Source organism: Sinohyriopsis cumingii, unplaced genomic scaffold (assembly GCF_028554795.1).
Source record: "Sinohyriopsis cumingii isolate HCF-2022 unplaced genomic scaffold, ASM2855479v2 utg000349l, whole genome shotgun sequence".
Taxonomy (NCBI): domain Eukaryota; kingdom Metazoa; phylum Mollusca; class Bivalvia; order Unionida; family Unionidae; genus Sinohyriopsis; species Sinohyriopsis cumingii.
The window spans coordinates 367687-638025 of record NW_028315889.1 but is presented as its reverse complement, the minus strand read 5'-3'; the positions used below and the strand labels follow the sequence as shown (position 1 = coordinate 638025).

At 36.2% G+C, this 270339-nt stretch overlaps 4 protein-coding genes and 1 pseudogene across 21 annotated transcripts; 2 read left to right on the top strand and 3 right to left on the bottom strand.

Moving 5' to 3' along the window:
• Positions 1-4688: 4688 nt before the first annotated feature.
• On the top strand, positions 4689-14435 carry LOC149774302 (uncharacterized). The gene is made up of 4 exons (XM_089945425.1): positions 4689-4833; positions 8233-8368; positions 9443-9609; positions 11670-14435. The coding sequence occupies exons 1-4, from the start codon at positions 4788-4790 to the stop codon at positions 11837-11839; spliced, it is 519 nt and encodes a 172-aa protein (XP_089801551.1). The 5' UTR covers positions 4689-4787; the 3' UTR covers positions 11840-14435.
• A 37367-nt stretch (positions 14436-51802) lies between these two features.
• Positions 51803-75202, bottom strand: LOC149774301 (E-selectin-like). 4 transcript variants are annotated; one of them, XM_089945430.1, is made up of 6 exons: positions 75079-75202; positions 65646-65819; positions 63362-63535; positions 62284-62457; positions 60847-60970; positions 51803-55284 (listed from the first exon to the last, which is right to left on the bottom strand). In XM_089945430.1, exons 1-6 carry the CDS (start codon positions 75161-75163, stop codon positions 55221-55223), a joined length of 795 nt encoding a protein of 264 aa, XP_089801556.1. In that variant the 5' UTR covers positions 75164-75202; the 3' UTR covers positions 51803-55220. The 4 variants fall into 4 exon arrangements, with proteins under 4 accessions (XP_089801556.1, XP_089801554.1, XP_089801555.1 ...); XM_089945428.1 differs by lacking the exon at positions 51803-55284 and adding an exon at positions 59710-60494; XM_089945429.1 differs by lacking the exons at positions 51803-55284; positions 75079-75202 and adding exons at positions 59710-60494; positions 71928-72122.
• Positions 75203-84826: 9624 nt separating this feature from the next.
• On the top strand, positions 84827-87234 carry LOC149774300 (uncharacterized; annotated as a pseudogene).
• A 7201-nt stretch (positions 87235-94435) lies between these two features.
• On the bottom strand, positions 94436-158366 carry LOC149774299 (P-selectin-like). 2 transcript variants are annotated; one of them, XM_089945446.1, is made up of 9 exons: positions 158061-158361; positions 147880-148077; positions 136929-137108; positions 107608-107781; positions 103093-103266; positions 102247-102420; positions 101391-101564; positions 95570-95702; positions 94436-95277 (listed from the first exon to the last, which is right to left on the bottom strand). In XM_089945446.1, the coding sequence occupies exons 1-9, from the start codon at positions 158140-158142 to the stop codon at positions 94950-94952; spliced, it is 1617 nt and encodes a 538-aa protein (XP_089801572.1). In that variant the 5' UTR covers positions 158143-158361; the 3' UTR covers positions 94436-94949. The 2 variants fall into 2 exon arrangements, with proteins under 2 accessions (XP_089801572.1, XP_089801573.1); XM_089945447.1 differs by lacking the exon at positions 103093-103266 and having other exon boundaries at positions 158061-158366.
• Positions 158367-212426: 54060 nt separating this feature from the next.
• Positions 212427-269901, bottom strand: LOC149774298 (E-selectin-like). Of its 14 annotated transcripts, none has more exons than XM_089945388.1 (10): positions 269824-269893; positions 268708-268781; positions 266092-266232; positions 261435-261620; positions 260875-261058; positions 258549-258651; positions 253754-253840; positions 251833-252033; positions 250242-250386; positions 249001-249855 (listed from the first exon to the last, which is right to left on the bottom strand). In XM_089945388.1, exons 5-10 carry the CDS (start codon positions 260935-260937, stop codon positions 249531-249533), a joined length of 924 nt encoding a protein of 307 aa, XP_089801514.1. In that variant the 5' UTR covers positions 260938-261058; positions 261435-261620; positions 266092-266232; positions 268708-268781; positions 269824-269893; the 3' UTR covers positions 249001-249530. The 14 variants fall into 14 exon arrangements, with proteins under 14 accessions (XP_089801518.1, XP_089801521.1, XP_089801524.1 ...); XM_089945387.1 differs by having other exon boundaries at positions 260875-261034; positions 269824-269892; XM_089945392.1 differs by lacking the exons at positions 249001-249855; positions 250242-250386; positions 251833-252033; positions 258549-258651 and adding exons at positions 212427-217162; positions 239387-239549; positions 240150-240294 and having other exon boundaries at positions 260875-261060; positions 266150-266232; positions 269824-269901.
• Between the last annotated feature and the right edge of the window lie 438 nt (positions 269902-270339).

Below are 270339 nucleotides of genomic sequence, written 5' to 3'. Positions count from 1 at the left end.
ATTCACTTGATTAAAAGTTTTTTTCTTCTTCTAACAAAAATAGAAATATATGTTATACAATGTATATGAACTTCGATTTTGTAGCCAGGAATACCTCAGTTTTGACCACAAAATAGTGAAATATCGTGCTTGTTTACTTTATGATCTTTGACCCTAGTGACCTTGAGATTAATTCATAATGGTAACCCCGTAATATGAATTTAAGACATCTGAGGCTTAAGTGGTGAAGGTTGAAAATTCCTATATGTTCTCATTACTCACGTTGTTAGGGTGATGCAAAGTTTAGATACTGAAAATCACATTTTCTATAGATCCAGAAATCGAAAACGGCGGTAGATTGGTGTCATGATTCATGAGATTTGGGTTTTTATTCATGCTTTACCCCTAGGTAAGTTTTTGCTGAGGTATAAGAGTACTATAAATCAATTTCAGGTACGAAAATTAAACTCAAAAGAAGCAAGAGTAAATGGTAGGTATGTATTCATTAAGGTAGCACTTAATAGTGTTTTGCTCCTGCTGTGGCCAACGTTGTACTATCTCAAATTTTTAAAGTCACCTGCTATCAAAATAATGCTCATCAGCGATTAACTTGAATACATTATCAAACCCGTCACAAAACAGAGAAACAGAATCAACAATGAGTTGGCACGACAAAAGAGTATCCTTCTATGAGCACCCATTTTACACTCACACCAAACTCCCTGCCCGCTACGCGTCGATATCATTAAAATATGCAAACTTTAACCCCAAAGTTGATCTGGAACCCTGTTAGCAAAGACGTGTTTTTGAACTAGTAGGCCTTCCGTTCAGTTGTGCATACAACATGAACTTTTCCATTACTGACATGACTGTAAATATTCAGGTGAAAAGATGAGATTCAAATACGAATTTGTCTTCGATAAAAAGAAATCATACGAAATTAGAGCAGCCCTGTATGTCCCAAAAGTCATAATAAACAAGAGCTAATTGCATGTCCAAAGAATATCATACAAAACCAGTGCTATCTTGTATGTCAAAAATCATACGAAACTAGAGCTATTTTATTTGTCAAAAAATATCATACGAAACTAGAGTTACCTTGCATGTACAAAAAAATCATACGAAATTAAAGCTACCTTGCATGTAAAAAAATAAATCACGCGAAACTGTTTAGAGCTACATTTTCAGTATTTACCAATGACAAATTATCAGTTTCCACGGTTTTTATTATGAAATACAATTAGTATTATTTAGGTCATAATGCTAAAAGTTAAATAATGTACAAGCCCTCTTTGATTTTTATGTGTGTTTTTTCTTCTATTTCTGTTTGATTTTTAATTTGAGATTTCTGTGTTTTTCTTATTACCGTCCAGTCTTGAGAGTTGCGTGTGTACGTGCTTGATTGTTTGCGCGTATTTGCTGTGTTGTGATGTTTGTGAGTTCAATTATATATTTTATAAATAGCATCACATATTAGTAATAACTATCGTAAATTCTTTCTCAAATGTACATTAAAATAGGTTTGTGACAATCTCATCTATTAACAGGTCGACTAAAGCTTGTTTGTTTGTTTGGTTTTGATTTCGTCTTTTTATTTGAGAGAGAGAGAGAGAGAGAGAGAGAGAGAGAGTACATACCAAAAAAAAAATATCATGCCGAAAAGTTCCTATGACAAAAATCAAACCTATAAGCCAGACAATTTATTTTAATAAATGACTACAATGTACATATTTTCCTCATATTATGGCAGAATTCAGTTTGTAGAACATGTTTTGTTGAATGTGTTGATAACCGAGGTTAAACATACTTAGAAACATTGTGATTATATTTCTTACTGCTACATACATGTACTTGATGAACCAACCGGTCTTGTGATTGTACGTCTTTAGAAACTTGAGTCATACCTTAAAATCAACATGCTATTCGTCAAAGGTTCTGTTAACGTACATGGTTCAGTAACAAACAATGTTGTTGTATTTTTAGCATTATCAGCAAATCAATAAACCAGTCTAGTGAGTAATGTACGGTACAGCCAATTATCGTCAACTTAACGCTTATTCCTAGCGATGACAGTATGATGTGAAAATCATTCATGCTTCAAAAACGAAGAATAATTAGAAAAATTATACTTAACAGTTTTTTTTTTTTAAAAAAAAAGCAGAGATGTGGAAATATATGAATTAATTTGAGCTGGAGCTTTCTGCGTTATTGAGATCTACGTGGATATTCGTTGACACGACTAACGATTTTTAACGTTTACAAAAAACAAATTAAACTAACCGTTTACATGTGCAAACGTTGCAGCCTTGTCCTAATCTAAGCTGTTGAAAACGTTTCTAGTACATGTATTCATCTCTCTCTCTATTTATATATTACTTGTTAATATCATCGTGTTTAGAAATATTTAGCAAAACAATAGCTTTTTCTTTACAAGTTTAAAAACCCTCCTTTAAAGTACCCTGGGTGGGGAAAGTTAGTTTGTTTTAGTTTCAATATTTAACGGTACATTAACACCTGAAAGGTTATGTCGTTCCGAAGCAATGGGAGTAAAATACCTTGCCCAGCAGCCGAGTCTGACTGGTCTCGGTGTGATTCGAACTTGCGACCGTTGTGGTGCGAATCCATCACATTAACAAGTTAGCCAGCGCGCGTTGAGTGGGAAGAGGTGGAGATATCTCAAATTCGATTTGGTCAATAGCTGTGTATCTTTGGTGCATCAGTGGTAAGGGCTGATATCAGCTGATGAATGATTATTACAGAAATGATAGTCATTTTACAATATATCATTACCGAACATTACAATCTCACCTCACTACGCGTGGGTTCGAGTCTCGGGCTCGGCCAATGTGGGTATGTGAGAAAGCTTGCCAGTATCTTCCCGTGAGTTAGGTGGTTCTTACTGAGGTTTTGCCGGGTTCTTCCACTAACGTTGTCAAAAAATGTTGTCGAAACCAATGAATGAACAATTTAATTCTCCCACCACCTTCATCGGATTGGATAATAATAATGGAATTTTTCGCTACTTATATATTGATCCGACTTCAAACACACTGAAATGAGGAACTAAGGTGATTGTAATGAGACTAACATTATCGGTGGTGGGGTGGGGTGGATATAGACTAGTGAGAGAAATACAATAGCTTCATACTATATAGACGAGAGACATGTACTCAAAATAAGGAATATAATAAGTTATTGACTGATCATAAAACATTCAGTTGGTTTATAATTCCGTTTAACATGACCTCTGGACTGTTACCAAATTGTTCTTGTTTGACTGATTGATGTTTCACTGCACATCGATACAAACAAGAGTGTTTCCTGGCACAGGAATGGGAATGAAGTGCCTTGCCACTTAAACTCCACAACAGCCGACCCGGTTGATTTAAGTGACCTACTGATAGAAAATCCGTAACGCTAGCCATTTAGTTAAGTTGTTTCAATATAATATAATATAATATAATATAATATAATATAATATAATATAATATAATATAATATAATATAATATTACATTTTAGTATAGCATAGCATAGCAAGGCATATCATATCATAGTATAGTATAGTATAGTATAGTATAGTATAGTATAGTATAGTATAGAATATTGTAGTGTAGTGTAGTGTAGTGTAGTGTAGTGTTGTGTAACGTAGCGTAGAGTAGCGTAGTGTAGTTTAGTGTAGTGTCCTAACCTAAATTAATTTCCATGTTTTCTCATGAGTGAATGATTATAATCAGGATAGGCACGTGGCCACTCGCTAATCTCATTTGGATGAAAAATATTGATTTCGGTTTATTTATAAAATAATTCCGCCATTAAACATTCCGGACATACAACGTTAATTTACTATAAAAAAAAGGGTTGTCACAGATGTGTATTTGTAAAGGTAAATCAAGTATAAAATACTGGCCACAAAGGACACCTGATTTATTATACGTGGGAATAGACTGATGCACGAGTGTCATTGAGATATGCATACTTTGTTAAAACATGCATAATTTGTCAAAAATAATTCACGAGTTTAAACCTGAACTTGATTTTATTGTATACACAGTGAACTGTGTCGGAATAATACATTTCTTTTTCATGATTGGCAATCTGCCTGTAAAAGAATATAACCTACACTTATCTAGTAGGTAAATTCGATAAGTATGAATAAGCGTGAGACCGAAGACTGACACATATTTCAGATTATTGTGGGGTGGCTTGATAAATCATGTATGTCTTTAAAACAAGATTGAACGGATACAAACTGCTTAGATATGCGACTTTCCAGAAAACTTCTTTTTTCTTGGAATTTATTACCACTGTTGGTATCAATAGATATCCATCCATTCATGCAGGCCCGCACGCACGCACATCCATCCATCCATCCATCCATACATACATACAATACAGGCAGACAGGCATGCGTGCGTGCGTGCGTACGTACGTACGTCCATACATACATACATACATTACAGACAGTAGATGTTTATAATAATCTCATTCATCAGGTTACCGAGAAGCATTGTATTGCCTCTTTAAAATATACACTTATAGCTGAAATGTCTTGTCCAACAAAGGATTATTTTACAGTTTTCAATGACTGATCTCGTGTCATATCGTTTTAAAGGCTAACTGAATAACAATACCTATTCAAATGAACAATGGAATACAGTAACTGTAATATAGGCTAGAGATCCCAGGCTAAATATATGTAAAACTACGTTGCAATATATTCCTTCCTGGTCAATTTCCACGAAAAACGAAACCTATACAATTTATTAGTCTCTCTCTCTCTTGGAGTAAATTTTAACCAACAACAAGATGGATATACTTTACCATATCCTTGGTTTGATATTTCTTTTCAAAGGTAGGTTTTAGTACCCAAACATCTATTCTTATGATAGAAGCATTTTAAATTTTCGTGTCATCTCAGTTGAGTTCAAGTTACAGAAAAGTGGCAATGCGTATCTGCTCAGTATAGATAAGATCTGTTTAATTACATTGAAGTTGTTATTTCCTTGTCTAAAACTTTCCTTTAGTATAACTGTATCTACCTATTTCTTAACGAGCTTTCGTTCTCGATGGCATATACTCAAGCATGCTAAATTTTGCACCTGTCTCATTTTCCAACGGATAACTCTGAATGTACAATACAACGTTTTTATTTTGTTTTTGTTTATTTATCCTTAATCCTTCTGTCCATTAAAGATATAAAAGAACCAGGATATATGAGTTAATTAAAACCACGTTCACGATATAGCATTATTTTCAAGCTGTATATATATATTGATCCATCTTCATTCTCTAGCCCTATCTCCTATAAGTCTATCCTACAACTCTCTCTCTCTCTCTCTCTGCGGTTGTATCGAAGCAATTCAGCCAACAATATTTGCCTGTTTTTTCTTCAGAATCAACGAAAAGCTTTAAAAAGGAATTGTCAGTTTCTTTCATTTTTCCTGTCCATGAAGATTTTGTCAGAAACGACACTTCTAGATCTCAATGTCTTTATTTGTATGGAAATCAATATATAAATCAATATGTATAAGTTGTTATATGTGTAGTGCTTCATATCACGATGATTAGTCAACACACTTGCGTGTCATCAGACTGCGTTTAGTAACATCTTGTTATATACAAGCAAAGGATACAAAGCATGTTTACTCATCTCTAAATCTGATTATATACACAAAGTATAATTATAAACATAATGCCAAATTAACATGTAACGCTTGAATCATGATCCAAAAAATGTGAACACAAGTTATATAATTGAGTCTCGTTTGCTGAACCCTCGAAAATTGACTTTTAACCGAACAGTAATTTTAAACTCAATATATTATTTTGAAATTCTTGGAGACAAAGTTTCAATTGACTCAATTTAGTTTTACATCTTTTAGATGAACGAAATGAAACTTTCAACACCCGCATATCATTCCAATATACCTGACAATCACAATTAAACTTTCAGCCACCTTTCTGTAATTCAACAGATAGAGTCTGAAAAGCAACATGTGAAACTGGAATTCTCCCACGTACAACATCGAAATTTCAACTGCAACGTCCATTGTAGACCTACCTTTTTATATCGCTACTGCGCTATGAGGAGCCGTAGCGGACAAAAGCTGGTCCAATCAGAACTTTACCGTCGAAATTGTAATGTCATATGTCCAGAATTCCAATTTCACGTGTTGTATCAAAAATGCTTGTCCTTAAAATTCCATTTTCTAGGTCGAGATTTTAGGTTATATCTGTTGAATTAAACAGTAGTGGCTGAAAATTACGTTTTCTGTGTCGAAGTTTTAGATTGTTTCGTTTGAATTACACGGCGGTGGTTGAAATTTCAATGTCATACGTTGACAATTCCCAATTTACGTATTGGTTCAAAGAGTTTATGTTGAAAGTTCCATTTCATATGCTGAGTTACACAGCGCTGGTTGAAAATTTTATGTCCAATGTCGAGGTTTTAGATTGCGTTGCGTTTTCTGAATTACACGGCGGTTATTGAAATTTTAATAAAATATGTCTAGAGTTTCAGTTTAATATGTTGAGTCACATTGACTGTGCTGAAAGCTCCATTTCGTATGTTGAGTTTTCAGATTGAATCTGTTGAATTACAAGGCGGTGATTGGAGATTTTATTGTGCTTGTCAGAATTGTTATTTTTACATGGTGAAATGATGTGTTGGTGTTAAAATTAACATTACACAATGTCCACTTAACAGCTCAAAATAATATCGAGTATTAAGATACGTCATTCGTGTATTCAATTATGAGGCGCCATTACATTTCATGCATTTACAGTTTGAAAGTTTCCATTCACTAGTCGAGAATTAATATAAATTTCTTCTCTAGAGGTCGCTCTCGCGAACGGACCGCGTTATTTTTAAACAAGGATGCTGCTTCTCGTTGCTGTGAAATTCAACAGATGAAATCTAAATACTCGCCATATGAAATGGAACTGTCGTCACAAACAGTTGCATACAACGTGTGAATAAAAAATTATCAACATATGCTATTGAAATTTCAACCATCGCTGTGTAATTTAAAATATACAATGTAAAACGTCGACACGGGAAATAGAACTTTAAACCGCCACTATATAATTTAGCATATCAAAGCTAAAATCTAGATCTAAAAAATGGAACTTTAAGGACATGCAATTTGATCCAACACGTGATATTGGATTTCTCGACATACGACATCTAAATTTCAACTACAACTTTCTCATTGGACCAGCTTTTGTCTGCTACGGCGCCTCATAGCGCCTCATAAGAAATACAATCCATGGTCGTACCATTCTAAACTTCCTCAGTCTTTTCATCGCATGCAAACAAAATAATCATTTCGGAAGTAAATGGTTGTATATTTGTACTCATCATCATCATCATCATCTTTATTTCCTTCCATGGAAGATTACATGATATAAGAATAAATCATCTGAATACAATCAATAAATATTTAAAAAAAAAAAATAAAAATAAAAATGTTCTATATTGGAATACAAATTCTTACGCAATATCAATCAACAAAGTGTTCGTCAACTCATAAGTTGCAAGTTTCAGTACCTTATTTACAGAAGATAGCTGCATACTGCATGACAAAGTATGCTGCATACAGGACGAATAGCTTGGAGTTTTCTTTGTCGATTACTCCTGATGGTAACCTTTTACCTAAAAGATATTGTAGTTGCAGCTCATCTTCTGCATTAAATAACGTAATGTGCAGGCTCAGGGGAAATTTATCAGTAAGGAAATCCCAGAAAGAATTTCGAAATGTATTTTGCAGGAGACAAATTCCGACTTATGAATTCAGCATTAGTTCAAAACATTACGCTTCATTTTCTCTCGAAAGTGACGATAAAAAGTGCATTAAAAAGAAATGGATTCGATTGTGCCATTTTGTAGCGACTACAGACTAAAGATGCCGGTTCGATCATACATTCAACCAGATATGTGATAATAACTTCCGGGTCTAAACGATGGTCGATCATTGAACTACCAATAAGGCATATTTATAGACTGCTTTTCTGCCGCGAATAGTTTTTACTCATGAGCGAAACTTATGAAATAGAGAATTGGTAAATCCTCACAACACAACACACACACACACACACACACACACACACACACACACACGTGCGCACTGTAAGAATATAACATTAATATTCGAGTCAGAGCTATATTAAGCGTCCGCGGGAAAATTAGTCTACACAAGAAATATTTTGAAACTTCGGGTATGATGAGTTATCTGTTATCTTTCTCATAAAGCGTTTCCAGTGGAAGCTGGGGATATTTGCAGTTATCGATACACATGTGGATTGGGTTACTACTGTACTAGATACACATATTGTGACTACGGCTGTTGTGGTACCTCGGACAGTTCTTATGATGGAGTTTGTTGTACGTAAGTAAACCATTTCTGCTATGCATTATTAAGTCTTCACTGTATTATATATAATATTTTTTCTGGCCTAGTTGCGTAGGAAGAAATTTTGACACGCCCCGATTTAATTCATCATAATAACAAAGTGTTGCTTGATGCAAATTTTGGGCCCCAAGTGAGCATCCCCCCAAAAGCACACACACACACACACAGTTGCCACGCCTGCTCTGGCCCAAAGCAAGGCGTCTTTGGATGAAATTACTCAGCAGTATGACTAGTACGAGAATCCATACTATTTCAATCATGAAGATAAAGTATTTTGATGGGAATCGCCGATGATGTATTATATTTCACTTTGATTGTTTCAACATCATCGATATTTGGTAAAATAACTTCCGTACTTTATTGCGTCCAATGATGAGACTGACTCTCTCTCTCTCTCTCTCTCGTTTTATTTTGAGCAATTTGTTCTTTTGAAAGGCTTTAAATATGCTTTATGCACCTTTGTTAGTACACTTTAACCTTTTCGGACTATTGACTGGCATACTATGTTCTCTCTCTCTCTCTCTCTCTCTCTCTCTCTCTCTCTCTCAGAAAGAGATGGTATCTGTAGTGTTTGAAGCCGTTTGTTCTCTTGACATGATTTAAATTTACATCTGCTATTTTGCCCGTACGAATTAGCTTGGTCAAGGAAACTTCCATTCTTGATAAAATGCAAAAAGTAATGCAATAAAATAACAATATTTGTCTTCATCGGAGTTCATACTTCAACATAAAGGCTGTAGGATAGTTAAAGGCGACAGTTTTCAAGTTAAAAGCCCTTTCCTGCATTGTATGTGATATATTAACTCAGTTGAAAAAATAAAATCGGATATAACGATTTGATTATAGTCGATTGGGCTTCGTAATGTCCGGAAATCACTGTATTCCTGATTATTGTGTTTGAGATATGTTCGGACCATAGAGTTAATTTATTTCACGACCTCTATATAATAAAAATATCAATACAGATGTGCAATTTAAACGGGGGTAATTAAGTATTGAATTATATTTGAGACATTATAACGTTTCCTATCATTACTTCCTACATTTAAGTTACAACCTTGCTGGTATCATATCTGGCGCTGTGATCGGTGGTCTAATAGTGCTTGGACTCGTGATTGCTCTCATCGTTTACTGCTGTGTAGCTGCAAACAGTTCCGGAAGACACAGAGGAGCTGTCATTCGGCCAATGAATACTGCACAGGTTCATGCTGTTGCTGGTAAGTTGTAACTCACAAAAGCACGGAATCGTTGTAAAGCAAAGATAACTCAATCGCTTTGAACCTCTACTGTCCCGGATATGAACCTCAGTTCCGATACAATAAAACATATGGGTTCGTACTTTTGAGTACGGTGGAGTGCTCTGATTTCTTCCAACTTGTCCTTGGAAGAAAATTCCAACTCCAGCTTCCAACAATACAACATTGAGCTAAATATTTAAATAAACATGTAGCTTGTTCGAACTTGTTAATTGACGCATCATAGATAATCTTTAACCTTTTTCATTTGAAACGAACATGGAATTCATTTAATTATCTGACCAAATGAGTCTGATCCAAACAAAATATACTGACTAAAAATCATGGTGGTGTTTAGGATCGAAACAAGTTTAAGTCTTCCTAATATCTAGTGAAATAATTATTGCATCCATCATGTGAAATATTTATTGTATCATCATGGTGAATATTTATTGTATCCATCATGGTAAACTATTTGTTGTATCTTTCATGGTAAAATATTTATTGTATCCATCATGGTGAAATATTCATTGTCTGTATCATGGTGAAATATTTATTGTATCCGTCATGAACAAAGCGTTGATATTTTGGATACGTTTATTTTTCCAAAAATCATATTAATGTTTATGACAGGAAGCAAATTTAAATCATCCTATTTCTAATATCTAATGAAATTTATTAGTATTTCAAATATATGATAAAATAACATCTGTGTTCTTTTGGACGTCGTCAAAACCACGTTGTGTTAAGCATGACTTCTTCATTCATGAAAATATTGTCTCCACGCCATTGATTTTGTGTATACCATGAACAAAGAATTGATATTCTACATTGTTATTATCACAAGAAGGATAATAGGAGAATAATCTTTATAACTTAAATATTAACCTATACGTTCCAAAGTGAGACAGGCAGTCTTTTTTTTAAATTATCGGTTCTTGTACATTTGTTTTAAATTGGGAGATATTTGTGTACATCATTAGAAAAATAGGTACGACTAACAAGTTCTGATATATGCAAATATTACTAAAGATAACTTTAAATAGTATCTTGAACACTGTTATATCACTTGGATATTGAATATAATTCGAAAAGCGTGATGACAATAAAAACAGTGACCTGAAAATGGTGTACAAGCGAGTGGTTGTCTTGATTCGATCTAACATGAAACTTAGTTTAGAATGTCTTAATTTGTGTTGAAATTATTCAAGGTGACTTTGCACATCATTTGGTCATTTATTCGCACACATCATTAGCGGAAACTTTGGCATACTTCATTCACATTATAAGATAAATAAATTTCCAGATGTGTTGACCCCCTTTCTATAAACGTGTAAACCTTTTTTTCCACTTCAAAATACCTAATGGCGGTGGCAATGTTGGCGATAAACTTTTCTTCTTCTTAAAAAAACCTCTCTGTGTTTTTATCGTCTCTTTTGGCTTGTCGTTTAACAATTACATTAAGAAGCTTCTGCTGTACACACCCTTACACCCCCTCCCCGAGACAGTGACCAGGATGTCAGAATGCAAAATCCGTCATTTATATGATGCGTTTGCCTTGTCTAATTAGATAAATGAAGCTAGGTCAGAAAAAATATTTGATTATTTCAAAATATTTACAGTCTTTTACATGTGACCTTTGACCTCTTCCCAGTCACAGCATTGTCGGGAAGCAAAGATGTCACCTATCTAGCAAAAACTTACCACAGGGGCAAAACAATTTTAAAGTTTCGCAATTCCACTTAGTATTTAAGGAGACTGATGGCTGGTTGGTTCTTTTGTAGGTTTTTAACGTCACTTTCAACACTTTATTGGCTACATCGTGCAACGGAATTGGGAGCCAAGAACCTTTCTCAAGAAAACACCCAGGCACCTGACTTTTTCAGTCCTGGGCGGTTATTGAACACGTGACTTTTGGAGTCCCACAGTCTATCGACTGGGCTAATGTGGCTTCCAAAGATGGACATACATACAGACCGACGCTTATGTTTTATTATTATTATTATTATTATTATTATTATTATTATTATTATTATTTTCAGCTACTAATGCGACTGTCGTTAATGGACCATCATTTTATCCTGGACAATATGGACCTGTCATATATAGTCATCCGGCGGGTCAACAAGCCCCTCCACCCTATACCCCGTTTAATACCGGAGCCTCAGGAGTCACCGACTCAGCATATCCACCACCACCACCTAAATATTAATAATCGATGCAACATATCAACATTGGGATTGTTGTACAAGGTTATTTTTGCTACAGAGGAAATGTAATATTATGCATACATTTTTTTACCATATAGCAAATTGTTTTTAATACAGATGAAATCAAGATTCTTTGTTACAAAATGCGTTGATCAAATCCCAAGTGCACCAGACTCAGTTTTAGGACAGGTCGAAATTACTCAGGTTGCATTAGACATTTTCATGTTCCGCTGCGGTTTAGGTTGTACATTTTCATCTTTGAACCTTTTTCCTATCAAAATGAAGCTCCAAACCATTAACAAGTATACATATTAAAATTCGTCAAGGAATTGAGAAATCGAGTCAGTAAAATGGTTAGAACGATAAAGCAAATACTTCTCTGATTACCCTGTTATAGTCACATCATTCCCTCCCTGCAATGCATGACTCTTCCTAAAACTCGCGATTTTAACTCATTAATGAACATGTGCTATACAAAATCACAAATATGTTATATATATATAGGCAGTGACAACTGTGTCCCAAAATATTACTTTAATAATGAGGGATAAAGCGGAACAAATTTCATACAAATATCACTCACTATAAAGATTATGGTAAACAAATAAGAACCGAGCATAGGGAAAATGCACAGTCACTCATAACATTGGAAAATAAAACTAAATCTCTAACCAAGCTTGCAAAAGTGTGCTTCTGTACCATGAACTGGTTGCGTAATACAACGCAATACGTGAACTCATGCATTATTGACACCACTGTAAATAGTGAGGGAGAAACTTTTAGTTAAAGTGTGAATGTCTTTTCAATAAAAAAATCTACTGCAGTAATAAAAACATGTGAAACGGTGTAGTCTTACCTTAAGGACGATTTGAACGTTTGTCAGATCCACTATCTGCCTACAAAGTGATAATAAGCTTGATTATAAATAATATAGTAACACTGTTCCTTGTTGTGCGGGAAAATACGACCTCTCTAAAGTATCATTTAGGATTTTACTTTGTTGCACTTGTCATACCAATGTATGAAAAATCTCAGCTGAAATTTGCCACAGGAATATTTGATAAAGATGTGGCACGCGACAAAAAGAACAACCAATGTTAATTCACTTAAGACAAAGCTTTTTCTTTCAATAAATGTTTACAGGAATTTTTATTTTTTAACGTGGTATACCGCTCTTTATTTTAGCCATATTAGTGAAATATCATGCTTTTGTACTTCTTTAGCGTTGGCCCTGGTGACCGTAAGATTAGTTTCCAATGGTAACCCTGTAATATGAATTTTAGACATCTGAGAGTGGCGACGGTAAACAAATTCCTATCTATTCTAATTACTCACGCTGTGTGGGTGGGAAAGTGTAATGCGCACACAGAAAATTGCATTTTGCTATAGATCCATAAACTGGAAAATGGTCGTGGGTGTGTACCTTGTTTGATGAGTTTAACTCTTGGAACATACCTTATATATAGAAAAGTTTTAATTTAGGTATAAGATCAACGTGAATCAATATTAAGTATGAACATTAAATCCAACGATGTCAAGTCTGAATACCACGTAAATACAAATTAAGGCATCAGAACATACTGTTCTGCTCCCGCCGCAGTCAAATATGTGCTTTTTTACTTTTAACGCCATCCGCTATCACAATAATGATCCACAACCATTGTCCTGAATACAGTCTTAAACTTGCCAGAGAATGGAAAAACCATATTTATGAAAGGTTAGCGCGACAAGCATTATTATATATTATACACCAGTCCTTAATAACATTAAAACTCACGAATTTCAAACCCCATAAAGACATGCATTTATCTAGATCGGAATCATTTCTTGTTTAAGGCGGTGACAATTGCGTCCAAGATACTACAATGAGGAAAAAGTGGATCATGAACGGATATATTTCCCACAAATCACTCACAACAAACATTATGATAAACACAGAAGCAAAACTTGGAGAAAATGAGTAGCCGCCGTTGCACATTTTAGTCCAAAATTATTTTTACACCCGGCTAACACAAATTTGTTTCTGCATTATGATCGTTCCTCTGTAAATACAACAGAAAATTATTGATAGAATTGTAAATAACCAGGGACAAACAATGGGTTAAAGTACGGACCTATCTTAAAAAAAAAAGAATAATAAATAAGACTCTGCTTAGTGATATTTTGTATGTATTTACCAGTTAAAAAGGACCAGATTATACGGCATTTATTCTGATACAGAATTAGTATAAATTTATGTTTTTGTCATGATACTAAAATATTTGATAATGTACAAGCCGTCCTTAATATTCTGTGTATGTCTTTTTGTTCAAAGTTTATTTTAAAAGTTATATGTTCTTGTTATTCCTGTCGAATCCTTAAGTAATGTTGATGTTTGATGTGTGTGTGTGTGTGTGTGTGTGTGTGATATTACTTATCAGTTTCAAGAATAATATTTATGTACTGTCATATGTATTGTTTGAAAATTTCAATCATTGACAAAGACAACCACTGAAACGAATACTTAAAACAATAATGATACACATATAAGAATGTTAAGGAAAGCAATTTTACATATTTTTTGTCTCATATGCCACTTTGTAAAGATTATCAAGTAGAGAGACGTGCTTTCGTTGTGAGTATTATATATCTTTCACACACACACACACACACACATATATATATGCAGTTGATGTTCTTTCCACATACGTACACATATTCTACAATTACTACATGACGTTTACTGTAGCAGATGTTCTTTCCACAGACATACACATATTATTTTATAGATTAAGTTGGTAAACAATTGACAGTTGTTTCAAAACGTGTTTCTTTCTGGGTGAATTTTAGCATGCCATCTTTGTTTTTAGAATACGTTTTCAGATATTAACTTGTTGAGATTGAAAATGAAATTGGATAGACAATTTGGTTTCCATTTTTCCCTTGCTTTTATAAGCTTTATAATACGGATTTACCTAAGCGTAAAACCTTCAAAATTCTCCCAGTAATTGTTATTGGGATGTTTAAATAGCACCCCTCCCTCAACAAAAGAATTATAATTAATAAATATTGTTAACATTTATTTTCAGAAATTAAGCATTAGTTGTGCGTGTTTTGCATAGCAATATATGTATACTCTCTGTGTGAAAATTTCCTAAAGTTACGTTAAAAAAAGCCAAACCAAATCGATGTAGGCTATGTCCATTTCTTTCCAGCAGGCTATTCTGACCTCATGTTAGCAGACCTATGACTTTGTACCATTGTCAGGAGTGTATGTGAGCGCATGTTACACGTGCTTCCCTGTACTTGCCGGTGGGGTCAGAATAAAAAAAAAAGATTTAATTTAAAGATAGGATAACAACATGTTCAGTAATAATGTGAAAATTGTGATTTCAAACGTGCTGTAACTAAATTAATCTTTCTGAAATTCTAAGTTATGGTAATAATTTAATAGCTATCGCTGACCACATAATCAAATTATATGCCAAATTTGTGAAAGTTTTTTTTTTGACTAGTTCAGCATTTATATATATATATATATATATATATATATATATATATATATATATATATATATATATATATATATATATATATATATATATATATATATATATATATATATATATATATATATATATATATATATATATATATATATATATATATATATATATATATATATATCCAGAAAACTACATTATGTCACTTTAAGATGAAAGGAAAGAAATTTAAAAAATAGAAAGAGAGAAAAATGACTAATAATAATAAAAATATTGATTATATACATATTTTTAAAGAAATCATATCATTATATCTGGACAATATTATAATTTCTACAAAGCAAATATGCGAGTGTGCATAAAAAAGCATTCTTAAACACAGAAAATATACACATACATACTTATATGCACATCCACAATATACACATCCACATATACACATCATCACCCAAATATATATATGTGTGTGTGTGTGTGTGTGTGTGTGTGTGTGTACCCTACATACATGTTGTCAATAATATAGTTTCTGACTACTGTTTGAACAAGAATCCTCTATTGCAAAACTGTTCCTATTTACAGTTTGTATAAACGCTATATTTTTCTACATTAAAACTTCAAGCATCAATCATTTTGAACAGGCAAACTTGGCCTGTCTCTGTTAAATATACAATCATAAATATATTGTTTTTTTTAAATCAAATTTAATTACATCATCAGCCTGAGTTTTGTCTTTCTTACAAAGGTGATATTGATGTCTGTGAATTCTATATTATTTGATGACTAAATTTACTTTATCCACTGAAACCTGTCAGTTATAATAACTCTTTGTGATATGACAAAAGATAAGTATTAATCTGCCGTAGAATATATCTTCGGGTATTATCAGTCCTTCGCCCAATACTACTCGTCTAAAGCAAATGCAAAGCATTTGTCATTAGCTAATTATCCTTAATAAATCTTATATGTATGCATAAAGATGATATATACTAAATTTACTATTTGTAAGTGTAGTGTGAATTTCAGCTAGTGTGTGAAAAGGCACATCCCACAACAAGACGAGCTTGGATCAAATTAAGCAAAACACAAATTTTAACAAAATCACAAACTGATCAGGTAAGATATATGCCTGTGAGTAGCTGCATACTTTTAAAGGTACATCGTTCAGTTGTGTTGGATGTTACGATTATCTCTAATCGTGAATGTTAAACTTTAAATTAAGCATAGCGTAGCAAGCAGCGAGATGTTGATTATGACACGTATGCAGTGCCGGTTTAACCCATTATGCGAACTAGGCAGTCGCCTACGGTGCCAAGATTTGAGGTGCGCCAAAAACGAAATACTGTCAGGTTATTCATTTATTATCATTAGATATGTAGACTAAATAATGAATGGGAAAAAAGTATCGAGCTGAATATGTAATAATACTAATGAACAGTTTATAATAAGCGACACCCCGGGGAGTGGGGGTGGTGGCGAAAGGTGGAAGTTTCGCCTAATGCGCAAAATACCCTTGCACCGAGTCGGCATTTCTACACACACACACACACACACACACACACACACACACACACATACACGTGTGTGTGTGTGTGTGCATAGTGGATTACAAAGATTGTTGAATAAGCCACATGTAGGAAAAGGGTTGACCTTGATTTGCTTAATTAGCTATATGCATATTAGTGGTGATTTAGTGACATATTTAGGTATTTGTGATTGATAGTTACTGTGTGTGGCATTTGAACAACTGATATATTAGGTTTTATCGTTGTATAGCGTAGTCATTTGCAAAGATATGTGGTGCTTTAGAAAGTGGGATACAAGAAGTTGGCTTAATGTGGCTGGTGGTCTACATATAGGGAAACTATTTGACCAAAGACTTACATTTTATACATTTTATCATGAATCCATTAAAAGGATACAAAGAAAAGGGTTAGAGATTTGAACTAGACTCATTAATTAATAAGGTATATAAAACTAGATTACCAGTTGTGATAAAATACATCAATATAATTACAGTACGTACGTAAATACATCGAAGCAAAGAATATGAAAACTATTCCAGTAGCAGGGAGGGCGAATCCTACAACTTTTATAGGGTTCCAAATGCCGAAATAAGCCCTTTATGGAGGGCGAATCCTACAGGTTCCAAATGCCGAAATGACGCTTCGTTGTAAACGTAATTGTTGCCGTTGTTGCTGCGTTTTGTTGTCGTCGCCCTCCCTGCTGCTTACGTGAAAACCCAACACAAGGAAATAAATTAAAAATTACTTATACCAAATAATGGTACACTCAGAATCTTACACAGCTAGGCTGGCTAGGGAGCGAGAAGAGGCGCTTAAAAAATATATCCCTGTGAAGGAAAAGTTTAAAAAAGATGTTGAATTACAACAACAAGCACAAGTTGAGTATGCAACTGAAGCAAAAGAGTTATTTAAACCTGTCACGGCAATCACTGAGAAAGTTTTAACTGCCATTAAGGGACCAGAAAAAGGAAAAAGTCTTATTCAAGTATTAAGAGAAGAATCCGCTATGAAATTTGATAAAAAAAATGATTGATCTCAGATCAAGATTTACTGAAGAAGGTATAAGAAAAATTGAGGAAATTAAATTGACAGATGCCCACAGTAGGTATGATTTTGGTAAGTTTGCTGCCGAAAGTCATCAGTTCAGAGATCAATTTTTAAAACCCGAGTATGTTAAAGGCGTAAAGAAAGATACTTGGGGTGATTGGTTGTATAAAATAAACACAAATGATTATACTGTAGACAAAACAGATGTTGGTTATCCATTTTTTACTAATGGAATAAAAGAATATACTAAAAAAAAACAGCTAGAACAGCAAAAAGAAAAACAAGAAGAAAAACAAAAACAAAAGGAAGAAAAACGAGAACAGCAAAAATTAACACAAGAACAGCGACAACAGCAACTGGCGGAAAAACGAGAACAGCGACAACAAGAGAAGGAAGAAAAAAAAAAGAAAAAAGTCCCTGCGACAGCGAAGGAGGACCATTCACTTCCCACGCCGTTGCAACCGACAGAGAAAAAACGACGAGGAAAGCCCCCAAAATCACCAGAAAAACAGTAACAGTACCGCACGTAGACATATATGATCCATCACTTCTGTCAACGACTTTACCTTTGGGTTTCTCTACGGGTCCACAACTACTGCCTCCTTCGGCCTCACCCCCACTGGTTCCTCCTCGGACTCCGCCACAGTCTCGGATTCGAATACAGGGTAAAAAGACTCCGCCCTCATCAAGTGATTGTGCGACAACTTCCGGTCGTGAGGGGACTAGTAGCCCATTGGACGATAATGAGGAATTTGAGTGATACCTAGAGGAGTACACCGCCAAGTCGCAGCCTACTGGCAGCGGTTTTGGAATTCCTTGCCCTGATAATATTTTCAATGATGTGTCGCGGTTAGAAGTTCTCATAAGAGGAAGACGTGCTGAAAACAACTCGCCGGAAATAATTAATGAAGCCGCTGATATTTGTCGGCGATTATTTCAAGGCAGTGTTATGAATGCTCACATATATCAAGAATTCGTCGATGAAATCATTGATAGTGACTAAAATTACAACGATTAGATACATGACAACAAATAACATAATATGGTTATGTACAACAGTCACTACGCACCCGTGCAGGTCAGAGCAGTAAACTCACGATTACCAATTTATAACGCAACTTACGGAGATGGACTTGGTGATGTAACTCAAAAATTATTTGCGGGGTTAGCACCAAAATTGGGCCCTCTTGCAAAACAATTATCAATGAAGGCCATTAATGTTGTTGGTGAAAAGGCTCCTGGTGCAATTGTTGGCGCTGCTGGCAAAGCACTCTCAGCAATCAATGAAACGCAAACCTGTGAAATTGCCAAGTACCGAAACCATGCCTGCGGAAGTTAGTAAAATAATAAATCAGGCCGCAAATCAAAAACTAGCGGCGCTTGAATCTGACGCGCAAAGAAATATCATAGCAAATTTAATAGCAGGAAGTGGGCTGTCATCCATTTGAAATCACACTCAGTAGTATAAAATGTTCAAACCGATATCCGATATAGCATTTGATATAGATCCTAGAGATAAATCGGTGTGTGATTATCAATTTTATTCCTATGATGCACGAGAGCCAAATCAGCGAGGGCGTATTGAACTTCAAGTTCACGATACAAGTAGATATTTCTTGCCATCTGAGGCGTTCACTGAAGTAGAAGGCGATCTTATAAAGGCAGATGGTACTAACTACGGCGCCAATGACCGAGTTGGTTTTGTCAACAACGGAATCATGGCATTGTTTAGCAGCGCCACATACATGATTGATGGAAAAAATATCGAATCGATTCAAAATGATGTCGATGTTGCCACAGCAATGGTTGGTCTAGCGAGATATTCTGACGACTTTACAAGATCATCTGGTCCATCAATGATGTTTGCCAAGGATATTACCGACAACGCCGATCATATTCAATATATTAAATTGCGAACACCACGAGATACTGCATCTAATCCACAGCCAGTTGCTGATGGTCCTGAATACGAAGCTAGACCAGCTGATGTATTTGACGTTATAAAAAGTGTTAGCGCGACTTACAACTTGGGATTTGCAACACGCCGAGCAACGCTGTCAGGACCTACCAGACATTTTTCATGCGCGATCCCACTCTCTCACATCTTCGGATTTTGCAGAGATGTTAGAAAGGTTATATTTAGAGCTAAACACACAGTTGTGCTTCATAGAAAAGCCGACGACAATGATGCGATCTAGCGAGGAGCTGGTGTTGTTGGTGCTGATCCTGCTGCTGATGCTGCTTTTGCTGGTATGGTAAGAATGACGAAACTTTCATTGTGGATGCCGGTATTAACTCCATCAGTCACAGAAGAACCGCGACTGCTCTCTTTTATTAATCAAGGCTGTAAATCATTGCTATCGTGGCTTACAGTAACCACAGACGCCATCCAAAGTCAAGTCAGGGATGTGTTTACTTGGCATATAGCATCATAACAAGGAGTTTCTGCGCCGCGACATATTTTTATTGCGCTGCAGGATGTTAGTCAGACGGGTAATCAGCGACGGTCTCATATGATATTTGACAAACTTGACGTTACTGAGGTTTCGTTGAGAATAAACGGCCAACAAGAACCATCCGAAGATATATCATTAAGTTTTGCAAATAATCATATGGCGCGCACATATCATCGCTGGCTGACATTCTTGTCACGTAACACAGATATAGACACTGGAACGCAAATATCACAGTTTGATTTCACAAATTTGTACCCGATTTTTATTACTTTTCGCTGGAGCATCTTCATTTATCCAAGCAGTCTGTTGTTGATATTCACTTCCAAGCTCGTGTCGGCGTCCTACCAGTTCCCGATCCTGTTGCTCATGCAGGTGTTCACGGTCCTACAGAGCAATCGCGGTCATCCTCAGCGATAAAGCAATGTTGCTTGAAGGCATTAGTGGTCGAATGAGAATCGTTGATGCACCAGTGGAAAACATGTAGGACAATTAGATCAATCACGTTAATTATCAAAATGTCATACAGTCACGTTAATGTCACTCTGACTTCTGGTCAGCCTAAGAAATTACAATCAAAGCAGGCAAGCACATGCGGGACAAAAATGACTTTAAAACATGATTAAATTACTGGAGGTCTAAACAAGTTATCGTTGACTAAAACACAACTTAACCATTTTAATAAAGCAAAGCAAGTGAAGACTGGAACTCAGCTTGATTTTTCTCCAGCCGCGGTCAAGAACATGGTGAAAACCGGTGGTATATTTCCTCTTCTCGCCGCAATACCAGCACTGATTTCCGCTGCTGCCCCAGCTGTCGCTAATGCCGCCGCGTTAGGAGCTGTTGGAACCGCTGCTGGAATGGCATTAAAAAAGGCGACTGGAAAAGGATACAAAAAAAGGACAGGGGTTAAGGCTTCCAGGAACTCCGCCCTCATGGTACCCAAAACGGTTTTAGACGTCACTCCGATGTCCAATTTTGATTTACTCGGTGCTGTTAAACAATTAAATATAAAAAAATTCAGAGGCCTTTTTATGCGAGATCAGTTACCACAACAACCGAATAATCCAGAAACAGGAATTATCAATCTTGATAACAGGGGTGGTCCAGGAACTCACTGGGTTGCTTACGCGATCGATCCACGTGGAATTATCTATTTTGATTCGTATGGGTTAACACCGCCAGTTGAATTCCTCAAATATACAAAAGACGTCCCCGCGTCAAAAGTTTTGTACTCAACGCTGCCAACACAAACACCGACCGATCCTCCGATATGTGGTCGTGAAGTGTTAAATGTTCTTGATGCGATATCAGCGTCAACCAAACCACCTCACAAAGTCGTGCACGAGTATACCAGGGGTCGATTTAAACAATTTCCTATCAAATAATGGTTGATATTTACGGAAGATCTCTTCTCAACAGAAAAGTGAAGCGCGCCGACGTGGATTTATCAAAATATGCGACCAAAGATGAAATCGATAATCTTTTAAGTCTGACCGGAATAAATCCAGATGAGGTTGTTATTTTTCAGGACCGACACAGAAAATTAAAAACCAGCTATATCAAATGACATGAAATAATTCGTAGGGTTATTGGAGCTACTTCGGGTAACATCCCTGTGTTCACCGATAGTGGAAAAATCAGAGATTCGCTGATATCAATTGCGGGGCTTCGAGATGATACGCAAAAAGCTGCAGGGGAACGTGTAAAAAAGACCGGCGACACAATGACGGGTGAACTCAATCTCAAGGACAACAAAATAACCGTGTTTAGAGATCCAACATCCCCGGAAGATGCCGCAAACAAACAATATGTCGACGCCATTGACGGTAAACTAACCACGTTGCGGGCCGAGTATGATGTTCATGTAAACGCGTTCACAAGACTTCGAAGAAACTTTCAAAAAACCGATGATGCCACGGATAAGTTGTTTGGAACTCCTCCCGTCATCGACATGAAACTTTCTGATATCAAGACCAACATTGACACGATCAAACAAACACAGCAGGATATCGTAGCGGGGATTCCTGAGATCGTTAACAAAACCGGTTTGATTAAAGTCCCCACTGGAGTTACTCCCGGGCATATTGCCAACATAGTATATGCAGTATCATCTGGATTTGCAACATGGTCTAAACAAAACAACACCATCAAATGTACAGCAACAGTCACTGGAGTGTACAGGCTTTCTGTGTTCAGTGCCGCTAAATTTGAAATTTTTACAACATATCCCTGGAGACATTCCACCGACAAGTTTTCTGGGATTATGACTATCATATTAAATAGCGGAACCGAAGAAACATTTATGCTGGAAGCAGCCGACAAGAAATTAACCGCAACATCTTTCTGGTGGTGTTTGAAATTTATCGCTGAGACACCTCAATTGTTTACTGCGTAAAATAATAAAAAGGCGTTAAAAAATAAGTCAGCATCAACGACAACACTGGATGCTCAGCAATATAGATATGATCAAGTACGCGAATGGCAGTTAAAAAATGCCATCAACGAATGTACAATAAAAGTAAAAAATACAAGCGGCGTGTAATCATCCTAGACACAATAGTGTATTCAGTGTCCGCGTTAGTTGCATCCACAGGAGTATTATTATCAACGCTAACACCAGTGACCACTGCAATCGCGGTCACAATTACAGTTTCAACATCAACGACAATTGCAGGAGTTGCTAATATTATCGAGAAAAAAATATCCTCATGCGCGCTAACAAAATTGCACGAATATGAAAAGTTAAACAATGCGACCACGAGCACCTACTCGAAATTGTCGTCGCTGATATCATCAAGTCTCGACGATACAAGAATATCAGATTCCGAATTCGCGCAAATGGCAAAGATGTATGAAGACTACACCAGTCATTTGAAGCGACAAAAGATAAATAACAACAATGACGGAATTACTTCATCACGCTCTGCTTGATATAGTCGCAAATACAAGCCTGAAACGAACTTCTTTAATAACAGTAACCTCAACTAAACCAGAATTCAGTATTAATTTTCCAACTGCGATTCCAGTAAACGAGATCGCGTTAGCACAATTACGAGTATATCACAGTTGGCCCAATATCAGATCAAAGTCGCTTGGTGGATTGCCAGCAAATAATTCACTGGTATTTGCATATAAAAATAAACCCGATGGCACACCAGACTGGAACGTCATTGGGATACCAACCGGGTCTTATCAAATCGAAGAAATCAATGAAAAATTACAACATCGAATAAAAAATATCACAACAAAGGAATCTAAGATAACAATAACTGTCCATGAGCCAACGCTGTCTTCTGCCATCGAAATAAGCACCCCAGACTACGCCGTGGATATATATAATAGTTCGATCAGAACAGTGTTAGGATGGCCTGTAACTCCGCCACCGACGCCGCCAATACCACCAGAACCTAAAAAGTTTGACTATGTCACTGATAATAAGTCATACCACGAAATTTTCCCGTCGTATAAACAGCGTCTACACGATATAAAAAATGCAACGTTGGGTAGTGAGTTTAGCTTCTACAGCAAGGACTATATTCGGTGTTTTTTTATTTATGAACGAAATCCTACTAAATCTATTATTTTTGACTTAAAAGATATTATTGAATATTTTAAAATCATTAATCAAGAACATAAAACACAACTAAAGCGATTAAATCAGCTTGTGTCCGACATGGAATATATTAACCAGCGAGTAATCCAGGCAACAATTGATTAAACTGATCACATAACAAATCCCTATAAACAAAAATTTCTAACTGCATACTCGCTGACGGAAGCCACGCTGCCGAATTTTAAATTTCCCGGGTATAATGCAACCGAGTTAAGAAAATCAGTCAACGATCTAATCAATGAGTTCTTTGATGACATACTTGCACGGTACAGAAAAACACTACCGGAGTCAACTATCCTCAGACACAACAATAACTCACAAGGAGAAGTCGGCATGTATCTCCGGGCATCGTAAATATAACTGAAGTGGTCGCAGTCAGTCTTGTGTGTGATGTCATTGATGGCAGTTACAGCACGGACACGACAGTATCAAATCAAGCCCAGCAAGGATTTGTTCTTTATTCATTTACTCCGAAAGATGTACCACCTGGATTTCTGATTGTGCAAGAGCCGATCGTAGAGTCTATCTACGATGTCATAATCCGTGGCTGACCAGAATAAATTTCGAGCTGACAGACCAGAGTGGTCACCTTCTTGATTTTTGAGGTGAATCACTACATATTAATTTACTTGTGAAATCGTAGAAGTCGAAGACTTCCACGATTTTCGGTCTTACAGTAAAATTATTTTATTTTATACATATTTTGTACACACCGACCAATTTGCTAATTTGGAAAGGTAATTTACTAGTAAAAATCACAGAAATCGACCAATTTCTCAATTTTGATAGGGTAATTATTAGTAAAAATCATGCGAATTTAGTAAAAAGCAATAAAATATATTTACTTTTTTACTGAAAAATCGTGGAAGTCTTCGACTTCTACGATTTCACAATTAATCAAGCGAGTATTATATAATGTACCACCGCGTGAAATGTTTCATACATAACAAAGAACTTCTTGATGAAGCTGTCAGTACCTGAAAAGTTACCCGGAAAAAATTATTGTTGATGAACACGGCATTGACGATTTTATACTGACTGATACGCAACTACAGCAACTAAAAAAAGATCATATTGTGATCGCTCATTGCAGTATGCATCAAATTTTAGAGTATATACGCGTATTTAGATCTTAGATTCATAATTCTATATGTACCACCACATAAATGTTTTCGTGTATGACAAACAAGCGCTCGAGCAAGCAGTTAGGGCTGCTTTGCACAAGAAAAAATTAATGTTAAATTCATTATTGACGAATACGGAGACGAAGATTTCTTACTAACACAGCAACAGTTAGATAGTCTCAGACGCGAGCATATTATTTCAGTTGTATGCGACCGGGATCAAATTCTCAATTATGCTCACTCTTGCATTAAATCCAGCCGACTAGGGGAAATATTATCTAACTCGGACTGATGCAAGTATCAAGGAAGTAAAAAAAAAATAGATCGTTTTTTTTTTTACTTTCAATTTCATTTCCAAGTACTTGACTTCATTTCTAGGTATCCTTGATGATCAAATCAAGGTGAGGTATTTACTTCCTCGACTTCGTCATCCTTGATTTCATCAAGGGACATACAATTTTTTAGCTTTCTTGCACGAGTATTTATTATCTTCCTTGTTTCATATTCTTGAGCTAATTCCAACCTAATCTTTTCAATTGCACGAGACAATGAAACAAATTCATTTATTTGTGCTTCTTCTACTGTAGCCAGCGATTTATATAAATTGGTCTGAATCCTCTTTATAAATCGGTACTGAACAGGCAAAATATAACGCCGTTCGCATTTAGCTTCATGTAGTGATTCAAAATCAGACATGATTGTTTCAGGATTTAGTTTATATTATTATATTAAATCCGCGCTCTTCTAATTTTTTAATAGCAACAACCACATCATTGATATTTTCGTAATTGATATATATATATATATATATATATATATATATATATATATATATATATATATATATATATATATATATATATATATATATATATATATATATATATATATTTAAAAGAAAAATAATAAACAGTAGCCTGATTTTGTCAAGGTGATTTTTTATCTTTCCGATTATATTTTTTATTTCTGTCTTACAGAGCTTTTCTGATAACTTCTCGGCATCCTCGTGATCGGTTCTTTTAGCCACATTCTTTTTGACCCATGTGATGTAAAGGTTTATACATCCAAGGCTACTGTTTAGTTTTGGGAGCTCCATGTACATACCCCCCCAGATCGAATTCCCAGGGGTGAAAAACACACCCCCACGATTAGACGTGGAGGAGATATGTACACAAGGCCCCTGCTAGAGCCCCCATTTTATTATAAAACCCTATAAATTGGGACCGTCGACGATATGTCCGTGACGAGATTCGAACATGGCATTTGATAAAGTCGGGACGAGAGTCAAACGCTTTACCACTGTACCACTGTCTAATCTGATAATACAGGATTTAAAAATTATCATATAGGTAACTACTGACAGACAGTTAACAAGTTCTAAAACATTACTGCTGAATTTCAGAACTAAATTTAAATTCTGAACTGGATTTTAAATTTAAGTTGGATCTAAACACAGAATTCATATTACTTATGAAAAATACATGTACTCACAAACACGGAAGTGTTATAGACTGTGACGCAATTGTCAAAAAAATAATTGTATACCGCTCTGGATAAATTTACCTGTATTGCACAATCTCAAGGAGTGTTGCGCAATCACCTTGACAAAGGGAGGGAACTAATGGCATGAGATATGCTTAACGGAGTTATCTCCCATTTACATTAAAAATCTTCAGGATTTTAGTGAAGTAAATAATGAAAAACAATCCTTTGTTTATTATATTTTTTGAGATGCCGATTTATATATATTTTCTGCGACTTTTCGTATTGAGGATACACAGATATCAAGATGCTTGCCAGCTGAGTTCATCGATTGAAATATTATTTTTTCATTCGTATCTAAGTTTATGGATACAACTGTCTTGGTTACCAGCCAGTATTACCAGATTTACAATTTTGGCTTTGTGTAACAACCCTCAGATTGGATAAAGAATTATCGGTTTTAATATTGTTGATGTGATCGATCACAAGATCGTCTTGGATCACTCCGTTAAATACCTCGAACACGAAACGATGACAGTAATAGTATATTTTCTTCCCAGCAGTAAATCTAAGATAACCAGCATTATTAACAGCACCAACTGGTTTTCTCAGCCTACACTACCTAACTATTCCCTCACGATTCGCTTCGTAGTTATTGATGATAGGATGTGGGACAAATTCTTGGCTCATTTATATAATAATGTATTTGTCTAATTTATAATTTGTTTGAAAACTTAGTTAAATAATCGCGCTTACATTTTAGCGCAACATCGTTATTTTTTTGTTATAATATCTTTTAAGTTCACGGTATCTTTTTCCCCCGCACTTGCACATAACTGTGTCTTACCCCTGACCCCAACACCACATCGCAGACACGGTATTGGTCCTAAACTTCCCCTTCGGACGCTTTGGGAATGTTTCTCGCAGAATTCTTTTCTGCAGGATTTATTACAAACAGTTACAGATCTAACTTGAAGCCACTTGCATTGATTCATTATATATATAATATTTCTTATTTAAATGTTTGTCTTAAATATAATATGGAGGAGTTTGAAAGATTTTCTGCAATCAAGCCCTGGAAAGCTTCTAGAGACGAGCCCTGACTGATCTGTTTGATATTATCAGAAATGCCAAAAAAGAATTTCGTAACGACGGTGCATCTCACGTATGGTCTACATTTAAAATTATACGCGACACCGAAGGTGTCGTTGACGAAGACAGTGTCGCTGACGAAGTCAAGGACGCTACAGTGAATGATGCACGAGCGAAAACAATTATCGATTATCTCTTTGATAGTCAGAAATATTTTCTTTTTCAGAATAAAATTTATTATGCAAGCAGATTCCGATATGTGGATTATCCGTGATAAAAATGACCCTGTCCTTGCTAATGGAAAAACCGCTCTTTTAAGTAAAGATTCCAAACCAGGAATGTTGACTGGGATTGATAAACCATATTACACATTACACTCGAGCGTATCCTGTGACGGCGGTCATTTATGGAATCTATCCGATAAAAACACCAAAAATCAATAAACTTACCCCAATGAGATTCTCATCCTTGACAAAGTCAAGGCTGAATTGTGTAGCCGAGCGAGTAATGGAACATTTTAAAAATGCGATGCGCGGAAACGGTCTAACTGATTTAAGACGTTCCAAGATAGCAGCGTGGGCTGAAAAAGTCAAGGACACAGGAGCGTCAATAAACGATGTCGCCGAGCTAAAAAAAAGCACTTAGATTCCCCATAACCGTAACAGCGATAACAGAAGTATTATACAAATCGAAATATAATCGGAACGGAGCTCCAATAAATATCATTGATCATAACGCTCACGCTTGGCCTAACGCAGTTACGATATTTCCGCGGGATCGTGTTGTGAAATATTATTCGGGAAATATGTTTGATTTTATTAAACAGATAAGCAAAAACGACCCCGTGTCGGTGTGGCTGTTTAAAAGTTCCGAAGATGACGAGTATGATCAATTTGTAAGATCTAACGGTGAATTATACCGGACGGTATCTCTGCAATAAGAAATGAAAAACCTCGCACAGAAATATTCAGAAAACACTGAACAGTTATTAACTAATTGTTTTACAGTTCCATCAGTTACTACCCATACTGCCAGAGAGGGAAATTCGTGGAGACCAACCCGAAGTGAGTTTCTCGAGGATATACAATTGAGTTGTATCGAGTATGGACACGGCGGTTTGTGGAATACCAAGTATGACCACAGCGAGATGATATCAGTTGATATGGTTGCGTGTTATCCGGGAAGCTTTCTTGGGATGGGCGAGTGTAGTGGATATTTTAAAAGATTTGGACATTTCACGAACTCGATGACGCGAGTTGCTATAAACGGTCCTTTACCCGATTTTTCCCTGACAGGATTTGCTCGTGTGACGTCGTTTGCGCTAGCTGAAAAACTTCATCCTTGCTGTTATGTTTGGTTTGGCAGACACTTCTCAGAGAAACGCTGGGCACCAGTAGTGTTATTGCGATATATGCTTGACAGCTGAATACTGGTATCGTTGTCTGTCAGTGAAGCAATCATATCATATCGACCGCAGACTTTGGCTTGGTTACCAACACCGGAGCGTATCAGTCTCGATGAAGTCATTGAAGAATATGCACGAGAGTGTCCCCATCAGACCATGGATGTCATTAACAATAACGCTCCTAATATTCTTAAGATTAAACTCAGCAATAGTGAAAAAACAGCAAAGGATCTCGGGAGAAGAATAATCGGTAAATTTACTCAAGGTGACGCGTATGATCATAAACGACATCACTCACTATTGATTATGGATGATGCTGAATTAAATTTTATAATTGCTGATGCCGCTGAGAGAAATATATTTTGTAATCGGGAGTACGCTTTCTTGTCCGACTGAGCACGGTTGGGCACAGTTGTAAGTTATATTAATGGAGAATCGCCTCAATACACACATTTAAGATCTTCGATGCTGGCTTATGTTACTATAAATTTGCTATCAGTGATAAATCGATTACCCGACACTGCAGTTAGAGTTGCAACGGATTCATTTTACTTGAATAAAAGATATTCAGAATCACTGGCTCGTTTTACAAGCAACGATGAATCATGGAGTTCGTGGAGAATAAAAAAGGAAATGTTGCATGGATATTGTGAATCCGCTGATGTTGAAATTAAGGATAATTATCGCAAATCAGAATTATCAGAAATGTCGAATGCACCGTCTGTAAATGATCCAATCACCAGACACAAAACCGTTTATTTGAAGGGACCGGGTGGTTCTGATAAGACAACTCGAACGATTGAATTATTTCGAAATTCAGATATGATTGTGCTAACACCTACACACAGACTTGCCAGGGAGATGAAACAACGAGGAGTTAATTCTTGTACTTATCACAATTTTTTCAAATATAGCGGCGGTGTATGGACTCCAGATCGAATGGGAACTAAATACATTCCGCGGATTATTATTTGGGATGAAATAGGCACAGTGTCGTTAGATATATTAAAATTATTCCTGGATTGGCTATTAACAAAAAATACTGCAGTCGTTATGTGCGGCGATCACGGTCAGCAACCTCCGTTTGTTGGTCCATCTCCGCATTTGTGGTTAAAATATTTTGTAGATTATTATGAAGAAGTGTCTGATGATTATAAATCTCTTGATGGAACGTTGAAGGAATTTAAAACATTAATCAGATTACAACCGAATAAAATTCAATGTGAAATTATGCGCGGGGTGATTTCAGAGACTTCAATGAGAGACTTTTGGAAAACGTGGAGACCAAACGATTTGATAGCGGCAAGTAGAAAGATAGTCAGAGACACACTTCAGATGAAATTGTTTTCACTGCAACGAGAAAAGTTTCCAATGTTGCCAGTGCCGTTGTGTTATAGACCAGTTGATACGCGGTTACAGAATATCGACGTTGATATTCCTGGGAAAACAGAGAAACGGAATTTAGTATTAAATGATGTTGTCACAGTTGATGTCAATGTTGTTGAAGATGCACTAAGCATGAATAAATCCCCGTGGACGCTATGATACGCAATGACGATACATTCATCTCAAGGACTAACTATTTCTGATACAGTTGTTTGGATTGTTGATGATCGAATCGAGTGGTCAAACTTAGTTTACTTGTCAGTGTCTCGAGTCAGAAGAATACCTCAATTGCGAAGAATTGTCTTGGAAGAGTCAATGGCTGATGAAATTAATAATGAAAACAACAGTGATATAATAAGAAAAAAATTAGCCGGTTACAAACAGAGTGACAAAAAAAAATAATCGCGATTTCGACCTCGATGTTGAATTTATCATGACACTGAAACAACAGCAGAATAATCACTATGCGAGCTGTAATTGTATAATGTTGTGGTGTAATAAAAATCCAAGACAATTCACCGTAGACAGAAAAGATAACAGTCGCGGTCATACACGACAAAATGTGATGCTGACCTGTCTTGAGTGTAATCGACGTCGGGGTGCTAGTTAAGTGATTTGGGCGGTAATTGTGTGTCCTCTCGGGTATTACTTGTAATTGTTCACTTGTGAATCCACGTTGAGAAGCAGTTGAATCCAGCCTGTAGATTACTGGCCTACCAGTAGATCTAGTTATGTTAGATATCTTGTGTGTGGTGATGCTCCAGATAGGATCAGTCGCTCTTTTGTACCGCCTTCAAGTTCACCTGGTTCATATAAATATCTCACAGTGACATTACCCAGTATTGGTTGCGCTGGAAAATCACGTCGTACGGGTATATGTTTTTGGTGACTGCGCAAATAGGTTTCATGGTGGTTGTTCGAGTTATTTCATTATTTAATGCAGATATCACGCTTGGTAATCTTGCAACCCATTCGCGCGATCTTTTATCTTGAATGAATTCCTTCGCGTACTGATATCCAAATAACCGCTCAGCAAGTGTTCGATTAAATCGCTCAACAATTGACTGATCACGATGAATTGCAGTATGCCCTCGTCTGATGGTGACATTATGTTGCTTCATCAGCGATGATACTGCACCCTGAAATTCTTTGCCAGGATCAGCTTGTAAGAGATTTGACCATCGTAAACCACCTCGTTGATAAATTCGTTCAAACGCAGAAGCAACCTAGGATACTGTTTTAGTCGTTAACGGTTCCGCATCTTTGTATCTACTTGCAACATCAACTACAGTTAGCGCGTATTTATATGTTCGAGGGCCAACGGTATCATGTGGTAGAAATAACATATCAGCCTGATGAACTTCATTTGGCACACTAACAATAAAATGTGCAAAATTATTTTTTCTAGAACGCGGTAGATAAATTTGCCATATTGCTTGTTTGGATAACCAATCTGCTGCAGTATCACGTGTGACTTTTGCTGCACTGGCAAGTTTACTAATTGCTGCACTACCTCTCCAGTATCCTCTTGGGGAATAATAAATCGACTCCATTATAATTAATTACCAGCGCCTAATACAAGCTTAGATTTCATTGCGGACTTTATTAACCAACTAGCTAACTTTTCTTTGAAAGATTTATAAGTGATGAAATTTAACGCGTGAATTAATTTCACATCCGCGAGATGCCTATCTTGTAGATTTTTACTTTTATAAGCTACATCATGGACATGACATGTTTTATCGAAAGCATTTATAGGATACTCACCTGGATTGGGCTGATCTAAGGCATCAAGTCTGATATCAAATCGGGTTCCAGGACCACATCAATTATATCCTGGGAGATGTTTTTCTCCTGGGTATTTAGCCCATGGAGCCCCTGGTAATTTTCCTAACTTGGCGGCAATATCAACTCCATTTTTTTTTTTTTTAGCTGACTTTGGTTTTGACCTTGGTTTTGGCGCCGACTTGCCACCTGACAGAGCCAGGGGAATAAATTTAAACATTTTTGTACCACATCGCTCACACTTACCCGAAACCGCAGATCTGTTATTTTTTGTTGTAATAGTTGTCAAATCACTTGTTGGGGTACGTGCTGTACATTTCACACAATATAAATCCATATTAATTTTATATTATTCTAATGGAGATCACTGACTTTTCTGCTACAAGGAAACGAGAACCAGTTAAGCATCACGCAGCACTACCAAACTCTGTTCGTATGATTATAATTGGACCATCTGGGAGTGGTAAGACGCAGTTGTTGTTAAATTTAATAATGAAATGGATGAAGTGGGATAAGTTGTATTTGGAAGCTCCATCTGTGGACGATCAACGATGCTACGAAGTGTTAAAAGATCTTAATGAAAGTGAAAAATCGTTAAATGAAAACGGTGATGATGTTGTTGAATTTATAACTGACATTAATGAAGCACCATCTGTAGAAGATATTGATGGATTTATTAATAATTTAGTCATGTATGATGATGTGATGTTGGATAAACAATCAAATCCTGCCAGGATATTTTCCAGAGGCAGGCACAGAAACACAGATGTGATTTATGAAACCCAGCGATACACCCAAATACCGAAAGTGATCAGGGATAACTGTAATATTCTTGCAGTGATTAACGGAGTTGATACACACACGTTACGAAATATACATCAGACTTGGTGCAACGGCGACATGGACATAAATAAGTTTAAAAATGTATTTAGTCATGCCCAATCAACCCCGCACGGATTTATAACAATAAATTTACATGATCATCGAACACGGTATCGAGTCGGGTTAGATACGATTTTTGGATAAATTGGTTTTCAAAAAAGGACACACGCAAGCAATAGGGAGGGCGACGACAACAAAATGCAGCAACAACGGCGACAATTGCGTTTACAACGAAGCGTCATTTCAGCATTTGGAACCTGTAGGATTCGCCCTCCATAAAGGGCTTATTTCGGCATTTGGAACCCTATAAAAGTTGTAGGATTCGCCCTCCCTGCTGCTATTCCAATACCGCTCCAGTGGCCTAAGTGTTTAGAGCGTCCACCTCGGATGCGGGAGGTAGAGCTTTCGAACACCAGCCGAGTCATACCAAAGACTTACAATACTGGTACTGACAGCTGCCTCGCTTAGAGCTCTGCATTAAGAGGTTATTGTTAGGACTGGTCGGCCTGGTGTCAGGATAATATGACTAGGTGGGACATTATGCTACATGTCTGCGGCAGGATGCCCCCATGCTAGACATCACTATAAACTGCCACACTGCAGACATCGTTGCGATATGACTGAAAAATTGTTAAAGCTACGTTAAAAATCCAGATCACACACACACACACACACACAGACACACACACACAGATGGTCTCTCTCTTTCTCTCTCTCTCTCTCTCTGCTCCGAGGACTAAGTGGTTAGAGCGTCCGTCTCAGATACAGGAGGTCGCGGGTTCGAACCCAGGCCAAGGCATACCAAAGACTAACAAAAATGTAACTAGCAGCTGCCTCGCTCTGCGCTCAGCATAAAGAGGTTAGTGTTAGGAATGGTCATACTTTAACCCCTTTTTCCCCTTTAAAGGCTCATTTTGTAAAATGCACATTTTATGACTTACATGTATTCATGTATGCATGAAAATAGAATAAAAATATTGATAATGAAATAGAAACGGAGATTTGACTAGTTAAGGATATATATATATATATATATATATATATATATATATATATATATATATATATATATATATATATATATATATATATATAGAGAGAGAGAGAGAGAGAGAGAGACTTTAATGCTTTAACGCAATCCATCCAATAGATGATTTGGCTGCCAATGTGGGTATGTGAGAAAGGTTGCCGGTGGCTTCCCGTTGGTTGGTGGTTCTTACCGGGTTTTTGTTTCCGGGTTTATATTCCACCAGTTAAACTGGCGTTCACATGTAGCCTATCCTGCCCTGAGAAATGACGTTAAACTCAAAACAAACAAATCAAGAACATGATTTGTTTGGCTGGTTCTCAATGCAAGTCACTTCCAGGTAAAGGTAAGCATTGGCTTTTTGATGCATATTATTGGGTCTCGTTTGGCTTTTGATCAATAACACTCACCCTACTTTTATAATAGCTCTTTTTACCAATTTAGATATGGAATATAATGAATAAAACAAAATGCTTAATGCATGAAAAAAACTCTTGCTTTGTTTAAGGTGAAGGATTTTGTTTAAAAATGTGAAGAAAAGAAATCAGCGTGGTTATGATAGCAATCATGCTTAAGATATGGTATACCTAATATCCTAATATATACACATATGTTTTTTATTTTTCTTGTCTTTTCTTCTGAATACAAACAAACCCATAATCTCACTCAACATGTGCAATTTTCATGGCGGTAGTTAGCAACATTCAGCACGTTGAATTCCCACGTTTGAGTACTGCTGAATGCAAATACTGCATGTGTCAAGCCAGGTAAATTCACACGATCATGTAAGAACGATAAATAAAGAAAGTGATGTAGGTAACAAGTTTTAACTGATAACCGTTAAGTTAATTTGGGTTTGACAGTTCCTGGCGGCCCTTAACATAAAGTGTGTATGCTAGGTCAAGTCGGTCCATTTAGGTTCTTTTAAGTACTACAGCGATCATTGTCAGAATAATAATAATAATAATAATAATAGAAATCAAAGGTCTTCAATGGCGAGTGAATAGCAGTGGTGAAATCATATTTGGTTTCTAAAGATCGATTTGGATAATGTTGATGAGTGATGCTATATTTTGAGTGACTCGTGAGCAAGGCGTTTGTGTCTCTTGAAATTTTAAACAAGCTGACGCTGTCATTGTAAACCTTGTTTTCACAATGCAGGAATAAGTGAACAGTCGAAATGACAGGTGCATGGTGAGTTACATGTTGCCGTTCGTGCAGTCAGTTGCCCGTATAATTTACCTCGAGTACTTAGATATACTTCATATTTTGTTTGTGCAAGAACTCACTAACATTGCTTGGGCGGATGTGCTCAAATGGCCTCTCAGCGGTGGGGGGGGGGGGGGGGGTCGGAAAGAAAATGAGCAACAATGTGGCTAGAAGTGATGCTAGTTTACGTACATTGGAGGTGGTAGGGGTGTCCCGCAACTGAACTTTCACTCAACTGTTTGTCAGACAGTTTTTCTCGGGATGCTGTTGTCATAGCGGCAGGTTTAACGGAAATTCATGAGAAAAAGCTGAGTGATTTAGCCGAATGTATTTAAAGAAGCTACCCACACCCCTCATCACCGAGACAACACTCGAGTCCACTATTTGATTGACCACTTACGATATCTTTAAAGAGGAAGGCCGCTACAGGAAATTAATGAAGATGTTGAGCGAGAGAAAGAATGCTTCTGTAATGGCGATAATAACTTGAGCACTGCTGACTTACTCACTACTGAGGGTATGCCGACTCAGAACGTGCTTCTGGGTAAGAAAAATAAAACATCCATGCCATTGATCAACACAGTGAAGATCTCGTACTAACATGTAGTTGATATGAGAGACAGACAAATACATACTTGTGTAAAGAGGTCTGTTAGCCCAATTGCAGATCAAAGCAAAGATGCCGGTAACAAAAGCAAATTTTACCATCACACATAGCATTTTATGCTTTGCAGAAGAAACCAAGAGATCCGCCCATTTGTCAGTTTATATGAAGGAAGAAACAAATTGAAGTAATTTTCAAAAGCACATATTTAATGGGATATGGGTTATTAATAGAACAAAATACGACAACATAAACATCTGAATACCTGGAGAAAGTTAAGGCTACAGAAGTGGTGTAATCCGGAATCTTTGATGGTAGAATGCTTGAGAAACTGAATAACAATACAATACCATTGGCAAAGATGAAACGTGACCTTTCGAAGTGTGTTTATTGTTTAAACAAGGATTTATTTATAATTAACATTGACAATCCTTCTCAGAATTCTTGTCCTTATAGCTCATGTCGTGTAAGATGTCATTGAAAATATATGAAATAGATCCGATCAATGAAAAAAAAATAAAGTAGCATTAAGTACCAGATGTTAGCACGAAGTCCAAGTATATTCAAATGTACTGATTTATCCTTTTTCGTTTGCTCTCTCTCTCTCTCTAAAATAGAAAGGGATGGGAAGGTGAATAATTCCAGATTAAACACTCCTTGGAGTTTCAAGGCTTGACAGGCTATTCCAAGAATACTTTACGTCTAAAAACTTCCTTAGTCGATAGATATTTAACGCCCCATTGGACACTAGCATATGAAAAGGCGGCGCATTTGACCATAACAAAGAGACAGGCATACCAGACAACGCGTCCTTCAAAGTGTATATCTTATAGGTAGGTATAAAGACTGCTCTTCTCATATTTTAAGTGTATAAATTGTACTGCCAAAAATGTAACTGATAATTAACGAGGCTAAGTAATTAGGTAATTAAGTATGTATTTTATTATTTTGATACATATACACAGTTGAACATATAAGCTAACAAAATTATAAAAAATGTAACATCAGTCACATTGCTTAATGTACAGCTGTATGGAAGGGTTTATTATTCAGGATACGTGTCTGAACCAATTAGAAAAAGCATGATATAAAAGCGAAATTTATTACAAACCATTAAAACAAGCACACTTTCTATAAAATAAAACGGATAACAAAAACAAAAAACAATCATGTAAAAAAAAATCCAAAAAGATCTCTGTTTTCTGTTATACCGTCAAACATAATATATAAAGCATATCCAGGATAATGTTGGAAACGGTTTTCATCTTGAATTAATGCATATAAAATATTTGATTTACGTCATATCTGATGTGTATTTCAAAACAGTGAGAACAGATTGATATTGCTTAATGATGTGTATTTCAAAACAGTGAGTACAGATGGATGTTGCGTAATGATGAGTATTTAAAAACTGTGAGAACAGATGGATGTTGCGTAATGATGAGTATTTAAAAACTGTGAGTACAGATGGATGTTGCGTAATGATGAGTATTTCAAAACAGTGAGTACAGATGGATGTTGCGTAATGATGAGTATTTCAAAACAGTGAGTACAGATGGATGTTGCGTAATGATGAGTATTTCAAAACAGTGAGTACAGATGGATGTTGCGTAATGATGAATATTTCAAAACAGTGAGTACAGATGGATGTTGCGTAATGATGAGTATTTCAAAACAGTGAGTACAGATGGATGTTGCGTAATGAGTACAACACAGAACGAAGTAAATGTTCAGTATATCAGTCTACTCACTGTTCGAGGGTGTAACGTTTTAAATTAAACACTACCTGGAATTTCAAGGCTCGACAAACTATTCCAAGAATACTTTCAATCTAAGTACTTCCTAATCAATCGATTTTATACTCCCGTTTGGTCTCTTTCATAATAATATCAGCGATTAGAGAGAACTGTAGGTTTAAAATAACCTAGTATGTTGCGATAAATTAGATATCTGACATTTTAGAAACTCTTTTACTCTATCTGACCAATTGAACGATGTAGCAGACATGATATTTTATGTTGTTGTCAATCCTGTGAAAGGGACGTAGCGTTACAAGGAAGCAAACAGTGGGGAGTTTAATATCTGATGCAAAACAACACACATCACGCCTTGAAGGAAATACAGTTTCCTTCATTGCTCAAGCTGTTTATTTTGTGAAACAAAATAGTACGAAGAAGATATGTTATCCTTTGTCTTCTTTGACTGTTTCAAGATGTTTCTGAAGCTTTGTGGGCTACATGCGTGGTGTGTATAAATATGCAATAAAGTCTAGGGGATAGAAAAGTAGTAGATATACATTTGTCAACACTCTTATCGAACGTTTCCTGGAAGTATTATAATTTTCCCAGGCTCAACTTGGCTCGGGTTTGGAGTAAGTGCTTTGATTCATCCTTTAGTAAATTTCTGAAACAATATGTTGAAAAGTGAGCATTTTGAAAAGTCAAAATTTGTCCTCACATCTTAAATGTACAGAAGGATCGTGCTGAACTTCTTTTGTCGAGGTCAGTGCTTAAAATGCGTGCAATATGGACATTGCTTTCATTTCTTGTGTGTTTATATTAATAATACATTTTATAGAATTTGCAACAAGAGCATCGTAAACAGCCAATTGTATGCGTCAGCCCATGTGTTTAATAGTTCTATATGCAGCATTTAAAATGCTAAACTTAATATATAGAAAACATTTTCTTATTAGCTTTAACATGACCATGACCTGTGACATTTGACCCCATAATTATAGATTTATTTATTACTCTAAGTGTTAGCCGTCAACAAAGTTTGTTCAGGGCTCTTGTCTAGAACAAATGTTATACATTAACTTTGATGCACAATCACATGACCGTTAACTTTGTAGCCGTCAAATTAACATGATTTTTTCCTGCCTTTAGTGCAAGCCATCCACAAACTTTGTTTGAATTAAAACGTCTAATATTCTTTAATGCATTTCTAAAGAAGGAATAATTACCCTATAATCTGAATGTTTTGACCTCAAGGTTTACAGGCGGTTTTCCTTACCAGAAACGCAAGTCATTTATTAAGTTTGGTCTAGGGGATGCAGAACTAACGTTGCGAAAAAAATATTTTTTCTTTCAGTCCCATTGCCTTTGACGTTTTGATTCCACAAAAGTCGATGGACTTTCATTTGCCCCATGCTGAATCTATCCGCAATGTATGCTTGAGGCATGTGATGTGAAACTAATGTTATTGTGCCTCAACTTTTTTCTTTGTTCGGTTACAGCGACCTTGACATTTCACATTTTGAACCCGAAAGACTGCTGTTTTGCACCAAGTCCAAACTACCCACAATGTTTGGTAAATATATATGACTGACAACTTGAAGTGAACGAAACTCATAACGGATAGACGGATGGACACCATTATAACCATATGCTTTAGCGGATTACAGGAACAGTGGTTACAATATAAGTGCTGGACCACACGGACACTTCTACTGTAACGTTGCTAGCTAGATAGGTCGTTTCGTATAGATAAACAATATTGGACAATACACATATCTAAAGTTTATTTATTGTTGACGCTTCAGATCTGAAGCAAAATGATGGTGTTATAGATACGTTGCTTACAAATTTAGTATAAAAACATAATGTAACAAAAATTACTGTATTGCAAAACTGGAAAGAAAACCTAGATTCAAACGTGAAGTCAACATCTAAAATGTAGACTTTAGCACTGTCACAACACCACATCTGTCAAACATTATGCTTACAATACGTTGAATCACTATTTATTATGGGCACTTTCAATTTAAAGTTGAATAAGGTTGTAAAGTGTCGAATTTTGAATTGTATTGAACTTTAAAGTTGAATGCATTGATCATTAAAATTTTATCACATTTAAGCCAGAAAAGTCTTTGTGAAGGGACACGTCGACCTTTCTACTCACCCCCCCCCCCGTGTCAGTGTTAAAACTTGAAAGGCTAGCATTTATGACTCACTGAGATTTGACAGGGCATTGCAAGGTGGTGGTGGCGTAAGGTGGAAGTTTCGCGTAATACGCAAAATACCCTTGCACCGAGCCGGCATTTCTACACACACACACACACACACACACGTGTGTGTGTGTGTGTGTGTGTGTGCACGGTGGATTATACAGATTGTTGAATAGGCCACGTGTAGGAAACGGGTTGACCTTGATTTGCTTAATTAGCTATATACATATTAGTGGTAATTTAGTGACATATTTAGGTATTTGTGATTGATAGTTATTGATATTGATTTGTGTGTGGCATTTGAACAAGTGATATATTAGGTTTTATCGTTATATAGCGTAGTCATTTGCAAAGATATGGGGTACTTTAGAAAGTGGGATACAAGAAGTTGGAATACTGTGGCTGTTGGTCTACATAAAGGGAAATTATTAGACCAAAGACTTACATTTTATACATTTTGTCATGAATCCATTACAAGAATACAAATAAAAGGGTTAGAGATTTAAACTCGACTCATTAATTAATAAGGTATATAAAACTAGATTACCAGTTGTGATAGAATACATTAATATAAGTACAGTACGTACGTAAATACATCGAAGCAAAGAATATGAAAACTATTCCAATACCGCTCCAGTGGCCAAAGTGTTTAGAGCGTCCACCCCGGATACGGGAGGTCGCGCTTTCCAACCCAAACCGAGTCATACCAAAGACTTACAATAATGGTACTGACAGCTGCCTCGCTTAGAGCTCTGCATTAAGAGTTTATTTTTAGGACTGGTCGGCCTGGTGTCAGGATAATGTTACTAGGTGGGACATTATGCTACATGTCTGCGGCAGGATGCCCCCATGCTAGACATCACTATAAACTGCCACACTGCAGACATCGTTGCGATATGACTGAAAAATTGTTAAAGCTACGTTAAAAATCCAAATCACACACACACACACACGCACACAGACACACACACATTCTCTCTCTCACCGCTCCGGTGACCTAACTGGTTAGAGCGTCCGTCTCGGATACAGGAGGTCGCGGGTTCGAACCCAGGCCAAGTCATACCAAAGACTAACAAAAATGGTACTAGCAGCTGCTTCGCTTGGCGCTCAGCATAAAGAGGTTAGTGTTAAGACTGGTCATACTTTAACTCGTTTTTTCCCTTTAAAGGCTCATATTGTAAAATGCACATTTTATGACTTACATGTATACATATATGTATTAAAACAGAATAAAAATATTGATAATGAAATATATATATATATATATATATATATATATATATATATATATATATATATATATATATATATATATATATAGAGAGAGAGAGAGAGAGAGAGAGAGAGAGAGAGACTTACTTTAATGCTTTAACGCAATGCATCCGATAGATGATTTGGCTGCCAATGTGGGTATGTGAGAAAGCTTGCCGGTAGCTTCCCGTTGGTTGGTGGTTCTTACCCGGTTTTTTCCCCCGGGTTTTTACTCCACCAGTTAAACTGGCATTCACGTATAGCCTATTCTGCCCTGAGAAATGACGTTAAACTCAAAACAAACAAATCAAGAACATGGTTTGGTTGGCTTGTCCTCAATGCAAGTCATTTCCAGGTAAAGGTAAGTTGTTGTTGTTGTAGGGTTTAACGCCATTTTTCAGCACAAGATATTGACCTCTCCCGGTGGCCTATTGGTTAGGGCGTCCGCCTCGGATGCGGGACGTCGTGGGTTCGATCCCTGGCCGAGACATACCAAACACTTACAAAAATGGTACTAACAGCTGCCTCGCTTGGCGCTCAGCATCAAGAGGTTAGTTTTAGGACTGGTCGGCCTGGTGTCAGGATAATGTGACTGGGTGGGACATCACGCTACATGTCTGCGGCATGATGCCCCAGTGCTAGACATCACAATAAACTGTCACACTGCAGACATCGTAACGATATGACTGAACAATTGTTAAAGCTACGTTAAAAATCCAAATCACACACGCTCAGCACAAAATAGGCTATACATGGCGGCCAGTATAACTGGTGGAGGAAGAACCCTAGAAAACCCCGGGAAGAACCACCAACCCTGGAGAAGCTACTGGCAAGCTTTCTCACGTACCAACGTTAGCCGAGCCTGAGACTCGAACCCACGCAGACAACGGTGCATATTATGGGATATTGTTCGGCTTTTGATCAATAACACTCACCCTACTTTTATAATAGCCCTTTTTCCAATTTAGATATAGATGATAATGAATGAAAAAAATGCTTAATGCATGAAAAAATTTCTTGCTTTGTTTAAGGTGATGGATTTTGTTTAAAAATGAGAAGAAAAGAAACCAACTGGGTTATGATAGCAATCACGCTTAAAATATTGTTTACCTAATATCCTAAAATCTACACATGTTTTTTTCTTCTTGTCTTTTCTTCTGAATACAAAAAACTAATCTCACTCAACATGTGCAATTTTCATGGCGTTAGTTAGCAACATTCAGCACGTTGAATTCCTACGTTTGAGTACTGCTGAATGCAAATACTGCATGTGTCAAGCCAGGTAAATTTACACGATCATGTAAGAACAATAAATAAAGAAAGTGATGTAGGTAACAAGTTTTAACTGATAACCGTTAAGTTAATTTGGGTTTGACAGTTCCTGGCGGCCCTTAACATAAAGTGTGTATGCTAGGTCAAGTCGGTCCATTTGGGTTCTTTTAAGTACTACAGCGATCATTGTCAGAATAATAATAATAATAATAATAGAAATCAAAGGTCTTCAATGGCGAGTGAATAGCAGTGGTGAAATCACATTTGGTTTCTAAAGATCGATTTAGATAATGTTGATGAGTGATGCTATATTTTGAGTGATTCGTGAGCAAGGCGTTCGTGTCTCTTGAAATTTTAAACAAGATGACACTGTCACTTTAAACCTTGTTTTCACAATGCAGGAATAAGTGTATAGTCGAAATGACAGGTGCATGGCGAGTTACATGTTGCCGTTCGTGCAGTCAGTTGCCCGTATAATTTACCTCGAGTACTTAGATATACTTCACCATATTTTGTTTGTGCAAGAACTCACTAAAATTGCTGGGGCTGATAGGATAAAATGGGCTCTCCGTCAGGGGGGTTCAAAAAGAAAATGAGCAACAATGTGGATAGAAGTGATGCTAGTTTACGTACATTGGAGGTGGTAGGGGTGTCCCGCAACTAAAATTTCACTCAACTGTTTGTCAGACAGTTTTTCTCGGGATGCTGTTGTCATAGAGGCAGGTTTAACGGAGTGATTTCGCCGAATGTATTTAAAGAAGCTTCGCACACCCATCATCACCGAGACAACACTCGAGTCCACTCTTTGATTGACCACTTACGATATCTTTAAAGAGGAAGGCCGCTACAGGAAATTGATGAAGATTTTGAGTCAGAGAAAGAAAGAAAACCCCTGTAATGGCGATAACAACTTGAGCACTGCTGACTTAACGCACTACTGAGGGTATGCCGGCTCAGAACGTGTTTCTAGGTAAGACAAAAAAAAAACAAAACAAAACAAACTCGATGTCATAGCTCAACACAAGGAAGACCTCGTACTAACATGTAGCTGATACGAGAGAGACAGACAAATAGATACTTGTGTAATGAGGTCTGTCAGCCCAATTGCAGATAAAAGCAAAGATGCCGGTAACAGAAGCAAATTGTACCATCGCATTTTACGCTTTGCAGAAGAAGCCAAGAGATCCGCCCATGTATCAGTTAATATGAAGGAGAGAACAAATTGAAGTAATTTTGAAAAGCACATATTTAATGGGATATGGGTTATTAATACAACAAAATATGACAACATAAACCTCTGTATACCTGGAGAAAGTTAAGGCTACAGAAGTGGTGTAATCCGGAATCTTTGATGGTAGAATGCTTGAGAAACTGAATAACAATACAATACTATTGGCAAAGATGAAACGTGACCTTTCGAAGTGTGTTTATTGTTTAAACAAGGATTTATTTATAATTAACATTGACAATCCTTCTCAGAATTCTTGTCTTTATAGCTCATGTCGTGTAAGACGTCAATGAAAATATATGAAATAGATCCGATCAATGTAAAAAGAAAAAGTAGCATTAAGTACCAGATGTTAGCACGAAGTTCAAGTAGATTCAAATTTACTTAATTATCCTTTTTCGTTTGCTCTCTCTCTCTAAAATAGAAAGGGGTGGGAGGGTGGATAATTCCAGATTAAACACTCCTTGGAGTTTCAAGGCTTGACAGGCTATTCCATGAATACTTTAGGTCTAAAAACTTCCTATGTCAATAGGCCTTTAACGCCTCATTGGACACTATCACATGAAAAGGTGGTGCATTTGACTATAACAAAGAGACAGGCATACCAGACAACGCGTCTTTCAAAGGGTATAACTTATAAGTAGGTATAAAGACTACTCTTCTCACATTTTATGTATAATTTTACTGCCACAAATTTAACTTATAATTAACGAGGCTACGTAATTAGGTAATAAAATATGTCGTTTAGCATTTTGATACATATACACAGTTGAACATACAAGCTAACAAGATTTAAAAAAATGTAACATCAGTCATATTGCTTTATTTACAGCTATATGAAATCTTTTTATTATTCACGATATGTGTATGAACCAATTAAAAAAAAGCATATCGCCTCCTTTCAGTCCATGATATATAGGCAAAATTTATTACAAACCATTAAAACAAGTACACTTTCTTAGAAACGGATAACAAAGATAAACAAAAACAATAAACAAAAAACAAAACAAGACAAAAAATCTGTTTTCTGTTATACTGTCAGAGATAACATATAAAGCATATCCAGGATAATGTTGGAAACGGTTTTCATCTTGAATTAATGCACAGAAAATATTTAAGTTATATCTGATGTGTATTTCAAAACAGTGGGAACAGATGGATGTTGCGTAATGATGAGTATTTCAAAACAGTGAGAACAGATGGATGTTGCGTAATGATGAGTATTTCAAAACAGTGAGTACAGATGGATGTTGTCTAATGATGAGTATTTCAAAACAGTGAGTACAGATGGATGTTGCGTAATGATGAGTATTTCAAAACAGTGAGTACAGATGGATATTGTCTAATGATGAGTATTTCAAAACAGTGAGTACAGATGGATATTGTCTAATGATGAGTATTTCAAAACAGTGAGTACAGATGGATATTGTCTAATGATGAGTATTTCAAAACAGTGAGTACAGATGGATGTTGTCTAATGATGAGTATTTCAAAACAGTGAGTACAGATGGATGTTGCGTAATGATGAGTATTTCAAAACAGTGAGTACAGATGGATGTTGCGTAATGATGAGTATTTCAAAACAGTGAGTACAGATGGATATTGTCTAATGATGAGTATTTCAAAACAGTGAGTACAGATGGATGTTGTCTAATGATGAGTATTTCAAAACTGAGAACAGATGGATGTTGCGTAATGAGTACAACACAGAACGAAGTAAAATATCACTGTTCGAGGGTGTAACGTTTTAAATTAAACACTGCCTGGAATTTCAAGGCTGGACAAACTATTCCGAGAATACTTTCAATCTAAGTACTTCCTAATCAATCGATCTTTACTCCCGTTTAGTCTCTTTCATAACGAAAAGCGATTTACTTTATGATAACAAACAAAACGATATAACAGACAACACGTTCCGCAAATATATAAACTCGAGGTGTAAGAATAAACTTACAGGAGCATAAGTAAGTAAATAAGCCAGTAAGTAAACGTATCGTATATTTCATTGATAGGTATGCACAGATGATTATATCAGATAACAAAATTAAGAAAGAATTCTATCTTTAGGCAGGTTGTATACAACACAAATGTAAGTTCTTGTGGGATAGTTTACTTTTCACGATATGTCCAAACCATTTAAGAAAGCATACCATATAGTTTCAAGCCTTGATAGAAAATCGATATTTATTTGAACAAGTTTTTATTAGTGAAAAATGACAAAACCTCCAGCTCTGCTTTCTTCTATCAAGTCAGACATAATATATAACGCATATCCAGGGAATAATTGAACGTCGTATTAGTCTTAAATCAATGCAAAGGAAACGTCTTCTTAAAATCATAGTTGACGAGTAAAGCAGTGAGTACAGATTGACGTTGCGTAATGAGCACGATCTTGCAGTCGAAAAATGGTCAGTAGCTTAGAATACTCACTTGTGTAGAATTCGGGGGCTTTAAATTTCTTTCGCTGGGCGGAATAGAAATTGTCCAAAATCACCTACACTTTTTGTAGATTATATAGATGTCAGATGTGTAATGTAGGTTTAAAAATGTTGCCCCCAAGGTTGGCATACAGTGTACTGTATTTTTTTACTCTCCAAACCAGAAAAGTTTTTTTTTGCAGTTATTCCAAACACATTCTATCCTTATTGATGTCACCACACCAAAAGTTGAAACATATGCAGAACACATATAGCTCCTACCGCCTTGCATTGAAAGAGCACCAAGTATTGGACAAGGTCCTTGTAACTGCGTTGCATCAAGTAGATATAAAACATCCACTAGTACATGACAACTCATCTGAAAGATTTCAAATTACGAGTGCATATGTAGAGAACATCTTCAGGTTCTTGGAGACATCTGATTATATCTGGACTATAATCACAAATGTTGAATCACAGTTACCTCATTACAGTATATCTTATGCATATGTGGTTCAGCTGACATTCGACAACTCCACTATTTTGTTTTGTGACCACATTGTCAGTCATTCACGGCTTAGGCGACGAAACGTTGGCTTTTGTTCTCTTCTTCACCATCCCACTGAATACGCTTTGCGTCTCGAGTATATTTATTAGTAAAATTAAAATTTCCCTCCCCTAAGATATGTTTAGGTGGTTATGATAGAAATTTGGTTAATAAAAATAGAAAAGAACAACAACAAACAAACAAACTAAATAAACAAAGAAGAAAAGAAACAACAGCCGCAACAAGAACAAATCAACAACAACAACAATAACAAAAAAAAAAAAACCCATAACAACAACAACACTTTAGATGTTTTGGTGATACAGATTAGATTCAATAGGAATGCAAACAATGATGCATTTTGTTTTTCATTAAAAGCCAGTGTCACCTATAGAAACAGTGACACTTTATGGGTGAACTATTAATTTGGATTTATTACCAAGACACGCCATAGACACCCTTCTAACACCCCAGCGTTTCCTGCAATATTCCATTGTTATGAAAATTAGCTATATGCGTGAAAAGTGCGAAGGAGGGAATCTTATTACCCTTATACTCCTCCTTGTCTGTTGTTTTATCGTCTGAAAATGGCAAGGACAAAGCAAATGGATTGTGAGAAATAGAGACAAGTATAGGGTTTGATGTACTAATACCTTTATAAGTTTGTATTTCATTATAGATCAATTTGTGTAATACCTTCACTTATTCAGCTCTGCTGCATAAAGATAATCCCGGCTAGGATTAAGGTGCAGCACAGCAGAGTGAGCTATGCTAAGCAGATATAAACATCTGCAAATATTTTTTGCATGTTTATACCCTAAATTGTAATTTATACATTTTGAACCTAGAGAATTTAGAAACATTTAGAGGGTATTGTCCAGCTTGATAGTCTTTAAAATAGCCAGAAAGATAAGTACCATATAAGCAGTAGAGTGAGACCCACTTTCGGCTGATAACACGCAAAAAGACGCAAAATGGATTACGAAGATAGAAACACCGCACCAATTAGGTCCAAGATAAAACAATACTATCATACAGTCATGGAGGAAAACAGATTAATAGTCAACCACCAGGCTGGGTGCCAGACAATTGATTTCGAGGGGGCGACGAACACACCCAGACAGAACGAAGTGCTAATGGCACTCCATACCATAGGCCTAGACATAGGAAAAGTGGAAGCTCTGCAAAACGGAGGACCCAACAAATATGTCCTATACCCCAAAGGAGGAGAGGCATTAATAGAGGAGGAAGAAATAGAAGTGAAAGGACTAGTAGCCAAGATATACAAGACTATGCCATTCATCAGAACAATGGAGCCTAGACTAACGGAGATAAACGTAATGGGCCTGCCATTAGAAATCAGCACCGAAAAGCTAAAAGATAAACTGAAGAAAAAAATGGGTGTGAGCGTAGTTACACATAAGATGGCCACCGTATGGGGGTTTGCGCCAATCAAATCAGGGAACAGGCTAATATATGTGAGTATAGATGACGCGAAGAAGGTGCCCATCTTTTTCTATGTCCTGGGATTCAGGCTAAAAACCTGGTACAGGGGATGTGAGCATGACAGACTCTGCCCCATGTGCCACCAGACAGGCCACAGACCCAGAGACTGTAAAGGAGGGAATGACCTGCAAAGACAACAAGGGCCGACATATGCTTGCAAGACAGCGGGCCAAGGACCAACACAACAACAACAACAACAAGAAGTTCAACAAACAGAAGAAATTCTGAAACTAATAAAGAATGTCAGGGAGGCAAGAGAAGAACAAATAAGAGAACTCCCAGAGTTAGATTTGACAAAAATAGAGGGACACAGGACTCTAGATTGGGAGGGGTATTTAAGCCCCAACAAAACGTCAAGAGCAGAAGGGGAGAGAGTTGATGCAATACATACGCGAAACAGATATGAGGGCCTGGAGATAGAAGAAACGCAGCAGGATGAAAATCTGCAATCTGCAACGCCCTTAACATCAACTCCAATGCCTAGGAGGAGGAGGAGGTCAAAGAGAAAGACGGATGTCATATCGCCAGAAGAAAGATCGATAACCAGAATGAAACTAAACGAACAAGAAAAGAGAGAAAAAGAAGGAGGGGACAGAGAGGACAGAGAGGGAGAAAAGGACAGTGAAAGTCATGAAAACGAAATGTCGGAACCGGAAACAGACACGGAGTATGAGACAGAAAGGGAGGATACAGGGACCAAAGGGACAATTGAATCAACACAAACAAGCAACATGGAAACAGAAAGTACAATAAAACACACAATCACCAGTGCAGCCGAAAGTGAAAGCACTATAGACTCAACACAGGGGGGTGGGAAAACCAGTGCCCCCCCCCCCGACCGAAAATTCACGACTAAATTCACAACTAAGTATATAAAATAAAGTTCTTTAACAAATTGTTAATAAAATCAAAAAGCAACACCCTGGTAAGAGACAGGAATGGAGGGAAAAAACTTACAGCTCCTGTCTATTAATGTAAATGGTATAAATAAAGAAAAAGTGTTTAAATTTCAAAAAGACTTAAATTATGATGTACTATGTATACAAGAAACACACAATGGATTTAAAGACAACATTAAATTAGCATTTGAAAGTCACCTGGACGGAATCTTATTAACTAGTGATTATGAAAGTACAGACATTAAAGGGGGTGGTGGTGGCAATTTTAATTAAAAATAAAAAGGGATTATCATGGGATAGAGTAGAAGTAGAAAGGTATTTTAAAGGTAGAATGATGCATGTAATAATTGAAGAAATAAACATAATTAATATATATATGCCAGCCAACAGGGAACATAGGAAAGAATTTTTAGAACATTTAAATAAATATATAGAAAAATATGCGACAGGGAACCTTATCATAGGGGGTGATTTTAATTGGGTGGGAGATAATATAGACAGGGAGGGAAATCTGGCACCAAATGATATTAGGATCAAACCAGAAATGGAATATTTTATTAAAAAGTACAAACTAATAGATGTATATAGAGTACAAAATTTATTAAGAAAACAGTTCACTTACGAATATAAAACTAATAAAGGAAGTCGCTTAGATAAATTTTACTGCAATAATTATGACAAATATATACACAAAGAAACTAATATTACTGATATTAAAATATCTGATCACAAACTCATAAATATGACTGTAACAATTAAAATTAGAATGAAATGGGGGAAAGGAAGATGGATGCTAAATAACTCAATTCTAAAAGACACAGATTTTATACCAAATACCAAAAAAGAGATAGATAAACTTAAAAGTAGGGAAAATATAGATATAATATTAGAATGGGAAAAATTAAAAGTCAAATTTAAAAAATTAGCGATAGAACACTGTAACTTAAAAAGTAAGAAACTAAAAATGGAAAGAGAACCGATTAGATACCAACTGCAAAAATTAAACACTAATGATAGAGAGACCAATTTAAAAAACAGATTGGAAGAAATAAATAAAATAGAAAGCAGGGGTAGAGAAATCAGGGCAGGGAAATATACGGGGATATATAAAAAAGCAGAGGGGTTGTATAAAAGGGAGGAGAAAAGATTGGGGGGAGCTAAAACTATGGATAAAATTAAAATCAACACAACAACAACAACAATAACAGAAAAAGAGGGAATTATGAAATATATTAAAAACTTTTATGCCACACTGTATGAATCGCAAAATATAGCAGGGAATGAAATTGATAACTATTTAGAAAAAATACCTTGTAAAAAAATTAATCATGATTTTAAACAACTCTGTGATAATTTTATCACACAAGAGGAAATTTTAGAAAGCATAAATTTAATGAATAAGGGAAAATCGCCAGGAGGAGATGGACTCTCTGCAGAATTCTATATGACATTCTGCGGAGAATTGTTGCCCATTCTCGAATGGTTATATAATAATATATTTTTAAAAATATGGAAATGGCAGGGACGATGAAGGAGGGGATAATCATTTTAATATATAAAGGGAAAGGGGACAGGGAAGACTTGAAAAACTGGAGACCCATCTCCGTCCTTAACACAGACTACAAGATTTTGAGTAGGATCCTAAGTAATAGACTCAAAAAGGGGATAGGGGATATAATAAATGTAAATCAAACTTGTGGGCGAAAAAATAGGGATATCCAAAGTAATATTTTAAACATAACTGCAATAATTGATTATTTACAAATTAAGGGACAAAAGGCTGCTATGGTACTTTTTGATCAGGAAAAAGTCTTTGATAGAATTGACCACAATTATATACAAAAAGTCTTGGAAAAATTTGGATTCGTAGATCCTTTCCGAAAATGGATTAAAATACTATATAATAATATAACATCCAGAGTACAAAATAATGGAGCCATGACAGAACAATTTGACATAAAAAGATCAGTGCGGCAAGGGTGCCCACTATCAATGCTATTATACGTAATAGCCATCGAAATGCTGAGCATTAGCATAAAACTAAACAAAGAAATTAAAGGTATAAAAGTTCCAAATATTACAGATGAAGTGAAAATGCTACAACATGCAGACGATTGCACTAACTTTTTAGAGGATCAGAAATCCTTTGAGAACCTTATAAAGGAATATGAAAAATTCGGAAGAGCATCGGGGTCCAAAATAAATCATGATAAAACGGAAATATTAGAGATAGGTAACTGGCGTGGTAGGCATTCAAGCATACCAGCCCATGTATTCAAGGATACTGTTAAAGCACTCGGGGTGTGCATTGGCAGAAACGAAGAGAAGGATAACTGTAAAAAAATGGAAAATGAGATAAAACGGAATGTCGATATCTGGGCACTTACGCCGTTATGCTTAATGGAACGGGCCCAAGTGGCCAAAACATATATCTATGTAAATCTTAATTATATTATGAAGTCGACCAACATAAGTAACATAATATTGAATAACATAGATAAAATTATAATTAAATATATATGGGATTTTAAACTACATTATATAATAAAAGAAACTTTGTACAAAGCAAAAGAATTGGGGGAATAGGGATACCAAGTCCCATAATTTTAAAAATTACCAATATTTTAAATAGATTTAAACGACTGAGTGACGAACCTAAATTACCATGGGAGGGAATATATATATATATATATATATATATATATATATATATATATATATATATATATATATATATATATATATATATATATATATATATATATATATATTTGTTTGGTTTCGTTTTGCGGAACAGGGAGGGGATATACAAAAATAATAAATTAATGAAACTATTAGAAACACCTAGGAAGTATAAAAGTATAAAAGAATTATTAATGAAATATAGGGATAAAAAAGAATTTTGGGACCAAGACGAAAAACTCTCATATAAATGGATTCGGAATGACATAACCAAAAATATACAATGTAAAATCGAACGTGAAAATTTATACGTTAACTGGAAAAAGGCATGGGGGCACTGGTCACAATTAGGATCTTTAAAAATACAAAGCCTCGCCTTCAAATACATGCATGATGCGTGGTTGACAGGAGAGGTTGCAGCGAGACGGCAGATGGTCAGAGCACCGCCAAAATGTCCGCTGTGTAAAATAGGCATTTTTAATAAAAAAAACACGTAATGTTAAATTGTAGGGAAACACAGAACGATAGAAAAATTATAATTGATGAAAGTAACATAAACAGTAATTTTAAACCACAATGTCTACTATATCTTGATGGTGATTTTAGCAAAGCAACTTTATATAAAATTTCAAGTTTCATTGTTAATAATATTAAAAAGTGTGGCCCAATTAAATTTTAACTTAGGGAATACCTCAAGAGGGAAAGTACAGATAATGATGCCATGGGGCTATGTCACATGGCGCTACGCGAAGTGAACAGGCCCAGGGCAGAATCTGGAAAGGAACCCCTCTTGAAAATAATTTTAAACTGAATATCTATCCTTTCTATCACTAACTTCAACAAATATTCTTGTGAATTGAAATTGTTTAAATTTAAATTTATCTTAAACTTTAAAAAAAATATATGCAATTAGAATTTCGGATTGCAACTCAAAACAAATTAAATTTTTTTTTCTTTTTTTTTTCTTTTCTCACTATTGAACCAATTTAGAAATATTTATAATTAAAAGATAAACCAGCTCCATTGGGGAGAAGCATAATAATTAAGAAAAAATGTGAACCCTTCCTGGAGCTCAGTCTAATCTTATTAAGAAAGGTGATTTAACACATTCATAAGAATCAATAAGATTAAAAAATTAAGGGGACATCACCGTTCTTCTAAATTCATAAAAGTATAAAAAAGAACTTCCGTTGTAAATGAACACGGAATATAATAGGAAAACTTATACACTACAAGAATTTGATCCAACAAGCTATCCCAACAAAAACACAATATAGCATACATAACCCATAACACAAACATATAACAAACATGGGATGTAGGAGACCCTAGCAAGGTCACAGGAAAAACAAACTAGGGGAAGTTAAACCGAGAGGATAAGTGAGATCACTCTCGGAGACACTCCCCTATAGATACACTAGGGATTGGACAAATACCCGAACTCCTAATTCACGTTATAACAACGATGAAATAATACATTACAACAAATCTGGGGGAACACAACAACACATAAATAATTAACATAATTAGGATGGGCGGGGGGCATCTGTCTGGTGCCCCCCCCCCCAAAAAAAAGAAGGAGAGAATCTTATTACCCTTTATGATCGTGGCAGGTAACCCATGAAGTAAAAAGGAAGTCAGACCTTCAGACTCATATAATGATATGTTCTTATAGATCGGAAGATATATAACTTTATTATATTATCAATACAGTCTTTAAGGAGTCATTACATGTAGTATATAATTCAGGTATATGTGTTTTAACTGATATACTTGATATACGAAACTCCTGCAATAAGTTTGTATAATCCGTATATATATATATATATATATATATATATATATATATATATACACACACACACACACACAATAATGCCTGATATTTCTTTCTTCAAATCTGGATTTCTTTCATAATAAATGCATATTTGATATTAGAACCAGAAAGGTTGTGCTGAAAAATGGCGTTTAGCCCAATAACAACAACAAGAATCTAAAAGGGGTTTACCCTAGTTTTTACATATGGATATGGTGCCAAGAGTCCAAGAATAACCCCAATAATAGAGGACGGTACATTCATAAACCTATTGATGCACTAGTATTTCAGGCTACCTATATATAACAGTGCTTGTGAATGCAAGTATTCTTGTGCATACAAATTAATCGATCTCGGATGTACCACCTATTGCCAATCATGTCCCTTTTGATTGAATTATGCCCTAAATCAGAGCTGATAAATTCAGGAATATTAACTGCAAACTCAATAATCCAAAATAAGGACTAATTATGTATTAGATTTTTTTTAAAGTCACATTTAGATGTACAGAAGACCTAGAAATAATAACCAAAAGCGTGCGGCAAACCTCCAATATCCGGTCGTATCCACAGTAATTGAACTAAATTTCAATCAGCACTTCCGTATGTCTGGAAATTCTGGAAAGACTGCTTAAAATTGATTGACAATGCTTTATTCGGTAAACAGAAGGGAAACTGCAGGAAGAAAACGACAGTTTAATATGAAAGGATGAAAATAAATTCTTCAAGTTCCAGAAATATCTTGCATTTGCTTGGATACCATTACTGACGACGACTGGGTTCTAGTTGTTAAAATCATAAAGAAAATCGAATTAGCAACACATCTTTACGACTGATTTATAACTACATGGTTAACGTATGAAACTACAAGTTGAAAAACAAGCTGACGTGTGCAATGTGACTACTCAAGACTGATACTGATTCAATGTGATAAAATGAGTCTACTCAGGACGGGCAATGATTCATTGTGACAGAATGAGACTACTTAATCTAATACTGATTCACTGTGATTGAACGAGGTTATCAAAAACTGATACTGATTCACTGCGATAGAACGAGGCTATTAAAACTGGTACAGATTCACTGCGATAGAACGTGATCATTGAAGGCTGATACTGATTCATTGTGATAGAAGGAGACTATTCAAGAGTGTTAGTGATTCACTGCGTTTTTATGTTGAGACAGTACAATTTTGCAGTGACGTGAAGGATAGCCTAAAGGTTTATAACAATAGTCATATTCCGAAGGATAACAAAATTGGTTTATCAGGATACATAACCCCAAACAATGATAACAACATCCCCCCACCCCCAAAGAAAACAAACAAAACTCCAAATAAACAAATTAAAAAAACAAACAAAACAAAAACAAAAAATAAACAAACAAACAAAACAAAAAGTTGGAAAGGAGGTAGAAAGAAATTCATCCTTATTTTGTCTTACAAAATAGGTCATTAGCACAGTCAGTTTGCATGTACTTGGTTCATAAAAGAGAGTAATGAAATAACAGCCTTCCCCCGAAACAACAATTCAAATCTCACCCTACCCACCCCAACCCAAATATGGCAAATAAGATAAAAAGTAATCTAACATACAACTGACAAGATATTGCACAAATTCATTCTGTTCCGAGAGACAGTGGTCTTCACACAGTTCCTTTTAGTAATGTAAAACTTGCAAACATCTGTACGGTTTAAAGTTTTAAAGTTGACTGATTGTCATGGGGAGAAGGCGATCCAGTCCAACGAATACCTTGTCACAGAATCTGTAAATTAAATTAGAAACAAAGCCATTTAGAAAGCACCGTGCAAAATAACATATGATAAATGCTAGATTATATGTCACAAAAAATTTCATGTCAGGTCCAGTGATAGGAGCACATAGAGGAAACGTATTGCAAAGATCTGAGAGGAAATAAGAAAGGGAAATTTGTTACATAAGCTGTAAAGTACGACTGAGCATTCGGGCCAAGTGGATTGATTTATGCTGTAGAAAGTAACTCGAAATTTCGATTTATTGTCTCGATATTTCAATGCAATAACCCGAAATCTCTAAATAATAGCTTGAAATTTTGAGTTATTATTTCATAATTTCATAATGTGGCGTATGTAAATTGGATGTTGAGCAAGAAGGCCATGGTGGAAGAAGCCATTTGTTGAGACAACAATGAAAGCTTTTCTTTCTTGTTTAAAAACTTTGTTATTCCGTCCCAAACAAAGTTGCGAGAAGATATGGCATTTCCTCTTTTTGTTTCTACATTCATTTCTATAGGTTTGCTCATACACTCCTTTGTCATACGCTTGTTATAAGCTCAGTGTTTTGGACTCTGGTTTGCATCTCAAAGTCATTAATACAGCATACAAGAAGTAGGTTACAATAACCTGATTTTCATGGTTGATTAATTTTTTTTATTTGCCGTTATTTGTTTGCTGCCCTCTATATTATCTTCGACCCTATTATATTTAGACGAAGCAAAATATATATGATTGAATCAGTAGGTTCCTCTGACTTAATTTTTGTTTTACTTTTTTGTCCATGCCTCTTTTTGCATACATTCCATGAAATAATGTCAAATAAATAGAGAATATGTTCTTATCCAACGTTAATACCGGGTATACTTCATCGTGTATCACAAAAAATTTGATATTTTAACGAGTGGGGAAGTCGCAAGTTAAAATGTCATATCTTGGTTATACACCATGATATATATCGGGTAATAACGTAGGAAAACTATTTAACTAGATACCAAATTTGCATTTGATCGTTGCTTTGAAGGTTATGTTCATTATTCAGCACCAAACTCTTTTCGTACCTTTTCGCTGATAATATCAGAGATTAGAGAGCCCTGTGGGTTTAAAATAACCTAGTATGTTGCGATAAATTAAATATTCGATATTTTGGAAACTCTTTTACTCTCTCTGACCAATTGAACGATGTAGCAGACATGATATTTTATGTTGTTGTCAAGGTTGTTACAAAGAAGTAAACAGCGGGGAGTCTAATATATGATGCAAAACAACACACATCACGTCTTGAAGGAAATACAGTTTCCATTTATTGGTCAAGCTCACAAAATGCTCCCAACTATAACTTGTATTGGCACACAAAATGAAGATTCGCATGGCATGATGGGAAATCTTGTATGTTTGACATGTGAAAATGTAAGAATTTTTTTCACACATGAAAATATAGGAATTATGGCAAATATTTCACAAATAATTTCCATAGGTTGATAATAATTGTCGATATTTTAAGAAGTAAGCCGTATCTGCCTGGAGGTTTTCACTGTAACTATGTAGGCAAAGTAAATGAATCGTGTAGATGCAAAAAGAAAGATTTCATTTTTTCTCTGCTTTATCGTTAGTTTTGCTTTTAAATAATAAAAATCGGGTAGTTTAAGAAGTAAAGTAGCATGAAAACTCTGATCATTACATCTCCTCTTGAGCGACTTGAATTAGATAACTGAAACTTTTTACTGAATGAGTTTTCGGTGTAAATGCACAGTAAGGTTTGAGCGTTTTCTATGCAACAATTTGGGAATCAACTGGTATAAAAAATTTTAAGTGGTTTATTTTGTGAAACAAAATAGTACGAAGAAGATATGTTATCGTTTGTCTTCTTTGACTGTTTCAAGATTTTTCTGAAACTTTATGGGCTACATGCGTGGTGTGTATAAATGCGCAATAAAGTCACGGGGATAGAAAAGTGGTAGATGTACATTTGTCAACACTCTTATCGAACGTTTCCTGTAAGCATTATACTTTTCCCAGGCTCAGCTTGGTTCGGGTTTTGGGGATTTGGCTTTGATTCATCTTTTAGTAAATTTCTGAAACAATATGATGAAAAGGGAGTATTGTGAAAAGTTTAAATTTGTCCTCACATCTTAAATGTGCAGAAGGATCGTGATGAACTTTTGCTGTCGAGGTCAGTGCTTAAAATATGTGCAATATGTACATTGTTTTCATTTCTTGTGTGTTTGTATTAATAATACATTTTATAGGATTTGCAACAAGAGTATCGTAAACAGCCAACTGTATGCGTCAGCCCATGTGTTTAATAGTTCTATAAGCAGGTACTTCAATTGCTAAACTTAATATGAAGAAACCATTTTTTTATTAGCTTTAACATGACCATGGCCTGTGACATTTGACCCCATATTTATAGATTTATTTATTACTCTAAGTGTAAGCCGTCAACAAAGTTTGTTCAGGGCTCTTGTCTAGAACAAACGTTATGCCTTAACTTTGATGCACAATCACTTGACGGTGAACTTTGAGGCCATGAAATTAACTTGATTTTTTTCATGCCTTTATTGACAACCATCCACAAACTTTAAGTTAAAACGTCTAATATTCTTTAATGTATTTCTAAAGAAGGAATAATTATCTTATAATATGAACGTTTTGACCTCAAGGTTTACAGGCGGTTTTCCTTACCGTAAAGGCAAGTGATTTATTAAGTTTGGTCTAGGGGATGCAGAACTAACTTTGCGAAAAATATTTTTTCTTTCAGTCACAATGCCTTTGACGTTTTGATTCCCCAAAAGTCGACGGACTTTTATTTGCCCCATGCTGAATGCATCCGCAATGTATGCTTGCGGTATGTGATGTGAAACTAATGTCATTGTGCCTCAACTTTTTTCTTTGTTCGGTTACAGCGACCTTGACATTTCAGATTTTGAACCCGAAAGACTGCTGTTTTGCACCAAGTCCAAACTACCCACAATGTTTGGTAAATATATATGACTGACAACTTGAAGTGAACGAAACTCATAACGGATAGACGGATGGACACCATTATAACCATATGCTTTAGCGGATTACAGGAACAGTGGTTACAATATAAGTGCTGGACCACACGGACACTTCTACTGTAACGTTGCTAGCTAGATAGGTCGTTTCGTATAGATAAACAATATTGGACAGTAAACATATCTAATGCTTATTTATTGTTTATGCTTCAGATCTGAAGCAAAATGATGGTGTTATAGATACGCTGCTTACAAATTTAGTATAAAAACATAATGTAACAAAAATTACTGTATTGCAAAACTGGAATGAAAACCCAGATTTAAACGTGAAGTTAACATCTAAAATGTAGACTTTAGCACTGTCACAACACAACATCTGTCAAACATTATGCTTACAATACGTTGAATTACTATTTATTATGGGCACTTTCAATTTAAAGTTGAATAAGGTTGTATAGTGTCGAATTTTGATTTGTATTGAACATTAAAGTTGAATGCGTTGAGCATTAAAATTTTATCACATTTAAGCCAGAAAAGTCTTTGTGAAGGGACACTTCGACCTTTCTACTCCCCCCCACGTGTCACTGTTAAAACTTGAAAGGCTAGCATTTATGACTCAGTGAGATTTGACAGGGCATTGCAAGGCTGTCATGAGAAAGCAAACATTTGAGCTACCAACCATAACCGCTTGATAAAAACTCGTGTCAAATTAGGGTTTTCAAAGGGAAATTGATATGCACCGTAGTTTAGAGACTCTAGGTTATCTAAAAATCTGACAAAAGAAATGATTATCTTGGGATAATTTAGGAACCAGTGCTTACGATTGGGCAGATTAGATTCAGGCGTACGCTTTGAAAGTAATGTGAATTTAAAGTGACGACTTTAGTCCAAAATCCTGAGAGAGGAGAAGCTTGGCACCGAGGAAGCCTAAAAAGAATAGTGCTTTCCTCGTTAAACAAGAAAAAGGGGACCAGATGGCTGTCTTTTAAGAAAAGACTGGGTTTAGTGCTAGGATGCACAATTTCTGAAAGAGAATAGCATTAAGGAAACAGCTTTCTGGAGAGAGACGGGACAGTCCGAAGACGGAAGTCTGAAAAAAGAAGTGACGAGTTCAGGATAAAAGATTAGGAAGTCCAGAAAGGGATGAAGTATTCGGAATTGGAAGACTCGAGGAAATAGGAATTCGTTGATAGTCAGTCATGAGAGGGAGGAAACCGCTTCTGGAGAGAGACGGGACAATTCGAAGAAGGAAGTCCGAAAAAGGAAGTGACGAGTTCAGAATAAAGGACTAGGAAGTCCAGAAAGGGATGAAGCGTTCGGAATAGGAAGGCTCGAGGAAATAGGAAGACACTGATATACGGTCAAGGGAGGAAGGTAATGCAGTCAATCTGGACAATGCGCTCTTTTCACCACTCGTTATTATGATGAAATAAATCCAAATTAGACACTGCTATTTAATTCTGTTGACATAACTTATGTTGAATTGCAATTGCTGCCATTAATTGTTTTTGATTAAATTTGTTTATTTTTCTTGTCTAAGGTGACAAGTATTGCATTATTTCTTCCCAATAGTCTTGCTCAGTTGTCTGTTGAAATTCTGTCTTTCTACATCCACCGGGCTATTAAATCATTCCTTCGATAACGCCAGCCAAATCCCATTAACCACCCCTCTTACTAAGAGGGCGACGTTACAAAGGTCAAAATGTTTCTGTTTATTTTATTTAATAATGTCTAGAGGAAACGACGCCCAAGGATTTGTCGGTATATTGAGCGTACATGAGATCTGCCAGCAATATTTACAATTTTGCTGTGTTTGGATATGATTTAGCAAAGATACGTTGATGCAAAAATAAAATATATTTGATTTTTACTGTCGTTGTCCATATAACAAAGCGATTTAAATACATAGATCGAATCTTCTTGGGTCCGTAACAACCTCCTTGTAGGTGGGCGGGGATTCGTTAGTTGCAATTTGGGTTTCGCTGTACGACGGGGGAGGTTCATGATACGTGCAATTGCTGACGATTGTGGGGATCCGTTGTACAAATGAATTGACGTAAAGGCCATTATATGAAGGAGATTCAAAGGATGATACACTGCCAATGCCATCTGCATTAGGCTGTTGTCGGAGGGTTGTATCGTTCTGGTCACGATTCTCTCTTGGTATCAAACAAGTACCACCCGCATGACCTGACACTCTTCTTTGTGATTTTCGTACACTGGACCTTTAAATAACAAAAATAAGACTCTAAACGATCAGAATAATAATTCCTTTCATTATGTGTCTACTTATCTTAGTATTTATCTCTGTCTCTCTCTCTCTTGTGTGCTGAAACTATTTTCCGTAGTAATAATGATAAGAATAAAGTAATAATAATAATAATAATAATAATAATAATAATGATAAGAAGAAGAAGAAGAAGAAGAAAAACGATAAGACGAAAATGTTGACGATGATGTGGTAATGATGATGGTATTTTTTATTATCTTCATGATGATGACAATAAAGTCTAAAATGATAATAATATAAATAAGGATTATGGTGATGGCGGCAGATTTTCAAGGATGACATCATACCGCTTTGATATCCATACCACGATGGCGACTATAATCATCATCACAATCAGAGCTGTAGTAGTGATTCCGGCAATAACTCCTCCAACAGTACGTCTTGATTCACTGTATGAAGAAGATTGATCGACTGGAAAGGATATGGTTCAGTAAATATATTTTTTGGCTTTATATCTTTATTCAATGCTATATGTTTAAATTGTTTTCTCACTATATTTCCATCATTTTTATTACCTTTATGGGCATTATTTAAATTTATGTCTCGTGTATTAATTTATGTAAATTTACGAAACTGTCGATGCTCTATTTATAGATTTTACACAGCTTGTGCTTATTGAATTTATATCTTGACTTTTCTTTCCGTCTTCCTTGCAAATCAGCCAACCGCCCTTCTCAACAAATCTTGGGTTGCAATCGCTTGAAAAAGACAGAGCCTTGGGAATTTCATTGGCTTGGTTTGAAATTAGCTTGATCTGTTATATTAAAAGGATTTGAGCTCATTAAAAGTTATCATCTTTATACAAATTCTATGCCTGAAAACCGACCCATGTAATCGGAAAATAAAATTGTTTTCAGCTGAAAGGCCTCTGTATTTAATTACAGATTTCATAAGTACTTTCTCCATCGCTAAAGTTACATCTTTTTTGATTTAATAAAGTGAACGTGATCCATGATTGAAAATATTCATGCCAAATTACTGGGTAGTAATATGCTTCTTAAGAAGCCAAACCAGTACGAACATTATTTTATTAAAATGGTAGAAAATATAGGGTATTCTTTTACTTTGGCATGATATGAACTGAGCTCAGTTCATATCCATACCAAAATAAAAGAAAACCGTCCTTGTCTACAATTTTGAGAAAATAATTGCCCCTTATCCACTGGTAAACCATAGTTCAACTTATCTGCCTATTTGCCCTATTACCGGATGAAAAAATGTCTATTCTTTGTAAGTATAAAAGGATTTACATTTGAACTGGAGAAGGAAATTCCTGCTTACCCGCTTTAATTAAGTAAGTAGTGCCTTAGAGTTTCCAAAAATTAAATCGGGGAAATGTTTGAAACCATAATCTTGCTGCGTTTGCTCTTTAGAAATAAAAGAAACCATTTCGAAATATCATATTAATGAGCTTATCGATTTGAGTTATCGATTTGACTGATCACTCATGAAATGTTTGTATCCCTCTTTAAGGTCTTAGACCATCATATATAACCCAATATTCCGAGATCGGGTCTTAAAATTACTATTTTGCTTTCAAATATTAAAGGTATTTACATTTTACATATTCAATGTTGAGCAATCTAGCAACCATAGCAGAATGAGATAAATCACTGGTTTCTCGTTATATTTCCCTAAATTCCATTGCGTAATATTTTAATTTATTTCTTGTATATGGATGTCTATAAAGTTGCAATCTGTTGCGGTCAGTTTATATATAATACCAGATTTTATGCAAATTGTATTTGGATCTTGAATCCACTTTTCATCTTCTCCGCAAGTCAGCCGATTGCCTTTCTTAACAAACTCTGGGTTGCAATAGAAGGTACAGGAATCTCCAGGTCGTCTGCTACAGGATGGTTCCATGTAGCCGCCATTAAATTCCGGTGGACAGAGATCTATAACATAAAAGCATATTGGTGTGTTGCAAACTTCAAACTCAAAACACATGCTATCTGTACATATTTGATCACGTCTTTTGTTTGCGCGAAAGTAATATTTTATTACTTTCGCGCAAACAAAATCGCAAATAAGTTATGAGTTTTTGGAATGCTAAAGTGGTCATAATGTACGAATATTGCATTTGTTGTTTCCCTTAACATGATCGATTATCGGTACAGGCGCATGCGAATCTGAAAGAAAGGCGCTTTTTCAATATATATATATATATATATATATATATATATATATATATATATATATATATATATATATATATATATATATATGTTTCTACGATTGGTTGATATATGCGAATAGCAATTTGCAGGGACATTAAACGAAATAAATGTGTAAAGCTGGTCTTCTGTCATTAATCACATTAAATTTCAGAGATAATTCGCTTTACATAGCAATAATATTGTAACATATCTCACATTGTAGCTGCATTACAATAAACACGAACTTAGTTATTTCCTTCTGATTAGGAACACATTGCTACAAAACAGTTAAAAATAGAAACTTTACTCAGCAATAATATTTTCCCGCGTTTTTATGCTACCAAATATCACAATACTCTAAAGCTAGACATGTTGCAATGATGAAGAGTAATACATTAGTCAACAATATTAACAGAATATGACATACGAATATAAGTATAATAAAGATATTCCCAACTTGTAAAGGTGCAGTAAATACATTTTCTGTCTTTATCTCAATAAACAATCACAAAACTATGAATTGTTTTATCAATAATATACATCAAATCCATTACCTTCCTGCGCAATACGTAAATGTATTTCTTATGTATCAATCAGTGTCTATACATTTGCTAATCTGTTGCTATCTGTTTATTCATTATACCTGGTTTTGTGCAAATTGAATTGGTATCTGGAATCCAGTTTCTTTCATTCCCACAAGTCAGCCAACTGCCGGTCCTATCAAATCCTGGGTTGCAGTAGTATTTGCACCAAACTCCTGGTCGTCTGCTACATGATGATTCGATGTAACCGCCATTAAATTCCGATGGGCAGAGATCTATAAGATTAAAGCATATTGGAGTATTGCAAACTACAAGCGGAGGAACAGGAGATCACTGAACGACGAGTAAAGCTGTTAATACATAGTGACTCCTTGAATGTTATTTTAATGAGAAAATATTGGAGATAAAGTAACAGCAACCTGGGTTAGTTCCATCGGAATGTTTAAGTTCATTAAGTACTTTAATGTTGTAATTCTAGAATCTATATTGAATGGAAAACAAGTGTAACCAATTGACCTTATAATTTGAAAGAAGATGTATTAATTATCTCAGTAACATTCCAGGAAAATCTTCTATTCACGTAGTAACTGTTCATTATTATTTTCTCAATTTATTTGCACAAATTCATGTGCTTGTCATCGCAATATTAAATGTATTACTTGCGTGTTGATGTCTATAAGTTAACAAATCTGCTGTTATATGTTTATTATACCTGACTTTATGCAAATTGAATTTGTATCTGGAACCCAGTTTCCACCTTCCCCGCAAACCAGCCAATCGCGGGTTTCAAAAATCCTTAGTTGCAGTAGTAGTTACACAAAACTCCACTGAGTCTGCTACAGGATGGTTCGATGTAACCGCCATTAAATTCCGCTGGACAGAAAACTGTAACATTCAAGCATATTGTTGTGTTGCAAATTTTACAATCTTCATTGAACATACCAAGTGTACATACTTCACGTCTTTTGTTTGCTTGAATGTAATAAAAATGAACTACATTTAAGCTGCAATTACGTTATGAGCATATGGCATGATAAATTGATCATAATGCACAAACATTGAATATGTTTGTGTCCCTTTCTAGCATATAAATGATCGATTACCGGACATGCTCATGCGAATCTGAAATATTACGCGCACTCTTCACACACACACACACACACACACACACACACACACACACACACACACATATATATATATATGTCTCCTTTGACGCAATAAAGTATGTTGAATGTATAATTGACCATATTTGCCTATATCGTGTATGTAAATTTGAACTGAGTCATTTTTTGCATAGAAATGTATTTTTTGTTTAAAAATTAATATAGTCATGTTTCTATTTTAGTATAAATAAAAGTGGGGATTAATTTCAAAATATACAAGCTCGCTTTTATATCAAGATCATTCGAAAATAGGTTTCTGAAACATATATTCTGTGATTTCTGACTCCCGAAAAATACGGGAATCAAACATCTTGTCGTATATTGTCAGCGCAGATATACATATATGCTGATAACCAACAATGCAAAATTATTATATCTCAGATAATTATATGTTTCTGTAATAACAGCAATGACCAGAATGCTAATAACAGCTAGATATTCATCGAACGGTAGGAATCTGCGTATTTGCTTTATCATTGGATCAGAAAATGTTAATCCTTGACACGTACAGAATAATCAGCGTTGTAACTCGAGAAGGAAATCGATGTCAACAATCTTTAAATAAATAGGAAGCACCTCGGAGGATCAAGAAATTAAGTCGGTCAAATGTTTGTAGAAGTGATTCTCTTGTTTTTCATTTTCACAAGCAAGAGAGACAACTCCGTAATATCAGATAGAAATGAGGTAGTCAATTACGGTTGATGGGTTGCTTTACGCATATATTTGTTTTAGTTAAAAGATCAGAACACAGAGTAAACATTCGTCAATAAATCGTACAGACTATGGCAAGAAGATCAGAACCGTCTATTACAAACTGCTCGATTTAACTAACTACTCAAAGAAGACTTTTTTCCTCTGTAAATGTTTGTATCAACACATCTAAGGCCAAGATCTCGAGATCAGGACTTAAAATACCGAGCTTGCTTTGAAATTTTTAAAGATACTCGCTTTTTTATGTTCAAATATGGGCAATCTCAGCAATTATAGCATAATAAGATAAATGACTATATAACATAGAAAGATACTTACCACCATGTCTATGTGCAGTAACTATATTACATTTTATTGCTTTAATTCTAGATACAATACTATATCTTCAGATTTGGTTTCTCATTATATTTCCCTAAATTATATTCCATGGCGCAGTATTTAAATTTATTTCTTGCGTGTTGATGTCCACAAATTTGCGAATCTGTTCCTATCAGTTTATATATTATACCAGATTTTATGCAAATTGTATTTGGATTTTGAATCCACTTTCCATCTTCCCCGCAAGTCAGCCGATTGCCTTTCTTAACAAACTCTGGGTTGCAGTAGAAGGTACAGGAATCTCCAGGTCGTCTGCTACAGGATGGTTCGAGGTAACCGCCATTAAATACCGCAGGACAAAGATCTATAAGATTAAAACATATTGGTGTGTTGCAAACTTCAAAATCTGCTTTGCACATACTAACTGTACATACGTTCTATAAAGTTTTATTTTTAGCACTCATATAGTTTCAGTCCATTGGATAGAAAATATGACTTTTTGACTTTGCTATAGATATACTTACCCATACAGTACCATACGTGCTCGCCATGTTTGCAATTTTTTCATTCTTCCTACAGAACAAGATCGCATGCTAGCATTTCTCCATGTCATCTCAGTGTGATGATAAGTTTAGAATAGCAGCATGAAATGCACACACAATCAGGAGATTTAAATGAAAAACGTATAAGTAAATTTGTTTCTAAGATTGGTTGATATATGCGAAAAGAAATTTGCAGGAACATCAAACGAAATAAATGTGTGAAGCTGGTCTTCTGTCATTAATCCCATTAACTCTCAGAGACAAATCGTTTTACATAGCAATAATATTACTGGTATATCTCTTATTATAGTTGCATACAATAAAAACCAAACTACTACTTTCTTCGATTAGGAAAACATTTATTGCTACAAGTCACAATTTGTTAAAGATAGAAACTTTACTCAGCAGGAATATTTTTGCTCCCTTTTACGTTACCAAATAACATTACAATATTTTAATGTATTTCTTGCATGTCAGTTAGTGTCTATAAATCTACAAATCTGTTGCTATCTGTTCATTCATTATACCTGATTTTATGCAAACTGAATTTGTGTTTGGAATCCAGTTTCCGCCTTTCACGCATTTCAGAAAACCTCCGTTTGTCTGTAATTGGATAGTTGTGCGGGTGACTTTTCAGGCTGGGGTGTAATTAATAATTGTCAGTTAGTGTTCCTAAGGTTTCCTGGCATCATAGGTTAGTACTGATATTTTAGTGGAATAGTTTGTATATAGGTGCGTCATGTAATTTAGGGGTTATTGATATTTGGTTGTAATTTCTCTCTCTCTCTCTCTCTCTCTCTCTCTCTCTCTCTCTCTCTCTCTGTGTAGGTTAGGTTATTGTCTTGTTGTTGTTTTCGGTAGGCTTTATGTACAGCCAGGACCTGCATGAACTCTATTAAGACAGTCCCTGCCCTCGACTTTATCCAGCAGGCCATATCTGTTCAGCTGGCTGGCATATTTCGGTGGGTTGTTGTTTATTTTGTGTTCTGTTTGGTGGGAGGTATCAGTTACAGAAGTGTTGACTGAGATTTCCTTGGGACAAACTCCTTAAGAGTTAATTCTCTAGCCCGCACATCTGTTTCTGTTTTGTTCCTATAGCTGTGTTCGCTAGTCGGAATGAAATAGTTGTGTTTTTGTAGTATGGTCAGGTTTTACGTAAATGTATAGGTGGAGTTATTTGATTTGCTCAAATTAGTACATTCACAGACCGGGGGGTGGCTTCCATTGGGATAAACTCCTTGATAGGGTTTTTGCCCACCGCCTCGTCTGTTTACTGTTTCTGTGTTACTTAAGTTCGTAGTTGGTTGATAATTAATTGTAGTGGTGATATTTCTATATAATGTAGGACAGTCCTGCTTTAGATGGGTTGTAGTCACAGGCTGGGGTGGGGGTTCCGTGTGGGATGAACTATGTATCATTTGTTTGGTTTGTATAAAGGTTATGCAAGTATCCGTAAGTTTTTGCTTCATGTAAGTTCCATATTCCTTTGTTATTTCTGTATTCTATGATTGTGTTTTTTTAAACTTTGTATGCGATGTTTGTGGGTTTAGTTTCTTTGTTAGTTTGTTATTTTTATATATTTCTGGGAAATTATTTAAGTTAATTCCAAAGAAAGAAACATGTGTTTTTCCATGGTTTTCCGTCAAAGTTTTGTAAACTTTTAATTCTGTTAATGATGTTTGCTGTTTGTTTGATTGCAAGAAAAGGGATGTTTAGCCCTCCTTTTTTGTTTTTCCTTTGTAATGTGTGTTTGCTTAGTTTGTATATTTTCTTATTCCATATGAATTTGTATGTTATCTTCTCGAATTTCCTAATGTACTGAATTTCAAAGTCTATAACACTAAACCCATACGATATGTTACTAAAAAGGTATGTTTTAGCTATGTGAGCTCTGTCGATAAGGTTAAAATATATCGAGCTCCACAACTGTAGTTTTTTATAGTTTGTTTAGTACATTTAAGTAATTGAAGTGCTTCGTGTTTTACCCCCCCCCCAAAAAAAAGCCAGGTGTTTTAACATGTTTCTTTCTATTTTTAGGTGCGAAGCCTGGATGGTTTCCACGCCAGTTGCCGATTAGCAAGATTTCGGTTTTCCCATTGTTTATCTGGGATCCGGATGCTTTTCCATACTTATAGTATTCTTGCATCAGGTGTTCATACGAAGTTGTGTCCTTTATAAAATTGGTATAGTCATCTGCGTTCTGTAGCATCTTTATTTCCTCTTTAAGGTTAGATTATGGATCCCTCTGATGTTTTTATTGCACTGTATTTTGATTCTTAGGCTTCGATGCCCATTACATAGAGTAACATGGATAAAGAGCATCCCTGTCTCACCGATCTCCAGTATTTTACTTAGTACTTCATAATATGTGTTCAGTAGGGTGATTGGTCGCCAAATTGTTAATTCACTTGCATTCCCTTTGTTTTTGTAAATTAGCGTAATTAGTCACTTTTTCATGCTTGGGGACATATGTTTTTGTTTGAAGATTTCCTTGAGGATCTTGCATAATAGTGGTGCTAGTAGTTTTTGGAAAGTCTTATATAATTCAGCGGTTAGGCCGTCTAGTCCTGGGGATTTATCCTTATTTAGTTGATTACTTGCATTTATTATTTCTTGTTCTGTGATGGGTTCTTTGCAGAGGTCAGTATTCTCCTGGCTGAGTTTCATAAAGTTTACATTTTCCATGTTATGTGTTATATTTCTTGTTGGTATTTTTTGTGATTGGTATATATTTGCATATAATTTATGTATATAGTCTAGTATTTCTGTTTTATATTTTATGATTTTTTCTCCTTCTTTTATTTCTGTGATTCTTCGTTCTAATCCTTTTCTAATCTCCTCTTTTCTATATAGGTGCCTCCCTTCTTTGTAAATGTATTGAAATGTACCCGCTCTGAGCCTGTTTCCTATCTCTTCTTTTTCTTTTAGTGATTGTAGGACGCTTTGTGCCGTTTGTATAGCTTCGTTTACTGATTCAGGGTAGTGGATAATGTAATGATATTCACTCTCGATGTACATTTAGTTTTCTTGCTATGGAGAGTGCATATGATTGGGGGATTTTTTTAAATGGGTTTCTTTTGTGTTCCCATTCCACTATTATATCATTGTAGTATGTATCATGGTTGGTCAAAATATGACCAATTTCCTGCTGACATATTTCCATCTGTAGTAATTCATTGTTTAATTTCCATTGTCCCCTTCCCCACTTGTGTGGGTTTCGGGGTTTTATTACCACTGCAATAGCATTATGGACCGCTAGTTTAAAAGGTAGGATTTCAGAGTCTATGATATTTTCCTGGTTTTTGTCATTTGCATACATTCTGTCTAGTATCGATGCTCCACCGTTGTGTAGTGATATGTAAATTGATTCCCTTTTGGATTTTTGAATCTGTATGTATCCGTTAGTGAGCGTTCTTTTATCAGGTTGGATACGGTGGGGGCAAGTTCCTTATCAAATTCAGACATTCCTCCCTTCCGGTCTAAGTCTGATATAGTGCAATTAAAGTCTCCAGCTATCAACATGTGTTCGAGGCTGAATTCTCTTAGGTATTCTTGTAAGGTTTTGTAGTAGTGTCTCCTATGTCATTTATTTCCTGGTGCATATATGCTAATTATGTGTATGCTGTTAAGAAAAATGCGTAATACCCTACCTTTTAGTGTATCGATTATGTTGTAGTTTTTCCATTTTGTTTGGTTCTTATTTAATATAAAAGCTACCCCTGATCTTGGGTTAGTTAGATCTTTTTGTACTATGAGTGAGGCATCCAATTTGTTTTCCAGGTATTGTATTACCTGAATGTTTATGTCGTGTATTTCCCGTAATAGGATAATGTGATAATTCCTTGCAAATTGCACGAGTTGTTTTGCTTTATCATGGTTTAGTCCGTTACAATTTAGAGATAGAATGCGTAGTGCTTGCTCCATTTCCATAGAAAAGGTATATACGGAATAATGAGTGTTTATTCTGCATTATGAGTTGTGGTATTGGTTGTGTGTGATTGTTTTTGTTAGCAGTTATGTTTTATGGTTGGTGTTTTAGCTATTGCTTTGGATTTTGTAGGTGTAGTGTTTTTGAGCTCCATGTTTGAATGATTGTTATCTTTATGTGCTTGGTGGATAGTGCTGCTTCTTGTTGCTGGTGCTGCTTCTTGCTCTTGGGCGGGCATGAGTTTTGCTGGTTGTTGTACGTTGATTTTGTATGAAGGTTGCTTTTGGCCTTTTTGGTGGGGTCTGATATTGGCCGTTTTTCTCTTTGTTGCTTCCTGTTGTTGTTTTTATTTTTACATCTTGGTTTCATCAATTTCTGATTGCTTGTTTTTCCTGTTCTTTCTTTTGTTTCGTAGTTATACAGTTTGGTAATCTGTTTCCGTCACACTGTCCTTGTCTGTTTCGGTTTGCGGAGTATCATGTTTATCTTCTAGAGCTCATTCGGTTTCATTTTGTATGGTTTCTTCTTTTGTTGTTGGAGTTGCTGGGGGCTGGGGATGGATTGCGTTGACAGTTTCCTGTTCCGGTTCGTGGTCTGAGTCATCATCATCGTCGGAGATTTGTCCAATGATGTCATCAGTGGTCGCATCGCCGCCGTATATGTAATTGTCTATTTGTTTCTCGACATTCTCCTCAGACGTGGCCCTTTTTCCACAACCGAGACAGGGGCGTGTAACGTTGCACCCTGGGGACTACGAGTGTACCACGAACCCATGCGTTTTAAAAAATTCAGGTACTTTGTCCAACTCTGCAGCGTCAGTCTGCACAATTCGTTTTCCGATCTTCACTATCGGTAAACCCCGCAATGTCTCCCAACTGATTTAGAATGTCTTGAGTACCAGTCTAGTTTCTATGCCTCTTTGAATAGGTCCATCGGAAAGTATATCTTGAGTCCCAGTCTAGTTTCTATGCCCTCTTTGAATAGGTCCATCAGAAAGTATGTCTTGAGCCCCAGTCTAGTTTCTATGCCCTCTTTGAATAGGTCCATCGGAAACTCATTGGGGTATCTGGTAGTGTGTATGTCAATGTGTTTCCGTTTTGTGAGCCTAGTTATGGGTGGTGGTGTTGTAATCAGGACTGTCATTTCTTTTATAGTAAAACTCTCAAAAATTAATTAGCTTTTTTTGTTTTTAGGATATATCAGTATAATCCCTCTTCCTATATTTGTTATGAAATCGATATCTTCAAGGGTTACTCCCTTGGCGGCTAGTGCCCTGCGAATTTCGGGGGTTACCGGTCTTTCCGTCGCATGGACCTGGGACAGATCTATCACTTGGACATAATCCCATCTTTCTGCCGTGAAAGTCGGCCTTCTTCCGTTTCGGTGAAGGCGTGCTTGGGTAAAAATTGCTTGCATGCCTCTTCGTTGTTCGTCTGGCATGAATGAACACATGCTTAGCTGCAATTTGATGTGTAGTGGTGGTGTGTGTGTTGCGATAAGATCTGAAGCACTGTTTTTCGGTTCTAAAAGGGGTTGTGCTATTATAGTGGCAATGTTGTGACAGGTAGTTAGATTGGATTAAGTTCACGAACTTTAATTTTAGATAGTATTTCTTGAATCAACATTGAATGGAAAATAAGAGTAACCAAATTACCTTACAGTTCGAATTTAGATTTGTTAATTATCTCAGTAACATTCCAGGAAAATCGCATATTCACATAGTAACTGCACATAGTCAAGTCTTTTATTTGCGTGAAATGAATAAACATTTATGAAATTTAAATTGCCAATAATAAATGATCACTCTACGTCTTTTCTCGTTTTGTTCATGTGTAATGATCGAGATATTTTAAATCTAATATTCTGACCATCATGTCGAGATGACGTAGCTATATCACATTTTCTGGCTTTATATATTTTTACAATCATACATCTTGAAATTAGTTTCTCAAGTTATTTCCATAAATTCATGCACCTTAGGGCGCAAAATTAAATGTATTACTTGTGTATGGATGCCTATAAATGTACAAATCTGTTGATATCTGTTTATTCATTATTCCTGATTTTATGCAACCTGAACATGGATCTTGAATCCAATTCCCGTCTTTCCCACAAGTCAGCCAACTACCTGTCCTATTAAATCCTGGGTTGCAATAGAAGGTACACGAATATCCACCGAGTCTGTTACAGGACGGTACGACGTTCCAAAATGAAGCAGAAGAACTGGCGAACATAAATTGACGAGCAAAACTGTTAATTCATAGTGCATTTAATAGGAATAGATGGGGGGGGGGGAGGGCACACATCATTCTATGGTAGTTAGATCTGAAAGGGCTTTTTAAGTTCATGTACTTTTATGATGTAATTCTATAATATACATTGATTAAAAACAAAACTAATTAAATGACCATTTTGTTGTAGTCTGACAGGATATTAGCTGATTGTCTCTGTAATATTCCAGGAAAATATTATTTGCACATGGAAATTGCACATAATGTGTCATGACCTTTAGATGCACGAAAGTAATAAACGTGAAGACATTTATACTGCAAATGCTTGGCTGCAATTTTGATAAGATTGCATTGGGAAGGTTAGACCTTTTCATTTAGGCATAACTCTCCAGCGGTTTTCAATTGTAGTATCTAAAAACGTTCTTTACGTGTGAATTCTGTATCAGTTCATTCCAGGCTGGATTCAGTCGTTAGCATCTCTAGGGACTTGACTGTAGCGGTTGGCTGGCTTCGCGTTTATTTTGTTTCGAATGCGGCTCGAGGTTATATTTGCAAATTAGGCAACGCTCGTTCTTGTAGCAATATGTGCCTAAATCTCTTGTATTCGTTGAAGTTACCTTGACACTTGCCAGGTGGTCCTTTAGTATTTAGGTCTATGGTACGCAGCCATGAGACTGACTGACATATGATCTTCAGACATTTGGAGGATTCATCCTAGTACCAGCGCTTCCAAATGATCTGGAGTAAGTGTAGTGCATCCTGGTGGTGAGTAACCACAAAGTGGAACCGTACTAAGTTTCACATTTCGTCCTAAAGTATGAAGAGCACAACCATGCCTAGATTAACTATGTGTGTATATATATATATATATATATATATATATATATATATATATATATATATATATATATATATATATAACTTGTTCAGCAAAGAATCTAATAGTTGTTACAAGCATAAGAAACTCCGATTTCGAGGTTGTTAATTTCCTGCTCACCCATTTTTCAGTTTGCATAGATACGTTTCCGTATTGTACAAGGTACACTTGCGCCCCCGTTTCTGGTAACTACTTTCGTCCCCTTAGTACATACTTTACGGATCGATGTGAATATATCATGATCAATACAACTCCCCAAAGAACTATAACAAGCCATTTGGATACCAAAAATCATCTGTATTTACCACTCACACTACAGCACAATAGTATGATGGGTATAAGATATTGCTAAGAACCCACAACCTACTACAGAAAAGCAGGCTTCGTACGGGATCTTATACAAGGACACCATGACTTATGTAATACATTGAGAACAACGATATTCAACCAAGGCTTATAAACTTTTAATCAGACCTTCCACAGGAAAGTTTGTCTTGTACTCAGCTTGCATAGTTCCATGTACTATTTATAGCGAAAACATTCATCTCCTCGTTTCGTAAATAAATTTATTGCTCAACTTATCTGAGTATTTGCCGAAAAAATAAAATAAAAACTATTCACACTTAAGCTGAGAAAAAGATATTGATTTGGAAGGAATACTCAAAAGATTCCATCCTCTATCCAGAACTTAATAGCTGGCGGCTCAGAGTTTCTAGAAATTAAAGCAAATAAATACATTCCTTTGAAAAGTACACAAAATTTTTAAAAAACAATAAGGCATATATTATAACCTTAAATATTTTTTAAATAGGTAAATAAAGTAATGCAGTACAAACACACACACACACACGCACACACACACACACACAGACATCCCATCTGCTTGTTCCATTTTCACATTCCGTATTAAGTTACAAAGATACGATATAACGTAAACAAATCTGAAAAAACTAATGGTTGCAATTTAGAAATGTACAGTTTCGAAATGATGACGGTAGTTTTAAATAATAAAGCTCAGCTGTTAAGCTGCCACGCTTGCAAGACAACTAAATGGATAAAGTTCAAAGGTCATCTTCAAATACTCCTTGAAGTACATTAAAATAGCATTTATACAAATGTTATATAGAAAGTTGATATTAAAAGAAATAAAATACACTGTTGTATTAAAGATATATTAAAGTTCTCGCTTTATTAATATGACTATTAGGGTTATGACCATTGACACAGAACATTATTTGTTAAAGCGCCTCGATTAAAAAGGGACTTTTTTAAAATAACAATCTATGTTATAGCTTCAGCATACCATAAAATGAAGTGATTCTGAGGTGGGCCATATTTGGTCTTATATATAGTACGTCCCCCTTTGAACTAACAAGCATAAAACATGAATTCAAAATGTTGTTGTTGTTGTTATGGGGTTTGACGCCATTTTTCAGCACACGATAGGCTATGCATGGCGGCTAGTATTAATGTTGGAGGAAGAACCCGGGAAAACCCCTGGAAGTACCACCGACCCACGAGAAGCTACTGGCAAGCTTTCTCACATACCCACGTTAGCAAAGCCTGAGACTCGAACCCACGCAGACAGAGGTGAGATGGCAGTGATCCGGAACGGAGAGCGCTTTAGACCACTCGGCCACTCGGGGCCCCCAATTCAAATGTAGATTCGATGATAATACTGTATCGATGTCTCCAGTAAGAGTTGTCTCCCGCAGGGAGCTTACTGAAAACAAGGTTCATGATGTAAATTAGTCGGCTGATACCAGTGCGACGCGCGAATCAAACAACACGTCAATATATTACAGTTTGCTCTAATATATTTGAATGTACTAAAGCTGAACTGATTACCTGGTGTCCCTGGACAAGTCAGTTTACTTCAATTGCCTTGTCACTTGATAACCTTTATGATTAGCTGTGATGCAAGGCCACAAGCCAACATTATAATAAATAAAAAAATAAACTGTATCATTTTTCAGCCTTCTGCATAGGTCTATATTCAAACTAAGTCTTTGTTTCCAGTGGCTAAATAAATTATAAATACTTACGACAGGTAACGTTACAGATGGACATAATCCAAATGAAAAGAAAATACATCAAACCGTTCTTTGAAAATATGAACTTCTCATACATGGTTATAGACAAGGCTCAACACTTTTGGTTTCACTGATTAATGAAGTAAGGTCTGTCGTATTCATCAGTATTCACCAACCGGTCTAATGCGGTAGTCTAACAATGAGCAAACTAGGAAGTGGAAAGTAAGTACAAGCTAAAATTTCGTGCATATATTATTCCGTATTGTATATTGTTGTTGTTGTAGGGTTTAACGCCATCTTTCAGCACACGATAGGCTATACATGGCGGCCAGTATTAATGGTGGAGGAAGAACCCGGGAAAACCTGGAAAGAACCACCGACCCACGAGAAGCTACTGGCAAGCTTTCTCACATACCCACATTGGCTGAATCCGAGACTCGAACCCACGCAGACAGAGGTGAGATGGCAATGATCCGTAACGGAGAGCGCGTTAGACCACTCGGCCACTCGGGGCCCCCGTATTGTATATACTGTCCGCGATCAGTAACTTAAGAGGTAAGATTTTTAAGATGTAGAAATATTTTGAACACACACACACACACACACACACACACACACTGTTACGTGTTTAGGTTCGAATAAACAGTAACACAGAAAGGGTGAAAACAACAAGCTTTATAAAATTTAACAAATAATTTATTTCCCTGGAAAATTCTGTAAAAATGAAGAAATAAGAATTTACGGTTTCAAGAATCAAATCCAAAAATAATCCAAGAATAATCCACGAATTAAATTGCTAAAGTCCTAATAATAAAATGTTCTACCGAATTAAAGTTCGAGTCCTGCCGAAGAATCAAAGATGGAGGGCGATGACGTAAGCCGTATACTATACAATGTTGTCGTTTACAGTTCCTTGTAAAAAAGACTCCTGTGTTGGAAATCAGAATAAAATTTGTAACCAATGTCTTTCCAAAAATTCTATATGAGCACTCTTCAAATATTTCCAGAGAATAAAGAATTGATCCTTTTGAAATCCAAATGATCTGAAGATAATTAACTTAAAAATCTGGCTACAACAAAGAAAACAACTTGATACCATGTGTAAAAGGCCAAAAACTGAGAAATCTCTCTCTACACATCTCTATTAAAACTAACAAAAGCGTAGTTACGGAAAAACCAGAATTGCGAAATCAAGGGGGATGGGGGTGGATCGTGTTTATGTCACGTACACCAAAAATGACCCTGACGAAAACCAATCCTTTCCTCTGAGAAATAAAAAATAAAAAAACATTGTTTACATCTTAAACGCATGGCCCCATCATGACCTTGACAACAACCAATCATTTTAAAATAAAAATAGAACTTTGTTTACTAATTTTGAATCAAGGTCAGCATCCCCGCCAACACCTGGTGTTTATGAAAGAATGATTAAGGTCAGCCGATTTTCTTGAAAAATATCATCTCCAGTGAATACATTTACATTATAATAGTTTATAATAGAATACAAATGTAAAACTGACAAACAATTAAATTAGAATAAATATGTATTAAATCAGATATACGTACCACCTTCCTCCAGAAAAATGAAAGATTTATAAGATAAAGCTTTTTTTTTACCACAGGCTAATTATACACGAGTTTTAAGGAAAACATAACGAGTACTCTTATGAATTATAAACAGTGTACATGAAATAATACATTTCTATACACGGGAAATTCAGAGATAGCCTCGACCTTAGCATCTATAGGTTTAACTTGTCCATGTCCCACAATTTGTCCTAGGAAAGTTACACTAGCACAACAGAACTCACTTTTAGATAAATTAAATGTCAAACATGCATCTGTGAGTCTGTCAAAGAATTTCCGAATTGTTGCTAAATTTTCTTTCCAGGTGTCATTGTAGATGATGACATCATCGATGTAAGCAACACAAGTGTCTAGACCAGAGGTAATAATATTCATGAGGCGTTGAAATGTACTCGGCAACCCTTTCATCCCAAAAGGCATTACTTTATATTGGTAAAGTCCATCTGGAGTCACGAATGCCGAAATTTCCTTTGCTCTTTCCGTTAGTTGAATCTGCCAAAATCCTTTCAGAAGGTCAAATTTGGTGACATACTTGGCATTCCCGATCTTATCAATACACTCATCGATTCTTGGTAATGGGAATGAATCTGTTTTTGTCACACCATTCACCTTCCTGTACTAAGTACACATGCGGAAAGTTTTTTCTGGTTTTGGAACAAGTATGCGTGGTGAACTACAGTCACTTTTATTGGGCTCTATAAAATCATTCTCTAGCAAATACTGAATTTCTTTTTTCAAGTATTCCTGTTTGAGTGGGTTCATCCTGTACGGGTGTTGTTTGACGGGTTTGGAATTTACAATTTCAACGTCATAGAAAATTGTGTTTTTCCTTGTAGGAACATCTGGAAATAAGTGCTCATATTCAAATAATAACTGCTTAAGTTCATTGCTTTCTTGCTCTTGCAAATGTGAAATTTTCTGGTCCAGATCTTTCATACCTTCTGAATTCCGAAGATTTGTCACTCCAATATCAGTAGAATCGGATGATATTCATTCACTTATATATTCACTGAGTGGGACAGGTACAACTAAATTGCACGTTTAACCTGGCTATCTCTTTCAATATACTGGTACTCCTATAATTTATTTAGATCTTAGGAGCAGTAATATTATAATTAAACTCATTCATTTTCTTCGTAACTTTGTAAGGGCCGTAATATCTAAATTGAAGAGATATTTGAAGAATGAGCAAGAGAGACAGAACTCCATTAATACAAAACTCAAAAATTCTCTCCACTATAGTTCTGTCAAACCATAACGTCACTTCTGACTTGAATTACTGAATGCCAAGTTCAAGCAATATAGGCTGGAAAGTTCCAGACCTAAATTTTGACCCTTGACCTGATTCGATAGAGTTAGAAAGGCCAAAGTGAGTAAAAGACTTTATCTTAGATTTTATATTCCTCAAGGGAATTGTCTCTGGAAACCTTGTTGACGCACACATAATGGTCAACAGGGATTGGTTACCTGACTTGGTCTTAGGTAAGTGACCAACATAATCTTCCATAATTCTGCTGAATGGTTCGTCAAAGGCAGGAAGAGATTGTAAATGAGCCTTGTGAATTTTCTGATTTGGTTTTCCTACCTTTTGACAGGTATGAAAAGATCGACAGTATTTACTAACATCACTTTTGATTTTTGGCAAATAGAAGTGAGTTAAGATCTTGTGATAATTTTTATTGCTCCCTAAATGACCAGCCAATGGAGTTTCAAGGGCCAGACTAAGTATTTCCTGTCTGTAAGGTTTCGGAACTACATTTTGATAGTTCACTGACCACGCGTCATCAGCAGATACCCCGGGAGGTCTCCATGTTCGCATAAGAATTCCATTATTAATGAAATAACATACAGAACTTCAGCAGCTTCGGTTTCACTAATGGCCTTCTGAAACAAACAGGAAATCTCAGGATCTTATTCCTGTTCAACGACAAGTAATTGTCGTTTATCACCCTGATTAGAAAAAAGAGAATGAGTCGTTAAAAGAAGATCACTGTGATCAATACCTTCTGATTGATCCAAACAAGGAGTGAAAGTGACCTCATCAAAATCATGACCAATACATGTGTCAGTTAAAGGAATACTGATCTTATCAACATGATTCTCAAGAGCTTTCTTTGCCATAGCTCTGGTAACTGCACAAGCAGGAAAAACATCAGTGAATTCATTTTCAATTGGATCGACTTTCTGATCCAAGCAAGGCTTGTCAGTTACAAGTTAACCACATCATTGTCTCCAGCTAGATCGTTGCCTATTAATAAATGAATGCCCTCAACGAGTAAAACAGAGACCGTTCCGACTGTCATGCGTTCTGAAACTAAGTCTGATGACAAATTTACACAGTGGAGATGAACATTAACAAAGCCGCACTCTACCCCCTGAATAAGAACACTATCATTAGAGGAAGACTCCTCAGATAGAGGCAAAGTACCTGACAATAAAAGACTGTGAGAAGCTCATGTGTCCCTTAAAATATTAATAGGGGTGGGTTTGGCCAAATCACCCAAGAGTGATATAGAATCCTTCGATATGAATGGCTCATAATTCTCCATAATAAAATCAGACTGGGGTTTATTAGACCCAACAAATGTATTGCTTTCAATACGTGACCGTTACCTTGACCTCTTAGAAATAAGAGCATTTGGAATAGGTCTTTCTTGATTCTGATGCCTATTTGGCAATTTGTAGCAATCAGAAATAATGTGTCCTTTCTTCTTGCAATAGGTACACGTTGGAAGATACAAGAATCTAGAATCAAGTTTCTCCGAAGTTTGATTTTTAGAAGTTGTGCCAGTTTGAGTTTTAGAAGGGTTTGTATTAGCCTGAAATACATTTCTGCTAGAAGACTGTTGAATAGAATTCTTATTTACAAAAGGAACTTTATGAGTTAAAGCATACTCATTATCAGCACGAGCAGCATTTTCCAAAGTTTCAATCTTGTGCTCGTCAAGATGAGTCTTAATGTTACTATGGACACAGTTTTTGAACTCTTCATGTAATACAAGTTGTTTGAGACTTTTAGAATCGTTTTCAACTTTATTGGCTCAGCACCATCTATCAAATAACTGCTCTTTTTCCCTAGCAAATTCAACATGAGTTTGTCCAGCTTCTTTTCTATAGTTCCTGAATTTTCGCCTATATGGTTTAGGGACTAACTCATAACCCCTTAAGATGCATTCCCTTTACCGTATCATAGCCACCACTTTGGTGAACTGACAGTGAACGGTAAAGATCACTAGCTTTACCAACAAGTACACATTGTAATAATTGAGTCCAATGCTCCCTTGGCCATTTCAAATTTTCAGCAACCTTTTCAAAATAAATAAAATATTTATATACATCTCTTTCTCTAAAAGGAGGCACTAATCTAATATTCTTTGCAACATCGAAACTTAAATTTGCATTTTAAGTATGAATGTCCTTTTCACTTGCCAGTTCCATTTATTTCATTTTACATTGATATTCCCTTTCTTCCTTCTCTCTCTCCTTATCTATTTGTTTTTCTTGTAACTGAATTTGCATCTGTTCTTTTTGCAATTCCATTTGTCTTTCTTTCTCTCTTTCTTGTCTCTCTCTCCTCTTTCTCATGTTGTAACTGCATTTATTTTTCGTGTAATTGCTTTTGTTCTTTCTCTTTCTCCAATTTCATTTGTTCTTTTTTTTACCAGTTGCAACTGCAATTGCATTTGTTTTTCTTCTTTATCTTTCTGAAGCTCCAGCTTCCTCAACTCCAATTATTTCATTTTTGTGGCAGAGTAGGATACAGACTTACTGAAAGACTGACTGAAACCAAAACACTTTTATCCAAAACAATCTTTTCTGCCAAATACTAGACCAAAATCTATTTTATGTCTTGTTTCGTTAAGGAAGCTTTTACCTCAGATATACGTAACACACACACATCTCTTTCGTATTGAGGGGCACCAAGTGGCCGAGTGGTCTAAAGCTCTCACCGTTCCGGATCACTGCGATCTCACCTCTCTCTGCATGAGTTCGAGTTTGATGCTCGGCTAACGTTGGTCGGTGGTTCTTCACGGGGTTTTCCAGGCTGCTTCCTCCACCAGTTATATTGGCCGCCATGTATAGCCTATATTGTGCTGAAAAATGGTATTAAACTCTACAACTTTCGAATTGACCGACTATAGCGCTTATAAAGTTATTTCAGGGAAGTGCTATAAACAGCAACTCAGGCATGCCTAGACGATTGTAAGATGTAGGACTTTGCATTAGTGTGGTTGCTTCCCCTTTTCCAGTCATCAAGTGTGTGTAATTTAGAATTTAGATATGATGCCTGCAGTGTGGTAGTCTATAGTGATGTCTAGCACTGGGACATCATGTCCCACCAAGTCTCATAATTCTGACACCAGGCCGACTAATCCTAGCACTAACCTGTTAATGTTGATCGCCAAGCGAGGCAGCTGTTAGTAACATTATAATACATCTTTTGGTATGACTTGGCTGGGATTCGAAGCTGCAACCTACCGTATCCGAGGCGGACGCTCTAACAACTTAGGCCAGTGAACAAGAGCGATACTACTACTACTACGACTAAAATCGTTATCCTGTGATTGTTAGACATGTCGAATATATTGAAATATTTAGTAGAAAAACGGTTTTTCTATATCAAATAAAAGCTATATGAACTTCTTTGTTTAAAGATTTTGTCGTGCTAGTGAAAAATATCAATAATTGTGGAAACTTGCGCTGACAATTAATGCAGACACATACATTTTATGATGCTGAAGAGTGAAAACGTTACAGTATAGCTTTGGTCGTATTATACACATGGGGAAATTCCCCTTGCCCCATACGAATAGTCTTTGGTGTTAACGACAAGGTCATCTGGCGTGCGTGGATCGTCAATAGTTTCTTTAAGTCCACAAAAAATCACTGAAGAATGACATTTGGATGAAATATTATTTTTTTGGCGAGATTTGTTTTAATGGAACAAGTTCATTATCTTTACTTTTCGTAACTCAAACCGACACTGTCACATGACCCAAGCAAAGTTTTATTCATAACATAAATTCATGAGCTTACAAGGTATACACGGATGATTAGATTGTGCGGTGTTTGCATACCAGCATTCAGTATCACATTATTTCCACCGTATAACCTGTCATCCGCGATTTTATTCTGTCAAGAAATGCCTATACGACCGCTAGCTGAACCACGTAGGTTCGTTGTTATCACTTCGATTTTATTATATGTGTCAATCATTAGCTGACAATTTTGTTTCAGTAGCGACATGAGATGATAGGATGATGAAAATTTGACAAAACCCTTTGTCATGCGCCCCTACGGTATTATTTCTAAGGCCGGTGGAAATATGGATAGCTCCAAGCCCCCAGACAGCAATGCCTACGGTATAGGTGTATAAAAGACTCAATGTGAAAGGTATAATAATTTAATAAATATCAATGTATTCAACTATTTCATCTACAGTTCCTCAAATAATGTTTTCGAGAACAAACAGTGACCGATTCCGTTGCCAATTACTATCCTCATATGAAATTACAGTCTTAAGAGAGTGTGCTTCCTTTCGGTGTTGATTCTGTTATTCATCTGTCCTCTGGTATTTCCGGTACCCTGGACTCCGTGCTCTCCTTGCACTTCCGGAACTCTCTTACACGCTTCCTTCCGGTACTACGCCGTCACCCAACTGCTTACGTCACGAGAGACCTCCCACGTGGTCTGAACATGTCTTACTTCTTTCCGATTCTCGGGTGTTGCCTCTCGCACCCACCCGGAAAGCTTCTTGTGAAATTAAAAGAGACGTATAATCTGGGCTTCTTGCTATAATCCGAGGAAAATTAACCACACTCTCACAGACTTTTCATCAAAATAATGGCAAATACATTATCAGGTCAATTCACACACAAATCTAAATATTCCATACACGCTTGGTTCTCCAATAATGGTAGTATAACAATAACAATATTATCAACGATTTCTGGTACGTGCATACACATCCCTAGTTGTTAACTTCTCGATATAGTAAACTCTCATCAACATCAACAATCATACGCATTTCCTACCCTACGAATTATAAACGACACATAAAATATACAAATACCTACTTATGTGTGTACAAGTCCAACAATGACTAACGTTGCATAATTCATAATCTCTCTCTCTCTCTCTCTCTCTCTCTCTCTCTCTCTCTATATATATATATATATATATATATACACACACACATACACTAACAAAGCAGTACAAGTTCTAACTCAATTCACTAGTAAATTCTGTCATACATTACTATGCAACATAGCAAATTACACAATCCAACAATCTACGTATGTTAATCTTCCATTTTTATAATTCGCTAAACATTGAAGAGTCCATTTGTAATAAATAATAAAGCACACAATAATGCAATCCTACAACAGCTAGTTATAAAAGCGAGACGAATTCGGGTGAAGATAAGTTACCTCAAGAAGCCTTCGTTCACAATCCAACTTAGAATTTCCCTGAAATTCCTTTCCCGTTTTTTTAACGAGCGCAAAACTTCTGAACTCGAAGAACAGTGTAGTGTTTCCCAACTTCCCTATGATCAGCTCTCGCTCCCAAACATGCACTAATGGAAAAATGGAGTTAGTCAAAACAAATTGCTTATTGAGAGTCCGCCCAAGATTTGAAGCTCTCGGTCCCAATTGGCTACGGCCTGGACTCTTTGAAAGCTGTTCTTGAGTAATTGACCTATCGCCATTTGTCAACCATTCTGCTCGATTAAACAATCAGTGTGTTCTATTAGACACACATCCAGGCACTGTTTACGTCCGCCATTTTCCTCCGACAAGCAGCTTTTGGCGATATCGATCCGGCTATTTTATATATTTACAAATTTAGCAACGGTTTGGCAATTTCTTGATTCATAATGGTGAAGAAGTGTCGGAGGGGGTGGGGGTGGGGTGGGGAATGGCAATTCTGATAGTCGTTACCCAGATCGTCAAAATGGAGGAGTTCAGTTATTCTATTCCCGAAACCAAGACGCATCTTGGAGAAGTGCAAGCAATTTGATATAGGCGTGTGGTTGGCCGCACGATCAGCTGAACATGGACACAGCTGATGGCAGTTAACGCATGTTTGTTTGTGCATATGTATGTAAAAAGCCTGTCGTTTGTTAATTTAATATAATTTAATATAAAGAAAATAGAACCTTAAAAAACCCAGAAAATCGATTGTGTGTGGAGCAAGCACTGGCCCTAAAATAGTCAGAAAATCGATTGAGTGTGGAATATAACAAGTACTATAAAGTGTATCATTTTAAAGTTTGAACAATAACATTTTATTGTTGGTTTGACTCATAAATAATGTATCATTCTCTCTATCTGTCAGATACTTCAGCAACTCTGTATTTTTAGTCATCTAACTATAGGTATGGAGTATACTAGATACTCTTGAAGTAAATTTCTTTCAAGAAGAATATGTTTACTGATTTACTCAAATAAAGCACATCATACATATTTTCAGCACTTCCTGATGGAGTGTCCATATATATATATATATATATATATATATATATATATATATATATATATATATACTCACACGATAATACCTGCGAGATTTCATCCATAGAAGAGACCCCCGTCTGAGCCACCGAGAAAAAGGTGGAAAATTCTATCTAATGTTGCAAACGCGTAAGTTGGAAATTATTATGGAAAAATATGCTTAGTATATCAAAGAGAAACTAGTACAATGAGAGAGAGAGAGAGAGAGAGACAGAGAGAGAGAGAGAGAGAGTTCATGAAGCATGTGCATTTCAGTGAGGATGAAATATTTTTAACTGTATTCACTATTGCATACTATATACGTTCACTATGTGGCTTTATATGTTTGGAGGAGTGTCAGTGGACCGAGAGAGGAAGGAAATAAAGTCAATAGATCAATATGCGTTCTGCTGTGTGTATACAGGTATGTCTATATGCATTCTACTGTGTGTATACAGGTATGTATATATGCATTCTTCTGTGTGCATACATGTATGTCTATATGCATTCTGCTGAGTGTATACATGTATGTCTATATGCATACTGCTGTGTGTATACATGTATGTCTATATGCATTCTGCTGTGTATACAGGTATGTCTATATGTATACTATTATAACTATTCGTTTTTTAAGAGGCCTGCAAGGCAAATTTGCACCAGTGACTAAACACTGGCCTTGCACTTGAACTCAGTAGTTATGATTCCTTTTGATTACAATTTCTCTTCCAGTCTTCTCAAGAAATAGTGTGTCCTTCTTCTCATATGACTTTTAGGCATCATCAATAGTCCAGTCACGTGTAGAAAATGGACATTTCACTTCGAGAACTACAGACTGCCCACCTTCAAATATTTCTCCATCTGGTGATGCACCCAAGAATGGAAATAATGGATACACATTGAACCAACAGTCATGTACAAGATTATTTGTCTTCTTCATGTACATAGTTTTTGCCACATTTTCACTGCTAATACCATAACTTGTGGAAGCTGATTTAAATACTTTGGCTCAAAAATACTATTCAAGAATGTATCTGTCATACATGCGTTTCTTAGCATAAATCTTTCAAGGTTGGATGCAATTATTCTATTTTCTCTCTCCTTGTACCACTGGTCACAAACATTCTGGTTCCTTTTGTTCCTCTATATCGATATGGCTTTTTCCTCCGATAAGGCTAGACTGGACCACTTGATAATGTTTTCAAACACAAAAGAAGGTATCTTAATATCTGCTTTTGTTTGGAAAGTCAAGATCTCAGCAGTCTGTAAGTTTCTGTCCTGGAACTTCTACAGATTGTATTAATATGAACTGAAAGTGGGCAGTTGAATAACTGGCATAAATGACTAAGCAAACTGAAAATTTAGGTTGTACAAATTTTGTATACATTGAAGAATAGCTGAAGAGGCATGCTTTCTACTTTCAGGCGTATCAACATTTGATCTCCTTGCTTTGGTTGCAGAGAACAGAGCATTGACAGAGAAACGTGCGCAGCAAGTACTTGTTAATGAAGAACTGATACGTGAAAGTACAAGAGTGGAGGAAATAGGAGATAAAACATGTCTAATGGAGCAAAAATTGAATAAATGTACAGTAGTAGCAACAGTGAGGGATAGCCATGTGAAAGATAACATACAATAATATACCTGATTTATTTATGAGCAAATTATGAACATTTTCAAATTCCTTGTGCCAGATGAATTTGAAACACTCTTAGCTTCCCAAGGACTATAATCAGCATTCAGATCATGCCTTAGGAGGATCAAATGTTGCTGACACTAATTAAGTTAAGCTTGAATTTTGACTTCAAACACTTAGCCAATTTGTTCCATGTATCACAACAGGATTCCCAGAATGGATCAACTACATGTTTTACAGGTTTGGTTCAGTTCCCATATGGCCTGACAGAGAAGTGTTGTTGCAACAAATGGCAGTAAAATTCAAGGAGGACTTTTCAACAACCTTTGTATTTTGGATGGTATAGAACGCAAAGTGGAAAGGCATAGTGCCCTGAGAAGTCAGAGTCAGTGCTATTCTGACTACAAGTCAGCAACAACTCTTAAAGGCCTTGCTGGAATTGATCCAAGAGGATCTTTCGTTTATATATATATATATATATATATATATATATATATATATATATATATATATATATATATATATATATATATATATATATGTTGTTTTCCGGATCAGTTTCAGACAAAGAAATTACTACACAGTGTGTTTTGCAACCATTATTGCAACCGTTGATGGATTGTGGAAAACTGCAAAGAGGTGATGGGGTGATGGTAGATAAAGTTATTTTTTAAAATTCAAGATGAAATTGAAAAACGTGGGCTAAAACTCATAATACCCTCATTTGCACCAGGTGGAGGTCAGATGTCAGCAACAGACGCAAATTGACCAGGAAAATTGCCACACACCGTGTCCATGTGGAACGAGCAATCTCTAGGGCAAAAACGTTTAAAATTATCGATATTGACTGGACTTGTATTTATTTGCATGTGTGAATCAGATTTGGTTTTGTTGCTGTTTCTTGGCTGGCTTTATGCAATTACTTATTCAAGACTGACACATGGATATAAAGCGTGTGTGTGTGTGTGTGTTTTCTTATTTACTTTCTCTGTAGATTATATTTATTATCCCTAGATTATCTGATAAGCAGAAATGTTTGATTGTAAGGTGACCCTGGGATGGTTCCCCTACCCATTGGTCAACCTATTACGGGGTTAATTAAAAAAAAAAAAATGGTTCGTAGGCTACGAATCGACAAAATAAAAAATAAAATAAAAAAAAATAAAATAAAAAAAATAAAAAAAAAAAATAATTACCTAGACGACTGATCTTAATCTGTGGGCCCTGTTCTGTCTGTATCGTATAATAAGGAGAAGTCACAATTTATGATAATGGACAACTGTTTAGACCTTGTAGAAATGATACGTCAATTTCCCGCAGTTGTATCTTCTGTAATTAAACCTAGAAAAATGCATATTTAAGCATCGTAAATAATTGCTTAAATGCACTGATACAAACATGTTTTTGACAGAAGAAAAGATTACTCTTTGTATAACTATTAAGAAATAAATATAAAAAAAATCGATAAGCTTTTTTCATTTCTATTGTTTATATGAGTTTATATGCACCAACAAACAACAAATGTAAAAATGTTTTATAACCTATGTTCTTAGATCAATGCAGCAAATGTCTTCCGCTTACTGTTTATCTTTCCTGGTTTTGCGATGACCATAGTCGAGACTGGCTTGGCTTATATCTTTGCACCTCTCGGTTTGTCCCATTGCTGAGGCAAACTTGTGCATGATGATTGTGCAGGTATGTCTTTAAATAGTTCCAAAATCCAGTCTTTGAGGATCATTAAAAATGCGAGAACATGGGCACACTGACCAGAAACTCTGAAAACGTCACAATAAGAAAAAATGAATCTGCTAGTCTGACAAAATGTGATCGAAGGTACCCAGATCAAAAAAGAGCACATGAAAGTCAAACTGTATAAACATTGTCTATTGCAGTCTAATTCATGCTCCTTTTGTAATTTTAAAACTTCAACAACAGTAAGAATAAATTTTAATATATGTATCAGTGAAATTGAAACATAAATATGCCAAATAATAACAAGGTTTCCAAGTCCACATACTACACAGGTCTGTACAGACTGTATTGTACATGTACAAAACATACATGCATATAACATTGAATCAGCTGATCGACAACACAGACACATTATTATCAAAACCAGAATACACAAGATACTCCTGTCTAAAAGGTAGCCAATATATAAAAATAGATAATCGAAAGGGTTCTGATACTTACCCCTATTAACAGTCACTCGTTTCTTTGAAGTATCGTTTGCTATGATCGTTTTATGCGATTATTCGCTCATGCGCTAACTCCGAAATATCCTGCATTTTACTAGAATTTCTTCATTCCGATACTAAAAAACTTCACATCATCAACGTAGGAGCCTTTACTAAATGCTCTCGCTTTTTATCTTTGTCTCAGTGTTGTTTGATATGGCAAATATTGCTCACCAATATCGTCTGGTATATCTCTTTGCGTTATCACGCCTGCCATTTTCACAGAATGTTTGTCAGAGGTTAAGAGATTGTTAAATCACGTGTTCGGTAGGCGGAGCGATCTACCTTCTCGCGTAAGGTCAATTTCTCACTTACATGTCGCACTGAAGTCCCGGTCGAGACATCGCTGACTCAAAGCAAAAAAAGTGTCCCAACATAGAATTCCTTTTGAAGTAAGCCGCGACCAGGCCCTTGCGTGACGGTTACACAACCGACAGGCAGTTTCTCTGTTCAGCATCGGGTGCTGTCACTACGAAGGAACTATAACAAAACATGTGTATACATGAACCTGAACATCAGCAAATTTTCTCACAACGTGACGACCCTACAAAAGTAGTCGGAACCATGTGCAAACATTCATTTATCGTCAAAGTTTACATACTGAACTGGAACTGAAAAAATGCATGGTAAAAAAGAAAATCCAGGATACGCCTTCGTTAATATGTCACTTTGAATCATCAACACGGCTTTCACGTGATGCTGAGAAAGATCCAAATTGTCACCATATCGGGTTATTAAAAAGTAGAAGGATATATTATCCATGATTAATTTTTTGATTGCCAATTTGAGCCAGAACTGTTTATTGATGCCATATTGGAAATAAAGAGTGTTTAATTTACTTGTTTTACAATGGAGATGTTGATGATAGAAGTAAAAATACAAACAACAAAAGACCTGCCCCTCCACAAGAAAACAAACACAAAACCCATAAAGAGATACTGATTACTTCGTACTACTCTGATTGAAGTACTATTGCTTTTATTGTAAAGGTCGGCTTAGAGCCTAATGAATGGATGAAAATACACTTTGGTGCCCGTTTGAAGTATCTTACCTTTAGGCACATAGGAAAAGTGTATGAACACGCAGATGACAAAGTTGTCTGCTTCGCTTTCTATCTGTCTCTTTCTCTTGTTACGACTTTATGGTATTAAACCAAGTAACAGAAAATGGTGAAAACCAACAAGTTTTATAAAATTCAAGATATAATTAATTTTCCTAAAATACACGGTGAAAAATTAAAAATACCATAGAGTACGGTGAATGAAATCCTAAATAGTCCTAATATTTCTTTCACAAGTCCAAAAATATCGAGTATTCCAAATGACTTTTATAATAATCCAAATGGAGTTCATGCTGAATTTCTAGTTGCCAACCGGTCAGGAATTAGGTCATCCTGGTTATCAAGAACTCATGCCCTGATGTAAAAATCACATGATATTCACTTGGATCAAAAGTAAAGCTCACTGCCTTTGAAATGTACCGGATGTAAGAATGACGTAATCTTAAGGAACACTCATAACCATAAAAATATTGATATTTAATATGGTAATTTGGTAAATGACCACGACAATTCATAATCATGAATGGTCCGTGAACAACTCGATAGTAGGCTATTCAGTTCTTGTTATGATAGCGAATGAAATTATATTTTTCTTCAGGTGAGAATTACAGAAATTCTTTTAAAGAAGCAAAAGCGCTATCATTGATTTCTGCGATATATTGTCATGTATTTTTCTTAATGTCAGGGGTTTCATGATGCGTTTCTAAATATATATTGTAACTTATCTTTCCGCATGAGAACATTTGTGTACCAATCTGTGCATCAATTTACCTGATCAGATTGACCAGATGATGATATCAATACCCAAAGGTCCATGTAATAGCCCGTACAGTGCCACCAGAACACATGTCGCTATGCAACATGGATGTAATCTGTCAGAATTGTTTTCCCCATACACAGTGTTGCACCTTCAATTCCTTTGGCAAGTGAGACTTTATTCCTCTTATCCAAAAAGGCAAAGAAGATAATTGTAAGATATCATAAGTGTTAAACTGTTTTCTTTAATTGGACTGAGAATGCTCAGAAAGTATATGTCTGATGCAGATATTTAGAATGTTCAGTGTTCATGAAGGTTCAGTTTCATAACTTACATTTCAATTATTTGGAATGGAATAAGGTAAACCTTGAATGTTCTAACAAAAAATGTGACAGTGTAATATATTTCAAAAGCTTTATTATACTATAACCTATTTAGTCATCAGTAATTTTCATTTTCATATGTAAAGTTATTAATTTCAACAATTAAATGCAGATACAGATTTGCCATTAAAATAATTATTATTGCATGATCATCAGCAATATGTTCTGCTCATGTTTCGTTCAGCGCTTCATATCTATTTTATTAAAAGAAAGATATGCTTTTGAAAAATATATATTCCTGACACTGGTGAAAAATAATAACGCTCAAAACAACACCAATATGTCTAAAAAAAGCAACATATTCACAAAACCTTTGCAAAGATTCTTACGTGTATATTTTCAAACTCTTAACTCTATTGATTCTAAAAAAGAAATTGAGTTGCCCTGTTTGGAATACCTACATAGAAACTGGCCGACATCTTGCTATCTATCCCGTTGTCATTTCAACACCTTTTTGTTTGGAACAAAACAGCTAATATTAGTAGTAACCTGTTCAGATTATTCCTGTTTCATCATGTCAACTTGACTGATAAAATAAATAATCTACCATGTAATCGGCTAATGTAGTAATTGTATACATAGCTTTAAAGTTGACCCGATTGAGATGACCGATACGAGTCTGCATGTGTGCATCATGAGTTCCAGCTGTGAGTATGAATGTTCTACATACTAGGACCCTTGGATATCTCCATTCGCACATTGAAACTTAGATATGGTCTTTCAGGAAACCAGTTTATCACAGAGTTGGTACACTTTACAAATAGTATGTGCAGTTTCATATTTTGTTTCTGACAACATGTTAAATATCAATTCATGGGATTATGATTCGTCCAAATAAACTGATGAAATTCTTGCGAATTATTATCTTTACTGATTGGTTGCGACCGTGGGAAAATGTAATTATCCGCCTTCAGGAACGTTTTGATTTTGCTATTTGTATTAGCTTTTGGCAGCCATTTTTTCGAATCCACCACCCAAAGGAATTATGGGAAAAAAGACACGACTGTCTGAATATGACCTATTTACCCTCACATGGGTACGTTATGTCATGCGTAGAAAATCATGAGCTGACAAATGGCGTTAAAATCCCAAACAGTAACAACAACAACAACAACAACAACAACAACAATTGAAACGAATGAACTTGGTCAAATGATAGCGTTCGTGTATAAAGTGGTTAGATATACCTGTAACATGGAATCCATCCTATATACATGAGTGGTTTAAATTTTATCTTAGATGAGTAAATAAACTCACCTGTTCACCTGTTTATTTTTTATTGCTATTAAGCGGCTAGTGTCTTCCTTTTCAATATTATGTCTCCTGGAGAAACACAAAATTTTGAATAGAAACATCTATTGTTCTCTTTTACAATGTTTCATGGCAGTAAATTTTGTTTTTTTTTATTCAAGTGTCTTGCATCATACTTTCAAGCTGTTTCGTCCAATTTTCTATAATTTTTTTGTCGTGTGATAAATGTGATAGATTCTAACATTGCTGGCAAGAGGCAGAAATTATGTGATGTGTTAAGTATATTTGATTTAATTATATCTGATTTAATATATATTTATTTCAATTTAATTTTTTGTCAGTTTTAAATGGTTTGATTTTTCGTTACATGATATTTATTCACTAGAGATGAAACATTTTCAGAAAATAGTTTGACCTTGACTGTTAGTTTATAAGCACCTGGTATTGATCTAAATCCTGGCCTTATTTCAAAATTCGTAGCATCCACGTAAACAAGTTCTACTTTATTTTTAAAATGATTGGTTGTTGTCGAGGTCATGATGCGACTTCGTCTTTATGATGTAAAAAGTTTGTTATTTTTTATTTCTCAGAATAAAATGATTGGGTTTCGTCAGGGTCACACTGGGTAGACGCGATCTTTATCAAGTACGTAGGTTCTATACCCTTCTAGAAGATGATCACGTGACCCATTGTTTACGTTTTAGAAGACCATATAACCTCTGTATGAAATATATATGGTATTCACGTAGGAAAATACCTTTTTGTTTCATTAGACATCAAACTTGCTTCTGGTTGATGCTTTGAAAATTGAATTCATTCTTCAGCACCAACCTCTTTTCGTACTATGTCGCTGATAATATCAACGATTAGAGAGCCCTGTGGGTTTAAGATAACCTGGTATGTTGCGATAAATTAAACATTTGACATTTTAGAAACTCTTTTACTCTCTCTGACCAATTGAACGATGTAGCAGACATGATATTTTATGTTGTTGTCAATCCTGTGAAAGGGACGTTACGTTACAAAGAAGCAAACAGTGGGGAGTCTAATATCTGATGCAAAACAACACACATCACCCCTTGAAGGAAATACAGTTTCCCTTCATTGGTCAAGCTCACAAAATGCTCGCTTTTCTTGGTGCAAATGTAACTTGTATAGGCATATACAATGAAGAGTCGCATGGCATGATGGGAAATCTGGTATGTTTAGCATGTGAACATATAATAATTTATTTCACACATGATTATTTAGGAATCATGGCAACTATTTCACTAATAATTTTCATAGGTTGATAATAATTGTCAATATTTTAATAAGAAAAGCAGTGTCTGCCTGGAGGCTTCCACTGTAACTATGTAAGCAAAATGAATGGTCCATATAGATGCAAAAAAATTCCTTTTTTTGTGCTTCATTGTTTGATTTTTTTTAAATATAAAAAATCGGGTACTTTGAGCAGTAAAATAGCATAAAATCTCTTGTCATCACATCTCCTCTTTAGCGACTTGAATTAGAAAGCTGAAACTTTTGACTAAATGAGTTTTCGGTGTAAATGCACAGTAAGGTTTGAGGTTTCCTATGCAACAATTTGGGGATCAACTGGTATAAAAATAAATTTGTAAGTGGTTTATTTTGTGAAACAAAATAGTATGAAGAAGCATATCATTGTTTCTCTTCTTTGGCTGTTTCAAGATGTTTCTGAAACTTTGTGGGCTACATGCGTGGTGTGTATAAATACGCAATAAAGTATACGGGATAGAAAAGTGTTAGATATACAGTTGTTAAAGCTCTTATCGAAAGTTTCCTGGAAGCGTTATACTTTTCCCAAGCTTAACTTGGTTCGGGTTTAGGGATTTGGCTTTGATTCATCTTTTAGAAAATTTCTATAATAATATGATGAAAAGTGAGTATTGTGAAAAGTCAAAATTTGTTTTTACATCTTAAATGTAAAGAAGAATCGTGATGAACGTTTGCTGTCAAAGTCAGTGCTTAAAATATGTGCAATATGGACATTGTTTTCAGTTCTTGTGTGTTTGTATTAATAACACATTCTAAAGAATTGGTAACAAGAGTACCGTAACAGCCAATTGTATGCGACAGTTCGTGTTTAATAGTTTTTAAAGCAGGCATTTAAAATGGTAAACTTAATATGTAGAATCCACAATTTTCTTATTAGATTTAACATGACCGTGACCTGTGATATTTGACCTTATAATAATAGATTTCTTTATTTGTGTAAGTGTAAGCCGTCAACAGAGTTTACTCAAGACTTTGGTCTAGAAGAAACGTTATTCATTAACTTTGTTGCACAATCACTTGACGGTTAACATTGTAGCCGTCAAATCAACTTAATTATTTCCTGCCTTTAGTGCCAACCATCCATAAACTTTGTTTAAGGTAAAACTTCTGGTATGCTTTAAGCATTTCTAAAGAAAGAATAGCTATCTTATAATTTGAACGCTTGACCTCAAGGTTAACAGGCGGTTTTCCTTACCGTAAGCGCAAGTGATTTATTAAGTTAGGTCCAGGTAATGCTGAACTAACGTTTTTTTGTGCGAAAAATATTTGTCTTTCAGTCACAATACCCATGACGTTTTGATTCCCCACAAGTCGATGGACTTTTATTTGCCCCATGATGAATCCATCCGCAATGTTTCCTTGAGGTATGTGATGTGAAAGGAGTGTTATTGTGCCGAAACATTTTTCGTTTTTAGTTACAGCGACCTTAACCTTTGACCTTTTGAACCCGAAATACTTTTTATTTGCTAACCATCCACAACGTTTGGTAACTATATATGATATACAACTGGAACTGAACGAATCTGATTGCGGACAGACTAATGGACACCATTTTAACGGAGGTACAAAAAGAGCGGTTACAATATAACTGCTATACCACACAGACTTCCACTGAAACTTCGATTGTTAGATAAGTCTTTTCGCATAGATAATCAATATATGACAATAAACATAGCCAAAGTTTATTTATTGTAGACGCTTCACGTCTGGGTCAAAATTATGGATTTATGGATATCTTGCTTACAAATTTAGGATAAACACATAATGCAAGAAAAATTGTTATTTTGGAAAACTGCAATGAAAAGAGATAGAAGTGAATTTGACATTTAAATGTAGACTGTATCCCTGTCACAACACCACATATGTAAAAAATATTATGCTTACAATAAGCTGAATTACTATTTAATATTATGCTTACAGTAAGTTGAATTACTATTTAATATGGGCGCTTTCAATTTAAAGTTGAATAAGGTCTAAACGTTTCTGTTGTTTTTTTTAAATTAATTTTATGATGCAAAGAGTAAACGACACTCAAAAGTATGGTGGTAAATTGAGATGTGCCAAATGCGATCTGCCAACAAATTTGACATTTTTTGCTGTGTATGCATAACCTTAAGCAAAGATACATTGATACAAAAATAAAATAAATTTGAATTTCAATGTTGTTGTCCATATAACACAGCGATTCAGATATGTAAATTAAATCTTGTAGGGTCCGTAACAACCTCCTTGTAGGTGGGAGGGGATTCGTTAGTTGCACTTTGAGTTTCACTGTACGACGGGGGAGGTTCAGGATACTTGCAACTGCTGGAGATTGTAGGGATCCGTTGTACAAATGAATGGACGTAAAGGTCATTATATAAAGGAGATTCAAAGGATGATACACTGCCAATATAATCTGCATTAGGCTGTTGTCGGAGGGTTGTATCGTTCTGGTCACGATTCTCTCTTGGTCTCAAACATGTACCACCCGCATGACCTGGCACTCTTCTTTGTGATTTTCGTACACTGGACCTTTAAATAACAAAAATAAGACTCTAAACTATCATTACAAATTCCTTTAATTATGTGTCTCTTTATCTTCATCAATATATCTCTCTCTCTGTTTTGTGTAGTGAAACTAAAATCTGTAATAATAATAATAATAAGAAGAAGAATAACGATAAGTTAAAACAATGTTGAGGATAATTTGATAAAGATGATGGTACTTTTTATCTTCATGACGATGACAATAAAGCATAACATGATAATAATATAAGTGAGGATTATGATGATGGCGGCATATTTTCAAGGATGTTTGTCTTACCGCTTTGATATCCATACCCCGATGACAAATATAATCACCATCACCATTAGAGCAGCTGTAGTGATTCCCACAATAGTTCCTACATTTCCTTTACTAGTACGTCTTGATTCGCTGTATGAAGACGTCTGCTCGTCTGAAAAGGATGTATTTATATGTATAGGTTCAGTAAATAAAATTTCTGAAATCTAAACATAAGCATTTTACAGCTGAAAGGCCTCTATATATAATTACAGATTTCGCATGTACTTTTTCCATCGCTAAATTCATATCCTATGTGACTCAATAAAGTGAACTTGATCCATGATTGAAAATATTCATGCCTAATTTTGTTCTTGTAATTTCCAATTACTGAGATTCGACAGAAAAATAGGTTTTGAGTACTATAGTCGTGTTACTGTTTTAATATACGTTTAAGTCAAGGTGTCACAAGATATCCACACTTTAACTTTTAAACAATGATTCTTCAGACATAGCTTTTTGATAGGCCTGTAATTTATCACAAACAACAGCTGCCCATAGGAGCATATTTAATTTCCCGGGATAAAAAAATACTGTTCGGTGTTTCACGACTTCCGAGAAAGTAATGGTCTGCAACACTTAAAATATATCTATATGACGAGCTTTTGGTTGTCATGATGTTCTATGTAAGCAGGGCCGGCCTTAGTCCGCTTGGACTGACTAGGCCAAATCGGTCCCTCCGCTCACAGGGGCACCGCGCGTTAGTAATTTAAAAAAAATACATCTATAAAGAGAAAGTAATTTTAAAGAGATGAAAGGAAATGTTAAATTCAATATTATATAATATTTGTTTAAGAGGGTTTGTCCTAATGCAGTGCTCACAGGGGATCCCGCGCGTAAATCCAGGAGGCCCCGTCAAAATGATCCAAATCGGGTCCCGCGTTTGCTGATACCGTTACTGCATGTACGATCTATAAACTTGTTTCAATTAAATCTAATGCTTGCTGCATCCATAACAAACTCAGTTTGTGCAGTACATAGTTTTTAGATTTAGGTGCTTATTGAATCAAAAAGCGCCCCTGTTAATACTAAGAATCACCTCTTTCAGACAATGGATTGCCTCCTATATAACTGTACGTACTCTAAGGCAGATCATGTCTACATGGTTTATTCTACTGATTACCTCTTACAAATTATATTGGCCCAGATCTGCCGCTCGCTTTGCAACGACAGATCTGGGTCTGAGCAGTTTTCAGCTAGATTTGACTTATAAGTGAGTACACACGGTAAATGCTTGTGCTTCACGATATTTAGCTGAAAGAATTCCATTTCAAGGTTGAAAATCAGATTAAAGAAATAGTTTTCAATCAACTGAGATAAAATTGCGTACTTAATTAAAGAAAATCGTACTGTTTTATATTCTAAATTTATCAGCTAAACAAGGATAACGATTTTATTTGCACTCAGTATGCATTGCTTAACAAAACAACTACAACGGGAAAGTAATTACTTTATATCTACTATGGGAAGGTAATTACTTTCGAAAAACGGAAAAATCTGCATGGCACTAAAAGGGTCAATATTAGGTAGTCTATATAGACTGATTAATGGACCGATTGATCGATTGATTGGTTGATTCATTAATTATATATTTTTTATGATTTTCCAGTGATTTTATATCGCTCCCACTAAGGATGCTAAGTGAATAGCTGGTAGTTGGAACAATAATTATAATACATACATACATACATACATACATACATACATACATACATACAGTGGAAATATCATAACGGTCATTTGCTTCCCCATTAGTCAATTTTTTAACCTGCGTACAAAATCATTTTCATATCAATTTGCACTGGAACGTTGGAAGTTAATCCGGAATTAGTCCGAGTTTCCTCTGACCCTTGTCACCCCATTTTTGATATTTGGACATTTATGTTCGGGTGTAGGGTCAGAATCCATTCCCTATCGATAGCCGCTTACAGGCCGGCCCAGCAAACTTGAACGACTTTTCATCGAGATATACCTGCATGAAATTGATAGGAATATGACTTATTTTCTCAAAAATCGCGAGCATAGCATTCGTAATGTTCTTAGTCCGCTGACAGACGAGACGAAAGTAAGTCGTTGCTGAAATTTGACCTGGATCTGGCCATTTGGATTCCGAGGCACACGACTTTACAAATCTCGCAACCTATATGTCAGTGATATCAGAGGTCATATAGTCACGTGATATAGACAAACAAACAAATTTCCAAAGATGTTGTATATAGAATCTGGACATATTGTATAGAAGTCACTTAACGTTTGTAAATAAATATAATGAACACTTAATTCACAATATATTTATTCAGAGAACAACGACCAGAAACCTGACGATATCGCAGCAGAGTGGAGAAAACCATTTTCAAGAAGTACCGAGCACGTGTCAGGGATGATATTTTTGCTGGTATCACGTGACTACCACATTGACATGTGACCTCTGCTTAGTGAATCTGGTTTTCTTCAAATTGCTGCAACATTTACAGATTTTTGGTAGTTGTTTTCACAATAAAGATTTTGAGAAGTTTATGTGTTTTTTTCTTCATTTTGCTATAAAACCTACGTGACTTTCATTCATATGTTCGATTTGTTTTCCTACAGCAACAGTATAAATAGTGTATTATTGACTAGGAATGCAAATGGCCAGATCCAGGTCAAATTTCAGCAACGAGTACTTTCGTCTCGTCTGTCAGCGGATTAAAGACATAACGAATGCTATGATCACAATGTCTGAGGAAAACAATATCATATTACTATCGATTTCATGCAGGTATATTTTGATGAAAGGTCTTTCAAGTTTGCTGGGCGGGCTAGTAAGCTGCTACCACAGGCGAATTCCAACTTTTCGATAGGGAATAGACTCTTACCCTACACTTCAACAAAAATGTCCAAATATCAAAAATGGGGTGGCAAGGGTCAAAGGAAACTTGGACTAATCAGGAATATATTTTGTGGAATGTCCAAGCAATGGAAATGTGTAAGCGTCATTTCGATACACTATACTGTACTTTTATTGATCCAAACATTTGGTTTAATTGTGCAGCAAATAAACTAGAATTCTTGCAATGGTGAGCATATTGGAATACTTGCGATGGTGAGATAATTGTATTAATTGCGATGATGAATAAATTGGAATACTTGCGATCATTTAAAGTTACATTTTTATTCTCGGTTTATAGTTTCAACCTTTCTCTTACCACAATAAACAGAAGTCTAAATAACTTAAGACTTTTAATAAATTTCGTTTGAAATGAACAACCATATAATATCGTAGGTACTTTCAAGACTATATTTATATTGTAAATTTAATTACTTTCCACAGAGCCCCGAGTGGCCGAGTGGTCTAAAGCACTCAACATTTTGGAGCACTGACATCTCACCTTTGCCTGCTTGGGTTCGATTCTCAGGTTCGGCTAACGTGGGTATGTGAGAAAGCCTGCCAGTAGCTTCTCGTGGGTCGGTGGTTCTTCCCGGGGTTTCCCAGGGTTCTTCCTCCACCATTTATGCTGGCCGCCATGTATAGCCTTTCTTGTTCTGAAAAATGGCGTTAAACCCTACAACAACAACAACAACAATAATTACTTTCCAGAAATTAAACTGTGTTTGCTCGTTTAGAAATAAAAGAAACCACTTCGAAATATAATATTGAAATGAACTTATCGATTTGCAATCGCTGTATAATGAGACAAATAAGTATATATGAAGATACTTACCCCAGTAAGTATTAAATTTACAATATACAAATGTATGTTTTCTATCAACTTTAAATATAATGTTAGTTCCATGGTTCTTAATAATTATGCCGTCTGCTGCGATTGTATTTTCCCGCGACAAGAGATACGCTTGAAGAGCAATGCGGAACGCTAAGGATAAATGTCCATTTTACTACTCAAATCTGATGTTTTGCTGCAAGCAGCAATTTTTAATATATCTACTGAATTTAAACATGTTATCACTGGTGGTAATCTTGAGCTCAGTTCATACCATACCAAAGTAAAAAAAACTCCATTTTCTACCATTTTAAGAAAATAATTGCCCCTTATCCACTGGTCAACCATAGTTCAGCTTATTTACTTATTTGCCCTATTACCGGATGAAAAAATGTATATTCTTTGTAAGTAAAAAAGGCTCGACATTTGAACTGGAAAAGGAAATTCCTGCCTTCCCGCTTTAATTAAGTAATTAGTGCCTTAAAGTTTCCAGAAATGAAATTGGTGAAATATTTGTAAAAATGATCTTGCTGTGTTTGCACGTTTAGAAATAAAAGAAACCACTCCGAAATAGCATATTGAATTGAACTTATCGATTTGCAATCGCAGCATAATGAGACAAATAAGTATATAATATCTGAAGATACTTACCCCCATGTCTAGGTAAAGTAACTATATTACATTTTTTTTCTTTATATCGGCATGATTACATTGACAGAATGAAACAATTATATTCTGTGTTTTCTGACTCACAAAAAATACGGGAATCAAACCTTTTTGTCATACATTGTCAGCACAGATATATACCGATAACCAACAGTGCAAAGCTAGAGATTTAACTAGCCGATACGCTGTCTCTCACTGAATCTTTGTCAAAGGCAAACATTAGACAGAAACTAGACAAGAACGCAAAAAAAAGAGCATTGAAATTATACACTTTTCTGTTGCTATTTATAATAAAATTTTTTAAAAAGTACCACATCACGCCTAATTGGTTTAGACATAGATGATTAAAAAAAGACAACCTAGTTGGTAATGACCTACAAAACTAGGAACACTACTGTACAGTAGCATGACCGTAGATATCCCAGATGCTCATAGAACGGTATGAATCTGCGTATTTGATTTATTTTTAGATCAGAAAATATTTATCTTAGACACGTACAAAATAATCAGTGTTGTAACTCGAGAAGGATTTCCATGCCAACTTTCTTTAAATAAATAGTAAGCACCTACGTGGATAAAGAAATTAAGTCGGTCAAATGTTTGCAGAAAGGATCTTGTTGTTTTCCATTTTTCACAAACAAGAGAGACCATTCCGTAATATCATAAACAAATGAAGTAGTCAATTACGGTTGATGGGTAACTTTACGCATATATATTTGTTTTATTTTAAAAGATCCGAACGAAGACAATGGAAAGTAAAACTCAATAAGTTGTAGACAATGTCGCAGGAAGATCAGAACCGTCCATTATAAACTTCTCAATTTGATTAACTAATCAAATAAAACTCTGAGGATCAAGAAATTAAGTCGGTCAAATGTTTGTAGAAATGATCTTAATGTTTTCCATTTTTCACAAACAAGAGAGATAACTCCGTAATGTCATATAGAAATGAAGTAATCAATTACGGTTGATGGGTAACTTTACGCATATATTTGTTTTAGTTAAAAGATCAGAACACAGAGTAAACATTCGTCAATAAATCGTAGAGACTGTGGCAAGAAGACCAGAACCGTCTATTATAAACTGCTCGATTTAACTAACTACTCAAAGAAGACTTTCTTCCTCTGTAAATGGTTGTATCATCACATCTAAGGCCAAGATCTCGAGATCAGGACTTAAAATACCGAGCTTGCTTTGAAATATTAAAGATATTTATATTTTGTATGTTCAAATATGGTCAATCTCAGCAATTGTAGCATAATGAGATAAATGGATATATAACATATAAAGATACTTACCATCATGTCTAGGTGAAATAACTTCAGATTTGGTTTCTCATTATATTTCCCTAAATTCCATTGTGCAATATTTAAATTTATTTTTTGTGTGTTGATGTACATACATTTGCGAATCTGTTCCTATCAGTTTATATATTATACCAGATTGTATGCAAATTGTATTTGGATCTTGAATCCACTTTCCATCTTCCCCGCAAGTCAGCTGACTTCCGTTCTTAACAAACTCTGGGTTGCAGTAGAAGGTACAGGAATCTCCAGGTCGTCTGCTACAGGATGGTTCGAGGTAACCGCCATTAAATACCGCAGGACAAAGATCTATAAGATTAAAACATATTGGTGTGTTGCAAACTTCAAAATCTGCTTTGTACATTCTAACTGTACATAAGTTCTGTAAAGTTTAAGTTTTAGGGCTCGTTCAGTTTCAGTCCATTGGATAGAAAATAGTACTTTCTAACCTTGCTATAGATATACTTACCAATACAGTACCATACGTGTTCGCCATGCTTGCAGTTTTTCACACTTCCAATAGAACAACATTGCATGCTTGCATTTCTCCATGTCATCTCATTGTGATAAATTTAGCATAGCAACATGAAATGCATACAAAATCAGGAGATTTAAATGATGAACGTATGAGCAAATTTATAGTTGATACATGCAAAAAGAAATTTGCAGGAACATCAAACGAAATGAATGTGTAAAGTTGGTCTTCTGTTATTAATCCCATTAACTCTCAGAGACAAATCGTTTCACATAGCAATAATATTACTGACATATCTGATATTACAGTTGCATACAATAAACACCAAACTACTACTTTCTAAAATTAGGAAACATGTATTACTACAAGAATAAAAATAGAAAATTTATTCAACAATAATATTTTCCCGCGTTTTTACGCTACCAAAAGAACATTACAATATTTTAATGTATTATTTGTGTATCAATTATTGCCTATAAATCTGAAATTCTGATGTTATCTCTTCATTCATTATACCTGATTTTATGCAAACTGAATTTGTGTTTGGAATCCAGTTTCCGCCTTTCACACATGTCAGCAAACCTCCGTTCCCAAAAAATCCAGGGTTGCAGTAGTAGGTACACCAAACTCCAGGTCGTCTGCTACAGGATGATTCGATGTAACCACCATTAAATTCCGGAGGACAGAGATCTATGAGATTAAAGCTTATTGGAGTGTTGCAAACTAAAAGCGTAGGAACAGGAGATCAATGAACGATGAGTAAAACTGTTAATATATATCGACTCTTGAAAGTCCAATTTAAAAAAAAAATATATTGGGGGTAAAGTAACAGCAACCTGGATTAGTTAGATAGGATTAAGTTCACGAAGTTTTATATTGTATTTCTAGGATCAACATTGAATGGAAAATAAGAGCAACCAGTTGACCTTCATGGTTTGAAAGAAGATTTGTTAATGATCTCAGTAACATTCCAGGAAAATTTTCTGTTAACATAGTAACTGCACATAGTCACGTCTTTTATTTGCTCGAAATGAATACACAGTTTGAAATTTAAATTGCAAAACAATTGTTGCATATGACAACATATACTGATCATACTAAATTAACATTGTAATTCTTTATCTCCCATCTTTGTTCTTTTGGATGATCAATATCTTAAATTAATATACTGCCCACCATATTTATTTGAAGTAGCTGTATTACAAATTTCTGGCATTATATCTTTATTTCAATCATGTATATTGAAATTAGTTTCTCAATGTATTTTCATAAAGTCATGTGCCTGTCATCGCAATATTAATTATATTACTTGTGTGGTGATGTGTCTAAATTTACAAATCCGTTGTTATTTGTTTATTATACCTGACTTTACGCAAACTGAAGTTGTATCAGGAAACCAGTTTCCGTCTATCCCGCAAAACAGCCGATATCGGGTTTTATCAAATCCACGGTTGCAGTAGTAGGTGCAAAAAACTCCACTGAGTCTGCTGCAGGATGATTCGATGTAACCGCCATTAAATTGTGGTGGGCAGCGACCTATACGATTAAAGCAGAGATCTATACGATTGTAACAGCCATTAAATTCAGATGGGAGAGATCTATACGATTAAAGCATATTTGTGTGCCATAACATGAAGATGAGGAACTGAGTATCATTAATTCAAAATGTGTTACTACTTAGTGACTCTGTGAATGTAATTTAATGAGAACAGATTGGATGGTGGGGGTGGGGTGGAAACACACATCAATCTAGAGTAGTTAGATCACAAATTATATGGTGTTATTCTGTAATCTACATTGATTGAAAACAAAACTAATTAAATGACCATTTTCTTACAGTTTGAAATAATGTGTGTTAATTGTCTCAGTTACATTCCAGGAAAATATTCTTTGCACATGGACACTGCAGATAATTTGTCACGTCTTTCATTTGCTCGAAATAATCTGAATTTGTATGATGACAATGTCACAATATTACTGAATAGCATTATGTGTATAATATATTGAAAACAACCCATACCATACTACAGAAAAGCAGGCGTCATACGGGATCTTATGACTTATGTAATGGATTGAAAACAACCCACATCCAACCAAAGCAAATCAGGCTTTAATCAGACTTATACCGGATAGTTTGCATTGTATTCAGCCTACATAGTTCTATGTACTTCACTTTAATGGAAACGCATTCTTCTCCTCCTTTCCAACAAAAATATATTGCTCAACATATCTGAGTATTTGCTCTATTATAAAATGAAAACTATTCAGCGGCAAGTCGAGAAAATAATATAGTGTTCTAAGCAAATCTATAAAATTCCATTCTCTATCCCTAACTAAATAGCTGGCACTTCAGATTTTTTTAGAAAATAAATCAATGACACGCATTCCTTTGAAAAGTACACCAAATTTTGATAAAAAAATAAGGCATTTATTATAATCTTGAAGCTTTTATCACGTAGATAATTAAAGTAATGAGTGAAAATTAGTTGCATATAAGTATGTATCACACACACACACACACACACACACACACACTGATCCTACCCGCTTGTTCCATTTTCAAATTATGTAATAAGTTACACCGATGCGATATAACGAAAATAATTCTGAAGAAATTAATGAATTGAATTTAGAAATGTACAGTTTTTAACAGATGTTTGTAGTCATAAATAATAAAGCTCAACTCTTAAGTTGCCACGATTGCAAGACAGTTAATTGGAAAAAGGTCCAAAGTCATCTTTAAATGCTCGCTGAGGTACATTTAAAATATTTTGATACAAATGTTATACATAAAGTTCATATTAAAGAAATAAAATACACAGTTGTTTTTGAGACATATTAAAGTTCTTGCCAAATTAAATGTTAGGGAAATGGCCATTGTCACGGCACATTTCTTACTAAAGCGGCTTGATCAAAAGGGAACTTTTATCTTTTAAAAAAAACAAACAATCTACGTTATAGTTTCAGCATGCCATAAAATGAATATATATGGGGTGGGTCATATTTGGTCTTATAGTACTTCCTCCTCTTTACTAACAGGTATATCTTTAAGTTTTAATACAACAATTAAAAATTAGATTCAGTGATAATACACTGCATCTACAATCATCAGTAAGAGTTGTCTCCCGCTGAGGGCTTACTGAAAACAAGGTTCATGATGCAAATCATTTAGCTGATATCACTGTGACGGGCAACGTATAAACACGGCGATACAGTATAGTTTGCTCTAATATTTTCGAAAGCACTAAACCTGAATTGAGTACATGTTTAGTCGCTTGAGTCAGTCTTTTAAAATCATTTTTCGGTTATGTTACAAATGTGTTTGTCGACATAATCGTTGTATCTAACGCCGGAAAGTGATGTATATTTAAGGTGCTGTTAGATATTTCATTGCTCTATTGACTACTTTCAAGTGACTGAGTGGATATCCTAATGTGAAACAAAGAAGATAAAGCGTACGATTTTCATCATCGGTGATAAAAATTAATTAAGTCGTGCTGTCGCATTATCACCGTAAGTTATTCGTCATTGTTATTTGTATTAGGCGTCTGAGTGTGGACAAAGGAATGCGGCTAAGAACAAATCGATGTTTCTTGCTGCAGAAAATGAGATTTATTACCATATCATAAAGGAAGATTGCATCAGCTAGCGTGTAATAGAGAAGGGGCAGGGAAACAAAATTGTTTTGAAAATAAACGCGATTGCCAAAGAAATCATAAGGTATACAGAACAATCATCCCGGATGTGGAAGCACCCTCCATCTTGATTGAAAGAATGTTATGTATATTAATCCACCAAGCAAATTAAACGGTGCGTATATCAACTTCACGTCCTTAATGTCAATAAATTTCGCTCGAATGGAATGAATGAGTAAATAAATGAATACATATATAGGTGATACAATGGCTTAATGCAGACTGTATCTTAGTGCCTACGACTTCAGCTTCGAATTAGAGCAACATTGGTCACAGTTGGATTCGGAGACGACACTGATCAATATATTGTATATACCTTTATTTGCACATATCAAATTTGTGAGCCGCGATGGGTTAGTGGTTAGAGTTCCGAATTCACGACCGCACGGGCGACGATTCGGATAATACGAAGAGTCAGCTGGGGCAGGATACCGTTGTGTTCCTGGGCAAATTAATTTACTTCAATTGCCTTGTCACTAAATAATCTTCATGATATGCTGTGATTTATAATAATAATAATGAATCATTTTGCCGCCTTCCATTCGGATGTCAATAAAACTATATCAATGTTTCCAGTGGCTAAATATATTGTAAATACTTACGACAGGTAACGTTACAGATGGACATAATCCACATAAAAAGAAAATACATCAAACCATTCTTTGAAAATATGAACTTCTCATACATGATTATGGACAATCATGAAGACTTGTGATACCACAGATTAATGAATGAAGGTTTGTCGTATTCGTAGGTATTCCTCAACTGGTCTAATGCGGTAGACAAACAATGACGAAACTAGGAAGTGTAAAATCAAGTACAAGCTCAAATTTCAGTCATAAATTATTCTACACTGTACATACAGTTCTCGGTCAATAACTGAACAAGAAAAACTTGTGGTAAACATTTTGAACATAATGATCTATATATAGCCGGTCTCTTTCGTGTTTCACCTTTCCAGTAATCACGTCAAATGATGAACATTGATGAATGACGTAATGCAAAGAGTCCGCATGGGCACTGCGTATATTATCAATAATTTGTGAAATTTAAAATTGTGCACGTATTATATCAACCTTAAGAACAAATTTTAACATAGAACAACACGAACAGCAGTTCTAATAACAACAAAAGCGATAATAATAATAATAATAATAATAATAATAATAATAATAATGTGTGAGTGTGTGATTTGGATTTTTAACGATGCTTTAACAATTTTTCATTCATATCACTACGATGTCTGCAGTGTGGCAGTTTATAGTGATGTCTAGCACTGGGGCATCATGCCGCAGACATGTAGCATGATGTCCCACCCAGTCACATTATCCTGGCACCAGGCCGACCAGTCTTAACACTAACCTCTTAATGCTGAGCACATAGTGAGGCAGCTGTTAGTACCATTTTTGTAAGTCTTTGGTATGACTCTGCCGGGGATCGAACCCACGACCTCCCGCATCCGAGGTGGACGCTCTAACCACTAGGCCACCGGAGCGGTCGAACCGCCGTTACATTCCGGTTGACAGAGATGCATAAGATTGAAGCATATTGGAATATTGCAAACTACCAGCGGAGGAACAGGAGATCAATGAACGATGAGTAAAACTGTTAATACATGGCGACTCCTTGAAAGTCCATTCAATAAGAATATATTGGGTATAACGTAAGAGCAACCTGGGTTAGTTAGATCGGATTGTTTAAATTCACGAACTTTTATATTTATTTCTAGAATCTTCGTTTAATGAAAACAAATTACGTTATAGTTTGTAAGAAGATCTGTTAATTATTTCAGTAACACTCCAAGAAAATCTTCTATTCACATAGCTACTGCACATAGTCACGTCTTTTATGAATACACATTATGAAATTTAAATTGCCCAAACTTTTTTTTACATATGACATGATTTATTCTTCATAATAAATGATCATTCTACCTCTTTTCTCTTTTTGCTCTTGTTAGATGATCGATATTTTCTATCTAATATACTGACCACCATGTCGAGATGAATTAACTATATCACATTTTCTGGCTTTATATATTTTTGCAATCATACATCTTGAAATTATTTTCTCAAGTTATTTCCATAAATTGATGCACCTTTAGGCGCAAAATTAAATGTATTACCCGTGTATTGATGTTTATAAATGTACAAATCTTTTGCTATATGTTTATTCATTATACCTGATTTTATGCAAACTGAACTTGTATCTTGAATCCAATTTCCGTCTTTCCCACAAGTCAGCCAACTGCCGGTCCTATTAAATCCTGTGTTACAATAGAATTTACACGAATCTCCAATGAGTCTGCTACAGGATGGTTCGATGTAACCGCCATTAAATACTGCTGGACAGAGACCTACAACATGAAAGCATGTTAGTGTGCTCCAAAATGAAGCCAAAGAAGTGGCGAACATTAATTGACGAATAAAACTGTAATACATAGTGCATTTAATGAGAATAGTTTGGGGGGGGGGGGGGGGGCGGCGGGGGGTACACATCAATCTATGGTAGTTAGATCGGAAAAGGCTTTCTTAAGTTCGTGCACTTTAATGGTGTTATTCTATAATATACATTAATTAAAAACAAAACTAATTAAATGACATTTTGTTATAGCTTGACAGGATATTTGTTACATATGACAAGATATACTTAGTATTAATCATAATAAATTGACATTGTACTTCTTTATCTCCCATCTTTGTTCTTTGGATGATATATATCTTAAATAAAGATACTGACCGCCATGTTTACTTGAAGTAACTATATTACACATTTCTGGCATTATATCGTTTTTTCAATCATACATCTTGAAATTAGTTTCTCAATTTATTTTCATAAATTCATGTGCCTGTCATCGCAATATTAGTGATATTACCTGTGTGTTGATGTCTATAAATTTACAGATCTGTTGTTATCTGTTTATTATACCTGACTTTATACCTGACTTTATGCAAACTGAATTTGTATCATGAAAACAGTTTCTGCCTTTAACGCAAGTCAGCCAACCTCCGTTCCCAACAAATCCAAGTTTGCAGTAGTAGTTGCACCAAACTTCAGATCGTCTGCTACAGGATATTTCGATGTAACCACCATTAAATTCCGGTGGGCAGAGATCTATAAGGTGGCAGGGTACAATTTCATAAATTGGCCCCTGTCAAATTTCTTAACTTAAGGTTATGGTGTGACTTTTCAGCTTTCATTGTTTACTATTTAAAGATATGGATATATTTATGAACTATGTGTTTCGGGCTTGTGTTGTTCTTGAAATTGATGTCAGGCACGTACACCTTCCATAGTTACTCTGCAGTATGTTGATAGTGAAATGCTCATTGTCGGCATGGAAGAAGAGCTAGCCTCCCATAGCAATAAACACATGGGTTTGGGGCAAGTATAATATCTCAAAAACGGCTTGGATGACAACTATTTTCAATCACCTCAGCCTGTTTAGTACACAGTGTCTTGCAGAATTGTCATCTAGTAATATGGGCTTGTGTTTGCACTGTGAAGCATCACTTGGTGTCAAAAATGACATTCGGACATGAAAATTGCAGGTAGAAATTTGGGATTGGGGTGCATAAACTTCTTCTGCTATGAACTGCCATTGACTTCTTTGGTCAAGTGGATAATATTTTTATGCTTTGTTTTAATATAGGTATCCAAAAGGACCTCTTGGACCGCATTGTGTATTCGATTCTTTTTATGATTTTTGTATACTAGATCGCTGATTACGGCACTACATTGGTACATAAAAACATATTGGTGTGCTATACAATGAAGGGGAAGAACTGGCGATCATTAATTCAAAACGTGTTACTACTTAGTAACTCCCTGAATGTACATTTAAAGAGAATTGATTGGGGTGGGGTGGGTAGGGGAAACAAACATAAATCTATAGTAGTTAGATCTCAAATTGCTTCTATGGTGTAATTCTATAATCTACATTGATTGGAAACAAAACTAATTAAATGACCATTTTCTTAGCTTGAGAGGATGTTTGTTTATCGTCTCAGTTACATTCCAGGAAAAGATTCTTTGCTCGAAATACATCTGAATTTGTACGATGACAATGTTCACAATATTACTGAATAGTATTATGTGTATAAGATATTGAAAACAACCAATACCCTACTACAGAAAAGCAGGCTTCATACGAGATCTTATGCACGGAAGGCATGACTTATGTAATACATTGAGAACAACCATATTCAACCAAGGCAAATAAACTTTTTATCAGACCATCCACAGGAAAGTTTGCCTTGTACTCAGCTTGCATAGTTCCATGTACTTCACTTTAAAGGAAACACATTTCTCTCCTCCTCTCCAGCAAAAATATATTGCTCAACTTATCTGAGTATTTGCCCTATTATAAGATGAAAACTATTCACAGGTAAGTCGAGAAAATAATAAAGTGTTCTAAGGAATCCTCAAAGGAAAAGTACACACAGTTTTGATAAGAAAAAAGCACTTATTTTAACCTTGAATTAAATGTAATGCGCAAAGAGTAGCTATATGTATGTATGTATGTATGTATGTATGTATGTGTGCATGTATGTATGACTGACTGACTGACTGATTTTATTTCCTCTTAAAAAGAGATTACATCAGATTAAACAAATTCAAGATAATACAAGATCATAAAATAGAACAGAGAATTGACAAAAATACAATAGTAATACTGTGTCAGCTACCGTATTGACAAAACGAAATATCTCAATACCTGCAGTTATGCAAATCTGCAATCATTTGGCGGAGCAAGGCACTAATCTTTTAACAGTTGCATGATGATGATAATATGTATGTATGTATGTATGTATGTATGTATGTATGCATGCATGCATGCATGCATGGATGTGTGTGTGTGTGTATGTATGTATGTCTGTGTGTATGTATGTATGTATGTATGTATGTATGTATGTAGGTTCATGATGCAAATCATTTAGCTGATATCACTGTGACGGGCGACGCGAAAAACACAGCGATACATTATAGTTTGCTCTAATATATTCGAAAGCACTAAACCTGAATTGAGTACCTGTTTAGTCGCTTGAGTCAGTCTTTTAAAATCATTTTTCGGTTATGTTACAAATGTGTTTGTCGACATAATCGTTGTATCTAACGCCGGAAAGTGATTTATATTTAAGGTGCTGTTAGATATTTCATTGCTCTATTGACTACTTTCAAGTGACTGTGTGGATATCCTAATGTGAAACAAAGAAGATAAAGCATACGAGTTCATCATCGGTGATAAAAATTAATTAAGTCGTGCTGTCGCATTATCACCGTTAAGTTATTCGTCATTGTTATTTGCATTAGCCGTCTGACTTATTAAAAAGTGGGGACAAGGGAATGCGGCTAAGAACAAATCGATGTTTCTTGCTGCAGAAAATGAGATTTATTACCATATCATAAAGGAAGAATGCATCAGCTAGTGTGTGATAGAGAAGGGACAGGGATATAAAATTGTTTTGAAAATAAACGCGATTGCCAAAGAAATCATAAGGTATACAGAGCGATCATCCCGGATGTGGAAGCACCCTCCATCTTGATTGAAAGAATGTTATGTATATTAATCCACCAAGCAAATTAAACGGTGCGTATATCAACTTCATGTCCTTAATGTCAATAAATTTTGCTCGAAAGGAATGAATGAATAAATAAATGAATAAATATATAGGTGATATAATGGCTTAATGTAGACTGTATCTTAGTGTCTACGACTTTAGCTTGGAATTAGAGCAACATTGGTCACAGTTGGATTCGGAGACGACACTGATCAATATATTGTATATACCTTTATTTGCACATATCAAATTTGTGAGCCGCGATGGGTTAGTGGTTAGAGTTCCGAATTACCGACCGCATGTGCGACGATTCGGATAATACGAAGAGTCAGCTGGGGCAGGCTACCGTTGTGTTCCTGGGCAAATTAATTTACTTCAATTGCCTTGTCACTAAATAACCTTCATGATATACTGTGATTTATAATAATAAAAATAAATCATTTTGCCGCCTTCCATTCGGGTCCCAATAAAACTAAGTCAGTGTTTCCAGTGGCTAAATATATTGTAAATACTTACGGCAGGTAACGTTACAGATGGACATAATCCACATAAAAAGAAAATACATCAAACCATTCTTTGAAAATATGAACTTCTCATTCATGATTATGGACAATCATGAAGACTTGTGATACCACAGATTAATGAATGAAGGTTTGTCGTATTCGTAGGTATTCCTCAACTGGTCTAATGCGGTAGACAAACAATGACCAAAATACCAAGTGTAAAATCAAGTACAAGCTCAAATTTCAATCATACATTATTCTACACAGTATATACAGTTCTCGGTCGATAACTTAACAGGAAAACAGGAAAAACTAGTGGCAAACATTTTGAACATAATGATCTATATATAGCCAGGTCTCTTTCGTGTTTCACCTTTCCAGTAATCACGTCAAGCGATGAACATAGATGAATGACGTAACGTAAAAAGTACGCATGGGCATTGCGTAATTTATGAATGATTTGCAAAATTTAAAACTCTGTTAGTTCGACATGTCGAAATGAGTAAAGTATTTAATTTCAAACGTTTTCTCGATATAAAATGAAACCTGTATGAATCTCTTTGTCAAAAGATTTGTAGGCTTTCTGTCTAGTGATAAACATCAACTATTGGGGAAAATTGCACTGACAATAGAAGTAGACACGAACATTTTACGAAACTGAAGAGTTAAAACGTTGCAGTATAGTTACGGCGATATTGTGAAATTCACATTGCCCCGTATGAGGTATAACGGTACCAATTGCGCAAGTCCAGGTAAGCGGATCTTAAGGTGTATGGAACATTGTATTCAGAATTAAAGAACAACACTAGCTGTGGTTGGTGCATTATGTAAGAGTTGTACTTTCTGTTTGGCTTAAAAAAATGTTGAACCTCTTGGCAACATGTGAGTTTGTGTTAATTTCTATCTAGATCATATTTTATATTTTTTATGATTTTTTTAAAATATGGTACACATGGCTGAAAATGTGCTTGTTGTGACTAGATAACTCTTACCCCTGTCTAGTTCCAGTAGAGTTATCTCTCTTAAATGCAATGGAGTACCTGGTTATGTCATTGTCAAATCGACAATCTAGCATTGTTCTATATGACAGTGTGTGACATGCATGCCCAAGTAGGACAGAAAGTATATTTATTTCACAAAACATTAGCATTGAGGTATATGGAAAAACAATTGGTACCGTGATACCTAAAGGAAAGAATAGCCTCACAGTGTATCCATAGAAACGCATACATGTGGGCGGCATTTATGAACTATACTAGTTTGATGTAGGAAAACAAATGTGTGCTGACCAGTTTTGGTCAAATATTGAAAGTTCTTTAAGAATAAAATGTATGAAATCTTCAGAAAATAGCACAAGTTGGCTTTGGATGGGGACTTTTGATAACTATAGCTATGATAGATATAGACTTGTGTTACCTGATGCCTTTATGTATGTGCTGTTACCTCCTAGATTGGAATGCATGCAACAAAATAAGTTATGTAAACATAATATAGTTGATTTTGGCCAAATATTGGCTATTTTACCTGCAAAAGATGAAAAATCATGTGTTCAAAAACAGCTATCTTGTTCTTGTAAGGCATGCCATAAACCAGGATAGAGAACACTTTAAGTACACTTGTAGATAGATCACTTGTACCATGTGGGATGTTCTGGTATGAGTAATTTTTAGATAATTTATTAAAGATATGGTATTCCTACCCACTTTGATTTGAATTGTCCTGCTCTAATTGTCCTTTTTTTTTACACTTTCCTGCTTTGAACTTGTTCATGTAGTTAGTTGAGTTCTGAGTTCTCTTGCATTCCCTTTTGTTGAAGTAGCAGTGAATACCAACAAACAAGAACAGTTTCCTTAAGTCAGCATTTCCCATTGGCACTTGTATAAGCCCAATTATAATCTACTATTGACTTTCAATCAATCCTATTTCTTTCTGTCAAGCTGCTCTTGTGGAATTTCCATGTTTGGTCCAACATTACAGAATGATAACCAATTTAGTCACACAGTGCGTATTCATTCCATTCAAATCCACACTGTTCTTGAAACTTTGCATCCCATCGCAAGAATCCATATTGGCATGAGATGATATCTGCATGGTTATGGAAGGCTGCATTCTACATGCCGGCATTGTAGAAAATATGAACTATGTGATATGAAAGAGCTGCGTCGTCTTAGAAATTAAAATTACATGACTCTTGAGGTCTCCACTAAATATAGGAGTCTAAATGTTATGTTCTCACTTTATCAGTAATATATTCTGAGATAATTTAATTGCAATGAAGTTGATACAGGTTGTTGATGAACTCATCTATATGACATGGATACTGTATTGAGGTTACCACACCTTATGTATATCATTCAGTTATCTCCCTTACACCAGTCATAACATTTGAAGGAAATAAAATCTCACATTTTCAGTGACTGGTTATGAAAATAAAGAGAAGATTTGTGAAGTATTATATTAGCCCTCAATCTTGATGCAAATGTAAGTAGAAGCAATTTAATAATTTCTCACAGTAAAGTTTACAAGTTTAAAAACCGATAAGGTATGTTCTGTTTGGATCTGAGATAAGTTTCTCTCTATCTTATGCCAATTATTATTAAATTCTTATGTAGAAGAAATATACTTTATATGTATCAATGCTATCTAAATTATTCACCCTTTTGAACACAACTTCACTTGAAATTTGGGTACCTGTAAGGGATGTTATAGCACAGTTGCCTTTGGGCTGTCCTTGGACCTGTTTTGCCCTTCCCCAATATATTTGTCCAAGGTAAGGTCATCAAACTTTCACTTCTCATTTTTCGCATTGCTGATTTTGCCTCCTTTAATTCCTTTATCATAAGCTACCTCTCCCTTTTAGATAAACACTTTCCTCCTGTTTTTAACTCCATTTGATGTGCTATACTTAGTGTTTATATTTGGCATTTTTCTGTATTTTATTCCCCTAAGTTCACCCCCCAATCCAACATAACCACTTAGAAGCTGTGATTTACTATATTTGGTGACTGATTGGCTTATTGAAACAATTTTATTCACATTACAAAGGAGGAAAGCTTACTATTTGTGTTACAAAGAGGATGGGTAGGTGGACCTTTGTGTGAGGACTGGTGGTTAGTGACCTCTTGTATCTGCAGATAGTGTAAAGTGGTCAAAGCTTATACTTTATAATAAGATTGGGCCATGTTCACCTGTCTCTGATGTTAAGTTCTGCACCTACCAAACAAATATAAATTCCTTTCTTTTAGGTGAATTGTACATTTTGAAGTAGGACAGGTTCATACTATTTGGTACATTGACCTTTGACCTAGTTATTACATAATATGACATAATGTGATTTATCCCATATCACCTATGTGAAGTTCAATAAGTGCTGATATGAATAAGATACAACTCATAGTTGAAAGAATTCAGTTTATTTCAAAAGATGATTTTGATGGTGAAGCAAAAGTATGAAAACAAGTGTTCAAACAGCTCAATGACATTTCTATACACATTCATATAAGACAAAGGTTAGTACCTCATCAAATTGTTTTTTACAAGTGAGACTAAGTATATTTGTTACTTATACAGTCCCAAACTATTTCACAGATTATTGGAAAAATTAAGGTTTGCTATAGGTATAACGGTACCAATTGCGCAAGTCCAGGTGGGCGGAGCTTAAGGTGTATGGAACATTGTATTCAGAATTAAAGAACAACACTAGCTGTGATTGGTGCATTACGTAAGAGTTGTACTTTCTGTTTGGCTTAAAAAAATGTTGAGCCTCTTGGCAACATGTGAGTTTGTGTTAATTTCTATCTAGATCATATTTTATATTTTTTATGATTTTTTTTAAAAATATGGTACACATTGCTGAAAATGTGCTTATTGTGACTAGATAACTCTTACCCCTGTCTAGTTCCAGTAGAGTTATTTCTCTTAAATGCAATGGCGTACCTGGTTATGTCATTGTCAAATTGACAATCTAGCATTGTTCCATATGACAGTGTGTGACATGCATGCCCAAGTAGGACAGAAAGTATATTTATTTCACAAAACATTAGCATTGAGGTATATGGAAAAACACTTGGTACCGTGATACCATGAATAGTCTTGCGAGATGTGTGATTTCGTGTTATCGAACTGGTGCGCATGGATCTTTATTACTAGTTTCTCTAAGTCAACAAAGATCACAGAAGAATGACATTTATATGAAATATGATTCTGTGTCGAGATTTGAGTCTTACTTGAACATTTCACTATTTTTACTTTTTCTAATTGAACCCGACATTGGCACATGATCAAAACGCAGTTCTATTAATAATATAAATTAATGCACTTTAAAGGTATATACGGACGATTTAGATGTTGCAGTGTAGTATTACCGGGAAAAGCAGATTGGGTGTGGGGCCCCGAGTGGCCGAGTGGTCTAAAGCGCTCTTCGTTACCGATCACTGCCATCTTACCTCTGTCTGCGGCGGTTCGAGTCTAAGATTCAGCCAATGTGGGCATGTGAGAAAGCTTGCCAGTAGCTTCTCGTGGGTCGGTGGTTCTTTCCGGGGTTTTCCGGGTTCTTCCTCCACCATTAATACTGGCCGCCATGTATAGCCTATCGTGCTGCAAAATGGCGTTAAACCCCACAACAACAACAACAACAGATTGGGTGTGTGTGTGTGCTTGATTGGTGATTCGGTATTGTATCATTTCCACCTCATAACCTGTCCTTCACCAATTTATTTGGTAAAAACAATCGCCCGAACAACCGTGAGTTGAACCACGTAGAGTCGCTGTTATCACTTTCTTTTTATTACCTATAGTGATCATAACTTGACACATTAGTTTCAGTATCGATCTGAGCTGATTTAAACAGCGGAGGCGATAGGCTAAGATAATAGTGAGAATAAAACATTATAAGAACATTTTGTATATCAATCTGTGCATAAATTCACTATACAGGTTTCTTAAGAAGATTTTACCAATAGCCAAAACTCCTCAGATCTTTTGTATTATGTCCTTATAGCTGTTGGACTGGTGTACGAGGGTTGATGCAAATACTTAAATTTTTAAGGTGCATCAAGTATCATGTTGTTGTACTTGAGCATGTCATTTGAGTCGTTATTTTTTCTTTTATGCATTCTTTTACCGGTAAATATGGCAACTTGCGACATTTATTTAGTTTTACGTGGCCTGTTACAGTCTACAGCTTATCAGACTAATAGATAATAACTTTGATCTTGTACTCAAGTTTCTATCTTACGTCTGTAGAGTTCGGATATGGATATAGCATTTAAAGAATTATTTACTATCATTTTACGTATGTTTTGTAGAGATACAAGCCCATATGTCTTGAAAATCACACATTAAGTCTGAAGGTGAATAGAGATTAAAATCTCTCTCTCTCTCTCTCGCGTATATTTTGTAAAGATACTATTTACTAGGCTATGATGAAAGAACTCCAAATTCTACGCAAAGAGGTTAACAACTTGTCTAATAAATTGGCCCTCCTCCATATTGTTTAAATCGAAAACAGAACGTTTTATAAATGCTGAACAGTTGAATTATGCAACCGTGCATATTTTTGGAGAAGAGATAAACTTAGTTTAACTTGATATGCCAGCATCATAAGATACACGAATCTCAGTTTGTATTGTGCAGACCAGTTTTGGCCATTACTATAACGTTTGGGCCTTCAATGCGCGAACAGTTTTAGATTTTATTGAATCACAGAGATACGTTGCATTGTTTTCTTTCAATATTTTACAGCAAATAATGTTATGAATAAACTTATACACAGGGAATTAAAATATATTAGCACTCATTAGGTATTACCTGTATTCCTGACCAGATTTGTATAAGGAAAACTTTAAGCATCAAGCTATCAAGCACATTCCAGTAAAAAAATATAACAAATTGATGTCAATTCTATTTTGATGACGGAGTATATTGAGGAAGTGACTTGCATATTTTTTGCCATTACAAAATATGATAACCCTTTTTAGATAGACATATAGCTGGCTGGCTGGACAGTATCTTGGTGCAAGTGAAATAACTCATACCCTTCTAGTACGTTTGTGTGATTCTCATTCAAACGGATTATTAGATTGTATTACTGGGTGCTGGTTATTTAGTAGGCGTGTTGGTTAGGAAGGCATGTCCGTAACATTCCTACCCTTTTTAAGGTCAAATAATGTTTTTGAATGTGTAGGTGTTGGTGAATTAAAACGGCGTGTTGGTTAGTAGGTGTAGTTTTAACATTACATTTTCTTTGACCCCAGATAATTCCATCATATTATTTCTATGAACGGTTTGTGACATTATCATTTTATTTGTACCCAGAGTGTCATTTTTGAAACCATTCTTATGACCATTGTTTACACAATGACTAACTGTAATTGTATCCTGAGCCCCATATTAATCTTAAACCATGGGAACGCTGTTTATGACTCAATTTCATCTTGTACTTAGACCCAATTTTTATATATAGGGTAGCCCACCATACTACATTTCAGGCTTCGTTTGAACTTCGATCTACAATGCACAATAAAATATAAGAGCGTTTGTAATAACTAACTTAATTCACTCTACAATTCTGCATTTTATCCCATTCACACCAGTTCGGCGAATACATGTGTATTTTAGGAGTCCAGAAGCATAGTTCCGCACATTTGATCCCTTAACGTTTTTGTGATGAATCATTAAAGTCAATCCAGTATATTAATTGCCTTGTTATTATTTGAACTAAATTAAACTTTTCATAAATGGGTTATCATGTTGTTTTTGTAAAAGGTAAAATGTTCCATGCTCATTGAAACACTTTCGTAGTCAAGCTCTTCAGGTTCGGGGATGAGCAGTTTCTGCACATTGTTAAGCTCTTCAGGTTTTGGAGGTAAGGCGTTATTGCAAGTTGTCTAGAAATCCATGCTACCAAATGGAAGTGAAAATTGGGATTGTCTCAGCCAGTAGGCGCTGTTACCAGGATCATATAATAATACATGCAGTGCCACCATAACACCTGTTGCAGTGCAACATGGATATAATTTGTTAGCATTGTTTTGCTCATACACAACGTTGCACCTTCAATTCCTTAGCAATAGAGACTTTATCCCTGATCCCAAATCTGAAAAACACACCATTGCAAAGAGGTAAAGAAAATAACTAAAATATTATAAATGTTAAATTGTTTTCTTTAATTGGAATGCAAATGTTCAGAAAGTTTATTTACCTTTTGTCATTTTCATTTTCAAATGTATATTAATTACTTTAAATTTTTTAAATATAGTTATAAATTTCCATCAAAAGAAATATTATTGCATGATCTACAGCAAAATGTTCTGCTCATGTTTCGTTCAGTTCTTCACAATTATTGTATAAGGTTTCTTAAATGAAATATAGTCTTTTGAATAATATATTTTATTGATACCGGTGAAAAAACTATTGTGATCACAATATCACCTACGTGTCTATAATGAGCATATTCACCAAACCTTTGCAAAATATTGAAAATGTATTATTTCGTTTCCAAAATGTAACCTCTTGCTCAGTAGTTCCTTAAGTGCATATTTCCAAACTCTAAACGCTACTGATTTCAAAAGAAAATAAAGTTGTCCTCTTTGGAATACCCTGAATTTTCCCCTACAGAGAATTTGGCAGACATCTTTGCTATCTATCCCGTGGGCATGTCACCACCTTGCTGTTTGGAACAAAACAGTTAATATTCAAAATAATCCTGATTCGTCATGTCAGCTTGACTGATAAAATGACTAAATCCACCATGTAATCTACAAATACAGTCATTATTTACATCAACACAGATTTACATTCGACCAGAGTTAGATGGCTGGGGTCCATCTGTGAGTATGAACGTGCTACATACTAGGACCCTTGGGAATGTTCATTCTTGCATTGAAACTTAGATATGGTCTTTCAGGAATACAGTATCTCTGATTAAGGATGCAATATTTACACATGTTAACAGCTTGGTCTAATTTACCGCTTGTAAAACTTTCAAATTTTGTTAACCATGTGTGTGTTTGTGTGTGTGATTTGGATTTTTAACGTAGCTTTAACAATTTTTCAGTCATATCGATACGATGTCTGCAGTGTGACAGTTAATAGTGATGTCTAGCACTGGGGCATCATGCCACAGACATGTGGTATGATGTCCCACCCAGTCACATTTATACGGACACCAGGCCAACCAGTACAAACACTAACCTCTTAATGCTGAGCGCCAAGCGAGGCAGCTGTTAGTACCAATTTTGTAAGTCTTTGGTATGACGCGGCCGGGAATCTAACCCACGACCTACCGCATCCTAGGCGGACACTCTAACCAGTAGGCCACTGGAGCGGTATGTTAACCATGTAAATGGACAAATACATGTCTGTCATTGACATAGGTACTTAACATTGAATCCAATATATATAAAATGTAGCACACTTAATATTATTTGATAAATAATGAGTACACAGAGATTTTAAATATTAGAACGCATGGGCAACTATACGAATGATATAAACCGTAGACCTATATGTTTCCTTTTTTCTTTCCGCATATAACAGAACAAATAAGATGTATCCAATATTCGACTTATCTGTCTGAATTATATCTCTCAAAACACACTTGTTTAATGGTTCATATCCATTATTCGACTTATCTGTCTGAGCTATATCGCGCCAAACACAGTTTTTTAATGGTGCATATGTTTTGTTGTTTGGAAATTACTGTAACCAAAACTTCCGAAATGAATAGCAAACATCATGTTAGCAGTACACATATTTATACATACGACATATAGTTTAGTTTAGTAATTGTGCCGATAAGGATTTTATTATAAAGAGGTGTTGTATTCTTCTCAGAATGGAAAAAGCAGCAGCAGGAAATTTATTAAATCAAGTCGAAATTTAACGAGCTTTGCCTGTAAGTGGGTAAAAAGAGGCAAAACAACAGATTTTGGACTACCTAACAAACGGACGAAAAGAAACAAAATCCTTCCTCAGATATGTGAGATTATTAAACGAGCTATAGAGTAATAGAATATATTTAGAGGAATTATAATATTATATATTATAGAAAGCCTGATATTGTGTCTACTCTAATGCTTTGAGGAAAATATATGAACTAACATGCTTATTAATTACTTTTTATAACGATTCACATAGGGAGATGACTTTTTATAACGTTATATAACGGTTATATACAAATTCATCGTTAGTTTTTCAAAATGTTTATGTCAATGTGCATTTCGAATACAATGGACATAGTAGGAGTGGTCATTATATTATCAATATATTTCGTTCCCTTTTTCTCGAAATCGGCTCGCCGAGTTTTCATTGAACGTTTCATATTGTTGGAACAAGTCGCATACTAGAGACTCTGAAGATTCAGTAAAATCAAAGTCATGTGAGAAGGGGTTCTTTGAGTACGATTTGCTGTTAGAGTAAAGCTGAATAATTGTAATGTTTATGCATTTGCAAAGTTTTCGATTCACGAACTATTCCTATGCAAGCAAACTATAATTCTAGGGCAGTTAAACACAGAAAACACTTTGCAAAGTTGAAAATCTTGGTTCTCATAATCGATTGGTTGTCTCATTTGTTAATAAACAGGTTAACACATAAAGATGTTTGTTGTCAACCTTGTAGAGCACCATCTTTGAACTTTTTTCATCATGGTTTTGCACATAGCATGATCAAAAATAAATGTCTGAGAGAGCGCGAGATTTGGAAATGGATATCGCATACTGTATCTATATTTAGCTACATATTTAGCATCTGAACTGTCTGCGGCACAATACCTCAGTGATAGACAATACTATAACTGCCTCGCTGCAGACGTCGTAGTGGTATGACTAAAATTGTCATAGCTACGTTAAAAATCTAAAACTCTCTCTCTCTCTCTCTCTCTCTTATGTATCTACGAGACCATATTAGTTTATACTGATGACCACTCATGAATAAACCATGTTTAGTGTGTTCTATGTATTCATCAATAGTACATCTTGCTACATGAAATGTACTTCTAAAGGCTTCTGTTTTAAGATCAGAAGGATCCAAGTATGGTGTGAAATGTATAAATCATTTATCGTTTTCTTAGTCATTTCTTTGTAATAATCACTGAAACAAATAATTAAAGTTTTCATTTTCTTTCATAACATATTTTTTTAATTAAATGCTGTTTAAATGTATAATCAATAATTTGAAAGAAAAGAATTTGGTTGAAAATTTAAAGCAACAGCCACAGCAACAAAGTAAAGCAACGATATGAAGGAGAAACAGAACACGAACAGGAATTGAATAGGAAAAGCAAATGGAACATAGAACGTGATAAGTGGAAAAAAATAATCTGCAAGGATTTGGAAAATATGGAAAAAACACCACCACACTTTTGCAAATGCAACTTCAGCTAAAATATTACAATTTGTGTCACGAGTATATTAATATTATCAGCAACATCTATAAGGTGTAGAGGTCTTCGAGTTAAGCATTGGGACATAAAACTACATAAAATTCTTGCAAAGGTTTACGTCAAGAGAGTGCCAGAAACTACATCAATAAATACGTGAAGCACTATATATTACATAGTACTAAACGAATACTTGATATTGGATGCTATATGGAAAAGATGCGTTTTTTTTCTTCATTGCCGCAGTAAATATCGTGACAGTTTATCACCAAGATCAATATCTTATAAAGGAGATAAACCTATTATCTAATGGGAGATAAAAGAAAGACTATAAAAGTGGACATAAAATATACTAATTACGTCACTAGACGTAAATTCAAGTCAGTTATAAAGTTACCAGTTTTATAGACTTTCTGTTAATGTTTTGAATTTCTGTGTGTTTGTTATAAAATTGAGACATGTTTTACCTAGCTTTCATATATCTATGTTTTACCAGTGGATACTCAGGATGACTTAGGAAGACTGTGAAATCTCCTGTGGCCTAAATGGTTAGAGCTCCCGTCTAGAACGTGGGAGGTTGCGGGTTCGATCCCCGGCCGAGTCATACCAAAGACTTATAAAACGGTACTAGCAGCTCCCTCGTCACAGCATTAAGAGGCAACTGCCTCGCCTCATCATGAAGATATTAGTGCTGGGACAGGTCGGCCTTTGTCAGAATAATTTGGCTGGGTAGGATGATGCCCCAATGCTAGACATCACTATAAATTGCCACAGTAATGATAATAGCGTTATGACTAAAAAATTGCTAAAACTACTTAACAAATCCAAAATCACACAAATCACAGACACCAGTGGACATATTTATACCGTTGTTCGGGGTCAGATAAAAAACAAACGAGGTACAGACAATAATATAACTTATATATAGATTTTTATGAACACATTCTGACGTCTCAGTATTTAGCAAATTGTACTTCACATGTACGCTAAGCGAACAGTGCCCCAAAAGAACCAACATAGTCTGATAATCTGATACAACTTTTAAGTTTAAGCTATCTTTTTCTTAGATCAAAATGAAAGAGAAAAATAGTATTGCACGGACATTGGATCCAAATATTTCCTACACCTTCTGTTGATAACGGTATTAATTTTAGGCTGACTTAAATACATGACAGTTTGAAGGATTTTTTATATATAAAAGAGACCAAAACAAAAACAATTAAAACTTTATATAGATTAGGATGGCGACATTATCAGGGGAAATAATTGGATTATCTGATAGTTTAGGATTGACCTAAATATCTGTATGATTTATTATCATCCTTTATGTTAGTGGATTTGGTGGAGCGCTACTTGGGATTGTTGCGAAAACGTTAGTATAAAAGCTTGTGCACCATAATATTTAAACCAGGATGAGAGTGTAGCCTCTGCTATCAGTTCTTATGTATATTTAGTTTGCATTGGCTTTTTAAAAACATTTTTATATATTATGTACTATGGATACTTGTATTTTAAACTAGACCTTGTCCAAAATCAAGTTCATTTTCTACCTGACCTGAATCATGTGTATCTCAATCTGATTATATATATATATATATATATATATATATATATATATATATATATATATATATATATATATATACTTCCATCCTCCTCCTCTGAACAACACCTCAGAAGTCAAGGTGAACTGAATGACATTGTCAAGGGTTAAGGCCACGGACAATACACAAGCAACTTTCAAGTAAATACGTGCAAAATTTCCAAGGTTAAGTGAAGCTAAGATTGTTGGTCCTCAGATTAGTGAACTTCTTTGAGATGATGCATTTGACGGTGCACTGCATGGCCTTCCAGTTAGTGGCAACAAGTTTTCTTGGAAACAACAGGGCAGACAACTACAGGGAGTTGGTGGAAAATCTCCTTACGGCATACAAAAGCTTTGATTGCAACATGTCAATTAAGATATACTTTTTTCACTCTCGTCTAGATATTTTTCCACCGAGCTGTGGAGAAGTGAGCGATGAGCACGGTGAGCATTGCAACAATGGGGAAACTCTATCAGGGCAAATGGAGCCCATCAATGCTTGCAGACTATTGCTGGACAGTGACAAGAGATGCTCCATTAAATGAATACAAGCGACAAGCCAAGAAGCGCGGAGTTGACATTTAATTAGGATTACACTATGTACTTATTTATACATAATAGTTTTATTTGCTTTTGATTCATAATATATTTTATATACACCTTTTGCTGCTTTTTTAAGTGTTACATAGACAGTACATATAAAGCAACCATAAACACATGAAAAGACCTAGGTTTACAATTTATGATTAAAACTCTATTCTCTACACAATATACATAGACATGAAATCTAAAATTTAAATATCTTGGAAACAGTTGTTTTGTTGTCATATTTCAATTCAGCACATCAAAATCCATAATAAATAGCACATTTTATCTCTAAAGCAGGTGACTTTCACAAAATTGTAGACCAGAGTTAGTTGCGTGGAGACGACATATTTTCAAGAAAGTCAAAACCATGATTACAACATATGTTTTTAATTTCACGAGTGACATAATTTCTTATATACACAACAATCTCCAGATGCTTTTTTAAAATTTTATCCTATATTTGAAATACTAATAAATTGTATTAGGTAGCTGAAACAGGAAGGCCATTATGTTATCTTTCATGATTCTTTGATATTTTTAAAGCTTGAAAGTGTTTGGTGGTCGTTAAAGTCACCAGGTAGTATAACATATGCTGGAAACTACACAATATATTGATCTAGATTAGATTGATTAATTGTAGTGCTTGGTCTGAGATCCATGAAACAAAATGTTCACTCTTTGTCGGCATCTCTTAAAACGTTGGTATCAGTTAGGAAATATTTTAGATTTATTCTCACGGCTTCTAAGATAGTATCATTCAGTGGGAGACTAATTTCATCTGGGACCTCTCCGGTTTCCACATTTTTTCAACGTCCAAACTTATTGAAGAGGCTGATAGGCTCTCTAGAGGTGTTACTATATTACTTACGTTCTTTGTATATTTTCTACAAGTTGTATATATCTCATAAATTCAAGCGCATTAGTTACAATTTTAGTTGCACCAATACAGTGTTACATATGCAGAGAACTCACTTTATCTTTTTCATTTTCTGAATATCTTTGCATCTGAATAAAATGACCATAATTTTTAGTGCAAATGACCTTTCCTCAATCTCCCAAATTACGTTTCCTTTTTCACCTTGCACAAAAGCCAACATTCTGGGCTAAATAAACATTTTATTTTCTGTTTAGGCTTTAATTTTGGCTTCTGTTGAATGCAAGTAACATTATTCACTAGTTAGCAAATCTCCTCAAAATATCAGAGACAAGCTGCAGACTATTCAATTAGCGGTTAATTAGGTTTCTTATCATTATAAACGGGGCGAGTGGTTTGTTGCGCTGGGATCAGCATTTCGTTGCTCTTGTTATGAGCTGGGTCTAATAAATTCTGAGATCCATATGCAGGGTTTTTTATTTTGGCAATGCTTATCTACGATATCTACATGCCTGTATGTATGTCTGCATTCACTTTGTCTTATGGTCACAATGGTTTCTTGTTGGCCTTAGCCGCATTTGAAGGTAGTGTTAAACGGAGTTGTTACCAGAATGTGTATGGCATCAGGGATGCTCAGGCCTATTTAAACGTTTCATATTTTTCATTTCCTTCTTTTGTTTTCAATTAGGATTGTTTCTAGAGCCAGATAAGAGTTCTCACATGAAATTCTCATATAAGGTTTCTTCTTTCATGACGATCCAAGATGGCACCTCCTATCCGCATCTGTTGCAGGTTTGTTTTACTAGTTGTGGTAACCATATTTCTGGCACTTAAAGTATAAAACGTGTCTAGAAATGAAATGGTCTACTAGGAAGTACAAGAAGTACAAGAACATGGCTTTGACTGACGCATCCAAAGTGACGCAAATGAACGTCAATATGTAAGATATGCTAGACACCACCGTGCCGTTGAGGCAAATGTTGATTCGTTTCACTTGAGAAACTTTCTGTTATCTGAGACCTTCATGCATTTAGTTTGTCTTGTTATGTATATTTAATCTATATTGTGTGCTTGATTTCTGTTTAGTATTGAAGGAAGAGGTTTGACCTACCTGAATATTAGTGTGTTTTTGTCATGTTTGTAAGTTCTAAATATTTTGTTTACTAATATTTGACTTTAAGGTCAAGACAACTTTTTTTGTCTTAGGTTTTTATACAAAGTGGTAAACAAAATTATTCATTCATGTTTGGAGTAGAATCATTTAATCAAAATTAGTCATTTGAATTACACTATTTTGGGAATATTGCGAATTCATTCAAAGATATTCTGGATTATATCATTGTGATAGATTAAGACTATTGGTATATCGACACATTCAAGATTATTGGAATTCATTTGAAACACTATACTTTTGGATTTGTGATAGAACCGTTACGATTATTTGAGATTTAACTTGTAATATTGTTAGTTCGTCTTGAAGTTTCACTTTGTAAATTAGAGAAATATATTTGTTGGTTGATTTTAATAATCTTGTTGGATTGGCTTTGTTCTATTACTTAGTTTAAGACCATAGGAAGGAATCTATGGCCAAATAGTTGCTGAGAGGAGTTAATTCTCACGATAGTTATTAGGAAGTATTCTGCATCTCAAAGGTTTAATGGACGTATGTATTAAGTATGTACCAGATATAACATCACACCATATGTCCGGCTTTGTAATGCAGAGTAAAAATGTTTTGGTGGAAATGTAGAAATAAAACTTTTGAATTTTGTTTTAGCAAGATATACGTAAATAAAAATAAAGATACAATTACATAATATAAAAGGTAAAGATATACAAAAACGGCACATGGAAATACAAAAAGGAGAGTTTTGAATGTTACGATATGAACCGCATTATTTTGGTAATTCTATTTTTTTTCTCGTGACGGATAAACAAATTGATAAGATATATTTCCTGAGATCAGAAGTCCACAGCCACCAATCTGTTGAGAATACAACTTTTCGTTACGTGGAATAATTAATCATTTTAACAGATGTCCTTATTTATTCTATTTGCGTTTTGCATAAAAGGATCCTCAGACCTGTTACACCGTCGTTCCATTATCATTGTAATAAAGAAACATTTTGTTTTAAGAGTATCCAAATGTCGTTAATCGAATGTTGTATATGCCGAACCTCTTTTTATAGACAGAAAGAAACAAGATTTAAATTGTATGATTCTAATGTTTTATACTAAAAGTTAATAGGTATATGATTCCATTGAAGTATGATCATAAAATTGTATCTAACTACCAAGTAAAGAATGTATCTTCTACTAAGTGACCAACTGAACAAAGAAAAACACTAGATGATCTAAGCTTTTATCTAGGTTTTTAAAGGGACATAACTTCCGTAAAGAAGAAAATGGAAGAAAGAGAGTCTATTGTCTTCGACAAAACATTTCATGCCTTCAAGGAAATGTAGTTTTCATATATTGATGAAGCTTCCCTAATGGTCTTTTCTTGTCACACATTTATTGGCACACAAAATCAAGCGTTGCATAGCATGATGGGAAATCTTTTACCTTTCAAATATGAAAATAAAAAAAATATTGTTTTCACAAAGGAAAAAAAAGAATTATGAAAAATATTTGTCTATATTTAAACTTCTGTTTATAATATTGTTGAAATTTTACTGGAATTGGCAAGACAAATATCTATTTCATGTACAATGGAGTTTTTCTTTTTGGCGGTCAATTCGATAATTATATGGAAATCGGGTATTTTTTTAATTATCAGCTATCTGCGATCGTGGCTTGAATTAGCTTCTGAAATTTTTGCCTAAATGAGTCTTTGGGGTAGATGACTAATAAGGTTTGAACTTTTCCTCTGCCTCAGTTTTAGGGATTAACTGCTATAAACTAGAATTCTTCAGGTATTTTGAAACGTAAGATACTATAGCTGCTTCAACAGATTTATAGAACTTAGTGGGCTACATGCGTTGTTCATATAAATGTACATAAAAGTTTGACATTTTTTGGTCATAAAAAATAGAAAACAAGGGCACGGTAACGATGGGAAGAAAACTTTTCATCTGTCTCCTTTATGGCAATTTTCTTGTAATATTGTCTAAGAGAATTCATTATGGTGAAGGATAAGCAATATAAAAATTTTGTTATCTCTCTTATCTAAAGTTACTTGAAGTATTTTACTAGCCTTTAAAGTGGTTCCGGCTGAAGAACATTCTGAATGGACCATGTGCTCATAACAGTTTGTTGGTAAATTAGGAGAACAAATATTTGAAAAATGAAGATTTTGAGAAGTGATATTTTGTCAACACTCCTTTAATGTGGCTAAGGTTTCGCTTCAAAACCAGTGCGTAAAATATGTACAATATATACTATTTCTGTCTTCGTATTAATAAGAGCATTAATTATTTTTCTTACAAGAGTAACGTAAACAGCCAATTTTATATGCCCACCATTGTGTGTTTCACGGTGCTCTGAGCAGATACTAAGCAAATTACACTTATATGCAAAAACCTTATATTTGTCTAAGATTAAACACAGCCGGCAACTCTAACATTTGGACCCATCATGTATAGGTTTCTTTATTACCCTAAGTACAGACATCAACATAATTTGTTCAAGGAACATGCTCTGAAACAAAGATTATATTTAAAGTTTAAGGCATAATCACCTTGATCTTCAACAATTTAACCACAAAATTGATAGTGTTTTTTCTTTTGCCCCAATCGGAAGCCATCCACAATGTTCACTTAACGGATGATATATATATAACTAATGCTATTGTGCAGAAACAATTTCTCTTCTAACAGGGACACTGACTTTTGACCTTTTGACCCGAAAGGTCGTGTTCTGGCTCCAAGTTCTAACCATTCACAATATTTGGTTTCTAGAAACGGTCGACAAGGTGAGCAATCGCGCTGAAGCGGAACTGATAATGGACGGACATACCATATTATAAGATTTATAGGTTACTAAAATTGTATGGGAAAATATGAACAATTTTTTTTTTTGATGAATGCACCCAACATAACGAGTTCATATTTTCCCGTACAAATGCAGTAACCTATTAATGATATGCTAATTTTCTTGATCTACCTAAGGCTTAATTATATAAGGAATACACTACAAAGAACAAAGTAATTTAATTTATGCTGTATTCCAAAATAAATACACAAGCGCAGAATCATCAATACATAACAACAAAATTAATGCGCACATAACTCCGCCTAGCGAAATTTGAACTTAGTCGAGCGCTCGACATCACTTTCAAAAGTAATCGTCGCTTTAGCCTACTTAATATTGAAATTTAGACCCATATTGTGAATGAAGGCGCATTGCAGCATCCTTTTAAAGTCGGTCTGGAAAGAATGGACTCAGTTTTGCTGATTATGGACCTGGATTTGTCAGCTGTGTGCTTGATTTCTGTAAATTCCTCTAAAAGTACACGTGTCTGTGATTTGAGCACAGAGGGACGTGTCTTGACTCGGCTGCAAGTGTTGCTGTTCTGTTATTGAATGTTTGGAATCATAATGTGAGCAAAATATGAACTCTTTAAATTGTAATTATCAAAAAGACGCTATGGAATAGCAGGTTTATTTTATTTTGAATGCGGTAAGGAGAATGTTATTGCACTCAGAACGTAGTGGAAATTACAATACAATTTCGAAATGTGTAATCAAGCTTTAGAACCATGACATAGCTGGTGTCGTTCGAACCATGACATAGCTCATGTAGTTCGGATTTGCGGAATTAAGAACATACATTTTGAGGAAATTCAAGATGCAAAAATATATTTATATGTTTAGCCATTCTAATTACCAGCTAATGAAGACATGTTTATGTCTGGTCACTTGCATGCTCCCCTAGACACATTATGACCTGTACGGCGTCTATCGCTAGCCTAAATCCGAAACATTGTATAAAAAAAGTTAACGAGGGAAATTGCAAAGCCACTGGTGTGTCACAATTCCTTTAGCCATCTGAGATAAGAATTCTTCGTCTTCTTGGCTTATTGGCGCTGAGGCCCTTATTTTTCTTCCAAAATCTTTTGTTGCATTTTTCCTCACAAATTTAGTATATTGACTTATAAAATGGTACGTATCTATTACATATGAGATAGTCCTTGCCCTCAGTAATGCTTTTATGTACTATTTTTGATCCCCAGATAGTAATGGTTTGAACCATTCCATTAACGAAAAGTTACGAAAATTGATCCTAAATATTGCTTAAATAATTAAAATGGTATTTTCAGTACTACGTCTCTCATATTTGTTGTGCATATTGCGAATATCACGTTCATTCATTTGCTTGTTTGAAAGTTTCATTTGGGACTCAGTGAATTAGTCCACATTGTTAATTTTATCATCTCTGATTTCAAATAGACGAAACAGTTGCTTTAGTCCATCCACAATCAAATCTAATAAACTAAAAGCTAAGTTGTCTAATACATAAGTGTACATGGTTTGTTTACAAAGTAGTTCCTAACACACTGTACTATTGTTAGGCACACGTGTCGTGCGCGTGCATGCAATATGAAAGTGTTCAGTATCACATAATACTGCACAATTGAAAAATGTAAAGTTAACAGAGGAAAAAGATAGCATATAATAAAATTTGTTATGGAGGAGTATAAAATAATGAGTAAAAATATAACTATCTGCAAGCGTGTCTTCATTTCTACTCACACATAGACTTATACAGAACCTTTGCGAGCTATTTAAGTAATATTTTATTAGATAAACAATATAGGACAATATAGGACAATTGACACACTTAAAGTGTGGGTATGCGTATGCATGTAATTGGATTTACATGTCATTGATGACGTTAAGAAGAAAGGACCGTTTCATGTACGTGATTATGAGAAGAAAATATTTTCTGCTAATATAAATTGAATGAGATTAAAAAACCAGCTAAAAACATTAAAAAAATTGATTATTTATTGTTGACACTTCACTCATAAATCAAAATGACGAATTCATGCATATGTTGATTACAGATTTCGGGTAAGGACGTCAAGCACATAAAATTAATTATTTTCAGAAGTGAACTTAAACTTTAAAATTGAAACTTGAATTTACAATTACAACATGAATTTTAATCCATTATCACATTTACCACGCAACTATTACACGTATTATGTTTACAACATATGGAAATATTATCTAATATAGGTGCTATCATTTTGTTTTTTTAAAATCTGGATCGAACAACACTCATGGGTATGGAGATAAATCGAAGGCAAGAGAGATCGATTACTGCCAGCAGTATTTACAGTCTGTCTGTCTGTCTGTCTGTTTGTCTCTCTCTCTCTCTCTATATATATATGCTTAAGTTAGAACTTAATTCTATTTTAGATTGTTGCATTACACATAATTGTCACCGTATATATAGGGAAGAGATTCAAAGATAGATTTATAAAAATAAAATATATTGAATGCTTTTTTCTTTTCTTGTCCATCAGTCTAAATATTTAAATTGAATCTTGATGGGTCCGTAACTACTTCTTCATAGGTTGGAGGCGATTCATAAGGTGCGATTGGAGTCTCGCTGTATGATGGGGGAGGTTCAGGATACTTGCAGCTGCTGGAGATTGTGGGGATCCGTTGTACAAATGAATGGACGTAAAGACCATTATATGAAGGAAATTCAAAGGATGATACACTGCCAATACCATTTTCATTACTCTGTTGTCGAATGGTTGCAACGTCATGTAACTGATATTCTCTTGGTCTCAAACAACTATTGCCTACTTGACCAGGCACTCTTCGTTGTGATTTTCGTCCACTGGACCTATGAATAATAAGTACATTAATCTAAATGACCAGAGCAAATTCCTATCGTAATTCGTTTCTTTGTCTTTGCAACTATCTCCTACTTTAGTGCCACTCTCTTATCCAGTTATTCCTTAATTCCTTATTTGGTTATCTCTTTGTTAAGGTGAAGTTAGAAGATGTATGTATGTATGTATGTATGTATGTATGTATGTATATATATATATATATATATATATATATATATATATATATATATATATATATATATATATATATATATATATATATATATAAGAATGCTGAAACTATAGTTTGTGATACTGCTACTACTACTGCTGAAAGTAATAACACTACTGCTACTATTATCATAACAGCAACTATAAGAAGAACTATGTTGAGGATAATGTGATAATGATGATAGTAATTTTTACTGTTATCGTCGTGATGATGATGATGGTAGAGAGGAATAATAATATAAATGAGAGTTATGATGATGGCGATATTATTTCAACGATGTAAACTCACCGCCTTGCAATCCATACTACGAAGACAACAATGATTATCATCCCAATTAGACTTCCTGCGGTGATCCCCATAATAGTTATTACGTTTCCTTCATCCGTGCTTCTTATTACTGTCAAAGCAGACGTAGGTTCGACTGGAAACGTAGCATACATATTAGTCGAGGTGAAATAATTATATCACACGTTCTGGTTTTATATATATACCTCTTTGGGTAATATATAAATTTATTTCTTGTGTATTGATATCTATAGAATTTTTAATATGTTGGTAAGTTGTTTTTTCATTTTACCTGACTTTATGAAAAATGAATTTGTATCGTGACTCCTCTTATTTTTTCCATGCAAATCAGCCAATCGAAAGTCGTAACAAATTCATGGGTTACTACTGGCTTAAACAGAGAGTGGACTTATGCTATGAGATTAGCCCAGCCTGATATGGAATTCATGTATTTTAAGAATTTGAACTTATACAAAGCCATCATCTTAATAGAGGATATTGTCTGTAACGTGACTCGGAGTCGAAATATAGACATTTTTCAGCCTAAAAGGATCTATGTGTAATTACAGTTTTCGCATGTACTTTTTTCATTGCTATATTCATATCTTATATGATTAAGTAAAATAAACTGGATCAATAAATATGTGCGCTTATTTTATTCGTGTTGTTTTCAACTCACTGAAATTTTGCATAAAATTAGTTTTTGTTTACCATAGTAGTATTAATATTATAACATACATTGGAGTCGGATATATCTTACAATATTTATTCCTTCACTTATATTATTAGCTTGGTTTTTCAAGAGAAGCTTTCTAATAAGGGTGTGGGTTTATCAGAGGTCAGCTGCGTATCGGAGCATAATTAAATTCCTGGGATAATAGCGCTTTTCTGTTTTCTGACACCAGAGAATGTATCTGTAACGTCTTATCATAAATCTACCGTAATATGACGTTATTTTTATATTCATGTAACGTCTTATCATAAATCTACCGTAATATGACGTTCTTTTGATGAGTATCTGTAGCGTCTTATCATAAATCTACCGAATATGAAACTTTTGATCTACCGGTATATGACGTTCTTTTGGTCTACCGTAATATGACGTTCTTTTGATCTACCGTAATATGACGTTCTTTTGATCTACCGTAATATGACGTTCTTTTGATCTACCGTAATATGACGTTCTTTTGATCTACCGTAATATGACGTTATTTTGATCTGCCGTAATATGATGTTCTCTTGATACTCATGATGCTCCATCAAACTTTGATGTCTGCCACAAGCATAACAAACTCAGGATATTTAGTACCTGGCTTCCTACACACCCAAGTTTTACGTCTTTAATGAATCTAAAAATCACTATTAGTAATGAATAATTTACCTATCTTTCATCAGACAAGGGATTGGCACCACATTGTACAGTAAATACTCACCGGCAGATCAGGGTATACGTTGTCTGTTCTACTGATTACTGTTAACAAACAGCGCAGACATTGATCTGCCGATCAATATGCTAGATTCGACTTATAATCGAGTACATACGGTATGCATCATGCTTTGTTGGAACGAGTTGAGAGAAGCTTTAGTCAAGCTTGAAAATAAGTTTAAAGAAATAGTTGTCAATCAACGAAGGTAAAGTTTTGCATTTAATAAAAGTAATTCGTACTATTTTATACCTACCTACCTACATGCATACATACATACGTACATAAACGTAGCCTTCAAGGTATTTCCTGGATAAAAAGCCTATTTTAAAGAAATTTTAAACATTTGGAGCTTTCGTTAATACTCGCTGCAATTGAGAACGAAAGACATTTTCTGACACGATGTGTATATTATCCGTACCTTCAACACATTAAAAAAAATCTCCTTGCTTTTCATCTAAAGTGGTGAAAGAACCTTTTGTTCTTCCCAAAAATGAATAAATTTGAGTTATTGAATGCAATGGTTCATTAAGTAGTTTAATCACATGAACACTATTCTATTTTCATTTAAAAGGCAATATAATATTTGTTCGATATTAAATCATGTAATAACACTACATTAAATCCTTGAGGATGGCAAGAAGTGATGCAAACAGAACACATAAAGTCCCAGGAATCAAATTGTGTCCTTGTCAGTTCGTTTGGATAAGCTGCAGTTATATTGAAACAAATCATTAGATTTCATCATTTGATAAACAAATTTGACTGTTTGCGGTCATTTCAAGTTACATTTGTAAATTTCCGTTTATGATTTCAGATTTTCTTACGAAGATAGGCAGGAGTTACAAATGATAAATCTCGTTTAACGCATTTCTTTTGAAACGAGTACTCAAATACAATTCCATATGAGTATTTTAATCTAATGGGTATGTTCGCATAAGCTCTAAGTATTATGCTAGTTTCAAGGTCCTTCATAGTTCTACCACATGGCTTGGTTCTATTCCCCCCAGATAAGTCATATGCCACAGGAGCAATGCGGAAGTATCTCAGCAAATAACTGTTTCGTACTGAAATATGACATTTCAATACAAAGAACACTATATAAATATTGAATGGAAACATATTATTATTGGTGTAATATATTGAGCACAACCCATACTATATCAAAGCAAAGAACTCCATGTTCTTTAAAAAATAATTGGCCTTTATCTCCTGAAAAAAATAGTTCAACTTATTATTTGCGTATTTACCTAATTAATATGACTAGAAAATATGTATCCTTGATTGAGTACAAAACAATCAATATTTTAATTCGAGAAGAAAATTCCTGGCACCCTATTTAATTACATAGTCAGCCCCCGAGTTTCAAGAATTTAGGTCGTCAAAAACTTGCATAAACTAGTTACAGGTTTACAAGTTATTTGTTAACAAAGAAAAGACTACTCAGTAATATAACATATAAGTGAAGGTTCACGGGTTATTTTGCATCTAAGTTAGTTTCATTGACAAGTTTCGTAAACGTTGATAAGTTCAGTCAATAAATTGTATGAACAAGTAAATTAAGCGGGCTATTATGTACTTTTTCAATTTGCCTGACCATTCAAATACAAGTTTTGTTTCTTTATAAATTTTTACATCATTAAATTTAAGGCCAAGTTCTTGATGTCGCGACTTAAGATAACTAGTTTGCTTTGAAATTTTAAAATTATTCACATTTTGTATTTCCAGTTTTGGGAAATTCCGATTCCATAATATTTCAGTTCTATGGCTTGATCAATTTAAGTCATTTGGTTCAAAAACAGTTTAAACTTTCTATTTTTGCGGAACACATAAATACCCACATTGTATAATTGTATAGTGCTTCCCAGCTTTCAATTTTTGACCCGTTGCATATTTCCAGCTCTCAGTGAAATCTAAAGTTGATGGTAAAACTAGCACGCCAATCAAGTTCAAATGACAATCTTAAAATTGGACTGAAAAACCTTTGAACAGATTTGCAGTCAAATAGAAGAAATATTGTCTCTAAACTTGATTAAAATATACGAAACACATTTTGCAGAAACTTCAAATGTAGGAAACGTGTGAACCTTTTCTTCTGCCGTTAATTCCAGTTATTATCAGAGTTTGACCTAGCAACATTATTTGCCAGGCGTAACGCAGGTCTGATAGTGGCAATGGACTAAATATTAATAACAATTACAATCATGACACAGAAGCCCCGCAACGAACAATTACTATTACTATTACTGTTATATCTCACATTGTAGCTACATTATGATAGACATGATGCTATTACAATGGACAGCACACTTACTGTTATATGTCCTATTATAGTTGTATTATTATCGACAGGATATCATTACAACGACAGCACGATTACTGTTGTATCTCATATTATAGTTGCAGTATGATAGACATGATGCCATTATAATGGACAGTACGAGTACTGTTTTTTCTCATATTATAATTGTATTATGATTGACAAGATGCCATTACAATGGACAGTACGATTATTGTTGTATCTCATATTATAGTTGTATCATGACTGACAAGATGCTATTACAATGACAGCACGATTAATGTAGTATCTGATATGGTAATTGTATTATGATGGACAAGATGTCATTACAATGGACAGCACGAGTACTGTCGTATCTCATAGTTGTATTATGATTGACAAGATGTCATTACAATGGACAGCACGGGTACTGGTGTATCTCATAGTTGTATTATGATTGACAAGATGTCATTACAATGGACAGCACGAGTACTGCTGTATCATAAAGTTGTATTATGATTGACAAGATGCCATTACATAGGACAGCACGATTACTGTTTCTAAGTTAATTGCCTGTCCAAGATCGGAATAAAAGTGTGACCCCCCACAACAAAAAAATATAGCACGCAGGACACAATATGATTAGAATATGAAATATTCCTCACAAATAATATTTTCCGCTCTTATATTCTGTTAAAATCATTAGAATATACTATAGGTGGTCAGCTTGCAATGATTTACAGGAGTACAGGTATAAAAATGTTGGCAGAATGAGAAATATACATTAAAATACATACAGATACTTACAACCGTGCATAGACTAAGTAATTATATTTTGTTTTATGGCTTTTATATCCAGTGACATGCTTTTAAGCCATTTTCTCATACTATTTTTACAAGCTGATTATTTCTTTTCAGTAATGTTTAAGGGTATTTCTTGTACAATAATATCTATACATTTACGAATCTGTTGATTATCTGTTTACTCATTTTACATTTTACCTGACTTGACGCAACTTGTATTGGTATCTGGACTCCATTCTCCGTTTTCTCCGCATGTCAGCCAGCTTGAATAACGATTATTATCAAATCCTGTTTTGCATAAGAAGGTACACATACTTCCACGGTCAGTGCTACACAACAAGTCTATGTAACCGCCATAAAATTCCGATGGACAGCGTTCTGTAAGATTAAAGCATATTGGTGTTTCGCAAACTCAAAGCGAGGAACATGCTATCACTGAACAACGAAGAAATCGTCAATACGAAGTGGCTAATTGAATGTACGTGTAATGAAAATACACTGCAAGATAAACAACATTAATCTGGGATAGTTAGATAGAAATAATCTTGCTTACAATTCATGCATTTTAATGCCGTAGTTCTAAAATATAAATCAAATGAAAAGGAAGAATAATTAAATCACGATTTTCTCACGGTTGAAGAGGAATTTTCTCAACTATTTCAGTAACGTTATCAGAAATAATTCTTGGCACATCGCAACTGCATATAATTGGTCTCATCGTTTATTTTGTTGGTCCTTATTGAACTCGAGGGAATTTAAATTGCAAAATAAACTTCACTGTGTATGATAAGATAAATGGATCATAATGCATGAGTATTGTTCCTGTTTATTTGCCCTTTATTTTCTTTAGATGGGTGATATATATATATATATATATATATATATATATATATATATATATATATATATATATATATATATATATATAATTTCTCATTTGTGTCAATAAACTGGATTCATAACTATTGAACCTCGTTTGCCCATTTTATTGATCATTTGCAATTTTCCGATATTCTGAATACACGTTTTTGACTACTTTAGTCATACAACTATTTGAAAACAAAGAAACGTTGGGTTTATGTTAAGATATACTCAGACACTTTCAACTGAAGATTTTTCATATATAGGCAAGATGAAGCCAAGTAACGTTTCTGAGCATACGGATATTATACAAGTAGACAATTATAGTGAGAGAGTGAGAGTCAAACATGCTTATATATGTACAGGTAGCTGTCAGAGAAGATCGCAATGCTAGTTTTTATCTAGTCTAACCGTGTCCAACTCTCACTGATTCTTTTTGAAAGCCAAACATAAAACAGTTGACATACCAGCCAATAAATAACAGAGCCATCCGTTTGATTAAGATTCGATTATATAATGGATAATTGATTTACGGCTGTAAACAGATGAGATGATGATTTTAAGCTTGTGCCGTTTGGAACCTTCGTGGTTTGAGCCATTTGGTTTCAATGTGGTGTATCCAGTAATATTCTGTATCTTTCCAGTTCAGACAACCATTCAGAACATTTTTGAAATGTTTTATCATCGGAAAAAATAAGATATCTCCTCAATGTCATGCCGTACGGAATATTCTGAACGGAATGGTTTGAATGATATCTGGATAGGTGAATATACTAGTGCTTATTAGTTAATTTTGAGCAGAGGTCAGTGTGGTGTTTGTTTCCTACCAGTCTGGTTGTTGTGTGTAGAAAGACGTGGTTTGAGTTGGAGACATCTGCCGTGAGTTTGATTTCATCTTACGTTTCTTTTCCATGTTGCAGCGTCATTTCTATACCATCACTGCAGAATACCCAGGGGAATATGTGAGTAGAAGAGAAGACAATCTTTGTATCAATGCGATTTGAATGATTTGAAGATAATTTCTTCAATGATTACAAAGTCATTACCATATCACCGTTTTCCCGAGGCATAACAACCAGGCTGGCAGAAAAAACACCACAACGACATCTACTCAAAATTAAATGACAAACAACAGTATGCCATCCAAAGTATTTCATTCGGAACGTTTCGTATTGACAGACACCAAGTTTACTCTGAATTTACTCCGACGATACAATATTCCCAAAATAGTTAGAATAGTTGTCTGAAAACTGGATAAACCGAGGCTACAACGAAGGTCTGAAGACGTGTCTGAACATATGATAATGGATCGGATGACAAAGACCTAATAGTAGGGGCAAAACAAAGGGCTATAACGAAAATATTGCCATGACATATCACTATATAAAGAAAAGAAAAAGGTTAATCAGATACCATTTATTCTGACCTAACATCCGGACAAACTAAGAGCTAATTTTATCCAGAAAAAAACGCTGGCCTATCATGAAATCTTATGACAAAAGTTAATCCTCCTCAACAATTTACCGGTAGAATAATGCAGACCGAAAACTTGCCGAGACATCCTAGTCAGAACAATTTTTTATTCGGACTATTCTGTACTTTTGGACTTACAATGTGGCATTTGGGATTATATTGGGATTTAATTCACTCAAGTATAACTGCTTGCTTAATTTTCACTTTGTAAGTTTCAATAATTTTTTTCCTCCTAAACGTTTTTTTTTGCTTCTTTCTGTTACATAGATTAAAACCACAGAGTCCTAACTTAAGTTGGTCCTCATCCAATTTGAATGTGCTTGAAAAAATTAAGAAATATTAAATTTGTCTTTAAAAATTAAATTGACTTTGTTGGGGAATTTTCATTGTCCCTGGTAAAGACTTTAATTTCACACATTTGAGCTATCATTAGTGAAACCAGAAAGCATTTATAATGGCATCTAGTGTCGAGAAAAACGTTTCAAATCCTACCCAGGAAGGATCGGAGCCTATAAAAATGGACAAGCTGAGCTTGTCAGAAATTATGAGCTTTCTGAAGCAAAAGCATCTTTATCAAAGTAAAACATAAGGACTATTTTGATTCAGTATTTTTGTGAGAAAGGAAGTTGGGAAGACAGAACTTTGGGTTTGATTAGTAGGCTTGTTTCTAGTCATTATATGAAGGACAACAAAATTTAACACCAAATAATAATAATAATAATAATAATAATAACAAAAATAATAATGATAATAATGAGAACTTTGTATAGCGCCTAATCTTTAGAAGCTCTAAGCGCTTTACAGCATTAGACAACACCTACAAGATAAAAAAAAACATATAATGGTATGATTACAAACACAAACACCATGAAATTAGAAAACATAGAAAAAAAAACATGTTGAGAATATTGAAGGTAGGAAACATTATTAGGTCTTTAAGTTTGTTCTTGCAGTCCAAAAAGTGAGTTTTAAGAGCATTCTTGAATGGAATCACTGTGTCTTTCTGTCTAAGTTCAGTGGGTAATTGATTCCACGTTGCTGGGCCCTGGTATGCAAAAGAACGCTGTCCATATGACTTTGTTTTCATAGATTCTGATAATGAGTATACGATTGTCAGAAGAAGAGCGTAAGTATCATGCTGGTGTGCACACATGGGTGAGGTCTGAAAAGTAGCACAGAAAACAAATTTTGTGTTTGATTCTGGATCGAATGGATATCCAGTATAGGGTACAGAGCAGCGGGGAGGTGTGCTCTGATCGTAGTACTCTAAGTATGATCCGAGCAGCTGTGTTTTGAACGTTTTGAAGTTTTTGGAGTAGATATTGATATGAACCAGACATAATTCAGTTACAATAGTCCAGTCTTGAAAGTACTAATGAACACATAAGTGTTTTAGTGGCATCAGCTGAAAGATATTTGCAATGGAGCTGATGCGTGTCTGCTCAAGATAGGCAGCCTTGCATATGTTCATGACATGTTGGTGCAATGTGAGAGTACTGTCCAGGGTAACACCTATGTTTCGTACTGATTGTGTGAATTTAATGTTGGTGTTGCTGATATTTATTGTTTGAGGTAAAGGATGTGAATGAGAAAGTCTTTGTGTTGTGATCAGAATGGCTTCAGTTTTATCATCATTCATCTGCAGCTTGTTACATGTCATCCATGAGTTCACATGAGAAATGCACCTCTCTACACCTTGGATGGTAGCATCAACTTCAGTTGGGTGGCTAGATTTGTATATTTGGTTGTCATCAGCGTACAACTGGTGAGACACTGGATGATCATCTATGACATTTGAGAGCGGCTGAGTGTATAGAATCAAGAGAACAGGTTCAACAATAGACCCCTGTGGAACACCACAACATATATCAACTGGGCTGGAGTGTATTCCATTTGCAGACACAATTTGTGTCCTGTTGACCAAGTAGAACTTGAACCACAGTAAGGCTGTATCATGAATGCCAAATACATGCTGGAGACGGTGAAGTAATATATTATGGTATATTGTGTCAAATTCTGTAGACAAATCAAGGAGGGTGAGGACTGTAATCTTTCCGCTATCAAAAGCAGAGAGAATGTCATTAACTACTTTCGAAGAGTAGTTTCAGTACTGTGGCAAGGGCGATATGCAGATTGTTCATTGTTAAAGAGACTATTTGAATTCAGATGAGATACAAGCTGGTATGGAACAACCTTTTCTGAGATTTGTGATATGAATAGGAGATTATAAACTTGGTGGTGGTTTTTTTAAATCGTTGTTTTCTAGTGTTGGTTTCTTCAGCAGAGGCTTTACAATGGCAGTTTTGAAAAATGATGGGAATTCCTCGGATAAGAGAGAGGTATTAATAACATCAGTTAGTGAAGGCAATGCTGGATCTAAGCACTCAGGCAGCAGTGAAGATGGAATTGGATCATGTTCACATGACTTTGGTGCACTCTTCATTAGGATTGTACGTACGAAATCCATAAAGACAGGTTTAAATGCTGCTAATGGTTGCTGCTCAAATTATGTATCCCAACTGTATGGTGACTACGAAAAAATTGAAATTGTGGTGTCAAGCTATCTCTAATGGTTTGTCCTTTGCCACGGAAGAAATATGCAAACATGTCCGGAAGGTGGACTGGAGAGAAGGTAGTTGGAAGTGGTGAAGATTTGTTCCTTGACATTAGCTTGTTAGTAATCTCGAAGAGCTCTTTGCAGCTGCAACTTTCCATGATCTTAGTAGTGTAGTGGGCTGATTTCGCTGCATGGACTATATTTGTGACATTCTTCTTAGCGGCTTCATAGATTTGTTTATGAATAGTGAGTCTGGTGGAAAGCCAAAGCCTTTCAGCTTTACGGCGGTCTCTTTTAGCAGTGCGAAGCTGGTCCCTAACACAGCTATTCCATGGAGAACACTTTTGAATTGATACTCTGCACTTGGTAGCTGGGGCATGTTTGTTTAGCAATGAACGCAGGTAGTTATCGAGTTATTCTGCTGAAGGAGGTAAGCAAGTTGTTAGGTTTTCTTGGATGTCATGCATTAGTTTGGTTCTATTTATCATAGAGAGGTTTCTCTTAGTAGCAGATAAAGGTGGATGGTTAGGGACTGATACGTGAAGATGGCATATAATGCAGAGGTGATCTGGTGCAAGTTCATGGGATACCAGGGAGGACCATATAATGTTATCATCAGGCCTAAGAAGAATCCAGTCTAAAATGTGACCATGTTTATGGGTGGGTTGGTTAACTGGCTGTTTGAGGTTGAAAACAATAATGGAATCCATGAGTTTTGATGTGTTTGGGTTTCCGGGACAGTCAAAGTGAAAGTTGAAATCTCCAAGAATAATCAGAGGAAACTGAGGTATGGGCAAGACAGCCAGAACACCTTTCCTCCATATTTCTGTCTTGTCATAATTTCATTATTGACTGAATATAATGAAGAATTGTTATTGCTATTTTACAGGACTATGGCAATTTATAATTTAAAATCAGAGACTTAGTGAAGAAGATTAATTTTTGAATATTCGGTTGAAAAGTGTTTTTCTTTTACGGGCAGTATGTCCGAAAACTAGTTCAAAAAGGACCAAAACCTGAAAAATCTTGAAGTGATTTCTTAAAAGTAAACAGCTATAAATTAATATATTAGTCACAATTTTTTCCTTATCAAAGTAATTTAATCTAATAATCTTCTTCAAAGTTTGTTGAAATATTTCCAACGCCCCTTGATTTTCAGGCTGATGAGCAGAACATTTAAAGTGGATGCCTAACTCATGCAGAACGAGCTGGAAATTCGCAGTCATAAAATTTGACCCTTGACATACGAGATAGATATGGGATGGTCAAAAATTTTAAATACAATTTATCGAAGCTTTTACTATCGTTTTAGTTTTAATATTTCTCAGAGGAATAGCCTCTTGAAATCTTTTAGATGCACGTATTATGGTCAACAAGTGTTGGTTGTCTGACTATGTCTTTGGTGCGTGACTGATACAGTACGCCATTATTCTGCTAAAGGGTTAGTCAAATGCAGTAATATGTTGCAGACGGGTCTTAGTTATCTTCTGATTTCCTCCCATTTGACAAGTGTGACAAGATCTACAGTATTTACAAACATTACTTTTGATTTTTGGCCAAAAACATTACTCAAGACCTTGTGATAAGTTTTAATGACTCCCAAATGACCAGCAGCGAGTCCCATGGTTAGACTAAGAAACAAATTTGATAGCTCACTGATCACTTATCATCAACGGGTACATATCGTGGTCTCCATTTTCTCATAAAGATACCATTGTTCACAAAACAACTCTTACTTGTGAGTCTTCAGTTTTACTAACATCCCTCTGTAACAAATAGGCGATCTCATGTTCTTGTTCTTGTTCGATAACTAGTGCTTGTCTTTTGTCACCTGGATACTAATAGAGAGGAGTATTAAAAGATGATAACTGTGATCAATACCTCTTTATTTACCAATACCGGTAGTACAAGTGGCCTCATTAAAAGACTGATCAATATATCTGTCAGCTAAGGGTATTATTTACTGATCAACATCATCTTCAAGAACTCTCTTTGCCATAGTTCATGTAACAGGATATAAATCAAATATATCAATTTCAAAAGGATCAACTTTTTGATCCAATTAAGGCTTGTCAGTTATAAGTGCATTAACCAGAGCCTTGTTTCCAGTTAGGTCATTGCCTAGGAATGAATTAATATCCTGAATTGATAAATAAGAACACATCTCCAACAGTCACGGGTCCTGAGACTAAACCTGATGCAACTTAACACAATGAAGAGGAACATTAACAAAGCCGCACTCTACTTCCTGAATAAGAACACTTTCACTTGAGAAAGACTTATCAGACAAAGACAAATTACTTGACAATGAAAGGCTGCGAAACTCATGTGCTCCTTAAACTTTTAATAGGGTATGGCTTGGAAAAATCACCAACACGTGAAACACGCAATACAGAACCTTTCGACATCATTTCCTAATTCTCCAAATAAGACACGGGTTTGTTTAGTCCAACAAATATATTGCTTTTAATACATAACCATTACATTGTCCTCTAAAACTGATCATTTGGATCAACTCTGTCTTTATTCTGTTGCTTATTTGTCAACCAGTAACAATCAATAATAACATGTCATTTCTTCTTAAAATAGATACACGTAGGAAGAAAAAAGGATTTCTCATCGGTTTTATCGGAAGTTTGATTCATTAAAGCTGTGCTATATTGTAATTTGAAAGTAGTCGTATGCGGCTCAGATGATTATTTTTTCAACCAAAAATTTGCTGAGAGGAAGACATTTTGACAAATGAAACCTTGTGAGTCAAGAAATAGTCATCCGATGTACTAGCATCATTTTCCAAAATTTCGACCTTTTTCTGATCACGTACTATGAACGAAATTCATGAAATCTTTATTTAATATGAGTTGTCGAAGGTTATATATTTATCAACCTTGCAGGTTGAGCACCATCTATCAAATTGTCGTGCTTTTCAAATGCAAATTCGATATAGGTCTAATCCGACGCTTTTCTACAAATCCTAAATCTTTGTCGATATGTCTCAGGCACCACCTCATAACCTTCAAGACATATTCCTCAACCACACCATAATCAGCAGTGAGACGTAAATATCTCAGTCAATAGGTACACTTTGAAATAACATCCAGTGCACTCTTTCCCATTTCAAATTTTATGCAATTTTCTCAAAATGAAGAAATTATTCATCAATTTATTTCCTGAATAGGGGCTACTAACGTGATATATCTAATAACATCAAAACCTGAACTTGTGTGTAAAGTGTGTGCGCGTTTGTGTACTTTTCGCTTCTCATGCAATTTTTAAAATCTTAACCGCCCTTCTCTTTCTTCATTTTGCATTTACATTCGATTGTCATTCCTCTCTCTCTAACTCTCTCTCTCCTCCTTCTGCAATTGCATTCGCATTTGTATCTCTTTTCTATTTTTGAATGTGCATACCTTCCTTCTCAAGATGAAACTTTCTTAACTCTAATAACATCAGGGTCTTTTAACTGCAAATGTTTACTTATGCCTTCCGTACCTGTAAAGATTTCACAATCAAACTCAAAACACGTTTATCAAGGAAACTTTTTTCCACCCAATAATGAACCAGCATATTCGTTATGTATTGTTTCGTGGAAGAATCATTCGCTTCAGAAAGATCATATTATTTGACAAACTGAATCAACTCGTGTTTTTCAACTCTAATCCTTCCTGGGTAGGACTTAACAAAGTTCTCCATTGTACATAACAGTGTGAAAGCTTCACTAAAGATTTTTCAAATATGAGAAATCAAAATACCAGGGACTAAAATAATTCCGGAACAAAGTGAATTTCAATTTAGAAAGCAGTTGTAATTTCTATGAAATATTTAAAGAAATTCGTATCCGTTAGAGCCCCCCCCCCAACCCATTTCTGTTATGACTCTATGGTCTTTTGTTTAGGAACAGAAAAGAGCAAAATCAACAAGTTTTTGCAAAATTCAACAAACAATTTATTTCTTTAAAATGCAAAGTAAAAAGATGAAACGGACTTACAGTTGTTTCCAAAGGTTCCTAAAAATTATATCATAAGTTCTAAAGTATAGAGTATGTACTATAATCCGCTGTTGTGCCAGTAGATTTGAATATGTTGATATGCTAACAGTCTTGATGTAACACAGTGTTAAAATCCAAAATGTCCTTAGAAGAATCCTAAATATGTATTTTATCCTTGTCAATTAGCTCATTGTAACTCCAATGAATAAATGAAATAAATAAATTGTTTCAGATAATAATTGAACACAACTAAAAATATTGATTCTTCTCCAGATGCTAAGACACTAATGAAAAATTATAAGGTAAACAACCCTTATATAAAAAGCTAAGACACATAATCTGAGCAATAATGAAGTTCATAAGTTTTTTTTTAGAACATTCTAACTTGTCAGCAAGGTCAAGTCCTTCGCTGAACTTTTAGCAGCCAACCAGCCAAAAATCAGGTTGACCATAGACTTTCCAATAAACATGTTTACTAAGAAAATCACATTTTCTTAAAGTAGAAACCAAAAATCATTGACAAAATTAGCTATTTAATACGTTGTTTACTAAATGACCCCCACAATCTATAATCATAAAGAAAAAGCGCTACGCATAATATCGATATACATAACAATCTTAAAATGTACACTGTTACGTCTTAAACCATGTAACAAGACAAGGTAAAATCCGATAAGCATTCTAGTTTCTAAAATATAAACTTAATTCCCTAAAATATAAAATCAAACAAAGTGAAAGAAATAAAAATAACTTACAGTGCATAAATTCCTAGAATATCCTAAATTTTACTATCAATTTCACACGAATCCGAAAACAATCCAAAGGTATTCCGAATTAAGGTTCGAATGTGTTTATGTGCTAGCATATTAGCACCACTGAGGAATCGCATTTCTAAGTACAAAAGATTTTCCTTCAACGTTATCTCGTGAAAAGAATATATCACTAAAATCCTTGAAAGTTTCACGTAATCAAACAGAATTATTTAAATATTCAGGTCATTGAATAAATTCACACGTCTAATACATGTTGAACATACATGGTCCAAACAGAAACTGGAAAAAGGTGAATGTAATGTATCTTATCAAACGCAAGATTTGGGGCCAATTATTTACAGATTTTATTGGATGACAAAGGCGCTAGACAGAAGTCTGCTTGCAGAACACGTCTCTTCCCATTGCCATACCTGTAGTGATATAATTCTAACTGAAATTGCACATCGGCGAATGAGCAGTTTGGAAGCCAGGAATGAAAAGGAATCATACTGGATACGCCTTTATAGAAAAATGAAATCAGCTAGGTTGCCATTTTCATCATTTGAGACGAAACGAATTAGGCACGACATATAAACGTTTATAATTTCAAAGCCTTCTGTTATGTGCATTCTTTGCTTTGTCTCTCTTTTGCGTTTGCCTTTGATAAGGAGTCACTGTGAGTCTAACTGCGATGTTCTGTTGTTTTTCATGATGCTTCATCTAATGAGAAAATACTAATTGTTGATTTGGTCCCTCTTTTTAATGAAATAGATGGTGTCTTAGAGTTGCTAAAAATCACACCGGTCAAATGTTGGGAAAAAAATTCTAGATATAGGTTTTTGTTTTGCAAACAAAAAAGACTGCTCCTTAATATCATAAAGAAGTGAAGTATTCGCAGAGGGTTGATGGTTTGTTTACGCATATAATTGTTTCAGGCACAGGGTCCGGAAACAATGGGAGTCTCGGTTATAAAGTTCTAGAAACTGGCAATTTTTGTTCAAGTAGTACATGTTAATCCTATTATAAACTTCTTGATCTTACTAAACAGATTAAATTTTGTCACTCTGTAAATATTTACATCATCATCTCGATATCAGTGCTATAAGTGACTAGTTTTCTTTGAAATATGCAAAATATTCACATGTTGTTATGTCAGTCTTTGGATAGTTTTAGTACTATAAGGTTTTTGGTTTTCGGAATTTATCAGTTCCAGTCCGATGGTGTCGATACAGTGATTATATTATAACTTGCAGGAAATACACCAAACAGTGGAATATTATAATATTCCTGGTTTGGATTACTAACACCTCGTATAGAAGAATGTAATGTTGGATCTGGTATGCCAACATATATTACATATCATTATCAGGCTTTATATCTATATACAATCATATATCTCTGAGAAAAGAAATTCACCCTAAATTTCCTTTATCTTGTTCAGTAAAAGTTAAATTCATTTCTTCCATATTAAGATCTGGAAACTTACTAATTTGTTAGTAATTTATTGATTTATTTTACCTTTAGTGCAAAATGTCTTTGAATCGGGATGCAAAACTGAATGCCAAAATCCATCTTCCTGGCAATGCAGCGTATAGTCTACATTAATAAATCCTGGATTGCATTCGTAGTCACATACATCTCCAGGCAACCCTTCACATTGTCTTTCCAGATGATCGGTTGTGATATAACCGCCATTGATATCCACTGGACAACGTTCTATAAAATAAAACATTGAAGCATTGCTTGGTTACGTTGATGCACTTTTATGATGTGATTCTTGACTACAGACTGAACAAAAAAGAAAACTAATCAAACGAATAATGGCAATATTTCATGGAGATCTTCTTTGCACATGGAAACTGCATATATTGGGTACGTATTAAACATTAATACAATATAAACTGTAAACCAACTTCATTACATATGACTATAAAAACGGATCAAAGGTCATGAACATTGTACTTTCAGTTTCTTTTCTTTAGGAGATCGATATATTGACACTTTCAAATGAAGCAATCTCCGTACACACACACACACACACACACACACACACACAAAGATTTTGTTATCTAATGCATCTAGATATAAAGTAACAAATAATAATAACTCATTCAAAAAGTATGGGAGTACACGGTCTTTCATATATACATCTTATACTAATGCCTGTATTATCTACCTCAAGTTACAGCAATCCATTGGAAATTGAAAATGGTTCCATTCGCAAGATGGTGTGATATATTGCATCCATTAAAAAGTAACTAAGTGCAATAACTGATAATATGAGAATAGAATTATTTGCTAACGTTGTATCTTCAGCTGGTGTGCTAAAAATATTTACAACAGTCCACCAAAACAACTGTAATACCAATACAGTTTTGTTTACATGATTCTGTCTAACATAATATTTAGCTCTATGTAAAAACTGCAAAAATGCATAGTCAAACTTTGCTAATTCTTGGTCACTGAGAACGAAAATTATGCTTAAAATTGTTGATTTGCTGTAGTTTTAAAGATATGATATTGGGTCAGTGTATACGACCTTGGACTTGGGAATTACGGAGGATAAGTGAGTTATAAAGGGAAGTGATCTCAATTTAAACCAGAATTGACTAAAATACATCGTTGACTGGATCTATGACTGGGTTTGGACAGTACATGCTTTTCAGGCAAAACAATGAATGATGCAATATGAAGATGGTATTGTGTCATAAATGATATGAATTGCATCATGTTATTCCTAGAAGTCATGAATGATACAGTCATAACTAAGCTTACATTACTCTGCTGAATAAATTGATCAATATCAGCTATAGAGTTCATACACTGTCGTGCTCTCTTATTTGTCAGTGTTTGATTTGCAAAGGGACACCTTTCTGTTTAACCAAAGTGAGCGGAGATGCCTCGTACTTGTGTGAACATTGCAGGTAACTTCTGCTATGTTTGTGGTGAAGTAACATTTGCATCACAAATGCGCAGTATAATCACTCTGGTTAAGAAAGCATATAACCTTTATTTTGGCTGAAACATTGGTGACCAGGAGGGCCCCACACATATGCTGCAACACTTGTGCAATAAACCTTCGCCAGTGGTTGAACATGAAAAGAAAATCTATGCATTTTGCTGTGCCAATGATTTTGAGAGCACAAACATATATCAGCAATCGTTACTTCTGCATGGTGTCTCCAGTTGTGACAGTTGTGTTAAAGAAGAAAAAGTGGACTATGCATTATCCTAATATTCCATCAGCTATACACCCAGTACCCCACAGAGAAGGACTGCCGGTTCCTGATGCACCATAATTATTCTTATTTGAGTCAGACGAGGAAGAGGATGAAACGTCTAGTCCTGAGCCATCAGTCTTATGACCTATATTTTCTCCCATCATCTTCCTCTGAACCGAACCTCATAACACAAAGTGAACTAAATGACCTTGTCAGAGATTTGGAACTATACGAGAGTAAGGCAGATTTGTTGGGCTCCAGACTACAATGGAATCTCCTGGCAGGTGATTTTAGGGTTCCCATGCTCCGTGAATGTCAAAAGGAACTTGTCTCATTCTTTTTCATGAAAGGTGATCGTGTAGCCTGCAACAACATCGATGTTATGATGGCAGCTCTCAAGATAGTTCACAGTTCAGATGAGTGGAGACTGTTCATTGATTCATCGAAGACGAGTCTTGAATCTGTTTCGCTGTATAATGGCTATGTTATGCCATCAATTCCGGTTGGTCATACAGTCCATATGAATGAAACCTTTGAAAACACGGAAAGAAATTTGAGGTGCATAAACTATGACCAACATCAGTGTCAGCTTTGTGGTGATTTGAAGGTTCTTGCTCTCGTGCTTGCTCTGCAGACTCTATTGACACGGTACTGCTGTTTTCGCTGCGAATGGGATAGTCGTGCGAGATTCCCACTTCATCAAGAGAGATTGGACACTCCGACGGTCATTGGAGCCTGGGAGGAAACGTTTGAGCATCCACCACTTCTTAATTCAAATTTATCTTACTAACTTTGCACATCAAACTGGGTTTGATGAAGAACTTTTCTGAGACCATGTACAAAACACAAACAGCTTTCAAGTACCTCCATGATTCGTGAATTCCTTTGAGATGATACATTTAATCGTGCACTGCATGGCAAGGAAAATACAGCATGGAAAGCCTTCCGGTTAGTGGCAACAAATCTTCTCGGAAACAACAAGACAGACTACAGACCGGTGTAATTGATACAATTTCCTTTAAATACAGTGACAACGGAAAGCGTGTTGTGTCCTCTGTTCATCTATGAATTTTTAAAAAATCCTTTTAAGGCAGGGAAATTGTTTTTCTTTTAATTATGATTTGTCCGTCATTTTTGCTTCCTTCAAAGGAGGCTTGTTTTTTATAAACACGTTTTTGCTTTCAAGTCAATTACACTAAGTGTGTACGTGACAATAACATAATTTAAAAGGGCTTTTCTTGGATGAGATAAGAAACCACTTCCGCCTGGACCAGAGTAGCAGTCCTCAACTACTTTGCCTTAATTCTGATGATACGCTATCATCACAAATCATGGGCAACAATCAGCTACACTCCATTATCCACAGTGGCTGCCTGTTCTGAGATTTTCTCATTTTCATGAATATGCATACACCTACTTATCCAATCATAGGCAGATAAATCATCCCCTCACCCACGATGATATTCACTGGCTTTTTAGGGACTGATATCTCTTATTTCATTAAAATGTGCACAAATCGGCAGCTAATTTTGTCTGCACACACACACACACACACACACACACACAAACACACATATGTATATATACACACATTTACCTGTACTTCACGCGGATGTGGAGCTACCTTATGGTTCTTTTGGTGAATATATATTCTATTTACGCAGCAAATCCTATGTTTGGGAGTTGTAAATTCATGTGGAATAGCACAACTCTGTGGACATTTTGAATATTGCGCTAGATATGGCTATCACCAAATGCGTTAAGTGTCTGAAGTGTACGCAGGTGTGTTCCGGAAAGATTTGCATGTAGAAAAATTGCACATTTTAATGAACAGGTTACGTCATACCCACATACCGTACAACAGTATCACCACATATTTGGGGATTGGTGGGTGATTTTTCGGTCTTAACCAATCAATGCCAGCGCAAATAAGATTATCTTGCTGTTGCGATGCAACATGATCTTTTATATTTTAATGAGCGAGTCAAAGTTTCCTTTTTATCAATCGATTTAAAGGTTACTTCCACTGGTGTGTAGAAGACTATTACATTGCGTTGTTGATCATGTGTTGTGGTTTTTGCGTACTCAGAACAAGGAAATCTCCACACAGGTAACCATGGGTGACACATAGGCATACCAGATTGTTGCCCCATGGCTTGCAAAAATTAATCATGATGCTCTTGCCCTAATTGCCCTAAATTTTTACAAAGTAGTGTCTCATAAGAGTGTGTGTGTGTGTGTGATTAGGATTTTTAACGTAGCTTTAACTGTTTTTCAGTCATATTGCTACGATGTCTGCTGTGTGGCAGTTTATAGTGATGTCTAGCGCTGGGGCATAATTCTGCAGACATTATTCTGACACCAGGCCGACCAGTCCTAACACTAACCTCTTAATGATGAGCGTCAAGCGAGGCAGCTGTTATACCATTTTTGAAAGTCTTTGGTATGTCTCGGCCGGGGTTCGAACCCACGACCTCCCGCTTCCGAGGCGGACGCTTTAACCACTAGGCCACCAGAGCGGTGTCTCCAAAGAGAGGGACGTTTTTAATAGTGTTCATGATTGCACGAACATCTCTTTTAGCAGGTGATACGTCATGTATGGTAGAAAATATTCAGCTTTGAAACAGTTTCAGCTGAAACGTATATTAAAATAAAAAATGTATCATGTGTAGCTTGAAGATATTTGTAAAGCTAAAATGATTGTATCTTTTATTTTTTCATAATGAATTGAGCAACTGTGCACATATGGCAGATAATGTACACAGAATTTACATTTTGAAAGTCACAGAAAAAGTAAGAAAAGAAAATACGACTATACAGACGTTATATTTACTGACACCCATGATTGTTATTTGAGACCGAGTTGTATAATTTATGGACAGTATTATAAACATCTATGTCGGTTTACATCAAAGCAGAGTAAACATGTATGATACAAAATGGGGTCACTATGAGCTGGAATATATTTCATTCTTCCAGAAATGACATTTCCACATGCCAAGATTCAGTTTCCACATATTTTTGCTTATAAAATGTAAGAGTTACAGCGTGCTTTTATCGTTAGGATTAATGCAGGCATTAATAACGTTTTGATGAGCTAAATACGTTAGACAACAAAGAGGAAATATTTTGCACTATTTAAATGTATACATACAGAGAAATAAAGCGGTAGTGCAATGGAGGGGTTCAGAAGGGTAATTGATGGTGCCATTGGAAGCTATTTTTTATTTTGTTTTGTAGCTGACTTTCTCGTAGTTTTTCATGTTTACTTTAGGTTAATTGGGCAATTCTTCACAAAACATATATGTATAATGGGGGATGGAGGTTGGCATTTGACACAAAAGTGTTCTCTGCAGCTAAGTGAGAATGCCATTGAATGGAATTGCCCCTCGGTTCCTCAAACCCTTGTAATGCGATTGGAGAAATACATGTTTAGATTATATGATATTTACAGTAGCTAGTGTTTATTTGTATGGAGATTTTATTATATATGTACATGTATTAAAACAAAATGAATATATTGTTTTCATTTGTATCATTAAATTGAAGTTTGGCCTTTGTATACCGTTAATCAAAATGGCAGGGTGAAAGTAGTTATGATTCACATTCCTTAGGTCTACTTTAATACTATTATATTAACATGTAATATTATATGGTTACATACAATACAAAGTTAGAAGTTCAAAATCCAAGTTCAATAGGTTTCACAAATTTATGGCAATTCCTCATACATTTTAAATATATAAAATACCATTTCAATATCAGTACATGCCCCACCCTAGTATTCTTTACAAGTAAACTAATGCTACCAACCTTTGCTATCAAGGTCATCCATAATCTTGATATTCATTCAACGCCATAGCGGCCAGGTATGCTATTGATTTATTGTACTTGGGTTGGCACGATAAAACCAATAAAGTTTCACAGTGTTATAAAGCACAAAAAGCCATAAATAAAGCCATATTACGTGTATTTATCCTAGCGTGTTTAAATTCAGTCAAATTGAATTGAAATCTAACCCATCCGAACTGTCGACCATTTTCTACACTCCTTCATTTACCATTTCTGTAAAGGCTTTTCTTGGAACAATACATGTGAATGCGTATTCTTACAAAACTCTGTATCCGCTAATCTTTAAATGCTGCAGGTTATCTAGCATCCATCAATCTGTCTTATCAAAGTCATTTAGCGGTCAAAAATCAGACATCTATCAGTCTAACCATGCCAATCAACATCCCATCTCAATCTGCCACTATTCCGTTCCAGGAATACCACTATTCCAGTCAAATAGTTGCCCATCAACCAATTTCAGATACCCAAAATTTTATACATAATGTTGGATCGAGAACTCTATCCTACTGCTGGTAGAAAAAAAGGTAAGACCTTTTGAACTTGTAATGGCTTAGAGACTGCTGCTATTGCTGCATGCGTGTATTATGTACTAATATCCAGTTTGAAAGATTATCACTGGGTTTGTGGAAGCATCTCCAACACTTTTATGATTGTCATTTTATTACATATAAATTCAAATTTTGATTAACTGAAACATGTCTAATCTATTTTCATCAAACTTGAAGTTGATATTGAGGATTCATATTCCCGTCAATTCAAGCTTTTGCCATGATCAATACTGATTTTTAAAAAATACACTATGCGATTAATAAGGCAGATTTATAATTGATCTGTTGAGTTGTCCATTACACAGAATCCTATAAAAGTCAATTATTATCCCAGTCACACATTATTTTATCACAGTCATTGATCATCTTACCCCAGTCTCACAACAGCCCTAACATGTATTTCGACTGCTACCACATTATAAACATCCTATCCTACTCATACCTAATCGCACATCATCCTAATCGTTTGTTCGACATCCCATCCGTCAACCATCACAGTTATTCAGCAGTCAGTACTAGTCATCCCAGATGATATCCCATTCATTTATCAGCATATCCCAGTCACTCAAAATCTTATCACGATCAAACCACATCCTAACAAGTTGTCAAACATCCTATATCAGTCAACTAACATCCTATCCCAGTCAACCATCACCCTAGTGCAGTTCGCCAACAGTGTTTCCTGGTAATTCCACATAATATCTCAATCATTCACCATCCTATCCCAGTTACTCAAAAGCTTGTTCCAGTCACACAGTACATCATCCTAATTAGTTGTCAAACATCCTATCACAGTCACCTAACGCCCCATACCAGTCAACCACCACCCTATTGCAATTATCTCACAGTGTGTCCTAGCTATTATATGTAATATCCAAGTCATTCATCAGCCTATCCCAGTCATTCGAAATCTGATCTCAGTCACACAGTGCGACATCTTATTTAGTTGTCAAACATCATATCCCAGTCACATAATGTCCCATCATAGTCAACCAGCTTCCTACTGACGTTATCCAACAGTGTATGTTAGTCATTCCAAATGAAATCCCAGCCGTTAATCATCCTATCCCATTCACTCAAAATCCTATCCCAGTCACTAAATGTTCTATTCCAGTCACTCAAAATATTATCCCAGTCACTCAAAATTCTATCCCGGTCACTCAAAATCTTAATCTTATCCCAGTCACACACCATCCTAGTCTTATTCAGTTCTCCAATATCCTTCTGGCATTAACCATCACTCCATCCACCACTCATTGTCGTATCACACGCAGTCATCCAGAATTGTATCCTAGTTGTGCAAAATCCTTTCCTAGCCATCTAACATCTAACGAAAGACAAAGCTTCCAAAAGGTCAGTAAGTTATTTGCTCTATATTTGCAGAATATTACTGTTTGTAGTATGTACCCTTAATTAATAGAATCGCTTAGCATATATAATTACCTTTGTAGTGTCTCATCTACATGCGTGTTTGAGAAATGGGCTTGAGCCTTATGTAGAGAATTATTGGATGCGAGGCGGAATTATGTAAATTGTTAGCTTGTGGTCAGACTTAATTTTGTAATTCGCTATTAGGTTACTTCGTAGTAAACCAGTGCATTTATTAATGCGTTATGTTATAATTTACACATGCTTGAATTGTGAATCTGGAAAATGGTTGAAACATGTAAAAAATTGTTACTATGAACGTATGGAGATATCCGACCACGGATATTTGAAGATTTGCAAACTTTGTTTGAGTTGCAAGGTAAAGGTACGCTTCTGATTATTGTGATATTATTTAGTATAACGGGATTAGGATTATGCACTGATGCGACGGAATTTATTGATGTATGTATAAGAAGTAAGAAAATTAATAGCCGTTATCCGATGATAGGCTGTGTGTGGTGTGAGATGAGAGTTCTAAGGTAATGATTGTACCGTCATTGTGTTTCTACGGGAAGGATTTTGGGGGCAAAAAAATTCCGGTTCCATTGGGTCTCAAGTCTACAAGAGTTGATGACGGAATTGAGACTGTAGCCCAGACAGTCGAATTAGACAGCGGAATAGTCGTGGGGGAGAAAGTGGATGATGAGGAGGAGAAGGAGTCTAGAGAAAGTGGAAGAGGAGGAGAAGGCGCCTAGAGAAAGTCGAGGAGGGGGAAGAGCAGAAGGAATTAGGAGAAAGGTCGGAGAGGACGAGGAGAAGGAATTGGGAGAAATAAGAGAGAGAGAAAGGATACGACAGATCAGCAGAAATACAAGGACAGGTGGAAATCAATCTCACACTGCTAATCAAGTGATGCAATAGGCTTATTAAAGGGTTGAGCGGAAGGAGTGTAACTGGAAATTTGAGTCATGTGATTATTGAATTGTTATTAAAATGTTATTCATTGAATTTCATCATTTTTGTATATTTAACCATCTGACCATCGGTATTACTGACTTGGGGTTAGGAGCTTTACATCTATCTTTCACTACTAAGCTTAACTTGCAACACATTATAGCCTGGGATGGGACTTCTGTAATGGTCTACATAAAATATTTGGAGCACCCCACCCCAACCATATACTTCGTCACAAAGTTCTCATTTTGCTTGGGTGCGTTATTTTCTAGTTTTTATTCTAGTAGTTATAACTTTTTGTTCTCTGATTTCTGCTTTATTGGCTTGCTAACTCCGTGGGTCGTGTCCCGTATTTCAGCAACGGTTGCGTAGCAAAATGATGGACGTTTTCGTGTATATTCTTTTCTTAATTTTCGAATTATGGCTCCAGTATGAATATCATTGTATTCTGTAAACTGTGACATATTGCTACCGTGTACGTTGCAATTTTTTGAAAGCTTCAATTGTTAATTGCAACGGAATTTCGTAAGGCATTCCCGTTATATGCACTTTAGTGAAACTAGATTTAAATTGTCTTTGTAGCAGGGGCTGGGAATTAACGTTCCCTTTTTGTCCTTTCACAAAAGTCTCAATAATCTTTAAGAGTTTATTGTTACCCCAAGGGTATAGAATGTATACTCCATTGCACATAATAAGTGCTTGCATATCTAGTGTTGTTTATTTGTTCAACTATGGCCTAACCCTGTCACGGGCTACCAATACAAGTTGAAATGAATGCATCTGTTGGGTCCTATAAGTAGATAAATCTATGTTTGTGACACTGTTTTATTTTTTGTCAGCTCGTCAAAAGAATTCCGACTTTAATTAAACAAATAGTAAAAAAATACAAGTCATCGACTGCTCCCAAGTCATTTACATATTGGTTTAATGTTTACTTGTCGTGTGACCAAAATGACATGAAAATACATGCTGTAGATGCATTAGTCAATGTTATATCGTCATTCTCTATCATTAAAAAATAATTTTCTTGTATTTGATAAAGAAATACGGACGATAAAGCTATTTACGCATTTATTCTTTTCGCAAGTCATTTTACATACCGCTTTTATAATTTCTTGTCGTGGAACCAAACTGTTATGAGCATACATTTAGTAATGCCATAATCAAAGAAGTTATCATTATCATTTATTTAAATAAAGAATAACTGAACTTGATAAAGAAATAAAATAAATAGAGTTTTTTTTTACGAACTTATTTCTTCTTTTCGTGAAGAGAAGTTCTTGTCGTACTTCAGTAATTCTTGGTTTCGGTACAGGATATGGTCGCGCTTAAGAATGTCGCGGTATAGATCAATGGTCCCTTTTATCATTGCAAAATATACGAATCACTGATATATATTCCAGCCTCAAATGGTAACGCACTCTGCACTGATAAAGGCTGTATGTATCATCAGTTACCCTTAGCAAATTTGTGAGCCGTGGTAGATTGGTGCTAGTGTGTCGGACTCGAGACCCAAATGGTGAAAATTCAAATCATACCATCGGATCAACCTGGGTCGGCTACAGTGGTGTCCCTGAGCATGGCACTTGCCTCTAATTGTCTCGGCACTAAATAATCTTCATGATTTGCTGTGAGGTTAAACACCAAATCAATACAATAATAACACAAAAATAGTCATTTTGCCGCCTTCCATTTAGATCCCGGTCAAAACCAAGTTAATGTTTCACGTAGATTAAAGTAAATTATAAATACTTACGATATGTGTCCTGACACTTGGACATATTCCACATAAGTAGAAAATACATCATACAAGTTTGTGAAAATATGAACTTTTCCATGGTTATGGAGCTTCAACAACACTTGTGTCGACACTGATCAATACATTATGGTTTGTTCTATTCGTCGCTATTCACAATCAGTCTAATGCGGTAGGGAAGGAATGAGAGAACTAGGAAGTGAAAATCAAGTACGAGGTAGCTGGTATGTCGTAGCCTTATCGTGGCCCGTCTACGAAGAAGGGGTATTAATATTAGTACTAAGCATGGGGACGGACTTCACTTGCAAATATATATTGGCCTACATAAGTAAAGACCAGGTACAAAGTACATGGATGTTGGTCATTTCGGCTCAAAACCAGTTCGTACCGGATCGATTCGGTACCGTTGTTTCGGCACCCTATGCAAACCGGGTCAATTTGGCCAGCATATGCGGTCGTTTCGGCCCACTATGGTTTAATATAAACGTTATATAAAAAGTTCATATACATTTAGGCATAAGAAAGATTTACCAAATCCCACTCGATATTATTATGGTGTCTTATATTTGCATTGGTTATCTTTATGGTAATTTTCTATGTTTATTGTTATTCCTTATCAAGAAGTAAAAAAATTATTATATAATAGGTTTAATAGTTTTTCTGATTTTAATAAAACAATTAGTCTTTTTTAAAAATCTTTTTTTTTTTTTTATGGAAGATAAGTTGTTAGGTATTTTACATGTTATCATACACCACTATCTGACCAGGTATATGGGACATTACCTAACATTATTTTCCATCCTGATCTTTACTTTTGTTCCTTTACTAAGACACAACACACACACACACACACACACACACACACACACACACACACATCCGCTTACAAAGCTTGTAGCAAAGAATCATTAATTTTCAAACCCCAAGGTGTTTTACGTTGCCTGTTGGTTTGTGTGATGTGAAAAAACACCATGAAACCAACCCAGACGTTGACACAAGAATCCCTTTTCTCTTAATATATCACTTCTGTTATTCACTTTGGTGACATAATTTCCATCCTTTTGTATGATAAAACATAATTTTTATAACAGGTGAGATTAGGGATTTTTGGTGCATAATGTGATCCGAATATAATAATATTTTGCAGGTAAAATTAGAAAGTTGATAAGATTATCAAAGCTTTTATTTTCTATAAGCTTGGATCCGTTCCACAAATAATTTCCAAAAATGTTCAGTAACTAAACAGACATAGAATAAATGCTCAATTTGTTCTGTACCCTCCTTACAGAAGGTACATTTATCGTCATCACTTAAACTGATCTTTTCGAAAACAAAGTCGTGGCAATATTTCTATATTTAAGTCTAAAAGTAAAGCTAATCAGTTTAGTGTGTTTTGTACAAATTTAAGCCAAAATAAAAGTGTTGGTCCATTTATTTACACCAGCTGCGCACCCTTGCTGCCTGGACCAGGTTTTATACTTACCATTTAGGGGCCCCGAGTGGCCGAGTGGTCTAAAGCGCTCACCGTTACGGATCACTGCCATCTCACCGGTCTGCGTGGGTTCGAGTCTCGGATTCGGCCAATGTGGATATGTGAGAAAGCTTGCAAGTAGCTTCTCGAGGGTCGGTGGTTCTTTCCGGGGATTTCCCGGTTTCTTCCTCCACCATTAATACTGGCCGCCATGTATAGCCTATCGCGTGCTGAAAAATGGCGTTAAACCCTACAACAACAACAACAATACTTACCATTTGGCTTTTGTATCATGGTTCTTATTAAATCAATAAATGTATTATTTGCTCTTGCGCTAAGGAGAGAAGGTTTGTTGAGTAATACATTGAAAGTAGTTCCACATTAAACAAAACCCAAACAAACCTTTTCTTTTACCACTTCACTGATATTTTCTAAATAGGAGCAAAGTACTGTACTAAATTTTTAGTTTGTGTTTGTTTTATTTCATCAAAGCTTAACGGAGATCCTTTACATCAAAAATGTCTTGAATAAGTACAACACGGTTTGTTCTTCACCTTGTGTATGCTTTACACTTATCTGCTATTACTAAATTAAGAGTAACTTGAGACGAGTTTTTCTGAACAGTCGATGGTTCATTTTTCCATTGAGATAAAGCATAAATAACAACGCGCGAGATGATATTTTTAATTGTTTTAGAGATTCTTTGAATCTGGTTTTTCCTAATTTAAGAACAGTATACCTCCATTTGTTTGGAAACCATTTTTTTGCCATAAGCCATCTTCGTGACGTATAAGGCGCCTAATCCATGAAAGTTTAATGTACCACATATATGAGTGCAAGTGAATCATACTCAATCACCCTCGCTTACAGAAATCTGTAAGAGTATCTCGTTTTACCCTTCGGTTTTGGCACCCCAAATATACTTGTAAAATAATGCATTCAGTTCATTTTCTATATGGGGTAGAGGACCTGACAGAGCATCAAAAAGATGAATATATTTTGGCAAAATCAAGGATGTTATCAAAGTATTTTTGTTTCTTCAAAAAGGGACATATTCCTTCTGCTCCATCATCCGAACAACTTTTTCACTTCTTCAGCTTCGTCAAATAATTAAGTTCGACCATGTCCTGCAAATTCAAAAAGAGTTATCTACACCCTGTCTAATAAGGTCGATTGACCAGTTATTATCAATTTCGGGACATATTTGTTTTATTATAAAACTGTTTAGCTCCAATCTAAATAGCTTCTGATTTCAAACATTGCAGTGAAGACCTCATGCCGACGCAAACGTAGTTTGAAATCTGCATGGTTGTCTTCCAGGACCAAGGATAAGCATCTAATAATAATGAACAAGACCGCTATGAGCGTACGCTCGTTAATATGAACTAAATTTCATGATAGAAGATGCCTGCATTATTTGTGTTCTTTTTTAGTTAAAATTTTATAAGTTCAATTCGCATTATAAATAGACAGGATGCTAAATGGTCTCCAAGGCAACAACCTCTCACCAAATTGAAAAATGGGTATAAATGTCCATTATTAACGAAACAACGTTTTTGATTTATTGTAGAATATTCTAAACCACTGACAAATGAATTTCCCAAAGTTGAAAGATTTCAGGGCATTCTTCAGAAAGTCCTTTCGACCGAGTGGAAAGCTTTTTCTAAATCTATCAGCAATAGAACACCAAATTCATTTTTTCCTTCAAGATGCTACATCAGGTCACAAAAATTGTCGTATTTTCATCAATGAATCTCCATTTCATATAATTCTTTTGACTGTCACTAATAATAAAGGCAGGACTTTCTTGACCCTATAAACAATTGATGCCGAAGAAATCTTGTAATCAACATTAAGTAGTGAAATTGGTTTCAAGTTTTTAATGAATTTTTGTCTTTATCTTCATTTGGAATGCAAGTAAAGATTCCCTGAGACTTACAATGTCGTGTGTCATATCCAGCATTTAAAACCCTAAAGAGAAAACTGTCTATATCTGTCCCCGCAAAATTGTAGAATTCAACAGTAAATCTATCGGATCTAGGCCTAGTTTCATTTTTCCTTAGTGCTAAACCACATTCATCAAAAGTTATATTTCTTTCACACTCTCAAAGATTAAACTAATAATCCAGCCTACTTGCTTTCACAGGATCTGCGTTTCGCAACTTTGGTGTTTATTGTGAAGATGTAATTGCAAAACATTTGTTAAAGGTTTTCTTTTAGTTTAATGAGGAAGGGAGGAACTATGATTTATATGTAAATCATCCTGTTAGACTGGTCTTCTTTTTTAGAAGAAAACAAACGTAACCAAAGGACACAATTTTATAAAACAGGTAATCAGATATCAAGAAAATTTAATAAAAAAGTGTACTTACCTATCTTAAAATTTGGGATTATAACGCATAAATTGCATTTTGAAAATGATCGATGTAATAAAAATTCATATAAAAGAAGAAAATATTCGTAATATCACAATAAGGTTTTGGGAGACGAATTCCATTACCTCGATAATCCATGTTCTGTCTCTCTCTTTCTCTCTCTCTCTCTCTGTGTCTGTCTGTCTGTCTCTCTCTGTGCATCATTTCATTATTTCCTAATGGTATTCAAATAGTTTAGTAAATTGATTGTCAGATGATCTTGTGCCGGAAATTTGCATAAAACTAAATGACACATTAGAAATTGAGTAAACACAAATATCATACGCTGTTGTAAACAAAGATTTCTAACATATATTTTATAATTCTCAAGAGATAAAACCACCATTTTCTTCATGTTATCGTTGTCGTAATTAATATGAAATGTACAGAGTCAGCAGAATGTAGAGGTACTGAATTAAATAATAAATTTCATAGGATGAAATAAAATATAACTGCATTGACCCTATTTTCACGATGTCTTTTCACTATCAGTAACTGTATTATTTTTCAATAAAAGAAAGAGAACCGTTTCAATTTATTAATAGGTGATTAAGCTGCTTTGAAAATATTCTACTATTAATCTGGCAATGCAGGTGAAACGGTTATACATTATTTAAGTTATTTATTAGCAATTGCAATAACATTCCAAAGAAAAAATCTTTATTATAGTAGCACAATATATCCCTAATAAAAAGTATGTGGACCGAAACGACCTAGCCGAATTCACCTGACCGTAAATAGCGTTGAAACCGAATTGACCTGACCGTAAATTGCGTTGAAGCCGAATTGACCTGGTCCGAACTGGTTTCTGACCGAATTAAATATAAGCCTGGTTACTATATTTGCGCTAACGGAGTTAAGAGGAAATATTTGTGGTAAACATTTTGTACATTTGTGTGATATGATATCTGCAATGTGGCAGTTTATCGTGATGTCTAGCACTGGGGCATCATGCCGCAGACATGTAGCATGATGTCCCACCCAGTCACTTTATCCTGACACCAGGCCGACCAGTCCTAACACTAACCTCTTAATGCTGAGCACCAAGCGAGGCAACTGTTAGTACCATTTATATAAGCCTTTGATAGGACTAGGCCGGGATTGAACCCGCGACTTCCCGCATCCAAGGCGGACGCTCTAACCACTAGGCCACCAGAACGGTGAACATTTGTGTAACGATCTGTATATAGAGTTATCCAGCATTAACATACTGTGCCAGTTGCAACAGGTACAGCAGGCAAGCGTTACTGATATCGACTCAGATATGTCCAGACTTCTTCAATATATCGCACTCTGCATATGTTGGCGTCCTTTCCTTTACCAGCTGTCCTGTCAGACACCTTGCTCCGTTTGAAGTCTCGCGCTACATGTGGTTTGGTGTTAATAAAATGGTCAATTGGTCTTTGTCAAGTTGTTGGGAAGAATTGCTGACGCTTTTTACTTCATGTATACACATATCTTCATATAGTTAATTCATAGTTAAGAACACCTTGGATAATGTCAGTACGTATTATGTAAGATTACGACTATAGACCCGATTCTGGACACAATGAAACTGCTTGTCTCTTGTTAAACATTACGCAACGACCCGTCCGCAGTAAATTAAAAAGGAGTTATACAACATGGACGACCAATTATAAAATCTTATGTTTTCTTTGTAATCCGTCAGTGATGTCACGACCGGTTTGGAAGCACTTTCAGGCTTTGGGGGACCGGAAACCCGAGAAAATAAAGTGCTAAATTACCCCAGGGCAGATTTCAAAGAGACCAGACCGTATCCAATCAAAACTGAGTGATTCAAATCTAGGCGGTGTCTCAATAAGCATCCGCTTATGTTCAGACTAAATACATTTTTCAGCCAGTAAATATGTGAACCTCGCCAGGGGTGGATCGTAGAGAAGCTGAGAGGTATTAGACTGTACAGCGAGAACCAATTCTAGTGAAATTCTAGTTTTGGATTTACAAACGAAGGCTTCTTGATTAGCTATCGTGGCACGTATCGAAATGATGCGAGCAAAACAAACTGTCTAGTGAGAAGGCAGTCAGTTATAGCAATGGCGCGTACAAAGCAAATGGCAAGGACAAAGCAGACTGAAAATTTTTGAAGAGAGGTAGAAAGGGACATTTGTTTTGTTCATACTAACATCTATTTATAATTTAGATTTTTGCATTTACCATAACATTTCAATTATTCTGCACCGCTGCATATCATTAATCCCGTCTGGGATTATATGCGACAGCGCAGAGTGAGTTTGAATTCACTTAGTCTTTGCTGCAAACAGTTTTGTTTGCACTTTATGTTTCATGTATTTTGCATTATTGTAGTATCACTATAAGATTTAGAGAAAAAGTAAAAGGGGTTGACCGGCTCTAAATTACACAATCACATAGAGAAGTTTTTCAATTCGCATTTATAGTATCGTGTAACCCACGCACATAATTCAGAACAAAAAAGGAAAACAAAATGGATCCAGATGAAGGTCAAACCGAACCAGTCAGATCCAAGATCAGACAATATTTTCATACTGTGTATGAAGATAATAGGATGATAGTTAACCACCCGGCTGGGTGTCAGACCATCGACTTCGAAGGCGCCACCAACGCGCCAAGACAAAGTGAAGTTTTGATGGCACTTCACCATATGGGGATAGATATAGGGAAGATTGAAGCCCTACAAAACGGAGGTCTAAATAAATTTGTGATCTACCCAAAAGGAGGAATACCCTTATTAAAAGAGGAAGAAATAAGCGTAAAGGGGATGACAGCCCAAGTTTACAAAGCAGCCCCCTTTATAAGAACCATGGAACCACGATTGACGGAAATCAACGTGATGGGACTCCCCATGGAGGTAGATAGCCAAGAATTGGTGGATAAAATCAAAAAGAAGACAGGAGTGAGCGTTGTCACACACAAAATGGCGACTGTATGGGGTTTCGCCCCCATCAAGTCAGGAAATAGACTCCTATACGTAAGCAGAGAAGATGCCAAGAAGATCCCGATCTTCTTCTATGTTTTGGGCTTCCGTCTGAAAACATGGTACAGGGGGAGCGAACAAGATCGAGTTTGCCCCCTGTGCCACCAAAAAGGACACGGACCTAGAGACTGCCAAGGGGGAATGGAGAGACCCAAACAACAAGAGGAAACATATGCCAGTAAAGCGTCAGGACAAGGGCAGAAAACCACACCCCTGCAGCCAAAACAACAACAACAACAACAACGGAAATAGAAATAAAAGGGATGAGAGCAGTAGTAAAGGAGACAGAACCCTTTACAAGAAATATCGAGCCAAAGTTAACAGAGATTCATATAGTGGGACTTCCATTCGAAGTGGATACAGATCAACTTGTTCTAAAAGTTGAAAAGAAATTCGGAGCGAAGGTCGTAACCCACAAGATGGCAACAATTAGGGGTTTTGCGCCGATCAAATCCGGAAACAGAATTATTTATGTGCAAAAAGAAGATGCAAAGAAAATACCCCTATTTTTCTATGTCATGGGGTTCAAACTCAGAAGTTGGTATAGAGGAGCAGAGCAAGATCGGAGATGCCACAGATGTTTTCAAACGGGGCATGAACCACGTGATTGCCCTGGCGTAGAACAAACAGCGCAAGGCACAACCAACAGGGATACGTACGCAAGTAGGGTGGCAGCTGCACCAATAAATCGTAACATGCAAGAACCCGATCCGATACTAAAACTCATAAAAGAAGTCAGAACTGAAAAAGAGCAAAATAAGGAAGTAACGGCAAGCTCACTCACGAATATGGACTTAACAGAAATAAGGGGAGAAGAACAATCGACACTGGAGTGGCAAAAAGTACTTAGCCCAAACAAATCGGGACTTTCAAAAACCCCAAACAACAAAGAGGGACTAACGTTGAGAAATAGGTACGGATGCTTATCAGAGGAAGAGGAACGGGATAACCATACTGGGAATGACTTAATAGGAATTCAACCTCTAACATCCACGCCAATACCAAAGTTGAGAATAAAAAGAAAAGCAGCCACAGGACCGGAATCACCCCAGGAGGGCGAAACAGGAAGAAATGAAGATTATACAATAGAAGAAAGGAAAAATGTGTCAGAGAGGAAGGAAACCATAACTAAAAAGAAAAGGGAGGAAACAATCGAAGAAGAAACAATGGAAACAGAAACAGAAACAGAAAATGAAACTATATTTGAACAGGAAAATGACAAAGAAACTGGAAATGATGATGATTATGAAACAGGACGTGAATACGAGAGTGAGACGGATGCTACGCAAAGAAAAGTAATGGAAGACAATACGACAGAGAACAAGACTGAACAAGCAAGCAAAGGAAATACAAATTCAACAGAAGAAACCCCACCCACCCTTTTGACGGGTGTGGGGGGAGACTCTGAAGCCAGTGCGCCCGTTGAATAAAAATCAAAAAAATTATTATGAATAAAAATCAAAATAAAATCAAGTGGCAACCATAAATGCGGCAACCTGGAGGCAACCAGAAATGGAAGGAACGAACTTCCAAGTATACTCAATAAATGTAAATGGAATAAATATAGAAAAACTTGCAAAATTCAATAAAAGCCTAAATTTTGATATTCTTTTTTTACAAGAAACCCATAATAGTTTTAAAAATGATGTGATATCTTTTTGTGAAAGTCACTTAAATGGAATTCTGTTGAAAAATGACTTTGAAGGGAATGATGTGAAAGGGGGTGTGGCAACAATAATTAAAAATAAACCAGGAATCCAATGGGAGAGAATAGAAGAGGGTAAAGCTTTTAAAGGGAGACTACTACATGTCAAAATTGGGAAAATACATTTTATTAACCTCTATATGCCGTCCAACAAATATCCAAGACAGGAATTTATTAGAAATCTATCAAAATATCTAGAAAGATATACAATGGAAGACGTAATATTAGGAGGGGACTATAACTGGGTAGGGGATAATATAGATAGGGAGGGGGAACTAACAACCAATGATATAAGATTTAAGATAGAAATGGAAAACTTCATAAATAGGCATACATTTAAAGATGTATACCGACAGTTAAATATACTTAGGAAACAATATACATATGAATATAAAATAAACAAAGGGAGTAGAATAGATAAATTCTTGTGTACAAACTTTAACGAAGAAACACACAAAGAGGCTGGAATTATTGATTTTAAGATCTCTGATCACAAACTTATATACATGACAGTAAATTTTAAAGCTAAAAATAACTGGGGAAAAGGGGGCTGGAAATTTAACAATAAGTTATTGGAGGATCCCAATTTTATAAACGAAATTAAAAATGAAATAAGAAGGTTTATTGAAAGAGGAAACATGGATATTATTAGAGAATGGGATAAATTTAAATTAAAAATAAAAAGTATAGCTATTGAAACTTCAAATATCAGAAGTAAAAAAACTTAAAATGGAGAAAGAGGAAATTGAACGGCAGATAAAGAGGGAAAACACAGCAGATATGGGAAAAAACTAAACGATAGACTAAACAAAATAATAGAAGAAAACATCAGGGGTAAAGAAATGAGAGCGGGAAAATTCACACATATATACAGAAAAGCGGAAGGATTGTATAAGCGAGAAGAGATTAGGAGGGGGGAGAAAAAATTATGGAGACCTTGAAAATTAATGGGGAAAAAACTACTGATAAAAATAAAATACTCAAATACATTGAGGAATACTACACCCAAAAATATACATCTCAAAAAACTGAAGACTACAAAATTGATGACTATCTAAAAAATATTCAGTGTGAGAGGATATCATCAGCACATAAAGACTTATGTGATGAGTTCATCTCGCAAAAAGAAATAGTGGAAAGTATTCGAAGCCTCACCAAAGGAAAATCCCCAGGTGGAGATGGACTCACCACGGACTTCTATGCGAAATTCTGTGGTGAGTTGTCGCTCATCTTAGAATGGTTGTATAATAATATTTTACTTAGAAATGATGTCATGACAGAGAGTATGAGGGAAGGGATAATAACACTACTGTATAAAGGAAAGGGGGATAGGGAAGATCTTAAAAATTGGAGGCCCATCTCCCTCCTAAATACGGACTATAAAATACTAAGCAAAATTTTAGCGAATAGGATAAAAAAGGAAATGGGGAAAATAATAAATATAAATCAAACATGTGGTCCCAAAGGCAGAGATATACAAAATAATATATTAAGTATAAAAACAATTATTGAACATATAAATGATAGTGGACAAAAAGCTGCCATGGTACTTTTTGACCAAGAAAAAGCCTTTGATAGATTAGAACACAACTATATACAAAAAGTCTTAGAGAAATTTGGCTTTGGAAACAGATTTCAAATATGGACCAAAATCCTGTACAAACAAATAACTTCAAGAGTGCAGGTGAATGGAGCAAAGACGGGTAAATTTGATATTAAAAGATCGGTGAGGCAAGGCTGCCCACTATCTATGCTATTATATGTAATAGCGATTGAAATACTAAGCATGAGCATTAAACTAAATAAAGATATTGAAGGTATTAAAATACCGAATATAAAAGAAGAAGTGAAAATGTTACAACACGCCGACGATTGTACAAACTTTATAAAGGATCATAACTCCTTTAAACACCTGATCCAAGAATTTGACAGATTTAGCAAAGCATCAGGATCACAGATTAATCACGACAAAACGGAAATACTCAAAATAGGAAACTGGAGAGGTAACCACCCAGGTTTGCCCCCACATTTAATCAAGAAAAGGGTGAAAGTTTTGGGAGTCAATTTTGGAGAAAATGAAGAGAAGGAAAATTGCAGACAAATAAGAGAAGCAATCGAACAGAATGTGAAAATCTGGGCACTAACGCCACTATGCCTAATGGAGAGAGTACAAGTAGCGAAAACATACATGTACGCCCATATTAATTATATCTTAAAATCTATAGATATTAGTAACAAAGCATTAAGCACAATAGATAATAATATAATAGACTACATTTGGGATTTTAAACTTCATTATATTAATAAAGAAACACTATATAAAGCTAAAGAAAGGGGAGGGGTAGGACTCCCCAGCCCTATACTACTTAAAGCCGGCAATATTTTAAATAGATTTAAGAGGCTAAGACTAGAACCAAAGAGTCCATGGGAAGGTATTTACATATACCGTTATGGATTCTCCATAAGAAATAGGGACGATATTTACAAAAATAATAAGTTAATAAAACAATTAGAAATTCCAAGAAAATTCAAAAACATTAAAGATTTACTAATAAAATATAGAGATAAAAAAGAACTATGGAATAAAGAGGAAACTTTAACATATAACTGGATAAGGGAGGACGTAACAAAAAATATTAAAAGCACGGCAGAAAAAGAAAATTTATACGTTAACTGGGACAGAGCATGGGGGCACTGGATGAAACTAGGCTCCCTTAAAATTCAAAACCTCTGCTTTAAATACATGCACAATGCATGGTTGACAGGAGAGGCTGCAGTGAGACGGCGCATGGTCAGAGTACCGCCAAAATGTCCACTGTGTAAAAGAGGCCCGTTTTCTAAATTCCATGTGATAATACAATGTGAAAAAACAAAAATAAATAGGGTCAAGGTAATAGCTGAAATAAACAAAACAGATAAATATAAACAACAAAGCATTTTATATCTTGATGGGAATTTTACTAAAAATACGCTGTATAAAATTACTGACTATATCGTTACAACAATGATGGCCTGTGGCCAAATAATAGTCACAGGAAAATAAACTAAAGTGAGAGGCATATGTAATGATAACTACCAACGGCAGTTACCCCAATGGGACATTACTCCTGCCTACTCTTGATAGATAATAGTAGAACGTATACCTCTCCATTTCTACTTAAGCAAATGTATATTGAATACTAATACCTTTCTTTTATCTTTGAGAATTATAGGACAGAGACCTACACTCACATGGAGATAGGAAGGAAGGAACAGACATGCGACATGGAAAAGTAGACATACAACACAAAAGAAACCAATCTATACTAACACCTATACTGTCACTCAACTGTATAGGAAATAAAATCTTTGGCAACCCTTTTCGGAAACAATAAATAAATAAAGGTAGCCAAGTTCGAGAGAGTGAAGTAAAAACAATAAAGTAAATATGGAGCTCTCTCGAACACAGCTGACCTCAGCAGAATATAGATTTGCGAAGAACGACACACACATAGCACACACTAAAACAATAGTAGGTTTTTTTTCCCCCTAAAAATATTATTACACCGTTACTTCGCCCAAAATTCAAAATTCTTATTTTAAAAGCTTGGAAATATAAATATGTACAAAATTTAGAAGATCCATGTTATAAGGATCACAGGACAAATGGGGAAGAATTCGATATAGATGGCTGTCCCAACACGAACACAACCATAGCACGAACAAACATATAGCACATTCACACATAGCAAACACGGGACGTAGGCAACCTTTAGCCAAGGTAACAAAGATACTAGGAGAGGGACTCCGAGTCAGGTGATCGAAACCGACTCGGAAGAACAATCCTATAGAATACACTAGGAAATAAATACCCCGTCAAAAATTCATTTAAAATTTTTGATCGAAATTCTGTTTAAATTTAAAAAACAAAGCAACATATCTGGGGGACTCAGTGAAACATAAAAACACTTTTATTCTTTGGCTAGGTTAGGGGGGCATCTGTCTGGTGCCCCCCCCCCCCAAAAAAAAGAGAGGTATTAGACTGTACAGCGAGAACCAATTCTAGTGAAATTTTAGTTTTGGATTTACAAACGAAGGCTTCTTGAGGAAGTTTTCCAGGTGGGTGTTAGAATCGACATCCAAGGATCGGAGACGTGGAAAGAGAAATGGAAAGCATGTGGTAGTCGTTTAATGTGACGTCAGCAGTTTTTGTGGAAGCGCAGAGCCGGGAGGAGCACGTGATAGAGAGTACCGGAAATGTCGGAAGGATGGATCCGGAAGTGCCAGGACAGCACGTACTGAAGGGTGCCAGAAATACCAAAAAGAAATAAGAGTCGGACAGTGATTGACAGATGAATAACAGAGACATCACTGAAATAGTAATTGGCAACTGTGAATAGATAATTGTTTGTATTTGTTCGACTGAAATTGCGATTGAGAAATTTGTCGTTGAAATTATTGAGTACCTTTGATATATTTTATAAAATAGTTATACCTTTCACATTGAGTTATTTATCATCCTAGACCGTCGGCATTGCTGCCTGGACTCTCGGAGCTATTTAAATTTTGATTGTTCACCTTATCTGGTATTGGAAATAATACCGTAGGAGACACATGACATGGATCATTTTAATAATAATAATAATAATAATAATAAAATAATAATGAGGACTTTGTATAGCGCCTAATCTTTAGAAGTTCTAAGCGCTTTACGACATTAGACAACACATATAACATAAAAAAAAACATATAATGATACGATTACAAAACCAAACACCATGAAATTAGAAAACATAAAAAACATGCTGAGAATATTTAAGGTAGGAAACATTATTAGGTCTTTAAGTTTGTTCTTGCAGTTTTGAGAGCGCTCTTGAATGGGATCACCGTGTCTTTGTATCTAAGTTCAGTGGGCAATTCATTCCACGTTACTGGGCCCTGTTATGCAAAAGAACGCTGTCTACATGACTTTTTGTCATAGTGGGAATAATGAGTATACGATTGTCAGAAGAGGAGCTTAAGTATCTTGCAGGTTTATACACATAGGTGAGGTCGGATAGGTATGTTGGACTAGAGTCCGTCATTGAAACGTAGCACTGAGAACAAATTTTGTGCTTGATTCTGGATCGAAAGTAGTGAATGGGGTGAGATTAGCGACAATGGGAATTAGCATTAAAAACACCCCCTGGGTAAGATTAGCGACAATGGAAATTTAACATTAACCACCCTGGGTAAGATTAGCGACAATGGAAATTTAACATGGGCAAAAAACCCTGGGTAAGATTAGCCACAATGGAATTTAACATTGGAGAAAGGAAAAAAAAGGAAATATCCATTCTAGGGACAAAGGCATTTGAACAATGGAAAAAAAAATATCGATTCTAGGGACAAAGGCAATTGAACATGGGGAATAGAGTTTGGGTCTGTCTAGGGACAAGGGGAATTGAACATGGGAATAGAGTTTGGGTTTGTCTAGGGACAAAGGGGAATTGAACATGTTAAAAAAAAAAAACTACTTTAGGGACAAGGGGAATTGAACATAAGATTTTTTGTAAAAAAAATTTTAAAAAAGGGGTAGGCAATGGAAAGTCAGTCTCTTTTCGAGAAATGTGGGTGGCCCTGAAAAGGGCCTTTGGGTTTCTTCTTCTTCTAATTTCTTCTATTTCTCCACCAACTTCTTATTTTCTCTCCTACACTCTTTCTCTTCTTTTCTTTCTTTTCTTCCTTCCTTTTCTCTTCTTTCTGCTTCTCCTCCTCTTCTTTCTTCCTCTTCTCATTTTCTTCTTCCTTTTCAATTTTCTCGTTCCATACTCTCATCCTTATCCTTTCCTCTTCATCCTCCTTCTCCTCCTTTATTTCTTTCATCACAGCACTTATCATTTCCTTTACTTTTCTTAAGTTGTTAATCTCCATCTTCACTCTATGTGGGCTATAAGAATAGTGATCCTCGTTTAACCTCACTAACATTTGCTCCATCATACCTAAATTGTCCAGGACGTCTTGCAATGTTTTCATTTTATAGAGCTGGTTCGAAGCCATCTTCTTTTTTTATTCTTTGCAGAATGGTTTGATCGACGAATACTGTGGGTTCTTATAGTGAAAGCGCGGACGTGAAGGAAAACATCCCCCACTTTCTCATTTCATATAATATACTATTCACATAAACTTAAATTCAGCAATAAACTAACCCCAAATCTACTATCCACACAATCGTACGTGATCGGTTACAAAACCCAAACTATACTCTCCACATACGCTAAGAAACAATAAACAAACCCCAAATCTACTATTTACACACGCAAATCATTAAAACAAAATCCATAATCTACTATCCACACAATCGTACGTGAGCGGTTACAAAACCCAAACTATACTCTCCACATACGCTAAGAAACAATAAACAAACCCCAAATCTACTATTTACACACGCAAATCATTAAAACAAAATCCATAATCTACTATCCACACAATCGTACGTGAGCGGTTACAAAACCCAAACTATACTCTCCACGTACGCTAAGAAACAATAAACAAAATCCATAATCTACTATCCACACAATCGTACGTGAGCGGTTACAAAACCCAAACTATACTCTCCACATACGCTAAGAAACAATAAACAAACCCAAATCTACTATCCACACAAACATACGTGAGCGCTTACAAACACACACACACACACACACACACACACACACACACACACAAGAAAAAAAAGAGTCAGTGTTTATATTCACACTACTCTACCTACACACATTGGCAAATCGATTGTTATATCTTGTCTAGAGATTGGGGTAGCCCTGAAAAGGGCTGTTTTTTAACTCCAGATGCACCTATCTAATGCTGGCACCTTCCTGGTCTGGCACCACACACACATCTTCGACTCCAGTCTCCTTGCCAATTCACCCTTGTTGCTGTAAGCGCAGAGGCGGGTTGAGTGGCTTCACTATTCCAATCTTCTGTCTCTGGAATAGTGAAGACTTTCCTTTCTCTTCTTCTATTTCTTATTCTAGGATGAACTGGCATCCTTACCTCCTGTTGTAAATGTGGTGTAGCTACAGGTTGGGGAGATGTTCTTGCCTTAGGTGTCACCTTGCACACAGGGTTCATCATAGGGTGACACCTGATCTCTCTCTTTCTTTCCTCCTCTTCTTTCATTTTTCTCTCTTCCTCCTCCTGTTCTATCCTGGCTTCTTCCACAAGGGCCTCCGCAGCCAGCTCGTTCAGGAGGCATCTGGCATATTCCAGGTGCATCTGGAGTTCAAAAAGTTTTTCAAGTCTGCTACTCATTTTTATTGTTGATCAATCAACAAGGGTAACTAGACTGTCCAGCGAGTTTCAATTTATAGTGAAAGCGTGGACGTGAAGGAAAACATCCCCCTAAAAACATAAAATTGATCTTACCTAGATCATGACCAAACAACGCGCGGACCTTAAAGAAACACTCACTCACTTTTTTATACTACCCATTTCTATTCTAAAACAATTTTTCATTAATCACTTCAATATACTATCCACATACACAAAGCAATCAAACCCCAAATCTACTATCCCCACACGTCAAACAGCCCAAAAAACATGATCTTAATCTACTATCCACACCAACGTACGTGAGCATTTACAAACGCACAATCCTATACACAAACACATACCCTCACACTATAAAAAAGAGTCAGTGTTTATATTCACACTACTCTACCTACACACATTGGCAAATCGATTGTCATTTCTTTTCTAGAGTATTGGGGTAGCCCTGAAAAGGGCTGTTTTTTTTTTTTTGTTTGTTTGCTATAGCAATCTTTTAGTTTCTAAGAATGCGACGTCCTCTGAGGATAGACTTTCTGACGATAGGTCTGCTTCTTCGGAAAGAGAAGAAGAACTCTTTGGTGTCGATACGACAATCGACAAAGCCTCTATCAGGTTCAGGTTCCTGCTGCTGTTGCTGTTGTTGTTGTTGTTGTTGTTGTTGCTGCTGTCTCTGAAGAAGTCTGTACTTCTCTGTCCATTATTCTTTCTCCCTGTTCACTTCTTTTCTGAAGAGCTCTTCTATCAGGTCTTCAGTGACTTTTAGCATTCTCACATTCTCTATCTCTTCTGGCTTCGGTATCAGACTGTGTCTGACCCTATGCAAATTCACGTAGGCTTCGTTTAGCTTAGCTAGTTTGGAGCACATCTTCGTAGGAGGATGAGTCGACAATGGATGGTTAGACTGGAAACTCCCCCCGGTTCTTAAAGTCAAAGCGCGGACGTGAAGGAAAACATCCCTCCACGGTTTTCTAGCCACAACGTTCAATGAGTGTCATGAGAGGGATAGTAAGAAGTCAAAGAGTATGAATCAACATTCTTATAGCCAAACAAAAGACAAAGGCATTTTTTTCAAAACACAACATTTTTTATTCAAAATCACTTAACATTAACCAAGAACTCTAACATTTTTTAACAATAATCCAACAATATAACATCAAACAGTTTTTTCAAATGACAAACATTTTTTTCAATTTACACTCTACTTTAAACAGGGTTGGCAACGTTGTGAATGAAATTGTGATTTCCACTGTTGCAAGTCATTGAGTCATGGATGGACACTACGTTTCCTAGCTGAAGACAACAAAATAAGCATGCTAGTCACAAAATCAACGATTTACTTTCTCATCGTTTCTAGAAAAAATCATGATCAAAATAGGTTACTAATGTTCTTTTGCTGATAATAAGTGATCAATTTCGATCTCGACTTTCTCTTTGAATTTGTCAAAGAGGGTTTTGATGTAATGGATGTCTCGAGTCGTTAATGGAGGACAGAAATGTTCACGCAAGTCTTTATACCACCAACTTAACACGTCTTTTTTAAACAGACTCCAAGCTTCGTCCAGATATTCGTTGAATTTTTCTTCTTGACTGATGTTTTGACATCCATAGTAATCATGCTTCATCCATATCGTAATTGTGTCTGCCAGGTATGTAGCACAGTAGAAGATCAATTGCTGTTCTTGTTCTGGACATCTCGACTTGATCACGATGTCCTTTTCGTCTTTGTGTTGGGATTCTCCTTCCACGGTCTCCTCACATTCCATCTTCAAAGCTTCTCCACTAGGTAAAGAGGGAGAACAGTCTTCCATAGCTTCTAATAGTCTAGAATGACTTCTCTCAAACTGTTGATTTCTATGGTATTATCGAATTCTGCATACAGGATGACGTTCACTGTTGCTGGCAGTTCTTTTGCAAACTGAAGTTCCACACGAATCTGTCCAGATTTTATAGGGTGAAAATGTCCCTCGTCGCTGCCTTGGTCTGGAGTGAAATCGAAAGCCCACAAAGCATAGCCTCCTGCGTAATCTTCGTACGTAATGCCGTGACAGGTGTTGGTTTATAACTGTCCGGTGGCTTCGTACAGGGACAAGTACGATCTCAAGTAATTCATCTTTGTGGGATCAAAGTTAGGTTCGAAAGGTCGGGTACACAAGGTCTTGCCATCGCGACTGACTTCGATTTTCTTCACGTCGAAGTGATGAAAGTTCAAAGGATTTTTTTTGAAGGCTCCGTTGAAGGCTTCATTCTCGACCATGCCAAGGATTAAACGCTTGGGTAACTGTCCTTGAAACAGATGATCTTCGATCATGGAATGATGGCTAGCGGGAATGGTGAACGTTTTCACTTCCACGCGACGTATGGGATATTTGGCGGTCGTTCTGCTCAACGTTTGACTGATGTCGTTTCCCACTTTGGGTAACACTTCCACGCGTCGTACGTAGAGTTTGACGTCCTCGATTTGACTTTTGGGATTGCCAGCAGCATTATCAGCCAACAAATGGAAAGCGGCACTGCTGAGATTCAGTCTAAAGCGAACATTTACCCCATTCAGCAAATATTTCTCTTGCAACCACATGTTCAAATGCAAACGATCCATCAGTTCTAAACTGTTCTTATTTAAGATTTTTTTTTCTCTTTCCTCAAAGCCGTCATTGCTTTCATCTATTTTGTCGAACTTGCCCGCTTCGTCAGGTTCCCATAGCACACAAGCATTGAGATGAGTATTCTTGGCATCTATTCCGTACGTCAAGAGATTTTCCAGGTAGGCACGATAAGGGGAAGTATCCATGCTGCTGCTGACCAGTTTGTTATTCAAGTACAAGTCCACTGAGCTGAACAAGGAATGCATGAAATTGTTGACGGGAGCTATATTCTCACTGTCTTCTACTCCATTACCATCCTTATCTAGAACTTTGACTTTCAAGTACAAGTAACTGCTATTCAGATCGATGTAATCTTCGGGTTGTCCCTTGATTTCAAACTCGATGGGAGCGGAATCTGTCAGTGAGGAGACGGGATGAAATTCCACCCACTGGGATTCTTGCATCGTCATCATGGTGGGTGGCATGGCAAACAGATCCAGTTCCGACTTGGAACAAGCGCAAGATTCTCGGTGCATCATTTTTTTTGTTGCTGTGTCTCAATAATCGAAAACGTCTAAGTCTCGAACGGTTCTTCTTTTCTTGGTCTTTCTAGGTTTAGAAGTGTGAAGTCTGGTGAAAGGGTGTTTTCTTCGTCGTCTTTTTCTGCCTTGTCCTTGCTGAATGCCTGACTCGGTAGCGTGTAGGGCATTTATAGGTGTTTCTCGGCGGCCCAAAAGGTCTTTGCCCGTTTGCAGCAAGACATTTTTGCCTGCCCTCATGAAGGCTTCTTTAGGCTTTTGTTTGTCGATGATGACATTTTGGAGAAATTCTTTGCCTTGCGTCAGTGCCGCATCTTTCAAGGCGTGCAATCCGCGTGTCACCATCGGTTTCAACACAGGGGCCACCGAACGAAAGGCAGATTTTAACATATCTCCTAAACCGTGTCCTCGCTGTCGAGCAACCCCTCGGTACACTGGATACATGACTTACCAGTCGTGAGAGAACCGTTTTCGAAAATGGAGTTTCACCGTGACTTTTCCTTTGGTGAATGGAATATTTTGTTCCAAATCTCCTTTTATAGCAATGTTGACCGTGTCCAAATACGACTTGCTGACAGGCAAATAGTGAGGATGTACAAATTCGCGGTGAACATGATAAGTGTTTCCACCTTCCTCGTCAGTGGCCGTGGCAGAATTTACTTTGAAAGGAATGACACACAGTAACGGCACGGAGGCGTGTCCCACCACGTTGTACTCCACCACATCGGAGTACACGAAGATCAAATTCAGTCCTTGGTTCAGTTCTACCGGGAAACGAAAGTACCTCGCAAAATGCCCGTTGTTGTCAATGTCTGCTATGTGAATCTTTTTGGTCTGCTTATCCGTGACCATATTGAGGTCTCCACCCAAAATGTCATACAATTCAGGGCAAAATTTAATACGTATACTTTTTTCCTCACTTTCAAATTTGATGAGTAGACGGTGAGACAGTTTGTGGTACTCAATGGTGACACGTTTTTTTAGTCCGGTCAGAACTTTGTCAAATGCTGCATAGAATTTGTCAGCGATGGCCTCCACCAGATGTTGACCACTAAAATAATGGCCTGAGTTAATTTTAAAGTGATAAATGTAAAAAGGAGGAGAAGTGTCACTGCTGCTGCGGGGTATTGGGGTCTTGGGAAGTGATTTATGTTGAGAAGTGGTCGTCATGGTTTGCTGCACTGTTGGGTCCAGAATTTCGACGTCAAAAGTGTTTTGAGTTTCAGTGATGTTTTTGATTTGTGTTGGGTAAATCATTTCTACCAAAGCCACTTCCCAATGGGCTTCGTGATCTAATGGGATGGCCTGAGGTAATTTGGCCGTGTAACAGCACAACGTGTTGTGGGGAAACACCTCCATGGAACTGTCACTGGGTAAGGTTAAGTAAAATTGGTTTTGGTGACTCATAATTCCAGAGTTCTGTGGCTGTCCGAGGGGTTACTGGACGTCAGAGGCGTGTCTCCGCCCAAAATGGGGTTCTGGTTGTGGTTGTTGTTGGAGTGGTGACTGGCACTGGCACTGGACACAAGGTTCCCGTGGTTCCCGTTGGAAGAGAATTTCAGGGAGGGATTAGGAAGCAGGTAACCGATGCAACTGCTCAATAAAATGGTTCACAGTCGTTTGTCTCCTTGTTGCAAACTCAAATTGGCAATGGCTGCCCCGATGACACAATACACCACGAAGATTTGGCAGAAAAAGACGATTTGCGTTTTAGGCACACGTTCTCCACACCACACCCACAATGGTTGTTTTTGTATATCCTGCACAGAAGAACTGGGTGAAGGAGTGGTCGACGTAGCTGCGTCTGTGTGAAAGGGCATGATGGTCACTTCTTTTTATAGTCGATGACTTGCGAAGCGTCGATCCAAGAATCAAAACTGGGTGGATATCCTTTCCAACGTACTTTGACTTCTTTGACACGTCGTTTGCCCACTTTACGGGTTCTGCGTTCGAGAATGCTTTCGATGTCGTACACGTCGTCTTCTTTTTTGGTGACACGTTGTAACTCGGGCAAATAAAACGTTCCTTTGAGCACTTCTCCGTTCATGTCTTCCAATTTATAGACGGCAGGATGACGACCATGCACTCGTCCAGTGACACGAAACAATTCGGTCGTCCAGTTAGGTAAGTAATCTTTGTCAAAAGTGCGTTTGGTTTTGCCAGTGCGCACCCAATCTCCTACGGTCAACTCTCCACTTTTCTTGGGGACAGCCCTAGTCGGGGACGAACCTAACAGGCGCTCAAACACCAACACCTCGTTGTCGGGAGTCACTTCTTGCGGGGCACGTCCGATGCTTCGATGGTAAGATTGGTTGTACACTTGCACCAGGTGCGGTAAGATGTCGATGTACTTCAGAGTGTGGTGATGCGTAAAATATTTCCACATGCGTTCTTTCAAAGTGCGTTGAAAACGTTCCACGATGCTGGCTTTGGTTTCGGGATTCTCGGTGGTAAAAAAATGAATGTCACGTTTCTTTAATTCTTTTTGGAAAGCTTGGTTCAGAAATTCGGTACCTTTGTCCGTTTGCCATCGAAGAGGGTGACGACCACTTTGTTTCAACACTCGTTGCTCGATTTGGAAGTCAAGGGCACGACCAAGGCAAATTTGGAAAAGACGTCGATGACACAAAACAAATATTTGTAGCCACGATTGTAGCTGGCCAAATGAGAGACATCGGCTAAATCGGCTTGCCATTGATGATCGATGCCTTCCACTCGGGTGCGACTTCTGGCAAACTTGCGTCGAATGGGTTTGTGTAAAGTGTAGGTAGCTTGTTCTTGTAACCATCGTTGCACTTGAGGTAAACGGAGACTTTTCAATCGAGTTTTGGCAGCACGATACCATTTTTGAACTCCTGCGTAACCTGCAGGATGGGAGGGATCGTAAGAAATGCTGGCTAAGACTTTTTCCATTTTTTGTGTTTGTGTTAATAAGACACCCACTCTTGGAGGATGCTACTCTTTTTCTCTTGGGGTACTTTCTTGGATTGCAATGCTTTGCGTGTGCGACCGGCAATAGATGTTGAAGAGGAGGATGTCTGAGCGGGGGATATCGGTTCTTGTTTCACTTCTGTCTTCACTTCTGTCTTCACTTTCTTTTCCTCTTGTGATGCAGAAGGGGTGGCCATCATCTTTTTAATCCATCCAATTCTGGAGGTAGGTGGTGTTGTTAACTTGCGTACTTTTTCTGGTGGAGTTTGAAACCCTTCTTCTTCTTCTTCTTCTCCTTTTTCTGTCTAGGTCAGTGGTAGTGGTGGTACTGGTACTGGTACTGGTGATGGTGCTGGACTTTTCATCAAGGTCTTAAAATCTTTCAGAGTGGGTAGAGCTGTTTCGTCTAAAGCTTTCTGGTGAAAGAGTTGCAGTCGTTGCAAGAGTTGACCGTACTTTTGCGATTTTTCTGTTTCGGACAAATCTTGGCGATCCATCAAGGACTGAAATTCGTGTTGTAATTGGGACATCTCGCTCAAATGGGGATTGGGAGGTAAATGCGGGGTGCGTTGTTCTTGCCAACGATGGTATTCCATCCATCGTTTGTAAGGCACTAAAGCTAGTTTTCCTCCTTCCATGGGGTTGTCAGGGGTCAATTCTGAGATCTTGGGACTTCCGAGGGCCTTTTTATCTTGCTCCCACCAGTCCTCCCAACACGATTCCCAAGACCCCTTTCAGCAAGGGACCTAACAAGAGGGGTAAAATGCCTCCACGTTGGACCAACATCTTCTTCTTTTGACGAATGGGAATTTTCTTTTGAACCATTTGGCGAAGAACGTGACGATGTTTACCTAAGCATTGTTTCTGGTGTTTGGACAAAGGGATCGTGCCTTTCAAGACGTTGAAACAGCATTCGCACACGGTATCGATGACCTCTTTGGAGGCCGATTGAATGAGTTTTTTTCGTAGGGGTGGAGAAGCTTTGGACAGGACAGATAACATGTCCCCATGTTTAACTAAACGAGGAGGCAGACCTTTTCTTTTCTTTCCTTGGGGCTGTTTAGAAGAGGGATGTTTTCTGGAGGGTGACATCTTTGAGTCTTCAGCACCAAAAACACTGATACCCCTACTTGGTCACAGACCTTTTTTATACTGGAACGCGTCGCCACTGATTGTCGTTACGTCGTATCAGTTTGAGGACAGGCATGACACGTCGTGCAGGGGTACGTAACGGACTAAATCGAGCCTGTTCTTGCTTGGACAAATCCAGTGAACTTTGTAACATGCCTGATCTTTCTTGGACTTTCATTTTGGGAGAAGGTACCTTGTGAGCAGCAGCCACTGCCACTAAATTGGAGGGTCCTGCCACTGGGGAAGTTCTTCTTGGGGTCATCAACGGAGATGTTCTTGGTGTGATCAACGTCTCCAAGTACTCTTCAGTTCTTGGTGTCTTCAACGGAGAAGTGGGTGAACTTGAGGCTGCCGAAGACGCAGTCACCGGCGTGGCAGGTCGTGGTTTGCGAGTGTAAGGTTGCGTCCTGGCCGAAGTGCCTCTCTTGCGACTAGTTTTCTTCTGTGGACTTTTCTTTTTCTGGGGGCTTCTTTTCTTTTTCCGGGGTGGCGTCTGGTAAGAGGAGGGTCCCGCCACTGGAGAAGTTCTCCTTGGGGACCTGGTCTTTATCTTCTTCTTGGAGCTTCGTTTGACTTTTTTCTTGGGGAGAAGTTTGGGGGCATTAGGATCCCATCTTAAGAGAGAGCGAATGATGACCCCTCCTAGAGTACCGCTCCCTCCAGGTTTCAAATTGATTTGTTTTTTGGTTTGAGTGTCGATGCGGGGATCGGCCAGTTGGGTCAAAGCGACTTTGTTTCGATCAAAAAAGCGTTTGGTTTGATGAGGAATCTGAATGATTCCTTGGAGGAATTGACGTGCCGTCACCGTGAACCATCGTAAGACTTCTTTGAGACTAGCTTCTAAGACACGAGCTCGTGTTTGTGGATTTTTTTCTCGACTGATGCCATACAAGGCACGAATCAATTTGACGGGAAGATGCGACTGAAGGGACGTCATGTTCAAAATGTGTGTGAGACAGACGAAAAGGGTCTGAGGTTTTTATAGATTTTTTTTTGTGGAGTGAAATTAAGTCGAGGACGGAGACGTGTACAGGACAGGCCCTCCGTCTTGGCACCAGTGGTGAAACAAGTGGGTACGAAATCGCAAATCCTCGGGGGTCGTAGGTTTCAAATCGACGAGTAAATAGGCGTGTGGAGTTTGAGTGGCATCGTCGTACGCCTGAGTCAGCCAAGGTGTCCCTAACTGTTTGGCTAAGACTTGCACTTGCGATTTATCTCGAGGGCTTTTAAACAAGACCACGTAATGCGCATTGAGACTGATGGTGCGATGGGCTTTACTTTGTTGAAACAAATTTTGGGTGATGTAAACGACACTGGCATTACGGTGATGCCCTTTGCGCGTGAACCACAGTTTAATTTCTTCTTCGTCTTCTCCTAACATGTCGTCAAAAATGACCAAATGGGTTTGACGGGAGTCAGAGACGATGCCGTCGTCTTCTTTAGGAATGCCTTCCACAAACACGATGGAATCGCCTTGACTTTCTCGCAAGAGGCTGTACGCCGATTGCCACTCTTTGTAACACCACACGATCCGCTGCGGAGGTCGATCGATCAAATGATGTTTATGTTCGATCAAACGTTTGACGAATTCATTTTTGCCTGAACCGCTAGGTCCAGCAATGAGCATGTTAAAGGGATGGCGAAGATACAAAGCCTCCCAACTGGCACGATCTAAGTGTTCGTCTATGACTTTGACAGTAGAGGAAGAGGGAGCAGAGATAGCAGAGGTAGCCATAGTGTCTGGAATGTCACTTGTGACACGAAAACAAACAAGACGAGAGTTTATATACTTTTTTTCAGAACACGTTTATTGAATGTTTCGAATATGAATACGAAAGACAAAAAAATACATAAAAGCCAAAGGCTTAAGTACAAGGATAAAAGGCATATGATAACCATCAACGTGGAATAAACACAAGTGTCTGTACAACATGTTTTGGGTAATGTTCTGACGAGTTCTATAGGGGGTAAGGTCACACAAGTGTCCTCCCGAAAGGGTCTTTCAGGCCTGTCCACGACAGTCCTGTCCTGGGTGACAGGTTCTTCTGGCACCGTCACTAACACAGGTTGAAAGTCGCAAGGCTCACAATCGCATTCCACTTCAGAAGCCCCACACTTGAATTGTGCCTGTCTAAACTTGTTTTGTGTTTCTCTGAAAGTATTCATCTTGTTCGGTCGGTCTTGGTAGTCACAATGAACTATCGATCTTGCCTAGGGTTCCTTTTTATATACAGACCAATACCGACGTGTCCATACGGTAAGGTGAAATGATTGGAAAGTCGCACTCGCTTCTGGTACACGATTTGATAGACTTTTTCCAAGGGTCGACTGACGATGTGGTGAGTGGGTAAACGTACAATCTTGTTCGGTTGATAGGTGGTCACTTTAAAGTTTCCATCCTCTCCCGATTGCAAGGCTTCTTTCAATACCCTAAAGTTCACCACACGACTGGTATGATAATTCAGAAACAATCCTTTCACTTTACACGTCGTGTGCAATTCTCCTTGTGGGTCCCGGTATTCGTAGCCGTAATTTTTGGGACCACCACTGACGAAACTTAGAATCTTGTAATCGGGATGTTCGTCTGTCCAGGCTCCTAAACGGTCTCCTTCGATGTCAGGGTGCTGTTGACTCGGGTGATGGATGTAAATGCAACTGTCCGTGTCAAAGTACAGGACACGTTCCCCTAACAGTTCTAAAGCTTCGTACAATTTTAAGCGAGCATGAGCTGTCACGTAAGCCGCAATGATGACATTTCCAAAGGGGTTGTCTTGTACAAAGTCCAGATCTTCTTCGTAATTGACCAAGATCAAATCCTCGCGAACGACGTCCACGTGTTTCATGTATTTGGTTTTGTCGTGAATCATCTGAAAGTAGCGGGAAGGTTCTGTTTTGGGTACACACGGTCGTTGTGCCATTTTACCCCACAAGCAATTTAACATCACTTTGGCAAACGACCGCCTGCCTTCGTTTTTCTCGATGTGGTCTAAAGAGATGCCTTCTTGTTCATAGTATTTCTCTTTGAATGTCTTTTCGTCTTCGGAAGTGTGACACCAGGAAGGATAGCCGCTGGCTTCTTGCTTCAGTTTCAGAAAGGCATCCACGTAGTCTGCGAAAATGCCTTTCTGACTGGGGTCACCCTTGTGGTATTGTTGTGTCTTGGGAAAGTGGCAAATTTCGTACACTTCTAACAGTTGGTATCCCATGTCCAGAGCTTTGAACATTTCTACGCTGACCCAGGTTCCCGTCAAGGTCCGTTCTTCCTGGGTGTGCTGACAAGGTTGGTCTTGGATGCACGTTTCGGCACAAGTACGGCACAAAGGAAACGTCAGTTTGCCTTGGCAATGGTGAGGTAAGACGGGATGGTATAAGTTCGTGGGAGGCAAAACTTTACACTTGATCAAGCCTTCGTATTGTCGAATGTTTTTCAGGTCGATGTGTTCCGTGAACAATTGTGTGTGCCCTGCAGGAAAGCGACAATATTTGCAAACGTAAGGATACAGCGAACACACGTCCAAGTATTTGATTTCTTCTCCTGTCTCTTCGTCGGCTTGGTACAGCAAACAGGTGGCATTGGTCCTTCCTCCGTACAAACTATCCCTCGGGTTTAGGCGGTCCATCAGCTTGTAACTTTCCACGGCACGTTTAAACTCGGGATCGGTTTTCATACGGTGATCGTACTCGTGTTCCCACATTTCCACCACTTGTGGTATCCTTGCTGTTCTAACTTTAGGCGTCGCTGACAAGTGTCCTGGTACAAGTCTTCCATGGTTCGTTGTAAAAACTGATTTTTAGTGCTACTATCAGGGTAACAGACGGGACATCCGTGAAATAAGCAACCGTTAAACTCGTACACGATCTTGGGGTTTTCTAAGTCCCAGCCATCGACCGAATGCGTTCCGATGGTCTTTTCGCCTCCTCCGTTGCGGGCATGCTGAATCCATTTGTCTTCCTTGTCGCACAAGTAATGTAACCAACGTAGGGCTTTGACCGAGTATTGACGTTTGACATAGTGGGTCGTTTGAGGACTGATGACAGCCACGGTGTTTTCAGGCATGAATCGTTGTCGATACACTAAGGAACACGCTTTGGCAATGGTGCAAGCTTCTTTCAAAGGATCGACCCCTCCGTGTTCCATGAACAGTTCTCGAAATTTTCCACAGTAACGCCGTAAATTGTCCACGTCGGAACGACAATACTTTAGCATTTCTTCCTGAAAGTCGAAAGGGTCGGAGGCGTGAATCTGGTACCAAGCGTAGAAAACTTCTCGTTGTTCGGTACGCATGTTGTCGGGGTCGTAATAGTGAGCCTCAGGCAAATGGGGTAGAAAGGCGTGTTGATTGGCTTCCGTATTGAAAAAGTGTGGAAAGTACCCTTTAGCCATTTCTGTCATTCCAAACGTTTTAGGCATTCGACTCAAAGGCATGGCCAAATAGCTCATCGAATCTTTAAACTGCACTTGTCCCACTTGCATGAAAATGATTTTGGCTCCGTTCAAAGTGACTTTAGGACGTTCGGTGCCTTGTTCCGTATAGTATCTGAGAAGAAACTGTCCATCGTATCCGGAGAAATTGTGAGCCATCACTGTGGCATGACGATGACAATCTCCGTAACGTTCGATGTCCTCTTGGCTCCACGTCTTGTCGATGGGATCTAAGACCCATTGGGCAAAATCGGCTAACGTGTTCGGTCCTCGAAAGATTTTTTGCATGCCCTCCGGGAATCTTGCTGCAGTGAGGGCAATGACTGAAGATAGGTTCTTGAATGCACTTCTCGCACGCTCGATGAGCCACGCAGAAATTAGGAATGTGAATCCCAGTCTCTTGCATGCATTCGAAATCGAAAAAGATGAAATTGCCTTTCTTCTTGTGACCGTCCTCTTTCTCTGGTGGGGGTTGGTATTTTTGCACGTAGCATTCGTGTTGCAGGTCCACGATGTGGTGACAAATGTGACATTTTTTTTTCCTGAACATACGTGTGTCTTGGTACTGTTGGTACGTAGGCCTTGTCGACACGTAGGGCACAATCTCAGCAGTTGACAAGAACATTTCTGCTGTGAACCTTGCGTCTTCAAATGTTGTTGGTAACAGGCAGTGCTGACAATCGTGCGCAGACAAGCAGGACAATGTACTCTTTCTTGTCCTTCGCTCAGACAGGGTGGAGAGGCCAAACATCCTGGGCATTTCCATCCACAATGTTTGTGTTGCTCTCGATTGTTATAGCCATAGTCACATTTCTCACAGTAATAACTGTATCCCAGGAATCCAATGATAGTGGTAATGGTATCGAAATGGTCATCATGATAATAGACATGAATGTATTTTCCGTCCTTAAAGTCTTTCCCTCGAAACAACAGAGGTCCGCGCATTTCTTGAGGGTGCACTTTCAAGGTGTAGAGTGGAGCTAGGACATCTTGCAATTTCTGCATCTCAGGAATGCCACAGGGTGTGTCTTTGGACAGTCCGGCTTGTTGTAACAGGAGTTCTGCTTCGTTTCGTTGTTTGGCTCGGTCGGATCGTTGAATAGTTTTCCAGGCTCTTTTCCATTCTACCATGTCGTTCTTGTTCGCATAGGTTCGTCCCACAACGATGGCTCGGGTTAAACACATCTGGTCTTGAGAATTGTGAATTTAGACGAGACTCTTTTTGGTGTTGCGAATGTCGTTCACCAATAACACCTTACTGCGTTGTCCGGTCCCTTGAGAAGGAGAGACGTGGGCCATTTTCAGTGTGGCTTTACCATCGGTGATGTCAAACTGGTCATTAGATTGTTGTACGTGTTGAATCTTGTCCATGACTTTGGAAGGGGTTAGTTCTGCGGTCTGCTAAACTCGATCCAAACAGGGGATTTCAAGCTGTCGTGATCTATGGATAGTGTCAAGCGATCGTCTTCTTTGGGTTGACATTGTCGCTTGAGTGCGGTGAGCAAAGAATCCCACATCTCGGTGATAAACCCTTCTGCTTTCTCCAATGGTACGTCGGACTTGAAATCTTTAAACTTCACCGTGTATTTGTAAGCCGTGGTTCTAAATTTTCTAGAGGAGCGCTTTTCCGTCTCTCGAATGGAATAGTACTTTTCAGGGTTGACTAAGGGTGGTGAACTTTGTTTAAAGGGTTCGGATTCTGTTTCACTCATGTCCTCTTCAAAATGACTGGCATGAATTTGTGCCAAGACTTCAGCTCTGGTACGAGGCGATAGATCACGTTTCTGCCTCTTACTTTCTTCTTCTTTCTTCTCGAATGAATAGGATCGTTTCATCTTGAGTGCAAAACGTCAAATGACTCAGGTTTAAACACCATAGACTAATTTATAGTCATGGCAAACCAGTGTATATAAAAGGGTGTGTCTTGTCCTTTCACTATTCATTTCACTCTCAAACCAAGCACAACGATGGAAGAGACTACCCAGATCGAACGTTTCATCATAGCTTTGCGAGGGGTCATTAGAAAATTCTCTTCAGACCAGCCGACGAACTACTCTCCTTCCTTTCGAGATAAAAGTCAAGATACTTGCTATATCTGTCAGAAGAAAGGGCATTGGTCTTCAGAGTGTCCAGACCGTCAAAGAAGAAAAAAAACAAGAGCTAGAAAAGACAGAAGTCATTATACCTGTTATTATTGTCAAGAAAAAGGACATTGGTCTCCAGATTGCCCAAAAAAGAAACAAGAGGAGTCAGAAGAAAAGAGGGATTCTTCAGAAGAAGAGAGAGATTCTTCAGAGGAAGAAAGCAGCCAGGTGAAGAAAAAGAAACAGGAGAAGAAAAGAAGAAGGGAAGAAAGTGAGGAGGAAGAGGAGGAAAAGACTGTGACGGTGAAGAAATTAAAAAAAAGAGAGAGAGTAAAAAAAAGAAACAGAAGAAGTGTATGAACTTTATAAAGTGTTGTGTTTTGAATTGTGAATTGGATTGTAACTATGGAGAAAAGAAGACATTAATTATATAAGGTAAGTGTCTTTGAGTTTTGATTTTAAATAAGAAGCTACACTCACACACTCATACACAGACACGTACTATAAGGGTAAAATGTTGTTTTTTTTGTTGATTTTTGAGTTATTGGCAAATTGAAAGGCTATCTCTTTTCGAGAGAAGTGGGTGGCCCTGAAAAGGGCCTTTTTTGGTGTAGGGGTGAGTTTAAGCAATCAACTTTAACTGCCTTAAGCCTTTGCCACGGCCGAGGCCTACTTCTGATGATGATGATTGGGTTGAAATCACTAAGGGTGGTACGATAGGCTTAGTCACAGGGTTGGCGTGTTTAGCTCGGGAAGGTCGTATTCTCTTCGGTCGTGATAAAGAAGTCTGATACATTTGTTTCAGACTTCTTAATTCCGCTAAAATGTCCAACAGTACCGTGGCCGTTTGATTTTCACCCTCTTGTTTCTTTGCTGCTACTTCTTCTTCTTGTTGTTTTTTTCTTACCTCTTCTTGTTGCTGTTGCTGTTGCTGTAGGAGAAAAGCTTGTTCCGCTTCCTTTTGTCGTTGCATAAATTTCTACAATTCTTCTTTCTGTCTCTGTCTAAAATTCTCCACTTGCGGTAATGAAGAATGAGACGAAGGTTCCGGAACAAATTCTTGCGAGGTAAGAAAATCCACAAAATCCCGATGTACCTCTTCTGAAAGTAAGTCCGGGTTCCCTTGGGCGGTCTCCACTGCTGGTGCACCCCAGTGAATCGTTTTCTGAGTTTCCGTCATGTTGAATCACTGTCTCGCATCGATTGACTGCACACAGGCGCTAGCGAATCTATATAGACCACATGACCTCACAGACTGCTCTCTTCGGATTGGATGCGGGATGACTGAATTTTGTCACGCGTGTTTGGATTGGTCAATGAACTCAATCCGTTTCAATCCTTCCTCTCCCTATAAATAAGCGCAGTTCAGCGCAATCACTCACCTGTTCTCGGAGCCTCAAGATGTGGACCGACGTTCAATCTTCCACCCTTGTGTCAACAGTGATGTTCAGGACGGACATACCCATGTATGTCCGATCCAAGTGGACTGTTGTCGATAGGACAGATACTAGTCTATGGATGAGAAGAGTTTACATAGAAAGACAAGGATGCCTCAAGAGGGTACTTGTGTATGGACCTGCAGTTAGAAGGAGTTTAAGAAGAAGAAGATGTGAAAGATGCCGTCTATGTTAATATTAACATAAAACTAAAGGCCCTTTTCAGGGCCACCCACATTTCTCGAAAAGAGACTGACTTTCCATTGCCTACCCCTTTTTTAAAAATTTAAAAAAAAAAATCCCATGTTCAATTCCCGTTGTCCCTAAAGTAGTCTCTTTTTTTTTCTCTAACATGTTCAATTCCCCTTTGTCCCTAGACAAACCCAAACTCTATTCCCAAGTTCAATTCCCTTTGTCCCTAGACAGACCCAAACTCTATTCCCCATGTTCAATTGCCTTTGTCCCTAGAATCGATATTTTTTTTCCATTGTTCGAATGCCTTTGTCCCTAGAATGGATATTTCCTTTTTTTTCCTTTCTCCAATGTTAAATTCCATTGTGGCTAATCTTACCCAGGGTTTTTTGCTCATGTTAAATTTCCATTGTCGCTAATCTTACCCAGGGTGGTTAATGTTAAATTTCCATTGTCGCTAATCTTACCCAGGGTGGTTAATGTTAAATTTCCATTGTCGCTAATCTTACCCAGGGGGTGTTTTTAATGCTAATTCCCATTGTCGCTAATCTCACCCCATTCACTACTATCGAATGGATAGCCAGTGTAGGGTACACAGCAGCGGGGAGGTGTACTCTGATCGTGGATGATCTGAGTATGATCCAAGCAGCTGTGTTTTGAACTTTTTGAAGTTTCTGGAGCAGATATTGAGATGAACCAGACAGAATTTCAAAGGCTACAAAAATCGCCGAAACATGATACTTAGATTAAATTTCTAACTGAAACATACACTGTCATGCAACTGAAATTACTACCAGTCAGGACTGGAAACTAAAACCAGATTACTGCATGAATTAATTCTAAACTTTCTTTTACAAATACAAAATGACACCTGTTCCAGTACCACAGTCACGACACCACTATCAAAGACGTTATACTTCAGTGCAATTTAGAATGTAAAGCCAGGTAATGATGCATACAATTAAACAATGTAAGGCTCAGCGTGTGGGCTGAAACGATCGCAAGACAGTTCAGTGGTAAAATGTTTGAGGTCATCTTTAATTACTCACCGAAGAATTTATCTCGACATTAAATGGACTCCAATTAAACGTTTGTATATATATATATATATATATATATATATATATATATATATATATATATATATATATATATATATATTTAAACAAATAATCGCAGCTAGAAAACGATAGCATTTGAGATGTATGCATGTTTTTGCTATATTTGTATGAAAAATTGAATATGAAGGTAATGATGGTAGACACATCTTTCCCGTAAATTCGCCTCGATCAAATAGTGAAATTTTGTTAGTTTTTAACCAACCAATTTACAGCTTAAGCAAATCATACTATGACGAGATTCTCGCGTGTGTCATTTTTGGCCCTTTCAGGACACCATTCCTTCAACTCACAAGTATATCTTTAGTTTTTAATACAGCAAATAAAACATTACTCAGAATCAAAATATACCATTTCTACAGTTTCCGGCAAGAGTTGTCTTCCGTATTTGGGGCATATTGAGGAAAAAGTTAATCGCACGAATTCACTGACTACTAATGCGACGCAAATAATACGGCGACACATTATACGTTTATCTCATAAATTTTAATGCATTAAACTTAAAATGACACCAATTTAATTCATTAAGTCATTTGTTAAAAATCAAATTTTCCACATATTTGCATAGGTGGAAATCGTTCGGACAAACGTATGACCTCTAGAGGGAACTATGTGTTAGATGTTTTTAAAACTTCATTATTCTATTATCTACGTTCGTCTATAATGGGTATTCCATAATGTTAAAAAAAACAATACAAAGTTAACGAGTTTTGCAAACTTAAACGTCGATAATACTCACCGTAAATTATTATTTCATGTAACATTCGTCTGAGAAATGAGACGTGAATTGGATTAATGAGAAATAACAAGTGTGTTTTAATGTCAGTCCTTAAGAGGAAGACTACATTTAATATCGTGGAATAAAGAAGTGACAATGAAATAATATTGTTTGAAAAGAGAAAGGAAATGTGAATGTCTAACCTTCGTCTAACCTTCGTCTTGATTCAAAATAATGTTATGCACACAAACGAGCAAAGTAAAATATTCACAGCATATCATATTCTAACTTCATATCAATAAATTAAAGAAAAACCACTTCAATTAAAAAAATAAAAAATTAAATAAATTAAAAATAAATAAACCAATCTATAAACTAATAAACGATGCAAAAACATAATGCACAATCAGATTAGTGTATATGCCGTCAGCTTAAAATCAGAAGCGATACAAATAAAGGAAAACCGAGATCAATTACCGCACTCTATACCTGCCAATAATGATCCTCAGTTGCCCGTATCAAATTTACTTGCCGCGGTGGGTTAGTGGTAAGAATGCCGGATTAGCGATGTAACGGATGAAGATTCGAATCATACCACTGCATTAGCCGGGGGGGGGGGGGGCTACTGTTGTGCGTGTTTGTTTGAGACGCTTTACTCTAATTGCCTTGGTACAATGTTGTTGTTGTTGTGGGGTTTAACGCCATTTTTCAGCACACGATAGGCTATACATGGCGGCCAGTATTATTGGTGGAGGAAGAACCCGGGAAGACCCGAAAAGAACCACCGACCCACGAGAAGCTACTGGCAAGCTTTCTCACATACCCACATTGGCTGAATCCGAGACTCGAACCGGCGCAGACAGAGGTGAGATGGCAGTGATCCGTAACGGAGAGCGCTTTAGACCACTCGGCCACTCGGGGCCCCGCCTTGGTACAAAATAACTTTCATGAGTTTTGCTGTGATGTTAAACAAAAAACCAATCTAATACTAATACAAATAGTCACTTTGCAGCCTTTTCTTTTAGGTCGTAATTAAATCAAGTCAATGGTTATAGTGAGCAGCAGAGGGGGCGAACAGACCACTGTGGGGAATGGTCACCCTTTTTCTTACCAAAAAAATGATTAATATATATTGACCAAAAAATGAGGTCCCCGCCCCCTCTGCTGCTATAATTAAATCATTATGAATCTTCCTGAAGTTTATCTTCATCTGTCTCATCTTCATCTTTATTTGTTTTATGTTTCAAGTAATACTCCATTTCTGGCTTTTCTATTTTTGGATTTATGTTCTTTCTGTGTTTATAATATATCATTAAACTTTGATATCGATCTCCATTGCCATCTGATATAATCCTCTAACGCCGTGGTTACAACCAACACAACTTCGTGGACCAGCATGAGGGTTTTTCTTTAAAATATAATTGTGTTTTTTGCAATATTCTCCACGGCATCTTTTATCACATTTGTTAGTGGTTCCTTGACGCAGCCACGCACAGTTATTCATTATATTAATGATATCTTTTTAATTCAATTTAATTTTATCATCACCCCTATCCAAAAATTGTATCAAGTCCAATACGATATCTTGTTCTAGGATCATGCAAATTTATTGTTATAAACCCGTGCTGGGTTGATTGTGCAAGTGAAAAGAAATTTCTGAATTTAATTATATCCATGTCACCGCTGCACCAAGTTTGATGAATATTTCGCAACGTGTGCGTATCAACTCCATTAAACATAATTAAAATATTACAGTTATCTCTGAACACTTTTGGTATTTGTGTGTATCGCTGAGTAACATAAATCACATCAGTGTTTTTATGTCTGCCACGTGAAAAAATTCTGGCAGGGTTTGATTGTTTGTCCAGCATCACATCATCATATACAACAAAATTATTAATAAATCCGTCTAAAACATCAACGTTCGGCGCTTCATCAATATCGGTTATAAACTCTATAACATCCTTATCTTCGTCCAGCAATCTTGCATTTTCATTAAAATCTTTAAGCACATCATAACATCGTTGATCATCAACTGATGGTGCTACCAAATACAATTTATCCCACTTTAACCATCTCATTATCAGATTAAGTAATAATTGCGTCTTACCCTATCCAGATGGACCGATTATTATCATTCTGATCGAATTTGGCAACGCAGGATGGTGTTTAACTGGCTCTTGTTTTCGTGTCGCTGAGAAATCAATTATATCCATATATATATGATATGAATCTATATTGTTTACGCTGCAAAGTTAAGACTCCAACTAATGATCTATCTACGGTTACAACAAAAAATGCGAGAATAGCATACGGTGGAATATGTGCAGTATGTAACAGAAAAAAGTTTTCGTTTTTACCCATGAAAGATGGAGGTGATATTGCTAAATTAATGTCAAAGTTCCCGGGAACTCCATGGGCTAAATATCCTGGAGAAAAACATCTACCAGGATATAATTATTGTGGTCCTGGTACTCGACTTGATATCAGGCTTGACAATCATGATCAACCAAAACCAGATGAATATCCCATAAATGATATTGATCGAGCTTGTCACGATCATGATGTAGCTTATAAAAGCAATGATCTGCAAGACAGGCATATTGCAGATGTGAAATTAATTCATTCGTTAAATTCCGTAAAAAATAAAAATATCAGAGAATCATTAGCTAATTGGTTAGTAAAATCTGCAGTGAAAGGTAAACTCGTATTAGGGGCTGGTAATTAATAAATGAAATCAATTTATTATAGTCCAGGGGGATATTGGAGGGGTAAAGCAGCAATTAGTAAACTCGCTGATGCAGCAAATGTCAAGCAATCTACTGCTAAAGCGTGGTTATCCAAAACAAGCAATATGGCAAATTTACCTACCATCACCGAAACGAATTCAGTACGCTTATTTCGATGTTAGTGTTCTTAATGAAGTTCATCAAGCAGATATTCTGTTTTTTCCGCATGATACTGTACGTAGAAAAACATACAAATACGCGTTAACTGTAGTTGATGTTGCAAGTAGATACAAAGATGCGGAACCGTTAACAACTAAAACATCATCTGAAGTAGTCGATGCGTTTAAACGAATTTATCAACGAGGACCTCTACGATGGTCAAATCTATTACAAGTTGATCCTGGCAAGGAATTTCTTGGTCCAGTATCATCGTTGATGAAGCAACATAATGTCAAAATCAGACGAGGACACACTGCAATTCACCGTGATCAGGCAGTTGTTGAACGATTTAATCGAACACTTGCTGAGCGGTTATTTGGATATCAATACGCGAAGAAATTCATTCAAGATAAAAGATCTCGCGAATGGATGGCAAGATTACCAAGCGTGATAGCCGCATTAAATAATGAGATTACTCGAACGACCAACATGAAACCTATTAATGCGATTACCAAAAAAAATATACCAATACAACGAAAGGATATTGAAAAACAAAAAATACTAGGTAATGCGACCGTAAGATATTTTTATGAACGAGGTGAACTTGAAGGTGGTAAAAAAAGAGCGACTGATCCTATTTGGAGTATTACGACACACAAGATATCTAGCGTGACAAGATCCACTGGCAGACCAGCAATCTATAGACTAGATTCAACTGCTCCTCAACGTGGATTTGTACGTGAACAACTACAAATAATTCCAGAGGACACTCAATTACCACCCAAATCACTTAACTAGCACCCCTGCGTCGATTACACTCAAGACAGGTCGACATCGTGTTTTCTCGTGTATGGCCAAGATGGTTATCTTTCCTATCTACGGTAAATTGTCTTGGATCATTTTTCAGATATCACCATAACATTACACAATTACAACTTGCACAGTGATTATTCTGCTGCTGTTTCAGCGTATTAATAAATTCAGCGTCAAGATCAAAGTCGCGTTTATCTTTTTTATCACATTGTTTTTAACCAGCTAATTTTTTTCTTATTATATCACCGTCAACATCATCATCATTAATCACTGACTCGTTCATGATGATCCTTCGTAGTTGAGATATTCTTCTGACTCTAGATACAGCGAGATAAACTAAGTTTGACCACTCGATACGATCATCGACGATCCAAACAACTGTATCAGAAATAGTTAATCCTTGAGATGAATGAATCGTCATCGTGTATCCTAGCGTCCACGGGGATTTATTTGTTTTTAGCGCATCTTCAACAACAGTGATGTCAACTGCAACAATATCATTCAACAATAAATTCTGTTTCTCGGTCTGTCCTGGTATATCAACGTCAATATTTTGTCGCCGCGTATCTGCTGGTCGATAACATAACGGAACTGACAGCGTTGGAAAATTTTCTTTATGTAACAGAAATAATTTCTGTTGAAGTGTGTCTCTGACTATCTTTCTACTTGCAACTATCAAATTGTTTGGTTTCCACGTGAGTAAAAAGTCGTTCATAGATGTTTCTGAAATCACTTTACGCATTATTTCACACTGAATTTTAGTCGACTGTAGTCTGATTAATTTTTTAAACTCCTTTAATTCTGGATCAAGTGCTCTATGATCATCAGTCACTTCTACATAATAATCGAAAAATCTTTCAGCCAATCATATGGAGATGGTCCAACAAAAGGTGGTGGTTGACCGTGATTGCCACACATTATCACAGCAGAATTTCTCGTTAATAGCCAATCAAGAAACGTTTTTAATGTTTCTAAAGGCACCGTGCATATCTCATCCCAAATGATGATCCGAGGAATATATTTCTCACCCATCCTCGAAGAAGTCCATGCGTCACCCTTCCATCAAAAGAAGCTGTGATAAGTACACGATTGTACCTATCGTTGTTTCATCTCTCGCGCGAGTCTATGTGTAGGAGTTAAAACGATCATATCTGAATTCTGAAATAATTCGATTGCTCGGGTCGTCTTACCAGACCCTCCCAGTCCGTTCAGATAAACCGTTTTATTTCTGGTTATTGGATCGTACACCGATGGTGCAGAAGAATTTTTCAGTGTTTGATATTTTTTATAATAAAAATCTTTGATCTCAACATCAGCAGATTCGGAATAATCGATTATGTTTTCTTTCTTTATTCTCCACGAACCCCACTGTGCATAAGTATCGATATGTAGTTGTTCTAACAGACCTGAGTGTTTTTTATTGATATAAAATGAGTCCGTGGCAACTCTAACAGCAAACTTAGAAACATTATTTATCATCGATAACAGATTTATCGAAACATGTGCGAGCATCGATGATCTTAAATGAGTGTACTGGGGTGACTCATCGTCCATGTAACTCACGATTGTACCTAGTTTAGTTCCATCTGACAAGAAAGCTATTTCTCGATTTATAAACGTGTTTTTCTTCGTTGCATCAGCGATTATAAAATCTAACTCGGCATCGTCCATGATCTTTCTTGCACAATGTCGTTTATGATCGTATGATCCTACTTGAGTGAACTTGCCAATTATTTTTCTACCAAGATCTTTCGTAATTTTATTCTCGTAATCTGTTTTATTCGGGTTTTCATCATCAGAATACTGTTTTTGTTGTGGTAACCAAACTTCGGTTTGTTTACGACATGATATAATTGCTTCACTTACAATCAACCGTGTTAACATCACACAATCAAGCATGAACCGTAACAGTACTACTGGTGCCCACATTTTTTCTGAAAAATGTTTTCCAAACCAAACATAACAAATTGGATGAAGTCCCATAGCAAACTCGAATGACTCGATACGAGCGAATACAGTCAGGTCAAAATCCGGTAATGGTCCATTTATTGATACTCGTGTCATTTCATGCGTCGGATGACCGAATCGTTCAAAGTACACAGAACAATCTCCGTACCCGAGAAAACTTCCTGGATAACACGCGACCATATCAACAGAAATAACATCTTTATAATTATTTTTAGTATTCCATAATCCACCGTGTCCGTATTCGACACAACTGGATACTATGTCATTGAGAAAATCAAATCTAGTTGGTTTCCACGAATTTTCTTTCTGGCAAAATGAGCCGCAACTGACGGAACAGTAAAACAGTTGCTCAATAGTTCGTCAGTATCATCAGTATATTGTAGTGCAAGATTTTTCATTTTCTCGTGAAGAAGATCTTCTCGATAAATAACGCCATTAGGTCGTACAAACTGATCAAATTTTCCTTCCTCGTATGAACCATACTGACACAGGATCGTCTTTACTTATTTCGTTAATAAAATCAAACATATCTGGGGGGTAAATTTTAACAGTTCGATTTCGTGGAAACACCGTTACTGCGCTAGTCCATGCGTGTGCGTTATGATCAATAATTTCGATCGAAGCACCTTTTGATTTATATGCTGATTCAAACAATATTTCTCCTGTTATTGTCGCTACGGTAATTGGAAACTTTAGTTTTTTCCCCAGTTCAGCCACATCGCTTATTGACGCCCCGGTATCTTTAACCTTATCTCCCCACGTGTTTATTATTTTACGTCTTTTATCCGTTAAGCCGTTGCCACGGGCCGCGTTTGTAAAATGTTCTATTACTCGTTCAGCCACACAGTTTATTTTTAAAAATTTCATCGGTGCAAGTTTATCAACGTTGGGTTTTTCATTTATCACATAGATTCCATAAATAACTGCTGTTACAGGATACGCTCGCTCATAATAAGATTTGTCAATGCCAGTCAGTAGAGCTGGTTTATTATCTTTACTTACAACAATTTTTTTCACCCTTGTGATCATATTTGTCACGGATAATCCAATCATCTGTCTCTGTTAGCACGACAAATTTTATTCTGAAAAGATATTTACGATTATCAACGTGGTTAATGATAGTTGCTGCTGGTTCGTCATTCATCGTAGCATCGATGACATCGTCGCGTATAATCTTGAATGTTGACCATACATGAGATGCACCATCTGTGTGAAATTCTTTCTTGGCGTCATGAATTTTATTAATCAAGCTTTTATTTTTCGGATCAACCAGATCTCGTACTGGTAAGTCAGGAGATAATCTGTCGAGATTAAATTTATGTGCGCTCCAAGGCTTGATTCGGGACAATCTATCGAACTCGCTCATATTATATTTCAAACAAGTATTTAAATGAAAAATATTATATATAATGTCCCAGTGCAAATGGTTGATGATCGGCTCATTGACTCGCCCTAATAAATCCTGCAAAAACGAATTCTGCGGACCGTATTCACAATCTGTTCGTAATGGTAGTTTAGGACCAATACCGTGCCTGCGATGTGGCCCTGGAGTGCGAGGAAAAACACAATTATGTGCTCGCTGTTGTGGTAAGCGATATAGAGAACTTAAAAGATATTATGATAAAAAAAATAAAGACAGTGACAGATCTATAAAATCCGTAGAGGATTATCGAACTAAGTTTTCAGAAAAATTATGAATTGAACAAATACATTATAATAAATGGAGCAAAATATGGACGAGTTTATGAAGCATCCTATCATCAAGAATTACGAATCAAATCGTAATGGTGTTATCAGAAACTGTCGGTTGAAAAGACCAGTTGGTGTTATTGGTAATGCTGGTTATCTCCAGTTTACTGCTGAGAAGAAAAGATATTATTATCATCGTTTCGTATTCTAATGTTTCTTTGGGGTGATTAAAGATGGTTTTGTGATTGATCATATTGATGGAATCAAAATTAATAACAATTTATCCAATCTGAGGGTTATAACACAAAGCCAGAATTACAGACTTGGAAACACCGGTTATAATAATGAAACTGCCAAAGCAGTTTTATCTATAAATTTAGAGACGGGTGAAGATAGAATAATTCAGTGAATGAACGGGGCTGGCAAATATTTTGATATTGAAAGGCATTCGATATATTCTGTCGCGGAAAATACAACCAGACCCGCTTTTTTCTAAAAAATATGATCAGAGAATCATCTTCCAATATCAATGATGGAGATAAATCGTGATAGGCGGGAAGAAGTTGAAATTATTGCAACTAATTTGTGTTGTAATGACTGGGGTCTGGCGTGAATGTTGAATGAGTAGCCTCCGAATCCCAATCTTCCGTAGATGGTATAACCGTAGAATCTTCTGCCGGTACAACCTTTTTTTCTGTCACTGTTAGTTTATTCAGTATTAATTTCGCGTATTCCAGGTGAAGTGAGGATCTGTTTATTTCGCCAGCAATACAATCAACGATAAATACTTTTTCTTTTGTGTTATTGCGGCCCAGTCAGCGTAGAATATTTCTTCGCCCATATATAAGTAATTATTATATATTTAAATCGCAAAATTATACCTGAAGAAGGGGGATAACTCCGTTGAGCAAACCATGTAATTGAGTTACTTCCCTTTGACCGTGTCACGGATCCGCATACACGTGTTTACGATCTATTTCAAATTTGCGATGTACATGGGAGTTATTTGGATGTATAAAACCGCATTTATTTAATTTTGATCTGTCCGCGGGAAGAATATCAGTTATTACTTATATCAGTGACTGCATTTCGCACAAACAACATATTTACCTTGCGGTTTGGTCTATTTGTTAGAGTGCTGAGTGGTCTATGTCTACATTTGGCAGTTAGCCAGAACGTTCTTCCGGTATATATGTTATCCCGAAACTAACTTTCTAAATCTGATTGATACGTTTTATTTGTGTGCAGAACAGAAAAATTGGTTATATATTAAGTTTGCAAAGATAGAGATTTATTCAGTGATGGTTAGCTATATAATAACTTTTAAAACATATATAATCAGATTAGAACCAATGGCGCAAGTGATAACGCAGCTGACTCTCATTCTGGGTCTGCGGTTCGAATCTCCGGACGGACATATGTCGATGGTACCGATTAGTAGGGTTTTTCCTATATAAAAGTGGGGGCGGCAGCAGTCCATGTACATCTCACACTACGAAAGCGTAGTGTGACTGCGTTTTAGCAGCCCCGGGATTTTCTCCTGTGGGGTGTATATGGCGCATAGACAATCTTCCGAATATTTCTATCATTTCGTTTAGGCTAGAAAAATTCTCCGGAGATATGTCTATGACGCCCCCAAAATAAAAAGTAGCGTGGATGTATAAGCTCTACGTGCCCACGAAAAACATTCAGAAAGAATGTTGGCTAAAAGAAACGATCATGGGATGTTTGTTTTGATGGGGTGGTTGGTACTTAAAATTGTGCAAATTGCAATAATTATTATAATTGCAGTGCAGGAAAATACCCATGAATGATAACGGCTCATCAGATTATAATAATTATTGCAATTTGCACAATTTTAAGTACCAACCACCCCATCAAAACAAACAATCTGATTGATTTACACAATTTTAAGTACCATTTTACCAGTCAAAATTAACAATCTGATTGATTTGCCCGATTTTAAGTACCATTTACCCGTCAATAATAAAATATTTATGAATAAAATATTTCAGATTATAATAATTATTGCAGCACTGATTGATTTGCACGATTTTAAGTACCAACCACCCCATCAGAATTAACAAACTGATTGATTTACATGATTTTGACTACCAACCACCCCATCAGAATTAAAAACTGATTGATTTGCATGATTTTAAGTACCAACCATTCCATCAGAATTAACAAACTGATTGATTTATATGATTTTAAGTATCATTTACCCCATCAATAATAAAATATTTCTGAATAAAATATTTCAGATTATAATAATTATTTCAGAATAAATAAAATATTTCTGAAAAATCATTAAGATTTCACATAAAGATTCACTATCAATTCTTCTCCCCGAAAGTCAATTAAATGTCCAAGGTGGTCAGTTAGTTTAAAATTTATTCGTGTTAGTGTGTTATTATGACACCGTAGATAAACATGATTGGTTGGTACTTGCACGATCAAATCCCCAGGGGTTACTTGTGGTGTGAACGTGTATAAGATGTATCCTTGCTGAGCCTGATTTGATTTTCCAAGATCTATACTATAGCTACCATCGATCACATCACAAAACGAGATTAACTGCGATCGTCGAAGTTATATTAACTACTCCCGGTGAAACATGTCTGCCGCCGCCATATATATCGTTGTCATGTTTGAGAACAAGCGGAGGTGGTGCTATTTTTCTCCATGATTCGATGATTTTAGGAAAATTTGTATCAATAATTATTTTAGTTCGTCTTTTTTAAATTTTGGTACCCAAATGTAAAATCTTTTTCTTCATATTCCTTTTCTGTTATTATGTAACCGATAAATGACATTCCAGGGTTTAGGTAAGAACCACTAACACCTTGTTCACGTTGTTTTTGATGTTCACGAGCAGTTCTCTCTTCTCATATGTTTATATACTTCCCTAATGAAAGTTTCATTAACAAAATTATAATCTGATTCCAATTGATTTAAATGTTTTATTGATTCAATGATCTATTGTTTTATTTCATCATTATAATGTTGCGATAACAACAAAAACAAATTTTGAATATTATTGATTGATTGTTTGACCTCAGAATTAATGGGGCCGGAAAACATTTCATAAACCTCCATATATGTCAGTTCACCATCAAATGTATACATTCCATATCCTCCTAAACTCCTAATCCATGGATAATAATCTCGGTATTCTGGAGTGGTAACATATTTCTTTTCATCTGTGATTAAATCACTCAGACGTGGTTCTGGTGGTCCATGATATTTAGGCGGGATTTCGGGCCAACCTAGTACTGATCTTATCGATGATTGATAAATATCAATGGCGTGATCAGGTGAATGTATTTCAATCGCAGAAGATAGCGTCGGTTCATGAACTTTAATTGATATTTTTGCTTCTTTTCCCGTTATTGATTTCATTCTGCGTTGAAATTCTTCATTGATCTCTTCAATCTCATAACTGCCAGTTGGTATCCCAACAACGTTCCAGTCAGGTGTTCCATCATCTTTATTTTTATTAGCAAATATGAGCGAATTATTTGCCGGTGTTCCATTAAATGATTTCTGCCTGATATTTGGCCAACTGTGGTATACTCGTAATTGCGCTAGTGCAATTTCTTTTACTGGAATTGCAGTTGGAAAACTGACGTTAAATTCAGGATTAATCGAACTTACCGAGATCATCGCTGTTTTCAGTGGAGTTGTGTTTATCACGATCTGCTGAAGTAGATCCAGTGATGTCATTATTAATACTTGCACCTTTAATATCAATATAGTTGTATACGCTAGTCATTTCTGTAAACTCAAAATCGGATATAATTCCATCATTAAGACCTGCTGATAACAACGAAGATAACTTCGAGTATGCTACCGTCGCCGTGTGCAACTTTATTATGTAATCGGATAATTTTTTATTTGTGCAGGTATTTATCTTTTTTGTAATGATATTTAACACACCTGCAATTGATGTTGTAGCTGAAATACAGATTGTTACGGCTACTGGCACCACCATTTTTATCGTTGTTAATAATACTTCTGTGGATACAACAGCAGCGGATACTGAATAAACGATTACGTCAACGATAACTAGTCGTTGTCGATATTTCTTTATTTTTACCGTACATTGTTCGACTCGATTTTTTAAGATCGTTTGCCATTCACGTGCTTGGTTGTACCTGTATGATGTTGCGATACTCATTATATTTTATGCAGTAAATAATAGAGGTGTTGCAGCTACAAATTCCAGACACCACCAGAAAGATGCTGCGGTTAATTTCTTATCAGCTGCTTCCAGAATAAATGCTTCTTCGTTTCCGCTATTTAATACTATAGACACAACTCCAGAAAACCTGTCGGTGGAATGACGCCATGGGTACGTTGTAAAAGTCTCGAATTTTGCAGCACTGAACACAGACAGCCTGTACACGCCAGTGACCGTTGCGGTATATTTGATAGTTTTATTTTGCTGTGACCATGTTGCGAATCCAGATGACACCGTGCATACGATATTGGTAATATACCCGGGAGTTATTCCTGCTGAAATTTTAATCAGATTAATTTTACCAACGATATCAGGAATTCCACGCACGACATCTTCTAATGTTTTTTAGTTGCGTCTAGGTTACTTTTGATATCAACGAGTTTTATGTCAACGGCGTGCGGAGTGCCGAAGAATTTATCTATGGATTCATCGGTTTTTTGAAAATTTCGTAGAAATCTTCCAAAAGCGCCCACGTGCACATCATACTCTGCCCGCAACGTGGATAATTTACCGTCAACGGTATTGTAGTTGACGTTGACGTATTTTTTGGTCGTGGCATCTTCGTCGGATGTTGGATCTCTTAACACTACTATCTTGTTTCCGTTCATGCTGAGTTCACCTGTCATTGTGTCGCCGGTGCTTCTTACACGATTAGGAACGCTTTTTGTAATTTCATCTCTGATGGTTTTAAATGATATACTTAAATCCCTGATTCTGCCACCGTCAGTAAACACAGGAATGTTATCCGTGACCGCACCGAGTACTCGTCGAATTATATCATTCCATTTGATATTACTCGTTTTTAGTTTTCCGTATCGGTCCTGAAAAAGAACACCCTCATCTGGGTCAACCCCAGCCAGGTTCATAATATCGGCAAGTTCATCTTTAGTCGCGTACTTCGACAGATCAATGTCAGATTTTTTTTTGTCTTACTGGTAGAAGAAGATCTTCCATAAATATCAACCATTATAATAAGACCTGTTGTTTAAAACGAAGCGGTTACTTGTATAATCATGCACGACTTTATGTGGCGGTTTGGATGACTTTGATATAGCGTCGAGTATATTAATTACTTCACTGCCGCATATTGGCGGATTCGTCATTGTTTGTGTTGGTAGCGTTGAATACCAAACCGCTGCGTGAAGTGGTACGACATACTTGATAAACTCACGAGGTGGAGCTAAACCGTACGAATCAAAATAAACGATTCCACGTGGATCAATTGCATATGCGGTCCAGTGAGTACCAGGTTCAGAACGTTCATCGAGATTAATAATACCTGTTTCAGCGCTGTTTCGTCGGTCTGGCAATTGATCTCGCATAAAAACACCTCTGAAGTTTTTTATTTTTAGTTGTTTGGCGGAATCAAGTAAATCAAAATTTGATGCTGGAATTAACGAAGAGATCCTGGAAGCCTCAGACCTCTTCCCCAACTAGACCCCGGTAATCTTAGGCCGCGTCCCTTTTTTTTGTATCCCTTTTCCTGTTGCTTTCTTTAGAGTCATTCCAGTAGCGGATCCAACAGCACCTAGTGCCGCTGCCTTTGCTACGGCAGGTGCCGCAGCGGCAATTAATGCTGGAATAGCCGCAAGAAGTGGAAAAATACCGCCTGTTTTAATTGAATCTTTAACCGCACCCGCAGAGAGATTAAGTTTGACGCCTGTCTTTGATTGTTTAGCGTCATTGAAATGTTTAAGTTGACGTTCTGATAATGATAATTTATTTTGACCGCCCGTGATCTGATCTCGCTTTAGTGATAATTTCATACCGTAGTTTTTTGCTGAATTTGATTGAAGGTTTTTAATCTGACCAGGAGTCAGACTGACACTAACGTGATGATATGGCATTTTATGATAATACTTGTGTTTAATAACGTGATTAAAGATTTTCCACTGGTGCATCAATAACCCTCATTCGCCCACTACCACCTTAAAGTAACATCGCTTTGTCACTGACTATGACAGCGATTGCTCTGTAGAAGGCATCGCCAGCTGGCGGGTTATTAACACGAGCTCGAAAGTGTATATCAACAACAGATTGCTTGGATAAATCAAGATGCTCCAGCGAAAAGTAATAAATCGGATACAGATTTATAAAATCTAACTGTGATATTTGCAGCCCAGTATCCACATTTTGATCACGTCCCATAAATGATAATAAACGATGATATGCACGCGCTACATGTTTTTGTTCAAAATTTAACAATATATCTTCAGCTGGCTCTTGATGTCCATTTATCCGCAAGGAAACTTTATTAACACCAAGTTGATCAAAAGACATATGTGAACGTTCTTGACTATTCATCCGATTACTATTTTGCAGCGCAATAAAAATATGTCGCGGCGCAGAAACACCTTGCTGTGATGCTATATTCCATGTAAATAAGCCATTAACATTACTTTGAGCAGTATCTGTGGTTACTGTTAACCATGATAACAATGATTTACCGCCTTGATCCGTAAAAGAGAGTAATTTTTGTTCTTCAGTAATAGATGGAATCATTACTGGCATCCACACTGAAAGCTTCGTTATATTACTTTACTAGCATCAACATCACCAGCAACACCAGCACCTCGCCAGATTGCATCATTATCATCAGTTTTTCTTACGAGCACAACTGTGTGTTTAGTTCCAAAGATGACCTTTCTAACATTTCTGCAAAATCCAAAGATATGGGATAATGAAATCGCACATGAGAAATTTCCATTATCTCTTTTTAACATCAATCGGCGTGTTGCAAATCCTAGGTTGTAATCACCATCAGCTTTTTTATGATTTCAAAATCAGCACCTGGTCTGGCTTCGCGGTCGGGGTTGGCAGCTTCTGCCTGATTATCAACTGCAGTAGCCCTTGGCGTGAATAACTTGGTATATTGATTATGGTTGGCGTGGTTAGTAATATCCTTGGCAAACATCATTGTTGGACCGGCTGTCTTGTGTAATCATCAGAATATCTCGCTAGACCAATTATTGTTGTAGCAACATCAACATCATTCTGAATTGATTCAATATTTTTTCCATCAATCATGTATGTGGCGTTGCTAAACAATGCCATAATCCCGTTGTTGACAAAACCAACTCGGTCATTGGCACCGTAGTTAGTATCATCCGCCATTACAAGTCTACCTTCTACTTCAATAAATGCCTCAGCAGGCAAGAAATATCTACTTGTATCCTGAACCTGTAATTCGATTCTCCCACGCTGATTTGGTTGTCTTGCGTCATAGGAATAAAATTGATAATCACAAACTGATTCATCTTTGAGGACCGGTGCATCCATGTCAAAAGCTGGGTCTGACATACGCTTGAATATTTTATTATAATTACTAATTTTCCAAATGGTGATCTAAAGACCACTTCCCGCTATTAAGTTTGCTGTTATATTTATTTCTGCTTCTTCAGATAATTCCGCTAGTTTTTTATTTGCAGCCTGATTTATTATTTTACTGACATTTGCTGGCATAACTTCAGTGCTGGCCAGTTTAATTGGTTGCTGCTGTTTTCTTCGTACTAATCGAGCAAGTCTGTCCTTGGCAGTCGAGTACGCTTTACTGGCAAGATTACCAATAGCGCCAGGAATTTTATCACGAACAGCCTCAATAGCCTTCATCCCTAATTGTTTTGCAATTGGTACTGGTTTTGGAGCCATCCTTCTAAATAGACCCTGAACAACATCACCAAGTCCATCTCCGTAAATTATTTTGTAATTTGGCAGTCGTGAGTTTACTACCCTGACCATGATTGGTCCACGTTGAGCAGTATGTATAATCATTTTTATATACTAATTAATTAATTGTTTAGTCGCTGTGATAATCATGGGCAATTTCATCATAAGAGAACGATAAATACTGCGATCCATAATACCGCCTTGAAATAATCTTCCACAAACATCAGATATTTCATTAACAATTTCTGAAGAATTGTTTCCTGCACGTTTTCCTCCAATTAGTATTTCTAGTCGTTCTACGTCAGAAAGAACACTGTTAGGACAAGTAATAAGACCACTTCCCAAACCGCTTCCAGTAGCGCCAGGAGGATCATCATCGTCAGGATCTTTTTCCTTACCTGCTGAACGTGATATTTCCTGCTGTTTAGTTTCCGCATCTCTAATTATTTCTTCTATTCGTTTTTCTTCTTCCTCTGCTTTTTGCTTCATTTCTTTTGCCATTTGTTTCCTTTTCTCTATAGATGGTTTCAACATCTTTTTTTGCGGTGAAGAAGATCGTTGTTGCTCTATTTGTTGCAGAGGTTGAGGTAGCTGATAGGAAGGCTCTTGCTGGGTGGATTGCCATAGAAAATATTGTTGTTGTTTTGCTTGTTTCAGTGTCTCTCTATAAAGTCTCTTTACTTCTTCATCAAGACCTCTGTATTCTGGATCATTATCTCTGGCCTGTTTTTTGTTTTTATATATACGATATATCCATTTAATAAGATTATCATCATTTACCTTTTCAAAACCGGGTTTTAAGATACTAGATTTATTACAAATAAAAATTAATATTTTTTTCAGGTAATTTTTCACTTTTAGTATTTCTAATATCTTCGACAAAACCCTTCCTAAATTTTGTAATCAGTCCAATATTTTCTCTTATTGGTTTAGATGCAAGTTCTTTTCTCCCGTCGGCGATTTCAGTACGAATTTCACCAATACCCTCAAATATTTCTTCATTAGGTGAAGGTTGAACTGCAGTTGTATCAGTTGGAAAATTTCGTAAAATCCCTTTTATTTTTTTAGTTCTTCCTGCTTTTTTTTTCAGTTTGCTCAGCTGTTTGTTTTAATACTGGAAAAATAATCTTTTTCCTCTCCTTATCATCCTCTTCAATATCTCCCCATATATTTTTTTAGCAGCCGCTGCAGCTTTTTCGGTAGCTGTAGTGACGGGTTTAAATAACTTTTTAGTGTCTTCTTCGTACTCAACTTGTGCTTACTGCTGCGTTTGCAGTTTTTTTTCTAAATGAATCTCTAACACTAAGAAATTTCTTAATTGCTTCTAATCTTTCTCGAGTTAATCTAGCAGTGTGTGATTCTTTGGCTGGTGGCATTTATTAATATAATAATTTTTAATTGATAGCAGCAGAGGGGGCGGGGGACCTCATTTTTTGGTCAATACATATTAATAATTTTTTTCTCTCTTTTTTTTGTAAAAAAAGGGTGACCATTCCCCACAGTGGTCTGTTCGCCCCCTCTGCTGCTTAGTGGCTTAAAATAAATTGTAAATACTTACGACAGGTAATGTTACAGATGTACATACTCCACGTAAGTAGGCAATACATGAAACCATTCTTTGAAAATATGTACTTCTTTTCCATGATTGTAGCCAATTATCAACACGTGTGTCTACACTGATCAACGAATTAATTTTTGTTTAGAAAGCCTGATTTGCGTTCTGTATGTATTTATTGTAATAGTATCTTAAAATTCAATGAATTAATTTCAACTTCCAAACACCATATAAACGGTAAATCTGCCAGCGTACCACAAATAAGGCTGCTATTGACGTCATTCGAGATATATTTTGTTACCAGATCCACCAGAAGTCTAATGCAATAAAAAAAAAAAACAAGCAAACGAAGACCTGTGAAATCGAGTATATGCACGTGTACATGCCTAGAAGCCTAAATACCATGCATCAGTCGGTTTATACAAAATTCACGATCACTGACGTAGCAGCATTTTTTTTTATAAAGTGTAACATGTAACGATCAATAGATATGGCTCTCTTGCACTGAAGGACTGAACCACTTACAAAAAGTGCAGCAGGCGAGTGAAAGAAATATCATCTCAGGTATGACTTGAATAAATCACGCTTTGCGTATATAGGAGTGTTTTCCTTTCAAAAGTTATTTTTCATTTTTTCTTATATTCTTTAATAAATTTATTTTTAAATGTTACGATAGATTCTTTGAGTTATTCATTTCACTATTAGACGAGTTCTCAGTCATGTTAAATATTTTCGGGGGGGGGGGGGCAAGCAATTTGTCTCAGACATTTTCAATAAGCGTTGTAAAAATATTTCTATTATCTTTAAACAAGAAACCAAAATGATTCACGTATATCCATATATTTCAAATCAATAGGAGTATGTCTATATCCTTATTTAACATAAACATCATCGTGAGTTTATTCACTTCGGTGCTTATAACTGTTTTACGTCTTGTTGTGTCATGCGATTTGAACTATTCTGTTTTTAATTCTACCTTGATTTCTCATGCAAGACATACTTCAAGTTATGAACTAATTAATATGCTCTGTAGTGGAAATACGAAAATTTATACCAATAAGTAACAAGTTTGAACACATTGTTACTCCTTGCTGAGCACGTTTTGAGTCTTAACGCTGCTCAGAATTTCTAATCGGTAAATTTGTTTGCAGCTCCAATACTCATGAAAAGCTCATTCCCCTCGGTAGGATAATACCGCTTCTTCAACGCCATAATTTGCTGCTGGTAAAGATAACATTACTCCTTAATAACTTTTATTTAGATCGGATATACTGTGACCGTTTCTATTACTTGTCTTTATCACACAATGAAAAGGTTTGCTTTTATATTGTGTCGGAGGAAAATCTCCACGGATCCTTTATTTTTGGTCACGGCTTGATTTGGACTTTCACAGAAAAGAAACCAAAATTATTTCTACCGTTATATTGTGCTGAGGTAAGTAAAATAAATTGCATTGCTCAAGGATACACAATCTGACCTGATGTGTTGATGGGATTCGGACCTGAACCCTTCTGGTCAAGAGTTAAACACTTTGACCTCTGAACCAGTCCATCTGCTCACAATATCAATGACGTTATAAGGCAACAGACGAGCAAATCATAATACTATAGTAATAACAAGAAAATATGACGCGTACATGTAGCCGCATTTAGTCTGGTTCCCTTTCCATCATTCCCGAGGAGATTTCTATGCATGCTAGTGGAACTAGTTAATATTCGTGTGTAACAATCCGCAGACATGATGGCTTTAGACTTAGATGACGTACTGGATAAAATACTATTGAGGCAGCGGTGTAATCTGTACTCCAGCTTAAGGCAGAACTTGCGATTTTGTTTCTACCAATAACAAATGAATTTAACTGTACAAGATTTTTTTTCTGATTGCCTGATCGTGGCATCTCAGTCTCTAACTCAAAATGTCGAATTGCATGACTCCAGACCAGGAGGGCGTATGCTATGACATATCCGTCGTAGGTATCAGCTTTTGTGAGGCGTATGTATAAAGCAGGTTACAGTTTCTGGTTAAGGGTTTGATTATTGCTGTTGCGAAGTAGATATGAAGTTATATTTCACTATCTTGTTCTTGTACCCATCTTCATTGTCTTAGGCTATCAGTGGTATCACTGGCTTATCTATTATAAATAAAGACATAAGCAAGAGAAATAATCAAGAAATTCATTCGTAGCTCGAAAGATGAAGGATTGAAGACATTAGCAATTACCAATATTTTGTGTACGTGGAAACTAGGATGTTCCATCGACTTGAACTTTTCGATTGTTTTCGATGCCTTTCTTTTTATATGTGCCGACAAAAGTCAGTGGAGTCATGAAGAAAAACATCCAGAGATCGGTGGAAGTTGTTTTTTGATCTCGGACAAAGAAACAATTCTGCTAAAGAGAAAAGTACGAAGTCAAGAAAGCCAGTATTGTGCCTTGGTCCATGTGCCTCTCGATTCATCAACATATATATCCTGTGATGTTGAGAGAGATCCAAATAGTCTCAGTGTCCTACTATTAACAAGTAGAAGAATATCTATCCATGGAGTCTTTGGTTATTTATTTGAATGAAAATTTGAACCAGAATTATTTCCTTCTGCCATATTGAAAAAAAGCCTGTTCATCTGACTTGTTTTTACGACGGAAGATTGTTGATTACAGGGATAAAATACAAAGAGATATTGATCACGTGGTACTCCTACTTTGATTGAACTGTCATTGATCTGCTGTTAGTCAACATGAAAATCTTAAATAACGTCTTATTGGCGCCCTATTTCCAGAAGGTTCTCAAAGTAATAGAAGAGTTAGCTGATGTAATAAATGCCTGAAACTTTCCTTTGAGTTCGTTTCAAGCCTACTATATCTATATACACACGAAAATCGCATGCGAACATAGATGAAACCAAACTTTTCCGACCCACTCTTTTTTTGTACATCTCTTGCTGTCTGTCTGTGTAATATGGAAACCACGACAATAGCAGAACGAGCGTAAATCAATATTCATATCGGGCAAGGATTGCATATGGATATCGTACCATCGGAAAATCATAACAATGTCAACAAAAAGCTGGCGAGTTTCCGATGTACTTCATGAGCGATTAAAGAAAGATAATGGGACGGAACTACCATGGAGAACTGCAGTATCACAAACAGATGATACCATGTTCCCACCCGACCGATCAACTGAAAGATTCACACGGAGAACACAAGAGCTTGCCTTTTCCGAGAGCAGTGACGGAAATATACCATGGATTGAAGGATTCAAGGAAATCTGCGACAACCTCCCCCCCCCAACTAAAAATATATCTCCTCAAAGAGTGTATATGATGCCATCAATGAATACCAGAGAGAGAGAGAGAGAGAGAGAGAGAGAGTTATGAGATGCATAAACGTCTCTTCATTTAATATGGTGTCATCGTAACAGTTAAACATTAGCATCATATAAATTATATTTTAACGTCATGTCGTTGTTATATTGTGTATTCAAACAATATTGTTAGCATTTAACGTAAAGTCCATGAAGAAATGTAAAACCAAGACAACGACGAAGAACGCATTGGATCAACTACTAACAAGTAGGCCCAGCAAGGAACAACAAGATAATGGCGAAGATGCCTAACTGTTGGAAACACTGTCTTCAATCGATTATAATCCTAAATATCATTCCAGGTTTTGGGAGGCCTGACAAACTTGTCAGATTTTATCAAACAGGGAAATTGAGGAAAACGTATGCTCGTCAGGTATCAAATTTGAAAACTTGCTGAAAGACCATGAAACATTATTTTGCACCAAGATCCAGGAAACGTTTCCCACGCTCTGGGGTCAAAAGAGGAAGATTAGATATCACGTGGGACACATATTTAATGTATTTAAATGCGATGAACGGAAGCATCATTTCTAGAAATATCTTTGAAATCGAGAGCGAATAACGGAAAATATTACATAGTTAGAGGTAGTCATGGTAACATGTAAGTATAGCAGTGATTAACTGGGTCAATTCACATAAACAGGTAACATTCTGACGAATATCACGTACTAATATGGAGGGAATACTGTTCTAGATATTATCACATTGAAAATGAACAGGTACTCCTACCTTCCAGAGTTCTAATATTGTAAATATTTGATCTTCTTATGACCTTTTGACTCAATGAGTTCACGGTCTCTTTAACTTGACCCAGTATGGCGTCGGAGTGTCGGAGTATCTTTAAATTATAATGTGTACACAAATTTTGATTTAAAAGCTTTATTAACATCAGTTTATATCCTCACATGGTAACCATATGCACTGGACATAATGTTTTTCAAAATAAGAATTTACACAGAACATTTGTAAGTAATACTTTTCTTAACAAATCGAAAAAATATCGTAATTTCTGCCCTCTTTGTAAACATTCTGTTCTTTCATCGCGTATTTTATGGTACAAAAGCAGAATCAATATTTACTAGATTTGTAGACTGGATAAAGAAAGAGTGTTATCATATCCACAACGTTTATCTATCAAAGAAAATTTCTGCTCAGTATAATAGATAAAAGAAAAACCGAAGATGTGACCAATTTATTTTATGATGAAGTTTTAATTATACATTTATAATCGGAGATTTAACCTACTTTAGGTCAGACAGGTTTTGTGCATAAACAAACTGCACATGGAAAAACTTTGATACAAAATGGCAACCTTTCAACTGATCTTTATTTAGCATTCCATCCATTGCGAGACACGTGGTTATATGTCGGAGATATTAGTAGATAAATAGTTCTGTCTATAGCCTAGTTCGGTAACTGCATCTTAAAAGTATGTCCCTTGACGTGCTCTCCATTGCCGACTATAAGAAAAGTATAAACCGCCACTTCCAGAGAGCAATTTCCAACAATGGCTAGGATGCTTATTGAACAGGGAGGTAACTCATTTGATCGAACTGGCTAATGTAGAGCGATGTTAACCCTGGATCGGTACACCTGTTAAACTGTTTGTATATAGATAGAACTCTCATATATTATACTAGCCACTCATATTGTCCCGGCAATGGCTGATCCAGGTAGGTTTCCCTGTACTAATTAATATGCCTACATATCTGTAAATACAAGTGTGTCCACAGGTGTATGTATGCATGCATGCCTGCATGCCTGCATGCACGCATGTATGTATGTATGTATGTATGTATGTACAAACGTAATAGTGCATTCACAGATGGAAGGATAGATGATAAAAAACCATTCAGTAGAAATGTTGGATTATGAAAATACCACCATGTAATATAAGGTTAAACAACTACTCTCTCTCTCTCTCTCAAAAAACATTAAGTGCATTTATTCTAGTTATGCTTTAAGCAGGTAACTCAGGCTCGTAAAAACTACTAAATTGGTGACGGTGAACCCAAGGCCCCCATCCGTGGCACCGTTAAAACGTCGGAGGTAATACCCCCTCAACCCCAACCCTCCGTCAACGAATATTTTTATTCTTATAGAATATATTTAGCGAGTATTCCTATTGGAAAAGATAGAATTCGTTTCAGGTCTATATTGTAGTCTCATTTTTAGCATATTTACTGATTGTACTTTAATGTACGTTTTTTAAAATATATTTTTAGAAACACGGATTTCTTTCAGTTTTTAAGTATTAATTGCGTCTGCGCATAATACGTAACAAAGATGTAACATTTTGCACTTGGTGAGTTTGAAATAGATATGTTTCGCTTGAGATCATTTTGTACACGTATACCACTGTGTGCATTTTATACGTATATTATAGCACACTCCCTTTATCTAATGACTGAGATTGTGAAATTCAAATGAGCGATATGCCCATACAGTGATGTAAAAGCCAAGCCCGAAGAGCTCTTGTTAGATATGCGAAGTGAAACAAAAATTTATTGATGCCTTTTTTAGCTGTATGACAGGTATCATGTGGTGTACTTTAGCATGACAGTTGAGTCTTATATTTCATTTTTATTTGTCTAGATGTCGGGAATATTTTTGCACTTTATACAGTTTAACTTGTCTTTATACAATCCACTGCATATCAAAGTAACTAAGAAGAACTTGAAAGTTGTAATCAAGTTTTATTTTATGTTTATAAAGTCAGTTGTTTTAAACGCATACATACATACATAGGCAGGATAAAGTATTCAAGAATTTGTTACTATATATTTTTTTAATGAAAAGACCAACGTCTGTCATGTAGAGATATAAGTCAGGCAAGGTAATCAGCGCCTGTTATGTATATATATAAATCCAGTTGACTTGGTAGTCTACGTTTGTTATGTAGAGCTATAAATGAAGATAACTTGGTAGTCAACGTCTGTTATGTGGAGATATAAATGCTAATGACTTGGTAGTCAACTCTCTTTTTTCAATTCGTTTTCAAAGTCAGAAAAAAAAAATGCTGATAAAGCATGCAGTCTCCGCTACAAAATATCGCGCTCTCTCAGACTTTTATTTTTAAACATGATACCACGAGGATTTTTATTGTTGTTGTTGAAGGGTTTAACGCCATTTATTCAGCACAACATAGGCTATGGATGGCGACCAGTATTAATGGTGGAAGAAGAACCCGGGAAAACCCCGAGAAAAACCACCGACTCACGAGAAGCTACTGGCAAGCTTTCTCACATACCCACATTGGCCGAATCCTAGACTCGAACCCACGCAGACAGATGCTACCAAGAGGAAAAAACTCCAGGGATTGTGCGTTGGGGTCTTAACTTGAATGCATTTGTTTTATTTTTCTGAAAATTAAAAGATTAGACAACTGGAAATTCTGAGGGCGAGAATCGGAGAGTGTCAGCTTTGTAAAATGCTTCCCGTGTTAAACTGACATAAGATTGTATGTTTTCATGTGAGCATTTCATATATTGTATTATTTCATTCCTTATCTCAAAACCACAAAGGTACTGACAGATGATCATTGATTTGGAATAACGACAGAACAACTCTCTCTCTCTCTCTCTCTGTGAATTAACGTTGAATGATGACGTTAACAAAATAAATCAAATTTAAATATAAGTCACATCACATTACATTGCCAAACCAAAGCATTACTTTATAATGGTCTTCTTACATAACCTCTGAATCAAAAATCTAAATAATTACAACTTGCTAAAAGTTAAAATTATGCAACTTTACTTGCTTTTAGAGAGACCATTGCCTGAGTGTAACTTTATATATTAGTATGTTAAGTAAGATACATTAATTAAAAAACAATAATGTTTAACGGCTTTTATAGTTTTTGATGCGGTATATTAAAGAAAGGATCTTTATGTTCTTTTGCACATACAAAATATAGCCTTACATAGAAAAATAAATAGAGAGATATACAGGATGAATGACGTATAGGTAGCTAGATAAATGAAATGGAACATGATTTAAAGTGATGGGATTTAGTGATTTATATATAGTTTTCAAAATATTAAGATGAAATTAAAATATTTTTCGGGACATTTGAATGACTTGTTAATTTATTTATTTCTCAATTTTATTCACTTTGTATCCCGATGCATCGTTTGTAATAAAATACATTTATTATGACAATGCATATTGATAACATCTATACTGTGGAGAATATCTATATATTATCGATAAACCGCTACACCTTCATATATGATTTCATCATAATTATTGGCGACTCAGTCTCGAGAGACCATGCGAATAGCGCCCTTGGGGTGTTGTCTGTCTCTGGGGTGTTGGCATCGTCTGCTGTGTCTGTGCAGGCCTATACGTGAGTGACAGTCCCTATTGCAGTTGGTGCAGACATACTGGGAAGTCTGAGTTACTGTGGTTGCTGCCGCGTTCTTCTTTCTCTCTATATCTATATATTCTCTCTATATCTATATATTATCGATAAACAACTACACCTTTATATATGATTTACAGTGACAAAATTACAGTAAAGCAAATTATTTACTTCTCTGTTTATTTGATTGTTTTCGTTATATCAACAGATGAAATAAGTTAAGTGAAAAGGAAACAAGAGTTAATTGCCCCTGGATTATGAGCCTTATACTCCACCTAGTGAGGGACTTTCCGCAAAGAACTGCATGCAAATAGCACACAGTTAAGTCACCAAGTATGATAATCATAATACATTGCTGAGTAAGGGCACAAATGAGGGCTCAAACAAATTTGAATAGACACTCCTTGATGAAACGGATCTTTCATGTGCGTAACATGACTTTAAGATGCGATAGATCAAGAAAAACTGAACATCCTGTATGTCGTCCAAAATTCTAGCGGTAAATTCCCCAAAACAAAGAAGAAAAAAAACCCCATCCCAGTGGCATGATATAGCATAGCCTATAAAGGGAGAAGACTCTCTTCAGCAAGATAAAGAAGTTATCGAAGTCTCGCTCTATGAGTGTCAGTTACTACTGTACTTTGCAGTCATTTGAAGTCCCTTACAATTCTATACATTGTCTAAGAATCGAATCTGTTCGAAAGGCTTATTAAATCCTTCCCTCATATAGTTGCAGCGTATTCCAGCAAGGTACAGTTTAACACTGAAGATTCTAAGCATAAATTGTAATAACCGTTCGATCGAACTGTCATAATCTACAGGTAATTCAGGTAAATTTCCAGGAGGTACAAACACTCCATCTATCACAGGTATAAACTGCAAGAAATATTGACGGGTAGTATTATAGAGAATGTCTGTCCAATGGCTGATTGAGGCATTGCGTGACTGATCAATGTCATTTCTAAAATTATCGTCAGTTCCGACGGTTGGAGATTGATTGGTCAATTCATTGATTGATTGTGGATTTAAAGGCTGTAAGCGCTATGATAAAAATGGTAATAATCATTAGGGTTTATTACCAACCAGCGATAAAACTATGATATGTTGAAAGTATATGAAGGTTCCCTATCAATAGGTATGTACATGATGTGTATAAAGAATAATTAAAAAATAAATGTTTTGGAGTAAATAATATAATATTAACGGAAATGTTGATATGATACTAAATTATATTTCGTATGAATTAATTCTAATTTCTTGCTATTTACCCGCAAGTTAATACAGTTCCATGCTTCTGGTAATCATATTGCGTTTTTCTTTTAATAAAATAAAATAAAATATATTTGAAGCAGATAAGGACTATAAATACCATTTCGATCACACAGGTTGAACGGATATACAAAACGTAACTCCTAGTATGACTATGGTCGATAATCTAACTAGCTCTAATGCAGTTTTAGAATCTGGTTTTCTGCGGGAAAGAGTTTTCTTGTGAGCAAACGTTTGGAATACAGAATATGAACTCCCAAACAGCACACTTACGTCATCTGAAACAAAAGATTAATATACGAGTTAGAGTTTATATTGAAATGTCCACGTTTAAGGTTGTGCTTCACTATAAATACTGAAATATCTGGTATGATGATCTTTAACTTCTTTTAAAGCTATTCCTGTGGAAGCCGGGTATCATTGGACTTATACGTGTCTCTACTCCTCTAGATACTATGGACAGACATAATGTGATTATTAATAATCCACGTTGCTATGTGCCCTAAACTGGCTATCCATTCAATCCAGAATCAAACACAAAATTTGTTCTCTGTGCTACGTTTCATTGTCGGACTCTAGTCCAACCTACCTATCCGACCGCACCCATGTATACACACCAGCAAGATACTTACGTTCCTCTTCTGACAATCGTTTACTCATTATTCCCACTATTATTGGTGAGTTTCGGTTCATCCCATGATGCACGAGCAAAGTGTTTACGATGGGGAAATCGATATACCTTGAGCGTACAGGTAGTAGTGTATGGCTACATGGCCTGTGTATAAATTAACTAATTGTAGAGCTAATCATCAAATTAAGAAGAGTATTGTCCGCAGTCTACTTTAATGACTTGCAGAACAGACTAGTTCTACGGTAAAAAGAAAAGCTATGAAAAAGCTAAAATGATTACAACAACAACAAAAGTAGGAAAAAAGCTAGTGGAGAGAAAGATGGATCCGTACTTTGTACTGATAGAGCCGCAATTCGGAGAGGCACCTACCCAAAAGGTAGACGAAATTCTGGTTTGTGAGAGTGCTTATGCAAGCCCCATATTTAAAAACAAGGTAAACAAATAATGGAAGAAACAGGAATGTTGCAGAATACCTCAGAATTCCCTATCCAAACTAAAGAGGGAGGAACTGAGAATGAACTCAACACTAAAACATACACGATTGATAATAACTCGACACCAAAAACACAAAAGAGGAAAAGAACAGCTTCCACTCCGACAGCACAAAATGAATATAATTCATTGACTTTATCAGAAAGCACCGGTCTCCAGATCAAAAAATTGGTAGAAATAACTGAAGCAAGATCTGAAGGAACAAAAGAAATAGTAGAAACAAGACGCACTGTGTCCCTAACAAAGATGACAAGAAACGCATAATAAATTTAGAGGAATACAGAACAAAGAAACCAAATACCAATTAAAATGGATTACTATTCTATAAACGTGATTATTATAATTTTTAATATATTTTTAACCTAAAAGGAACCCCCACCATAAACAATAAATAACCACTGACATAGCCAAGATAGAGGGATTAAACCTAAAAATCATGACTATGAATATCAATGGTTTATGTAAGAAACTTAACAAAATTACGGAACAAAAAATGTATGATATAATCTTATTATAGGAGACACATGTTATATATATATATATATATATATATATATATATATATATATATATATATATATATATATATATATATATATATATATATATATATATAGATAGATAGGTACTATCATTACTAACATTAATACAAATATTAATATTTTTGGAATTAAAATACTTAATTTGAAAGGGGAATTTTAAACTATGCTACATGCTGACGATTGCGCAATCTTCACCAGAACCGAATTCTCTTTTAAGCATTTACAATATGAATTCACACAATTCGGAAAAGCCAATGGGGCAGCAATTAATCATGATAAGACAGAAATATTACTGACGGGTAACTGGAGAAGAAATCACACTGGTTAACCTCCGAACGTAATTAAAAAGCATGTAAGAGCATTAGGAATATTATATGGGAGGAACGCAACTCATCTCAACTACCGCGAGCTACTAACCAAGATAGAATTGCAGGTTGAAATTTGGTCACAAACAACACTCAATCTCATGGAACGTATTCAGGTTGCTAGAACCTACATGTATAGTCAACTCAACCATATTATGAATACAGTGCACCTAACTGAAGCAATGAAGAAGGACATAGAGGGGAAGATTATAGATTTTATATAGAATAATAAAATGCATTATTTAAATTAATAATTGTGCCGAGTTGACCATTCTTTTTTAAAAAAAATAATATACTTACAAAGTTACTGGAACCACTGAGATGTGGTAAAAGAATAACAGATTTAATATATACGCACAGAGACAATAGTGAGATTTGGATTGGAGATACAAACATGTATAACATAGTAAATGATACAATATTCAAAGAGAACCACGAGACAGAGCAACGGCAACCAAATTTAAACTGGGAGAATAGATGGAATAAATGAGCAGATATATGATCGACCTCCATACAAAGTAGGATGTTCCTGTACCTGCATGACAAAAGGGTGACTGGAGAGGTGGCCTTCAACAGGCACCTAATAAGAACCATACCACACTGCAGCGGTAACAACCATACAGATTTTAAAAAATTCTATTATTTTAAGATGTATCCAAACTTCTACAGACGGGTGTAGAATCGTGAATAAGATTATAAATAAATACGGGGGAGCGGAATCTAAACAATTACTATATACAAATTACATCATTGATAAGAAAATATAACCCGAACTAACACACTTTACTAACGAAATTATGAAAACCTTTAGAAATGATACGTAGATGTTATAATTAATTTAATGTTTTTAAAATATGATATACAAACAGAAGTAGTGAATGGGGGCACCCTACCGACAATGGGAATTACCATTAAAAACACCCCTGGGGCACTCTACCGACAATGGAAATTTAACATGGCGAAAAATCGTGGGGCACTCTACCGACAAGGGGATTTAACATGGGAATAAATCGTGGGTCACTCTACCGACAAGGGGAATTTAACATGGGGAATAGAGTTTGGGCTTGTTTAGGGACAAGGGGAATTTAACATGGGATTTTTTTAAATTTAAAAAAATTTTTTTTTAAAAAAAGGGTAGGCAATTCAAAGACTATCTCTTTTCGAGAAATATGGCTGGCCCTGAAAAGGGCCTTTGGGTTTTCTTCTTCTTCTTCTAATTTCTTCTTTTTCTCCACCAAGTTCTTATTTTATCTCCTACACTCTTTTTCTTCTTTTTTTCTCCTCCTCTTGTTTCTTCTCTTCCTCTTCTTTCTTCTCTTCCTCCTCCTCTTCTTTCTTCCTCTTCTCATTTTCTTCTTCTTTTTCAATTTTTTCGTTCCATTTTGTGACGATCGTCGATAAATACCTATGTATCTATAATCAGCTGAAATTCCTATGAAATCCCACTATCTATTTATAGCTCCAACTTGTGGGTTTTTCCTTTGGAAAATCCCACTATCTTTTTATAGCCTCAGCTTGAGTGACGTTCCTGTTTATCAATTCTAGTATATATGTATAGCTACAAAATGTGGAAATCCCCAAGTCGATATTTATAGTCTCGAAATTTCCAGCGTCAGTGACGTCACTGTACTGAACACTAGGGATAAAATATCAACAGTGTTGCAAGTGGCTGACCTGAATACGCGCTACTGTAGGTAGGTAGGTAGAGTGTATCTGATAGGGATAAAGTGAGTTTTATACGGACAAACAGAGACCAATAGACACACACACAACGTACGCGCGCAGACACACACACACACACACAAACACACAAACACACACACACACACAACGTACGCGCGCCGACATACTCACACACACACACACATACTCACACACACACACACACACAACGTACGCGCGCAGACATACTCACACACACACATAAACACACACACTATAAAATAGATAAAATTAGTAACTACTTACAATATCAACTTCTGTGACGATCGTCGATAAATACCTATGTATCTATAATCAGCTGAAATTCCTATGAAATCCCACTATATATTTATAGCTCCAACTTGTGGGTTTTTCCTTTGGAAAATCCCACTATCTTTTTATAGCCTCAGCTTGAGTGACGTTCCTGTTTATGAATTCTAGTATATATGTATAGCTACAAAATGTGGAAATCCCCAAGTCGATATTTATAGTCTCGAAATTTCCAGCGTCAGTGACGTCACTGTACTGAACACTAGGGATAAAATATCAACGGTGTTGCAAGTGGCTGACCTGAATACGCGCTACTGCAGGTAAGTAGGTAGAGTGTATCTGATAGGGATAAAGTGAGTTTTATACGGACAAACAGAGACCAATAGACACACACAACGTACGCGCGCTGACACACACACACAAACACACACACAAACACACACACACACACACAACGTACGCGCGCCGACATACTCACACACACACACATACTCTCTCTCTCACACACACACACACACACACACACACAGAAACACACAACGTACGCGCGCAGACATACTCACACACACACACACACATAAACACACACACACTATAAAATAGATAAAATTAGTAACTACTTACAATATCAACTTCTGTGACGATCGTCGATAAATACCTATGTATCTATAATCAGCTGAAATTCCTATGAAATCCCACTATCTATTTATAGCTCCAACTTGTGGGTTTTTCCTTTGGAAAATCCCACTATCTTTTTATAGCCTCAGCTTGAGTGACGTTCCTGTTTATCAATTCTAGTATATATGTATAGCTACAAAATGTGGAAATCCCCAAGTCGATATTTATAGTCTCGAAATTTCCAGCGTCAGTGACGTCACTGTACTGAACACTAGGGATAAAATATCAACGGTGTTGCAAGTGGCTGACCTGAATACGCGCTACTGCAGGTAGGTAGGTAGAGTGTATCTGATAGGGATAAAGTGAGTTTTATACGGACAAACAGAGACCAATACACACACCCACACAACGTACGCGCGCAGACACACACACACACACACACGCACACACACACATACACACACACACACATACAGAGGGAAGAGGAAAAAACAAACCCCAAATATACTATCAACACAGAAGGGAGATGATACAAACCCCAAATAAACTATCCACACAAACGTACGCGAACGCATACAAACCCAAAATATACTATCAACACAGAAGGGAGATGATACAAACCCCAAATAAACTATCCACACAAACGTACGCGAACGCATACAAACCCCAAATATATATCAACACAGATTGAAGAAGTAAAAGTTTTTTGAAAGCACCTAAGCCCTCACCTGCAATGACCAACTCTGCCAAACACCTACACCCCACCCCACCCCCCACTCCCAACACTACAAAACCCATTTAACCCGTTATTTTATGGCATCAGTGTGTGATTTAGGAAACATCAAGACACAAAATAATGGAGGAATAGACTGACTATTGTTTACCGACTTGCATGCCTAAAGAGCGTGCGTGAAGGAAAACATCCTTCCATTTCAATTCTAACTAAAACATGATCCAGAGGGATAGAGATAGGTGAAAGGGCACAATTTCATAAAGTGTGAGTAGAAAACAAAACACGCCATCCTTATTATACAATGTCAAGACCAAGAGACACGTACGTGTTCTTTCTGGTCTATTCTCTTTTAGAAGGTAGTATGAAATTTCACATCAGGGCCAACGCATCGGCTCACATTGTCAATTTTTCCATTTCCATGTCTTTACTGGCACAAGTTCTTCATCATCTTCAATTTCTTCTTCTGAATCCCTCTTCTCTGTTTCGTTTTGTTTTTGTTTCTTCTCTTTTCTCGTAGGGCACTCTGAATTCCAGTGTCCTTTCTCCTGACAACGATATTAGGTATCTTGACTTTTGTCTCTCTTTCTTAGACGAAGCAGGTATTCTGGAGACAAATACCCATTTACCTTTGCAGATATAGCAAACTTCATTAGCACTTACACACTTTCGTATGACTCTCATCAAATCAACGATCAAAAGAGTAAGTTTTGTTGCCACTTTCGCATGTGAATTATGCTTTCGTATGACTTTTAGCAAATATTTGACCAGCAGGTCGATCTGTGCTGACTCTTCCATCTTCTTGATCGTTTGAGAGCGGAATGAATACTCTGACGCTAAGACACTCTCCTTATATACAGGGACATGCTGCGTATGAAACCTAGTCAAATGTAATTTTGCAATAAGATGAAACGATTTCATTGAGGAAGTAAAAAGCAATGATGTACCGTATCGCCTCACACAAAACCTGAAGTGTTAGTTCAAATCCGTGTCAGCGATTTCGAAGACGACATAACTGAGCTTTAATCAATGCTCTCCAATTATGCCACAAAACCACGAGTCCTGATTCACGCCAAAAGAAATTTCGTTCGGTCCATAAAAAATAGTATCATATCTGAGAAACGCAAAAAGGAACTTCCAGAAAACTGAGAAAGACGGCTTACACCTACAACGTAAATGTATGAGTTCAAGTAGTGCGTAAAACTTAGTCAAATTAAATTTTTATAGTCAAGACGAAACGATCTCTTTTCGAACAAGAAAGCAGACACCAAGCGACAATGGCAATCCGTGTCACACAACACTTTTCAAAATGTATATTATCAGAGGTTTGTTCTAGCGATCTGCACGGTTAAATTAAATGTTGATGTATTTTGCAATAAGACGGACACAATTTCCATGGGATCGCCCATGGTACGAATGTTCGTGCATTAGTTTAATTTTTAAAAATATTTTTTTTATATAAATCGCCTATAGGATAGACCCAGTAAAGCATGGCCATTCTCGTCACTGTCTGAATAGCTACTCAAGTCAATTCGAAGCGAACGCGGTAAGAAAATAAGTATAGCCAATGAAATGGCTTACAACGGGTGATGCATTGTTTTGTTCTAGGACTGTGTGGCATAATAATCCCTATGTTCTTACGTTGTTACCATTACAGTGCAGACAGACTGAAATGTGAACTTACAAGCCCTCTTTGTGTGTGTTGTACCATTTCCTCTTACCACATCAAAATACTGAGCGTCACAGTATTGGTTCGCGTTTTCAAACTGACCATTTTTTTTATATCTCACTTAAACATTTCGACATAAACACTCACACTCACATCGGTAGAGTCAGAACAGACGTGTTACAGTATTGAGGGGCATGTTATCTTTTCGTTTTCAAACTAATAAATTTGGGGCTTGTATGAAGTAAAGAACCGAAAGTACAGTGAAACTCAAGGATGATGACCCAATCTGTCTGTCTATTGATGCGTGTATTTACTTAAGAAGAAATATGACCTCTAAAACACAAAGAGATACGGCAAGCATGATTAGATCAAACACAACGATGTTTTCCTTCACGCCCGTGTAATTTAGAGTTTCAATCGTCTTTGAAGACAAACTTGGTCTCCTTTTGTAGGGCTTGAAATAATAAAAGAAACTGAAAAATCTTAAGCACTTTGCTATAGATAATTTCATCAACAGACTAAACAACATAAATACCGTTACAACAATAGAAAGCCTTAAATCTTCTATCAAAAAGAAATGCATGAAAAAAATTAAAGATTAACGATAACTAACCAATGAAACCGAATTTAACAAAGGCAATGACATGTGAACAAATGCCTCTCACTTTGGAAAGGTAGGCGAATGTACTCTGTCATGCACCATCAACTTGAAAAAAATTATAAACAGAGAGAAACCTGAATTCAAAATTCAGTTGTTTCTTTTTCTTCAAAATTGTTTCGTTTCTTTTTTCTTTTTTTTGGAACAAATCTAAGCACTAATATAGAGTGGAAAAGGGAAAATGCACATACAAGCTTTGATATTTCTGAAAAAATGAGGGGATATTCCTAACGTTCATAACCACCTATATATGCTTGGACTTGTCTGTGACTTATCCACAAAACAAGATGTACATATTTCTGGTCAAGCTGCAAGTGTGTGCGTGTTTTTGAAAATGGTAAAAATGGGATATACAATTTTCTCGTGACACTTATAAAGTGAAGAGTCTGTGCAAGTGTCAAAAGCCGAGGTCATATAAGTTTTGTATTTTGTACGGCTTGTAAAGATTTCCACTTTAGAAAATGTGAAGTATCACAAGTTATTATCACAAACAGAAGTGGAACATAGGGGCTTGCAAGAAAGAAAATAACCCAGACAGTTGGTGTCATCAAGAGTGCTAGAGACGGTACCCGAACTTGCTTGCTTGCTTACTTGAATTAAAGTGATTTTCGCTCTAATGGAGCATGTATCACGGGTTTAATAACGCACCGCGTGATTTTTAATTACTCCTGGGGAAGGAAAGAGAGCCTCATCCCCCCAGGCTTTTATGTACTCACAGACTACTTTTAAATTTAGCCAATCAGGTGTAGGACTAACTAGTCCTTAACAACCTGACTGAAAGGCTTTAAACATGAGTGGGAATTGTCTCACCACACACTCATTTTTCTGTCCGAGTGTGGTAAAGGAGGAAAAAGGTGCTCAGCAAGACAGCCATGGATGTTAAGTACTCACCAAAACGCTAGCCCGTACTTATTTCAAATCAAGTCGTGTCACCAAAAAAGACGACGTGTACGACATCAAAGGCATTGTCAAACGCAGAATACCTCAGTGCTAACTGGCTAGGTCTGCATTTCTTGCTCCCGCTGCTGTTGCGTATATTTCTTCCCTCCACACCGAGTTCTGGGCCTAATTCTTTAAATTTCGTTGTACCCGAACTTACATTATCCATATTATCACCAACAAAAAAAAAACAAAAAAAAAACAAAAAAAAAACGCACAGACCTAAAAGAAACACTCACTCACTTTTTACAGAACATTACTATTTTTAAAATTTTGATAAGCGACGGAAACGAACAACTTAGAGTCACACTTTCTAACCAAGATAAAGAAATCATGTGCTGATAGACTCACTTCTGTATTTTTTCTTCTAACTGACTAACATATCATAGGCAATGGAATGTTATTTCTTTTCGAGAGTATGGGGTAGCCCTAAAAATTTTTTGGGGAACTTGAAGCGATCGCCATAGCCATAGCTTCAAGTTCCCCAAAAAATTTTTAGGGCTACCCCATACTCTCGAAAAGAAATAACATTCCATTGCCTATGATATGTTAGTCAGTTAGAAGAAAAAATACAGAAGTGAGTCTATCAGCACATGATTTCTTTATCTTGGTTAGAAAGTGTGACTCTAAGTTGTTCGTTTCCGTCGCTTATCAAAATTTTAAAAATAGTAATGTTCTGTAAAAAGTGAGTGAGTGTTTCTTTTAGGTCTGTGCGTTTTTTTTTGTTTTTTTTTTGTTTTTTTTTTGTTGGTGATAATATGGATAATGTAAGTTCGGGTACAACGAAATTTAAAGAATTAGGCCCAGAACTCGGTGTGGAGGGAAGAAATATACGCAACAGCAGCGGGAGCAAGAAATGCAGACCTAGCCAGTTAGCACTGAGGTATTCTGCGTTTGACAATGCCTTTGATGTCGTACACGTCGTCTTTTTTGGTGACACGACTTGATTTGAAATAAGTACGGGCTAGCGTTTTGGTGAGTACTTAACATCCATGGCTGTCTTGCTGAGCACCTTTTTCCTCCTTTACCACACTCGGACAGAAAAATGAGTGTGTGGTGAGACAATTCCCACTCATGTTTAAAGCCTTTCAGTCAGGTTGTTAAGGACTAGTTAGTCCTACACCTGATTGGCTAAATTTAAAAGTAGTCTGTGAGTACATAAAAGCCTGGGGGGATGAGGCTCTCTTTCCTTCCCCAGGAGTAATTAAAAATCACGCGGTGCGTTATTAAACCCGTGATACATGCTCCATTAGAGCGAAAATCACTTTAATTCAAGTAAGCAAGCAAGCAAGTTCGGGTACCGTCTCTAGCACTCTTGATGACACCAACTGTCTGGGTTATTTTCTTTCTTGCAAGCCCCTATGTTCCACTTCTGTTTGTGATAATAACTTGTGATACTTCACATTTTCTAAAGTGGAAATCTTTACAAGCCGTACAAAATACAAAACTTATATGACCTCGGCTTTTGACACTTGCACAGACTCTTCACTTTATAAGTGTCACGAGAAAATTGTATATCCCATTTTTACCATTTTCAAAAACACGCACACACTTGCAGCTTGACCAGAAATATGTACATCTTGTTTTGTGGATAAGTCACAGACAAGTCCAAGCATATATAGGTGGTTATGAACGTTAGGAATATCCCCTCATTTTTTCAGAAATATCAAAGCTTGTATGTGCATTTTCCCTTTTCCACTCTATATTAGTGCTTAGATTTGTTCCAAAAAAAAGAAAAAAGAAACGAAACAATTTTGAAGAAAAAGAAACAACTGAATTTTGAATTCAGGTTTCTCTCTGTTTATAATTTTTTTCAAGTTGATGGTGCATGACAGAGTACATTCGCCTACCTTTCCAAAGTGAGAGGCATTTGTTCACATGTCATTGCCTTTGTTAAATTCGGTTTCATTGGTTAGTTATCGTTAATCTTTAATTTTTTTCATGCATTTCTTTTTGATAGAAGATTTAAGGCTTTCTATTGTTGTAACGGTATTTATGTTGTTTAGTCTGTTGATGAAATTATCTATAGCAAAGTGCTTAAGATTTTTCAGTTTCTTTTATTATTTCAAGCCCTACAAAAGGAGACCAAGTTTGTCTTCAAAGACGATTGAAACTCTAAATTACACGGGCGTGAAGGAAAACATCGTTGTGTTTGATCTAATCATGCTTGCCGTATCTCTTTGTGTTTTAGAGGTCATATTTCTTCTTAAGTAAATACACGCATCAATAGACAGACAGATTGGGTCATCATCCTTGAGTTTCACTGTACTTTCGGTTCTTTACTTCATACAAGCCCCAAATTTATTAGTTTGAAAACGAAAAGATAACATGCCCCTCAATACTGTAACACGTCTGTTCTGACTCTACCGATGTGAGTGTGAGTGTTTATGTCGAAATGTTTAAGTGAGATATAAAAAAAATGGTCAGTTTGAAAACGCGAACCAATACTGTGACGCTCAGTATTTTGATGTGGTAAGAGGAAATGGTACAACACACACAAAGAGGGCTTGTAAGTTCACATTTCAGTCTGTCTGCACTGTAATGGTAACAACGTAAGAACATAGGGATTATTATGCCACACAGTCCTAGAACAAAACAATGCATCACCCGTTGTAAGCCATTTCATTGGCTATACTTATTTTCTTACCGCGTTCGCTTCGAATTGACTTGAGTAGCTATTCAGACAGTGACGAGAATGGCCATGCTTTACTGGGTCTATCCTATAGGCGATTTATATAAAAAAAATATTTTTAAAAATTAAACTAATGCACGAACATTCGTACCATGGGCGATCCCATGGAAATTGTGTCCGTCTTATTGCAAAATACATCAACATTTAATTTAACCGTGCAGATCGCTAGAACAAACCTCTGATAATATACATTTTGAAAAGTGTTGTGTGACACGGATTGCCATTGTCGCTTGGTGTCTGCTTTCTTGTTCGAAAAGAGATCGTTTCGTCTTGACTATAAAAATTTAATTTGACTAAGTTTTACGCACTACTTGAACTCATACATTTACGTTGTAGGTGTAAGCCGTCTTTCTCAGTTTTCTGGAAGTTCCTTTTTGCGTTTCTCAGATATGATACTATTTTTTATGGACCGAACGAAATTTCTTTTGGCGTGAATCAGGACTCGTGGTTTTGTGGCATAATTGGAGAGCATTGATTAAAGCTCAGTTATGTCGTCTTCGAAATCGCTGACACGGATTTGAACTAACACTTCAGGTTTTGTGTGAGGCGATACGGTACATCATTGCTTTTTACTTCCTCAATGAAATCGTTTCATCTTATTGCAAAATTACATTTGACTAGGTTTCATACGCAGCATGTCCCTGTATATAAGGAGAGTGTCTTAGCGTCAGAGTATTCATTCCGCTCTCAAACGATCAAGAAGATGGAAGAGTCAGCACAGATCGACCTGCTGGTCAAATATTTGCTAAAAGTCATACGAAAGCATAATTCACATGCGAAAGTGGCAACAAAACTTACTCTTTTGATCGTTGATTTGATGAGAGTCATACGAAAGTGTGTAAGTGCTAATGAAGTTTGCTATATCTGCAAAGGTAAATGGGTATTTGTCTCCAGAATACCTGCTTCGTCTAAGAAAGAGAGACAAAAGTCAAGATACCTAATATCGTTGTCAGGAGAAAGGACACTGGAATTCAGAGTGCCCTACGAGAAAAGAGAAGAAACAAAAACAAAACGAAACAGAGAAGAGGGATTCAGAAGAAGAAATTGAAGATGATGAAGAACTTGTGCCAGTAAAGACATGGAAATGGAAAAATTGACAATGTGAGCCGATGCGTTGGCCCTGATGTGAAATTTCATACTACCTTCTAAAAGAGAATAGACCAGAAAGAACACGTACGTGTCTCTTGGTCTTGACATTGTATAATAAGGATGGCGTGTTTTGTTTTCTACTCACACTTTATGAAATTGTGCCCTTTCACCTATCTCTATCCCTCTGGATCATGTTTTAGTTAGAATTGAAATGGAAGGATGTTTTCCTTCACGCACGCTCTTTAGGCATGCAAGTCGGTAAACAATAGTCAGTCTATTCCTCCATTATTTTGTGTCTTGATGTTTCCTAAATCACACACTGATGCCATAAAATAACGGGTTAAATGGGTTTTGTAGTGTTGGGAGTGGGGGGTGGGGTGGGGTGGGGTGTAGGTGTTTGGCAGAGTTGGTCATTGCAGGTGAGGGCTTAGGTGCTTTCAAAAAACTTTTACTTCTTCAATCTGTGTTGATATATATTTGGGGTTTGTATGCGTTCGCGTACGTTTGTGTGGATAGTTTATTTGGGGTTTGTATCATCTCCCTTCTGTGTTGATAGTATATTTTGGGTTTGTATGCGTTCGCGTACGTTTGTGTGGATAGTTTATTTGGGGTTTGTATCATCTCCCTTCTGTGTTGATAGTATATTTGGGGTTTGTATGCGTTCGCGTACGTTTGTGTGGATAGTTTATTTGGGGTTTGTATCATCTCCCTTCTGTGTTGATAGTATATTTGGGGTTTGTTTTTTCCTCTTCCCTCTGTATGTGTGTGTGTATGTATGTGTGTGTGTGTGTGTGTGTGTGTGTGTCTGCGCGCGTACGTTGTGTGGGTGTGTGTATTGGTCTCTGTTTGTCCGTATAAAACTCACTTTATCCCTATCAGATACACTCTACCTACCTACCTGCAGTAGCGTGCATTCAGGTCAGCCACTTGCAACACTGTTGATATTTATCCCTAGTGTTCAGTACAGTGACGTCACTGACGCTGGAAATTTCGAGACTATAAATATCGACTTGGGGATTTCCACATTTTGTAGCTATACATATATACTAGAATTCATAAACAGGAACGTCACTCAAGCTGAGGCTATAAAAAGATAGTGGGATTTTCCAAAGGAAAAACCCACAAGTTGGAGCTATAAATAGATAGTGGGATTTCATAGGAATTTCAGCTGATTATAGATACATAGGTATTTATCGACGATCGTCACAGAAGTTGATATTGTAAGTAGTTACTAATTTTATCTATTTTATAGTGTGTGTGTTTATGTGTGTGTGTGTGTGAGTATGTCTGCGCACGTACGTTGTGTGTTTCTGTGTGTGTGTGTGTGTGTGAGAGTATGTGTGTGTGTGTGAGTATGTCGGCGCGCGTACGTTGTGTGTGTGTGTTTGTGTGTTTGTGTGTGTGTGTGTTTGTGTGTGTGTGTCTGCGCGCGTACGTTGTGTGTGTCTATTGGTCTCTGTTTGTCCGTATAAAACTCACTTTATCCCTATCAGATACACTCTACCTACCTACCTGCAGTAGCGCGTATTCAGGTCAGCCACTTGCAACACTGTTGATATTTCATCCCTAGTGTTCAGTACAGTGACGTCACTGACGCTGGAAATTTCGAGACTATAAATATCGACTTGGGGATTTCCACATTTTGTAGCTATACATATATACTAGAATTGATAAACAGGAACGTCACTCAAGCTGAGGCTATAAAAAGATAGTGGGATTTTCCAAAGGAAAAACCCACAAGTTGGAGCTATAAATAGATAGTGGGATTTCATAGGAATTTCAGCTGATTATAGATATATAGGTATTTATCGACGATCGTCACAGAAGTTGATATTGTAAGTAGTTACTAATTTTATCTATTTTATCGTGTGTGTGTTTATGTGTGTGTGTGAGTATGTCTGCGCGCGTACGTTGTGTGTTTCTGTGTGTGAGTGTGTCTGTGTGTGTGAGAGAGAGTATGTGTGTGTGTGTGAGTATGTCGGCGCACGTACGTTGTGTGTGTGTGTGTGTGTGTTTGTGTGTTTGTGTGTGTGTGCGTGTGTGTGTGTCTGCGCGCGTACGTTGTGTGTGTCTATTGGTCTCTGTTTGTCCGTATAAAACTCACTTTATCCCTATCAGATACACTCTACCTACCTACCTACAGTAGCGCGTATTCAGGTCAGCCACTTGCAACACCGTTGATATTTTATCCCTAGTGTTCAGTACAGTGACGTCACTGACGCTGGAAATTTCGAGACTATAAATATCGACTTGGGGATTTCCACATTTTGTAGCTATACATATATACTAGAATTCATAAACAGGAACGTCACTCAAGCTGAGGCTATAAAAAGATAGTGGGATTTTCCAAAGGAAAAACCCACAAGTTGGAGCTATAAATAGATAGTGGGATTTCATAGGAATTTCAGCTGATTATAGATACATAGGTATTTATCGACGATCGTCACAGAAGTTGATATTGTAAGTAGTTACTAATTTTATCTATTTTATAGTGTGTGTGTGTTTATGTGTGTGTGTGTGTGAGTATGTCTGCGCGCGTACGTTGTGTGTTTCTGTGTGTGTGTGTGTGTGTGTGTGTGTGAGAGAGAGAGTATGTGTGTGTGTGTGAGTATGTCGGCGCGCGTACGTTGTGTGTGTGTGTGTGTGTTTGTGTGTGTGTGTTTGTGTGTGTGTGTCTGCGCGCGTACGTTGTGTGTGTCTATTGGTCTCTGTTTGTCCGTATAAAACTCACTTTATCCCTATCAGATACACTCTACCTACCTACCTGCAGTAGCGCGTATTCAGGTCAGCCACTTGCAACACCGTTGATATTTTATCCCTAGTGTTCAGTACAGTGACGTCACTGACGCTGGAAATTTCGAGACTATAAATATCGACTTGGGGATTTCCACATTTTGTAGCTATACATATATACCAGAATTGATAAACAGGAACGTCACTCAAGCTGAGGCTATAAAAAGATAGTGGGATTTTCCAAAGGAAAAACCCACAAGTTGGAGCTATAAATAGATAGTGGGATTTCATAGGAATTTCAGCTGATTATAGATACATAGGTATTTATCGACGATCGTCACAGAAGTTGATATTGTAAGTAGTTACTAATTTTATCTATTTTATAGTGTGTGTGTGTTTATGTGTGTGTGTGTGTGTGAGTATGTCTGCGCGCGTACGTTGTGTGTTTCTGTGTGTGTGTGTGTGTGTGTGTGTGTGAGAGAGAGAGTATGTGTGTGTGTGTGAGTATGTCGGCGCGCGTACGTTGTGTGTGTGTGTGTGTGTGTTTGTGTGTGTGTTTGTGTGTGTGTGTCTGCGCGCGTACGTTGTGTGTGTCTATTGGTCTCTGTTTGTCCGTATAAAACTCACTTTATCCCTATCAGATACACTCTACCTACCTACCTGCAGTAGCGCGTATTCAGGTCAGCCACTTGCAACACCGTTGATATTTCATCCCTAGTGTTCAGTACAGTGACGTCACTGACGCTGGAAATTTCGAGACTATAAATATCGACTTGGGGATTTCCACATTTTGTAGCTATACATATATACTAGAATTCATAAACAGGAACGTCACTCAAGCTGAGGCTATAAAAAGATAGTGGGATTTTCCAAAGGAAAAACCCACAAGTTGGAGCTATAAATAGATAGTGGGATTTCATAGGAATTTCAGCTGATTATAGATACATAGGTATTTATCGACGATCGTCACAGAAGTTGATATTGTAAGTAGTTACTAATTTTATCTATTTTATAGTGTGTGTGTTTATGTGTGTGTGTGAGTATGTCTGCGCGCGTACGTTGTGTGTGTGTGTGTGTGTGAGTATGTGTGTGTGTGTGTGAGTATGTCGGCGCGCGTACGTTGTGTGTGTGTGTGTGTTTGTGTGTTTGTGTGTGTGTGTGTGTCTGCGCGCGTACGTTGTGTGTGTGTCTATTGGTCTCTGTTTGTCCGTATAAAACTCACTTTATCCCTATCAGATACACTCTACCTACCTACCTACAGTAGCGCGTATTCAGGTCAGCCACTTGCAACACTGTTGATATTTTATCCCTAGTGTTCAGTACAGTGACGTCACTGACGCTGGAAATTTCGAGACTATAAATATCGACTTGGGGATTTCCACATTTTGTAGCTATACATATATACTAGAATTGATAAACAGGAACGTCACTCAAGCTGAGGCTATAAAAAGATAGTGGGATTTTCCAAAGGAAAAACCCACAAGTTGGAGCTATAAATAGATAGTGGGATTTCATAGGAATTTCAGCTGATTATAGATACATAGGTATTTATCGACGATCGTCACAAAATGGAACGAAAAAATTGAAAAAGAAGAAGAAAATGAGAAGAGGAAGAAAGAAGAGGAGGAGGAAGAGAAGAAAAAAGAGGAAGAGAAGAAACAAGAGGAGGAGAAAAAAAGAAGAAAAAGAGTGTAGGAGATAAAATAAGAACTTGGTGGAGAAAAAGAAGAAATTAGAAGAAGAAGAAGAAAACCCAAAGGCCCTTTTCAGGGCCAGCCATATTTCTCGAAAAGAGATAGTCTTTGAATTGCCTACCCTTTTTTAAAAAAAAATTTTTTTAAATTTAAAAAAATCCCATGTTAAATTCCCCTTGTCCCTAAACAAGCCCAAACTCTATTCCCCATGTTAAATTCCCCTTGTCGGTAGAGTGACCCACGATTTATTCCCATGTTAAATCCCCTTGTCGGTAGAGTGCCCCACGATTTTTCGCCATGTTAAATTTCCATTGTCGGTAGAGTGCCCCAGGGGTGTTTTTAATGGTAATTCCCATTGTCGGTAGGGTGCCCCCATTCACTACTAACAGAAATAGACAAGACGCGACAGGTATCAACTCTCCTATAGAATTTGTCCTAAAGGAGCTTCTCTACATAGTTTTTGTAACTGTAATTTTTTTAACTATATTCTTATATCAAGATTATATGAACAACTATAACTATTATAAACTTCGACATATAATTATTCCAAATAAAACAAAACAATAACTTCATTTGATATGATATAGAAACAAAAACAGACACGATACGAGAGGTACATCTTAAAAAAGCTTCTCTGCATGGTTTGGTATTCTCGAGCAACATAAATACAGAGTACTAAAAAAATAGCATACTAATAAAAACACTGAATGCCTCGTAGAAGCTAATACAAGCAATAACATCGATAGGTACAAACAGAACAAAAACAGTGGAACAGATATTTAGCATACTGATTAAGGAGCATATGATGGTACGATGCCTAAGCTACGTGACACGGACAGCACGGATCGCATCGGATCTCCCCAAAGGTAAGGGCAAGACATAGAAAATTACGAAAACACAAACACCGGGGTACATATACAATCTACTGAAACTACGAGGTATAAAATGCACAAAAAACATGCACTCGGCAATAAAACAAATTTTTTTCTTCTTTCTTTTTCCTCTTGATTATTTTATTCTCAGACTTATACTTTACTATTCCATTATACACACATCAGGGGGCACAGAGTGGCCGAGTGGTCTAAAGCGCTCACCGTTCCGGATCACTGCCATCTCACCTCTGTCTGCGTGGGTTCGAGTCCAAGGCTCGGCTAGCGTGGGCATGTGGGAAAGCCTGCCAGTAGCTTCTCGTGGGTCGGTGGTTCTTCCCTGAGTTTTCCAGGGTTCTTCCTCCACCAGTTATACTGGCCGCCATGTATAGCATATATTGTGCTGAAAAATGGCGTTAAACCCTAGAACAACAACAACAATACACACGTCACTTTTCACATTAGATAAGGACTCAAAGCATGGGAATGAAGGTATTGGCCTCTGTCACGGAAACGTGTGAACTAAAGAACTGAGTCATATGGCACCGCTAAATTTGTTTCTTACATAGGGATCCTCATAGCTACAAACAACTCTAGATGTGATTACAGAGCCAGTCCATATAAAAAATATGGTAGCATACAGTATAGCATGCGCATATAGCATACACTGGAAAACATAGATCCCTGGCAAGGATCACTAATGTAATTAAAGCTCCGAAACCAGCCAGTGGTTAAGGAGCTATATAAACACTATAGTAGGACGGTGTAGAAAACCCTAATCCAAATTAATAAATCTTTCAAAAATATATTCGAATATACTACATATACTATGGGGTAACAAAACATATAATATCATTCAAATTTCGTCACTAGGGGGCCCTCTCTATGATGAAGTCTGAGAGGGAACACACCAATAAAATTTAATGACTTGCGATCTCCAGATGTAGAGGTATGCGAATTAAATATTGTTTCCTATTTGTATTAATGGATATAATGAACATTCAAACAAATGTGAATAGGCACTCCTTGATGAACCGGATGTTTCATGTGCGTAAAGTGACTATGAAAGGTGATTCATCAACCAAATCTGAACATCATTCATCCGAATCCTATCCTGTATGTCGTCTAAAAGTCTAGCCGTAAATCCCCCACAACCAAAAAAAAAAGAACGCAGCCCTAATGTCATTATATAGTATAGCCTTTAAATGGAGAAAACTCTTTTCTGCATGATACAACATCCCCCCCCAACAACTTATCGGAAGTCTCGCTCTTGGGAGTGTCATTACTACTTTGTTGTCATTACAAGTCCATTACAATTCACCACATTAGCTCAGAATTGCGCCTGTTTGAAAGGCGTATCAAATCTTTCCCTCAAGTAGTTGCAGTGTTTTCCAGCAAGGTACAGTTCAACTCTGAAGATTCCAAGCATAAACTGTCATGACAGTAAGATACACATTGAATTATCATAATCTACAATTAACTGAGGTAAAGTACCAGGTGGTACAAACACTCCACGCATCATAGGTATAAAACAACAAGAAATAGTGAATGGCAGTGATCATGGAACCGCCTTTCTACCGTCCCCTCCCTTGACATGGCCAGACATCAAAATAAATAGCGTGCAGTTCACGCCTTTAATACTAATTCAGTACTAACATATGAGTGTGTGATGGGTAGTAGCGACTGAATAGGTCGAATGTGTGTTGGGTCTATTCCCACTCTCCTTTAAGCCCTCCATTCAGACAGTTAGGGACTAATTTTAGTCCCACTGTCTGACGGCTTAATTAAAACAGTGCTCCGTGAGCACATCAAAGCCTGGGGGAAGTGGCTCTAATTCCTTCCCCTAGGATTAATTAAACAGCCTACCGTGTACGCATAAACCAGTGGTACAAGCACGACTTAACTAACTACCAAAGGGCAGTATTGTAGAGATTGTCTATCCAATGGATGAAAGAGATATTCCGTAACTGATCAATGTCACCTCTCAAAGTATCGCCAGTTCCGACTATTAGAGAAATGATCTCGCCTGGGGGAATGATTGATTTATTGATTGATTTATTGAGGATTGTAAGGCGTATGTTAAAGATGGTATATATCAATCAGGTTTATTACCAGCCAGCGAATAAAGAACAAAGCCACGACAATGATATGATGAAAATATGTGAGAGTTCCCATCAATGGAGTATGTACATGTTGTGTCTAAAGAATAATTAGGGAATAAAAGATAATTTGGGTTGTCAACAGTATAAATGCTGGTTAATGATATCAAAGGAAACGGGATTACACACAAGCTATACTTTGGAATAAATGTTAACATTGTTTAAGAAATTTAAATTACAAAACACATTTACTGTGTCAAAAAGTTCCTTCATTTGATGAACATTGTAGTTACGGTCGCATGTTGGTTTGAGATCGAAATAATCTGGTATCAAGTGAATTACGGCGAAGAGTTCATTGAAGAGACGCCCTCAGGTAGGCGGGTGTTCAGCTTTAGAATGTAGGAGAGGATTATGTAAATAAGACTAATTCTGAATCTTGCGTTGACTACTTCGTCACTAACTGGGGGTTTGATTTTGGTGCCAACTGCAAACTTCATTCATTTGAAACTGAGAAATGGTGTTAGAAATTGAATTGTTCACACCAAGTACATGACCGGCATGCTTTGTAAAATTGCTGATAGCGGCACCATATCTTAGTTTTCGCATAAACTTCAAAATTATGCTAACTTTTGAACGGCTGTCTCAGCAGTAGCCATAAGTGTCGCAGTGGAGGAAGGTCTGTTTGTAACACGACTACTTTCGTTATAGAACGAGGCCATCTAATTGAAAAAAGTTGCAATGCCAAGCCCTAATGTGTCGCTGTTACGGAATTGTGTAGCATCCACGATTTATGACAAGACCCAAATGTCCCTTTCGGTTCCACCAAGGTAACTAAGGAACAGATATACTACTCAATCATTGCCAAAATAGTTTATGTTTGATGTGCGTATGTTTGCACGGCATTCACAACTTAAACGTATCCACTCTTCGGTCTTATATGATCGAATCTCAGTAGGGGAGATGATAAATTTCCTTCACTGTAGCACATCAGTCCATTTAAAAAATGGCATAGATTATTATGTCATGTTTTAATTTAAACAATGTCCACATCCTCTTTAATTTTCTCCCTGCCAATAGTTCGTTGACGTTTTAATGAGGAAAATCAATGTCCACATGATTCCTCCTGAGCCGTATTCTAGTCTCTCTGTATACTAAACTTAGGGATGTTTTTCTTCATGCCCTCATCTCTACATCAAGGGATGTTTTTCTTCATGTCCTCATCTCTACATGAAGGGATGTTTTTCGTCATTTCGACATCCTTAACATATAAAGCGGTTCTTCTGTTATTCTTGGCAATTGTCGTTGACTCGTCACCAATTTAGAAAGAGAAGAATAAAACTGCATCCTGACGGACTGGCAAACTATGCGAGGCTATAACATTGATCAAGGGAACAGCACCTCGTGGACCAGATCAATGACTACAAACCTACTAACTCAAGGCATCGGAAGAGGGAAATGCTTTCCTTGTGAATATGGCAAGATATCGTTTACGAAGTAATGCAGAAGGAGACCGCGAAAATTAAAAGCGCTTCTGTATTCAAATTATTCCATACTACTCTGACGCTTGTTTGAGCAATTTCAAAACGAGCGTCGTTTATACATACATATAAATTTCAAATCATAAACAGTCTTTATACAAAGAACAATACCCAAACTTGATTTGGTTATCTCACAGAAGGTATCAGTATTTGCCACTGCTCATCAAATACTGAATCTCTTCTTTTCATTGAGCGGTAACAGAATATCAAACCTTTCCATAGATCTAATAAATAACACGTTAAACTGAAATTAAAGACGTTGCATAGTACGTGTGTGTGTCTAAACTTGCATAAACACAGTTAGTTGTTAGATAAGCAAGTGGTAACATGTTGTTCTTAAGATCTTCCTGATAAAGTTTTATTGAATTGTAAAACGAAGAAACACGGAAAGGAAATTTTGCATTAATCCCATGGAGAATATTGTCAGCAACAGCAAGAAGAATATATGTTTCTACATTCTTGGTTTGATACTTGCTCTCGGTCGTGAGTAAAAGTAATTATCATGCTGAACAATATATACGTGTCTGTCTCTATTGATCTATACTTTTTTACCATTGATTGTGCCCCAACTTTATCAACGACACTGCAATACAAAGTGAATTACGAAGCATTTTACCAAATAAAGTAAGAATATTTTTGTGTATGTGAGGTTCACTTTCATGAAAGAAAAGAAAGAAATATTAGAAAACATATGTGTGCACGTTTGTCATATATATATATATATCCCTCAAATTCCAATCAATGCAAATATTTTGATTTAATCTTGTTTTCAGTTTTTATATCTTAAAATTGGTGTGAATGATATTCAAATATGATCCTGCTTACTATTCAATGTTGATTGTATAATGTGTAATCCCGATGTAACGTCACATTCTTAATAAGAGAAGTGGTTAATTGGATGTGGCGGGCATTGTCTAGGGGATGACCTCCCTCGAATTTATGGCCCGGTGTTAGTGGATATAAACAGAGACCTGATCAAAACTATTGGGAAGAAATAATGAATAAGAGCCCCCTAGACAAGAAAAATAACAAAATTGAATCAATAAGAATTAATAGCGGCAACTTCAATTGAATCTTAGTTATATCAACAGAATTTAATATCAGTGGATTTATTTCATAATAATAACGAGTCGTGAAAAGAGCGCAATGTCGACGACTGATTGCATCACCTACCTCTCGTGACCCATGTATCACGTCTTCCTATTCTCTAGTCTTCCTATTCTGAACGCTTCATCTCTTCCTGGATTTCCTAGTCCTTTTATTCTGAACACGTCATCTATTTCCGGACTTCTGACTTCTGTCTTCGGACTGTCCTGTCTCTCCCAGAAAGCTATTTCTTTAAAGGACAAAAATACCCCTAAACCTCTATACATATAACTTCCTATACGTACGTAGAATTCCTTCACTTACGTTTCTCTGATGCATAACTAGCTCTCCAAACAATGTATACATTCTGACCTAATTCGATAGATCATTTCTCTCGCTTCACAGCGACCGACCATAAATTAACACGTGGGCGGTGTATCTACTATTACCGTATTTCTTTACCTACGCTAAGACATGCTCGGTTACTATTGCCTTAATTCACAAAATTCTAGCTCACAACAACCTCTAACCTACAAGATTATTTAAACATTGCAAAATCAGATATAAACATGCTATTATCATTAACTCCCGATAATCAGCATCATCATAACAAAGTAAATTATTATTTATAACCGTGTAAATCCTACATATATGAACATTTTGATCGCATGCAATTTCTCAATTATATCAATGAAATAGTAACTCTAAAATTGAAGAGATAAATTGCATAATAACTCTAGCATCAACAGATTTCCATGAAATTGAATAAATGATGCATAATATTAATCGTAGTCATATCAAAAGCATTTGCATAAAATTGAAAATAACATGAAAAATTAAAATTGCGTACCTTAATGTTGTTCTCTTTTAGAAAGTGTCCGTCCTAGCACTAAACCCTCTCTTTTCTTACAAGACAGCTACCTGGTCCACTTTTCTTGTTTAATGAGGAAAGCGCCATTCTTTTTAGGCGCCCTCGGAGACATCATCATCATCATCTGAAAGAATTGAAGACTGCTGTACTAGTCAGAACTATATTAAGCGTCCTAGTGATATTTGTGCTGCGCTAGAAATATTGAAACTTCCGGTATGACGATCATTAACTGTATATTTCTTTATACAGCTATTTCTGTGGAAGCCGGGGATTACTGCACTTATCGGTATAGTTGTTACATTACCCCAGGTCTTGAACTCAAATTCAAGTAAGCATCTTGTTTGCTTCTTAGAATCATTACAAAATTCAGGTAGGCACAACCCTTAACCACGGACAAAATAAAACACACAAGATAGATATGCATAACAACATATCACGTTAAGGAGAATCTGATTGGTCCAAATAAGCCCATGAAAGTCTCGATTGGCAGCGACCATGAAAATTTTCCTTGACCCGACTTCCGGAATGTTTCGTTTTTCTTTAGTATTAATGTGGAGGCCATCTTTCGGATTGATTGCCCTTAGAGTACTGAGAAAATTGTTACGTCTGTGGAAATATTGTGAATATATCATACAAAGGTTCGTTTGCATATGAAATTAAGCGTATTGGTCAATGGATAGAGCGATGTGATTGAAGGTGGGGTGGTCCAAATGTAAAACTAGAACATGATTACATTGTACCCCACTTCCAGGACAAGCGTGGCTTAAATCTCAACCTATATGAGTTAATAAATTCACATGTTTCGTTTTTAAACGAATGTTGACAAATGCCGGTTTCCAAACTGATAGAAAGGTATCTTACCTCAGCATTCTTCCAAATCCAATAATGCCAATATCCGTTAACAAAACATTAAATCTTGAATCACTAATATACACAAAAACGCCTTCATAGTCTAGATTTTGTAAAATTTCGGCATCCAGTCATCATTCCTTCACAAGATTATCCAATAGCACACAATTTGTTACGAGCAAAGATTGAAAAGCGATATTGATATGCTCTTCCTTTTATTCTAAATCTTTCCACTTATATAAAAGTCATTTGGTGAACAGAATCTCATATGGGTAATGATCTAACATGAAATACATGAACTCATTGAATAATGTCCTGCTTTTGCTCGCAAAGGCTAGGAAAAGCTGAAAGTTATTCAACTCATTTAATAAATTCGATATTTAATCATTACCCATTTAAGATCCTCTTTTCGTAACTAAAATTTTGCGCTGTCATTTTTCTCCCAAACTCCCTATATAACTCCATTTGGGAAAAGTTACAATTGGTCGTTGCGAAACAAATCGCAGTCCCTTTCTGCGTTTAACGTAATCTTGTAACTCAGTTGAAGCAAATCTCTGATATAAAGAGTTTTTTCTTCTTGGACTTACTTTTATCCGGTTATCACTGTATATATGATTGTTATGCGTTAGATGATATGTTAGGACCAAGCTTTTAAGATATTTCATGGCATCTATATAATACGCAAAACGCAGATGTGCAATTTACGCGGGGCAATTTAATTATTATATTTGAGAAATTATAACTTCCTGCTTTCACTTCCAATATTTTAGTTATAATGCTGCTGGTGTCATAGCTGGCGCTATGATCAGTAGTCTTGTAGGGCTTGGACTCGTGATTGCTCTCATTGTCTACTACTGTGTGGGCTGCAAGCAAGTTTGGTACACATAGAGGGATTGTCGTTCAGCCAGCGAACATCACACAGATTCATATTGTTGTTGGTAAGTTATAACTCACCAAAAGAACGAGTCGATGTAAAGCAAAGGTAACTAGCTCGTTTGAACGTCTTTTGTCCAGGGGTATGATCCCAAGCTGCGATACTAGCCAGGGTATAGGCTCTAATATTTTGGAACGGTGGACTCCTCCTGTTTCTTCCACCTTAAAAATAACGCTGTGCTAGCCATCTAAATCGTCATGTGTTAGTTGTAAGAGCTTGCTCCCAATAAATAATATTTGAAAGTTTTCTTTAAAATCGTCAGGGCATTTTTTAAACAAAGTCTGTTCATGACCAAATTAAATTAACTAAAAAATCACGCTGATCTTTAAGGTCGGAAATATCTAAATCTTCCTATTTAAGATATTAAACGAAATTCATTAGCATTTCAAATTTACATTACAAGTAAATTTATATCTCCACAATTTAGTTTGGATCTAAGAAATCAGGTCACTCGTGACATTTGAAAAAATGTATTGTTCTAAGCATGGCTTCGTCATTCATTAAACGCTACGTCATCATTCATGTACATGTTGTGTCTCTATGTCACTGTGAAATATATATTGTATCTATCGTGGTAAAATATTTATTGTATCTATCATGGTGATATATTTATTGTATCCATCATGATGAAATATATACTGCACAAAATTCTTGCTGTTCAGAGAAATGCTTTCTGTAGTAGGTCTAGTTTTAGTGCCATTTCAAACGTCCTCAAATTGTAAGGTATTTTTCTTACTAAACTGATGAAGTTGCTGATACTACTGATACAACTGATACTACTTATACTTCTAATACTACTGATACTACTGATACTACTTATACTTCTAATACTACTGATACTACTGATACTACTTATACTTCTAATACTACTGATACTACTGATACTACTTATACTTCTAATACTACTGATACTACTTATACTTCTAATACTTCTTATACTTCTAATACTACTGATACTACTGATGCTTCTAATACGAATGATAAAACTGATACAACTGATACTACTTATACTTCTAATACTACTGATACTTCTAATACTACTGATGCTACTGATACAACTGATACTACTTATACTTCTAATTCTACTGATACTACTTATACTTCTAATACTACTGATACTACTTATACTTCTAATACTACTGATACTTCTAATACTACTAATACTACTGATACTTCTAATACTATTGATACTACTTATGCTTCTAATACTACTGATACTTCTAATACTACTGATGCTACTGATACAACTGATACTACTTATACTTCTAATTCTACTGATACTACTTATACTTCTAATATTACTGATACTACTTATACTTCTAATACTACTGATACTTCAAATACTACTTATACTACTGATACAACTGATACTACTTATACTTCTAATACTACTGATACTACTTATACTTCTAATACTACTGATACTTCAAATACTACTTATACTACTGATACTTCTAATACTACTGATACTACTTATACTTCTAATACTACTGATACTTCTAATACTACTGATACTACTTATACTTCTAATACTACTTATACTTCTAATTCTACTGGTACTACTTATATTTCTAATACTACTGATACTACTTATACTTCTAATACTACTGATATTACTAAGGGGTTTTCCATAAAGAACGTCCGCAGATAATACCTTTTTTCCTAAACCCCCTCCCCCTTGTCCGCTTTTGTCCGCATGTGGCTTACCCCCTCCTCCCCCGGCTGCGAACGTCCGCATCTAGCATTATACACTGCTCTGTGGTCTAGGCAGTGTAATAGCTGGTGCTCTCAAAATACAACACTCACTGATCTCATCACAACATGTAGCTCAAAACAATGAAAAATTAAACATATAATTCTTTCTTTATAAAGTCTTTATTTAGAACGTACAACTAAAGTTGTCATCTCAGAGAAACCTAAATTCGATAGAATGTAAATGTCTTACTCCACTTCAACAAACGCAGACTGTAGCCAGTCAAATAAGTTGCGAACAACTGGCAGACCATCATTACTACTTTCAGTTGCGGAAGTTGATGATGCAGTTGACAGAATAGCGCTAACAGATTCAGGCTCCACAGCGCGTACGTCTGCCACTTCAGCTTGTGTGCTCACTGCTGCATGCCTGTGAATACGGGCATGATTGCGCTTCGAAGCCTGATATGGAAAGTACAGGCCACACTGATTACAAACGCGCTTCTCATGATCAGCAGTCACCGACGGACAGTAGAAATCAAATGGCATTCTCAGGAAGTCGCGTGAAGGTTGCAGATGTAAAAGAGCCAGTCGCTGATAAAGTGATGCAAACGTTCCACTATTGCTGTCAGCTGCTGCATAGATAATCCCTTTATCTGTGCTGTAGTGTGGAACAGGTGGAGGTAAAAATCGTCCAGGAAATATATCATTATAGTTCGTGCGACGCTGACCACAGTATGATTCACTGTTGCACTTCACAATCTGCAAGCAATACTGCGACTGTTGAATGTGACGACTTGACCGTTCATCTGACGGTGGTTGGATGTCCAGTTTTCCTGCATCACATGATACAAAAGATGCTCCCACATCAAATCGATCAATAACCGTTGAGCTCCAGATTTCTGCCAACACTTTACCGGTCTTCTGGAAATTGACCCTTACCAACTCTACATCACATATCTTGCCATTGCTGTCCAAATGAGAGCCATAATGACTGTGAGGCAGAATCAGTCCTGATAGGTCGCGTGCCCTGGTGCATGGCACGTAACGAAAATTGCATCCAGGTTGTTGTAATGGAAGGCTCGATAGGCAGCGTCTAGTGTTTTCGGAAATCAAAGGTTCTCGTCTGGACCGCCATCTGTTGTTATGACCACAATCGGCTTCACTGATCCATTAATACATATAACATACTGAAAAGCAGGAGGTTGTTTGGGTTCTTCAAAATCATCAGCGTGTTTCACTGCTGTGCTACTGTCATGCTTCCCTCTACGAATGAAGATAGCAGTTGGCCCTGAATTCGAATAAGCCCCTGGTGTTATAACACATGCAGCATAGACTGATGGGATCAGATTGTGGCGTGATCTGGCAGCTGCACACGATACTCCATGTGCATCAGAATGGGCTCCTGCTTATTTGCTGTCGGTAATCCTAGTGGGACACGTGACTTGTCGTCTTGGCTCAAGAAAAAAACACAGTGTTCTCCCATAGCACAGCCAGATCTTTCAAGTAGCAGAGTGTAGCTGCTGAAAATGAGCATCCACGTGATTGCGCCTTTCACTGTTTGCCGCCTTAAGCAGCTTGGCAGGCACTGTGGTCACGTGACGCTTACCTTCAGTCGTCACCGAATTACATGGAAGTAGACGTAGATATGTTCCTGCTTGACTGATGATGAAACCATATTGGACGAGGGCTTCATGCAAGTCCTCTAACGTTTTTCAGCTACTAAGCTTCTCAGATCGCCTCCGCGGATCAGCAGCTGCTTCACATGATACAATGTCCACGATTGTCTTTAGCAACTGTGTTGGTCATCTTCTAAGCGGGGCCTTCCTACTTTCTGCTGACAGAACCTTTTGAGTCGCTGGCCAATGACTGGATGTTCTTCCGTAACTTCAGTCAGCTTTCTCTTGAAGTCAAGCTTGGAGTTTTGTTTGCATGCTCGTTCAGCTGCCAGACGTTTAAACTTTTTCTCCAGCTGCACATTTTTGCTGCCGAGTTCATCAGACTTTGTTTTCATATCAGCTGTCCACAGTCCAGTGTTGTTTTTACCTGTAAAAGACTAGCATTTGTGTGTTGACTGATTCTAACTCATTGCTTGCTGCGTTTTGCGCTGATGTAGAGCGTTGGTTTTTTCCTTCACTAGACATGCTACTGCTGTCGTTTGCATCTCGGCATCCGTCTCCTTTGCTGTTACGTCAACAGAAGATACCTCTTCGACCTCTGACTGAACGTCACTATTTATTACCACCACAGTTGACGGAATTTCATGAGATGACGTGGTTAGCGTCGAAGTAGTTGAATCTGATGGTTGGCTTACATTTGCCTTAGGCATGGCAGCTCGGGCTCACATGCTCATCAGACGACCTTTTCTTGCTGCTGCTCTAGCATGCCAAACTCGAATCAAGTTTTTGACTTCTTCTTCATTTTGTTTACAATTGTTCCACTGTTCCTGTGCACGTTCATGTGACATATCTGCCTTCAGATCAGGGTGTTCAGCAATGAAAGAATCCTTAAAGTCGCTATACAGTTTATAACGCGCATCTATTGTTAGCATCGGTAGTATACAGAATATTCTCATATTACGTGTTTAGGCTCTAAAAAACAGTAACACAGAAAGAGTGAAAACAACAAGCTTTGCAAAATTTAACAAATAATTTATTTCCCAGGAAAAATTCTGTAAAAATGAATAAAATAAGAACTTATGGTTTCAAGAATCAAATCCAAATATAATCCAAGAATAATCCACGAATTAAATTGCAAAAGTCCTACTAATAAAATGTTCTAATAATTTCAAGTTCGAATCCCGACGAAGAATCCAGGATGGATGACGATGACGTACGCTGTAGTCTGTACTGTTTATATATCTACAGTTCTTTGTAGAAATACATATAATGACACTCCAGTGTTGGAAATCCAATTAAAACTTCACTAAATGTCTTTGTTCAAGAATCCAGTTTGAGCACACAAATATTTCCATGAAAAAGAATTAATCCTTTTGAAATCCAAATTATAACTCAAACATTTGGCTACAACAAAAAAGACACAACTTGATACCAAGTGTAAAAGCCCGAAAACTGAGAGAGAAAGATCTAAAACAAAGGTTATATCGTATTCTAAGACGCAGTTTCGAAATTCCCCAAATTGCGAAATCAAAGGGGGGTCACGTGATCGTGTTTACATATTTAAAAAAATCACGTACACATAATATTGCCTTGATTAGACCAATGATTTTACTCCGAGAATAAAATTTTAAAAAATTGTTTACTTCTTAAACCAAGTAGTCTCATCATGACCTTGACAACAACCAATCATTTGAAAATAAAAACATAACTTATTCACGTGGCTGCTGCTAATCTTGAATCAAGGTCAGGATCCAGGTCAACACCGGGTGTTTATGAAAGAATGAATAAGGTCAACTGATTTTCTGGAGAAAAAAAAATCATCTCCAGTGAATAAATTTACATTATAATAGCATATAATAGAATAACAAATTTAAAACTGACAAACAATGAAATTAAAATAAATAGGAATTAAATCAGATATAAGTAACAATATTCTTAAAAAAATATGTAGAATTAGCTGGAAAAATATAGATAATAAAAACTGTATTAAACAGTATGTTGCCTATGTCACTGATTAACACACACGTGTGCGGAAGGCAGCTGGAGTCGATGCTTTCAGATGTACTGTGCGTAGCAGCAGTGTAGTGGCGGCTACTGCAGCCAGCCGCCTGCTTCAAGGCCAACCCAATCATCTATACCCACCATTCTGGCCAATTCTGCGCGTCTGGTAATTCTGCGCAACGATACGTCATTGCTGTAAACACTGGATCACGTGTTATTTTGGTTCAAAAATCCATTTTGTTTCAAGAAAGAACGATCGTACTTTAATCAAGGACAGTGTACAAAAATATCAGACAATTAGACTCGAAATGAACATGAAAATGTGATTTCTAAATGTCAACATGTAGATCCACTCCATGTCCTTCTTGAACCTGTAACCCAGAAAATCAGATTTACTATGCATCTTTTAGAATCATACAAATAAATACATTATTTAAAAGATGGAAATGTAAACCTTAATAAATTCTGCATCTTAATCCAAGTTTCCCATTTTGCAAAAGGTTGTCCCACAAATACAAAGTCGTTTGCTACCCAACGTATCAACTTGCCGCTAGAACGAAATTCCAGGGCGTATAGTCTGATTCTAAATTCTTTAGTAATTTTTCCCCATAAACAAACGTTGTAAACACACTACATTCTATTCATTGTTGTTTCTCTTCCACATATTATCTTATAATTTTATAAAATGTTGAACTTCACTAACTTTTTTTACAGGATCGGTTTTGTTTGCTTAATAGCTCTTGCTATTTATTGGCATTGTTACGTTCAATTTTGTAAAACTAGCTATAAACCTGACCTAATTACTCGACTGTAGTGCTGAAAGAAACAGTCCAAGGTAATATATTTCATTTCTATAACCGGATAGATAAACATTACATCTTTTCAAAGCTGTAAGCATAATGGGCCGACCTTTTGTGAGTTATGAAAACACAGGGTGGGGTGGGGTTGTGGTATCCGGTGTGTCCAAAATTAATATTAGTATGAACAGAATATTCTGGTGACAATTGCCTCTTTTCAAATGGTAAGCATTGCAATATTTTGTTTTCGTCAATCGGTCGAATTCGGTATGAGATTTGCTTCAATAATGGAGACGGAAACCTTAAGTGCACAGAAATGCCAGACAGCATTGCATTCAGTGGCACGAAGCGTACAAATTGAAATTAACAAATAATTTATATTTAGTGATCACCCATTAAGGACGGCCGCAAAACATACTGGAATACAGCAAATGTTCAACACAGAATATCATAACAAAAATTACTAGCTTGCGGACGTCCGCAATGTCCTTTACACCCTCCCTTGTCCGCAGTTGTCCGCATTTGAACACCCCCTTCCCTCAGCTTTGAGGACGTCCTTTATGGACAACCCCTTATCAGAAGTTGATCGAAAGCAGTTTGCTAAAAATTTTTAGGCTTAATGGTGGTTTGGTTACATAAAGAAACGAGTTCGAAATTATCCTCCGAAAAATTGTTCAGCAAATGTCTTAGGAAAACAATGTTGAAACGTGAGCATTTTGAGAAGGAAAATGTTAACATCATTTCTGAAACGTGCCTAATGATCGTACTGAAGTTTTGCTGTCGAAATCAGTGGTTTGAAATGCGTGTAATATATTTTCAGTGTCTCTATATTTATAACCTTTCGATATAATTTGTAACAAGAGTACCGTGAACAGATATGTGTATACGGCAGGCACGAGTTTAATGGTGCTCTGATTAGGAATTTGACAAACTAAATATAATACTGAAAATCATCATATTTTTTTTGGATTTCACATCACCGAGACCTTTGACATTTAGAAGTTTCTTTACTACTATAAGTACAATTCATGAACAAAGTATTCATGAACGAACTTTGCTCTAAAGCAAATATTTTACTTGTACTTCGAGGCACAATCACCTTTGATTTTCTTTTACCCACAAATAAAAGGCATCGTCCATTCTTTAAGTGCAATCTCTATACAAACTTTGGTCAAGGTATATCGTGTACTCACATCTTTAAAATTGTTTAAGAAATCGCACTTCCCTTAGTCTTTGACCTTTCGATCTCAAGGTTTAAAGGATTTTTTCCTGACCCCAAGTGTAAGCGATCCACAAAGTTTACTCCAGACGACGCAGGACTCAGTTGTATATCTTTCAGTAGTAATGTATTTTCAATGTAAATGAAGAAGACATACGTTGATACAAAAATAAAATTTATTTTATCATGTATGTTTCTTTAAGAAACATATTATTGCTCACTATTGTTTTTCATAAAAAGCATTGTAATTTAAATATATAAATTGAATCTAGAAGGGTCCGTAACAACTTCATAGGTGGGCGGGGATTCGTTAGTTGCACTTTGGGTTTCACTGTACGACGGGGGAGGTTCAGGATACTTGCAACTGCTGAAGATTGTAGGGATCCGTTGTAAAAAGGAATGGACTTCAAGGCCATTATATGAAGGAGATTCAAAGGATGATACACTGCCAATACCATCTGCATTAGGCTGTTGTCGGAGGGTTGTATCGTTCTGGTCACGATTCTCTCTTGGTCTCAAACACCTACTCCCCACATGACCTGGTTCTCTTCTTTGTGATTTTCGTACACTGGACCTAATAATAAATAATACTAGTATAGACGAACAGAACTAGTATTTTGAGTGCCCCTGGAAATATGTATCCACCTATTCTGCATTTGTCTAAATCTTTGCTCAAGTCAGGTTAGCTATCTCTCTATGTCTCTCTCGCTCTCTCTGTGCTTCTGTCTGTCTGTCTCTCTCACACATGCTGAAATTATATCATGTTATAATAATAATGATACTAATAGCACTACTACTAATAAAAATAAAGATAAGAAGAACAGTTTTAGAAGGTGAAGTGATAAATATTGATGATGATGATGGTGCCATCCTGATCGTATTAAAAGTCGGAAACGTTCCTGATAATAATATATGGAGGGTTATGATCATGACGGTATAATTTCAAGATTGTAATCTTACCGCTTTGCAATCCATACTGAGAAGAAAATTATAATTAGTATTCCAGTCAGAGTTCCAACAATGACCCGAACAATAGTTCCTAAATTCCCGTAACCACTCCTTTCACCGTTACTTCTTGATTCATTTAAAGTAGGCATCGACATCTCTGGTAACGAAAGATATATATATATATATATATATATATATATATATATATATATATATATATATATATATATATATATATATATATATATATCATATAAAGAATATACTAATATACTAAAGTCACGTCGTGATTGGATTATGTATTGAAACTATATGCTATCCCAGTATAGTATACTTTATGAAATATTGTTCCTTACGACACGCATATATATATATATATATATATATATATATATATATATATACACACACACACACACACATATATATATATATATATATATATATATATATATATATATATATATATATATATATATATATATATATATATATACTTTATGTAAGTGTTCTTTGAGCATTTTAGATGTAACAACTTTCTGGCTGTACTCGCTCTCTGTCTGTCTATCTGCCTGTCTCTTATATATATATATATATATATATATATATATATATATATATATATATATATATATATATATAACAGTGCAAAACTAGTATATATCTGATTTTTATTGATCTAGAAATCGATGAGTCATTCATAAATTTACATAAAACAACAGGTGTCATTATGGCTCATCGATTTCCAGGTCAATAAAAATATTTTCCAGCAGCTGCAACAAGCTGAAATAAACTAGTTGAAACATAATACACTTAAAGGGTTAATTCCTGTAGAAACAGCCATGTAAAGGTTTGCAAACACAACGGAATTTCTGTTTTATTTGTTTGTCTTGTCTATGTTTTGTATTTGCTCTTGAAAACGACTCATTTCGAGTCGAAAGTACGCAGGCTACTTAGATAGATGTTGATTGTCAGTTTATTGCAATTATATATATATATATATATATATATATATATATATATATATATATATATATATATATATATATATATATATATATATATATATATATATATATATATATATATATTCGTTTCAATTTGTATTAAATCCCAGACACAATTTTTTGGTAGCTCTAATTGATCAGACATCGTGCAAACGAAATAAAGCTTGCAAAGTCATAACAAATTCTTTCAACTAGTAAGGATCGACCAAGAACCGCTAGAGAAATATTGTTGATCAAAATGTATAACGTGTAACGTTGCTACGTGTTATTTGAATGTATGTCAATAGAGTTAATTACGTCGCAGAACTAGATTTTACCGTGATGATGATTAGGATGTAGAGAGGAGAGTTAGAAAAATCTATTTTAGCAGGCCCTAAATAACAATTATAAAGGATACAATGAAACAGTGCATTCATGCACAGAGATCGTCGATACAAAATTTGACACCATTAAGCTGATACAGAAACCAGGGAATGAACTAGATTTTGCCGCCATGATGATTAGGAGGTAGAAAGAGCTGATTGAAACAAAGATACTAAGTTCTTTAAACAGGCTCTTACTAATTGTTATAAAGTGTAAAATTAAACAATACATACGTGTACAGAGATCTTCGATGGAAAATTTGACGCCATCAAGCTGATACGGATACAAAGGAACCCATTGTCCGGATGTGGAACAATTCAGCCAGGAAATCGTGCCATGTTGTTTGTAACCTTCGTGGCAGGAATAAGGACACGGTGGGCCCAGTGTGGCACACCACCTAGTTATTTCACCGTTGGGGATTTGCATATCGCATACTGGAATAATGTTATGAAAAATAATTTTATAGCAACATTGGTACTGAATGAGAATGGCATGTTTCCTATCGCCGAATTATAGACATATTAACACTCGTCTCTGCACACACAGGTTCTTCTCAATCCACTTCATATACATGTTGTGGTAATGTATTTTGTCAGTGACAGGTTACGTCATGATCTGTTATTTATATGGCATATATTTAGTGTATTTATGGTTAATATAGGATAAATCGACACCAGATTTTATCAGGATTTGATCAAAAACATTTAACCTGAAAATATCAAATGTTGGAAATAGTGTTGTGTAGAAGTGTTAAACAAACACCCACTAATATAATGGTATTGGTATCATCGAGTTGCTATGTTTTCATTAATTACAGCCACTAAAATACGAGTTTATGATTTGGCTTGGTGAAAAGTCTAGCATTACGTCCAAAGTGAAATTTTTTACGTTTCTCCGACTAGTAGGTGTCCTCACTATCGCATTATGTAGATCTACCGCAGCTAACGAAGCAGGTTTAACAAACAAAAACATCGTTGTAAGAACAAGGAGATTGTGTTTAATTTTACCACTCTTTGCATTAATATTCTGAATGTGTTGTAACTCCTAGTATGCCGTACAGCCTTCGTTTATATATATATATATATATATATATATATATATATATATATATATATATATATATATATATATATATGATGCACTCCATACTAGGAGCTGAAACATGTATGCCCTTTTTCTTCACAAAAGAAGGAAAATAAAAACCCATTATACGCTGAGAGGAGGAAACTTAAATTGCGAATTCGTTAGTGAACTATAATGTTAATTTTAATTGCGGTCAAGGGCAAAAATACTACACTAAAGGTCATCCCATTGTACTTTTTAAATGCAAAATTAATATTTTATATGTGTCTGCGATTTGGATTTGTTACGTAGGTATATATGATTTTTAGTCACATCGCTACGATGTCTGCTGTATGGCAGTTTATAGTGATGTCTGGTACTGGGGCATCATGCTACAGACATGTAGCATGAAGTTCCCCCCAGCCACATTATCCTACTACCAGGCTGACCAGACCTAACACTAATCTCCTAATGCTGAGCGTCTAGCAAGGTGGCTGTTAGTCCATTTGTATAAGCCTTTGATAGGACTAAGCCGGGGTTTGAACCCGCGACCTCCCGCATCCAACGCGGACGCTCTAACCACTTGCTGTCAATACTGAATCTAACATATAGTGATCATACTGTTTTATGTGACAAATTGTTTTGTCAGTTACACAATTGTACAAATGACGTATGTATATCTTTTTTCTGTATTTACCATTGATGGTAATGTTTCATATATTTTAGCACATGTAATGATTACTTCCTTCAAGCAGAACATGAAAATTTCTTTGCCATTTACAAAATGTATCAAATATGAAAAGGGTCTTTTCTTTTGAATATGTATATGATATATCGAAAATCAAGTAAATAATGTTACAACGAGAAATCGAATGTGAATGATATATTGAAACTCGTTACAAATCAAAATGGTGTTATTAGATCATATGCAATCTTGGCGAAACTATATCTAAGCCTCTACGCAGCAAAGTAGACGTACCTCGAGATAAGCAATTCGCCTGCTTCTTAAACTTCATGGGGTGATTGCATTTTACCTTGTCACCTGAGATATGTCAGTACAATTTATCTAAATAAGGTTTACTGCTTACTTACATATTGTTGGAAATAAAAGAGCTGTATGAGTTGTAGCCGCAGGAGAAGTCGTCCGGAATGCTGTGGATGAAGAAGTATTGGACACATCTACAAGAAAAATGCAGGAATCACTATAACTACATAATAAATATTTCATGGCGGCCATATCTGTGCTTTATAAGACAGAAGGTTTTTGATGTAAACTAAACAGAAAACTTTATCATCAAGTACCATCTGAGAAAATCTTGGAATGTCTCTAATGAACTTCTCTTGAGATAACAACATTTGGCTCTGAAAGATTTTTACATTTGTAAACCTTTAGTCCCATATACCTTGTACTGACGTTTAACATCTTTACCTGTTATACTTTCTCTTGTCTACCTTCATGTGTACTTCTTTTAGAATGGTTTATCTTCCTGAAACTTGTTTTGGAATGTTTTATATTAACATTCATCCGTTCATCCATCCATCTATACATACATATATCTATACATACATACATACATACATACATACATACATACATACCGATAGAACCTGTAGTAAATTACTTTCCCAAATAAAATTAGAAGTTAAAGAATTCCGTTCACCATTCGAATAAGATTAACTTATCATGCACCATTGAAAATATGATAAAATGAAGGATTGTGCCAAATTGTAGAAAGGCAACACGTTTTAAGAACGTTTGGAATATAAATGTTGGTGGATATTGTAATGACTAATAAACTGGAAACCTGGACGCTGGGAGGAAACATAACCTCAACAGGGCAACAAGTCATCCTTACACATACATGGAAGGAGTAAAGAGTTTATTTTGAATATAGTTTCATGGGATAACACAGACTTACAAAATGAATTAAAATTATACGACATATAAAGTGCTTACCCGTAACAACTGCTAGAATAAATAAGTATGTCAAATACGTGCAATATACAATTGAAGTATATGCACATGTCATATGAATTAAGATTGCAATAATGATGCAATAAAGTCAATTATATATCTAAAACTTGTTCTATTTTCCCCATAACTTCTTTGACCTTGTTGAGTATTATATAAATATTGTTTATGTTTATATCTAAACCTATGACAAAAGCACTTCCTAATTTGCGAATGCGAACAGTGTTTGACTACTCTAATATTGACTTTCATCTCATTTACTTTACTTTATCTTCACTTTGTTGTCGCTGTAAACAAACATGGTCATCTACTTCAGAGTATATATTTTAACTTCCGAAAAGAGTAAAGGGTATATCAAGCTGTTAAACGTATTCAGTGAAACATTTCTCTATTAGGCATTCACTCAGAATCCAGCAGGTTCTATCAAATATCTTAACGGCGCCTGAGTAAAGAAAGGATACATGTCTTGTGTTAGAGGAAAAATTAATGAAATTAGTAACAGGTACCTAGGGAATAGTAATTGTTGTTCATATTACCTGATTGTATGCAAAGTTTATTTGTATCTACATTCCACAGTCTGTTCTCTTGACAGGTCAGCCACGTGATAGAAGGATTTTGCAAATATCCTGAGTAGCAGTAATAGGTACAACTTTCTTGCGGTATTCTGTTACAATATCAAAAAATGTAACCGCCGAGAAATTTATCCGGACAAAGTTGATCTCCACCTAAAAAGATGAAAATGTATTGATGAGTTGCATCTCACAACCACGCTCCGAAACTAAAATATAGTACATGTGATTATAGAACCATGTGCACAGTTGTTCATAAAAAATATTCTCGAAATATGAGCATTATTAGTTGGTGGAACAAAGCAGTCAATTTTGGACCTAAACGATCTCGTTTTATTTTATTTCAATGGAGCTAACAAGCAGAATAATCATTGGTTGTTATAGCAGAGCGGGCTTGCATAACCTTAATGTGCCTTTATTTTTCTTTCAAGAATGTTATTTAAAGAAATATAACTAGAAAATATGAAACGAAAATGGTAAATTAGCTTGCATGGAAATTCTTTGATTGCTGGCGATAAGAATGAAAATCTTCAGTACCCTTCTTTGTATCGAGAAAATGGATCGCGTCTATCTATTTTGAGAAACGAAAGATTTTTAAAAATTAATATAATTAACAATTACTTTCATTGCATTTGACTAGCTCATTTAACGATAACAAATGAAATGTTTCCTTGGATACTATGTACTTGTATATAAAAGTACAACTTGCAATTTATCCTCATATCTTAAAATTGAGCGCACTATTCTATATTTCATATTTCTCGAAATATAATAATTCCAAGATTAGTTTTGAGAGTTCTGATTAGCGTGGTTGACTACAAAATGGAAAGAATTGAAAATCTTAAGTGAATAGTTCTAGCTTTGATACAAATTCTACACGTCATTTATGACTTTGGAACATGGGTCTTCTGTCGCAGAAAAATCTTTATATTGAAATATCGCCTTCTATTGTATATTTGTATTAATCTTAGAAACTAATGTCAAACTCCTCAGTACTATTTCATATTCTAGATGATTGAATGTTAATCGTACATGTAGCTGAACTTGGCATGAATATCGTATGTCTTTCAATCTTCAAATCACTCGCAATGTACTATGGAAAACAAAACAATATTACACACCATTTTTGCAATATGTTTTAAACATAGCTTTTTTAGAAGCCAGTGGCGTCTCGGAACTCGCACATTTTCCCACACCTACTCCATGGCTGTTTAATCACATCATACTCATGTTATTATTAACACTTTATTATACTTCAATTCCAGGTAACGATATTACTCCTTAAGGTAACCGTAGCATAAATTTATCGCATGTGTGACGCATAACATTTTCAGACAAAAATGTGATCCTGTACCACATATGTTAGAGTAAGTGTTTACAAACCCATTTTCTACTCGGTATAATACAACTACGACTCTTCGCTCTAAAGCTTCTTAACAGAAATAAGCAAAACCAACACGTTTTTAGTAAAATTATCAAATAATTTATTTCTTTTCGAATACAAAGTGAAATATTATGAAATTACAGTATTGTGAATTAAATCCAATAAAACCCCTAATTGTCCAAAAGTATAGTGTTATGAATTAATCGCAATAGTCATGGGCGTGCTGATGTACCCATAATCTTGAATTTGCTGATGTACCAATAGTCTTGAATGTGTTGATGTACCACAAGTCTTCAATGCATTAATTTACGACAATGATAGTTTCCATTATGTCTTTGAGTGAGCCTTCAATAATCCCATATTAGAGTTTAGTCCAAAAAGTAAAATGAGTGAATTCTAGTGAAAACAAATAAGTAAATGATTTATCTCAAATTATGTCTATATATACACACAATACGATTCAACAGGCTGATCTTAAGATAGGAATGAAGACTTTTGTTAACAATATCTTCTTTAAACACATCCCCACTTGACCTAAGTCTCAACAGAATGTTCTGAAAAACTAATGCAAGATTCCAATACATTGCCAAGAAGTTCTCTTACCAAACTCATAAAACTTTAAGCCTTGAAACCAAATGTTGCTGCATGTATCACTGTGTGTGACATGAAACAAAATGTTGATGTATGTATCACTCTGTGGGACATGTATAACTAACTTGATCGAATAATACACTTGGCTCAAAATACTCTTTGAACATATTTATATGACAATATCTTTTCTATTTCCGTCTCCGAGGAGTGTAAATGATAAATTCAATTGTATAGGGACACTAAAGTTAAGCAGGAAGAGAATTTTGAGGTAATATAGCAAGGAATCTATCACCAGGTTGAAAAAGTATTCTTTTGCAGGTCTGTTATACTTTAATTTCATTTTTGAATGAGTGTAGTGAAGATTAGTTCTAGCTGCATAACAAGCCTTTGACAACTTATATTATGGTCAATAAATATTGGTTGCTGACTTGGTCTATGACAAGGGACCGAGACAGTCTGCCATTATTCTGCTACATGATTCGTCAGATGTATTATTATGATGCATATGAGAGTTAGGTATCTTCTGGTTTGGTTTTCCTACCATTTGATAAGTAAGACAAGATCTTGAGCACTTAGAAACACCACCTTTAATTGTCTGCCGATATAAATGATTACAAATCTTGTGATAAGTCTTAATACCTCCTAAATGAGAAGCCAAGGGAAGTTACATTGATTAAGCAGAACATTTCATGTTTACATTACGTTGGAACAATGAATTGATAGCTCACTAAACAGTTCAGCACTCGTCAGCAGCGGGTACCTCTGGTGGTTTTCATATTCTCATAATGACCCATTTTTCCACAAAATAACAACTAAGACTTGTGTGGCTTTAGTTTCACTAATAGCGCTCTGAATGGAAAAGGAGATCTCAGGATATTGTTCCGGTTCGACAATGAGTGATTGTCTTTTGTCACCCTTATTTAAATAAAAAGGATGGTTATTAAAAAGAGGATCACTATAATCAATACTTCTTGAATGATCAAAAGCAGGAGCAAAAGTGATTTCATCACAAGAATGGCCAATAAATGTGTCAGCTAAAGCAGCACATTCCTGATCACCATTATTCTCAAGAGCCCTCTTTGTCACTGCGCCACTAACTGCACAGGCTAGATATAAATCTGGAATTTAAGTTCAACAGGATCAACGTTCTGATACGAGGAAGGTTTTTCAGTTTTCTCCAGTTATGCCATTGCCTAGTAATAAATAAATACCCTTAATAGGTAAAGAAGTCATCACTTCGACAGTCACGGTCCTGGGGCTAAGTCTGATGTCAAGATGACAGAATAGAGAGGGACATTGAAAAAGTCGCACTCTACTCAACGAATGAATTTGCTTTTACTAGAAACTAATTCTCGAACAAGGGCAACGTACCTGATAATAAAGGACTCTTAGAAGCTTCAGTGTCCCTTAATGTTCTAACAGGGACAGACCTAGCTGAATTTCCAATCTTCCGACAAGAATAGTTTATAATTTCCTGAAATAGAATACGACTGGGATTTGTTCGACGGAAATAATATATTGCTTTCAATACAAGACAACCACCTTAAACTGTTTGAAATAATAGCAATTGTGTTAGCGCTGACTTTATTCTTTTGATTAGTTAAAAGCGGTAGTAATCAGAAGAAATGACATGCCCTACAGTTTTGCAAGAAGTCCACCTAGGAATAGACAAGGATTTCAGATCGCTCTTATCAGATATTTCATTTGTTAACAGTGGTGTCATATCGAGATTTGGAGGTACGCATTTGAAACTGTGTTGACTATGTTACCCAAAAAACTGCTGAGTAGAAGACTTGTTGACAAATGAAACTTTGCGTTAAGGAATGATAATTATCTGTGTGAGAAGCGTTTTAAACGTGCCCACCGTTTGCTTATCAAGATTGATCTTGACTTGACTATGGAGTACATTCTTTAATTCTTCAACTCATATGAGCTGTCTGAGGTTATCATAATCTTGATCAATCGTCTTTGTTGAACACCATCTCTCAAACAGTTGTTATGTTTTCGTTGCATTTTCGACATGGGTTTGCCTAGTCTGTTTCGTACAACCTTTCTCGATATGCGTCAGGTTATAACTCTTGAAGACATGTTCCATAACCGCATCATAATAAGCACGTTGGCGTATCGACAGTGAAGTATAGATTTTACAAGCTTTTCCAGTATGTTCAATTTCTTGATTTAGTAAAGATGCTTTTACTTCCGAAATATGTTAAAGTCTAGTGAGCTCAAGCTAGTCGTCCCTTTACACAGAATCTAGAATCTAACCAAATCTTGGGTAGGGTTTGAATCATTATTCAATACATCGGATGTTGATGTGAATGCTTGTTAGTTTTTCTAAAGAGTTCTTATATGTGTGAAACTGAATTTATTTTCCAGGGACAATACACACTCGGAAACAAAGTCAGTTTGAATGTTAAAGACAATCGTAATATCTTTGATATGTTTCAGATAAATTCATATCCTGGACTGGCCTCAAATATCTGTTCCATCTCGATAGTCTTAAATTATTTAACTGAAGGAAGTATAACAAAATATGTTGTCTAATCAACAATTTATTTCCACAAAATACAAAAGTGAACTTACTTGTATTGTGAATTAAATATCAAATAATCCTAAATTTCCTATCACAAGTCCAAAAAATACTAAATATTCGTAAATAAGGTTGGTTCTTGAACTCGATGTCTAGAAAATATCTTAAAGAACATGACAAAAGTAAAGTAGGCCTAAACTTTATCCTCAGTAGCGGATAAAGGTCAAGCTGATATCTGTATCTATTTTTGTAACACTTAGTACACAATTTAATTTACGTTTTGTAAGTTTTATTCTTGGTTGTATATTGTACTGAATATGTTTAGTAGATTATCCCAAGGTGACCCGAGTCTGTTAAAAGCGTAACATTACATAGGATCTATTAATAGATGATGACTTATATTCACAATTACTAATAATAATCGCAATAATAAGATTTAATGGCGCATTTGGATTAATTTATCACTGGCTGATGGGGTTTGTGCTGTTCTAAAATAATTCAATAACTTCCTATTGATCGGGCTAGGTAACATGAATAGGCAATTTTCAGGGACAGTGAGTAGTAAGATTCGTCACGTAAGGTATTTTGTGAAATATAGTCGTAATAAACGAACGGTGTATATAAGGAGAGAACCGTGCAATCAGATGCATTCCGATTGTGGAGTCATTCTCATTTCTAGTGTCCTTATTGTAAATCTTCAGACTTGTTTTATGTTGTACTTGGATATTAATCGAGAGGGGAAAAAAAATCATTTGTTTGGACTGTTAAGTGGTAATAGAAAGTGCCAATCATTTGGACAATACTATCATTATGGAACTGTTGTGAGTTATTCGAAGGAGTTATAGACAACGCCATCGCGACAAAGTCACGATCCCTGGCGGACCAGTACATTTCCGGTTCTGAAATATATACGGAACTTTCCATTCATTTGGGCTTTGATAGAACTTTGTCAGGATTGTTTTGGATTTACTTCATAATACTGTAAGCTCCTGTCACATTTTCATTGATAACTTTGATAATTAAATTATTTGTTAAGCTTTATAAACCTTGTAAGTGTTTCTTTTTTCTGTCACTTAGTTTATTATCACAGAATTGTAAAACAAGCGCATAATATAAATCAAAATATGCACAGCAATAGGCATACGGTATTTTGCTGTTAAAACTTACTAACGCATGCCGATGACTTCCCATTAGGGTTGATCCATTTACCAGACTCGTCGCACTCCACATACAAGGTCTGGGCGAGTTTGGCGTATCCAGGGTTACACTGGTATTCAGAACACGTGGCTTTGTATTTCCTGCTGCATGTCTCTGCGACGTAGCCACCCTCAAATGATTTGAAACAAGTAATCTCTAAAAAATATATTATTTCTAAAATATTGCTTTCTTAACTGGCATGCGACACTCAATGAAATCAAGATCTAAAAACTCGACATTATTACTTCTACTGATCTAAAAATTGATGATGGACCTCTCCGATAAACATTAGTCTGTGACAAAATGGGAAATGTTTGAAAGCTAAAGGTTTTAGGCATATCACTGTGATGGTAAACAACAATAAATGATTTCTTTCATCATATTGTTAGCAATGATTAAGCGTATCTAAATTTCAAGACACCGAAAATCAAATCACTAATATTAAATATTACTCTATGGGATATGCAACAAAATTGAGAGAGAGAGAGAGAGAGAGAGAGAGAGCTGTCCTCAATTAATGTGTACCTTACCTTGACACAAGCTTTCCGGATTATGGTTCCATTTCAAATTGCTTCCACAAGCAATCGTTGATGGCGATATAGGCGGCTCGTACCCCTCATTGCACGTGAAGCTGCATGTTTGGCCAGGTTCTCGGATGCATGTGAGGTTGAGATCACCTCTGGGAATGTAGTAAGGACACTGTTGTCCATCTGGCCCTGAAAGCAGAATGATATTTTGTGTCAGCTTTTGGTACATGGACCGCGTCCGGTTTTTAACTACCAAAGGTGGAGGTTATGTGTGCACATACTGTCTATGTAATATAGTTAACAATCCGTGAGTTACAAATTACATATAAGGCAATGCATAAAGAATCCGTAACGCTAGCATTTATTTTGCATGAAAACATATACTTACTCTTCTTTCATATTCATCTTACAAAAGATTTGGAGGCAAAAATGCTTATGATTATATATTTATTCACGATCTAATAATAAATTTCATGACTCTCGGTATAAATAGACCCAGTGTTTAATGCTATATTTTATTGACGATGGTCATGAATACTGCAGCAGTTGTAACTAATACCTGCATGAACATCGTAATTTGCATAGATACTCATATTGCTCTGATACCAAATCCATTATTTCTTGAAGAACTGTAGACTTTACAATACACACTGATACTAAATATTAATTTTCAGTTTAGTCAGCATATCAGAAATACAAAACAAAGCAACAACAACAATAATGACAACAACAACAATAATGACAGCAACAACTATAATGACAACAACAACAATAAATACAGCAACAACTATAATGACAACAACAACAATAATGACAGCAACAACAATAATGACAACAACAATAATGACAATAATGACAACAACAACAATAATGACAGCAACAACTATAATGACAACAACAACAATAATGACAACAACAATAATGACAACAACAACAATAATGACAGCAACAACAATAATGACAACAAAAACGATAATGACAACAACAATAATGACAACAACAACAACAATAATGACAGCAACAACAATAATGACAACAACAACTATAAAGAATACTTGAATAACACTGGACAACAAATTTTTACAAAAGTCATGTTACTGAAATAAAATTAGTCAATTCTTATCAATTTTTATGTGCTGAACACGAATATGACAGTCAAATTGCAAAATTGGCTCTAGTTTTTTTGTAATCTGCAAGAAATTAATGTTTACATAACGAAATGCATTCCAATAGTAAAAGGTCAACTGTAATAGCCTACCTATAAAAAATCAAGTCATTGACTACATCTTAGATTTCTTCGCCTGTCTCTTGTACAGCTGTTCGGGAGCATCTCTGAGGAGTGTCCAGCAGTAGTCAGCCAGCATTGTAGTGGACCATTTTCCCTGGTATCTTTGTTCCATTGTTGCGATATCTTGATGAAAACGTTCGCCGTGTTCATCACTAACAATACCACAGTTGCTAGGAAAGAAATCCAAATGGGAATGAAGGAAGTGAATCTTTAGAGACATATTGCAGCCAAGTTTCTTATACTTCATCAACATGTCTTCTACTAGTTCCTTATAGTTTTCTGCCCTAACATTTCCGAGGAAGTTTGTAGAAACTAGGCGAAAAGCATTCCATGCTTGTTTCGCGTCACCTTCCAGCAAGTTGTTGAACCGGTCATCTTTGAAAAGCTCTCGAATCTGAGGACCCACAAAAACTCCCTCTTTAATCTTTGCTTCGCTGAGTCGAGGGAATTTTTCATGCAGGTATCGGAATGCTGGCAAAGTCCGGTCAATGGCTTTCACGAAGTTCTTCATCAAACCTAGTTTGATGTGAAGGGGTGGTAGCAAGATTTTCTGAGCCTCAACCAGAGCTGGGTGTTGGATATTCTTCTCTCCAATGGCTACATTCTGCCTGTGAGTCCATTCCTTCCTCATGTAGTGCATTTCCCTTGCTCGGCTATCCCACTCGCATAAGAAACACATGTATTTTGTATATCCTTGCTGCAGTCCCATTAAAAGGGCAACTACCTTCAAATCACCACAGAGGTGCCAGCTGTACTTGTTATACTCAATGGAATTCAGTAGCTGCCTTAAGTTATCGTATGTCTCTTTCATGTGGACAGCATACGCTACTGGAATAGATGGAAGAATGTTTCCATTGTGCAAAAGCACAGCCTTGAGACTCAGTTTCGAAGAGTCCACAAATAGTCTCCATTCTTGTGGGTCATGAGTGATTTTTAAAGCATTCATGAGGCCCTCAATATCGGAACAGAATACCAGATTACTTTCCTTTCTGAAGAAAGGCTCCAATTGCTGGTGGCGCTTTCGATATGCAGTAATTGTGACATCTTCTTCTAGAAGATTCCATTGTTGGAGTCTTGATCCTAGCAATTCTGCCTTGTTCTTTGATAAGTCCAAATCACGAATCAGGTCATTTAGTTCTTCCTGTGTTATTCTGTGTGGGGTTGATGATGCACCACAGTGAAAATCTGGATCACTGCATGCTGATGGACCAGGAGAAGAACAGGTCGACTCACCTTTGTCTTCGTCAGATGAATCAAGAGAATATTCTGCTGGAGGTTCTGGAATAGGAAGTCCCTCACCATGTGGAACTGGTCTCAATGCAGACGGAATGTTTGGGTAGACTATTCTCGACTTCTTTCGCTTCGTTATTCCGCCGGAAAGAGGAGGAACCAAGCAGAAGTAACAGTCATTTAAGTGGTTGCTTGGCTCTCTCCACACCATTGGGACTGCAAACGGCATTGATGACCTTTTGCAATTCAACCACTGTGAAAGCTGTGTTGTACATGTAGCACAGCATATATGCGGAGCCCAAGGCTTGTCTTGGTCACCAACCTTGCATCCGAAGTAAAGATGATATGCCTTCTTCACTTGAGAATTGATACTTTTCTTCTGGTTGGCAAATGTCACTTCCCCACAAATATAGCAAAAATTGTCCGCGGTATTAACACACTTTCGAGGCATTACTGTTCTTTATTGTACGTAAATGGATAATATAATAAGTTTTATGTAACAGTAGCTTGAACTGTCTCGCACAACGTCTAAAATATTTTAAATGCTGAACCTATCTGATTGGGCTTTATATAGTACACTGCTTACGTCAGCTTCAGCAGCCGCCTGGCATTAGTATAATAGGCCTACACATGTATAGTACACTGCTGACGTCAACTTACTTCAGCAGCCGCATAGCATTAGTATTGCATTGCATCAGAAAATGATGCAATCAACTGTGGATGATGTGAGCATGATGGTATTATGCAATGTTACATCATTATTCCGGATGTTGCTGCAGTCCTACTGGAGAAATTTACACAGTGAAACATAGAAAATGAGGTATATGAATATCTTCAAAACGAGAGCCAATACAAATTTTTCACGGTTATATTCGTGTTCGGCACACCAAAATACTACAGATTAGGGCCTTTTCAAGTCAGTAATGATTTCACTGTTGACCAGTGTAATCGTAAGTTCAAATGTACTGTGACGTCAACAGAGTGTTGCTCAAGCTCTTTTGTTTGATCACTGGATGTGTAAGGCTGAAACGGTGTTTCTCAAGGCTATGTTGATACAATTTGTCTTTATTATCATTTAAACGCATATGATTTAGTGTCTTCTATCATTTTATAAATAAATTACGAGTTATTATTGTCGCAGTCAATGTTTTTTTTCTTCTTATTGATATATAAAATTTGAAACAGTGTGAATGTAACTCATTTTGCACAGTGTGGATATAACTCATTTTGCACAGTGTGGATATAATTCATTTTGTACAGTGTGGATGTAATTCATTTTGCACAGTGTGGATGTAATTCATTTTGCACAGTGTGGATGTAATTCATTTTGCACGGTGTGGATGTAATTCATTTTGTACAGTGTGGATGTAATTCATGTTGCACAGTGTGGATGTAATTCATTTTGCACGGTGTGGATGTAATTCATTTTGCACTCCAGGTATATAGGTCTGATAATTAAATATGAAATTCTCAAAATCTTTGCAGTCAAATCATTATTTTAATAAAATATATTATTATAAGATAAATTACTTTCTTAAATAACGGAGACAGCTCTGGTGGCCTAGTGGTTAGAGTATCCGCCTCGGATGCGAGAGGTCGCAGGTTTGAACCACAGCAGAGTCATACCAACGATTTACAATACTGGTACAGCAGCGTATATGCTGTACATATTTTTTATTTATATCACACACATATACACATATTTGCCCTTTGCACGGAGTTTTGACTACAGGCAACTGTTTATTGACCGAGTGAATTAATTCCTCACATTCCTTCTGATTGTGTATACTAGAAAATGTAGTTCTGTGCCTTTTGTTGCTATTTAATTATCACCTTTGCATACTGATAATTTGGTTATTTTCTTTTTTGAGTTTCTATTTTTATTAACATTTAATTAGATCAAAATAAGGGGCACTTGTTATTTAAACATGAAAGATGGTTTTAATGAAAAGAGTAGAGCACTACAAACACATGGTTAGCTACGTCATTCACATGAAAGCTCAACTTTTCACGTACCGGTTCATGGGAATTAGTGTAAAATAAAAACTAAGTGAAATGACGAAGCAACGAGATGTAATTAAAATAGTTTAACATATTTACAGATCTAAGCCATTAGATTGATTTAATAGCATTTCTACTTACTATAAACATCTCTCTCTATCTCGCTCGCTCCCTTCGATCGGTATATCTTAACGTGTACCTTCGTCCACAGTTGCAGAGACATCCTTGTATGACACAAAATCCTCAACGCCCTCCTTTTCATAAATTTTAGCCTGTATCTTGCTACGACGGTCCAGAGAGAGAGAGAGAGAGAGAGAGAGAGAGAGAGAGAGTACAGTCTTTGTAAATTTTCATATTTAATTAATAATATTCGAGTCTTAGAAAATTATAATAGATTCAAGAAATAAAAACGACAACAAAGCATTAAAATACATCACAGTATGTGTGCCACGTAACCGGGAAATTGCCTTATACTATCGACAGGCTGTTGCAATTTTGTATCATTGAGTATATAAACCCTGTAGATTAATCCCAAGGTAAGTGCCCACATACCATTACGACGAACCATATTCTTGTAAGTTAATTGGTGTAATATGGTTTCGAGGTTTACATTCAGAGCAAATTCTTTTTCTCTCTCACTCCATATTTCTGCGTATTTTTTCCTTTATGCACGAGAGGGGAGAGGGAACGGAAAGCATAAATAATTGCGACGAAATTGTGCATATTTAATTTCATGCGTCACCAATGATTAATGAGTGAAAAGTCATCATTGATATATAGTTCTAGATTCGAGAACACTCAGTTGCAAGAATGTCTATATATGCGTATTATTGCGCCATGGGCGGATCACAATTTGATATACCAATAGTATTAATTTTTCTTTTACTGTATTTTTCTTTTGGCACAAACCATTTTGAAAAAAACGGACGACGTCTGGATATTTACAAAGAATTACGGATCGCTCCGGTGGACTAGTGGTTAGAGCGTCCGTCTCCGATGCGAGAGGTCGAGCCCAGGCCTAGTCACACCAAAGACTTATAAAGACGGTCCTAGCAGCTACCTGGCTTGGTGCTCAGCATTACGAGGTTAGTGTTAGGATTGTTCGGCCTTGAGCTACATATCTGCAGCTTGACGCCCCAGAGCTAGAGATATGACGGAAAAATTGTTATAGCTACCTTAAAAATCCAAAATACACACACACACAATTACGTCGTTCACATAACGTAATTAAATAATATACACTATCAAAGAATCTTATTTCTACAACGGGTTCAGGAAGATGCACGAGTCTTAATGAAGACTAAATTAGGGAAATCCTAATAGGGAGACAAGTTGTTATACATACAATCGTATATGATATATAAATGCCTTATTATTACGGCAATAGGGATACATATTATCTAACCCATTAAGACAGGAACTTTCTCTCCCCATGCACAATATTCGTGGGCATGAAAGAAAAATTACGTAGAGAAAACCAAATTATACACGCACAGCTATCGAAATGGTGTTAGCAAATAGGTTGCTCCACTCATAAAAGTATGTCTGTGTGGGGAAGAGGGCATGTATTTAAGCATATGATTGTTCAGTAATAATGTGTGTCTGTGAGAGATTGTGTTTGAGTTGGATTTTTAACGTAGCTTTAACAATGTTTCGGTTATATCGATACGATAACTGAAGTGGTGATGTCTAGCACTGGGGCATCATACCGCTGGCATGTAGCATCAAGTCCCACCCAGTTATAATCTCAACTGTTAGAAACTGCACTAAGTTTACTATCAAAATATGTTTTTACGATCGACTGTGTTTATAATAAATAATTATCTCTCTCCATCCCTCACCTCATTCCTGTTTCTTCACATGGCTATATTGTTTAATTATCATTCTTTCTTTGAATAGAAAATAAGATATTGGATTCAATTCATTTTGTAAGATAGTCCCCAGTAGATTCACAGTGCGAACTAAAGAAAGCAAGGGTTTCCAATCTAATCATCATGATCAATAATAATAATTAGAAATTATCGCATTTTTTGGCTGAAATTACAATTTTAAAACTGAGCAATCGATTGGTCGTTTTATGCTGGTTGACGTGCTTTTTCAGTCAAATACAAATAGTGGGGATGGTGTACTTCTTTCTAGTTTGTAATTCTCGCTTGCATGTACTTCTATTTTAGATACTTGCAAAATGTGTAAACGAAGTAAAAGTAGATAAAACCTTGTTTAATACACTGCAGAGTAGAGCTTCTTCTATTGACTGTGAGAAGTTACAATAAAATTCAGGTTAATTGCATCCTTTGCAGTGCATATCATGTCTTTCTGGATTGTAAATGATTTGGTAATATCTCCAGTCGGGTTCTAAGTCTCTTTGACAACCACATGCCAATTGTTGTTTAGATAGTATCTCATCGAGGATTATTATGGAACCTTTTTACAAAAGACACTAGAAATACTCATTGTCATCTACAGATCAGAAACTAAATCCTTTGTCATAATGAAATAAATATACGTTTTGTTATAGATGAGAGAGAGAGAGAGAGAGAGAGAGACAGTGTAGGGGGTATGGGAGAGAACATTCTAATAATACAGGCCTAGAAGCTAGCCTACTGCACCTCATGTAAAATCATTATAAGATAGACGCTCATGAACGAAATGACCTTCATCAGTCATGTACCTCATGTCAAAGCATAATACTAATTATGCTCATGAATGAAATGAGTCATGTACCTCATGTGAAAGAAATGTTATGTATCTTTGTACCTTTGTTTATGATGCTTCATCTGTCTACGTGCCTCGATCATAAGACCATGATTCCAAAGTTACTCAAAGGTAGTCTATAAAATGTAAGTTTTCTGCATTAGTGTCTTTTCAAACAGTCAGTAATTTTGTCATGTCTTGATTAAAAAATCCTTCAAACTTTGCATGAAAAGTACTATAAAGACACGTCAGTCACCAACATCATGCGCAAACCGGACATAGCGAAACCTCTTTGAATAAATTACATGATGACCTTGGTGCGCCCATGTTTATCTTCCTTTTTTATCTAAGCGTCTTGGCATTACAGAAATTCGATATGGATTGCTGGTTGGATTAATTCTAAGTATATTTATACAATATTTTCAACATTTCAGAGGCATTAATGTAGATGACATGTTTCAATGCATATTCTTTGATGATATATATTTAAATTCATATCCGTTCATATTAAACAGTTGTCGTACTTATATAAATATACTGGACCAATAATTGTTTGAGACATGTAAGGTCGCCAAGCACAAACTTACTATCCAACGTGCATGCCATATTCATTCATTTAAATTGCTATCATTTGAATCACAAGAAAGGCTTACAGAGCTTGTCTTAGGAAGGAAAAAACATCGTTTTAGACTTTATACAAACGTGTATTAAAAGTCAGATGCTTGATAATTTATAGTTATTTTAAATAGGGTTAAGGACAATGAAGAGTGTTTTTAAATTTCGATATGGTTTCAAAACACTGTGCCTAGCGTCTTGTTTTGTACGAACAATTTAACTTGCCTAAGTGTCGTTATCGTTGTATAATTTATAGAGCATATCTGTAAACAACGTAGACAAGGACCTGCAGTGGTCCACTGCTTAGTGGTATAATCCGATGTAGTATAATGTGTCAGCAGATCAGGGTTTACACTGGACCTTTTCCAGCGTAAGTGAACGATTACAATGGACCCTGATCTGTTCATGCATTATGTGATATACATCGATTAATACTGTACGTAACATCATTTACCCCGATACTATAATACTCAAAAACGTCCTCTTGCAGCCTTCTTTACTGCTCTTGAGAAAGCAGGTCAAAAAACAGGTTTAGAGCAATTTCCGATAAAGGTAAATACTTACAACATGCAACGCCACAGATCAATACAATCCACATGAGCAGAAAATTAATCAAACCGATCTTTTCCATGATTTTTTTACAATAATACTTTTCCTGTCCACAGTGATCAACGGAGTATATTTAATGCCCTACGCAGAAATCAAACCGGTTTATTCCAGCATACAAGCATCAAATCCAGGTAGTAAATAGGCAAGTAAATTGATTTGCTGAACGTCATTGTTATGCCTGAATGATTGCATATTTAATACAACTAAAAAGGTGGTACTGGAAGGACAAGGCCGAGGAACTATACGCAATAGCCGTTTATTTTACCGTATTATCCATAACATGATTACCGCGTATTTTATCGCGGATTCTTTACATATCTCAACAGCGCGGTTTACATTGCCGTATTCAAGGACACGGTGACTGTTACAGTATCTTCGATTTTGTTATTTTTCCGTTCTTTTTTACATAGAATGTTACACAAACAAAGCACACATTAATGTTAACGGTTAGTTAAAACGGAGGAACTACTG

Excerpts from the sequence above, each read along its gene's own strand:
- LOC149774298 (XM_089945384.1), bottom strand. The coding sequence starts at position 268,748 with ATGATCGAGGCACGTAGACAGATGAAGCATCATAAACAAAG. Across the intron at positions 266,233-268,707 it reads ATGAAGCATCATAAACAAAG|CAAGATACAGGCTAAAATTT; the intron begins GTACAAAGATAC and ends GGACCGTCGTAG. Across the intron at positions 261,621-266,149 it reads CTCTGCAACTGTGGACGAAG|GGCCAGATGGACAACAGTGT; the intron begins GTACACGTTAAG and ends TTCTGCTTTCAG.
- LOC149774302 (XM_089945425.1), top strand. The coding sequence starts at position 4,788 with ATGGATATACTTTACCATATCCTTGGTTTGATATTTCTTTTCAAAG. Across the intron at positions 4,834-8,232 it reads TTTGATATTTCTTTTCAAAG|CGTTTCCAGTGGAAGCTGGG; the intron begins GTAGGTTTTAGT and ends TTTCTCATAAAG. Across the intron at positions 8,369-9,442 it reads TATGATGGAGTTTGTTGTAC|TTACAACCTTGCTGGTATCA; the intron begins GTAAGTAAACCA and ends CCTACATTTAAG.
- LOC149774301 (XM_089945428.1), bottom strand. The coding sequence starts at position 75,163 with ATGTATGAGAAGTTCATATTTTCAAAGAACGGTTTGATGTATTTTCTT. Across the intron at positions 60,971-62,283 it reads TACAATTTGCATAAAATCTG|TCGATCAATCTTCTTCATAC; the intron begins GTATTATATATA and ends TATCCTTTCCAG. Across the intron at positions 60,495-60,846 it reads GTGGTATGGATATCAAAGCG|GTCCAGTGTACGAAAATCAC; the intron begins GTATGATGTCAT and ends TGTTATTTAAAG.
- LOC149774299 (XM_089945446.1), bottom strand. The coding sequence starts at position 158,142 with ATGGAAAAGTTCATATTTTCACAAACTTGTATGATGTATTTTCTACTT. Across the intron at positions 137,109-147,879 it reads AAAGACATTTTGCACTAAAG|AACGCTGTCCATCGGAATTT; the intron begins GTAAAATAAATC and ends TTAATCTTACAG. Across the intron at positions 107,782-136,928 it reads TACAAGTTGCGTCAAGTCAG|GTCTCTGTCCAGCAGTATTT; the intron begins GTAAAATGTAAA and ends TTCATGTTGTAG.